Source organism: Pituophis catenifer, unplaced genomic scaffold, assembly GCF_029215685.1.
Source record: "Pituophis catenifer annectens isolate HBS135680 unplaced genomic scaffold, rPitCat1.0.hap2 SCAF_1, whole genome shotgun sequence".
In the NCBI taxonomy this organism is placed as follows: Eukaryota; Metazoa; Chordata; class Lepidosauria; order Squamata; family Colubridae; genus Pituophis; species Pituophis catenifer.
This window is the reverse complement of record NW_027256881.1, coordinates 231,002,980-231,237,648: the sequence shown is the minus strand read 5'-3', so window position 1 is coordinate 231,237,648 and position 234,669 is coordinate 231,002,980. Positions and strand designations below refer to the sequence as shown.

Here is a 234,669-nt window from a genome sequence, read left to right as displayed (position 1 = left end):
ATTTTAAGACTAAACTGAAGATTGATAATGTAGGTATAATTATCCTGAAAAAAATTCCTGTCAGAAGCTTGAAAAAAACCTATGGTATGTCTTTCTGACAGCTATTTTAAAAAGAAAGAAAAATTAAAAAAAGATTCTATTTTGCTAGGATAAATCGGAAGGGATGGTGTTCACGTATCAAGAAAGAAGATTTAGATTCTATAGAAGATTTTTATTTTTAAAAAGTGAAGAATTTTCTTCTCAAACACAAACTGACCGTAGAACACATACAAGAGGTCAGAAGTACAAAAAATAAACCAAAATCAAGTGATGAACTTTGAAAACAAGAAGAGGCTGAAAGAACAAAGGCACAGGATTCGGATGTGATTTTTTTAATGGATTATAAATATTTAGCATGGAGTATTAATCCACAAATATATATAGTCCATTTGATCTGATTTAACAGACTCTATAAAATAAATTCACAAAAATAGAATAATTTATCATGGACAAATGAACCTTCTGAAGGTTCTTTTAGAATTCCCAGAAGTAAAAAGAAAACCACTGCAGGTATTTTTAATTGCCTAGAACTCTGACCAGAATATCATATACCAGACTACCTACACAAGAGGCCTTTTGTTGGAATTACAATGAGATTTGTTTCCCTTATCACTGTTGCTGCAAATCTTTGGAAAAACTCCTGCTGATAGGAAATTGCCAGATGTACCAGCAAGGATGTTCCTTAGGCTAGTGGGGCAGACTATTTTGTCACAAAAAGAAAAAAGTTTATTGCCCAGCAACTGTCTCAATTAACCAGACAAGGGCAGGAGAACAACCAGTATTTATTTTGCAATTGCACAAAATAAACATATGTGCTGCTTTGCCAGTAAATGGACCAGGTGAAGGACCCCTAATACAAAGACAACTAACGTTTTATGCCAAAAAAAAATATGCAAATACAATTGCCTAATGGTTTCCATACTGAAGTCAGGCTAATTCCAGAAATAACATTTATTGATTAAATTTCTATAGCTACCTTCACAGCCAAGTCATAGTTCTAAAACTATAAAACAGTGAAAACAATTAAAAACAATAAATCACCATCAAGATAAATATATACAGCAGCCAAGATAGTTAATCAACTAATAGTAGAGGCAAGACTCAGGGCTCTTAATACATTCTGAGGTTCAGGTACACAGCCAAGCTTTTAAAGTCTCACAAAAGATAGTTTATACTTTTTACTGTATGATTTCCCTTAGGTTTCAAGACTCCCTCTAACTGCCATGAACTAATTTAAGATTAATAGCCATCTTAAATATGTCGACTTCCTCTTTGGATTTGATTTACACAAACACTCTTAAGCAGTAACCAGGAGTTATTCAATAAGCCACAATTGGCTGGGGCCATTCAAGACACTGAATACAGATCAAATCCTTTCAATTGGCAGGAGCTGGATTTGAAACCCAAGATTTGTCATGGATTTCAAGTTCCTGTTCCTGGTTAAATGGAGACTAACAGTTTGAGTTGGCACAGACCTAGAGTACTAGGCCACTGCTGAGGAGTTGTTGTTTTTTGGGGGTGGGGTGGGGGTGAGGAGTAATGTAGAAGATCAGGTAGTTCAGTTAATTCACTAAATGAACATTTTGTGAAGGTTGACTCAGCCTTCCATCCTTCCGAGGACCCAGATTGTTGGGGGCAATCTGCTGACTCTAAACCTCTTAGAGAGGGCTTTAAAGCACTGTAAAGCAGTACATAAGTCTAAGTGCTATTGCCATTGCTATTGTCAAGTGATAAGCACATTATGTGAAGCTGACTTCCCTGTAGCCAGTCTTTGAGAAAAGCTGGCTCAGAATCCTTCATTCAAATCTCACTCCAGGCTTAATAATTATTTGTCAGGGCTTACATTCAGTATGTTGCTTTTCATAACTCTATAAGAGCATTTTTGTCTAAATTAGAAATGCATGTATACAGTTTATAATATTGTGAAATGTCTGTGGTCCATTAACTCTCATGCAGCAATTATTTAATGAAGTTCTAAAATGGCCCAGAAATCTACCAGGGTTTGAAGTGAGAGAGGAAAGAGGAAGGAAGGAAGGAAGGAAGGAAGGAAGGAAGGAAGGAAGGAAGGAAAAGAAAGAGAAAGAGAAAGAGAAAGAAAGAAAGAAAGAAAGAAAGAAAGAAAGAAAGAAAGAAAGAAAGAAAGAAAGAAAGAAAAGAAAGGAAAAGCACTACATCTTTGGAAACTGACATTGGACTCTTATCCTGAAATTACCAAGGATAAAACCTTGGCAGACCAAAAGCTGAGAGCAGAAATCATTACCAATTTCCATATTATAGAGAAAAGGTTTAAAGTGTTATACAGTTAATTTAGCATTTAAAAAAAACCAAATAGTATACCATGTCTTTACTGATCCAACAATTGTTTAAATGTGAATTATATTTAGTACCCAAACTTAAAGGAATTAATAGACAAATGTACATAAAATTTTAGGCTTTATTATTGCATTTTACTAATGAAGATATTAGAATTTTAACATGCATCCATGCCACCTTTTGAAGATAAGGATACAATGTTTTTCCTTTGAGCCAAAGTTATTTCCCGATGTGCAAAAAACAGCTTTTTTAGAGTCCATCAATAAAACAATAGAGTTGTATTCTGAAGTCCTTGAGCATTGTAAGTAGTATTAAAATAACAAACCTGGAGGGACCCAAACTTAATGAATGGCATATAAACGTTTACAGTAATGGTATAATTTAAGCATTAAAGAAAAGTTAAGGAGTAGTAGTATATGCAAAGGAAATGCACATATCTATTAAATTCTGGGAATCAGAGCATGAGAGTCCAATCAAGTGTTTGAGTCAGAATACAGAAAACAAATACATCTATACTGCATATCACTGTTGGGCTGTGCTACAGAATGTCAAATCAGGCAGCAGTTCTGGATAATGCCCTTCTGAATGAATTGGGGGAATTTTTAGGGATCAGAGTTGTCATCATCATTGAAGAATTCAACCAGCAAGACATTTGTTGGAAAACAAATTCTGCAAGGGGTCAAAATTTCAGATTAGTCTTGCTGAGTGTTTCATTTTCCATAAGGCTTAAGAGGAGACCAGGAGACCAGCATTCCTAGATCTGATCCTAACCCATGTGGATAAGCTGGTTGAAGAGGTAAAAGTAGTGGGAACCCTAACAAGAACTTTGATAGAAATCATCATGTAATTTTGAAATTTAAGACATGAAACAAGAAATAGAAAAAATGGACAATAATCGTGCAGACGTCACACCAGATTTCAGGCATGTTTAACAGATTAACAGAGTTGGAAGGGACCTTATAGGTCATCTAGTCCAACCCCCCACTCAAGCAGGAGATCCTATACCATTTCTGACAAATAGCAGTCCAATCTTTTCTTGAAAGTCTCAAGTGATGAAGCTCCCACAACTTCCGAAGGCAAGCTGTTCTATTGGTTGATTGTCCTCACTGTCAGAAAGTTCCTCCTTATTTCTAGGTTGAATCCCTCCTTGGTCAGTTTCCATCCATTATTCCTTGTCTGGCCTTCAGGTGCTTTGGAAAATAGCTTGACCCACTCCTCTCTGTGGCAGCCCCTCAAGTATTGGAAGACAGCTATCATGTCTCCCCTGGTCCTTCTCTTCACTAGACTAGCCATGCCCAGTTCCTGCAACCATTCTTTGTATGTTTTAGCCTCCAGTCCCCTAATCATCCTGGTTGCTCTCCTCTGCACTTAAGAATATTTTTTTTTAATTATAAAATTTGGTTGCCACCCAGAGTTGGCTTTGTTGACAGGGGGCACGTATATGAGTAGACGTAAATAAATAAATTCCACAAACCTAGATTTGGACAAAAGGAGTATTGGGAATTTCTCTGAAATAATTTACCAGAAGTATATTTACACACCAGGGGTGAAATGCTCCCGGTTCGGACCGGATCGCCCAATCCGGTAGCGATGGTGGCGAGTGGTTTGGAGAACCCGTAGCAAAAATCCCTGCCCCCCCCCCATGTCCAGCTGAGCTGCGAGATCATCAGAGGCTGTTTTTTTTAACTTTTAAAAGCATTTTTTCTACAACCTCTTCAGCCGAAGAGGTTGCAGAAAAAGAAAATGCTTTTAGAAGGCTCTGACAATCAGGCAACTCAGCTGGGATCGTCAGAGGCTTCTAAAAGCATTTTTTTCTGCCACCTCTTCAGCCGAAGAGGTGGTAGAAACAAAAATGCTAGTACAACAGCTAGAGGAAGACAGGTGGAGCCTGACTTGGCAGTAGTTCCTGTAAGAAAGATCAGGCTGTCTTGATAAAGCAAGATCAACATAAACTAGCAGTGTGTGCAACTGTCTAAACAGCAAATGCAACCTTGGGCTGTATCAACAGAGTTATAGCGTTGAGATTACGGGAACTGATTGTTCAGTTTGATGCTGTGCTGGTCTGACTGCAGCTGGAATAGTATATGTAAGTCATGACAAGCAATCCGGTCTTCTTTTCTTGGAGAGTCACCTGTTGGGTTGACCATGTAAATGTGGTGGACCTAAAGTGGCCTGACTTCATCCAAGTTTCCAACCAAACCTTCCAAGAGAGCCTAGTAGAGAAGAACTTGGATAAGAAGTTAAATAATGATTATATATCAAATTTGCAGACAACACAAATATAGGGGGGAAAGCAAACACCTCAATGTTTCAGAAAGACTTTGAAAAAGACAATTAGAAGTGTTGTTCTCATGGGCAAGAAGAAGATTGCAGAGGATATAATATCTGTCTTCATCTTTCTGAAGGATTGTTGTATAGAAAATGGGAAAGAAGACAAGATAAGGAGTAATAGATTTAAATTACAAGGAAGCCAATTTTCATTGGGCACCAGGAAAAAAAATTATGTTCAACAGTGGAACAATGATATTGGAAGGCAATTAAATTTTTGCTGGAGAAAATTAAATAGAAGATGGAGGGCCACCTTCAGAGGAGCTGCAGTAATGAATTTGTGCATTGAGCATAACATTGGATTGGATGATTCCTAAGAACATTTCCACCATTTATAGTCTATGATTCCATGTGCAGATGCACATGGACACACACACATGAGCCAGTTTACTGTTGTGATTTAGGCATCAATTAGCAAATGGGCTAATTGGGTGACCTTGGATCAGTCATTCCCTCCTAGGCTAGCCCTAGGAAGCAGGCAGTGGCTAACTACTTCTGAAATCATGCCAAGAAAACCTCAAGGACTTGCTCAGCTAATTGCCTGGAGTCAACACTAACTATATGGCACATGTACACAAACACAAACAGACACACCCATCCCCACACACCCATCCCCACACATATAGTGATTTCTGAATGTTACTTTATTTACCAGTAGTACCAAATAGTTACATATATCTGGAAAGTCAAAAGTACCCCTTCCATTTCTTTACCTTTTTCTCTAATATATTCCAGCAAAAAAAACCAAAATAAAAAAACCCCAGATGTTCAAAGTGGTAGCAATTCAGAAGAAAAAAATAGGAATGAAGTTTCCACAACTGTCAGATGTTTTCATATTCTACTTTATAAAAGGTGGATTTCTGATTCAGAAACTATTAGCTCCTGTTATCCCGCATATATATAAAAAGGACAATAAATAATATATTCATTCATCCTAAAGTACACAAAAGCTGAATCTTATCTTTTGTATAGCTAAGGTGGAATGCAATCTTTGTTTTGCTAATTTATGTAAGGTTGATGTAGATTTTATTTATGCTCTCATTTTGTCTCTTTCCATTCTTTTATATTTCTTTCTTTCTTGACATGAAAATTCCATCCTTTCCTGTGCAACCACCCTCCTGATTTTTTAAAAAAAGATAACAGGAATGGAAATCATTAAAAAAAAATGTTCCTTTGGGATACTGTTGCAATGTTCAGCTGTATGAAGCACAACATCCCCCGCAGTGTAGTAGTTAAATTGCTTTATGGGGAGTAGACGATCAGAGAGCAAACAATCAAAGATGAAGCAGTACTTTAATATCCTACTTTGGCAAAGTCTTGCTCACTTAAAGTTGGGTTGTCTTCCCATGGATGAACTATTAGTTCTGGGGTGGATGAACTTTATTGGTTTTGAATGGATGAACTCAAACATTTCTTTATCTATTTGTACCCTCACATTAGCCCAAACAATGCAACAATTATTGAATCAAGTTACCTAAAATCCACAGTAGTTTCAGTAATAGTCATGACGGATCATAAAAAGCAGATTATGTTGAAATGCTTTCTGGTAATAAATGAGAATACCTAGACCAACCAACAGTAAGAAGAAATTCATGAGTTTTTATGTTTTCCTCTACTTAAGCAGTAAAGTTCACATTTTATATATCTTGGGGGTTTAGGGTTTCGTGGTAAAACAAAGTAAATATCATTAGTGTGCAGGGAAAGATGCCACACAACAAATCCAGGCTTTGTCTGAATTCCTCTCCCAATTCTCAGGGAGATCTTGAGCTCCATCTAGAAGTTTTGGTCCGTAGGGTCTAAATAAATATTTCCTGGGGATATTGTTGCGATGTTCGGGTGTATGAAGCACAACATCCACTGCAATGAAGTGGTTAAATTTCTTTATGGGAACCAGATGCTCACAGAGCAAAGAGTCAAGAATAAAGCAGTACCTTAATGTCCCAACTTGGCGAAGTTTTGTTCACTTAAAATAGGGCTCTCTTCCCATGGATGGATTTTATTAGTTCTTGGATAGATGAACTGTATTGGCTTTGGATGGATGAAATGTTTTAAACTTTGAACATTTGCTCTCCTTTTAAAATATATAAATAACAGCTTCCCCTTTAGTTCTAGTTCATGCAAACAGATTAAGATATCCTATATATTTTGTTTGGCAGGAATTAGAAATGACAACCCAAACTTTATTATTGCTTTCAATTTTCATGTCCTTGAATAGGCAGGGGCTTCAATCCTGGCACAAACTTGGTATAAGGGGCCAGTGCAATGGGAATGGTAAGGGCATAATTCCATTAACCTACTTTGGAAGCTGAATGTTCAGTGCCTTAGCATGCAATGTGAATCTGGTTTTTCTCAAAGGTGATTTCAGGAAAGGGGTGAGAAGAATTCCTTCTGCAAATTTCAGTTCAGGTTTATTGATCATTTGTCAGGATGTACAGTATATGCACGTGTGTATGTATTGTGTGTATCTCTTTGTTCCTGTCTTTGTCTTTCTATATATCAATCACTATAAAGCATTTTCCCATAATGGGAATTTCATGGATCTAAGGAAGTGGCTTGTAATCCATGACACCTTATTAACAAATAATTTTATTAATTTCTAAAATGCCACAGAAATCCTATCTTGTACAGATGTAAACAAAAAAATAGTACAACTTTAGAAAACAGTTGAGAACTATCAGTGATGTGGGTATCTTGTAAAAGGGTACTTGAATAATCTACCATAGAAGAATGGACAGAAGTGTACCGAAGATTATGAGTTTTAGCTGATCTTACTGGATGGGCAGAAACCATAACCTGATCCCATGCCATACAGAAGTTTATAGGTGATAACCAACTCCTAATTACACTCAGAAGCTCACTGGCAATCAGTGCAACTTTTAGGGGCATGCCCATCACCACATGTGCTGTTGCATTTTGGACCAGTTGTAACTTCTGAGGAGTCTTGAAAGGCAGCCCCATGTACAACACACTGCAGTTTTCAAAATGATGAAACTACAAGTAACTGTCCAGAGACTCTCCCAATCTAAGAACAAGCACATCTTGGTGCTCCATATGAAGCTATGCCAAGGCCCTCTTGGCCACAGCTTCTAGCTCCTCTTTAAGCAAAACTTGTGAGTCCTTGATGGCCTTGAATGGGGAAGTGTAGTCCCATCTAAGACTTACAGTAAAATGGACAATCTGAAGATGAGGGGCCAGAGAAGCAATATCCACAAATACTTGGTCTTGACAGGACTGAGCATGTCTGTTCTCCCCCATTCAGACCCACACAAGGTCCAAACACTGGGAAAGGACACTGAAGACATAATTTAGTTTGTCCTGTGTTAAGATATAAAGCTGAGTATCAGCTAAATATTATACCAGACACCAAATGATGGATGGTCTTCCCCTTTCAGTCAACACTGACTGAAACCAGCTGTTCTGAAAGAAGAGGAACCTCTGTGACATGATGTCCTCCAACTCTAAACCCCACAGATAGTCCAGAAGGAAATAATGATAAAGGCTATCAAAAGCCACTGGATCAAGGAGCACAAGAATGGGTACACTCCTCTTGAACTCTGCAAAAATGTCATCAGCAAATACAACCAATGGTATCCCTATATAGAATCCCAGCCTGAACTGAGTCTAGGAAGATCCCACTGGATCTTCCACAACTGCTGGTTGATCACCTTTTAAAAAATCTCCATTACAAAATTTGTGGATACAGGATAATAATTGCTCAAATCCATCAAATCAAAGGATTACTTCCTTCTAGGCCAGCGATGGCGAACCTTTTAGACACCGAGTGCCCAAACTGCGCGCGTGCATGCCCAAACTGAAAGGTGCATGTGCAAATACATGCATGCATGGACATGTACACATGCGGGGACGTGTGTGTGTGCAGCAGAGACCCTAAGATCACCTGGCCAGCGGGAGGCATCCCAACACTGGCAACGTGGCAAGAGGTAAGATCTTTTTATTTTCGTGAGCTTCTGTTTCATTGTTTGCAGGGAAACAGAAGCTCACGAAAGCAACGCCATGGAGATCTGACTTGGGGCAATGGCACGCGTGCCAGCAGAGAGGGCTCTGCGTGCCACCTCTGGCATGCATGCCACAGGTTCACCATCACTGTCCTAGGTCATCTTTCTTACAGAAGCCAACACCACTGTGTAATCCCAATTATAAATAAATAAATAAATAAATAAATAAATAAATAAATAAATAAATAAATAAATAAATAAATAAATAAATTTCTATACCGCCCTTCTCCAGCCTATTAAAAGCACAAAGACAGACATCAATTAAAAATAATTAAAATTATTAAATAATTTCGGCTCAGATTTAAAACCCCAAAAATTTAAAACACCCAATTTAAAATCATTACATCGATAGCCTGGCCTGACAGAACAATAGGGTCTTGAGGGCACAGCGAAATACATGGAGGTCGGAGATCTTATGCATTTCCGGGGGTAATTCATTCCACAGGGCAGGGGCTCCCACAGAGAAGGCCCTCCCCCTGGGTGTCGCCAGCTGACATAACTTGGCCGATGGCACCCTGAGGAGACCTTCTCTGTGGGAGCGGACTGGCCGGTGGGAAGCTATTGGGAGGCTATTGGTCTCCTTCTGGGCAGCCTTGAACACCCAGGAAGGATCTGGATTTAATAGGCAGGTCACTAAACCCACTTTTTGGAGGCCCCTATCCACTTCTTCAGGAGTCACAGCTTCAAATTCATCTCAGATAACCATAAAAGACCATGTTTCAGGCACCTAAACTGAATCTGCCTACTTATACAACTCCACATGGATTTGAATGACTTTGTCTACCAGATAGTTAGAATCTTCTTTACAGTGGCCCTGTGGAGGTTGTCACCTTAAATACAGCCATTAGATGATCATCAGCAGACACAATAAGGGCTGAGAAATATTGAGATTTTTCCACCCGTATTGAAGCAATGTAACCCAAATACTGTATGAGCTGTTACCCATGTTTGATCAGATTCATTCCACATTTTCCTCCAATGGCATTTCAGGCATTTCATCTCCTGGAGTTCCAAGGTAAATCAAAGTAAATACCAAGATTAGTGTAGCATAGCAAGGTGATAATTAGGCAATCAAAAAGTCATCTGTCCCTAGCAATAGCCACCGAGTCACATATATGAGATGGGCAGTCTATTAAGTAAATAAATAAATGTGTGCCAATCTCCTCCAATGGCAAATCATGTTGAAACTATCCAGAAGGTAACTACTAGTAAGCATTGGGCATTTGATGTCTTGGAACAGATCCAAAGTTATCATGGAAGCCATGAACTTCTGAATTACTCTGGACTAAGCATTGGGAGGTGACAAATGGAAATCCCCACAGAAGTACAGCTACTAAATCCAGCAGATCAGACAGGGGAGATGTCAAGCAGTGGGCAAGGCAGCCCACCAGCAATAATTTCTACTGTTGCCAAAAGCACAACTTTAACTAAAGGACCTCACAGCTAGGTATCTATGGGATCAATGCTTCTGAAAGCCCTAAATGATTCATTGAGGACAATGGCCACATCTTTGTCCCTACCTGGAAATTTCAGTTGCTACAAAACTGATGTTTTTTCCCAAAGCAACAGTAAAATCAGTTTGTTGGTGTACTTGTTTCTGGTGGTAATTGTTACTATACTTTTTTGGAGTGCAGAGAGGAGAACCTGATCTATTCCAAGCATAGCTCTCTGCCCCTTTCTTTCTCTAATACTCAAGAGTCTAATGGTATGTCAATACCACACTGGGCAATCAGACATTCTTCAGGCATTTTAACATCAGGGGTGATGGCCAACAATTTCCCACTAACTCAGCATCCCATATAACTGTCACCCAGTTCGAACTATGAGCCATTGGCACCCAGGCATCTGTATCACCCTAACCAGGGATATGGTTCATCATGCCAGTCCCTTGTTCCTTCTCAAGAGTGGATGTTTGCTTGAGAATGGTATTCTCTCAGATTCTGTTCATGATGCCAAATGTTAGGCCACCCAACAGCTAGTTGAGAGCCAGTAAGTTCTCTTGGAATTCAAAACAATCAATGCATCCATAGAGCAAAGAGCCCCAAAGTTTATTCAAGTGGTATAAGAGAAGCTACTGTATATCTAAAGGTCCTTACTGCAGAAGGGGACTCTGATAACGTGGAAATAAACAACATGTGTCTCAGACAACTAGCACATGTACGTTATGGTCTGTACAAGATAAGGGTATCAGAGAGTAATCAACGTTCAATACAGAATGCACAGGCAAGCAGTAATTCAATGTGGGGTGATACTGTCACCCCTTCAAGGCACTCCTAACCAAAAAAATAAAATAAAAATCAAGCCATGAGTACTAACACTGCTTTTATTGTAAGGTTACAGTGACTGAATCTTGCAAGTCTGAAAGGACTTCTCCCCACCTGGCTTTTACTCTCTAGGGAACTGGGGAGGATCTCTTCTGAGTCCCTTTCTCTGCACTTATTCTTTTTGTGAGCTGAATTAGCTTCAGTATGACCCTTGTCTAGACTGTGACTTCTCCTCCTCCTGTCTCCCAAGATTATTCTGCTATCCCATTAGAGAGACAGAGCAATACAGATAGTCCTCGAGTTACGACCACAATCGAGCCCAAATTTTATGTTGCTAAGTGAAGCATTTGTTAAGTGAGTTTGCCCCATTTTACGACTTTTCTTGCCAGAGTTGTTAAGTGAATCATGGCATTTGTTAAGTTAGTGACGCCGTTGTTAAGTGAATCTGAATTCCCCATTGTTTTTGCTTGTCAGAAGGTTGCAAAAGCTGATTTTGGGACATTGCAACTGTCATAAACATGAACCCCTTGCCAAGCATCTGAATCATTGATCATGTGACCATGGGGATACTGCAGTGTTCGTAAGTGTGAAAAATGATTCATAAGTCAGATTTTTCAGTGCCATTGTAACTTTGAACGGTCACTAAATGAACTGTTGTAAGTCGAGGACTACCTATATAGAGTTCTTAAGGTAACCCGGGGAAAGGGGGATCCCTACACTTTCTTGTCATTTCTTTCACAATGATTTGCAGAAGCTATGTACCGTTGTGGCAGCTTTTTCTGCAAAATCACCAAAACCAGGGAAAACTCCAACCACTCTGATTTGGTGTAGACACAGGTAGACATAAGAAAACCCCCATATTTTTATTTGTTTTTCGATCACAGGCCACATTCCACTTTGCTCTTGGATTGCAAATAAATCACGTAAAGCGCCCAGGAGTTGAAATCTATGAAAATCACTGAGGAGGTCTCTAGATGAAAATAAACACTTAACGATTGCATTTGTCAGAGTCACAACAAATGACACGAATAACTGGTTTTACTACTAATTTCATTATTTGACATATAAACTCTGTGCTACATTTCTTCATAATATTTGGTTTCTTGTGTCCTATGGGAGAGAAAAAAAAGTGGCTTTAGTTAGCAAAAAATCAATCTAATCATTCACTTCACCAATCTTTTGTCTTTGGTTGACGATGGGCAGTCCTAAATAGATTACCCTTTCCTCATTTGGTCAGGCAGTCATTACCTGCTTGGCCAGGCATGGAGCATATCCACATTATTCCAAATTCTTGCTTCTTTCATGTGAAAAATGTGTTGGATAGCAAGACTGAGACTGGGGCGGGGTGGTGAGTCTGAATGTGACCTACCTGCTCCCTTGAAAACAACCCTGATATCCAAAAGAATCAGCGGGCTGTCTGGTAATGCATTGGCAATCCCACTATTAAGCACTTTGCACGCCCAGTAAACAAAGTCATGTAGAGGAGCCTGAACGTGAAGAAATTAGTAACATTGCATAAACTATCAATAAAGAATTGTCCCTCGTTGTTCTTCTTGAACAATATTTAGTACAGTCCGGCAGTGAAATCCAGCCGGTTCTATCCGGCTTGCGTGAACCAGTAGCGCCGGCGATGGGAGGCTATGCCCACCCACCGGGAAGTCATTATGTCCCATTTTTGATCCTCTGCATATGTGCAGAAGGCTCTATTCATGCACAGAAGAGGCGTACATGCGTTCCCATTCCCGAACCGGTAGCGAAGGTAAGTGGATTTCACCGCTGGTGAAATCCTTGCAGTTGTTCCTGGGTCCAGATTAATCTAGTCCAGGGGTGTCAAACTCAAGGCCCACAGGCCAGATTCAGTCCACGAGGTGCTTAGATCTGGCCTGTGGGACCACCCTGGAAACAGCGAAGGATGCACGTGTCCCTCCTGAGCTCCGTTTTCACTGGCAGAGTGTTGCAGGAGGCCGTTGCAGCTGAAAACGGAGCTCAGGATCCTGTTTTCACTGGCAGAGCACTATGGTCACCAGAGACACCCCGACATGAGTGATGTCAAGCTGGCCACGCCCACCCTGGCCACATCTACCCCAGCCCACCCCAAGGTCAAACACAACCCTGATATGAGGCCCTCAATGAAATCAAGTTTGACACTCCTGATCTAGTCAGTTTTATTGTTTGGATACCTGAGACACTAATGCAAATTTTGGTGGGCTGTGGAAGCTACTTATTCCAGGATTCTTTCAATCCTGAAAGATGCCTCCTGAGTCAAAGAATCCCTGACATGTTATTGCTACAATGGCTGACTCCATAATGATTGGGTACAGTATTGCCTAATTTCAGAGAGAAACAGAAATTTTGTTAAAGACCAGGGTGTACTCATCTCTAGTGATTTATATTCTAAAATTTATTGTAACAGCATTGCTTAAAAAGCACTAAAAGTTGTGAATTTAATTCTACTAAAATAAAATTTCTGGAAATCCCGTATTGCTCACTAGAGTTTACAAAACATACATTAGATCAATCCTAGAATATTGTACAACTGTTGAACATTTGTAATCCTTACCATCTCTTGGACATTAACACAACTGAGCACTCTTCTGTCCAATAGAATACTTTATGCTACTAGGTTTGAAATTTTTGGTTTTGATAGTTTAGCACTGCAACGCTTACGGTCAGATTTAGGTATTGCATACAAAATTGTACAATTTACCTGCAAATGATTTTTTTAATTTTTTTTTAGTTTTAATCATAATATAACGTGTGGGAACAACTGCTTTAAACGCTTTAAACTTGATTGTAAAAAATTCAATTTTTTGTAATAGAGTTGTCAAAATCTGGAATATCTTACCCGATTCAGTTGGTTCAGCTACTAACTTTCACAGTTTTAATTCCAGTTTAATTTCTGTGGACCTCATCCCATATTTTAGAGGTTCCTAAGGGGGCGTGCATAAGTGCACTAACGTGCCCCTCGTCCCTGTCAGATTTTAGTTTTTTCATTTTGTTCCTTCGAATTTGTAATTTTTGTTTGACCAATAGATAAATAAAATAAAATAAATAAAACATCTATTCCTCATATATATCACTGAATAGGACCGCACCTTTTGCAAGATTTGTGCAGCTCCATTTGAATCTTCTCCCTTTTATCTTTGCATATGTGTCAAGAACCAGCACAATCTTCCACTGAAAACTCACTGAAGCATTTTTCCCCAATTAAGAAAAATGAACTAAATATAATCGTTTCTCATATTTCTCGAGCTATTCTACTTACTAGGGCTTTCCTGAGTTATGGTGATACATTTTTCCATAAAAGTAGGACAAAGGGTAGTCCTTAAACAATTTCTTCTGCGACAATTAAAGCAAATCAGAGCATCCACCACTGTAAGAGAGGAGACAAAATGGCAACTAAATCTGTAATTTTCATAGAACATACTCTCGTGAACATGTTTCATCAATGGGATTTTTAAGTAAAAATTCAGGAAGACATTTGCACCAAACGTTTTAGAATGTTTAGGCTCTGGGCTTCAAATTCAGTAAAGTTTGAGATTAAAACATGACGTTTTCTCGTAACAAATTTAAAAAACCTATTATGTTTTATTCTGTTATGAATCTGATTTTATATTGAGAACTAGTAAGCAAAATTGTTAAAGGCAAGAGATAAGGAAATTGTTTAAAAAATTGTCTATAGTTACCCATTGCTATTACAGGAAGTTCTCGACTTATGAACCGTCACTTCGTGATTGAAGTTACAACAGAGCCTGAAAAAGAGGCGACCTGTATTTGATATTTCAATGTCTGTCCCCCCTCGGTCACATGACTGCATTTATGGCCATTTGCAATGTTTCATAGTCACGTGACTGCAATTGATGATGTTTTTGATGGAAACTGACACTTACTTCTTTTGTTGTTGTTGTTTAGTCGCTTCACTCAACAACCTTGGCATTAACTTAACAAAAGCAGCATTCTCCTAACAACCACTGCAAAAAAAGCTCATAATGTCAGATCTGGTCACAGGGTGACCCACTTTACAACTGTTATGAGCAAAATTGCAGACTCAATTACAGCCGTAAGTCGAGGATTATCTATATCAATCCTAGTTTTGTCAATTGACACTTTTGCAGAACACTTTTGTAGTAAAAGGAAGGTTTTATAGCAACAAGCAATTCCAACAGCAATTCCTCAGATTGAATGGGTTTGCTTAACAATCACAATATTCACTTAATGACCATTCTGTTTGCTTAACAATCATTGTGTTTGCTTAACAATAGCCATGAACAGGCTGGAAAATTACTTCTAATCAAATAAATGGTTGCCTTGACTTTCGACTGCAATGACTTATGACCATAATTTATTTATTTGTTTGTTTGTTTGTTTGTTTGTTTGTTTGTTTGTTTATTTATTAGTTCGATTTATATGCCGCCCTTCTCTGGAGACTCAGGGTGGCTTACAATGCATTAAGCAATAGCCTTCATACTTTTTGTATATACCTGCTTAGTAGGGCTTTTTGAGGCCCCCTGAGCAGTGTTCTTTTTATACAAAGTCAGCTTATTGTCCTCACAAACCGGGTCCTCATTTTACCTACCTCGAAAGGATGGAAGGCTGAGTCAACCTTGAGCCTGGTGAGATTTGAACTTGCAGTAATTGCAGGCAGCTGGCAGCTAAGTGCTACTTTAACAGCAGTTTAGTCTGCTGCGCCACCAAGGCTCCTTTATGGTTTATGGCTCCTTCAGGCTCAATTATGGTTGTAAATCAAGGACTATCTGTAAACCGATACAGGTAGTCATCGGCTTACAACAGTTCGTTCAGTGACCATTTGAAGTCTCAACTGCACCGAAAAAAGTGACTTATGAACGGTTTTTATTACCATTGTAGCATCTTCGGGGTCATGTGATCAAAATTCGAATTCTTGGCAACTGACTCACATTTATGATAGTTGCAGTGTCCTGGGATCATGTGATCACCTTTTGTGAACCTCTGACCAAACGAAGTCAATGGGGAAGCCAGATGCACTCAACAGCCGGGTAACCAACTTAACAATTGCAGTGATTCACTTCACAACTATGGCAAGAAAGGTCGTAAAATGGGGGCAAAACTCACTTAACAACTGTCTCACTTAGCAACAAAAATTTTGGGGTCAATTGTGCTCATAAGTTGAGGACTACCTATATCAGAGTGCCAAACTGATGGCCCATGGGACGGATGCATCATGCGTAGGCCATGCCCATCCTAGCTCCGTGAAGGCAAAAAACGTCATGATACGTCACATGACATCAATGTGATGCAGCGAGTTTGACACCCGTGACCTATATATTCTTGCTTGCATCTCACCAACTTGGGTTTCCCCAGGGCCCTGACATGGGCCCTAACTTAGAAAATAGAATAAAGAAAGACTTCCGGTTTGCGAGCCTCGGCGACGGCGGTGTTTCTTTAAAGACCGCCAGCCCCGCCGCCTGTAGAGCCGCCCCGCGATCGAGGAGCGGCTCGAAAACTCCAAAATCTTGAAGATTGAAGGAGAAGAGATAGCAGGGTACAGGTTGAGCCCCTGTAACCCCCCAGGGAACTGTTTCTGGGGAGGAAACAGGCGTGGCTCCCTTCCAACCTGCTGAAACTCCGGGCGGCGTGGGACGTTTCTGCTAATTAGCAGAACAAGCCGGCAGCAGCAAACTCTTAAAGCGAAAGGAACTAATTTTAACAAACAACGGAAATATCAACTTGAATCCAGAAACTTGAAAACTGCAAGTATCAGTGTTTTGTTGACTTTCTAATTTAAAAGAGAAAGTGAGTGAGTGAAAGTGATTTGAAAAAAAATGGCGCCCAGCATTTGAGTTAACGAGCTAATGAAAGTGGATTTGTGAAGCCTTCCTGCTTTGTTACAAAGTTATAAAGCTGCTACAAAGTTGCTCTATCTAAAGAAAAAATTTCTTTTTCTAAAATTTGACTTTGTTTTACTTCAGCTTCACTTGATTAAATCTGGGGGACTTTTTTAGAAGCTTTTGTGGAAGAGGGAAAGGAAAAAGAACTTCCCTCTTTAGAAAAATTAGCTTACGTGGCACAATGGCTTCAAAGAAGCAGGAAGGGAAGGCATCAGGGGGGGGATCCCCCACACATAAACATCAAATGCAACTTCCCCCTGCTCAACAGTTACAAACTCAGAAAAAAGAACTTGATGTGGGAGATTTAAAAGACTTTATTTCTAAAACTTTGGATGAAAAATTTCAAGAATCTCAACAGGAAATAGATCATAAACTTCAAAAATCACATGAGGAATTTCTGCAGGAAATTAATGAGGTTAAAGATATGGTGAAGCAGAATCAAAATATGGTGACCAAAAAAATATCAGAAGTGGCGTCTGGCCTGGCAAATTTTATTGGGAAAGTTGATTTTAAAGTTGAAGAACTCAAATTAGAAGTTAATGTTAGGATGAAAGATAATGACTATAAAATTGAAGAAGCTGATAATAAAATGCAGAGAATTGAAGATGAGATTGTCATGATACAATTCCGGGCGATGGAATTTGCCATACGGCTTCGGGGAATTCGAGAGGAGGAGAGACAGGACTTGAGACAAGTTTGCTCTGAAGCCCTGGCTAAGATCTTACAAGTTAACCCTGATCTGGTATTTCACAAAATAGATAAAATTTACAGAGTGAACTCTTGGGTGGCCAGACAAAGACAAAGACAACTGCCTAGAGATGTGGTCATATATTTTACTGAGAGAGAAATTAGAAATGAAATCCTCCAAAAATCTTTTCACACCTCTGTACAAGTGGGGGGCTCACGACTTGTAATTTTTAAAGAATTACCTCCTAAAATGCTGAAAGCTAGAAAAGAATTTGGTTTTCTTGTTAAGGAATTGAAAGACTTACAGATACCCTTCCGGTGGGATGCGCCAGCTGGGATAATTTTTAGATATAAGGGAGAAGGATATCGATTGAATACTGTGGAGAAGGCACAACATTTTTATAGTACTATTCTTAAGGAAAGAACACCATCTCCACGTACATCTACAGTTTTGGAGATTAAGGAGAGTGAAGAGAGGCAATTGGAAGAACAGCCTAAGCAGGAATTAGAAAATGTGCAAGGTGCAGAAGGAGGTTTTCTGAGTGAGCCCTTGCTGGATTCTTCTCCAATTTTGGATTTGATTCAGTTGACTGAAGTTAAAGATCAACGTATAACTAGAGCTCAATCCAAATTACTTAAACAAAAGCAACAACAACAACAGGAAAGACAAGACAAGAAGGCAGCAAAGAGTACCCCACAAGAGAGTGGAGCTATGGGAGGAGTAAGATCGAAGCTCTTGGATGAACTTCAAATATTTTGCTCTGCGCTCCAGAAACAGGCCGATGACCCTTAAGTGTTTATCTTGGAATGTTAATGGGTTGAATTCAGCACAGAAAAGGAAGAAACTATTTACATATTTGAAACAATTTAATAATGATATAATATGTTTACAAGAAACGCATATTACAACTCAAGATCAGAAATATCTGATAAATTCAAAATTAGGAGTACATTATATATCTTCAACTTCGCAGAAAAAGAATGGTGTGGTTATTTATGTAAATAAAAAATTAACAGCAAAAGTTATAGAAGTAGATCAAGATGGTAGGTTTGTAGCAATTAAATTGCTTACAACAAATGGTCAAATTCTTTTGATTGGAATTTATGCTCCCAACCAACAACAGGATTGTTTTTACAAGATGTTACATACTAAAATAGTGCAATGGGACTATAGATCTATTTTATTTATGGGAGATTGGAATGGAGTAATTGATTCTAAATTAGACAAAAAGAGCTTGGCAAAGTCTAGAATTAGACTACCGCAGACTTTTTTTGATTTGAAAGAAGATATGGAACTAAAAGATGTTTGGAGAATACATAATCCAAATGAATTGGATTACACTTTCTTTTCCGATAGACATAGATCCTTTTCTAGGATTGATTTTATCCTGTTGTCAAATGATCTACTTATTAAGACAAAAAGAACAAAGATTTTTCCAAGAACTTTGACTGACCATAGCCCTGTATGGATAGAAATTGAGATGGATAAGGTTGAGAGACGTTCTTGGAGATTAAATGAGAATTTGTTTAGATATGAAAAAAATACAATAGAACTTAAAAAGCATTTGAAAGAATTTTTTGAGATAAATTTGAATAAAGGTACCCCAATTGAAATTGTTTGGGACGCTAGTAAAGCTTATATGAGAGGGGTACTTATCTACATGAATTCTAAACATAGACTGTTCCGACAAAAGAAAAGATCTGAGTTGGAAATGGAAATAAAGAATAAGGAACAATTACTTATTAAAAACCCAACAGATGAAAGAATACGAAGTGCTATAAAACTTTTGAAAGACCAATTTCAAATGCTTATGGCGGAACAAGTTGCAACAAGTTTACAATACGCGAAGCATAATACATTTTGCAATGCCAATAAACCGGGCAGATGGTTGGCTTACACACTGAGGAAAAAACAAAGTATACGGATTATTGATAGTATTAACATTGGAGGGAAAGAAATTTTTCAACAAAAATTAATTAAAGAAGCTTTTGTGGATTATTATACTAAATTATATGCCAAAGAAGAGGTGCAGAATGGACTTATAGAAAAATATTTAAAGGATAAGAGAGTTACAAAAATTACTGATCAACAAAAGGAAAGAATGAATTATCCTATAACAGAGGAGGAGATAATAGCAGCAATTAAGCAGCTAAAAACAGCCAAAGCTCCTGGCACGGATGGTTTGACTGCAGTGTATTACAAAACTTTACAAGCTGAAATGGTGGAACAACTTAGAGATTTATTTTGCAATATTCAACAAGGGGGTAAAATACCCCCATCTTGGACAACTGCTTATATATCTCTGATACCAAAGGAACAAGTTGGTCCTAAAAAACCAGAGAACTACAGACCAATATCTCTTTTGAACACAGACTATAAAATTTATGCGAAGGTATTAGCCAACAGGTTGATGCCAGTAATCCAAAAAGTAATTCATGAGGACCAAGCGGGATTTATTGAGGGCAGATATATGAAGGATAATGTAAGGCAAGTAATAGACTTATTGGAATATCTTGATAAGAATAAACAGATTTCTGCAGTGCTGGTTTTTTTGGATGCGGAGAAAGCCTTTGATAGAGTGGATTGGAACTTTCTACTAAAGACTTTAAAAAAGATGGGCTTTGGGGACCAATTTATACAGTCGATTTCAGCAATTTATCAAGAGCAAAAAGCACAGATTATTATTAATGGAAGTTTGACGACAGAGTTTAAAATTGAAAAAGGAACAAGACAGGGATGTCCGTTGTCCCCACTTTTATTTATATTAACATTGGAAGTCTTGCTAAATACAATACGGGACTCAAAAATTTTGAAAGGTATAGTGATAAGGCAAGAGGATTATAGAATAAAGGCATTTGCAGATGATCTGGTTGTTACCCTATCACAACCAATGGAATCAATAATCCTGATGAACGACATTATACAAGACTACGGTAGAGTTTCAGGTTTTAAACTGAACTCAAAAAAGACTAAAATGATAGTTAAGAATATGACACAAGATCGTAAACACGAGCTTGAAAGGAGGGCAGGTTTTGAAATTGTACCTAAGGTAAAATATCTTGGAATTCAGGTTGCAGAATCAAATATGAAATTGTTTCAAAATAATTATGAGGTGTTGTGGCGAGAGGTTCAGAAAGACATGGAGACTTGGAAAAAGCTGCAACTGTCTTTACTTGGAAGAATAGCAGCAGTTAAGATGAATATTTTGCCAAGATTTCTGTTTTTGTTCCAAATGATTCCGGTGCTTAAAAGTGATAAACAACTGAAAGTCTGGCAGTCTGGTGTGAATAAGTTTGTCTGGAACGAGAAAAAGCCGAGAGTGAAATTGAAAATTATGCAAGATGTTCCAGAAAGAGGAGGCCTTAAACTCCCAAACCTACAGTTATATTATGATGCAGCAGCTTTAACTTTAACAAGTGACTGGTTTGGAAATAAAAAGGCTGGAATATTGAATGCAGAAAGTTTTGATCTTGAATTTGGATGGCATGCTTACTTATTCTATGAAAATAAAGTGGATAAAGTATTTAAAAGTTATATACTTAGAGACTCCCTGATGAAAGTTTGGAAGAAGCACCGACTCAAATGGGATTATAAAATACCGCTATGGCTGGATCTTGGTCATACCTTGTGGAATACAAATATAATGTCACTCGGGGGGTTTTTATATAAAGAGGTTCTTTTTACAGATGCGGGCAGATGGCAGCTGAAGACATTGCAGACACTGTTGGACGAAGGGATTAATTTAACCTGGTTACAATATAATCAATTACAAATGAGATGGAAAGAGGACCAAAAAACTGGTATTATGTTGCATGAGGAAGAATTGGTTAGACATATAAGAGAGAAAGGTCCAATGCATATTAAAAGGCTTTATAATGTTTTGTTAGAAAGAGATTCAGAAACGGAATTAGTTAAAGATTGTATGATTAAGTGGGCACAGAATTTTGAAGAACCAGTGATGCTGGAAACTTGGGAAAAAATTTGGGTTCAGAATGTTAAATTTACACAGTCGCAAAACCTGAGAGAAAATTTTTATAAAATGTTTTATAGATGGCATTTAGATCCTAAAAAGTTGTCATGTATGTACCCTAATGTTCAGCCAAAATGTTGGAGATGCGAATGTTTGGATGCTACGTATTATCATGTATGGTGGACCTGTAGGAAAGTTAAGGCTTTTTGGATAAAAATTTGGTGGGTCATGCAGAATGTTTTGAAGAAAAAAATTCAATTTTCTCCACAATTGTTTTTATTGGGTATAGTTAAGGGTTTTACACGGGGTGAAATAAAACTAATATTGTATATGATAACAGCAGCAAGATTGTTGATAGGTAAATACTGGAAGAATGAAGCTTTGCCTACTATCGAGGAATGGACTTTGAAGATGGCCAGTTTTGCAGAGATGGCGAAGATTTCAGCGTATTTAAAAGATTGTTCACAAGAGACTTATGAATGGGAATGGAAAAGGTGGATAGAATATGTTCAGAACAAATACCAAACTAGAAAGTATCAAATAGCTTTTATTTGAAAATAATGTATTAGAAATATTTTAATGTAAAGAGACAAAGAGGAAAAATTATATAGGGGGAGGGATGGGTTCAGGTTTATTTATTAGTGTTATTAGTTATGAGTATGTAATAGGGAAGTCTGGGGGGGAGGGTTAGGGAGGGTTAGGGAGGATGGGAAGTTTGGGGAGGGTGGTGGGGGGGTGAAAAAAGGGGTGAAAATGTAATTGTAAAACTTTTGCAATAAAAAAAAAAAAAAAAGAAAATAGAATAAAGACATAGTAACATTGATACGTTGAAAATATATTTGAGTTGGTCTATGAATTTGTTCCCAGCCTTCTTCTTAGTTTAAAGAGGAAGGGACTGCATTTGTAAAAGAAGAAGGGTCAGTGTTGAGTGATCCTGAGTGGTAACTTACCTTGTGACCAAAGCATTACAGCAAGAACGCACAAAACAATTTTTCTCATTATTTTTCTGGAAATGGATTGCCTGCAGTCAAAGGTTGGAAATTAGGGTCATTAGCTGTTCGGAGTACTCTTTCTTTTGATTTTCAAAAAAGACTGTGCATATTAATACATACCATAATACAATTTAACTTGCAAGATTAGCCTATGTTACATATATTCTGAGGAGTTTTATTTCTTAAAATAATTTAAATTGTATATTCTTGGAAAAATGATTGACTTTGTTTTTCTCACTGGGAAAAGGATACTATTTTTAACTATTACATAAGGCAGTTTTACTTGAGATACTTTACATCCTACAATGATACCTTTAATGTTATTAAATAACATCTGCCTATCCCAGGTTATTGTGAAAGACTTGAAAGAGAGATAAAATGCCAAACCCAGTCTAAACATCTGGCTGAACCATAATAATTATTATAATTACAATAATGCTGCAATGACAATAAATAGTAAAACCATGTTTTCTCTGGAGAACCAAACCTGTATTTCATCATCTAATTTAGGACATAAGGTCCATTACTCAGTTTTAATTTTGTACTGTACATTTATTGCATAAATCGGCAACAAATTAATTAAACTTAATGTCAAAGAAGAGGTGAACCTTACCTTTTGTATAGCTGACGTGAAACAAGGTTTTGTTTTCCTACCGCTATGTACGTTTGCAAGTATATGTGGTTGTCCTCTTCTCATTGTACTAGGAATTGCTTGGGTAACTGACGATTAATTTGTTTTTGCATATGAAATGCAAAGGGTCTAATGGTGGTAAACATCTTGGAACTCTCCTTGATAGAATTTTCTGCCTAAATCAACAGCATCAAAATTCTCCATGCTTTAAAGATGATTGCAATTGTACGCAGCGTTCCATTACATTCTGTTCTGACTTCTAGGGCAAATTATGTATGTTAAAAAGGAAACTGAGCACCGAATTAATGGTCTGCATCTGGACAAATCTCTCATCTACAGAACTAATGGCAGTATCAAATCTAGGGAAATAAAAATTGATGTTCAAATTTTGCTGGGGGTCTGATATAGTTTCACCTGCCCCTTCGTATGAGATTGGCTTTTGTTCCTCCTTAATAGCATTACTTTTAAATTGAGTTTCCATTCCTGCTTCCAAAGAGAGGAATGCGCATTTTCCAATATTTTCTTAAATTTTTCATTATTTCTGGAGTCACCCAGATTTTTTTGGTGTGTGTGTTCCAAATAATCAACAGTTTCCTTACCATTAACAATTTCTGCTGAAGTTCCTGTAGCATATTCTTTCCCCAGTAGGGATTGGGTTATCTTATTATCGTAAACAAAGCTGCTGAATGATGATTGGCAGATGCAATAAGGCTGAAGAAAGGCTGACATTTCTTCAGCCCTATTGCCATGAGATAATCCTAGACATGTGGACGCGGTAGCTCAAAGGGACATGATGGCTCAGTGGCTAAGACGCTGAGCTTGTCGATCGAAAGGTCGGCAGTTCAGCAGTTCGAATCCCTAGCACCACATAATGGGGTGAGCTCCCGTTACTTGTCCCAGCTTCTGCCAACCTAGCAGTTTAAAAGCACGTAAAAAATGTAAGTAGAAAAATAGAGACCTCCTTTGGTTGGAAGGTAACAGTGTTCCGTGCGGCTTTGGCATTTAGTCATGCCTGCCACATGACCACGGAGACATCTTCAGACAGTGCTGGCTCTTTGGCTTTGAAACGGAGATGAGCACCACCCCCTAGAGTCAGGGAAAACTAGCACATACAGTATGTGCGAGGGGAACTTTTACCTTTACTTTAATCCTAGATATGAGCTTTTACCCTTGTCTGATCAGATGTTCTCTTCATTATTCTTCCAGGGGCACCCCAGTATTTTAATCTCCCAGAACTCCTTGATAAACCAAAGTACCAACTAAGAATCCAAGAATCCAAAGCTCCCAAGATTCTGGGCACTTGCAAGGATGCAGTTACACAGAGTGATATGAACTCTATATAAACTACAAACATTAAGGAAAATGATGAAGATATGCACATCTGCATCCATTGCCAAAGAGTCAAAGAGAGCGAAAGTGGTTGCATTATTCCAATCCCACTCTCGCCAGAGATCATCAACAAGCATGACCAATGCCATTTCGGTCCAATAACCTGTTGTGGCCCGTATGCGGCCTGTGCAACTAATAGCTGATTCAGACAGTGAGGAGGCTGGTGTGGTGCTGCGCAAGCAGCCTGTGCAGCTGGCACTTGAGTCGGACAATGAGGAGGCTGGAGAAGATTTGGTGCCAGAGGCGGGGATTCAGCCAGGGCCTTCAGAACCTCCAGAAGCTCCCTTTAGTGAAGAGGATGAAGAGGATGAGCCTCTTCTTGATGCACAGGTGTACAGAGCTGCCAAAAGGCAGGAGTGGCTCCTCAGGAGGAGGTCTCCTCGAGAGTAAGGCTTGGGGCTAATTGGCCACTCCCTTAGCCTATTTAAGGAGGAACGTGGACTGAAACAACTCCGTTCACATACCTTCGTGTCTTGTCTTGCTTATCTTATCAGCTTCCTGTAAATTGCTTCTGGGCATTCTGCCAACCTCAGTAAGCTTTCAGTATTATTCTTTGAATTCTTGGTGGCTGTTAATTTATTTATTTATTTTATTTATTTGTTTCCATTTCTATACCGCCCTTCTCCAAATAGGACTCAGGGCGGTGAGCAGCCAAAGTAAAAAACAGAACATACAAAATTTAAAAACAGTTTAAAATAATTAAATATTTTGGCCGTAAATTAAAACAACCCAATTTAAAATCAATTTAAAATTTAACTCAAGCCAGCCCAGCTAGTTGAAATAAATAGGTTTTCAGGACCCGACGAAAAATCCGGAGGTCTGTTATTGTACGTATCTCTGGGGGGAGGTTGTTCCAGAGGGTGGGCGCCGCCACAGAGAAGGCTCTCCCCCTGGGGGTCGCCAGCCGACATTGTCTGGCGGACGGCACCCTGAGAAGGCCCACTCTGTGCTAGCGTACTGGCCGGTGGGAGGCTATTGGTGGCAGAAGGCGGTCTCGTAAGTACCCCGGCCCTAAGCCATGGAGCGCTTTAAAGGTGGTCACCAACACCTTGAAGCGCACCCGGAAGACCACCGGGAGCCAGTGCAGCTCGCGCAGGAGAGGTATCACATGGGAGCGCCATGTGATTAATTAATGTTAATTAATTAATGTTAATGTGATTAATTAATGTTAATTAATGTTAATTAATGTTAATTAATGTTAATTAATGCAGTTAATTAACATTCGTTGTGGTAAAAAACTGGTTTATTTAGTAAACTAAGGTTTGAACGGACTTTGTGTGTGCTGCATTCTTTGGGGTCCATAGCTGGGGCAGAACATAACCAACCCTGAATCCTGATTGAAAGGAGTCCAGATAATCTATTTTATTCAAGACCCTCTAAAGCTGCCAGGCAACCACCTTTTTCACCACCTTCCCTAAAAAGGGATGATTGGAAACAGGATGAAAATTGTCCAAGCAGGTGGGTTCAAGTGATGGCTTTTTAAGGAAGGGGTGAGCCAGGGTCTCTTTAAAAGGTCTGGAAATGTCCCCTCCTGTAATGATGTGTTAATCACTGCCTGAATTCACCTGCCAGTCACTGTCTTGGAGGTTTTCACCATCCAAGGGGGACAAGGATCTTACGACAGGTGGTGGTGCTGACACTATTGAGGACCTTGTCCATTTTCTCAGGTTCAACAGTGTCAAACTGTTCCCAGATAACTGGCCAAGACTACTCCTCAGGCATGTTGCATGAACTTGCTCCACACATGGGAATGAATCTGAGTGACTTTGTCAGAGGTTGAACAAATTCTTCTGCACAGCCCTGAAGATGATCACCTGAGCACACCCTGCCCCCCCCCATCCCAGGAGGGGCCAGATGATCTGGAACAGGGCCACCGGGTGACACTCTGAGGACAAAATGAGCGAGGAATCAAAAGCTGTTTCCCACTCTTACCAGGTGGGCCTTAATAGCACCTCTATGTTGTGTCTGGTTGGAGTCATCCTTCGTTGATTCCTAGAAGGGCATAGTTCTGTTAGGGGAACATCCCCTTCTCGGCACACCCAGAGATTGGTTCTATATGCCAGGGTGGCTCCACAACCCCACTAAAATGGTGGGCAGGAGACAATTTATTGTAGACCAAGTTGACATTTAAAGGCAGCATCTGAAGACCAGGGCTTCCCCAAAAATCTGCTAACCAGCTATTGAAGTTGGTAAAGAGTAAGGAAAATGATGGAGATATTGCTGTGAAATAGTGTTAAGGCTCTTCTTTTCCTTTTTGTCTTGAGTTTTGATAATTGGCATAGTGTTGTGATGTTTAGGGATATTATGTACACTTGTGTTAGCTTTTATGCAACATTATCAATACGATACCTGAGGAAACTCCAAAAACATTGATTTAGTGTAGACACGAGATAGACCAAACAAGCACTTTTTCACAGTACACAATGAAAGATGTCATGTTTTATTTATTTTCCCATTCATATAGGACGGAATGAGAATATTACTGGGCAGCACATTCCAAATCGCTCTTCAATTTCAGACAATTCACATCCAGTACAATCAGTTGAGGCCAATGATATCATTGAGAAGGTCTCCAGTTTAAAGTGAACGCTAACGGTTGCATCTGTCATAGCCACAACAAGTGGCACTAACTCCCTGTACTGAATTCAGAAGTTGACACTCATACTGAGAGCCACACCTCTTGGCATATCTTGGTGGCTGGAATCCTACAGGGAAAAAAAAAAGAACTTGTGATTGCTTATGGAAAAAATAAATCTAATTTTCCACTTCACCAACATTGTCCCTTGTTAACAATGGAAGCTCCTAGATAGATTACCCTTTCTTCATTTCGACAGGAAGCTGGGTCAGGCATGTGGCACATCCACATTATTCCAAATTCTTGCTTCTTTCATGTGAAAAATGTGTTTCACATGAATAGCAAGACTGAGACTGAGGCAAGGTGGTGAGATCTGAAAGTGACCTATCTGCTCCCCTGAAAACAACCCTGATATCCCAAAAAATCAGCAGGCTGTCTGGTAATGCATTGGCAATCCCACTATTAAGCATTTTGCTTGCACTATCATCTAAGTCTTGTAGAGCAGCCTGAACTTGAAGTAATGAGTAACATTGCATAAACTGTTGATAAAGAATTGTCCCTCATTGTTCTTCTTGAGCAATACCTTTGTTCCAGGGTCCAGATTAATCTAGTCAGTTCTGTTTGTTTGGATACCTGAGACACTAATGTAAATTTTGATGGGCAGTGGAAGCTAGGTATCCTAGGATTTTTTCAGTCCTGAAAGGTGCATCTTGGGCCAAACGATTCCTGGACAATGGCTGGCTCAATAACAATGATAACAACCTATTGCCCAGGTTCACAGAGAAATAGAAATAAAATCCACCCCAGGACTCCTGGCTCTTGAGGTGAAGGGTGAGGTGACTCCTGGACCTCTTGAGCCCTTGCCTTGATAGAGCTAGTAAAGATCAGGACTTGGAAAACAATATACCCCGCAACCACTTCCAGGAGAAAATCCAGTCATCATATTGGTGGGGAAAAAACATTTTCTTTTGAATTTGGGAAATGGGTTAACATACTGAGTTCATTTCAGATTCTAGCCAAGGGTCATTATGTTCCATGTTTGAAGATCATTGATTTGACTCATTTATGTGTGGGACCTTCCAGAAGGTGACTATGTGCATTCCATCCATCTATTACTGAATAAGGCTGTATACAGCTTTTGAAAGAGGTGCTTTGCAACTGAAATGGAAAATAGTATCCTTCGTAGAACTGCATTTTTTGTAAGGTTTGTGCAATTTGGAAACTTGGAATTTTTTCCCAACTGATTCCAATCCATTAATGATTCTCCATAGCCTTTTTTCAAAGCTCATTGAAGTCCCCCTCCCAAATTAAAAAACTAAATATAATTATTTTTTTCACACTATTATACTTACCAATTCCTGTAAAGAATATGGTCATACATTGTTCTTGATTACCAGAGCACGTAGTTGTGCTAAAACACCTTCCTCCATTGGGACAATGATAACATTCCAGAGCATCCACAGCTGAAAGAGAGGAGGCAAAACAGCAACTCAATTTCTAATTTCCATCAGCTATTTTTAGCTAACATATTGCATGAATGGGATTTGCGAGTAAAAAAGCTGGAAATTATTTGCATCAAAGATTTTGGAAATTTCAATATCTCAGTTTCAAATTCAGTAAGATTTGAGAATTCAGACCTCTGTGGGGGAAAAAAATGGCAAACTGAAGACAGCTCTGCTAAAAGTGGAACTGCTGACCATGGCAGAATGAAAAAGCCAGAGAGTAGATGATTCTTTGTAAACCCCAGAAAAACAAAGGGCTTGAGATCGCCCACAACAACTCCAGACAGTTCCTGCTTACAAGAGAATCACAAAACAGTGTTCTCTGGCATGTTTATGGCTCCAGGAGAAGAGGGAATAGCCATCTTGCTCAAAGTATTAGAACGTTTGCATATTTTCTTTTCAAAACATATTTAAAAATTGTTAACTGCTTTGGAATTTTGGGATCAACAAGTCTAAAAACACCAGATGAGTCTTCTACCCCTCATGAAAGAACTGTTAAATACAAGTTTAAGATTTTTTTTAAAAAAATTAACAAACAGCAGAACTGCCACTGCGTGAGCTACACTGGCTCCTGGTGGTCTTCTGGGTGCACTTCAAGATGTTGGTGACCACCTTTAAAGCGCTCCATGGCTTAGGGCCGGGGTATCTATGAGACCGCCTTCTGCCGCCAATAGCCTTCCAGTGGCCAGTACGCTCGCACAGAGAGGGCCTCCTCAGGGTGCCGTCCGCCAGACAATGTCAGCTGGCGACCCCCAGGGGGAGAGCCTTCTCTGTGGCGGCACCCGCCCTCTGGAATGACCTACCCCCAGAGAAACACAGAATACCAGACCTCCGGATTTTTTGTCGGGCCCTGAAAACTCATTTATTTCATCTAGCCGGGCTGGCTTAATCCCATCCGTTAGGTTTTAATTTGAAATTGGTTTTAACTGGATTGTTTTAAATTGTGGGCCAAAATTATTTAATTACCTTTTAAACTGTTTTTTAAATTTTGTATGCTCTGTTTTATCTTGGCTGTTCACCACCCTGAGTCCTGCTGGAGAAGGGCGGTATAGAAATCAAATCAAATCAATAAATAAAATAAAATAAATAAGAAGAATGGTTACAATTTTGATTTGGAAACTTATAAATGAAATAAAGGTCCATACTGATTTGAAATAAGAGTTTGGAATTAATTGTAAGAATTCTTCCTGTGGGAAAATGCTTTTGCTTTGAATTCTTTTGATAGGATGAGACTTTGAAGCTTGGGCAGTAGGGGTAAGTAGAACAAACTAAAGGTTACAATTAAAGAGAAGAACACTTAAATTTGACTTGCTTTTTCAGAGCGGAGTAAAATATTTTAACATTGAACATGTTGAAGAATATTTTGGAACAATGGACCCAGATGTTAATTTTAAGAGTTAGTACTGATATAGATAGACTGTGTGAGGTGGGATATGGAAAGTTGGGATCGTTGTTGTACTTTAAGAAAAACTGGTTAGTTATTAAAATTGTTTATATTTGTTGAAAAGAGGGAAGTCATTTCTTTATATATTTCTTTTCTTTTGCCTTACTATTCCCTCTTATTTTTATTTTTTCCGTTTTCTTTTTTTCCTGCATTTTCATTTTCTAGCTATTCTTTTTTTTTTACTTTGTATGTTATTTTATCATTGATAGTATAAATTTTAATTAAAATTACTATAAGAAAATTCAAATATGAAGCTTCCTCTTCAAGAATTTAACAATTTTAAATATATATATTTTCTTCTGACATTGTATTATCATTGAAAATATAAATTTTTGATAATATTAGAAATTTCAGCTATGAAGCTTCTCTTTAGGAAGTTGATAATTTAAAAAAACAATGTATATTTTCTTTTGTTACACATTCTTCTCAATGTGTTACATGTCATACAATATTCACAAAGGGGGCCAGGAAGGCAGTTTATACATACACAAGTGTATGTGCCAAATATGCTGATGAGGAGAGGGGGGAAACACGGATTGGAATCAGAATTGTACATTTACAACTTTCCTTCCTAGCAGATTAAAAATTACATTCTTGTTATTTCTGATATCTTTTAAGAAATAGAGAAGGGATTTTAGACAGATGACCTATGGACCAATACTAGGTGGAGCCAATACATAGCCTAAAGCACAGTTTATAGTCAGAAGCAGGGGCCAAAAATATTAAAAGATAAGGAAACTGTCATATTTAAATAATATGCTTTGAGTTCTTTGACATTCTTTGATCATGAAAGTTTAAAAAGTCAAGTCCATATTGTTTTAGGCAATGCAGGAAAAAGATTCATCTTTGACTTAGCTCTATTTTACACAACACTTTAACCAGTGGTGAAATCCAAATATTTTTACTACCGGTTCTGTGGGCGTGGCTTGGTGGGCATGGTGTGGCTTGGTGGGCGTGACAGGAGAAGGATACTGCAAAATCTCCATTCCGATCCCACTCCTGGGGGAAGGATATTGCAAAATCTCCATTCCCACTTCACTCTGGGGCCAGCCAGAGGTGTTATTTGCCGGTTTTCCAAACTACTCAAAATTTCCGCTACCGGTTCTCCGAACTGCTCAAAATTTCCGCTACCAGTTCTCCAGAACCTGTCAGAACCTGCTGGATTTCACCCCTGCCTTTAACAACTGGTTCTTGGAATTGCAGTAAAGCACTTCAATTGTACTCTGAGGAAAAGGAGGAGAGAGTACACTAGCTTATTATTGGGAAGAATAGCCTAGGAGTGGGCAGAATTGGCCAGTGCTGGCCATTGTGCCCAAAGTACTACCAAATCTCCCTTTGATCTCAAGCATGCTTCTGCTAGCTTCTGCATGTAGGACCTCCAATCTAGGACCTCTCAGTTTTAAAAGGAAGGGACTGGGTCTGTGATCATGACTGATAACTTACCTTGTGACCAAAGCATTACAGCAAGAACGCACAAAATTATTTTTCTCATTGTTTTTCTGGAAATGGATTGCCTGCAATCAAGAGTTGGAAATCTGGGTCACTAGCTGTTCAGAGAATTTTTTAAAAAAATTTTCACAAAAGGTTCTGTGTTCAATGAACCTGGAAGACCCACCAAAATACATAACACTATTTAATATTCCAAGGTATTTGATATGTTAAGATCAATTAAAATGTATATCCTAGCAATACCATTATCTTAACTGTGCTTTACACTCTTTGTTACATTATGTTTTAAGAATTCTCTATATTTATAATGGGAAATGCTCCTCATAAAAAGATCCTGTTTTTTCCATATTAAAGATAGGAAAGTCTCCAGCCTAGCCAATGTTAATACTGTAGATGCTGGAATGTGTGGCCCACTATCATCTGGAAACAGTGCAACTGCCCTCCCTAATTCTTGCTATAGAATTTTTCTCTAATATATTCAGGCTAAGAAATATGAAATAATTCAAAATAATCATCATCATAATAGTTATAACACAGCAATAACATTGAAACCTTGTTTTCTTCTGCATAGTAAGCTTAAGCCTCTAATTTAGAATATAAGATATATAAGTAAGAATTCTTTCCTGTATATTTCTTGTATAAATAGCACATAATGAATAAAAAATATGTGTAAGAAAAGCTGACTCTTACCTTTGATACAGCTGAGGTAAAAGCGAGCTATGGTTTGGTGCCTGGTGGTACAACTGCAAGTATATATATATATAGAGAGAAAGAGGTGCTTTCTCCTCTCCTCCAATCCCTTATTCTGCAATAATCTGTGTTTTAACAGAAAGGGAAATTCATTTCTTACTCAATGGGTAAATAACTTTGTAAAGATCATAATGCAATGTTCTGGACTTGCAAAGCACCGCCAAGTGGTTTTGTTTATTTATGGAGTAAACTGACAAGTTATCAAGATTACTGCTGATGCTCTGTCTGTTCCCGATTGCATAAAATGAAAATATTTCCTCCACCGCCCCTCTAAAGTACTCTAAATATTTGTTCTCCTGTTAAAGATATACCGTGGGAAGAATTTATAAATTTGTATAACTTGTAGAAATATATAGGGAATCATAGGTTAACTAACCCAGGACTTCACAGAGTTACTGATCAACAGCTTCTGAAATCCTTTAAACACAAACGTAAGAATTAAACACTTATTTCAAGTTATAAATATACACAAGCAAACACACAAAACTCAATTAACACAATGTAAACACAGTTATAATGCTCACAGTTCAAATGAACAGAATCAACCCAAATCACTTGATCTAATCAACCCTTTCTCCAGCTCAACATATACACATGCCCATGCCCCTCAAGTGTCATCCTAGAATTAGTACGTACACATTTCCACACTTAGGACAAGCTCCCCTATAAAACAGCCCTTCTGTACCTCGTTTTCTAGGTATCTACCCCCATAGGCAAACCTCTTTGCTTTTGGGAATAAAATAATTCTCCTTGCCTCACAACTGTCTGGATTTCATTTTTTAATTTATTATTGCATAACTCTGGCTCCAGTTGCAACCCCAAATTATTCTTCTGACAATACTATATGGCCACTTCCTCTTTGAATTGAATTGGCACAAACACACAAATCTGTGTTTTACTTAACTGGGGCTTATTCAATAAGCCAAAGCTAGTGGGCCCATACAAGACATTTTGTCATGGTTTCATGGTTTCCCATCTTGGTTAAACAAAAACTAGCAGTGAAGTGATACAAGAACCACAGTCTGAGCCAGACACAGACCTGGATTATGGGGCCATTGCTGTTGAGAGTTGGGGATAAAATGAAACAGCGTGTAATTCAGTTAATCCACCAAAGAAACCTGACAGACCTTTTAACACCACCCATAGTTTAGCTTGCTATGTGAACCAGGCTTCTGTCTAATCTCAGGCTATTCTCAAGTTTATGTTGGCCGTTCCACTGTGTGAACGGACTTAATCACACTAATGTATCTATATATTTGCAAATTATCTATTATGTTGATGGGAAGAGAAGAGGAGAGGAGAGGAGAGGAGAGGAGAGAAGAGAAGAGAAGAGAAGAGAAGAGAAGAGAAGAGAAGAGAAGAGAAGAGAAGAGAAGAGAAGAGGAGGGGAGGGGAGGGGAGGGGAGGGGAGGGGAGGGGAGGGGAGGGGAGGAGAAGAGAAGAGAAGAGAAGAGAAGAGAAGAGAAGAGAAGAGAAGAGAAGAGAAGAGAAGAGAAGAGAAGAGAAGAGAAGAGAATAACTTTATTACAATCTACCCGCAATGTAATACCTTATGCCACCAGACTTGAAATTTTGGGCTTAGACAACTTAGAACTATGCCGCCTTTGGTCTGACCTAAGCATAGCACACAAAATTATCTGCTACAATGTCCTACTTGTCAATGACTTCTTCAGCTTCAACCACAACAATACATGAGCAAACAATAGATACAAACTTAAGATACACTGCTCCAAATTCGATTGCAGAAAATATGACTTCAGCAACAGAGTGGTCAGTGCCTGGAATGCACTACCTGACTCTGTGGTTTCTTCCCAGAACCCCCAAAACTTTAATCTTAGACTGTCTACTGTCGACCTCACCCCATTCCTAAGAGGTCTTTAAGGGCATGCATAAGCACACCAGGGTGCCTACCGTCCCTGTCCTAATGTTCCCTTTTATTCGTATCCATCTTATGTATTCATAATTACATTTATACTTATATCTGTTATCTAATACATGCTTGATGAAATAAATAAATAAAAATAAATCAATAAAAACATACAGCACTGTTTACAATATATTAAAAAATAGTACTGACATTAATAGTGGATAATAACATCCCTGTTAAGAAAATACGTGTTCTCAAACAGTTAGGGTCACTCCCTAGTTTACCTGAATGGAGACCCGATAAGTATGTGAGTAAATATAATTTTCCAAAAATTGTTAGAGATATCTCCAGAAAATTGGCACAAGTTGACAGCTATAATTCTGCAATCAATTTTTTTCTTGTGGACATTGCAGCAACACCGAATTTTGCCACTACACGCGTGGTTTGAGTCCTGGAGGAGAAAGCCTATGTAAAAATTGTCTGCCCTCCCTGGCAATCTCTCTAATAAGTGGAGAATATACACTGACCTATAAACTCTGTATAACTCACAGTACAATAAAACATGTGAGATATCTTCGACTTCTCCTTTACCACATAGACATAACCTTTCTGCTATTGGTATTCTCTTATACCTGCCTTGGAGGAGTGCTGAGGGGAGAATGTTAAATCTGGCTCTGAAGAAAGCTGTTCTTTGTTTTGGGAAGATCAGATCATTTAGATATCTTGCCTATTCCCACACACCCGGTTTGATTCTGTCCCTACTGTGGAGAAGAAACCTATTTAGTTCTTTTTGGAACTTCATGTCCTTCATTCTATTGATTACTACTTGTTTTGCTTGGTCAAAGCCTAGGGACATTAAGAATATCAGTGAGAGCTCAAAAGAGCCCAGTTTGTGGTCTATTGCCTGTTTCCAGGCGGAGGGGAAGTTATCAGTCAACAATAGCGGGGACAGTCCCTCTGGAAAGAAATGCATTTATAGCCAATGAATGATCATCATCTTCCAGGCTCTTACCTGAATTTGAGGCATGCCTCAATTCTTAACTGGGTATTTGAAATTCCTTTGGGTGCAGCTAAGATGGCTCGCAGGAATTTGGTTTGTATGGTTTCTAGGAAGTCTTTCTTTGCAAGGATTCCTGTTTGTGCCCCATATAGCATTTGCGCCAATGTTTTGGTCTCAAAAAGTTTTAAGGCAGCAGGTACTAATTGACCTCCACCTGTGTAAAAGAAATGTTTAATTGCATTTGAGGACCTATAGGCTGCTTGCAATGTATGATCCAAGTGTGCTTTCCATGTCCCTTGTGAGTGAAAAACCACCCCAAGATATCTAAATGTCCTATCCTGTTCTAAACTATGTCCTTCTATTTTCCAGGAGTATTGGCTAGGTCTTTTAGCAAAAACTAAAATTTTTGATTTATCAAAGTTAAGGACCAACTTATTCTGTCTACAATACCCAAGTGTTGCTGTAATTGCTCTCTTCAGTCCTATGGGAGTTTGTAAAATAATAGCAGCATCGTCAGCATAAAGGAGAATCAGAATTTTGCGTTGTGCTAGGTTAGGAGGATGTAGATCAGGGTTCTGTAAGAGATTGATCAGGGGATTAATATAGAAGTTAAAAAGGGAGGGAGACAGGATGCAATCCTGCCGTATCCCTTTTTGTACCCTTACTGGGCTGGTTAAAGTCCCTTGAGGATTACATCTCACTTTCAAGGTGGAATTAGCATACAATTTTTGTATGAGGAAAAAGAGGTGTTTATTGATAGTGCATTTTAATTTCTCCCAGAGGGTGTTCCTGGATATCAAATCAAAGGCCTGCTTAAAATCAAGGAAGGCTATGAAAACAGAGTATTTTTTTTTATACGTGTATTTTTGAACCAGATGGTAACGTACCAAGATATGATCCACCATTGATCTTCCTTCTCTAAAACCAGCTTGTTTGTCTTTGATTATCTCCCCTGAAATTAGCCAATCTTGAAGTTTATAGTTTAGTGTTTGGCATACAATTCACTAATAATACTTAGAAGACTAATGGGTCTATAATTGCCTGGGTCATTTCTATTACCATTTTTATAAATTGGCATAATAATTGCTAATCCCCAATCTCTTGGCATACGGCCCATTTTATCTATAAATGTAAACAGAGATGCTAAAAGTAGAGCCCACCAACTGGTGTTCTCTTTGATTATTTCTGGCAGGACATTATCAGCACCAGGTACCTTATTAGCCTTGAGGGCTCTGATTAACTGGGATATCTTTTCTGGTGTAACAGGGGGCCAGTAAGGAGTTTGATCCATACTAATTTGGCTCTCCTTAGTTACATAGTCGGGGTCTGTATATAGCTCTCTAAAATATTCTTCCCAGGCATGAATCATTACCTGATTAGTTGGGGGCAGGGCATGGGGGATTTCCCCAATCCTCAGGTGATGTACCAAAAAAGGGATGCATTTTTTGTCTTGACTGATACAATTCATTTATGCCAAGACTCCTTCAGAGCTACACTTTTCTTTTCTTTTAGAAGGGTCTTATATCGTGCCTTTAACTGCTTTAAGTAGTAAGTGTAATCCTCAGAAGGGATGTTTTTACTTTTTCTGTACTCCCTTGTTATATATCCTTTTCAGTTGCACGCAATTTCTTTCAAACCATTTTTTATTCTTTAAAACTTTTGGAGTGAGCTACTATTCTGTTAGTGAGAACCGATTTCAAATTTGAAATTAAAGTTTCAAACCACTCTGAGTATGATCCTTCAAACTTATTTCTTAGTAGAGATGTACGTAGTTCTATGGTTTCTGGAACTAACATCCATTTAGTTACTTCTCGGTCCATTTAATTTTTACTTGGTTATTTTGGCTCTCTAACCTGGGTAGGTAGATTGAGCCAGCCCTTAGAAATTTCTGGTGTAATGTAAGAGTAAGGATTACTGAATTGTGATTGCTTTCCAGTTGTGAGTCTACCTCCATTTCCTATAAGAACTTCAGGCGGTCGTATTATATTATCCAGTAATCAACTATGGATTTTCTTCCTGCTCCCCGATAAATATATTCTGCTGGGTAGTTGCCCCATGTGGAACCATTAAGGATACAAAAGTCCAAACGTACAGTCATCTGTCTTACACACAAACCTGCCCGATTTGCTTTAGGGTCTTTAAATTGTCTGGAATGCAGGGGTTCTCCTGGTACAATCTCATCATAATGGATCTTAAATTGATTAAATAATGCTTGATCGTTTGGGTCCATCCTAGCGTTTAAGACCCCCCCTATAATTATTGCTGAAGTGGGGTAAAACCAAGAGGTGCTACTGCAAACACACTCCAGCAACACCTGCCAAAGGGGCAGAGCCTCCTGTTGATGGGAAAAGGTATGGTAATGTATGGTAATTTTAATCTGAATTATAATTTTTGTTAAAATCTATGTTCTTGAATATAAAATTATTCAATCTTGTATGCGTGTCAGTGTGTCAGTATATGTTCAAGTACATCCCCATCATCACAAACGCATATAAATATAAACAATTTTGTTTCCTGTTATTTCTTCTGTGCTTTCCATATTATACTAAGATTGGTTCTAATATTTTGACACACTGAGTGAGCTTAAATAAATTTATGTTTGAAATTCATAGTAAAAGAAAATGGTGAACCAAAGCAATCAGATAAAGCTAACAAACTCTGCTTCTCAAGATTTCAGATATGTTTATGATTGCTCTTCCAGGATTATTATTAAATTAAACAATTATGCCTGACAGATTGTGATCATGGCTTATATGACAGCTTATACAGTTAATTGCATGACATGATTCACAGGACAAATAGGATTTGAGAAGAGCTAGCCTGGAAGAGATTTCAACTGAATAAAGAGTAGGAGATAAAAGACTACATCCCTTCCAATCCATAACCTTGCTTTAATTCAGATATCTCTGCACTGTTTTAATCTTCAGCAAAAAATGCTGACGGCCTATTTATAGAACTGATACATAATGACTAGTTTGATCTTACCTGAAGGAGTTTTGAAAAGTATTCTCATTTAGCTCAATAGCTCCCTCTGGCAATAGCTTTTTCCAATTGCAATCATAAGAAAACTATTAGCTCAATTTTTCTACAATATGAAAACAAGTTCTTGGGAGCTACATTACTTGGTGTGTGAAAATATGATAAGAGGCTGGCTTCAGCAGCATCTAGAACCTAATTTTGTAGAACAGGAATTAGACAACATGATCACAGCAGATTTCCTGCCCTATCTGACTTTTTTAAAGACTATTTTTGCATTTAAAAAATGAAATAGGAAGATCTCTTTCTTTAAATTAAAACATCAGACTTTAACACCATATCAATTCTCAACAAATGAACCAGCAAACATGTGGAAAACTCTTAAAAATATCACCGGCTACGGCAAACCTCCTTCCCAGGCTAAATGAAATCAACAATTGGCAAATGACCTGAACATGTTTTACTGCAGGTTTGAAAGGAAAGTACAGCCACCTATCTCCACAACCCCCATCTCAGACACACTAACAACAGCCAAGCCTCCTACAACTGACCCCATCCCATTGGGTTCACAACCCCTAGTGATCACAGAAAAGGAAGTGCAAGACCTATTTCACAGACAAAAGCCAGGAAAAGCTCCAGGCCCAGACAAGATAATTCCTTCTTGCTTAAAAGTCTGTGCTGTCCAATTGGCCCCCATCTTCACCTGAATCTTCAATAAGTCGCTAGAGATGTGCTATGTTCCTTCTTGCTTCAAACACTCTACTATCATCCCAGTGCTGAAGAAGCCCACCATCAAGGAACTGAATGACTACAGACCAGTTGCTCTAAAATCTGTAGTCATGAAAACCTTTAAAAGGCTAGTGCTGTCCCACTTGAAAACCATCATGGATCCGCTGTTAGACCCCTTGCAATTTGCATACTGAGCAAACAGATCAACAGATGATGCTGTTAATATGGCTCTGCATTGCATCCTACAACATCTTGAATCTCCAAAGACCTACACAAAGGTCCTCTTTGTAGACTCCAGTTCAGCATTCAATATCATCATTCCAGACACTCTTCTAACTAAGCTAAACCAGCTAAAGGTACCTGAACACACTTGTAAGTGGATCATAAGCTTCCTAGCAGACAGGAAGCAGCAGGTGAAACTAAGCAGAATCACATCAGATAACTATACACAGGGACCCCACAAGGCTGTGTGCTTTCTCGACTTCTCTTCTCTCTCTATACCAATGACTGCATTTCTAACGATCCATCTGTTAAACTACTGAAGTTTGTAGATGACACAACAGTGATCGGTCTCATTCGAGACAATGATGAATCTGCATACAGACGGGAGGTTGAACAACTGGCCTCGTGGTGCGACCGGAACAATCTGGAACTGAACATACTCAAACCATAGAAATGGTGGTAGACTTTAGGAGAAACCCTCCCATACTTCCACCTCTTACAATTTAATTTAATTTAATATTTAGTTTAATACTGCGATTTATATGCCACCCTATCTCCAATGGACTCAGGGCGGCTCACAACAGTAAAATACATAATGACATCAATATAAAATTAAAAGTTCGAATTAAAACAGTTTAAAATCAGTTTAAAAACTATTAAGAACCCCCCCCCCATCAGTCCAGGCTACGAAATAACCAAGTCTTCAAATCATGGCGAAACGAGCGAAGGTCAGGGGCCATCCGGAGCTCCAAAGGAAGTTGGTTCCAAAGGGTGGGTGCGCCCACAGAGAAAGCTCTCCCCCTGGGGGTTGCCAGCCGACATTGTCTGGCCAACGGCACCATAAGGAGGCCCTGTCTGTGGGAACGCACTGGGCGATTGGAGATTGTTGCTGGCTGCAGGGGGGCCAACAAATATCCCAGACCTAAGCCATGTCTACAATAGTATTGTCTACAATACTAGACACAGTATCAACAGTAGAGACCTTCATGTAAAGGTAAAGGTAAAGGTTCCCCTCACACATCTGTGCTAGTCGTTCCTGACTCTAGGGGGCGCTGCTCATCTCCGTTACAAAGCCGAAGAGCCAGCACTGTCCAAAGACGTCTCTGTGGTCATGTGGCCGGCATGACTAAACGCCAAAGGTGCACGGAACTCCGTTACCTTTCCACCAAAGGTGGTCCCTATTTTTCTACTTGCATTTTTTAACATGCTTTCAAACTGCTAGATTGGCAAGCCCTGGGACAAGTAACGGGAGCTCACCCCGTTATGCGGCACTAGGGCCTCGAACCGCTGAACTGCTGATCTTTCGATTGACAAGCTCAGCCTTGGCCACTGAGCCACCGTGTCCCTTGGAGTTCACTTACCCATCTATATATCCATTTCTTTTTACACTCCCACAAAAGTTATTTCTCTTGAGACTGGAACAAAGGACAGATACCAGAGGAGCTGTTCTCCCTCCCACCTTACTGTTTTTCATGGGAGCAGAGAAATGAAGCAGAACAGCTCCTTCACTACCAGCATCAAGATAGCATCAGAGACTGACATAGGAGACCTACTTCCTTTTGTTTTCTATGGTAAAAAAAAATCAGGATATTTTGGTGCTGGAAAATACTGGTACCAAAAGATTCACTTCTCATCCTGGTTTCCTTGTTTTGCCTGCCACCCATGAGTTGGCAAGAGAAGTAGGAGTGATGGCTTTCTGGCATTGTGGGAGAGTCCTGTTTCTCCTCCTGCCAAAATGCAAAGGGCCCTGAACTAGGAACCATGCGTCCGCACTCACCTCAGATAGTCAATGGGTGAAAGCCAGGCCCTCACCTCTTATGTCATTATGATTACATGTGAGACAGACCAGATAGTAGCAGCTTGTGCTGGGAAAACGCTCAAAACCCAGCTTCTGAAGTGCAGCAAGAAAAGACAAGCAGATACTGCCTTCGTGTTGGGCGAAGAGTAAGTTAAGGATGACACTGGGCATCAATGTCCTCATTAAGCAGTTAGTTTTGGGGTGTCTTTGTGGTGCCAAGCACAGCGTGAGCAAATGAGCCCCAAGACAAAGTGAAGGGTTGGAGCTCTGGAGTGGCACATGAGCTTTGCATGCAGATTTCCTATTTAGGCCCCAGCCTCTCCTGTTAGTGCTGGGAAAGAAACCCAGGAGAATTAGTTACAGTTTGATGCAGTCAGTTATGAACTATGTAAAGCACAGTGTGAGCCAATACAAACCAGTTTCACGTTTTTATTCAAAGCAGATAGGCATAAGAAAGACAGCTACATTGTAGCAATGCACTCTGCATGCACAAATTATAATTGCATCCTACACTGTTTCCCCCTCCCTCACCCGCAAACAAAATTCTCGTGTATGGGATATTTTTTTGGGGGAAAAATACAACTATGCACTGCCATAATCACTTATTCTGAAAGCTGATCATCAGGAATGCAACGCTAAGGTCCCCATTCGGTTCATTTATTCTTCTTCAATTCCGTTCAATTCTTCTTCATTTGTTTCCAGTGCAAGTTGCTGCCAAGATAGAACAGAATAAAATAACAAGAGTTGGACGGTACCTTGTAGGTCATCCAATCCAACCCCCTGCTCAAGCAGGGGACCCTATACCATTTCTGACGACCAAAACATTCCTCCTTTTCCTGAGGCTCTCTGGGTGGGTTACAACTCAACATCATCAGAAAGGTCGGCAGTTTGGCGGTTCGAATCCCTAATACAGGTCTCCTGAGTGAGCAGGGGGTTGGACTAGATGACCTCCAAGGTCCCTTCCAACTCTGTTACTATTAAAATCATCCCCAGCCAGAATACCTAGGGATAGGCATGTAGCCCACCACCTCCAAGAGCACCAGTTACAGTGTCTGAGCCATAGCAGTCAGATAGATAGATAGATAGATAGATAGATAGATAGATAGATAGATAGATAGATAGATAGATAGATAGATAGATAGATAGATAGATAGATAGATAGATAGCAGTAATGCTGCCCATTTTCAGGTCGTCGGAGCGGAAACTTCCGCTTCCAAAGGACTTTCCGGTTTCATTATCAGCGCCTCCGTCTCGTAACAAACTTTCCGTCTGCACTTTCCTGACCACACCTCTTGGGGGCGCCTCCGTGCGCGCTTCGTCCGCCGCGGGTTACTTTAGGCCAGCGAGGGACCCGCCTCTGCTTTTTCCTTGGCCCGCCCCGCCCTGCCTCCTTCTCCCAAGGCCGTCAGACCGTCGCGAACTTCGAGGCGACGCGAGGGGTGGGAGCAGCCGCGAAAGTTCTTTGGTGGGGCGAAACCGCGAGCCGGTTGCGGAGGTAAGTGTGGAAAAAAGTGGTTTAGAGTCGTCGGTGGGCTTTTATCGGGGGTCGTTTGGTCCGCTGGGACTGAGTCCTACGGGCTTCGGATTTATGTATTTGTTTTTCTTTCGTCCTGGCTTCAGCCGAGCCCTGCAGAAACTTCTCAGGGCGTTTCGCTTTAATCCGGATAACAAAACTAAAGGTGCGCAGTTCGCTTTCAGAAGGGGTTTTGTGCCGCTTGGTGTTTGCTTTCGTTCCGAAAGCCAGCGCGGCGGCGGGGCAAAAGCAAAACCGGCGTTCAGCGGGTGCCACAAAGCCTGGAGCTTTGACTTGGCTGATGGGAATGTAGACTCTTTCAACAGCTGGGGCGTAGGAACTTCTGCGCTCTTGTAAAACGTAGTACGTAGTTACGACCGTCATCCAGGCCAACATTTCTTCATTCAGCGAATGTTTCAGCGAATTCCCTGATCTGCTACGAGAGTTTATTCTGATGGGGTTTTATATTGGCTGCTTTTAGGGTTTTTATTGTTATATATTTTAATTATGTAGCCACCCCGAGTCCTACGGGAAGAGGGCGGCATATAAATTTAATAAAAATAAATACAATTTCTGTTGTTTAAACGAGACACGTGTTAAGGGAGTTTTGCCCCATTTTACGACCTTTCTTGCCACGGTCGTTCAGTGAATCGCTGCAGTTGATGAGTTAGGAACTCAGTTGTTAAGGGAACCAGGCTTCCCCATTGATTTTGCTTGTCAAGAGGTCGCAAAAGGGGATCACGTGACTCCTGGGATACTGGCGACCATCATCAATATGAGTCAGTTGCTAAGCGTCCAAATATCGATCACATGAGCTCGTAAGTGTAAAAAATGGTCATCGGTCACTTTTTCCCGGGGGCCTTGTGATTTTAAATGGTCACTAATTGAACGGTTGTAAGTCGAGGATTACCTGTACTTCTATACGAGGTCTATACGAGGAAGCAGGGTGTGAGCGATTATTTCTGCTGACAAGCCTTCTGCATATGCTCAGAGGTTCTCTGGTGTTAACTGTTTAGTCGACATAATTATGAGATTCTGTGACTTGTGACACAGACTTTGTCCAGAATAAGCCTAGCTCAGTGGTGGTCAACCTTTTCCTCACCACGGACCCCCTTTAAATACATTTTGTGGGCATTGACCACCAAGACTTAAGATTTAAATCATAACGATATCGTGCCTCCCCCTACCCAGGGGTCCGTAGACCACGGTTTGAGAACCATAGGCCTAAGTGATTTCAATGATCTCTTGTATAAGAAACTGTAACCGTTAATAGGAATGGGAGGTTCTCTGTTTGCTTGCTGCTATGGAAATGTTTCATGGTTTGTTTGAGATATTGGGCAGTTGCTTTTATTTTAATTTGGCTTTCTTTCTTTCTTTTAATTTGGCTTTCTCTGGCTTTCCTTATGATGGGTGTGGTGCAGTGGTGAAATGTAAAATTTCTTACTACCGGTTCTGTGGGCGTGGCTTGGTGGTGGGGGGTAATGTGACTGGGTGGGCGTGGCCAACTTTTTTTTTTTTACTTTTAAAAGCATTTTTTCTACAACCTCTTGGTTGTAAAAAAAAATGCTTTTAAAAGCCTCTGACGATCCCAGCTGAGCTGCGTGATCATCAGAGGCTTTTTTTTTTTTACTTTTAAAAACATTTTTTCGGCCGAAGAGGTTGTAGAAAAAATGCTTTTAAGAGTTAAAAAAAACAGCCTCTGATGATCACACAGCTCAGCTGGCCATGTGGGGGGGGGATGGCGCAGGGATTTTTGCTACCGGTTCTCCGAACCACCCGCCGCCATCGCTACCGGATCGGGCGATCTGGTCTGAACCGGGAGCATTTCACCCCTGGTGCGGTGGCTATATAAAGGCCTGCCTCCGTGTTCTCCCTATCGCCTTTAGTCGGCATTTATCACAAGGCTCCCTCACTATCCAGGGTATGGCTAGAGGGGAGAGGCAGCAATTCTAACTGCAATGCTTTCCCTAGGGAGACTCACCTGCTTCCTATTGTGATATGGCTTGGGCCCAGGGAAACATTTATACTTAGGGCTCCATTGTCTAATTGCCTGACTTTTATTCTGGCTTTGTAAATACAGTATAAATTCCAAAGGCAACTAACAGAATTGGATGGCACATGTATACCTATCTGACCACATTTAACTTGCATGTTTTACAGTAGTTTGTGAGCATATGTATTTATATGTGGAGGTTCTAATGTTGATTGCTGCCTAAATAATTTATTGAAGGGCGAGTATCCGTTCTTCAAGTCAGGGAACTTTCATCCTGAGTCAGGGTGGCTGATAGGCATGATGGAAGGCTTAGTTTCTAATAACATCCTTGGGTTTTCCAGTTGGGGGGAGGCTCCTTTATGCAGCAAAAGGTGTTGATTGGAAAACGGAGGGAGAAGGAATCTGCATTTCCTCTATGGAAAGCTCAAGGAGCAATAGCAATAAGACTTATATACCGCTTCACAGTGCTTTATAGCTCTCTCTAAGCGGTTTACAGAATATTACAGCATATTGCCCCCAACAATCTGGGTCCTCATTTTACCGACCTCGGAAAGATGGAAGGCTGAGTCAATCTTGAGCTGGTAAGAATTGAACTGTTGAACTACTGGCAGCCGGCAGTCAGCAGAAGTAGCCTGCAGTATTACATTCTAACCACTGCGGCACCATGGCTCTTGGAGCTTCCAAACTAGACTGAGCCTGAATATCTCAGAAATATCTAGTAATTAGTGATAGGAGAAGCCACCCCAAACTTGGTGACCATTAAGAATGATGTAATGGGTGGAACAGGTTCTTCTCTGACTTTTATTGGCCAGCATTGCCTAATCCTTAATCTTGCCAGACACCAGCAAGAGCAGTGAGGTTTCTGTCTTATCCAACCCAATCCTAAGATTGGTAATTTTGGGTTTCTTTTTTAGTCCGTTACACAACAGCGTAGCTGGAAGTTATGAAACCAGCCAAAATTGTCTGGGGAAACATGGAACTACAAGTAATTCTCAACTTAAGACCATTTGTTTAATGACATGTAAGTTATGATGGCAGTGGAAAAAAATTACTTATGATAGGCCCTTGCACTTAAAACTGTTGCTGTGTGCCTGCAGTCACATGATCAAAATCTGAGCACTTGGCAACCAGCATGTATTTATTCCAGTTGCAGCATCCCAGGGTCATGTGATCATCATTTTCAATTTTCTCAGAGGACTTCTCACAGTGATGTGCTTTAAGTCATGAGTTCACAAGGATCGTCTGGCTGCTGTTGTGGAAGAATTGACTGACTCTATGTCATTACTCAGGGGACGCCCAAGTGTACGATTCTTACATTCTTTGGGGAGGCTTCTTCCCTGTCCCCATATAAGCACATATCAGGAGAAAACCCTCAGACTTTCTCCATCATGTATTGACTGTAAATAGTCTACCTTTGAATTTGTAAATAAAGTAAATCGCTTCATATTTGCTCATTGGGAATGTCATTGTGATATCTTTTGTAACAATTATTAACATATGCTAAATAAATAAAACTTAGGGAACTTCCGACAAGCAAAGTCAATGGAGGAAGTATTTCTATTTGTTTATTAACCATGAACTGTGAACTTAAAGACCAGGGTAAAAAAAAGTCATTAGACTGGGTGCAATGCAAGGACCGCATTGCTTAGCGACGAACATTCCAGGCCCATTTGTGGGTTGTAAATCGAGGACTACCTGTAATGTTTTGAGGCTGAAATTGCTTCATCGTGGATTTTAAGAAACTAGCACAATGGGTCCTGGCAATGTTGAGAATATGGATGCCCAGGTCAGCTCTCCTACATAAAGCATTTGTCTTGTTCTTATACTGTTCATAGACATCGGCAGGTGTAATTGTATCTTACGTACAACGCGTAGTGAATTTAGGAAGTGAGCTACAATAGTGATTTCCCTTCTCTCCCAATGTAATCCCTTGATTGTGGCTAATGCAGTGCCATAAAAAAATAAACAGAAAAGTAGGGGCCAAGAAGGGGGAATATCCTTGAAAGAAAATGTAGCTGGATAAGTAGCATTTTAATTCCGCAGTGCTTCACATTGCAAATTGTACTTTCAGACCACACCTGTCTCGTTTGCTAATGTCTGCAAACAAAACTGCTTTTGAAAGTGCAGGCATAGCAAAAAAATAATACAGAAATGACCAAATCTCTTTGTGGGGAAAAAACTGAAAGTATGAAATAGGTCTCATCCCATCTCTGAAGGGTATGATTCTTTCTTTTTTATGTGCCCCTTCTTAGCTCCAACCATTTTTGTTTAACCATCAATTAAATTAAGTGGGCTTCAGCTCCTTCAGAATCACAGGGTTCAAAAAATATAACCTGTGTGCAACAGATCAAGAGTTACTCCAGTCTTCCTGACATAACACTGCCCAGATAAGTTCATCTACAAGTCCCAGAATCCCAAGCCATCCCAAGCAGGGGTGGGTTCTACTTACTACTGGTTCACAACGGGATCGCGGGTACGTGCTTGCTTTGCTCGCGTGTGCAACTTCTGCGCATGCGCAGATTGCTGATGATGACATCCAGGGCACTGGGCGGGGCCTCCCACCGGTTTTACTACCAGTTCTTGTGAACTGATCCGAATGGGGAGCAACCCATCACTGATCCCAAGTCTCCTTTAACTTGACATCATCTTCTCTGCTGACTGACAACAGTCCCCTTGAATGAAAAGGCTCTACCAGTAAGCTCGAGCCCTCCATATTTTCAGACTGTTTTCATTGACGGGATTGTAATGCCCTCTCCCTCCCCATGGACAGGATGAACATGCAGTGCTTGCCAAACACCCTTAGCTTGTGCTTACCTCAGCTTGTTTTCTGTCTCCTGAATTTTGATATCACCTACGTATGCAGATAACTTTTTAAAATTTGAATAAGGAATTGGCAATTCAGCACCAGCTTCAGACTATGCTTCCTGATCTAAAAGTTGAGATTTAGATAAACAATGTTTGCTTACAATGATGTTTGTAGCTTAAGTTGAGGAGCATCATTTGTGCACTTGCATCTCCTACTACAAGAATGTAATGACTCTTCTAGCTTTGCTGGTCTACAACTTCCATTCACCCCAACTAAGGAGGATGCTGTCCAAGGATGATGAACATTATAGTCCAAAAATATATAGAGGGTATCTGGTTGGGGAAGACTGATAAGTTGAAGAATGTATTTATTTATTTACTTATTTTATTATGTCAATTTATATGGCTACCTACTCCCCATGTGGCTCAAGGTGATTATCAAAATCAGCAACAAACAAGTAATAAACCAAAAATGTAAAACACATCACAGGGAAGACACAGTGAAACAATTTAAAGGTGATCTCAGAATTTTTGATTCAATGCCTGGGGGCAAAGCTAGGTCTTCAAAGCCTTTCAAAAGGCAGGTAGATTAGGGCCATCTGACCTTAAGGAGCAGGTGTGGTGAGAAAGAAGGCATGTCATCTGACCTTATAAAATGATAACTACTTGAGTGATGGGACCCAGGACATGTTAACCTTATCAAAACTTACAGGATAAGAATTTGGAGTTAAGCAGTTCTATAAGAAGACAGCTCAAGTGCCATGAAGGGTTTATAAGTGGTTATTAACATCTTGAATAGCACACCATGGTGCTAAACCAGTGCAGCATGCACAGTAAGATCATAACTACTTGTGTCACTGTGTCCTGGACCAGTAGTAGTTTCCAACAGATTTTCAAGGGCAGTCCTATGTAGACCATATTGCAGTAGCCCAAATAAGAGGTGACTAAGGCATGAATGACCACAAGAATGGACCCAATGCATGCAATTGGCATACATTGAATTTGTGCAAAGGCAGTCTAGCCATGGGTGCCACTTTTCAAGCAGACATTCTGAGTCTAAAGGAATTCAAAAATGTGAAATAGGTTTTTCTGGGATAATGTGAACCCATCCAAAAAAACCAAATATGGATGATCATCTGATTTAGGTAGCCTGAAAATCAACAATCATCTATTCTTTCTAGGATTTATCTTAAATCATTCTTCCATATCACGATTTCTACAACCTTCAGATGCATACAGAACCCAGCTGGCCTAGGATACATAACTGGGCCTTATCAGCATACTGATGTTACTTAAGTGCAGGATGATGGATGATTCTATTCAGCATCTTCAGACAGATGTTAAGTAGAAAAGCCTAGAGCACCCTACAAAGCAAGGACATAAGACATGAGCGAGGTGGCGCAGTGGTTAGAGTGCAGTACTGCAGGCTACTTCTGCTGACTGCCGACTGCCAGCAGTTTGACAGCTTGAGTCTCACCAGGCTCAAGGTTGATTCAGCCTTCCATCCCTCTGAGGTGGGTAAAATGAGGACCCAGATTGTTGGGGACAATATGCTGACTCTGTAAACTGCTTAGAGAGGGCTGTAAAGCACTGTGAAGTGGTATATAAGTCTAAGTGCTATTGCTATTGCTATTGCTATCCTGTGTTACCCCACAAAGCAAATGCATCTCCCTGCCCCCAATATGACTGGAACCACTCCTAGAACTGGGAATTAATCACTACACCACCATGCCTTCAGTTTCCATTACCTGAGCAGAAGAATACTGTGACTGATGTTTTTTAAAAGTTTCCAAGAAATTAAAGAGAGTCAGGATAGAATCCATCCTTGTAGATGACCTGTGGCTATCCTGCCATAAATTATCCCCAAGCATAATCACTGCTGGCTCAGGTCTGTGTCCAGACTTGAAACCCGACTGGGAGGGATCCAGACAATTAGCTTCCTTCGTCCCTTTAGAATGTATTATGACAACATCATTGAAAGAAGTCAAAACACAGTGGAAAACATGATTAATACATGATATGATTTTAATGCAAAGCCCAGCTGGCCACCTTCTCAATTTGAAGCCCGGGAGGGGATCAGATTGGACCAGCCTTTTCCAGATGAGAAGTTTCTGCAGCCCAGAATTTCTTCATGGAAGTGGTGCTTCTCTTCTCTCTGGCCACCTCCTGAATAAGAAGAAAAGGAGGCAAAATAAGAAAGGCGGAAATATGACCAGACTTTTCCATTCTGATTTACTCCACCTTGCCTGGCAATCAGAATACTGGTTTCCCTCCAAGGGCTTTGTAATTAAACTCAGCTATGGAGCAGGACTGAAGGATTGAACGCTTTCCTGATTCTAAGAACTTCAGAAGGGAACATAGAAAACAATTAACTCTCCCAGTTTCTGTAAGAATGCCATATCCATACCGCACTTAAAAGCAGAAGGTGTGCTATTATTTCTTGCTCCTGAAAGAGTCAATGTGGAGCCACACCTTATGCAGAAGTTTTCCTTTACGACTTCAAGTATTGACTTGCTTGATTTTTAAAAATCTTCATTAAAAAAAAAAGGCAGGGAAAGATCAAATTCTGGCCCTTTTAATGAGAACCTTGTCCCGGCTTGACACCCTAGTCCCTAGATGATTATTATTAAATAGGCCAGAATTTGGTCTTTTTTTTTAATTTAAGATTTTTAAGGGCAGATGAATTGCCCTTTCTGTCTCTTTCTCTGTGGTAGATGAGCGTTTAATCAATTTCACATGTCAACTAAACTCTTAGTATGCTAAACTGGTTTATTAAAGTAGAACTTTCTGGTTCACGCAACATGTTCAGTCAGAATTTAAAAAATATTTTATGCCTAAACATAGTAGTGATCAGACATGACTTTAAGCAGCAATTAGCAAGGAGAGAGGAAATCAGCATTTTATAAATTCACATGAATCTAATGAATGTAGATGGAAATACGCATACAAACACAAGTATATAATAATAGGCCATAAGCTGCATCTAAATAAGGTTTTGCATCCACTGGTTTGGGTGTACATGAGAGGAAGCTGTTCAGACAGAACTGAATATACCCACTACTTTACATCTCAGTCACACACTGTTTTTTAAATTAATTATTTAAAAAGAATATAGTTATACCACATGGTGCTCCATATTTGAAAGTGATAAGAAGCAGGTGGCTGAATGAATGAGGAGTGAAATTCAAAGGACCAAGGCTTAATGAGAGAGGAATGAATCAATAAAGAGTCCAGCTTTTAGCTGTTTCTGATACTTGTTACATGTTTTCCATGAGTTAAATTTTAAAGTGCATGCTACTTTTATAGCCAATCAAAAGCAATACAAATTTGCAAGCATACCTTGTTTTTAGATATCTCTCTTCTCCTGCTGTTCTCGGATAAGAAGGGAACAGTCTTGAAACAGGGACTCGTGAAGAAATGCAACCAGTGTCCCCTCCAAAGCTTTCTTTGAAGAATGCTTGATTGTTTCAGTCACAACACGTGTGGAGATTGGAGTGAATAACATTCACTAATGGAAGTGAAAGATGCCATGTCAGAGCAGAAAACCATGTTGAGATACAGCAGAAAGACTTTTCTTTCAGACAAATTCTTATGAGAGCATTTCTTAGGGCAGAAAACCACTTTTTAAAAAATGATGTCAGCATTTTGGAACCCTTTTTCTTTTTTTAGCTCATTGGATATGATGATTGTACCATAAGACGTTTAAGGGGAATACATTCAACCTTGTGAATTTTAATAGCCGTTAAATAACTACCAGCTACTAACTAGTTTGTGGCCGTTTCAAAACAGATGAATTGGATGCATTCACTAAGTCTGTAAACGTTTAGTTGTTTATATGACTCAAAGGAACTGCAGACTCCTTGTAGTTATATAAGAAGGTCTGGCATTCTTTGAGGGGAAAAACAGTTTGCATGGTGTGGCTTCCAAACAGAGCAGCAGAATACAGCTGAAGAGGATTATCCTTCAATTCTTTTTAGCTATGCACATTTTTTTTAGTGACTTACAAACTTAAAGAAAAGCAAGATGGATTAAAAAAATCATTCCATTATGAAAAGGCCCAATTTTGCATGGACTTCTTTTGGACAAATAATTGCAACATGGCTATCACATGTAGGTGCATTTCAACAATCCCTGCAATTGTTTAATCTGAGTCGCTGCCTACAAGTCAGAATGTAGAATAACAGAGTTGGAAGGGATCTCAGTATCATGTGCCACAGCTCTTGGGCCAAAATGTCTCCAAAATGCTGTGTAGTTTTCCTTCTTGAATTTCATCTCTTTAAAAAAGTCACAGAGGTTTGCCTGGGGAAAGAAGAATTGGGATTCCAGTTTATATTTTGTCTTTTAGGCCCCAACCCCCTGTCTGTGGACCGGCACTGGTCCTCAGCATGCCAGCAACGTTGCTTCTGCAGCAGGCCGCAGAAGCAACTGAAGCCCCATCTGTGCATGCAAAACCACGCACCCTCCGGTCTGTGGAAAACCTTTCTCCATGGAACTGGTTCCTGGTGCCCAAAAGATTGGAGGCCACTGTTCTAGACCATATAGAAGTGAAGCTTAGCTTGAGGCACTTTCCCCCCACTGAAAGGTCTCCAATATGATGGATTATAAATTCTGTCAATCTTAGCTAATTTGAGTGGGAATTGTAATCCAACTCTTCTTGCAATTTCCATGAGGGAAATAACTTGAGTCAAGCTAATTTAGCAGTTCCACATTCTTTGCCTAATTTCTCCTTAGCCATCTCCTTATTTCATAAATGTCACAGAATTGGCATGGATCTTTTCTTCCACAGTCTGTTGCTTTCCAAGTGCAGTATATTGGATAACAGCTCTCAGCATCTTAGACCAGTGGTCCCCAACCCCCGGTCCACGGACCGGTGCCGGGCCGTGGAGTACCTGGCACCGGGCCGCGCAGCGGCCGGGGGACATGAACGCTGCAGCGCAAAGGCTCCTGGGCCGTGCGCAAAAGCTCCTGGGCCGTGCGCAAAAGCTCCTGGGCCGTGCGCAAAAGCTCCTGGGCCGTGCGCAAAGGCTCCAGGGAAGAGAGCCCCGCGCAGGTACGCACGTGTGGCCCAAAGCCCCCACCCCTGCGCACGCTCAGCGGGCCACGGTAAAATTATCAAAGGCTGATTGGTCTGCGGCGATAAAAAGGTTGGGGACCACTGTCTTAGACTGTACTGGCTGAGGATGGTGGAGACTGCAGTCCAGCACTCCTGGACTTCTTTAAAAGTTCAATTTGTTACATAAGTAACTCCAAATGAGGTGCCTTCCATTCTTTTTTTTAAAATATTTTTTTATTTTTAAACATAACAAAACATAAAACAACCATCATCCATTACAATCACAGAAAGTGTGTCGATCGGTTAAAATTCTTTTGTGCTTAATCCCATATCCAAAATTTACAAGTTATTTAATTTCTCTTATTTGACAATTTTATATATCCCTTTATGTTATTATTCTCATTTAACAATTATTTAACAAAGGCTTGACTCCCATAAGAAATTACTTCATATATTTTATCATTACATTAATTTCATATTTCATACTTCATTTCCATGCCTTATTATCAAGCCGTTGATAAAATAAATTCCATATCAAATAATATTGTTTGTCTTTCTGTTCTCTAATTTCAAATGTCAATTTACTCATTTCAGCACATTCCATAATTTTCTTAATAACTTCATCTTCAGTAGGTATTTTCTCTTTTTTCCAATTTTTAGCAAATACAATTCTACCTGCTGTTAAAACATTCACAATTAAATATCTCAGTTCTGTATTATACACTTCTGGTAAAATACCTAATAAAAATATCTCAGGTTTGAAATCAATGTGTTTCTTTGTCATTTTTTCCAACCATGTGTGGATTTTAGTCCAATATCTTTTAGCTTCTACACATTTCCACCACATATGGTAATATGATCCTGGAGTCTGATGACATTTCCAACATTTCTCCGATTTGTTCTTGAACATGCTGGCTATTTTCCTGTGCGCTGCTCCCACTATCCATGCATGGGTTAATCCTTCAGTGCTTGGCAACAACTGAGTGAAACAAAAGGCTTTTGCTCCCCCCTTTCCGGCTCCCAAGCCACGCCTCTGGTCCCATGATCCCCCAGTCTTCACTCAGTTGCTGGCAAACACTGTAGTGATTTTTGGAGCTCCACAGATTGCTAAGGTATTGTGAGTCTGTGGGGGTTTTCTTCTCTGTTTTTTCTCTTTAATTCTCTAAGTATTGGCTTTCCCCTTTCCTTTGAGCGTTAGGTTTTTTGTGTTATTTTTGAGTAGCTCCCCTTCGCGATTTTTCTTTCTTTTAACTGCTGTGCAGGGCGATTTGAGCAGAGTAGGGGGAGTGGAGCAGAGCGCTCACACGCTCGCTCGCCAGCCTCTCCGCTCACACCAGCTGGCTCGCTGCAAGCGCTACCGGGCGATCCGCTCCCTCTTCAGCCAGCAAGGAGCCCATAGCTCATTGCCCCACGCCGGAGCCAGCAATTAGCAGCGGCGCGCTCCTCAGCTGGCCGGCGGAGCCACAAGCGCCGGCCGCCCACGCGGCGAAGTTCAAATAGCGGCGGCGCGCCCATCAGCTGGCCGGCGGAGCCGGAAGCGCCGGCCGCCCACGCGGCGAAGAGCCGAAGCTCGCTTGAAGGCTGAGCTTCGCAGGGCTGCTCCGGAGCGAGGGCGCAAGGCAGGACAAGCGCCAGAAGAAGGAGACAGCCCTCCCTGCACTACGGAATAACCCCTCGTTAAGGGGATTGCGCGGCGTCTGGTCGGACCCTCGGGCCGCCATTGTAAGTCTGCTGCCAGGTCTGCCCTCGTGGAGAAGAGCACCACGTGGCAGCGCCATATTGGCGGACCTTTGGGCCGCCATTTTGGGCGAGATTTTCAAGCTTGCGCCTCCCTTATCCATCAGGGAGCCAGCTGCAGACCTGCACCACCCCCCCCCACTGCCGGAGGGGGCATCAAACCACCCCCACCACCACCGTCTGAAGAGGTTTGGGGGAGGCCCCGGGGCGCTCACTCAACAGATCACCCGTGAGTCGCAGGGCAAGGTCCTAATTCAAGTTCCCAGCCGCCTCAGCCATGTCTCATTCCCCCCCATCATCAGACATGGAGCTGGAACTAAGCCCCCCACGCATAAGCGAAAAAAGGGGGAAAAAGAAATCAAAAAAGAGGCACGTGAGCTCGGCCAGCAGGGCTGCCTCAGAAGGTTCCCTACCCTTCCAGGATAGGGACGCCCTGAGAAGGCACAACGCCCTAGAGCGACAGTGGGAGAAGGCGCACAAGGCGGTCTCAGGAATCCTGCCCAGGGATCCTGCACCTGGGGAGCCTACCCCCATCTCCCCAAGAGAGGCGGAAAGGGGACTTACATCTGTGGCCGACATCACAGTCACCCCCAGTACCCCTGAGGGGATTGGGCCCACTCGCACAACACCTCGCATCGAGACAGCATCAAGGCCCGGACTGGAAGCTCCAACTTCTCCGCCACCAAACCAGCATCGCCGGGCTAGGGAGGCAAGTGCCACACCCTCAAGGGTAGACCCACAGGGTCAGGGCGGACTGGGCTTGCCCCCCCCCAGTGGACTTCCAGGCCATGTTCTCCGCGGCCCTGTCATCTTTCTTCACGGCAACAATGCAGCAGGCGTCCCAGGCTCCCGTACAAACCGCACCCGGCCAGGCGCGGCCGTTCCCACCCCAGCCCCACCCCCTCCCAGAGCGAGGTCGGGACTCTTCATCAGATGAATCGGACCAAGCGGAGGACGCCCCAGAGGAGATGGAGCTATCGGAGGATGAAGGTCTAGCACCAGACACCCCGGCCTTTACAGGCCTCTTCCGCCCGGCCCTATTCAAGTCGCTCCTCCACAAGGCACGACTCACAACCAACCTTGGAGTGCCAGGAGATGTCGCAACGCCCTCCACGTCAATGGCGGGCCCTCATGACGCCCTTTTCAAGTCGTCAAAGCCGCAGAAGGACTACATCCCTTGCCCGCAGCTATTTACAGACGTGATTCAGAACCCCTGGGTGCAGCCGGCCTCCATGGCAACACCCAGCAGCCTCGATAAGAAACTCTACTGCTCAGCCCCAGAGCTAGAGGACCTCCTGGTGCTCCCCTCAGTAGACCAGCCAGTGGCAACCTTATCTTCCAACTCCCTGATCTCTACTGACCCTCTAGACACGCTCAAGGCGGAAGAAAAGAGGATGGAATGGGCCTTCCGCAAAGCGCACCAGGCCGTGGGCTGGGCAATCAGATCCGCCACAGCTTCGTCCTTCTTCAACAGAGCCTCGCTCATTTGGCTCCGTCACCTGCAGAACAGGCTCCCGCCTGAGGACACTAGACTGCATCAAGATCTAAATAAGATAATAGCTGCCACCGAATACACTGTCGACAGCTCCCTGAACTCAGCCAAGTTCGCCTCAAGGGCGCTGGCTTCTACTCTTACTGCTAGGAGGCTATTCTGGCTTCGGCCTTGGAAAGCCGACTTCAAGGCCAAATGGAAGTTGGCGGCTTCCCCATATAAAGCACCAGATCTGTTCGGCGCTTCGCTGGAACCCCTACTGATTGAAGGGAAGGACAAGAGGAAGATCCTCCCATCAACCTACAGGCGCCAGGAACGCAGGTACACGCCTTACCCGCTCCAGCAGCCCTTTCGTGCAGGCGCCGGACCCAGGGGGTCCTCCTCGCACCGCTCCCATTACCAGGGAGGAGACAGATTTAACGACAGACAACAGTTCCGAGACCGAGGAAGACACCAGCAGCCTAAACGCAATTTCCGAGGAGCCGGCCCTAAGCCCGCCAGAAGGGGGAAATGACTCCGGGCCCATAGGGCCCATAGGGGGACGCCTCATCCTCTTCCATCAACAATGGGCCAGTTCGACTTCGGACTCCTGGGTAAGGCGTACGACCTCTTCCGGTCTGTCTATCGAATTCTCCGGCCAGCCGCCCCACCGGTTTGTCCGTTGTCCAACCCCTTGATCCTCGGAACTTCAGGACCTGATGTCGCAGGAGATTGCCCACCTCCTGGAGGTCGAGGCCATAGAGCCGGTCCCGCACAGCCAGCGGGGCTCAGGATTCTACTCGACCCTCTTCTTGGTCCCCAAGAATTCCGGGGGCTGGAGGGGCATACTGAATCTAAAGCGCCTGAACCTGTCGGTACAATACCGCAGGTTCAAGATGCACTCCCTCAAGTCCATCTTAGCGGGAGTGAGACAGGGCGACTTCCTTCAATCAGTCGACCTCCGGGAGGCTTATCTGCACGTGCCGATTCACCCGCATCACCGTCAGTACCTGAGGTTCGAATACGCGGGCCGTCACTACCAATATCGCGCGATGCCATTCGGACTTTCCTCGGCTCCCCGCACCTTTACCAAACTGGTAGCGGTGGTGGCGGCCAGGCTCCGGGCCGTCCCGATCCGGGTGCTATGTTATCTGGACGACATCCTGGTCCTGTCGTCCACGCCCGACCAAGCTTACAGAGACATGAAGATGGTGATCAAGGTCTTCCAGGAGCATGGCTTCACCATAAACTTCGCAAAGAGTCAGCTCCTGCCCACCACCAGGCTTCTTCACCTGGGGGCACTGATAGATTCGGCCAGCGGCCAGGTATTTCTGTCTCCGGACAGAGTCCAAAGCATCCGAACTTCAACTCTGCAGACCCTGACGAGGAGGAGAGTCGCCCTGATCCACCTCTCAACCCTCCTCGGGAAGATGGTATCCTGCTTCGGCATCGTACCGTGGGCACGCAGACATTCGAGACCTCTGCAGTGGTTCCTCCTCCCCTTCCAGCGAACGGGAAGGGCCAACTCCAAGAAGGAGGTACGCCTCACCTTGCAGGTCCGCAGGTCCCTCAGGTGGTGGACATCGCCGTCGCTCCTAAAGGGTTCCAGCTTTCTAGAGCCAGACCGCCTGATACTCACCACCGACGCCAGTCTTCGGGGGTGGGGAGCCCATCTCCACAACCTAGTCACGCAAGGACAGTGGTCGCAAGAAGAACAGCAATGCAGCATCAACCTCCTAGAGCTTCGGGCGATCAGACTGGCACTGCGCAACTTCCAGCCGACGGTGCAGGGGCATCATATCTTAATCCTGACCGACAACATCTCGGCCAAGGCGCACGTCAACAGGGAGGGGGGCACGAGGTCCCGTACACTGATGAACGAGGCTGCGGAGCTATTCAGCTGGGCAGAGAGACACCTGATCTCGATCAGAGCAGATCACATCTCCGGGGCAACCAATGTGAGGGCGGACTGGCTCAGCCGCGAAACGATAGATCAAGCGGAATGGCAGCTCCACCCACAGCTGTTTCAAGAACTCGCTTCACGCTTCGGAAACCCGGTCGTAGATCTCTTCGCAACCCCGACCAACGCTCAGCTTCCCCGCTTCGTGTCCCGCTACCCGACACCACAAGCGGAGGACCACGATGCGCTGCGTTGCAGGTGGCCCGAAGGTCTCCTGTACGCATTCCCACCAGTCCCGCTGCTCCCGCGACTCATTCGGAAGCTACTGGCAGAAAAAGCCGACCTACTCCTGGTAGCCCCGAACTGGCCCCGGAGACCATGGTTCGCCGACCTGGTAGCACTGTCTGTAGAACAGCCATGGGTGATCCCACCGCAGCAGCTCGTCCTGTGCCAAGGAGCAGTCACGCACCCAGAGCCCCAGTGGCTGCAATTAGCCGTCTGGCACTTGAACGGGTCATCCTGAAGAAGGATAGCCTACCAGACGAGGTGGTTGCCACTGTCCAGGCGGCCAGACGTCCGGCTACGACCCGCATCTACGAGTCATCATGGCAGGCGTTCTGTCGCTGGAGCGCCCACCAGCACATCGACCCCACGTCAGCCGCCATTCGGGACATTCTGCGGTTCCTACAAGCTGGCCTAGACAAGGGCCTGGCTCCCGCAACCCTAAGGAGACAGACAGCGGCGTTGTCAACAGTCATCGCGTGCTCGCCGTACCAATCCCTCGTGCATCACCCGCGCATCAAGGGGTTTCTGCATGGGGCCACCAACCTGCGACCCCCCACAGTTCACCGCTACCCCTCATGGGATCTACCACTGGTGTTGCGGGCACTGACCGGACCCCCTTTCGAGCCCCTAGACTCGACATCTCTCAAGTACCTATCGTTTAAGGTGACCTTCCTGCTGGCAATCACCTCAGCAAGGAGGGTCTCAGAGCTAGCGGCTCTGTCAGTCCGCAAAGACTTGTGTATCTTCCACGACTCCACGGTGACCCTACGCCTAGATCCTGCCTTTATCCCGAAGGTCAACTCGTGGTTCCACCGAGCTCAGGAGCTCATCCTGCCGGACTTCTGCCCTTCACCTCGCGACCCCAGAGAAAAGAGGTGGCACACCCTAGACGTGCGACGCGCCATCCGCACTTACATCCGACGGACTGCTCCTTTCCGCCGTACGGAGGGACTCCTGGTTTCCTTCAACCCGAAATCCATGGGTCAGAAGATATCAGCAGCCACAGTCAGCAGATGGATCAAGGCCTGCATCGCCCTGGCGTATGACCTGAATGCCACAGCGACCCCCGGCAAGATCCTACCGCACTCGACTCGCAGCGCGGCCACCACGGTGGCCTGGGCCACCCAAGCCTCAGTCGTGGACATCTGCAGAGCGGCGACGTGGTCATCCCTCACTCCGTTCATCCGCCACTACAAGATCGATGCATACAACTCGGCGGAGGCATCCTTTGGCCGCAGAATTCTGCAAAAAGTTCTGACGGAAGAGGACTCTGGAGGCAGTCAGCCCCCCACCCAGGGAGTTTAAGCTTGGGTATATCCCATGCATGGATAGTGGGAGCAGTGCACAGGAAAATGGACGTTGTCTTACCTGAACGTCCCTTTTCTGGGCGCTGCGTACACTATCCATATCCCGCCCGTTAGGGCTGCCTGCCACCGTTATGGCTGAATTTACGTTAGTTTCCTTACGTTGATTTGAGTTAATAAAGTTGAGTTTATAAGTTACCTATAGTGTGGATTCCTGTCTGCTGCGCCTTCGTTCAGACTGGGGGATCATGGGACCAGAGGCGTGGCTTGGGAGCCGGAAAGGGGGGAACAAAAGCCTTTTGTTTCACTCAGTTGTTGCCAAGCACTGAAGGATTAACCCATGCATGGATAGTGTACGCAGCGCCCAGAAAAGGGACGTTCAGGTAAGACAACGTCCATTCTCGTCGGGGATAGATGCCACCAGAGGTTCCTTCCATTCTTAAATATTAGAGGTAACCTTTGGATAATTATTGGGACCACTTTTAATGAAAATCAGCCTAGCATGGTTATACATATTTTAAAGAAATGCATTCATTTAAAAAATGGAATATTATAATGGATTCTCTATTGATCACTGAACCCAAATGGGTTGTATATAATATCCTCAAACTGAGAAAGCTAAAATAATAAAAATAGGTCTAGACTTTGGTAAACCTAAAAATCTTATGGGGAAAAAAATGAGATGTATAGCCTATAAAAGGCTTGCAAGCTAAGCCTTATTTTACAGATTGCTATCTGCTGTTTCAATTTTTTTTTCCAATTTCAATTTTCAATGGTTCTGTCACTTCTAGAACAATTCACAATCTGGCACTTGTAATGACTGAATAGTGGAACTGAGATGCAATAGTACTGGAGTCTCCTGCTAGGAATGTTCGGAGCCTGTTCCTAATCCTGTTTTTCCTGTTCTGTCATTGGTTTTCAAATGTTAAAAAATGTGATTGGAATCTAGCAATGGAACTGTCAGGTGTAAAGAATCAGGATCATACATTAGATTGCAGTCAAGAAGATGTATTGCTGAAGGAAGCCTATACACAAGTATCTAGTCAACTAACCATTCAATGGTAATTTGGGGATAGGTAGATAAAGGTCAACAGAATTCAGGAGCGATTGGATTTAGACCATTTGTGGGAAGAAAATGACTCTAAGCTGATGACTTACTTAACTCCGCCCCTCCCAGCTCTACCTGTTCTTTTCGTACAGGAATTCCTTGCATCAGTATGACCTCTACACCATTAAAGAAGAAAAAATATATAGAAAAAATATAGCACTGTTTGGAGGGGCTTGGATTTATTTTATAAGACAGTCATAACTGATGGAACTATGTAATTTTGGTTTGTGATAACATACACATAAATGAGTGATCCACTTTCGTGACATTTTTATTTCAACTACATTGTCCTCCAAATATTAAGAAAAGTGCATTTTTGAGAGATTTTTTTTTCTTTTCCATAACCCCTTTGGAAATTGCTTCCTGCTCTAGGAGCAAAGATAGGTTCATCTGAAGAAGTAGGAAGAGAAGATAATTAAAACCCTTTCTTTAGCACTTCTTTGTTCTGATTTAGAGTTATCATTTTCTATTGCCAAACTAAAGGAAAAGAAAAAAAAACCAGAAGGAAATATCATAGCTCTCTCTCACGATGTACAACTTGACTCGTAGTGGGGCAGTGGTTAGAATGCAGTACTGCAGGCTACTTCTGTTGACTGCTGGCTGCCTGCAGTTTGGTAGTTCAAATCTCACCAGGCTCAAAGGTTGACTCAGCCTTCCATCCTTCTGAGGTGGGTAAAATGAGGATCCAGATTGTTGGGGGAAATATGCTGACTCTGTAAACCGCTTAGAGAGGGCTGTAAAGCACTGTAAAGTGGTATATAAGTCTAAGTGCTATGTGCTATTATAGGGAGGAGTAGAAGAAATGTGGCTGCAGAATGGCCAACAATGATCTCATTCAGCAACATCTGGATTTGTTATCCAATGGTTGTGTGTGGACATATGACCGAGTCTATTATCCTAAGCTCAGCTACCTGTAAGTTGGATGACTTGGCTTCTGCACCTATGATATTCAGTAGAAAAAGGAATCTCAGCAGATTGAACAATGGCACCAATGAAATGGGGCAGGTACAAATGCCTATGGAATCCTATGGGTCACCTACTTTCAAGTAAGCTCCAATGGATTCAATACGGCCTACTTCTGAATATAGGATTGTGTAATAAGAGAAGGATGGTATTAAGAGAGGGGCTTGCAACAAAAGGTTGCAGTATGGAATGAAGTTGTTCGGCAGTCCATCAACAGCGTTCAATTTTGTGGCCACTTTATATGCTAAGTTGTCATTGGGCTATTTTGTGGGCTCCCTCTAGAATTCATAAGATTGTGGAACACCCACAATTCTGGGAGGCAAGCTGTTCCATTGATAATCATTTTCTCTGTCAGGAAATTCCTCCTTATTTTCAGATTGGAACGCCTTCTGACAAGTTTCCATCCACTACTTTATATCCTGCCCTCAGGTGCTATGGAGAAAACATTGATGCCCTCTTCTCTGTGGCAGCCCTTTAAGTATTGGAAGACAGCTCTCAGGTCTCCCCTAAGTCTTTTCTTCATTAGGCTAAACATGCTATCTAGTTCCCTCAGCCATTCTTCATGCAATTTAGCCTTCAGACCCCTTATCATTTTTGTTGTTCTTCTCTGCATTCTTTCTAGGGCCTCAGCATCTTTTTTTAAAAAATTTATTGTGGTGACCAGACTGGATGAATTCTCTTCTAAAATGTTGTCCATCTGCAGTCTATGGGATTCTTCTAAGGCAGACCTGGGCATTTTATATTCCATGGGCCATGTCCAGCTCTTCAGCTGTCCCTCTCTGGCCCACAGTGATGGGTGGGATGTCATCATGAGTATTGCAGGGGCATTGGTGGGGGCACTGTGTTGGCAGGGGCAGGGCAGTGTCGGTGGCCTTCCACAACACTCCCAGTTTCTCATGTGGTTTCTTTGGAAAATTAATTGCCCATCTTTGCTCTAATGAGTTGCTGTTTTTAATTGTATAAACAAGAGAATGACTAATACTTAAGCAAGCTGAGCACATGAAATCTTTGTAAAAGACACTAATGTTCTGTAGATATTCTTTTTTCTTCTTGGGTTTGGAATAGTATTTGTATTAATGGAATCCCATGACTTGGAAAGAATGACAACATTCAGTGAGTTCAGTGAATGTTGCCCCACCTTTATTTGAGAATGATTCAGTTTCTAGGCATCAACGTCAACTGTTAGCAATGGTTAACTTCTTTGTTATTGTGTCCAATTCATAACCTGAAACATAATCTATTTCCAGCTCTTGATTTAGCTTTGATAAGGAAACCAGCTGACATATGAAACCAGAAGACATTTATAATAAATATTTCCTAAATGGTTTCTTATCAACATTTTTCCTACTTTGCTTTTGTTTCTATAATTAGTCTCTGTTCATCTGTGCCTGTGGTGTCCCCCCCCCCCAAAGTATGTAGATGCATGTATCACACTTAACTATCAGGACTTTATTTACTGGAGAACAGATGAAACAGTTATGGTGGTAGAATGTGGCCGCACATGATGAATAATTTAAAACAACTGTATATTCAACAAATAGCACAATCAGATGTTTGACTGTACAGTATGCATTTTATCTAATTAAAATTCAGTTGACTTGAATCTATTGCCAATCGTTATTTGCATAGGATTAAGGTAGCGGTTAGTTTCCAGTTCCCTGCACCCCTGTACTGTACTCTATGGATGAATTAGTTTATTGGTTAACCAATGACTTTCAGCTGTGACTGATTGCCCATGGTCAGTGCAGACTCAGTCATTCTTGTTGCTACAAGTAGCCTTTGTAATGAGTGCTTCAACAAGCACAATAATCATCCTGCATTCTGAGTTGCTGTTTTGAACTGAGATGCAATATTCTCATAGACTATAATTAAGCCAAGTTATTTTGGTCAGTGAATACAGTGTTGGATTTGAGTTCAAAATTTCACTTTTACCATGAACGTAGTAAGTTGTTTGGGATAATCGATTTGCCAGGTTGTTAAAACTCACGGAGAATAAAAAGTCAGTGGTCCCTGACTTTTTTGGACTGGTGGGCACACTTGGAATTTTGAGAGCATGTTATTCTGAGTGTTCTCATAAAATAGTTGCCATTGTGGATATAGCCAATCACAAAATAACCAAATATCAGAAGACAAACAATGCCATGGAGCCCAGCCATCTTTCGTTTTTAAAAGAATACCTTGGGGTGTTGTTGCTACATACTGCAGAATTTTTGGGAGAGTGAAGAGGAATTATCTTCTTAAAAACATATAAATAGAGGACAGTAGATGTGGAGAACCTTTATCTTCTAAACACACTGCAAAATTACAGCTTCCATAAGATCCAGGAGGCATGACCAATGGGGAGTTTAACAATTTTTGGAAAAATGCAAGATAATTTTTTCAGAAGAGAGTAGCTAGCAGTATGTGCTGAAGAGCCAGTGAATATTGCCCATCAGATTAAAGTTGCTGTGAGTGAAACTTCTTAAAATTAGCACCCTTCAGATGTTTTGGACTAGAATACTTAATCAGCAAGATTATTGATTGGAGATGATTAAGCATTGCAATTCAACACAACCTTCTCCAGTATTATACTCTCGTGATGGGTTGGTTGTCATTTCCCATAACTCCATGGCATCATTGATTGATCTGGAAAGATTGAGCTGACACATTGTTAGATACGGAGAGGTTTCTCTAAAAGCACTTTGGTTTTCAGCTTTGTAACATTAGTGCTAAAGTGTTAACTGAACCGTTCTCTGAATCCAGGGTCTGTTGACATAATTCATGAAAAGTAAACAATTGTTGATTAGGAGCTTCAGAAATTATAGTGGTTGGAACACAGTCTGGAGTACAGAAGGAGAGAGATGCTACACATAGATGTAGAGGTGGCATTTTGCTTTGTTTCACCCTAACAAGTACTCTGTTATCTTCTTCTGCCAGAAGCATGACTGTGAGTTGAAACCATGCTTTGTTTCTGGAAACAATGGTTGCCTCAAGAGGAAGAGAAAGGGCAGCTTGTAATAGACTAACCTGGAATGGACAACAGAACTTTTGAAAAGGATGGTGTTGCAGGAAAAGAAGGTGGCAGGAATCACTGGGCTTCAGATATCAGCCCTGGTGAAACTTAGTGTTTTGGGGATTGTTATCCCACCCTTATTATTTTTGTAAATAACTCGATGGAAAAAATGCACAATACTCCTTCCTCTTCCTATTTTCTCCACAACAATCATGTCAGGTGGGTTAGGCTGAGTGAGGGTAACTGACTCAAAGTAAATCAGTTGGCTTTCATTTCTAAAGCAGGACTAGAACTCACAGTCTCCTAGTTTCACCGCTGTGCCAAACTGGGTCTCAGTTATGTTTGCTTAGGACTTCAACAATATAGTGTCATGAAATAGTAACATAAAATGCACCAAGTTACACAAAGGGATTTTATTCAGGGTAAGATGGAGCAGTGTGTTCTGACCCAGCTCCCCAAACATGACAAACCCTCTGAAGTTAACTCAAAGATTCCTTTATTAGGAGCGCCAGCAGTCCCGGCAAAAAGTTTCTCTCTCACTGCAGGCTAACAAGTCCATCCAGCAGAGAGATGAATAATTGTCTGCCACATCTATTTATCTCCGCCCCCTGCCTTTTATCCCCAGAGCTAGGGTGGGGCTTCGCTAGTGGTGGCTCTTCCTTCCCAAGGATTGGCCCACAGATTTCCAGTGCTCTCCTCTCCTCTGCCTTCTGCGCATCTGCACATCGGGCACTGGACCCAGCTGTTCCTTCTCTTCCTAATCAGCCATCTCCAGATCTGGGGGCTGTTGACTTTCCATCTGAGGGATGACGGATGGCCCAGGCTCCACCTCTGTTTCTCTCTCTGCCAGCTTCATTCCCTGTTCCCCCTCGGAGCTCCCAGGTTGCCTTGATGCTGACTCTGACTCCCATGCCTCCTCCTCCTCCTCTGATTCGGCTGCTGGAGGGACCAACAGTCCACAACACAGTGGTATAGACTTCAGTGCTCAGAATGCCCCAGCTACTGTAGTCATTGCTGAGAGCTGCAGTACAAAGAAAGGCATGACGATGGGAATGGCAGGTTTAGTTGCTGTACTCACTCACTTTTTGGAATGTGGTTGCACCCTGGCCTTCCTCTCCCTCCCCCTTCTGGGTTTCTGCCACAGAGTGATGTTAATTGTTCTGTCCTCTTTCAAAACTTCATGATGTGCCTGGGGAACTGTTGTGACATGATTAACACAGCTACTGTTAGAATGAGTATGCAGTTCTGAGATAAAATGTTGAGTACACCAAGATTATTTGCAATGAATGTGACAGTTGATGTGGGTCTACTGGTTTTACAGCTGACAACACTTCTTTAGTGCAACAATACAGTGTCTTTTCTTCTTCCTATAGCTACAGATAACCCAAGCAATTCTCTCTCTCTTTTTAAATGTTCTTTAAAGCAGAAGCATGGAACTTTTGGAGACTCTGGACAACAGTAGCCACTGTTATATGTCAGAGACAAAATCCCTGAGTTGAACTTCTAGATTTGCCTATTGAAATATATAGATTTTAACTGTACATGCAATTAAAATAAATTAATGCAATTATTCTGCATACATGTAATAATTTCCTTCTTCTCAGCTACAACTCAGCAGGAACTCCTTCCTAGTTTTCTCAAAGCAAAAATTGTATAACTTTCTTCTTAGAACCATAAGAATCTTCACACTTTTACCTGTTCATTATCTACTTTGTTAAAGTGTGTCATTTCTTTTTTAACCTGAGAAAATGCTAGAAAACACATACACAAAAACCCATGTTCTGGCACTGGGGGAGAAGAAGCTCCCTGGGGAAGATAAGAAGTAGGAAATTAAGTACCTTGCATACTTGCCCCAAATTACTGTTTTTCCTCTGTCAGAGCTTAAACCAAAGGAAGGATAAAAATAGATTTGAATTAAATATATTTTGACATGGATTCATTGCTAGGAAAAGGAAGTTAAGTCTGGACCAATATTCTGGTGTCAACTTGTGCTTGGTGGACTAATTACATAATATTTGTTTACATGCTGTCACATGGATCTGTGCCAGTCTTCTAACTTGGCACTTCTACATGTGTTGGAGTACTGTATGACTCTCAGGCTGTTCAATGCATTTAGATAATATATCAGATTGGGCAAGACTGGCTCAAACCTTAGAATCTGTGGAAAATGTAGTCTTTGGCATCAGGAAGGTGCCAAATTAGGAGGGAAATAGATATATAGCCTAACCTGATTATTTAGGTAAAACACTGAGCCAGTTTCTCAGATACTAGATTGCCCTGAAATTCCCTTAGATACGGCAGTTCTATTTTATCTTTCATGATCCTGTATGGCATCCTGAAGTTGCAGGATCTGTAGCCCTTTGCCTCTTCTCAGATTCTTCCCCTAATTAAACATTTTCTCTGAGAAAAATGTCACACAGCCGAGCATCTTCCTGAGCATTTTTTTTTTAAAAATCTTAGGCAGAAAACCAGGCAGTCTGGGTCCTGTGACCAAGACCAAGACCGTGATGGCGAACCTATGGCACGCTTGCCACAGGTGGCACGCGGAGCCATATTGGTGGACATGCGAGCGTTGCCCTAGCTCAGCTCCAGCATGCTGGCCAGCTGATTTTTCGGGCCTTCTGGGCCCACCGGAAGTCAGCAAATGGGCTGTTTCTGGCCTCTGGAGGGCCTCCGGGGGTGGTGGGGAAGGCTGTTTTCACCCTTCCCAGGCTCCTAGAAAGCCTCTGGAGCCTGGGGAGGACGAAAAATGGGCCTACTGAGCCCACCATGCCATCACATGCCAAAAGCGGGGGGACCATGGGGGGGTCATGCACGTATGCGCGGGGGGGCAGGGCGCATAGAATTATGGGTGTGGGCATGCACGCGCGCAACCACCCCGCACTCCCCCCGCTTTTGGCACACGATGGCAAAAAGGTTAGCCATCACTGACCTAACCTAACCACCTCTGTAAATGGGGAAAGCTCTCCTCTTTGGATTGTAGCTCTATTGCTCCAAAGCAGAGAGTGCGACACATTTTGAACAGTGCCCTCTGAGTGTGCATACCAGGGAAACCCCAGAGACTTTCTGTATACGCAACTCCATCCTGTGTTGACTCTATAGCCTACCTTTGGATTTGTAAATAGGGTAAATAGTTTCATGTTTGCTCATTGAGGAGATAATTGTGAGTGCTTTTTAAACATTTTTGCCATACACTAACTAACTAACTAAATAAATAAATAAATACCCTTTCACCAGAGAGGCCAGGAGAGTCTGTTTGCAACAGAAAAACACCGAATGTTAGCCAGAAGCAGTTTAAAATATTTGCTGCTGAGATTTTGTAAGAAGGCCTCCAAGCAGCATGCTCTCCATTGTGCTCTGCCTTGTAGTTGCTGCTGCTACTGCTCTCATCTCCTGAGCAATTTTTCCCCTGTGCTCTGTGTGTTGGGAGGCCACTCCCTTTTCTCAAGCAGCCAAATGCTTTAAGCGTGACTCAGAGGGGCGGGCCCCTGGGTAAGGAAGCCAAGAGTAGAACAAACTCTGTAGGAAGAGACGACAGTGGTGCATTTGGTACCAGTGTATATACCGTGTTTCCCCCAAAATAAGACCCTCTCTTACATTTTTTTGAACCTTGAAATAAGCGCTTGGCCTTATTTTCAGCGAGATCTTATTATTTTGGGGCAAGTGGAGCAAGACGGGGCTCCTCTTGCTGTCTTACCTGATTTTCAACTCTGTCTCCCTAACCATAAGCAGAGGAAATTGCGAGGACTGGCTGCACAGGCATTTAAATATTTTTAGGGAGTGTTTATTTTCAGGGAGGGCTTATTTTCGGGGGGGGGGCTTATTTTAGCACATGCGCTCAAAAGCCTGATTGGGCTTATTATCAGGGGACGTCTTATTTTCAGGGAAACGGTAGCAACGGCAACGTGCTTAATAGTTTTAGGGCCTCAACCTCCTCCCCCACAATCATTATGTGGAACTAATAATGCCATTGTGTACTGGGCTGTATCTGGTACAGAGTTAATCTTTCCAAAGTACACACTTAGAGGCTCAAATGCCAGAATGCTTTGTTCCTAAGTTATAACTGACTGCTACTATACATTAAATAAAAATGTTCGGTGAAGACATAAATATAACCCTCCTATCTAATTCCTGGACAAAAAATATATAATAAGGACAAATCTGCCCTTATTATAAATATTTTTAGAATAGTAAATTATCTTAAGAAACTTTTATACTGACAGATGGCAGGTAAATTATTTTTTAAAATTATCACCTCTCTCTTGTAGATTGGATTTCCAAGGCAGTGATCAACAAATTCTGTTAAGCAAAGAATATACAAATGATAAATAAAAACAGCTGGTATACATCAGCAGAAATATCTGTGATATTTCAAATTTCTCAGAATTAACAGGGAATTTTTATTTGGAATGAGGAAAACCTTTAGAGAAACTGAATAGCAATAGCAATAGCACTTAGATTTACATACTGCTTCATTAAGAGCCTTGGTGGTGCAGCGGACTAAAGTGCTGTTAAGTAGCACTTAGCTGTCAGTTGCCTGCAATTACTGCGAGTTCAAATCTCACCAGGCTCAAGGTTGACTCAGCCTTCCATCCTTCCGAGGTAGGTAAAATGAGGACCTGGATTGTGTGGGCAATAATCTGACTTTGTATAAAAAAGAACACCGCTTGGGGGGGCCGAAAGCCCTACTAAGCAGGTATATACAAAAATATGAAGGCTATTGCTTAACGCATTGTAAGCCACCCTGAGTCTCCGGAGAAGGGCGGCATATAAATCGAACCAATAAATAAATAAATAAATAAGTAAATACGTAAATACGTTAATACGTAAATACGTAAATACGTAAATACGTAAATAAATAAATAGTGCTTTACAGCCCTCTCTAAGCGGTTTACAGAGTCAGCATATTGCCCCCAACAATCAGGGCCCTCATTTTACCGACGTCAGAAGGATGGAAGGCTGAGTGAACCTTAAGCCTGGTGAGATTCGAACTGCTGAACTGCAGGCAGCCAGCAGTCAGCAGAAGTAGCCTACAGTACTGCATTCTAACCAGTGCGCCACCGAGGCTCTCCATTAACTCACCAAATGCTTACCATTAACTTGTTTATGGACATTTTTTCCCCTCCTCATAGACCATCCCTGAGGTGTCTCAAAGGCAGGATCCAAAGTAAACGCAAAAGAATTCTAGATTTATTTTTTTCTTAAGGACTTTTAGATCTATGGCAATGATTGTTTTACCTTATTTGGTCAGTTTTCAAGGGAGTGGATATAAAAATAAACAAGTGCATTTTTTCTAACCTTTGCTAAATATTTGATGATAGGTCAGTGTGTTAAAGAAGTCATTGTGGAATTATCCAGCTCTTGCTGTGTAAGAAAACACATCCTAGAAGTATGGTTTCTGTACAAATATTTTGGGATGAAGAACATCCACCCATCCTTGCGCCTCTTGGTTTTAGGAGACCAACGCTGAAATTCAGTTCTTGGATCTATGAGAAGGTCGTAAGTCAGTGTTTCCCACCATTGGCCCTTGAAGAAGTGTGGACTTCAACTTCAATTCTGATCCTTGAATCCATATCTGTTCAAGTGGATAAGGTTAGGAAATACTGTCTTAAGTGAAGGCATCACTTCATTGAAGTTTACTTATTACCTCATTGTTAAAATATTCTTAGTATTTATCTTGCCTTGATCCTCTTTATGTTACTTCTTAGTACCTCACAGAACAAACACAATACATGGAATAAGTGGTGCAGTGGTTAGAGTGCAGTACTGCAGGTTGACTCAGCCTTCCATCCTTCCGAGGTAGGTAAAATGAGGACCCGGATTGTGGGGGCAATAAGCTGACTTTGTATTAAAAAAAGAAAAGAAAAAAACACTGCTTCGGGGGACCGAAAGCCCTACTAAGCAGGTATATACAAAAGTATGAAGGCTATTGCTTAACGCATTGTAGGCCACCCTGAGTCTCTGGAGAAGGGCGGCATATAAATTGAACAAATAAATAAATAAATAAATACATACATACATACATACATACATACATACATACATACATACATACATCTGCTGACAGCCGGCTGCCTGCAATTCGGCAGTTCAAATTTCACTAGGCTCAAGGTTGACTCAGTCTTCCACCCTTCTGAGGTCGGTAAAATGAGGACAATATGCTTATTGGGGGCAATATGCTGATTCTGTAAACCGCTTAGAAAGGGCTGTAAAGCCCTGTGAAGCGGTATATAGGCCTAAGTGCTATTGCTATAAGGCCTGGCTAGACTCGGAATTCTGAGGGTTGTTCCTTTTGTGCATCTTGTGTTTTATTTTTATTTTTTTTATTGAAAAAGTTTTTCAAATACAGATTTTTCCCCATTTCCCCCCCCCTCCACCCTAACCCCCCTCCCCCTCCCCTCCCCCCATGGCTTCTCCAAAATAAAATCCAAATTAACATCAAATTATATAATACTTTACCATCCTTTTACACCACCCCCCACATGCTAACCATTTCTTTCTAACATTACTATTATATCCCCCCTATACTATACTATACATTTCAACGCATCCTTCAGCTATAAAACTATATAATAAATCCTAATTTGGCATTTATTCAACTCATAATCTACCCATTTCCTCCACCCCCAAACATATATCTCTTAATTCAAATCTTTTGCATATATTTATATCTAAACATAACATCCCTTTTCCTAAACTAAACAATCAATAACCTAACCTATCTCCACCCATTTTCCTACAGGTCTAACATACATAATATTTTTAATATCTTTGTTCTTCTGCCCACACCACACCACTAAAAGATATTTCCATATATAAATAAAATCCTCAAATGACTTTAAATTTGTAATCTTGTGTTTTAGATCTGCAATCTCCAACATATCACCATTGATCTCCAGTGTGCCCACAAAATCTTGAATCAGTCACTCCTTTACTCCACTGGGTTGGTCATGCTTTATAGGTAGCCCTTGACTTACGACCACAATTGGGACCGGAACATCTATCTCTGAGTGATGTGGTTATTAATTGAGACATCACATGACTGTGACCAATTTTATGACCTTTTGTGCCGCAGTTGTTAAGCGAATCCAGCTTCCCCTATTGACTTTGCTTGTCAGAAGCCAACTGGGAAGGTCGCAGATGGTGATCATGTGACCCTGGGGCACTGCCACTATCGTAAATACAAGCTAGCTGCAATCTCATGAGCACCGTGATAGCCATAACTGCAAGGATTGGTTATAAGTCACTTTATTCAATGTTGTTGTAACCTTGAATGATTGCTAAAGAAATGGTCATAACTCAAGAACTACCAGTAAAGGACTGTCAGTACAAGTGAATCTCCCAAAGGTGCTTTTCCAAAAGGCAACTGGACTTTTCTTGGTTCCTTTTCCTTGAAAACGTTTCACTTCTCATCCAAGAAGCTTCTTCAGTTCTGACTGAATGATGGAGAATAGAAGGATTTATATTCTTTGCAGTCATCTAGTCATTGAAACTCTGAAGGTCAGATCGTTAGCTCTCTGAGAGTCGTTGAGCTCACTTGGGGGTTTATCTGTATCCTCAGAGTACCTGAATCAGATAACCATGACCTGGATGATTGAGGATCTCCATAGAATCTCCATAGACATGTACAAGCGATTTCCCCATTCTTCCCACAGTTCATAGTTCTATCTTGGATGCAAATGGAGTTTGCCATTTCCCTTTCCTTTAACAAATATTTGTGCATGTCTTCTTCCATGTAGGAATTTTCCAGTTTTGTTTAACTGGCATCATCCTCCCCCTTCTGGTACTCTGACCTCTGACTGTACACTAGATTTATGAATCTAGGAGTTGATTTTTTTTTTTTTTTTTGCTATTCTATTAGATAAGAATTACCAAACTTTATTTTGTTGCTGGTATTTGGGAGAGGGAATAAATGTGCTTCAGAATACCCACTTTTTCATCTGTCACTGGATGGAGATTTCTTTTATCCCACTTTTGTTATTTTGTTATATAACTCAAGATGGTTAACTTACCTAATATTCCTTCCTCCTCCTATTTTCATGCTTTGTTCATGTTTTGTAATACTTCCTATGTTGACTAAGACTATAAACATTTAAAGACACAATATTGGGCATATACTGTATATCTTCCTGGCCTGGACTTTCATAATTTGTCTGATTTATGCTCGGAAGTTCTAACAGGCACTCCGTGTGCTCTAAAGGGCCACGTCTTTCTTCTCTGTAATGTTAGTTCAGGAAAATGTTACATTTTGAACAGCTCCCAGAAACCAACAGAAAGCAAATTTCACTCCAAGTTTTCTTTAGCAAGATAAAACTTTAGGAAAAGTTCCAGAAATCTCAAAAACTTAATTGCTTTCATTTTAGAATCTGGGACAATAAACATCTCTAACACAGAGATTTATTTGAGTTTTTAATGCATGGTTTCTATGTGAACTGGTAAGGAAGCTGTTTTTATAACTGATAAGTAAGGTGTGTCAGAATGTGAAACTCTCTCAGGCAGTGAACATGCGAGTTTTATGAATCACTGACATTACAGAATAGATGAAAATAGACGGCTTAAAATAGCACATGCTGCCATGTGAGTGATTGCACTGTCAGTATGAGCCCAAACACTCTTTTACACATATCCACATGCATACTTTCATGCACACAGAATTCTCCCCAGCATATACCATTCATTCATTTCTCCTCCACCTTTCCTTCCCACTAGTATTTTTGATGAGGATTTCTAAAAGAGAGGTGAAGTGAGGCTTGCTTGCCATTTATGGCTACTTCTTCCCAGAGGCCTTGCCACTCTGGAAAGCCTGTGGGTGCCTCTCACAACAGCTGGTTGCCTGCAATCAATAACAGCGAGGAGCCAATAGAGCTGAGCCTGCAATAAGGCTTCTTTCTTTATTCTACTCATCTGTTATAGATTGCTAGCTTCCTGCTCCAAGCAGTAGTAGTTAAGCATGAATATAGGTAGGCCTCGGTTTATGATGGCAATTAAGACCAAAATTCCCATTGTTACACAATGTGATCATAAAGTGCAATATCATGTAACCACATCACTTAGCAATGGCAATCCTGGCAGTTCCTGTTGCCATCATTAAGCGAAGACCTCACATGATCACCACAAAGAACGAGGCGCTGAAACCTCATCAAAGGGAAACAGGCTGGTGAGCAAGAGTTACAGGTGGGTTGGTGCCTCGAAGTACAGGTGGCTGCCATGGGTGGGCACTACAAAGAACAAGATCCCCATGCTGGTGGAAGCTCCTTGGGAGAAAAAAAATGGCAGCAGCAACTTGTGACTTCCTGCCAGCTTCCCCATTGACTTTGCATATGGGAAGCCGGCAGGGAAGGTTGCAAATGGCAATCACATGATAATGAGATGATGCAAACATCATTGTGAGCCAATTGCCAAGTGCCCAAATCTTCTTAGAGTCCCTTTGAATAGTGGGATGGGCAGCATATAAATTTAATAATAAATAATCATGTGACCATAGGATGCGACCGTGCTGCAGCAGCTGCAACCTTAAAGGATGATAGTTAAATCTCCCTCATTCAGCACAGTTGTAACTTTGAACAGTTAGTGGACCTAACCCAAGGCCTGCTTCCTGTACAGTCCTTGCCATTCTCCTATCAGCTGTCCGGCAGAACCCCGGATGTGATTCCCTGGCAGGCAGGAAGTAGTAGGTTGTCGCTTGTGGGAGGGGCTCCCCAGTCCTCCAATGACTGCACTTGTGAGCCATGAATTGGTCTGCCATGAAATAAGGACTGACTTAATTTTAAATATCTAAAATAAACTATGTCCCTAAAACATATATTTTACCCAATTTTGTAGATTTATACCATGTTTCCCTGAAAATAAGACCCTGTCTTATATTTTTTTGAACCCTGATATAAGCGCTTGGCCTTATTGCCATGCGCTCAAAAGCCCGATTGGGCTTATTATCAGGGAATGTCTTATTTTGGGGGAAACAGGGTAATGGCTGTTATATTTTAGCACTGAGATACTGTTTTGACTGTAGCCACAGAATTGATGTGGCCCAAGGGTCTTTGCTTTGTCTAGGACAGAACAGTACCATCCAGCACTGTTCTTGATAATGCAGATTTACAATATCAGGGGTTAAACTAATTAGCAGCCTGAGTGGATAACATTTTTATACAACAATAAGATAAGAGTTTATATTATGCTACCTAGTTTGGGTAATGAAACATCTGTAAGAAAACAACCAAACCCAGAGAGCACCAAGGACCCCTCATATTATATTAAACCTGAGTATCCCATTGCATAAACCCAAGGGTTATCATTTCAGTAGAAAAATAGCATGTATCATTATGGCAGGGAAAGTGTGTAACCATATTATTTATGGACCTGTTATTGAGGGGCCACTTTGAGGCCACCTTTCTTTGTTCTAATAGTCGATAGCCCTTTAAACAGAGGATGCTTCCTCTTGAGCAAAGCATATGTTTTCCCCTAGATCTTATTCATATCAGGAGTAGGATCTACCCTACTATGCAAGTGGTTTCATTGACCATTTGCAACCATGTTATTTAACAAATACTTCTAATCTTTAAAGGATCAAAGGTGTCTAATGTATGGTCCTTTGCATATTTATTTAACGTATGGCAAATCATATGGCAGTGTGGAAGCTTCTGGTGCTAATATGGCTTCCAAAGCTGACAGGCATCTCCCCCACGATGGAAAAACCATGCTCTGGAAATAAAATGAACAAAACACAAAAGAAGAGGGTTACCCATTGTTCATAAAACCACTTAACCTCCCTGGAACGCTGACATCATACATAGAATAGCAATATATACCGTGTTTCCCCCAAAATAAGACCCTGTCCTATATTTTGTTGAACCCCGAAATAAGCGCTTGGCCTTATTTTCGGGGAGGTCTTATTATTTTGGGGCATGTGGAGGAAAGCAGAGGAAATGGCAGTGATCGGCTACACATGCATTTAAATATTTTCGGGGAGGGGGCTTATTTTAGTGCATGTGCTCAAAAGACTGATTGGGCTTATTATCAGGGGATGTCCTATTTTAGGGGAAACAGGGTATTAACATTTGCACAAATGTTGTTTGCATAAATGACTCCATTATGCATCTGTTTAAGTTTTTATTGTGTAACCTTTGCAAACCTGGGGCTTATACCTTATTTCCTTCCCTCTTTAGCACTGTTACGTGTTCGATGAAATGAGATCCTTGTAGTCCTATCCGAATGATATATGCAATCTATCTTCCATTAGCTCCAAGAGCAGACAGATATAGAAGTTACATTATGTTGGGCTCCTGATCCTCGTGTTGAGGGGAGAGAACTTTTATATTATTACACAGTACAGGTAGACCTCAACTTACAACAGTTCATTTAGTGACCTTTCAAAGTTACAGCATCACTGAAAAAAGTGGCCGATGACCATTTTTTCACAGTTACAACCTTTATAGCATCTCCATGATCACATGTTCAGATGCTTGGCAACTGGTTCATATTTATGACCATTGCTGTGTCCCAAGTCATGTGATCACTTTTTGCAAGCAAAATCAATGGGGAAGCCAGATTCACTTTAACAGCTGGTGTGCTAACTTTATCAGCTGCAGTAATTCACTTAACAAATGTGGCAAGAAAGGTCGTAAAATGGGGTAAAACTCACTTAACAAATATCTCACTTAACAACAGAAATGTTGGGCTCAATTGCAGTCGTAAGTCGGGGACTACCTATATATACACAGTATGTAAGAACCTTTTGCCTCTTTTTAAATGTCAGCCCTTAGTCATGCTAAACAGTCCAGAAATGAGCTTGCCCTGTTTTTGGGTGCTTTATTTCCATGTAGTTACACAACAGATAAGATATGCTAAAAAGGCCATTTTTCGTTTGCTGTGATGATAGATAAGTGACCCTTTCCTGGTCTGACTTCCTTGTTCTTTTTTGTTTAATTTTCTGAATGATTATAATGCTCTTTTCTGGTGCCAAAGTCTCTTCCACAAATGAGGAAAATCAATGTATAAACCAATTCTGGGTGGAAGTTAAAGGCAGCGTCAATGCAGCCTCACCTTGGAATCATTCTGATAAACTTTCCACTGAAAACTTTTCTTTTATGATGTTAATTACTTTCCCATTATCATTCTCTTCCTTCCCCCTTTCTGTTTTACACACACACACACACACACATAAACACACACACACACGAATGCTTGTACCGCCTTTTCTGGATCCTTATTTTCATGTGAAGTAACTCTTCATTCTACATGTGACCAAAGATTCCTACTTCCCTTCCACTGTTCTCTTACAATTAAAATTTGTTGGGCGGAAAGAGCTGTGAAATACTTTGCATATATGCTACTTGTCTCCCCTTTGCAATAAGCCCATGTTCTTGAAACAGAACTGGGTATCTAGTTTAATGAAGAGGAGGACTAGGGGTAACATAATAGCCATCATTCCATATTTGAGGGGCTGTCACAGAGAAAAGTGGGTCAACATATTCTCCAAAGCAGGGGTCTCCAACCTTGGCAACTTTAAGACTTGTGGACTTCAACTCCCAGAATTCCACAGCCAGCAAAGCAAAGCTGGCTGAGGAATTCTCGGAGTTGAATTCTCGGAGTTGAAGTCCACAAGTTTTAAAGTTGTCAAGGTTGGAGACCCCTGCTCCAAAACACCTGTGAGCAGGACATGAAACAACGGATTGAAGCTTATGAAGGAGAGATCCAGTATAAAACTTCCTGACAGTCAGAACAATTAATCAGTGGAAGGGCTTGCCGCCAGAAGTTGTGGGTTGGAGGTTTTTTAAAAAGAGATTGGACAGCCGTTTGTCTGGATTGATACAGGGTCTCCTGTTTGAGCAGCGAGTTGGAGTAGAAGACCTCAAGATCTCCTTTCTGTTAGAAAAAAGAGGAAGGATGGCTAGACGTCAGTTCCTAACCACAAGGATGCCAAAATGCATTTCATCACAACGCAAGCATGTTTCTTTCATGCTAGTGTTGCAACCTCACATGCAAATATATCAGGGGTGGAGTTTATGTTGTGATGTTGTGCTCTGTGTTTCACCACCACCCTTTGTTTCCTTCTATGGATGCCTATGGAAGGATGGCGTAGCTTGGAAGATACCAAGACTCTTTCCTGTAGTTGCTTCCTCTGAAGAAATGTACATCCTCTTTACAAGGAGCTCTTGGTTGGGTTCAACATATGCCACTTTCTTCAGATATACTTCCGTTTAAAGCAGAGTTCCTTAATCTTTATGCCACCACACTTTCTTTTAGCATAATCTTAATGTTTACACTTCTTCTCAATTCCAGACATCAAAATGAACACACACATATGAACACTGAAAACAATATGATGAAACTTAATTTTTTAAATAAAGACATAAAAAATAAAAAAAAATATTTACACTTCCTCTGAACTCTGTCTGAACCTCCCCAAGTTTGGGATATCCTGGTTTAAGAAGAAGGAATCGCTGATGAAATGAGTTTTGTTTTTTCCCTAAAGGGAAGCAGGAACTGCTATATCCACTTAGATGAATTTTAAATAGTGTATAGTATTTGTTTCTTGAATTTCTGATACCTAAATATATTAGTCATGAAGTGTGTAACTCCATTGATTTTACTCATAAACTGTTTTCCTCTAAAAATGAAACATAAACATAAGACATAAATGTAAGTGTTTCCTTTCCAAAGAAAAATGTTTGTTGAAAAGAAATTTATAAAAGTAACAACTGGGCTTGCAAATGCTTTTGATATGTATGTTTAAGTTTGGAGATGTTCCACAGGATATCTACAAGCAAATATCTACCTGCCATTCTCCTATCTTTTCACTTTATTTTTTAATAATTTATTTTAGTTAAAAAAGGACACGGAAATGTGGCAAAGCCCCAATAACCAGCATCACTTCATGTACAAGAATACCTGTTAGGTATGCTTTAGAAATTGATGGATGAGGGTAGCTCAGTGGTCTGTTAAGAAGTTACCCTCTGCCAGAAAATAAATAAAGTAAAAAGGATCAAGTGAGAGCAAGAAGTAAGATAGCAGGAGAAGCTGCTTTGTGGGCTTGACCAGAATATTACAGTTAACTGAAATTCCCATGGCAGACATTTTAGGTGAGTGCCCATAAATATGCTCTAAATTCATGTAAATGTAAAACTTGCCTTAAAAAATTAGGAACCCTTGGTTTAGACACTGATAATTTACCAAAGCTCTGACCCAGAAGCAGCAGAGTGTGGGAGAAGAACTAGCTCTCCCCGCTCCCCAATTCAGCTTAAAAATTTATTCCATGTCCTACTTGAGGTGATTCAGTTTCCAGAAAACTTATTAAGAAAGTTCAAAACAATCTTAAGGATCCATCTCATCCTGGGCACCCTTTTTTTGTACTATTACCATCTGGCAGACGGTACAGGGTAATAAAAACAAGGACAAATAGGCTGAAAAACAGCTTCTATCCCAGAGCAGTAACTACATTGAATTCTACTGGATGGTGCAATATTAATACAATATCAGAGGTTTTCAATTCCATTGCATAGAATGTGTTTTTAATTTTTATAGTTTTCTTATGTACAATGTACACTGAAAATGGCATTTAATTTTGTTGTATGAGGTACAATGACAATAAAGTAAAGTAAGTAAAAATTTATTCCATGTCCCACTTGAGGTGATTCAGTTTCCAGAAAAATCATTGCACAAAATTTGGGAATGACAGCATTCTAGGTATCGTATTACAGCAGGGGTCTCCAACCCGTGGGCCACAGACCGGTACCCAGTCTGTGGCCTGTTAGCAACTGGGCTGCACAAGCAGTGGGCGAGCAAGCAAAGCTTCATCTGCACATGCACAGGATCTAGGTTGCATGCAAACCATCCTTCTCCCCCGTCCCAGTCCATGGAAAAATTGTCTTCCACAAAACCAGTTCCTGATGCCAGAAAGGTTGGGGACCATTGTATTACAGTACAGTCCCATTAGGGAGAAGACCCTGAGGCAGTTTATATTTCGGTCGAGTTAGACCACAATATGTGTCAGCCCTCAAATAAACCAGACAGGAAACACAACAAAATGAACTAATTCTATTTTATTGTAAGGCTACGTTAACAAAATCTTCCCAGTCTGAAGCACACATTTCCGGCCTCCACTTTGAACAGCTTGATCCCTTAGGGTGGGTCCTTCCTAAGTTTCTTCCTCTGACCGTTAAACGATTGTGGAGCTCCTGCCTCTCTGGTCCGATTGTTTCCTAGGCAGCGCCTCTTCCCCTCTTTCCCCAATGTCATTCATACATTCCATTACAATTTGTCACTGGGCTTTTCTTTGCTCTGGTCACACAGTGTTCCATGATAACTGAGGAGCACCTGATGGACTTTCCCTGGAAGATGGCGTCCCAGTTCGTTAAGTAAATAAATACATCTTTGTATATATTCCGGGCATTAATAGCCCCTTTGGAACATTTTATAGATTTGCTTAAAAGAACAAGGATGACATGAAATATATATTTAGAAAAGTTACTGCCAAAAGTCTAGATATGAGTGTTATGCTAACAACAAGAAGAAATTACCTGTTTTCTCAATTCACCCAGGAACTGTGACCTGTTTCTTCCCCTCTGCCCTAGATAGTAATTCCTAACTGCCACCATTTACAAATGTCACAGTTGTGTTACATTAGCAGTACAATTTCTCATATGCCTAGCAAATCTTCTATCCAGGGAAGACTGCTAAATATTTTCTGCATTGCACCCCAGATATGTTGAAGGAGGACTGTTTAACATTTTGGCCGATCACACAAGTGTGAGTAATAAAAAACTACTGCAATGCTCTCTACATGGGGCTCCCCTTGAGGAGCACCCGGAGGCTCCAGCTGGTCCAGAATGCGGCCGTGCGGGTGGTTATGGGAGCGACATGGCGCTCCCATGTGACCCCCCTCCTGCGCGAGCTGCACTGGCTCCCGGTGGTCTTCCGGGTGCGCTTCAAGGTTTTGATTACCACCTTTAGAGCGCTCCATGGCATCGGACCGGGGTATTTACGAGACCGCCTTCTGCTACCAATAGCCTCTCACCGACCAGTACGCTCCCATAGAGAGGGGCTTCTCAGGGTGCCGTCGGCCAAACAGTGTCAACTGGCGGCCCCCAGGGGGAGAGCCTTCTCTGTGGGGGCACCTGCCATCTGGAACGAGCTCCCCCCAGAGATACAGAGGATCCCGGACCTGCGCACGTTTCGTCATGCTCTCAAAACTTTTTTATTTCAGCAGGCTGGTCTGGCCTAACTCTCCTCTTTTAAATTTTTAATTAGTGTGATTTTATAAATTGGGTGTTTTAATCTGTGTTTCGACCAAAATATTTAATAATTTTAAGGGATTTTTTAAATATTTGTATTATCTGTATTTTATCTTGGCTGTTCACCGCCCTGAGTCCTTCGGGAGTAGGGCGGTATAGAAATCTGATAAATAAATAAATAAATAAATAAATAAATAAATAAATAAATGAATGAATGAATGAATGAATGAATGAATGAATGAATGAATGGAGGAACTGCAACATTAGGTCTGTTGTGACAGGAATGGGGAATTACAGTTTTTTCTGCAGTCCCTACAGAATGTCACTGTTCAGATGGACTGCCACTGGGCAGCCAGTTGGCTCAAACCAGGGTGGCAGTAAAATAACTTCTTGAAGTCTTTTTATTTCCAGAGGTGCCATATTTCAAATGTTTGAATAAATAAATAAATGCTTCTATAAGAACAATGAAAACAAGCTTCATTGAAATGAAGCTATTGTCTTCATTTGACTTCCCAAGATATTAGGATAAAGGGTCTAATTATGAAAAAGAAAAAGAAAATTTATCTAAGGGACTTTCCTGAACTTTTCTGAAAAGAAAAGAAAAACAGTCATTTTTTTTTAGAAATGTTGATAGTTTTCTGCATTTAGTAATACAATAAAAGCAAAATGCATAATTTTCTGTCAGGTTGTGTGTACGTGCATGTGTGCACATGCATAAATACATAATAAAACATTCACTTAAGGAAGAAAAAACTTCCACCCATTCCCAGCATTCAGAATGATGTCTGAACAGTAATAAAATGATAAAAATGTAGCCTAATCAGCACTTCAACTATGCAAGAAGAAAAGCAGCCATACCCACCTTCCGCACTTTTTAAAAAAATCTATCCTGTATCTTCCTCTAATCCACACACCTTCTTTTCCCCCCAAGGATTTATAATTTTTCTACCATATTATTTATTTTTGTTGGTTGCACAGTAAGCCAGATGTTTAGAGTGAAATGACTTTGGCATTTTTGTCAATCGAGTTCTTCTCCTGGACTTGGGATAGCAGATGTTGTGTGATGGTGCTAATGCAGGGTTGGGCAACTGTGGCCCTTGTACAACCTGTGGACTTCAACTCCCAGAATTCCTGAGACAGCCAAGCTGGCTCAGGAATTCTGGGAGTTGAAGTCCACAGGTTGTACAAGGGCCACAGTTGCCTGCCCCTGTGCTAATGGTATCATTGCAAGATGTAATGTGTTCCAAGTAAAGCTACCTTTTGCCGCTGACTGAAAATTGTCAATGCTGATGGTATTCAAGTGGTGCTCCAGATGTTTTTGAATTGCACCCAAGGGACTGATTAACATTGGTACCATTTTTACTTTAGTTTCTCACAGTTGTTCTATTTCTATTTGCGGGTCTATGTATTTTGTGATTTTCCCCCCAGTTCTTTCTCTTCTCTTCTGCTGTCTCCTGGCATCTGCAACATCCACTATCCGTTTTTCATATCAACAATTGATAAATCGGGGTTGTTATGTGGCAGGTGCCTATAGGATTGAATTCTAAATCCCAGAGTACTTGAGCTTCTTCATTTTCTATGACTTCGCCTATTTTGTGATCCTACCAGTTCTTGTTTGCAGACAAATGGCAGTTCCAATGCATCGTTGTTGCTACTTTGTCATGCTGTTGTTTGTAGTCTGTGCAATCTTCTTGCAGCAGCTAACTGCTGGTGCATTGCTTCTTCATCTTCTTTGCAGAGGTGGCACTTGTTGACTGTCTTCTAAATTTTGGGTTTGTATAATTTGTTCTTAAGACTTGGTCTTTTGCAGACAGAGTTACCCGCCCCCAGGTGCTAGAATGTGCGGAGATGGACAGGCTAACAATGGAAATAAAAGAAAGAAAGAGGAGAAACGGAATATTATTTGATTTGGGACACATGGTATATATTGGTTAGAGAATAGAAGTAAAGAATAAGAACATAAAAATAACTTAAGCGGTAATTTTAAAGTTAAAAGGTAATATATATAGTTATGAATAATGACACAATATATAGATATGTATATAAACTATTGTATATAAATGGAAAAGAAGAATAATGAAAATAATTGATACGTACTTATGAGTGATACTGGTATGGAGCGCTGTAAAGATTGAAAATGTGGTATAAAATGAAGAAAACTGTTCAATTAAAAAAATAATTAAAAAAAATATTTTGTATTCTTCACTTAATCTTTCTTGTAGGCCAGTTTGGTCTCTCCAGTAATCCATCAGCATTCGTGGTATACTAGCTTCCATACCTCTTCTTCAGTGTCCTTTAGATATTCTTCCAATGCTCTTTTTTCTTCTTCAACTGTCTGGTGTACTTGCAATATTCCACTCTCACCTATTTTTCTGAATAAGTAGAGTCTGTCAACATTGCTGCGTGGATGAAGGGCATGAGTCATTGTCATTGTTTTTCTGCTTTTCTTATATAGGGCTTTTAGTTCTGCTTGAGTCCTGCTCACTGTTCCATCTGATGACTGAAAATGCCCATGTGTTAATTGAACTTTTAACCTTCATCTTAAATTCAGTGTGCTTGATGCTGTCAGTTTGAAGGATGCCCAAGTATTTGTGGTGATTGTGGTCTAGTGGTTAAAGCATGACACTAGAAAGCAGAAGACTGTGAGTTCAAGTCCCACCTTAGCCATGAAAGCCAGTTGTGTGATGTCGGGCCAGTCACTTTGCCTCAACCCAACTTACCTCACAGAGTTGCCGTTGTAGGGAAAATAGGAGGAGGAAAAGATATTGGATATGTTCACCACCTTGAATTATTTGTAAAAATAATAAAGGCTGGATATAAATAAAATAATACATCTAAAAAGGTCTCTACTCAGAAGAAATTAAAAAATTGTATAGAGGGCCCAAATTATAGTTACCAGCAATTTAAAATAGACTCTGCATTGTCTGCATTGAGACATGAGAACAATGGAGATGATCCAGAATAGCTCGAATGCCACTACTCTGATCTAACAACAAGGACAGTAGGAGATTATTACAACAATCCAGGCACAAAACAAGCCAGGCACACACCAATAATGTTGCAGCATCCTCTGTCAAACAAACAAACAAACAAACAAACCCTGCACCTTACAAATATTCATCAAGTGAAAATTAGAAAACCCTAGTAAGATATTCCATCAACAGTTGACTGTACACTGTTATCAAGGCCACAAAGTACTAACAGCTGTGTCAATGTTATAATGAAATTGAAAGCTTTGATGATGAATCAAGGGAAGAACATTAAAAGTGCACTAAATATTGCAGAACCTTTGATGAGGGTGAATAAAACCCTCTTCGGATTGTGGGTTTATTTTTATCTTTTCCATCCCTGTCTGTGGTTTTTTTTGGGTCATCCTTCCCATTGTTTAAATTGCCATCTGATTAATTAATTGATTAATTGAAAAGAAAACAAAAACAAACAAAAACCTGAAAGGGCAGAATTGATGAAGCACTGGGTCTTTTTCTGCCTTTAGTTTTCTGTGTTTCTGGTTCTGTGTTTTTTTACTCTTCATTTTGTCTATTGTTGCATTTTTTGTAACCGTTTTATTCGCAACCACCCAGAGCTGTGGGACTTGAGCAAAATATAAATTTTAATCATCATCATAATCATCAGAGATTACATTATGCATATTACAATTAGAAAGAAAAAAAAATGCACCTCCAAATCCACCCCCAAACTTAACCCTCCTTGTGTATATGATGTCATCCTATCACTGAGCATTCCCCCATCTTGGAAATGTTAAGCATGGTCCTGGTTCCCCAAGGGTTGTCCTTCCCTAATCTAATAGGAAGAAGACAGAGAACTTAGATCTGGCCAGCTGGGACATTGTATTCCTAACAGAACTCTGCTTGGACAAAGCAAAAAGCCTAATTAAAGGGCTATTCTTCGTTCCTTGAACTGCCAACAAGTGCAGGCACATGTTGTGCTGTTCTCATTGCCTATCGTTATTCTGCCATAGGAACACTTGGAGGCCATCCTTGCTGATTTAAAGTGGGACAAGGATTTGTCCTGATTTACGGAAAACGATTGGTGGAGTTCTCTGATTCATTTGTTCTCCTATTAAGCATCACCTGCCAGTGGAAAAACAACTACTAAGCACTTTAATCTAGACTCGGGCAAGAAAAAAGCAGGTGTTTAGAATCACACATTTGTTTTATTTATTTATTTGAGGTGTTTTGCATACCTCCTCAAACCACAGGGACTCTAAAGTTGCCGGATTATCAGATGGCAGATACAGAGCTATCCTAGGCCTCTGAGTTGTCAGTAGGATTATTTCTGAACTTAGTTTAGTGCTCTTCTGAAGCTAAACTTGTGTTTAAAATTAATCTGGTTGATAGGTAAACAGTGTGCTGGTCATCATGACATTAACAGATTTTTAAAAAGAAATACAGGTCTAATACTCTTTCAAAAAAGCTCTAAAAGGATGTCTGCAATTGAGAGCTGTGGTGGCACAGTGGTTAGAGTGCAATACTGCAGGCTACTTCTGCTGACTGCCGGCTGCCTGCAATTTGGCAGTTCAGATCTCACCAGGCTCAAGGTTGACTCAGCCTTCCATTCTTCTGAGGTGGATAAAATGAGGACCCAGATTGTTGGGGGAAATATGCTGATTCTGTAAACCACTTAGAGAGTGCTGTAAAGCACTGTAAAGCGGTATATAAGCCTAAGTGCTATTGCTATAAGGAATTTGCATAAGATGTGCCAAAGCACCAGTCATTATGTAGGCAAGGCAGCATTTCCGTTGAGCCAAGCAGAAAAATCATGAGAGCAGTGACCAGAGGAGAAAACCCAAAAGTTACCAATGGCAGATTTCACCTTCTGACCACATTAGTAACCATATCTTTGGTAAAATGAAGCAGATCGAGTTTGTGTCAGTGTGCCTTTTGGTTTGTTTTTTTTTTATCCCTGGCATCAGTTTGAACTAGACCTTGCAGTTTTCTTGGTACAATTTTAGAAGTGGCTTGTCTGCTTCCTAAAAAGGCTGAGAGTGGAGAGATTTGTTCAAACTCATGAAGCTGAAGTGGGACTAGAACTCATAGTTTCTAGCTTGATCCTTTAACCACTACACCAAACCAGCTGTCCAGATGTGCCAGATCATATCCACAGTCAAAATAGAGTGTAGAGAAAACTTAAACGCTGCTTTAAAACTGGAATAGTTAAGATCAAGGTGAAGCTATTTCAGCTTTGGTCTGGGGATTAGATGAAAGCAACATCATAAGGACATGTCTGTGGAGATTCTCAGTCATCCAGGTCCTAAAGGTGTCCTAAAGGTGCTTTTTTCAAGAGGCAACTGGACTTTCTGGTTTTTCTTTGAAGACGTTTCACTTCTTATCCAAGAAGCTTCTTCAGCTCTGGAAGCACCTTTGGAATGATCATAAGGACATGCTACCTTCATGTCATGATTGGGGGGGGGGTTTCCTTTGAAAATCAGTCTTTGTGTTCTGTGCTGCTCTATGTTCAACACATAGCATTTGAAATGAAGAGGCTACACATGGCTTTTATATTAATGTTTGATGGTGGAAAGGAGAAGGTGTATCGTACACACCCTAGAGAAGAATGCCACCACTAGATTGTTCCATTCTTCCTTTTTTCCCCTAATCTGAAGGCAGACATGCCTTCAGTTTGCATGGAAATTGGAGCCTTCCTTAACCTCTAGGATGCTGATCTGGCTTATCCCAGGTGAATAAACAGGCGACTGTTTATTCATGTCCCTATTTAGTCATATTAACATTTTATTTTATATACTTTCTTCTCCCTCTCTCTCCCTCCCTCCATTCCCTTTCTCTCTGACATATACTGTACACCACAATTGTAGTTAATAAAATTTATTATGAAAGAAACTGAAGACTCTATGTTCTCACCAAAGCAAGCCTATAACAGACTTCATATCTTCATTTTGGCAAACAAGGACTTGATTGTAATTAGATTAATAGATATGTCCCAATCCAAAGCTGTGGGGGTCTTCAAGTATATTTGCATTCTTCATATTTTGTACTCTGTTTTAAAATAGAACAAACCATTTATTTCATGAATCAGCCCTGAATCCAAGTGTGATCCACAGGAAGCCTCAGAGAAAAGCCCCTTTTTTTTGACGTCTCTGTGGCCATCTGTGGAATGAACCAGGAAACAATAACAAACAGAAGTACTGTACTGTGTTAAACCTTACAAGACTTACTCCTCTTACTTTGATGGTTTGCTGTTGGCTCCCTCTGCTGGCCATTTTGTGGCATGTTCTTAGAACAACAGGCTGTATAAACAGGATACAAAGGGTGGGAAGGATGATTTGGATGGTATTCGTTTATGGAAGTTATGCTTGATAAAGAAATGCCTCTTTGTTTTTCAGTGTTGAGGCAACATGTCACACCCCTCTGCTCCTCCAAGCTATGAAGATCGAAATCCACTCTATCCTCCACCAGGGGGAGGATATCCTGGAGGTTATCCGCAGCCACCACCCTACAGCGGTGGGTATCCTGAACCTGGAGGCTACTCCCACCCAGGAGGGTACCCCCAGCCGTTTCCTCCTGTGCCTGCAGCACCTATGAATTTTGGTAATGCTTAGTTTTTTCCCTTCTTTCTCTCTTGATAGGATGTGCGGTGTAATGAGTGGGGCAGTGGCAGTGGGAGAGAAGAGATAAAAGTGGAAGCTTCCATAATTGCAAGTTTTAAGAGCAGACAAGGTTAAAATTTGACACTCTGGTTTTATCTTTAAAAACAGCTATTTAGACATGCAGTATAGATATTGAAAGGCATGAGACTGTCTGCATCCTATTCTAAAGTTTGCATTAAAAAAAAAGATTAAAAAAAGAAAGTGTTTGGGAGAGTAAAGAAGGAAAAAACAAGCACGGTATAAGGAGCATATATATAATATGTCTGAATATTTAATTTCATAATTTTAACCCAGATTATACAGAAAACATTATGTCATCTGCGGCTGTATCCGTTTCCTCTCCAATTACTTCTCTGCTTAAATTGCAGTGACTTGCCTTATGCAAACAAAGAATTCATCTCAGTTTACTGATTCTGCTTGCCTTGCAAAGCAGAGGCTGAAGTCCAGCATTGAGGAAATGGGTTTGGTAAGGTGGATTGGAATGACTTACATCAATCTAAATATGACTACACAGAGATTAATTCATTCTTATCAACCTTTAATCACCCAGGTACAGTTTCAGTCAGACTGGTTAAAACCTAGTGTTTACTACAGTATTCAATGTACTCTGACTTGTTTTAGCACTTTCTAAACATGAAACCATGAAGTAATAGTAATAAATTTCAGCATATTATTAGTATGGTGTTAATGTAAAATTAAATATGATGCAACGTGAGTTTATATTTAAAAGATTTTGTATAGAGGTTGTTCTTGATTTACCACTGGTTATCTTGATGACCATTTGAAGTTACAACAGACCCTTCCCAAACCAACTTACAACTTGGGTCCGAGGTTCTGATGGCTGCCCCCCCCCATCACATGACCATCTTTGGATCCTCATCAACCAGCCTACATTTTCAGGCATTTGTAGATGCCATGGTCACATGACTTCATTTTACAACATTTTTGCCAAAAACTGGCACCATAGCGAACAATTTCCGTTTGCTGGAAAAAAAAATGTTGAAAAATCAGGTCACTTTATGACTGTTACGGTTTACAACTGACATAGGCAAGCTCCATTATGGTTATACGTTGAGGACTACCTGTAAAGATTTTACCTTCTTTTGCGAAGAAAGAAAGAAAAGTTTAGGTTAAAATACCTAGAAGTCTTTCCTAAGAACCGAAGGAATGACCCTCTGAATATACTATCTCTCAGGACAAAGATCTTGAAATAGAAATGCCTTTGAAAAGGGACCTTATACAATAAATTTGCACAGTGTGAAGAGAAGTTGCAAGGAAAACGATTCTGCAGCTGAGAGCAATAACTTGGCACTAACTAATCTTGTGATCCATGCGAAAGGAGCATGAGACAAATTAATCTGTCCTGGACATCAAGGAGTTGCTGTAGACAGAGTGAAGCTGTGTCCTTTGAATTATTACGAGCCTTTTATAGAAATGGTTAAGTATACATATCTATCTCTCTGTGTATATGGTATGCCAGTTTTGAAAATGCCCTATCACTTTAGGAAAGAAGAGCTTGCCGGCCTATTCTTCTTTTTTGTTTGAAGAATGGCATCAATATGCAAGGCCGTGAAATCTTGTCTTTCTATGTCATTGATTCAGTAGGTGAGAGTGATTTCCATGTGGCCGATTGGGATGATAAGAAAGTCAGACACACTTTTATCCGCAAGGTAAGCTGAAGGCACCCGCCATGCACTGATCTTGTTGAAAATTGCTTTCTTGAATGCTGCTTTTGAAAAAAACTGGGTTCACATTATGGCAATATACAGACTTGTCCAGGGAAGATCGGTGTTCCAAATAGTCTTTGATACAAGTCCAAGATATCTCTACTTGCACTGGAAGATGAAAAACTGTGATCAGCAGGAGGGATCTGTACTTGAAAGCTTTGGGAATTCCTACTGGGAAGTGAAATAGGGTTATTAATGAGAAACACTATTGTACCGGTGTGCATTTGGGATTTTTTTTTTCTTTTGGTTTTGGATAACTCCTTTGCCCAAGTACTTGTTCCAAAACCCGAAATTTCAAGAAGCAGCAGCTGAAGTATCCCCTTGGGAGGATAATGGGAGACAAAAAAGCTGTTTGAAACTGCATCCCTAGCTTTTCATTTGGGTGAGCATGATAGGTGATAGCCATCTAGATTTGCATCCCTTTCAGACAGGGGTAGTCAATCTGCAATTCTCCACATGTTCAGTCCTACAACTCATACAATCCCATGCTGTTGTCATAGGACTGATAGGAGCTGAATTCCAAAGGACACCAGGTCATCTTTCTAGCATAAGAGAGAAGGATAAGAAAACTATCATTTGCAGCCCAAAGGATTTATAGCCAATAATGTCTGTTAGTTTATATAAAAAAGGAGGGGTAGCAGCAAGCCAAATTCTCTTTTTCCATGCTGTTAGTATAACATTGCACATAGTTCTAAGGAGGCCCTTGAATTATAGTGGTATAACTGAAAAGCTATTTGACTATTTGAAGCAATCCATTCTTACACAGATACACTTTATCTGTTGATTCCCAGGTTTATAGCATTATCTCCGTGCAGTTGCTTGTGACAGTAGGCATCATTGCAATCTTCACCTTTGTGTAAGTATTCTGAGATCAGTTCTTCTATTCTCTGGCTGTGAAAGTCTGTCAACTATGCTTCCACATCCTGCTACAAACCATGATTGAGTGGAGGCATGTTTAGCGAGATAGAAACACTGGATACATGTGCATTTATGTGTAGGGAGGAGATAATTGGATAGTGACAGGGCCACCTCTGATGTTTGTCCAAAACGTTTTTCACCCCCAGGGCATCAAGTCACATCAGGTGGCAGCTGTGATTTCCCAGTGCTGTGTTCTCCTTTTTATTCTATAGGACATATCCAGAGCAGTGGTGAAATCTAAAATTTGTCACTACTGGTTATGTGGGCATGGCTTAGTGGGGGGGTGTAATGTGACTGGGTGGGCGAGACCATTTAAAAAAAAAACTTTTAAAACCACTTTTTCTACAACGAAGAGGTTGTAAAAAAATGCTTTCAAAAGGCTCTGACGATCCCAGCTGAGTTGCCTGATCGTCAGAGGCTTTTTTTCTTTTAAAAGCCTCTGCCGATCAGGCAACTCAGCTTGGATCGTCAGAGGCTCTTAAAAGCATTTTTTCTACAACCTCTGAAGTGGTTGTAGAAAAAATGCTTTTAAAAGCCTTTGACGATCCCAGCTGAGCCGCGCGATCATCAGAGGCTTTTTTTTTTACTTTTAAAAGCATTTTTTCAACCGAAGAGGTTGTAGAAAAAAAATGCTTTTAAAAACTAAAAAAAAAAAGAGCCTCTGATGATTGTGCAGCTCAGCTGGGCAATTGGGGGGGGGGGGGAGCAGGGATTTTTGCTACCGGTTCTCTGAACCACCCGCCTCCATCGCTACCGGATCGGGCGATTTCACCCCTGATCCAGACCCACGTAATAGTAACTGGGTGGGCTCCTTTTGCTATCATTCTCATCGTTTGGCACCAACCCCTCCCATGTCATGGCACCTTTGTGCAGTGCATAACTTATATACCTGCTTGTGATGCACTTGGTCAAGTTGTGTCTGCTTTCAGCACTTACTAAAATGTATTCTGTGATTAAATGCGGCTTCTGGCTAAATTTTGACTAGTGTAAGTTTGTTTCTGAATTTTTTATCATACATGGGAAACTATTAGGTTTGGTTTTGGAATTTGTTTTTTTTAACCTGGGAGAAAGAGATTGGAAACTGAAGAAGCAACCAGATATTCTTAGAATAACTTGCTGTCTGAATGGAAAGGGGAACAAAATATTCTTTGTTAAAATCATATCTAATATAACCACTGGTAACTTATTTTTTTATGTGATTTTTCAATCTCCACAGTGAACCTGTGTCAGGTTTTGTGAGGCGTAATATTGCTGTGTACTATGCATCTTAGTAAGTACCACTTTTTTTCTCCTACATGCTTAGAGGATTTGTTTTATGCTTCTTAACTTTATAGCAGAATTGGGAAACCTGTGGCTCTCTAACAGTTTTGTAATCTCAACTCCCAGCATTTGTGCCCATTGGCTATTCTGGAAAAACTATGATAAACTTGCAGTTTAGCAACCTTTAGTGAGCTAGAGCTTTATACAATTTACCTGAATATTGGCTTATATTATGTGAGTTCATTCCCTTCGTACAGAGCGTGACTAAAGTGGTACATCCAACTGCCAAGGCTCTTGGTAGATATGAATGGATGTGTTCTACCATGTACACCTCATGGGAAGCTGGTTACCTCATGCTGGAAATCTTTGCCATACTCTATAATTTTCTTGTTATACTTTTAAGGCAATCTTAACTCCTGGTAACTACCTGAACAAGTCCATGAAATTGCCTTGACAACATTTTTCATAAGTAGCTTGCTATTGCATTCTTCCCCTGGCTGAGAGTGATGGCCCAAAGTCACCCCACTGGCTTTTTCCTAAAACAGGATTAGAACTGGCAGCATCCCAGCTTCTAGCCCAGTGTCTTTAACCACTACTCTCAGGCACTGAGATTTGGTAGGATAAAGTTAACACTGAATTTATCCCATGAAAAGGACAAGTTAGAGATGATTCTTTATGCAGATGTGTGAGACTTTTTCTATCAAAGACAAATACGTCGCACACAAAAAGGTTTCAGGAGCTTTATATAATCATAAACCATGTTGCAAATTTTTAATTGTATTTTACATAAGATAAAAAATTAAATTTGTGCTATCAGTATTAGTATCTTCTGAAGCTTTGGCTGTTTAGGTTAACTGATAGCAGTAGCTGCTTTGACCTTAGAGGCAAAGAAGAATTTATCCTGCTGCTTCTATCAATTGATGTGGCTGAAAGATTTTCTTGAGTTTTTCACAGTAATTGTAAAGGCACTTTTTCCCCTTAAAAACCCTTCTTGATATCTGGGAAGAGCTGGTGAAAATTGGATGAACCAGTGGTGAAATGTAAAATTTGTTACTACCGGTTCTGTGGGCGTGGCTTGGTGGTGGTGGGTAATGTGACTAAGTGGGCGTGACCAAGTTTTTTTTTTACTTTTAAAATCATTTTTTCTACAACCTTTTCGGCCAAAGAGGTTGTAAAAAAAATGCTTATAAAAGTCTCTGACGATCCCAGCTGAGTTGCCTGATCGTCAGAGGCTTTCTTTTCTTCTAAAACTTGGAAGTCTTCTAGTCCCAACACCTTCCCATGCAGGAGACCCTGACAAATGACTAGCCAATCTCTTCTTAAAAATCTCCAACCCACAACTTTTGGAGGCAAGCCCTTCCACTGATTGTTCTTGCTGTCAAATTTCTCCTTAGTTCAAGGTTGGATCTTCCTTTGATAAGTTTCCATCCATGATGGAATGACTTTTTGTCCTGCCATCAGGTGCTTTGGAGAATAGGTAGTCCTCTTCTTTATGACAGCCTCTTAAATATTGAAAGACAGTTATCATTGTTCTGTCCCCGTCCCACACACGCACACAAACAGACAGCCGGGGGTTAAATAAACTGGCAGACAACCAATTCTTCCGATAAGAAGCTTGGCAGCAACCCAGTAGCTGCTTGCCAAGAACTTTACTCACAAACAAAATACACACAGTCAAGAATTGTCCGGTTCATAAAATAAATCCAAGGCCGATAATGTTGTTTTTCAAAGATGCAATGTGACTCGATAGTAGTTAGTTTTGTCTGTCACAGAGTCTGAATGGCCACCTCACCCCCTTTTATACCCTGTGGGCTGTGGTCCAGTGACTCAGCTTAATCTCTGGCACGCCTTTTCTTCTGTTGCGCGCGCTTATCTCTGCGACGCTGCCGAGGATCCAGCCAAGACTCATTTCCCTCATCACTGTCCACCTGTGGCTGCGTGGACATGCTTGGCCCCGGCCCTATCTCTTGCCCTTCGGTGGACACCGAAGGCATTGCCAGAGAGGAGGGTCCTGGAGAGGGAGGCCTTGCCAACTCCTCTCCTTCACTCTCGGAGTCCTCTCCTGCCGATGACACAGGCTCAGGTAACGGAGCCACAACAATCATGTCACCCCTAGTCCTTCTTTTTGGCAGACTAGACATACCCAGTTCCTGCAGCAGTTCACTTGACTCTGTGTTGTAGCCAGTCACCCACAAGTGATGGGATAAAGCTAATATAAAAAAATATTTCCAGAGAATCCTAACTCTGCTGAGACATGCAGGATGCAAAGAAAAGCACAGAGCACTTCTTGATGATGAAGATGCAAGGCAAAGTGCTCTCAAGTCCCCTGATAATACCATGATATAGAAGACTTGAAGAATGATTATCCCTGGGCTGGGCTTTTTCATATTATAGCCTTTGTGTTTTTGCAATAGAGTGCCAAGCTCTTACCAAGGATGTATTGAAAATAATATAATGCTTGTTTCATTTTCCCAGTGCTGTATTCCTGGTCACTTACCTGGTGCTGGTGTGTTGTGAGGGACCACGGTGAGTTAATGTTAGATATATTGGCATTTTGATTTGAGTGGGAATCAATTAACTTCATTGATTTATGTTCATTGATCAATACTTTTTGATATAGATTGACATCTAACAGCAAAAATTGTAACATGTGTCTTGTGTCCTCTTGAAATAATCCTATTGCTGAACTGATTTCATTTTGTTGACTTCTTGCAGGAGACGTTTTCCATGGAATCTCATCCTTCTGTCTATCTTTGTAAGTGAATGCTTTTCTTGTGAATTTTGGCTGAAATTACATCTTTGGTAGGATGGTTGGGTTTTAAAAGTGTTTCATTATTAAGTCATTGTTTTGTCCTCTTTTTGAACTATTGCATTGTGCTTTTTTGTTTCCCATGTATCTTTTCAAAAGTGCAAATAAGGCCAAATTGAGAGGTTCAAAGTTGAAAACAAAGACTATAGTATTAGGGCACAGAGCCAGTCATGGCTTGAAAGTAGAATGAGATGGATAATGTAGGGTGATGAGTTTTTGGCATTGAAATGGGCAGCAGTAAAAGTAAGTACTATGGAATAAAAAGGTCATAGAAATGTTGGTTTGGGACAAAAAAGAATTAGAGGTTACTAATGGTAATAAAATTCAAGGATAACACAAAGTTACCATAAAAACAAACAAAAATCCATAATTTGAAATACACACTGAAAAATAGTAGCCATCAGTCAAGGGTTGCTTCAGGATAGTAGTCAGCATAGACATCCAGTGTCAGCTTGGATAAAGAGATGTTTTCCTGCACATACAGACAAAGGGAAACATTTACCCTGCCATTTAAAATCTGATGTTAATAAATCAAACAGACTAGATAGTGGAAGCCAAGATTACTGGTATATATGTGTGCATGGGGACCAGCTGGTCATCTTCTTTTTTTTCTTCTTCTCCCTTAGACACTAGCGATGGGATTCATGACAGGCACCATTTCTAGGTAAAGTACAACAGTAGTCTATGTTTATTCTGCTTCTGTCTGCTCAATTAAGCTTGGTTTCTGTCTAAATATTTTGAATGTGTACTTTGTTTGGAAGGCTATCCAATACTTCAGTGAAGAAAACAAACCTCAGTTTTGGGTCCCCATTTAACCAACATCTTCGTTATAATTGTATTCAACACTTCCCTAGCAATTCAGTTTTTAGAAAATAACTTTATTAAACAGATGCTTAAGGGAGAATTGTAGATAAAATGATGCCCCCTTTTGATATATAGGGAAGTCCCATTTCCACAACAGCTCTTCCCTCATTTGTATCTCTTGGTTGACTGGGAGATGATACACACACTGTTACTAGTGTGTTCACTTCCATTTTATCCAAAACATTTGAAGACCATATGGGTCTGTCTTCAGATCTGCCAGCCTTGAAAACAAGTGGAGAAAAATCACTTTCCTGATCTGAGATGCTTCAAAAGGAGCTTCTTTCTTCTCTTTAGAGAATAAGCAGGCAATCAGCCCGGTGTTTGCAGGTTCAAGGCTTCCATTGAAATTGACTAAATCTTGTTGATGCCACCTTGTTCCCTTTCCTGGGAGTGCTGAGAGGAGATGCCCCATCATCTTTAAAGGGTTAATGAGGATGGCTGAAGCAGGAGAGCCTGGGATGAAGGGAGTGAAGCAAGAGTTCCCTCCATCCCAGACAGCTGTTGCATTTTCAAATGCTGAAAACTGGCTGCAGAGCTGTTCTGCTTGCATAGCAGCTACACAGAAGATTCTGTGTAGATTGTGCTAGGCTGCTGAAGAGGTAATGTGTAAGATCACAGAAGTGTGGAGTTGATCCAGGAGTGAGGGAAGCACTTCATGGAGAAGTGCCCTGATCATTGTTGAAGCTCAGGGTATCATTCTGAACTCATCTTCAGAGAAACAGTTACCTACAGGTTCTATGGCACAAAAATAGGGATGTGTTTATATATTAAGCCATCCACTCACTGATGACTCAAGCTGGCTACTAATGTTAAAAGCAACAAAGAACCAAATAATCACAATCCAGGGAAGAAAAAGAAAACAGAAAAAAAGAACATGTGTACATCTGTAGTATTGAAGTCAAAATTCATTTCATAATTCATTATAACATTCTGGGCCAATCGGTGGAGGAAGAGCCAAGCCTTAGGGGGCTTTCTAATCACCAGCAGGGTTGGACCATTCAGATCTCAGAAATACTGTTCGGCAGGACAGAGACGGCATATTTTCTAGGTCCTGTCAGATGGTACTGTTTAACAAATAGGACCTAGAGCTATAATGGCGAACCTATGGCACGTGTGCCCGAAGTGGCCCGCAGAGCCATGTTGCCTGGCACGCGCGGTGTCGCCCGTTCCTCTTCCAGGTTTCTGGAGCGCATGTGCGCACGATGACCAGCTGGCCTTCGTGTGTGCGGCAATGCTGGAAACTGAGCGTGAGCATGTGCGCTGGCCAGCTGATCGTTGCATGCACATGTGTGCCAGTAACCGGAAGACTAGCTGGTTGGCGCACATGTGTGCACCGCAAACTGGAAGTTCATTTTCTGGCGCATTCATGCCCCCTTCGAAGCTCCTGTTCTGGGTTGCGGGCCAGACGAGTGCGCACATGCGCGTGCTCCCCTTTCGGCACTTGGTGCCGAAAAGGTTCACCATCACTGACCTAGAGCATGCCAATCCCGTCTAATATTGTTAGGCGGAGACAATCTGCAATAGAGCCGTATTCTTAAATTCTGGTTCTGTGTGAGATTTTGTAGATAACAATCAGCACTTTGATTTTCAACTTAAATTCTAACAGTAATCATTGCAGTTCACAGAGAATTGGTATTTTGGGAGCTTACCTTACTGCTGCATTCTGGATTTGTGTAGCTTTCAAGTGGTCTTCAAGGGCAGCCCCGCATAGTGTATTGCAGTAATCCAAGCAAGAGGGTACTAAGGAATTCTACAAAGAAGCTCTATTCACAAATTGAATTGCATATTTCATATTCCACCATGCATATTTAATCAGAATCAGGATGTAGGTGAAAGAATTTCAAGTACCCCAAACTGAACAAACCACTTTGGCTAAAGTGCCGTTTTATTACTATACAGTTCCTTCGATAACTAATTAAGAAAACAGAATCCCTGAAATTATCATGTGATGAGATTATTCTATTTAACTTTTTCTTTGCAGCATGTACTCTACCAAGGCTGTTCTAATTGCTATGATCATTACAGCGATTGTGGCCATAATTGTTACCATCTTCTGTTTCCAGACAAAGGTGAGCAAGTGTCTTTCTCTGAGGCAATGTCAGCATGGTTTGATGATACGTAAATTGGATTCTTCCATTGTGACACCAAAAGTTTCTTGCCTCTTTTTGACAAGTGAAGGTTGAAAATCTATGCTTTGGATGGGCTGTTTTGTTTCAGGCTCCAAAATGGTCATTTGGATCTTAAAATTTGGCTGATTCAAAGTCGGAACCTTTGTGCCGGAGGTGAAAGCTCAAAATGGCTCAGATTCAAGGATTTCTTACACTTCTATAAAATGACTATGCAAAAAAGGCAGTTGTCTTGTAATTCACAATATACATTAAATATAACTATCAATGAATATAGTCCTTTCACCATTAGGAAGGGTATATGTTTAGTCACAATAATATAGAAATAATGAGAATACTTTCCAATAGATTTTCTCAATGTTCATCACGTTCATAATCTTCTCAATTTGAAATAATATTTAGCAGGCATAGTGAAATGTGTATGAAGTATTTATTGTATTATGTATTTTTTTTTAAAAAATAATTCCCATTCCTTCCAAGGTTCTTACATAGTTTCAGTGTTTCTTTGAAAATTATTGGTTGCATAATACATACGAGAACAAAAACGTACAAATCTTCTTCCTGAACACTTTGCATTTTGTATACCATTTCAGTATGGTGTTAATGTGTCTATGCATATGCTTGGGCACTTTTTACATAATGGGGGTGGTGAAGCTAAGGAGTTTCCTACAAGGGGCACTAATATTCTGTGCACAAAATGTGACCTGCTATGTGCCAAACTTCTCCCAAACCATGTCTTGTTTTCATTGGCAGGTGGATTTCACATCCTGCACTGGTTTGTTCTGTGTGCTGGGCATTGTTGTCATGGTGACTGGAATTATCACAGCCATAGTCCTGTCCTTCAAATACGTAAGAAATTATTGATAGAAATTTAGTGGGTTTGGGGTCAATGGTCCTTTTAGATCAAGGGTCTAAATTTAATTGAGGGCCACATCAGGGTTGTGTTTGATCTTGGGAAGATGGGTGGGCGTGGCCAGTTCAATGTCACTCGTGTCGGGGGCACCTATGATGGCCCGAGCACTCTGCCAGCAAAAACGGAGCTTGGGACGAGCTCCATTTTTGCTGGCAGAAGGCTACAGGACGTTGTTGCAGCTGAAAATGAAGCTCGGGAGGGCTGCACGGGCCAGTCCTTTGCTGTTTCCAGGGCAGCCCTGGGATACAGATCTAAGCACCCTACGGGCCAGATCCGGCCTCTTGCTTCTGAACTGGGATTTAGTTTCCAAGTTCATCTTCTCCTGTTTTCAACAGCTCAGTCTAACCACTATGATCTCCCACAGTATGGAGATCAAAACAACACAGATTAATAATAAATAAAGATTATGATTAATAAGTAAATAAAGATTAATGAGTAAACAGAAGCATATACTATTCCCCACAGTAAGGAGAAGCAAGAGATGGTTAAATCGACTCTTTTATCCAAAGCAGAGAATATATTTAATTTTGTTTCTATTTGGAAATTGTTTCCGGATTTTATGCTTGCACTGACAAAAAAGATAAACTTTTATTTTGTTTTTGCTGATTAGATAGGTTTGTTGCTATAGAAATGGCTAGTATATATTGTTGCGTGAAAACCTAAACCTCAACCTAAAAAGTTGAGGTTGTAATGTTATCTTCTACTACGCTAAAGAGAGTTGGAAGTCGGTGCCTTTTTCTTACCTTTTTCTTCTTTACACCATATTTTCTCTTTTTTTCTTTTTCTCTCCCCCTCAGTTTTCTATTACTTTTTAAAATTTGGTAAACTAATAAAAATGTATTATTAAAAAAACAGCAGTCTTTGTATCTATTGCTCTGAGAGAGCAGTCTTAAGAGAGGACACAGAGACAGGATCTATTGTTGAGTAATTAATAGCCCTAAACTTTTGTCTCTTAAAATGAATGATGAGTTGATAATGGTTTCCTTCTTCTATTATTTGTGCTGTAGTTTGGAAAAATCTGTTGTTAGAGTTAATTAAACCCAAACCATTAAATACATGTAGATCACATTCGTTTTCTTTTTCTTTTTGCAGGTTCCTTGGCTCCATATGCTCTATGCATCTATTGGTGCAATCGCCTTCACCCTGGTTAGTAGGAAGTTGCCTTCTGTAGACTTAGTTACCCATCCTCTGTCACACAAGTCTAAAATTAAGCAAAATATGTGCAAAACTAGAATTATAATTAAAATCATAATGCTGTTCTCTCTTGAAGGTATATTTTTACTTGGGTCCATAGATGCCAAGTAAATCCAGTAGAGAAACTAGATTGTTTTTATAAAGTTTATAGATGATCTCTGTGAAGACTGTGTGCTTACCTATATTTAGAGAGGTGCTAAATAATATCTAGAAATGGAAACAGGGATTTTGAACTGTAGAATGAATCAATATGTTGAGATTACAAATAGACCTGGAATAATTTTCTTTTATTACTCTTTGCTGCATCTACTCTTTGCTGTGTAGATTAAATCCAAGTGCCGGAATAGTTAATTCTTGATTTATTTTTACAAGATTCTATTTTTGGCTTCAGAATTATACTATTCCCAAGTGTCTTTTGAAAATATTTTTTACCCAGTTGTAACTTTCCTGTTGTCTTTAAAGGGATTCATACTTCTTCTCTTCCAATTATTATATTTTTGCTTGTTTGTTTGTTTTTGAGCATTTTGTAAAAACTTGCATTTGAAATTTGGAGGAATGGGGAGGGCAGAGGGGAAATTTCTCTTCTTTAAAATCGAATGGAAGTAAATATGGAAAGAGAGAATAATTTTTGAAAACTCTTGGGTAGATTTAGGCATCTGCTCATGCCATCGTGCATCCTTTCTGTTTGTGAACTACAGATATTGGGATGTGTTTCCTTCTTTCGTGATGCAGCTCTTGGGAAGGAAAATGTTTTTTATTGTTGAATAATTTCTTGCCCCTTGTAACTGCTACCTTGTGGCTTTTTACAGTTTCTTGCCTATGATACCCAACTGGTCTTGGGCAACAGGAAGCATACTATCAGCCCTGAGGAGTACGTCTATGGAGCCCTCAAGATCTACACAGACATTGTTTATATCTTCACCTTCCTCTTGCAGATTATAGGCAGCAGAGATTAGATGGATGAAAATATTTAAGACTTTGACAATCTTCCCCAGAGATCAGGAAGTGATACCTTTCTGGCTCTAATGTACTGTTGTGTGCTTGCCTCCAGTCCATATATAAATGCCAAGAAAGGATTCACAGAGTGGACCCAGAAACATAATAAGGAACCATATATTGTATTCAGTGAGATATGGATCTTAATCTTTTTGTTTGCTTCTGTATTTCCACACATGGCACATCCTTCTTTAATTTGTGCCCGGGAATAATGAATGTAGTATGTATTACCACTCTGATATGATGTATTGCAGTCTTTCAACTTACCCATTTATTTGTATTTTTGTCAGCCTTTAAGGTGCAGACAATTCTTCTAATTAAAAAAATCTATTGTTACAAGGCTCTTATTACATAAGTGCAAATAAATATATATATATTTTTCAATTAAACTTTCATGTATTTATGTAAGGAAGAGGTTATGTTGCTTACCTGCTCAACCAGGAATGTGGTCCTCTAGCAATCATCTGAATTATCTGAAGGAGAGGTTTATTTGCCTTGCCTTGAAGAAGGAATTTACTGTGTTATTGGAAACCAGAGCTTATTGAAGTCCTTATTCACAGTTTAATTTGCATTCAAGACAAAATGAGTATAGCCGCTCCTTTGTCAGCTTATATGCAGGGGTGGGTTCTACCTACCTTTACTACCGGTTCGCTTGTTTCGCTCGCGTGCGCACGCACTCTTTTGTGCATGCGCAGAAGCGATCTGATGACGTCGAGGTCAGTGGGCAGAGCCTCCCGCTGATTTTACTACCGGTTCTATAGAACCGGGAGCAACCCACCACTGCTTATATGGCAACATTAAGAACTGAGGGAATTGGAACAAGCAGACATAGCCCAATGTCTTTTTGGCAGATTTAAATTTTTGCTCAGGCATATTCCTGTTTACCTATGATTTTAGCTTTGTTTAGTGCTGAGCATAATTCTTAAACAGTCCTTTTTTACTGGAAAAAGCTGTTTTGGCCAAATTCCCCCCTCTTCCTTGCTTTCTTTTTTTCTTCCTCATTGTTTGATATGGTACTTATCAACTTCCAAATGGGACGCGGTGGCTTAGTGGCTAAGACACTGAGTTTGTCGATCAGAAAGGTCGGCAGTTTGGCGGTTCGAATCCGTAGCACCGTGTAATGGAGTGAGCTCCCGTTACTTGCCCCAGCTTCTGCCAACCTACCAGTTCGAAACCATGTAAAAATGCAAGTAGAAAAATAGGGACCACCTTGGGAAGGTAACAGCATTCCGTGCGCCTTCGGCATTTAGTCATGCCGGCCACATGACCACGGAATCGTCATCAGACAGCGCTGGTTCTTCAGCTTAGAAACGGAGATGAGCACTGCTCCCTAGAGTCGGGAACTATTAGCACGTATGTGTGAAGGGAACCTTTACCTTTACCTTTACTTATCAACTTCCAGAGTCATCTGGCAGGGTTCTCAGTCTACTTGTCTCACCTTGATTAGCAAAGTGGATTGTAACCAAAAGAAATCAGGAAGTGAGCAAACAGTATCATCATGGCAAAGAAGTGGGATTCAGGGGATGGTTTCAACATTCCTCCAAAACCTGGAACTAACATTAGTAACTGGATTTTAAGAGATGCATGTGAAATGATTCTCACTGGGATGCATGTCATAATCATAAATGTGTGGTATGTCATTTTCTCAAACTATAGGACAACTTGCAAGTTTCCATTAAATGCTAAATGGCTACATCAACAGGTTTTCTGACCAGCAAATTACTGCATCAAGTTTTGACTTTTTGCCTTTAAATAAATCTTTGAAACCGTAGAGGGATAAATGTGGAATAAAAAGCAAGGGCAATGGAGAACAAAAACCAAAGTCTTTAATTTCATAATTGTTTCAGTTTGTACACTGATTAGAGGCTTTAAACACATGCAATCGAATTCTTTTAACTTGACAATTTACCATCAGGTATATTCCATTTATATTAAACCCATTTTGCTAAGCAACACATTTACTTTTTTATCCTTTCCACTTCATCCCTCCCTAACTTGGCTTTTAAGATGTTTAAAAAAAAATTTGGAAGATTGAGATTTGGACAACTTCATAACCATGAGCTCACTGAGGGGCCCAATCATTCTGCCTTGACCAAAAAGCTTCAGATCTGAAGAAAACCTTACCAATACAACCCTACGAAGAAGCTGGGGCCTAGCTAACTCCTTCCTATACAGTATAGATGTAGCAATGTGTTTAATCAAACTTTTATCACAAAATAATTGTTTCTGGGGACAGACTAACAGGCAACCCCATGTATACTTGTGGTAAAATTATAAATAGTAAGAAATTAGGGATATGTGATGATAGAGAATATGAATGAAGGGTCTTCAGAAAGTACAAAATTGCCAGAGGAAATAGCCAGCTTAACCACAGACGTAAATAATTAGCATAACAGGAAAGTAACTAAAACTCCCCAGAACACATAGCATAACTACCAGAAGGGGCTTCAGAGTGAGGAATAGAAACATTTGAACTGCAAAATAGGTGCCACATGAAATCGCTAGTTTAGGCACAGCATGTAAATTGTGGCAAACACCTGCTATTCTGAAAAATAGGTGGTTATTCTAAGAAGTAAGTTACAGTAGTAAGCAAAGTGACACGCCTTGCATATATAATCTGCTAATTATAATGCAAATGTGATGTAGCAGGTTTAGGTAGGGTCTCAGGAAACATGTAGGAGGCGGTTGGAAAAGAGTATTACCTCACAGTACCTCAGCCAATGGGCAAAGAGGGTGGGATGGGCAGCCAGAGTAGGGAATGTATAAAGATGTTGATTTGAGATTATGAATTTTGGAGAGAAACAAGCTATGACAGCTTCTCCCCCCTTATTGCAATAAATGAAACAAACGGTTTTCACTGTGTCTTGGCTGGTTATTGGCCTGGCAAATTTGCCATTGGTTGTAAAGGAAAGTAGCTAAGAACACATAACATCGGAATACTCCATCATTTAGGCTTAAGACATCAAACGGCTGTAATCAAAAGACGATATAATCATATAGGTAGTTCACAGCTGAAATATTGAGATTTCGGTGTTCAATGAGCTTGCTTTTTTTCCTTGCCAACTTTTAACGGCCAAACTAGGGAATATCATCAGTGCTTTGCAGGAACAGATCACAGATCACACATATAGGCAAGCTAATCACAAATAGGCATATAACAATTCTGATTAAGATACTAAGTCAAACAGATCTAGATCGCAATGAATGATCTGAAAGAGGAAAATTAAGCTGAGCAAACACCAACAGCCCAGTGCTGACAATTATTGCAAAAGTTCTGCACTGCTTACAACTGTCTTTTGATTTGAGCCATTTGGAATCTTAAGCCTAAATATCTCAAGAATCCTTAAGATCTCTTGGGCTCAAGTCTGCACAGAATCGGGGGGGGGGCAGGACTAAAAACCAGGAGCCATCTCTGCTGGTGCAGTCTCACAATTCTTCGTTTTTGGTTTCCTATTGAATAGGAGCTTGCAACCATTACTTTCGCCTCTTAGAGGCACTGGAGTTGCAACTCAGGGTTTCTCTTTCTCTTTTTTTTTTTCTCCTCCTCAAAAACAATAGGAAGTTGATCAAAAAGTCCCTTGAGCGGGGTTCCCCACACGGGCATATTTTTCCTCCCCGGTTGTTTGAATTCTACCAATCCACGATCAACCGCAATTTCAAAGGAGCCAACATTTGGCAAGAGCTTCCGAGCAGGCCTGGAGGAAGGGACGCGCGGGTAAGGATTTTGGGGCACAAGCGTGTGGAGTCTTGCTGCAATCGTCTGAACAAAGGCTACTATGCCGAGGAGGAAGAGGATGGATCCGATGGGAGCCTTTCGCCTACATAGGGCTTCGCTAGGCGAGGAGGGCTGGCTCTTTACTGGGAATTTACTTTTTATCTGGGATTCGAGAACGATCCGAGAGTTCGATCAGGTTCGATTCCACGGGGGTAGCAACTAGACTTCCGTTACCGGAGCTTCCCAAGTAAACAGACCGTACTCGGTGTCCGTGGGCCATCCCTCCAGTTAAGACAGGGAGGAACTCCGCTGGTACATAATTTATCCTGCGAGCGGATTACGAGGTGGCAGAGGTGGCCCTTGAATTGGGAGCCTACGGTGGATTCAGTTTTGGGCTCCGTCGCTCTTTTCTCGCGGGGCAGTCTGGTGCTTTTTCACCTGGCTGGCGAAATGTGGAATAAAGCAGGAAGGAAGGGCCAGACCCGGAGTTCTTTAAACTACGGATTAGACGGGGATGTAGGGGTTCACTCAAAAGGCATCTCGCCTTTCCCTCTGTAACAAATGTTGGATTTGGGGAAAAGAAGTGGGGGGGGGAAGAAAGAGAGTGAGAGAAGAAAGGAAAGAGAACCAACAGAAAGGAAATTCTGGGGAAAAAAATACCCTGAGTGAGGTAGAGCAATTGCATGATAACCACTGGCTAGCAGAGTTAGATGTGCTGAAGTAGCAAAATAAACAAAATTTTAAAAAAATAAGGTCAGGCGTAGGCCTGTTAGTTTTGCATTAGCTTGCCCCAGGGACTGCTTGGATAAGGCAACAGGAAATTGTTGATTCTCAACACAAGGATGGGTAGAACTCACAGGCTAAAGAGGTGGTTCCTATAGAACATTATAAAGTGCCAACAGATTTTGGACCCTAACTTTGAAATCTTTTATCAGAAGATGATTAAATCTGATACTTCAACAGCAACTTTTAATGACGTTTATAATCTTCACCCCAGATAAATATGAATTATACAAGTGATAGGCCTGTTTCCTTAGTGTATCTGATGGTTGTTATATACCTATATATTTTTATTAGAGATCTGAAGTTTAAAATGTAACATTAGTTCATGTGACGTAATCAATACACTATAGTTTCTTCTTTCCAGACAGAAGTTTTTCATACATTTTACAGTCATTTTATTCTGGAAGGTTCATGGGATATTCTAGATGTTTTTAGAAAGTATAAAACCATAACAGAGTTGGAAGGGACCTTGGAAATCTTCTAATTCAACCCCCTGCTCAAATATGAGACCCTATACCAGAGATCTTCAAACTTGGCAGCTTTAAGACTTGTGGACTTCAACTCCCAGAATTTTCCAGTCAGCTATGACTGGAGAATTCTGGGAGTTAAAGCCCACAAGTTTTAAAGCTGCCAAGTTTGGGGACCCCTGCCCTATATCATTTCAGACCAATGGTTGTCCAATCTCTTCTTAAAAACCTCCAGTGTTGGAGCACCCATAACTTCCCAAGGCAAGACCTTCCACTAATTAATGAATATATATATATATATATGAATTATCCATCCTTCTGAGGTCGGTAAAATGAGGGCCCAGATTGTTGGGGGCAATATGCTGACTCTGTCTGTAACCCACTTAGAGAGGGCTGTAAAATACTGTGAAGCGGCATATAAGTCTAAGTGCTATTACTATTGCTATATGAATAGTTTGGAAACTGATAAGAAATGAATGTTGCATATTCTTATCGTTGCCAAGAAATATTGATAATGTAAGTCTGGAAAGTCCCTCATTTGTGATCATATCACAGCTGTGGGTTTTAGAACAAATCCTTCCAATGACACTTTCTCTTTCTCACTTGTGTGATCTGATATTTATGTGCAGTCAGTTTCAGGAAGTAAAGTTTACGGGCTTCAATCCTTATATCTAAAGTAGTTGTTACCCAAGGGAAAGCATACCCAATTTGTGCATATGCTTCATATTTACTTTTGCTTCCTTAAAATGGTGTTAGAAACATTCTAACCCACAAGTATGGGTGGGGGAGGTGTCCTCAATTGCTGTGATTTCATCTTTTTATGGCAAGTAGAAAATAGGCCACAAAGAACTGAAAATAAGTGAATATACTGAATAGATACTCATATTTATTTAACTGGCCTGTTTTTCTTTCTTTTCATTTCTAATTGAACACTAAAGTACGTGTTTCTAGCTGGTTAATAGCTTCCAAATGTGCTCTCCATAGAGACATATCTATTTTTTTTCTCTTACCTTCACACATGTGCATGCTGTATTATATATCATATTTCCACAGTAATGTTTTAAATTGCTGTTTATTGCAAACCTCTTAGAATTCAGAAGAGAATTGGTGGGATAAACATATTAAATACATAATACCAGTTGGTGAGATACAGACATTTGCACCAGGGGTAAAATGCACTTACCTTCGCTACTAGATCGAAAATGTGAGCGCACACTTGCTCGCGCATCTCTCTTCTGCACACCCACAGAGCCTTCTGCACATGCACAGAAGATCAAAAATGGGACGTGATGACGTGCTGGAAGCTGGGCGGAGCCTCCCACCACTGGCCCTACTGCCTCACGCGAGCCGGATAGATCTGGCCAGGTTTCACCACTGATTTTCACTATGCAGCAGTGATTTCTGAAAACATATATTTGAATACTACCTAGAATCCTGTATGTCCCTTTTAGGGATAGGCAGAAAATAGTTGGTAACCTGTTGATCAATTTTAAAGTAATTGACAATGGTTTCTTTTTTTCCCCCTAAATTTTTTATTATTCTACAAACATATTGTTTTGTGAACAGTGTGGGACTGGAGTGTTCTACATTTTAGTATAAATAAAACAATATTCTTCATATATAATACAATTGACAATGTTATAAACTTTTAGTAATAATACATATATTTTGTTGAATTACAATCTTCCATTTCTTAATTATTCAATAATTCAATATATTATTTTATGCCAATCTCCATATTCTTAGTATTACTCCTTTTACTACAAATAAAATACCAATAATCATATTTGTTGTGTTTAACGAACTTCTATAGATCTAATAGTAATACAAAGATTTGTATTGAATTATAATGGAAGTGATGTCACGGTGATACCAGTTGCAAAGGAACGGAGCTCTCCAAGCCTGTGCTGTCTTCTTCTTGTTTATGGGCTCTGAAAAGAGCCAAAAACTGCCTTGGAGGGGCAATGAAGCTAAGGAGGAGCGTCCTGTGAGGTTCCAGGAGAGATCGCAACTCTCCTGTAGAGCCCCAGGGCTTTTTCCTCTATGCCACAATGAGAGAAGAGGCAGCCTAAAATGGCTGCCACAAAGCCGGAGACAGATTAACATCCAAGAAGAGTACTGGAGCGGATTTGGTGAACAGCGTCTGGAACTGGGTGAGAACAATCCTTTTTATTTTATTTAAAGTGCAACCCCAAAAGAAAATTCAGGAAAGAGAGACTGATAACTATTTTTAAAGTGGCAGCGACCCAACCACTTTGAGTAAAATTTTAGAACTTTGAAATGGAAGAGAAAAGAATTAAAGGAAGAAAATAGAAAATTTGTTAAAATACAGAAGATTGGATTTTCAAATTGGACAGGAGCTGATGTTGGATAGGCATTTTAAAATGCTGGAGCTTTTTATATAAAAAACTAATACCACATTTATATTTTGGAGTATTATAGTAAAATTGGATAAGAATGATTAAGATTGAAGTCTGATTTAAGACTGCCATCTGCTGTCAAAGGAAGGTACAACATATCCCCAAATCCTGGAAAGTCTTGGCTTGTGGTAATTCAAGTGTGAGATCAAGAAAATTTTAATACTAAAAAGACCCCTAAAAGCTTCAAAATAAGACTGAATTGGCAGAGAGATTTATGAAGGTTCCACTTTTGGACTACCTAGAGGAACAGATTGATTAATTTTGGGATACAGAGACTCTCGGACATCGGATATTGAATCATTTGAGAAGTGGCTTTAGGTTTGAAAATAAGATTGTTGGACTGTTGGAGAAAAAGAAACAAAACAAATAAAAAATGAGTGAAATTTGGGAAGAAATTGCATTGTTAATCCAGGGTATTAAAGACACCTTGACAAGAAGATGTGAGGAGATTATGAATAAAATGCAGAGCGTAGATGAAAAGCTGGAAATGATGACACAAAAGACAAGGTGAAACCAGGACGCTCAGAAAGAGGAGGAGCTAACTGAAAGAGCAGCTGGAAAAACAGAACAGACAAAACAACAAGCAAGAAGACACTACAAAAAGGAGATAAAAATAAAAATAAGAATGATTGATGGAATAAACCAAGGGGAGAGCATTCTAAGAGAAGTTAAGCAGGAACTGGAACTGCAGCAAGACTTTTTTGGGAGAGAAACAGGGGTAAGAGTAGATAATTTGAAACTGAGACAATGGAATAGGGTAGAGAAGGGAGAAATATTTAAGAGGATTGGCCAAGTAGTGGAAACAGCTAGAGAAGATCCAAGAGAGGAATATGGGAGACAAGCTAAGAAACAGAAAATTAAAGCTTTAAAGCAGATGAGAGATGATGGATAAAAAAGGGAACACTTTTTTATTTATTTTATTTTATTTTATTTTGAATTTGTATACCGCCCTTCTCCCTGAGGACTCAGGGCGGTGAACAGCCAAATAAAAACATCAAATACAAATATTAAAATACAGTTAAAAAATATATATAGATTCGGCCCCATTAATTAAACCAATAAACAAAACAATTAAAAAACCCTTAAAAAGAATTAGGCCAGCCCGGCTTGTTGGAAAAAGAAAGTTTTAAGGGCACAGCGGAAGGCACTGAGGTCATGGATTCTCCTTATCTCAGGGGGCAACTGATTCCAGAGGGTGGGTGCCCCCACAGAGAAGGCCCTCCCCCTGGGGGTCACCAGCCTACATTGCTTGGCTGATGGCACCCCGAGGAGGCCCTCTCTGTGGGAGCGCACGGGTCGGTGGAAGGTCGTCGGTGGCAGTAGGCGGTCTCGAAGATAGCTAGGCCCTATGCCATGGAGCGCTTTAAAGGTGATAACCAACACCTTGAAACGCACTCGGAAGACCACTGGGAGCCAGTGCACTTCACGCAGGAGCGGTGTTACATGGGAGCGCCACGCTGCTCCCGTCACTACCCGCGCTGCTGCGTTCTGGACCAGTTGGAGCCTCTGGGTGCTCTTCAAGGGGAGCCCCATGTAGAGAGCGTTGCAGTAATCAAGGCGAGAGGTTATGAGGGCATGAGTGACTGTGCACAGGGAATCCCGATCAAGAAAGGGCTGCAACTGGCGGATCAGGCAAACCTGATAAAAGGTCCTCCTGGTTACAGCCGTCAGATGTTCCTCCAAGGACAGCTGCGTATCCAGGAGGACTCCCAGATTGCGAGCCCTCTCTGTGGGGGCCAAAGACTCGCTCCCAATAGTCAGTGATGGAGTCAACTGACCATATCGGGATGCCGGGAACCACAGCCACTCAGTCTTGGAAGGGTTGAGCTTGAGCCTGTTCCTCCCCATCCAGATCCGTACAGCCTCCAGGCACTGGGACATCACTTCAAGGGCATCGTTGGGGTGACCTGGGGTGGAGATGTACAGCTGAGTGTCATCAGCGTACTGATGGTATCTCACCCCAAAGCCATGGATGATCTCGCCCAGCGGCTTCACATAAATGTTGAACAGGAGGGGCGAGAGGACCGACCCCTGAAGCACTCCACATATAAGAGGCCTCGAGGTCGACCTCTGCCCCCCTGCCAACACGAACTGCGACCGGTCGGAGAGAAAGGAGGAGAACCACCGTAACACGGTGCCCCCCATCCCCAACTCTTCCAACCGGTGCAGCATGATACCATGGTCGATGGTATCAAAAGCCGCTGAGAGGTCTAACAGGACCAGAACAGAGGAGCAACCCCTGTCCCGAGCCCTCCAGAGATCATCAACCAACGCGACCAATGCCGTTTCCGTGCTGTGCCCAGGCCTGAAACCAGACTGGAACGGATCCAGATAGGATGTTTCCTCCAAGAATTGCGGAAACTTCGCGCGACCACACTCTCAACAACCTTCGCCAGAAAGCGAAGGTTGGAGACAGGACGGTAGTTGGCCAATATTGCCGGATCCAGGGACGGCTTCTTGAGGAGAGGCCTCACCACCACCTCTTTCAAGGCCGCGGGGAAGTGACCCTCACTCAAGGAAGCGTTGATAACACCCTGGAGCCAGCCTCGTGTAACCTCCCGGGAGGCCAGTACCAACCAGGAGGGACACGGGTCCAGTAAACATGTGGCCGCACTAAGTCTCCCCAAAATCCTGTCCACATCATCTTAAAATAATAGTGAGATAAATTAAATTAGGGTTGGAAGTTAGAAAAAGGGGATTAATGTAATATATATATTTAAGTTGAATTAATAAATAAGGGAACCTAGACTCTTGATGATGATAATTTTGAATATGTTTGAATAATATGGTGATGGTTATAAAAATAACATATAGAAATATTGAATAATCAAAAGATTGAAGATTATAACTTAATATAAATATGTGTATTATTAGTATAACTATATAAGTTTGTTAAAATGTGACAAATATGATTACCAACATTCTATTTGTAGTAAAAGGAATGATATGTAGAATTAGATTGGCATGAAAACAACATATTGAATTATTGAACAAGATAATAATGAAAGATTATAATTCAACAAAACATGTATTATTATTATTAGAAATATATAACTTGTAATATATATAAAATATATAACAATAACTAAGATTGTTTTATTTGTATTAAAATGTGATTAGAAAAGGGATATATTTTAAATATACAGTGGCATAACTAAAAATTAAAAAGGGGATAAACAATGGAAGATTATAATTCAAGACAATGGTTTCCGAGTTATCTAGTAATGTGAACAACCCCCAACTTCCTGCTTTCAAACTTGAGAGAATTTTGGGAATGGCCTTTTATATAGAGAGACTTGTGACAGTTTTGCACTGATCAAAAATATTCAATAACAAAATATTCTCTTAGATTCTCAGTTCCATATTTCTTACAGTTACTTGTCTGCCTCAATTCATTGTTTTAGTTCAAACTTCTATTGAGCAACAATTTACAAACTAGATCTCATAAGCAGATTTTTTTTTATTTTTTAAAAGTTTTTTATTAATAATATAAAATTAAAAAAACATTGGACATAGATATGATATCACTGGTTCTAAACATCTTCTGTCACTTTACATTAATATTAGTACTCATATAAACATAGTTCTTAAGCTTTGTTCACTATTAATGAACATAATATGATATGATATTAATACTTTTCCCCTTATTTCTGTATATTTATTTATCTCTTAATCATACATTTATCTATAATAATATCTATATTTTTGTTCTAACATTATACATTTGTCTTGGCTACCCTCTTGTTATCTATCCAATCATAAAATTGTTCCTAGATTTTGTAGTACTTAGTTTCGCTTTTATCCTTGAGATCATAAGCAGAAATTTGATTTTGTCACATACCAGTTTTGCGGACAGGCATGTAATGAAATACTGTCAAAAACATTAATGATTGCAGACATTCTGTTATTATTCTAGGCAAGCAGTCTCCTCTGCTTATTTTTGCAAGCAAAGGTCAAACTCACATTTACCATCTCTTATCCTTAAGTCATTATTTTTATTTCTTGCAAACTATTTGGGGGAAATATGTAGAATAAATGGCCAAATACAAATAGGTTTTAGTTCACCTTGCTGCTTGGTGTTATTTTTTTTTCTATTGAAATTTTATTCTCAGATTTTATGTGCTTTAAAGAAGCTATTCAAAATATTAATCACATCAGTAAGACAGCTAGCTTCCTTGGACATATTTGCATCCTAGCACATTATTTCTAGGCTTGGACAACAAGTTACCTTAGACTAAAGGTAGTAGTGAAAATCCAGCCATTACCTGGACATAAACCATTGCTTTAAGGTGTAAAAATAATTATTATTTATTTGGACATAGCATTTTATAGGAATAAAACAATTGTGGGTTTTGAACATGAATGTTTCATATCCTCCCTCTGTATGTACATTTTTGTGTATGTGCATGTATTTGTTTTAAGCATCTTAAATTTCACTTATTTTGCCAGGCACTGTACACCAGCTATGGATAACATGGAAACACTTGGTCCTCCACCCCCCTATGATGACAAGAGGTCTGGAACTGAAGGTGGGAGAACACAATCAAAACAATCAATGAAAGGGATGTTAAATGAAAATATTGTAAAGGGTTAAGGGACAGGAGAAATTGTGTCTGTAATCAGGAAAACTGTAACTTAGTACTGTAAAGAGAGGGCCAAACTAGAAAAGAAGTGTTAAATGCATGTTTTTATTTAGAATTGAGATGAGGGCAGTTACTGAAGTTTCAGAATACTAATATGTGGATAATAAATTATTTTAAGTAGGAGTAGATTCAGCCATTGTTGTAATTTGCATCCAGATAAATACATAAAGCACTGCTACAATCATGCCTAGGAGATCTACTATGGATCCATCCTATCACAACTACAATTGCCGTTTTGTCGCATAGATAGGGTTGATCAATGTTGAAGAGAATCTCCTCTTCTCTTAACAGATGATAGAAGTTGCGAGATGGAAGAAGGGGACTTCCGAATTGCATATTGGGTGGAAAAAAATGTTAGGCAAGCCTTCATTCGCAAGGTAAGTCTGATACCAGCCCTTTGACGTAGGCCGGAGCAGGCAATCAATTACTGAGATTGGCTGAAATAACAGAATCTTACAAATCTGATTTTCCCACTTCTTATACTCCATTGAATGGAGGAGGTGTCTGCCTGAGGCACTTTCAAATGTTAGCGCATTATTCTGGACTTAAAAAATGTTTCAGCCCCTTTTGCTTAAGCAGTAGCTCCTGTTTATTTCCCTCAGGTCAACTTCCTTATGTTCTACCTATACTTATGCAAACTACAGAATAGATCTGAACAACATATGGCCCACCAAGCAGCCTTGTGTGGTCTGCTAGTATTTTTTAGTCAATAATTTTGCCCAAAAGACGTGCTGCTAAGTGCCTCCAGTGCCTTGCTGCTGTCACTCTGCTAATAGCTAAGCAACTGATTGACGCATCAGGTATTTCTTGGTTGAGAAAATATATGGCAATATTAAAATGTTCCATATAATTCAGCAAAAGGCTTTCATTCTTGCATCAATTCTTGCTAACAATTGTTGTGGGAGCATCTGAATATGGTCACCCATCACTTGGTCTTTGTTTGGCATTTTGAATGCATCTCTTTTGTCTTCACAAACAGGTTTACAGCATCATCACCCTTCAGTTACTACTGACTGTGGCAATTGTTGCCGTCTTCACTTTTGTGTAAGTGTTCATGGGTCCAAGATAGATAAAGTCGTGCAGGTGGACATGGGACTGATAATGTGTGATGGGCAATGACTGCTGATACTCCTCCAGATTCGTATCTGTCAGGCTCAAACACAGAGAAGGGCTGCATTTTTCCTCCTTTTTTGTGAGATTTTTGGTTTCCCCCTCCCCCTTTATCCTACTACTGCTTCTGATTGTATGAAAATAAATTATATTAACTCCAGGGGAGCAGAGGGAAACCTTAGCTCCTGATGCTCCAAAGCCTTCTAAAGCTTGCCATGTTATTGAAGAAGCAATGGTGATACCAATAGCAATAGCACTTCGACTTATATACCGCCTCACAGTGATTTTACAGCCCTCTCTAAGCGGTTTACAGAGTCAGCATATTTCCTCCAATAATTTGGGTCCTCATTTTACCCACCTTGGAAGGATGGAAGGCTGAGTCAACCTTGAGCCTGGTGAGATTTGATCTGCTAAATTGCAGGCAGTCAGCAGAAATAGCCTGCAGTACTGCATTCTAACCACTGTGCCACCGCGGCTCATCATTATATGATGTTTCCGGTGGCAGACTTCCCTCTCTATTTTTGGAGAATATATATATATTTTTAGATACCCCCAAAGCCTATTATTTCTGAGATGTTCTAAAGATAGGGATTAGAATTTATTTCTTTGCTTTTCTTTGGGTTTTTTTAATCCCACCTTTATTGTTTTTATAAATAATTCAAGGTAGCAAACATACCTAATGCCCCTTCTTCTTTCTATTTTCCTTATAACAACAAGCCAGTGAGATGGGTTGGTCTGAGAGAGAAGGACTGGCCCAAGGTCACCCATAAGGCTTACATGCCTAAAGCAGGACCCATTAGGCTTACATGCCTAAACCTCTCTGGATTAATAGAGTTATTGGTATGTACAGTGCATTCAAGCAGCAGTGAAGAAATGTATTTCCCTTTGGCTCCCTTTTGTTCATATACGAGAAGCCTATAGACATACAAAAATTTTGGCAAACTTGATAAGGAAATATCTATTTGGTTGAAGGCCTCTTCTTTGCATTAGGTATATGTTTCAGTAATTGCATACCAAAATACATAGTGAATACAAGCAGCAGCTAGATACAAGCCAAGCTCTGGGTGTTGATGGGTAAGTATTAATCTTTGGCTCGGTTGATGCTCCAAAAAACCGACCTTCTTGCGCTGCGAGACTCCCCCCTCTCACAGGCCTGGCCCTCCACGTTATCGAGGGCCTATCTTGATGACGGGCTTTGGGACCCCGAGAGATGGCATGCAGCAAAGAGGGGGCTGAGGGGTTTTTTAGCTAAATTTTTAAGGAAAATTTTAAGGGGACCCGGGAGGATGGGTGGGAGTTGTAAAAGTGGACCTGGGGGGGTCCAGATAGCGACTGTGCGGGATGAGGGGTTGATTAGCTGCAGCAGAGGGGTCGTGACAGGAAATTTAACTGGGGGGCAGGGGGACGATAGAAAGGGCTGTGTAATTGAAATCATGAGTGGGAGGGGCAGGTACGACGGGCGCAGGGGGTCATATCAAGTGTCGGGGGTGCGCACGCGCTGTCTCCGAGCGATTGCGCACTCCGGCCCCCAATGCGTGACTCGTGTCCTGGGTTGTGTAGAGCCTCAGGCCCAGGGTCCGCGGCTGATGTTATGTAATGCCAGGTCGGTGGTTAATAAGGCCCCCCTCATCTGTGATCTTATTTCGGAGGGGGGTGCAGACCTGGCAGGTATTACGGAGACCTGGTTGGGCCAAGAGGGGGGGGTCCCCCTCGTAGAGATGTGCCCGCCAGGTTTCCGTGCATTTCATCAGCCAAGGGCCCAGGGGAGGGGTGGGGGAGTGGCGGTGATCATTAGGGAGAGTCTTTGTCCGAGGGAGACCACTGTTCCTCAGATAGCCGGATGTGAGTCCCTTTGTGTGAAGTGGGGCCGTGCGGTGCAGATGGGTTTGCTGACTACGTACCTGGCTCCCTGCCACGTGGCAGCGACCCTGCCCGAGCTACTCGATGTCATTGCCGGGGTGGCGGTCGATACCCCCAGACTTATTGTCATGGGGGATTTCAACCTCCCATCCGCAGGTGAGGCGTCAGAGGTGGCTCGGGAGTTCATGGCTTCCATGACGGCCTTGGACCTGACCCAGTTAGTTCAAGGCCCCACTCACATAGGGGGACACACTCTGGACCTGATTTTTATCTCTGGTCAGTGGTTGAATGATCTTGGTAGAGGGGAACTAGATATTAAACCCTTGTCATGGACAGATCATTCACTCCTTCAACTAGACTTTCCTACCGCCTGCCCCCACCGCAGGGAGACGGAACCGACCAGATGGTTCCGTCCCAGGCGCCTGATGGATCCCGAAAGGTTCCTGACGGAGCTTGGGCCGTTTCCTGAGACTCTAACACACGACTCGACTGAAGAGCTGGTGGCCGCCTGGGAAAGGGCGGCCGCCGGAGCTTTGGATCGCGTCGTGCCTTTGCGGCCTCTGACCCGATGCCGATCTCAATTAGCTCCTTGGTTCTCTGAGGAGCTGAGAGAGATGAAGCGTCGGAAAAGACGCCTAGAGAGCATTTGGAGGACTAGTCAATCCGATTCCGACCGGACACAGGTGAGGTCCTATATCAAGACCTACCTAGTGGCGATAAAAGCGGCAAAATCCAACCATTTTTCCGCTCTTATCGCATCTGCAGAGAACCGCCCAGCCGCCCTGTTTAGGGTGACCCACTCCCTTCTTCGGGGGGGAGTGCGGGAAGATCCCTTGCAGGGTCGTGCTGAGGATTTTGTGCAATTCCTGCACGATAAAGTCGCTCGGATTCGGGATGGCTTGGACTCCGATTGGATGAGTCCACGGGAGGAGACCGGGGCAGGCCTTGAGAATGTTATCTGGGAGGAGTTTGATCCTGTGACTCCCGAGGATGTGGACAGGGTTCTGGGTAAGATTAGTGCCGCCACGTGTTTATTGGACCCGTGTCCCTCCTGGTTGGTACTGGCCTCCCGGGAGGTTACACGAGGCTGGCTCCAGGGGATTATAGGTGCTTCTTTGGGTGAGGGTGCCTTTCCTGCTGCCTTGAAAGAGGCGGTAGTGAGGCCCCTCCTCAAGAAGCCTTCCCTGGACCCGGCTGAATTAGCCAACTATCGTCCAGTCTCCAACCTTCGTTTTGTGGCGAAGGTTGTTGAGAGCGTGGTGGCACGACAACTTCCCCGGCACCTGGATGAAGCTATCTATCTAGACCCGTACCAGTCGGGCTTCAGGCAGGGGTACAGCACAGAAACGGCATTGGTCGCGTTGGTGGATGATCTCTGGAGGGCTCGGGACAGGGGTTGTTCCTCTGTCCTAGTCCTATTAGATCTCTCAGCGGCTTTTGATACCATCGACCATGGTATCATGCTGCAGCGGTTGAGGGGGTTAGGAATAGGGGGCACCGTTTTGCGGTGGTTCTCCTCCTTCCTCTCCGACCGCTCGCAGTTCGTGTTGGCAGGGGGGCAGAGGTCGACCTCGAGGCGTCTCGCATGGGGAGTGCCGCAAGGGTCGGTCCTCTCGCCCCTCCTGTTCAACATTTATGTGAAGCCGCTGGGTGAGATCATCCGTGGTTTTGGAGTGAAGTGTCATCTGTACGCTGACGATACCCAGCTGTACATCTCCACCCCAGACCACCCCAACGATGCCCTTGATGTGATGTCCCGCTGCCTGGAGGCCGTGCGGGCCTGGATGGGGAGGAACAGGCTCAGACTCAACCCCTCCAAGACCGAGTGGCTGTGGCTCCCGGCGCCCCGATATAGTCAGCAGGTGCCATCGCTGACTATTGGGGGTGAATCTTTGCCCCCCACGGAGAGGGCTCGCAATCTGGGTGTCCTCCTGGATGCACGGCTGTCTTTAGAAGAGCATATGACGGCCGTGGCCAGGGGGGCCTTTTATCAGGTTCGCCTGATTCGCCAGTTGCAGCCCTTTCTGGATCGGGACGCCCTGCGCACGGTCACTCATGCCCTTGTTACTTCCCGGTTGGACTATTGTAATGCTCTCTACATGGGGCTCCCCTTGAAGAGCACTCGGAAGCTCCAGCTGGTCCAGAATGCGGCCGCGCGGGTGGTTATGGGCGCAGCCCGTTATGCCCATGTGACACCCCTCCTGCGCGAGCTGCACTGGCTCCCGGTGGTCTTCCGGGTGCGATTCAAGGTGTTGGTTACCACCTTTAAAGCGCTCCATGGCATAGGACCCGGGTACCTCCGAGACCGTCTTCTGCCACCAATAGCCTCCCACCGACCAGTTCGTTCCCACAGAGAGGGTCTCCTCAGGGTGCCGTCAGCCAAGTTATGTCGGCTGGCGACGCCCAGGGGGAGGGCCTTCTCTGTGGGAGCCCCAGCCCTGTGGAATGAACTGCCCCCGGAAATTCGTAAGATATCTGACCTCCGGGTGTTTCGCTGCGCATTGAAGACCCTGTTGTTCCGCCAGGCCGGACTATCAATACAATAGTTTTAAATTGGGGTATTTAAATTTATTGGGGTTTTAAATTTGAGCCATTTATTTAATTATTTTAAATTTTATATCATTGTTTTGTTTGTGTTTTTAAATAGGCTGTACACCGCCCTGAGTCCTTCGGGAGAAGGGCGGTATAGAAATAAAATTATTATTATTATTATTTATTATTATTAATGTTCTTGACCACAAAAGGGAAAATGAAACTGTAAAATAATCTTAATGGAATTTTAGGCTAACTTAGGTCAAAAGTGGTTGATAGTCCAGTAATACTTTATCTCATGTCATTTTTCTCCACAGGACTCCTGTGAACACTTACGTGATCAATCACATTGCAATCTATTATGCATCTTAGTAAGTATTAGTCGAAATGCCACTGGTGATCTATTGCTTTGCTGTAATCTTCCCTAGTGCCTTTTAGATATATTGATAATACAGTCGAAGAACTCCAAGCCATAATGGAAAGCACAGGTTGTCCTCGAATTATGACTGTTCATTCAGCAACGGTTTGAAATTATAATGGTGGTGAACACAGGGACTTATAAATTTCCACGTGAATTTACAGCCATTGCAGCAGCCTTGCAGTCATATGATTGTGATCTGGATTCTTGACAACCTATTTGCACTTAAAATGGGTTGCCAAGTCCTCCATGATCATGTACTCGCCATTTGCAATTTTCCCTGCTGACTTCTTCAGAAATCAGCAGGGAAGGTGGCAAGCTTCCACCACAGGACTCCTTTTGGTTTCTGGGGGCTGACTGGAAAAGGTCCATCAGGATCCTTCAGGATCTTTTTTCAGTGAACCTCTTGGAGAGAGGAAGGGCTTTCTGCCAGATTGATTTCACCCCATGTGAGTGCAGAGTGTCTCTGCAAAGCAGCTGTTCCACTCTCAAAGAAAATGACTGGAATCGTTCATGGTGAAAGCATTAGCAATAGCACGTAGATTTATATACCACTTCATACTGCTTTACAGCCCCTTTCTAAGCAGTTTATAGAATCAGCATATTGCCCCTAGCAATCTGGGTCCTCATTTTACCAACCGCGGAAGGATGGAAGGCTTAGTCAATCTTGAGCCAGTCAGAATCGAACTGTTGGCAGAATTAGCCTGCAGTACTGCATTCTAACCACTGTGCCACCACGGCCAAGAAGAATTTTAGCCTGGGATGCTTGTAGGGAGGCTAGCTGCAAACACCTCATGCTTCAAGACTCCCATGTTAAAATCCCTCTTGACTTTCACCATGGACTTTTGCAGCCAGAATTTTTGAGAATGACGACTGCCTGTCGGATGGATTTTGTTTATCCAGTTCAATGCAAGAATTCCCTTCTCTGCATGAAGGGGACCCGCCTCCCTCTTTTGGCAGACAGCTTTTTCCCTCACTGTTTAACGAGCCACACAGTCGCTTAATGATTGGACCTGGGAGAGCCAGGATAGCAGTCATTGAGCTAAACGATCATGTGGGGCACCTTGCTTAATGACTCCCATGACTTATAGCTGCAACGGGCATGCTCTATTATAGTTGTAAGACAAGAACTTCCTATACCATAATGAATACTTGACAAGTTGTATCCTTTAAGATTCTCTGCTCTACTCTGACTTCCATCACCACCGACTACTAAGTACATTTGATATCACTTTTCAGAGGAGGTATGTCCTATCTTCTAAACTTGGCATAGTCTCATAAAACCTCTGATAAAACTTTAATATACATATTTAATTATATAGCTTAATGACTGTCATTGAAAAAAAAGTTTACTAAATGTAGGAGGGGGTAGCTTGCTGTTTAGACTTGTTGCCTTTCAGTTTGCAATAATTTGTCTTTTCTACTTTCCCAGTGTTTTATTTTTGATCTGTTACCTGGTGCTGGTGTTTTGTCAAAAGATCCAGTAAGTACTTCCCACAGATAACATATGTGATTTTATGGTGCATCACATTCAAAATTTGCTGGGAATTTTAGAATGAAGGATAGAGAAATGGTTAGAGGATTGGCATTCCAAGGCTGTGGAAATATAGCCTTGATAGATGATTGATGCCATTTTTTTTTGCCCTGCAATAGAAACAGGAGATGTAAAAATGAGGCCTGGATGAGGCACTCTCTTATTTGGAAATAATGGATGTGCACATACAGCAATCATGTTCAGAGGTTTAGGATTGTTGCAGCTAAAAGATAAATTTGCATGAATAGCAGAATACAGTAGTATTGCAGCAAAGGTACACTGTCACAAGCCAGGAATCTGAAAGACTTTAGGGGAAAAAAAGTGTTTTCAGAGGAACTGTAATGTAAAATAGCTTTCTATCATAAGAAAGCACCTATATAATCCTTTTGAAGCTTTCTTTAAATTCTATGTTTCCCTGAAAATACGACCTACCTAGAAAATAAGCCCTAGTCTGGTTTTTACATGTGCGTCTAATTTAAGCCGTACCTCAAAAACAAGCCCTAGTGAAGGAGGTAGGCGTGCTCAGCATAGGAGGTATCAAGTGCGTGCAGGCCAACAGTGTCTGGCAGCAACAGCAGCCTGTGCAGCACAGGTGAGGAGTACCTGTGCAAGTAGCATGCGGAAGCAGAGGTGGGGAAGAAGGCAGGTGATCCAGACGCACCGTGCGGGCTGCAGGCAAGCCGAGTAGTGATGGGCCAGAGTGTCAGGCAGCTGTGAGAGGCTCATCTTCACATCTCTTGGCTTGCCTGCAGCCTGTGTGGCGCGTTGGAATCGCCTGCTTTATACTCCATGGATTGGGATTGTCTGCCTTCCATTCTGTGCCTTCCGCTCTGCACAGCCCCAGAGTGCGCTGGCCAAGGGAGCAGCAAGCTGCAGCTGCTGCCAGATACTGTTGGTCCCGGCGTGCTTGCCGGCTCTTGTGTGTGCACCAGGGGGGTGGGGCACCCAGCTGGGCTGATCACTCTGAAATCGTGTTTCTCTGTAAATAAGCCCTAGTGCTTACTTTGGTGCCCCCCCCCAAAATAAAACTGGGTCTTATTTTCAGGGGAACATGGTACATCCCTTCATCAAAAGGTATTCATTATTGGCTTTCTTGGTGATGGGACCCAAGTTGCTAACTTTCTCTACATTATAAATTAGATTTATAGCTTCCTTAGTAGGGAAGCTATTAACCTTTTTTTCTAGATGGCTAATTTCCAAATAGATCAAGGCGGCAAACATATCCAGCACACTTTCCTTATGCTATTGTCCCACAACAATAACCCTGTTAAAGTCAGGATGCAGAAGGTTAAAGGTTTCAAGCTACAGTGGCTTTGCTTAGGAATGATGAAGCTAGAAATCAAAATGTAGCTTTTTAAAATCTTGGTTTGGAAGCTTCCTGTTCTTAAATAACTTATTAATTTTGCTCTTAAAAAGCTTCAAATAGAATTGTCCTAGAAATAAATAGAATATAAATAGAATATAGAATATAGAAATAAATATATTTCTATAAATATATTTCTATATATAAATATTTATAGAAATATTATAGAAATAGAATATAAATATAAATAGAATATACTTTTTCTTAAAGTGGGATCATTTGTATGGGCACTGACTAATTATCTGGTCTTTTTTAGGAGACGATTTCCATGGAACATAATCCTTACGACAATTTTTGTAAGTAGTAGATTGATGTTACAGGTTGGGCTAAATTTAGTAGATGTGATATCCCTAACATGGGGGAACCTGAAATGTTGGCAAAAGAGCCTAGGATAGACATAAAAGAGTGTAATATATTTGCATTATTACAAAATCTTCAAGTAAAAATTAATTGCAGATTATTAAAACACTTGGCAGGAAAATTATTTCATTGCCTCCAAACTACAAATGTTTCCTTACATTCAGATAGATTATCTAAACAGTATATTTTTCCCTTTTAAACAAATACATTTACAAAGTTTGAGGGAAAAATGGCATAATCTAATGCTAACAATTTGGAATTGGGCTAAAATGGAACACCTAGGCCATTAACCAGTGCAAATTTTAGAAATCATCTAATACCTCTACTGAAAGATCAGCCTTAATTGGCAGTTGCTAACTGCACAATTTAAGGTATTAACATTAATGGCTTATGACCTAATTAACAGTGACCACTTCTCTCATTATGAACTTCTCCAATTGTTAATGTCTCTATTTGGACCCATGAAAGAGTGTTTCACTTGAGCTTCTTCCAGATTATGAAACTTGGTGGCAGTATGTTCTGCTTCTTTGATCTTTGGATATATTTTTTTTATGGTTTTCTAAGGAAAGCGTAAGTTATGGCTTTCATTTTGGACTTGTTTGTGATCCAGAGTAAAATACATTGGAAAATCCGATTGCCAATGAAAATGAAATTAGGGTTAGGTCTAGGGTTAGGGTTAGGCATCATAGCCGAAAATGAAGCCTAGGGATAGATTAATCATGGTTTTCTCAGGAAAGCATTAGTTATGGTTTTCATTTTGGTCCAAGGTAAAATACATGGGGAAATGTCAGTGCCAATGAAAATGTGATTAGGGTTAGGGTTAGGGTTAGATCTACTTGTTGTCATGGCCGAAAACTAATGCTAAGAGTAGATTCTTAATGGTTTTCTAATGAAAGTGTCATTTATGGCTTTCATTTTGGACTTGTTTATGGTCTAGAGTAAAATAATGGGAAAATCCCGTTGCCAATGAAAGTGAAATTAGAGTTAGGGTTAGGACTGCTTGGTGTCATGGCCAAAAACTAATGCTAGGGATAGATTCTTAGTGGTTTCCTAAGGAAAGTGTCAGTGACAACTTTTATTTCAGATTTGTTTGTGGTCCAGAATAAAATACATGGTAAAACCCCATTGCCATTTCAAATGAAACTAGAAGTAGGGTAGGGTTAGGGTTAGATCTGCTTGGAGTCATGACAGAAAACTAATGCTAGGGATACATTCTTTGCGCTTTTCTAGGGAAACTGTTACAGCTTTTCTTTCAGACTTCAGACTTATTTGTGGTTCACAGAAAAATACGTGGGAAAATCTTATTGCCATTAAAAATGAAACTAGTTTTAATGTTAGGGTTGGAGTTAGGTTTAGAGTTAGGTCTACTTGGAGTTATCGCTGAAAAATAATGCTAGGGATAGATTTAAGAATGTTTCTTAGTAAAGATCTGAGCCTTGATGGTGCAGTGGTTAAAGTGCAGTACTGCAGGCTACTTCTGCTGACTGCAGGCTGACTGCAATTTGGCAATTCAAATCTCACCAGGCTCAAGGTTGACTCAGCCTTCCATCCTTCCGAGGTCGGTAAAATGAGGACCCAAATTGTTGGGGGCAATATGCTGACTCTGTAAACCACTCAGAGGGCTGTAAAGCACTATAAAGCGGCATATCTAAGTGCTATTACTATTGCTAGTAAATTGATATTTGCACATGTAAAACAGGCAGCCAGTCTTTTAGTGTTTTTCGTCCACACAGAATTAAACAGAATCTCTAAATTAATGATTCAGATGTCATAAGTGTTATATTCATTCCACTTTTTGGTTACCATTCCTTCAGTAAAGGTTAGTGAGTTCATCTTATAGTTTTCAAAACGGGAAACTAGGCTTAATAGCAGTGACTGTGAGAGGGATCTTGCAGTCTTAATGGACAATCAGCTAAATATGAACCAGCAGTGGCAGCTAAAAAAGCCAATGCAATCTTAAATAACAGAGGGATATAATCAAGATCAAATGAGGTACTAATACCACTCTCTAAAGCCCTAGTAAAACCACACCTAGAGTACTGCATCCAGTTTTGGTCCCCACACTATAAAAAAGATGTTGAGACTCTAGAAAAAGTGCAGAGGAGAGCAACCAGGATGATTAGGGGACTGGAGACTAAAACATATGAAGAACCGTTACATGAACTGGGTATGGCTAGTCTAGTGAAGAGAAGGAGGGGGTCAACCTATTTTCCAAAGCACCTGAAGGCCAGACAAGGAATAATGGATAGAAACTAACCAAGGAGAGATTCAACCTAGAAATGAGGAGGAACTTTCTGACAGTGAGAATAATCAACCAATGGAACAGCTTGCCTTCGGAAGTGGTGGAAGCTTCATCACTTGAGACTTTCAAGAAAAGATTGGACTGCCATTTGTCAGAAATGGTGTAGGGTCTCCTGCTTGAACAGGGGGTTGGACTAGATGACCTATAAGGTCCCTTCCAACTCTGTTAATCTGTTAAAAGTGTTTAATTTTGTATTATTCACTTCACCAGCACAGTATTTTGAATGATAGTTGTTTAATCTTTGGCTATATAGTAGTGATATTTTTAAAATTATGAAGTGAAATACATTGATGTGGAATTTGCTCTTATTATTTCTGTCTGTATGGCAGCTCAATTTTTAGGGAATGTATTTGATTAAGCAATCTGCATTTTTAAGAGGACTGTTTATTCTTGCCTCAGATGATACAATGGCAATTCACTAAAAATGCTTAAATCTAGGTTTGCTTGTTAATTTATGTATGTTCACTTCTGAATGGGGAGGGAAAAATTGGCAATGGAATAATAGATATAGTCAATATTGTACTATGTACATAAAGCTTTGTTAATTTTCTTTTCTGTTTTGCTTTTTTCCCCTAGACACTGTCTTTGGGATTTATGACAGGCACCATTGCTAGGTACTGTACGTGGGAGTAAATGAGAGTGATAAGTGTACAATGGGGATAAACAAGCTGGATTTTCTCAAAAGATAAGGGCAAAGTGTTGAATAATTATTACTAGAAAATGGATAATAGCCATAGTCTTGGCAAATAAAGCGTCTTAGTTCCTTAAAAGTACCAACAAGCTCTTTTTTTCATTTTTGGTTATAAATACATCCTTGCCATCAGTTATTGGGCATTGTGTTAAGAGATTTTATAATAGTTTTGTCATTGGCTGTTGGATGGCAAAGGCCTCTTTTAATATAAAAATAAACCAGATTTCCCTCCTGTGTAAGATTTCATACTAAAAACATTGTAGAATTTGTATCTGGAAACATTCTGAAGAAAGATTGAACGACTTTATTTAAGAACCTGTTGTGAACGTTTTAAAATAACTGTTGAAAAATAGCACAGTAACATTTCTGGAAAAGTTCTGTCTTAAGTTGAGTAACATGTTTCTTAGTAAGGTGAGATTCAAATGAGTCGTTTGATGCATGAGAATATCTTGGAAGATTCTTCAGAAAGTATAGTGTCTTAGATTGATGTGAAGAATATTCAGGTCATCTGTTTATCCCACAATAATGCCACTAATTGATACAAATTGGCAGTGTTTATTTTTAAGAATTATACTGGCCTGGATTGAGAATATCTGAGTTCTCTTATACCAGTTTTGCAGTCAGTCAGAGAGGCCTTTCTCGACATCCATTGAAGATTGCAAATAAATGTTTGGATATCCTCATTACGATCACTTTCTGCGTGGCTTATAAGAATTTTCATAAGCTTTGTGAATCTTATATACCGTAATAATAAAATTGATTAATGATATCATAAAGACATTTTTTAACATTCTTTTTTGCAGCATGCATGAGACCAAAGCTGTAATCCTTGCCATGATCATCACTACAGTTATAACCATCACTGTCACTGCTTTCTCTTTCCAAACAAAGGTGAGCTGTCTTTGTCATTTTGATATAGTGAAAAGGAGCAAATGGGATAGTCAAGAATGAATAAAGTAAGAGAGATAATCAAGAATGAATTGGTACAGGATACTGTACAAAAGTGAGTGGCTAGTATGAAAGAAGTGCCCTGAGAATATTTAATTATGTCACGAGGACTAATGAAGATCAAATTACAAAACAAGCATATGAAGAAAGAATGTGGGTTGAGAGGAAGAGGAAAGCCAAAGGGGTCATGCATGATTGGATGGAGTTGAAAAGATCCTGAAAGAGAGGCAAGAAGTTTAAGGAACAAGAGAAAGTGTGTGAAGCAGTATATGAACATGGTGGAAGCAAGGATGGTTGCAAGGATGGAAAATGTGAAGAAGTAGTGCATGATGCTAGTACAAGCTAGATCAACTTACTTTTGAATTTTTTCTTTTCTCATGACATGCCTTTAATTTCTGTGACTCATTTCTTATTCATTTTGCATTTATTGGCTATCATATGTATGTATTGTATGTATGTATGAATGTATGTATGTACCCATGTTTCCCCGAAAATAAGACCCTGTCTTATATTTTTTGAACCCTGGAATAAGCGCTTGGCCTTATTTTCGAGGCGGTCTTATTATTTTGGGGTTCGTGGAGCAAAATGGAGCTCCTCTTGCATCTTACCTGATTTCCAGCTCTGCGTTTAAATATTTTTAGGGAGGGATTATTTTCAGGGGGAGGCTTATTTTAGCGCATGCGCTCAAAAGCCCGATTGGGCTTATTATCAGGAGATGTCTTATTTTCAGGGAAACAGGGTATGTATGTATGTATGTATGTATGTATGTATGTATGTATGTATGTATGTGTAGGGCAATAAAATGGTGTCACTTATGCTATAATGTATCATTCTCATTGACAGGTGGATCTCACAACCTGGACTGGGTTTTTTTGTATACTGGCAATTGTCCTGTTTGTGACTTCTATCACTACTACTATTGTCCTGATACACAAATACGTAAGTGGCTGGAATGGATGACCGGCTTTCAAGTGTGTGCATTAATTAATATTTACATGTGTTTACATTTGGAACATATCTGCTTTAATTGGGAAGCTATGGCATATAATAAATGCCTCTATTTTTTCCCCTTCGCTTGATTGAGGCGTTTTGAAATTGAGCTGTGGCCTTAACAAATCCCTTCTATTCATGCGGTGTTGTCCCTTAATAATGTCAATGGAGTTCTCACTGACTGCTTAAACTTCCTCTTGCAGAGACCTGTAATTAACTGGATCTTACTTGTCTTCTTCAGATCTATTGGGTCCATATGCTTTATTCAGCCATTTGTGCCATCATCTTTACCCTGGTTAGTAAAAAAATACTTTATTGCCCCGAGATGCTTTTTATGAAAATAATAGGTGTACAGCACTTTGAACGCTCTTATGTGCTATGCAAAATAAGATTATATAGTAGTCCTCGACTTATGATCACAATTGAGTCCAAAATTTATATTGCTAAGCAAGACATTTGTTAAATGAATTTTGCCCCATTGACAGTTGTCAAATGAATCAGTGCAGTTGTTAAGTAACCCAGTTGTTAAGTGAAACAGGCTTCTCCATTGTCAGAAGGTTGTAAAAGGTGATCACATGACCTCCCGGGACACAGCAACTGTCACAAATATGAGTCAGTTGCCAAATGTTCAAATCTTGATCGCATGATCATGGGGATATTGCAATGGTTGTAAACGTGAAAAACTTACAAAAGTCACTTTTTCCAATGCCATTGTAACTTCGAATGGTCACTAAGCAAACTGTTGTAAGTCAAGGACTCCCTGCACCTGGGTAAAACAACTCAGTAGCTCATTTTGTAACTGGAAATGATTCATCAGAGGCAGCATTTCACTGACCTGTCGTAAATAATAATATGAAATGCATAAAGACACATGAAATTGAAAAAAATACCAGAAGTATTTGAACTTTAGCTGTTCAAACAAAATATCAAGATTTGTTTGTTAACCCCAAATTACATCTAATAATGTTGAGCTTTGGTATGTCCCAATAAAAGGAAATCAACAATATATATTATTACCAAGTGGGGAATTTGCTATAATTTGTAAATTATTTGATGTGATGGAGTCACTTCTTTGAGCACTTCCAGTTAAAATATGGACAGTGATTAAAAAATGGATCATTAAGAAGCATCTCCATCCTTGACGTGGATTATAGGATTGTTAGACACTTCTAATTTGTATGTATGTTTCCTGTGTGTGTACCACTTTGGTACATTAAAAATTTACTGCATTAAATTAAAAAAAGATCTGAAATTTTGAAATGAAGCTAAGGAATTCAACAAAGAGTATATTGATAGGATTACAAAAAACAGTATTGATCAACACGTTAAATGAAAATTAAGGAACTAATGAAGGATGCATGGCAAGAAATGACTGACGGGACACTTGCATCTTTAGAGGTAATTTTTTTTTAAACTATGAGACTAATTGCTTCTTTTTGATTTCCTACAGTTCCTTGCATATGATACCCAGTTGCTCTTGGGGAATAAGAGGTTTTCCATCAGTCCTGAAGATTACGTTTATGGAGCAATTCAAATCTACGTAGATGTCATCTACATCTTCCTTTCTTTTTTAAGACTTGGGAGCAGACGTTAGGGATTTTTTTATATGGCAACTTAAGGAACATGTTGTTTTCAGAATATTAGTATCTTTGCCTCCCCCCATATGAATCTGTTTTTGAATATTATCATATACACATACTTACAAATTTCCATATTCTTATTTTACTATACTGTGTGAAAGCTTTGTATATTTTAAGGAAACTCATTTATTAAGTACATGGGCTGAACCCAAAGTTCAATAAACTTAAGTCCCCTGAAATAATTAATACACTGTCAAAGTGAATATATGTCCTATGAGATTCATTTGGATTTAATAAGTTTTCCTGCATCAGCATCCATGCCAAAGCTCTTATCTGCAACTATTAAAATTAATTCTTCAGTTAACATAAAAGAATACAACTAGTACATGAATGTAGCATACAGCATATAGCCAGAACATTACTATTTTTCTTTCATAGTACATCTACATTGTACATCTAAATCTACATGTATTATATTCATAGGAGGCTTTGTCTAGCCGTTATCTTATTAGAATTCTTAAATTAGACCAGAGGTTCCTGTAGGGGTCACCAAACTTGGTAACTCTTAAAACTTGTGAACTGCAACTCCCAGAATTTCTCATTCCCATGCTGGCTAGGGAATTCTGGGACTTGAAGTCCACAAGTCTTAAAGTTGCCAAGTTTGGAAACTTCTGCTCCAGGCCAAGATTCTGTTTTACAGAGGATTCTTGGATGCTGTTACCTGTAAGAATCTCAAAGAGACCTGGCTGCTGTTGTTTTTCAGTGGTCTGACTCCCAATAAGGAAGGGATGAATCCTCTAGTAACATACCTTCTACCCTGCACTTCCAAGTTACTGTACACTATAGAAACATCCGAGAGAGATGTTGAAGATTCAGAAAGTTCTGGGTTGAGACCTCCAGTCTTCCAGCTTGCAGGCTGTCATTTCTTATATTAGTATTACAAATAAATTGTATAATATGTTTTTTATATCTAATGCTGGCATTTTTATTTGCAATTCCTTTATTAATGATTGCCACAATGAAATAGATGATGGCAGGAGTAACCTCCGAGACAGACAGTGTGAAGATCCAGAGGGTTCTTCTGGGTTGAGACCTCCAGTTTTCCAGCTTGGAGGCTGTCATTTGTTATATTAGTGTTACAAATAAATTGTATAATATGTTTTTTCTTATATAATATTGGCATTTTTATTTGCAATTCCTTTATTAATGTTTGCCACAATGAAACCTGACTTTTTCAAGCTGCTACTTAAAAAAAAAAGAGCAGGATAGCTATGGTAATTCAGGAAAAGGAAGGGATCAAATGGATAAATAACTATACAGTTGGCATTCTTCTATCATTGTACTTTCTCCCCCTTCCCCCACCTGACTAATTTTACAAGAAACCATTAAGTTGCAAACCACCTTAGATCTATTTGTGAAAGTGCAATTCAGTTGTTTGATTTTTAACATGTATTGGCCTGAGAAGTTACATATTAGTTGTGAAGTGGGAGGTGCTGATTGCTTTTATATTGCAAGTATCCAACTAAGAATAATACATTTTAAATGAAATTTAAGAGTATTGATGTTTTGGGGGGAGAGGGGGGAGGGAGATATGTCCTACTAATGAGAATAAAATCCATGTTCAAATAATGGGAAGATTTTGGATATTTGCATAAAGCTATGTTATTTATTTCCTATAATGATACTCCTGCAGGTCCAGAGAAAGCAGGGTCTGGACCATAATGTTCAGAACAGATCTATTTCTGGAGGATTACATCTGTTGATAGCCCTTTTAAAATCTGCACATTTATCCTTAGGCATTTCCACACAAACAGTGGTAAAGACAAAACAGGGCAAATGTCAGTTCCCAGATTAATTAAAATTCACCCGTGAACACTGATTTGTGTCATAAAAATTCTTTCCCATTATTATCATTTGGGGGAAAGTAGGCAAAGAAGATTTGCAACAGGAAGAACAAATAAGTGGAGAATTAAATCCTTCAAAAGTTTTGAAAAAGAAGCCTTAGTGGTCTCATTTGCAGTCAGTTGTTTTTCTTGTGTAATATCTAAGCATGGTTTATGGAACTGACTAAAGTGACACTGCTCCTTTTGTCTTGCGTCATAGGACGTGTTACCATTATACTACGAATTGAAAGCTATGAATTCAGTTGGGCCAATGTTGCATTATGATGAAATAAATGAACATAAAACTTCTGTAGAAAGCAGAGAGTTTAATGAGATGTAAAAACAGTAGTAACAATTTGTCAGCAATTACTGCAAACAGAATTTTCTTCTAACAATGTACTGTTCAATTTGATACATTAAAAAGGACCCTATAATTTTATCACTATTTTTAGGATCCTAAGACTAGGCTAAAACCTGCATGTAAAATCTGGGTGTTTAGCTTGCCTAACTATTGGAATAGAATCAATTAGCTTGCCAATCACTCAAAACTACAAGTTTGCTTGGATTCTTCCAAAGTATCTGTAATAAACTAACCTGCACTTTTAAAATTTTCAAATATTTTAATGAGTTCAATATTTCACATAAAGTTTGGTAAGGTAGAATGGTGTGATCTGGTTTCACTTGCTAGCCCCAATATGAATTGATGTAACTGAAAGAATACACAATTATTCAGAAAACGTTGCTCACAAAGTAGAAAAAATAAAGTACAGACGGCTTTGTTGAGTTCTCATGACCCACATTATCACAACTCCTGTGGTTTCATCTTCAGTTATCCAGATTTAGCATGAAGTCCCTTTGACGCAAGAAAACCATAATACACTTAAAGCAGGCCACTGCTTCTTGCTTGAGATACCTTTAATATTAAGGATTATTGTGGTAATCTCGATAATTTATTGATAACTTTGATCCATAGAAATGCAGACTGAGAAATCAGAAATGCTCTGCAGCACAGCACTATGCTCCAATCAAGTATTAGAATCTGAGAATCTGAAGGTAGTAACTTAATGATTGAAGTATACAGTTCAACTGGTCTTAGTGTCTAGATGCTTGTGTCAAACTATCTTCTTTATTGGCTGCCATCATCTGTCGGCGAGCTTTCATCTGTTTCACACGTTTCTTTTCCACTTGATTCTTAGCAAGGAAGAAAAGGGCAAACGCAGAGGGCAAACAAATGACCCTAAGGAGATTAAAACAAGCTAAAATCACCTGGGATTTAGGCTGGAAAAGACATGGGGCTCCAAAGAGACAACTAACTCCTCCCCTTGCACTAAGTAAAAAGATGGAATTGTATTTAGTTTTCCATTTATTCAATACAAGTTAAGGAATTTGTGGGAAATATAAGGAGTACAATTAGAGTGGGAAGATGGTGGTTTTTGGCCAGTCGCTATCTCAACAGAATTGATTCTGAAGATAAACATACTTACCATCCTTGGTTTCCAAAAGGAAAAGATATAAAGATAATTCTTTTTGCTAAGGACTAAGGATCTTTTTTTTTTTAAATGAAGAAAAGATTTCAGAGTAGAATGGGAAAAGAAAGCTGTTTCCATTCCTACTCTAGGAAGCTCCCAAAGGACAAATTTCCACTGTTAAAATTCTCCAAGATTTTAATAGTGTTTCTTCAGTGTCAAAATGGCCAAATTTTGATGAACAAAAGTTGGGCCATTGCAGGAGATTTAAAGGGTGAGAATTATAGGGATTTGCTTCCTTACCCCATTAAAAAAAAAAAGGTAAAAATAAGCCACTACAAATCAATCATTTTGTCATTTAATTCTGCCAACACAGCCTCAGAATGTGAGGCCTCAGCCCCCGATTCTTTGGATCACAGAATGATAAAAGCAATGCTCACCAAGCAATAGCAACGGGGTTTGGAGAGGTCTTGAACCTTCTTGGGGCCATATATTCTACATGTCTATATGTTTGTTCACCAGGCTGTGCTTTCTTCTGCATTTCTTCCAAACATCTTCGGCTACTGTGAAAAGATTGAGTGTCCATTCGAAAAGGCACCATTATGCATGGTGACAGTTTCAATGTGGCAGGAAGGAAGGCTGTAAAGGAAACAAAAATAAAAATAAAAATAAAAATGCTAAGATGTGGAAAACGACATTAAACCTGCTATGCACAGTGGTTAAAATGCAGTAATCTGGGCAAACTCTGCCCCCAGCCTGGAGTTCAATACTGACAGGCTCGAGGTTGATTCAGCCTTCCATCCTAAGGTTGGTAAAATGAGCCAGATTGTTGGAGGCAATAGACAAATGATGCTTGTACATTGTAAATCACCCAGAGTGCTGTAAGGTGCTGTGGGGGCAGTATATAAGCCTAAATGCTATCATTATTCTTTTCTTATATTAGTAGCCCAAAAGCCTTGTTTTGCTCACCTACTTATTTTGCCTGAAAGCCCACAAAGAAAAATGTCTCACCATAATCATTTCCAGATTTTGAAAAACAAGCCTCATATTTTACATGTGGAACAGTTATAGGATGTTCCAATAGAAATTTATGTTTTTAGCTCAGGGTTGAACTGTGGAGTTCTTGGTATGCTCTGAGATTGATTGTTTGAGCTTGGAAGACATTTCATAAATCAACTAGGTAATATCAGTGCAAATGAGAGGGGGGGGCTTGCCCTGCAGTTTTCATAAGATGTACTTCCCTCCTAGTTGGTTTCTTCGATTGGTGTCTTTCTTTCTTTCTTTTATTAGATTTATATACCGCCCTACTCCCGAAGGACTCAGGGCGGTGAACAGGCACAAAATAAAATACATAAATACAAAAGTTAAAAGATATAATTAAAACCAGATTAAATAATTTAGCCCAAGACAATTAAAAAATCCCAATAATTTAAAACAAATTAAAATTTCGATGTAAAAGAATTTTAAAACGGGAGAAAATTAGGCCAGGCCGGCTTGCTGGAATAGAAGAATCTTAACAGCAGATTAAGATTAAGTGTATACAATACAGATTAAGTATATTGCCTTCTTCTAACTGTCTGGTGCTGATCCCTGCTTATCTGAATGTGGCTACTGAAGGAGATGTGGTCTAGTCTTTTTGTTTATCCTTCCTCGGCTTTTTATTGTCTGTTTTGAATGGTATGTAAATATGGTTTCTGTAAATAAACCAAGCTTAGAACACCAAGAATTTCACAATTATAGCATGGTCATAATTGGACCACTGTAGTGGCACATTAAAAAGCATTAAACAATGGCTGCAGAATATCCATCATACCACTAAGTCAGCCATGTGCAACTTATGGCCTGGATAACTAGTAATGTAGATAGCTAGTAATGTGGTCCCACAAGGTAGTAAATATATAAAAAAAAGTTTATTTATATACATCAACTTGGTTATGTATTTTATATGTGGCCCAAGACAATTCCTTTTCACAGCCCATGCAAGTCAAAAGGTTGGACTCCCATGTTCTAAGTCATGGCTTGCTTAAACCCATGATAAAAGAACCGTGGTGGTGCAGTGGTTAGAATACAGTGGTGCAGGCTATTTCTGCTGCCTGCCGGCTGCCTGCAATTTGGCAGTTCAAATCTCACCAGGCTCAAGGTTGACTCAGCCTTCCATCCTTCAGAGGTCAGTAAAAGGAGGACCCAGATTGTTGGGGTCACTATGCTGACTCTGTAAAACCACTTAGAGAGGGCTGTAAAGCCCTGTGAAGCGGTATATAAGTCTAAATGCTATTGCTATTGCTATAAACTCAAATGGGCTGGATGCACGTGACAATCTAAGGCTGAGCCATAATCCCCATTTTCCAAACCTCAGTTTGGGCTCTCCTTTGCACACATAAAATACAGAAAGCCAAAGCTGCCACATTATTTGAACAAATCATTCTCTCTCTCAGCTATTCTACCTCCAGGGTAGAAAATATGAACAAAGGCTTCTTTCTTTCTGAAAAGCAATCAAAATTAGTAAGCAAGCGGGGAAGGTCTCTCTTTCACCTGCAGAGAGCCCTGGAAATGACCTTGGAGAAACTATTCTTGAGATTTTACAACACGTGCAAAAACATGCTTCGAACCTGAGAAACAGAGAAAGTTAAGAGGAAGAGACGCGACTGATTCTGCCCTGATTCTCTGGGAAATAAAAGAGGGAAGAAAGGACGGAAAAATAACAGCCAGACTTCTCAGGAATCTACCTGTTCCTCTATAGCGGGGGTCCCCAAACTTGGCAGCTTTAAGACTTGTGGACTTCAACTCCCAGAATTGCTGGGAGTTGCTATGCTGGCTGGAGAATTGCTATGCTGGCTGGAGAATTCTGGGAGTTGAAGTCCACAAGTCTTAAAAGCTGCCAAGTTTGAAGACCTCTGCTCTATAGCCCTATATTAATAAATATAGTTCCGGTCAAATTTGCAGAATCTGTTCCAGATCACACTCCCCTCTCAAGAAACAATGAAACCTTTCCCTTAAGCTCGCCCGAGCCAACCTCCCTTCTTTCCGCCACAGGGACGCCCAAAGGTCGCGCCTTTCCTACCGAGCTTCCGAAAGCAAAGCGATGCCATCTTGACAGGCAGCTCTCCCCCTACTGCCTGCTGGGTAGCCAACTAACGGGGAGGAGGAACCTGAAACTACAACTCCCATGACGCCCTTCGCCTCCTTGGTGAACGAAGGGCGGTGAAAGGCCGAGGGGGGGGGCGGGTCTTCCCAGACACGTCAGGTGAGGATTACACCGACGCTTCGTTTTTTAGAATGTGAAAGTAGCCAATGAGGGAGAGCGTGTTGCCGGCTCCGATTGGTTAGTGAGGTGTTTTTTTTTCCCCTCTCGTTCCTTCGTGAGATTGGCACCCGGGACTCTGGCTCCTCCCCCTCCCCCCTGCCACAGGGGGCGGGGAGCAAGGAAGAGAGTCGCAAACAGGAGACGCGTGTCCTCTTGACGGCTGGAGTCAGCATGGCGGAGCCCGGAGAAGGGGGAGAGGTAGAGCCGGCGTCTGAAGCGCTGTTGCTCATGTCCGGCGGCGATGGGGACGGGGATGCAGAGGAGCTCGTGGAAGTGCTGGATCTCGAGCCACCCGGACCGGGTAAGGGAAAAAAAGAGACCGATTGGGGAGGGACCCTGGAAACCAAGGGTTTGACACAAGGCACGAGACTGGTATATGGGCTTTCCCTGTAAGAAATTTGGGGGAGAAAAACTGTCCCGGACCTCAGGAAAACTAAGGACATGAAGTTTTTAAAAAAAATTTCTTAAGAGGGAAAGATGATGATTTACAGTGGTCACTATTTAAATTGTGTTCTTATAGAAAGCTTGCCTTCGGATTAGATTACAATTAGAAGAGATAACCAAACAGCATAATTGAGATGAAACCGGAAACATTTTTTATTAGGAATAAATACTCCCAGGGTTTTATGAAAATTTTTTTACAATATTTAATTATTCATATTATCACAGCAGCAAGAATAATATACGCACAGAATTGGAAAAACAATAACATAACGACCGGTGATAATTTGATTAGAAAAGTTTTGGAATGTGCAGAAATGGATAAACTTACAAAAGAGATGCAAGAAAAAGAGGAAACAGAATATTATATAGTGTGGGAGAAATGGTACGAATGGCTAGATGAAAGAGATAAAAGGCAAAGAAAGATCAAATAAGGGAGATATAGGAGTAGAAACGTAACAACAAATAAGAGGAAACAGAAAAAATGCAGTTTGTAGAAATGAAATTGTGTACACTGTTATTTATATGTATATATGTAAATAAATCAATATTAGACTTGTATATATAAAGGATACATTGAAATAAGGGAGAAAAAATGCATAAGTAAGAAATGTTTAACCTTTGCAAACTGTTGGAAAGAAACTATTGTTTAAAGAGTCTTTTTTGTTTTTTGAAAAAATGTTTAATAATTTTTTTTTTAAAAAAGAAACTTTGCCTTTGGAAGTGGTGGGAGCTTCATCACTTGAGACTTTCAAGAAAAGATTGGACTGCCATTTGTCAGAAGTGGTGTAGATGACCTATAAGGTCCATTCCAACTCTGTTAATCTGTTAAAATACTTCCTTTTAAAAGGCACACAGCAAAACAAGTAGTCTTTCAGAAGTGTCCAGATAGGTTGACTCAGGCTCCCATCCTTCCGAGGTCGGTAAAATGAGAACCCAGATTGTTTTGGGGCAATATTCTGACTCTGTAAACCGCTTAGAGAGGGCTGGAAAGCACCGTGAAGTGGTATATAGGTCTTAAGTGCTGTTGCTATTAGTTCGCAAGGAACTTACATTCTAACGTTCTTTGTACTGGAGAGACAAGCAAGGTCTCCTTGAGCGGATGGGATTTTGGAAGTAGAGCTTGGATATTTCCAAACTGCTTTTTCTCTGTGATCCAGCTGTTTGACTTGTGTGGTTTTTTTTTTTTAAAGTGAAGCAGGGAACCTCCTCTATTTTCCTCCTTTAGAAGGGTTCATGGAGAGATCAAACGAGTTAGTGAGAGAACAGAGAGATCTGTTACTACATCTGTTTCACATATGAATCTAAGGAAGAAGAGTTGGCTGATGGGTAATTTTAAAACTACCTTTTTTTCTCTCCCTGCAGATGATCTGGCTGATGAAATAGAAGATGTGGATTTAGAAGAAGACTCTGCTTGGGAGGAAGATGAGGGGGTGGAAGAAGGCATGGAGGCCCATGATGACAGTGAGGTTACGTTCTCTAAGCATACAGGTGAGCTATTAAAGGGATAAGGGAAAGGCTTTTTCCCAAATTAAATGTCTTGTCATCTAGCAACTCAGGAGGATTCTGCTCATTGGTTATGAACTGCCAAGGCAGGAGTTGAGCAAGAGGTTTGGGGTGAAAATCTCTCTCCATGAATCAAAAAGATGGATGCTTATATATGAATGTGTATATCAACATATTTTCTATTGCCAATATTTATGACAGCCAAATGCATGCATACAGACACATTCTGTGCTGTCTCTTCAGTCATTTATGCAGTAATCATGGCGTGTACAGCATATACACCAAGATTTGTTATGTATATATGCAGTATATTGGTCATTGAGCATTAGTCTCTAACACAATTATCCTGGTTGGTGTGAATCACCAATTTGTATCAGTACATATTAATTGACCAACTATTATTTATTGTAATTACTTCCATCCACAGTTTAAGAGAAACCTCTCAGACCAGCTTACAAGAAATATAAACAATTTAAATAGAAGTACAATAAATATCTTGCAAAACTCAAGGAAAAACAGTCTTCTAGTATTTTTGTCACAGAATAGTTGGTAGTTAACAGCAATTTGATATGCCAGAGAAGAGGGATCTGTGGTGGTTTTCTCTCTACTTTACACAGGACTGTTGGGAATAATCATCTATAGGTTATAAACCACAAGACTTAAACTAAAATCAAATCATCCGATGGCTTGCTTTAATGTGTAAATCAGGCTACTGGCTAGTTAGTTTGCTCTGGAGCTCCATTTTGGCCATTGAAATCAGGCGGTGGTAATGTGAATTGTGCTGAATTCTATTCTAAGCCCAAAATAAAATATGTCTTAAATGATTATCTATTCCTTGGCAACAAAACATGTGAAATTCCTTATAGAATAGATTAACACTTGAAGAACTATGTTACATTTCTTTGTTGCTCTCCTTAAATGCTCTTGTATCTTTGAAACAAAAAAAAAAAAGGGGGGGGGGAGCTGGCTCCTATAATATTTTGCTGGGTTTCTATTTGGAGGTTTTCTCAAAGACGAATCCAGTTCTAGCTTTAAACAGATAAGCTAAAGTCTTAAGATAGTATTTCCTGAGAGAGGACCAATGTCCTTTCCCAGTCTCTGGCTTTTATTGATTTGATTGTTCTGAATTCATTGACTACATCTGTTTATGAGGAGATTTCTTCTATTACCATTGTCCCGTTGATTCTCCACAGCTTCAGTTTTCTGTGTCAGCCTTGACCCAAAAACCAACACGCTTGCTGTGACAGGTGGTGAGGATGACAAGGCCTTTGTGTGGCGTGTCAGTGATGGCGAGCTCCTTTTTGAGTGTACAGGTGAGGCGTGCCAAAAGCAGTAATCCCTGCAGACTATTGGCTGGCAACATTGCTTCTAATAAGTCTCATATGATCAAACTTGCAAAAAAGACAGGTAGTGTAAACATATTTCTTGATACCTTTCTTGATCTATGCGCCTTTTGAGTATATGGCAAGACATCAAAAAAGCCTTCTCCCATATTTCTAAAATGGCTTCATTAGTCCCCACCCTCATTTTTGCTTTCAGCAATCATGTCACTGACCATAGTAGACCATGTGGAAATGGTGAATTGCCCTGATTTTCCCAGCTTTGTGTTCCCTAAATGTGTGGGGTTACTGCTTTCTCAGCTTTGTACAGGTAGTCCTCGACTTACGTTCATTTAGTGACCGTTCAAAGCTACAACAGCATTGAAAAAAGTGACTTATGACCGTTTTTCATACTTAGAACTATTGCAGCCTCCCCATGGTCACATGATTAAAATTCAGATGCTTGGCAAGTGGTTCATATTTATGATGGTTGCAGTGTCCTGGGGTCATGTGATCAGCTTTTCTGACCTTATGACAAGCACAGAGTCATTTAACAACCACGTTACTAACTTAACAAATGCAATGGTTCATTTAACAACTGTGGCAGGAAATGTCGTAAAATAGGGCAAACTCACTTAAATGAGGAACAAATTTAGCAACATAAATTTTGGGCTCAATTGTGGTCGTAACTTGAGGACTACCTGCATTCCTAGATGTGTGGGGTTACTGTTTCTATAATTTCCAGAAATCCTGGCAAGCAGGTGTCGAGCCTGAAGATATGATGACTCTGCATATCTGAAGTGTACACTCTGTGGAAACATAATTATGTGATAGACTAGCTCACAGTGGCCCTATCACATTTGTACATACACATATATACACAGACACTATATGTAGTTTATTAGGCTGAAATAGGGTGCTATCAAGAGTAACATGTCCATATTAATATTTATATAATACTTTAAGAAGTCTACTAGATTGATTCGTACATTTGAATGGCGTCATACAACTCATGAAGCCAAAACTAGCCATATTGTGGCTTAATGAAATTACTTATTTGTTGCACTTCTATGCTGCCCAACTCTCAATGATGCTGAGTGGTTCACAGCAATCAAAGAAATTACAATGGAACATAAAAAAGATGGCAAATGGGATGAAGTGAGGGTCTCACTGTCCCTTGCTGAAAAACTGGCAAAAGAGCCAAGTCTTCACAGCTCTTCTAAACATGAGCAGAGTGGGGGCCATCCAGATCTTGAGGGAACCTCATTCCAGGCACTGCTATAGAGAAGGCACAATCCTGGGGTTCTAAGAGATGTCGCTTAATTGAAGTAAAGCGGTATATGCTATTTATTATCTTATTTTACTATGGACTACAGTTTTTTCAGTGTTATTAGTCTGATATTACAAGTGTGTCTGATGAAGGAAGGCAATTGGTTTGAGGCTTCAGATAGATAACCTGTAGAGAAGAGGGACATGCCTAAAATTTCCAGAGACATTTTTGACACAGGTAAAATAAAATTTCAGTCAAATATTTTTTGGTCCTATTTTGGCTACAGTCTTATTTAGCACAGGAGGAAATGCCATTCATTAAAATAGGTTTCACTTATTGAAAACATGGAAAGAACATAAAGCTCATCTTCATTCAGCATTTGTTTCTCATGGCCAACCAGATGTCTGCAATGATCACAAGCAGGAAACATCTATTTCAGACATTGTTCCCTTATTTTCCCTCCAGAAGTAGTTAGGTTAGAGCTGACAACCTGTCAGGTTCCGAATCAGGATAAGACTGATGGCATGTGATAGACCTGTCCGCATTGAATAAAGGATGGGCTTTAAAGCCATCCAAGTTATTGCAATAGGTTTACATTTTTAGCCAACATAGAAAGTATGATAGTCATTGATGGAATAAGGAGACACCAGCTGGACATTCTCGAATTGTGGGACGAGAAATAGTAATGCTAACGCTTAAATTTTGTCCTGATTCACCTCACTTTTGCAGCCGTTTGCTGTACAAATCTGTCTTCCACCTTTTGGTATCTCTAAGACCTGTCTGCTCCAAAACATGATCATTTTCTTTTCACTGTCTCTAGGTCACAAAGATTCTGTCACTTGTGTTGGTTTTAGTTATGACTCCACTTTTGTGGCCACGGGTGACATGGGTGGATTCATTAAAGTCTGGAGAGTCGATGCCAAAGAAGAGATTTGGTCTTTTGAAGTGGGTGACTTGGAGGTGAGTCCGTGAGTGCCATGGCAAAAGCTTTGCCTGAAAAACTGATTTTCCCAATGAAAAGCGAAGCAAACATAATAAACTACAGTGGCATTACCCTTAGGAGAGAGTAATTCACAAGCCACTTGCGGCCTAATAGTACCTTTTTTGTAACCCACATAGTTTTGTTAGAGTTGCCAAAAAAGGAGAATATTTGTAGCTCAAGGTTGAGATGATGGTTCTTTGATGCTCTCTGAGCTTGGTTGTTTTCTTGTAGATGTTTCATGAAATGTCTGCAAGAAAACAACCAAGTTTAGAGTTCACCAAGGACCCCTCGTTTGTTAGAGTGGGTATATTTTATCCTCTTTTTTGCTGGTGGTGGGACTTTAAGGAGTAAAGCCATTGTAAGTCACCTAAAAACATCCAAAATACCCTTTAGAATCCCCCAATATCCCTTCCCCGTGGAGAGATACTTCGGGGACAGAATAAATGTCTAAACTTCTGCAGTTCTTAAGATCCCAATTCCACTCTTAAAACCTCTCCAAAGCTGAAAATAATGTTTTAAACGTCCCAAGTATTTGTCCCCTCTTACACTTGTGAGATGAGATCATCTCTGCTATGCTCTCTATAGCTCCCAGACAGAGTAGGAAGACAAACATGGTCCAGATTTTTTTAAAAAAGACTGTTTCCGCCTGCCCTGATTAGCTCCCCTTGCAACAAGGGAAAATGCTGGAGAACTTAAAAGGCCATGAAGTAGTGATGTGTTCAAAATCATATTCTTGGTTGAAATTGTGTATTCAAGAAGTTGCTGCTGTATGCAGTTTTCCCCTTATTGAAGAAGATCGCTTTCCTTTCATGATTTTTGGGAAATATAAAATGTGGCCTTTTCAGAATTGGATGAGATCAGTCGTTCCAAAAGAAAACTGTCACTACAAGTGAGGCAAGGAACAAGGGATGAGCATGTTACCTCTGCATCTACCACCTCCACCATCCTGTGGAGCTTTCCATGCAATTTAGAAACCTGATTTATTTCACGCCTCTTTCTACTTTACTTTACTTTACTTTATTTTGGATTTATATACCGCCCTACTCCCGAAGGACTCAGGGCGGTGAACAGCCAAAAGATAAAACACACATAATACAAAATTTAAAAACAATGTAAAAACACATTAAATAATTTGGCCCAAACAATTTAAAACACCCCTATTATTTTAAAACAAATTTAAAATTAACAATTAAAAAGGAGGTTAGGCCAGGCAGCCTGTTGAAATAAAAAGTTCTTAAGGGCACGGCGGAAAGTGCGTAACTCCAGGATCCTCCGTATCTCCGGGGGGAGCTCATTCCAGATGGCAGGTGCCCCCACAGAGAAGGGTCTCCTCCTGGGGGCTGCCAGTCAACACTGTTTGGCCGACGGCACCCTGAGGTGCCCCTCTCTATGGGAGCGTAGTGGCCGGTGAGAGGCTACTGGTGGCAGAAGGCGGTCTCGTAAGTACCCGGGTCCTAAGCTATGGAGCGCTCTAAAGGTGGTAACCAAGACCTTGAAGCGCACCCGGAAGACCACCGGGAGCCAGTGCAGCTCACACAGGAGAAATGTTACATGGGAACGCCACATTGCTCCCATAACCACCCGTGCGGCCGCATTCTGGACCAGTTGGAGCCTCTGGGTGCTCCTTAAGAGGAGCCCCATGTAGAGAGCATTACAATAGTCCAGGCGGGAAGTGACGAGGGCATGAGTGACCATGCATAAGAAGTCCCAATCCAGAAAGGGACGCAACTGGCAAATCAGGCGGACCTGATAGAAAGTCCTCCCGGCCACAGCCGTCAAATGCTCTTTTAAAGACAGCCGTGAATCCATGAGGACACCCAAGTTGCGATCCCTCTCCGTGGGGGCCAACGACTCGCCCCCAATAGTCTGTGATGGCAGATGGCACCAACTATATCGGGACGCCGGAAACCACAGCCACTCGGTCTTGGATGGGTTGAGCCTGAGTCTGTTGCTCCCCATCCAGATCCGTACAGCCTCCAGGCACCGGGACATCACTTCCAGGGCATCATTGGGGTGGTCCGGGGTGGAGATGTACATCTGAGTATCATCAGCGTACTGATGGCACTTCACCCCGAAACCATGGATGATCTCACCCCGTGGCTAAATGGCTCTTCATAATAAACTGTATCTTTCAGATGTTATTTAGTCTAAATGCATTAGAATAACCTTGTATGATTATGAGCTTCCTGGGTGATCTTTAGGAAGCCTGTAACTCTTTAAGATGCTATTTAAATCCCAGATATTAAACTTTTTACAGATACGCTTAGGTTTTAGCAGATAATTTCTCACAATGACAGAGTTCACACTTGGCACTAAGCCATAGTGTTGCTTTGACTTAGCACACATGAATCCAACATTACATTTTTTTCAGCATGAAGTGTGACTCTAGCCAATGTAAAGTATTTGAAGTTAAAATAAATCAGGTCATAAGTGAAACAGGTGAAGAATGTGTTGATTGACTGGACAAACAGCCATTTTCTTTCATTTCCCAATCTGGTGCTTGCTTTCTTCTTCCAGTGGACAGAATGGCACCCCCAGTCTCCTGTCCTACTGGCTGGCACAGCTGATGGCAACTGCTGGATGTGGAAGATCCCTAGTGGAGAATGCAAAACCTTTCAAGGGCCAAATTGTCCAGCTACATGTGGCCGTGTCCTTCCTGATGGTGAGGAGTATTGTTTTTGCTGTTAGAATTGCTTCAGGAATGGAACTGCCCCATTGTTTGGTGCTTCCAAACACATCCTCTATTTCCTTTCACAACGAGAAACAGCGTTGCATTGCTTGGAATTTTGGTATGGGATGGGAAGGTCCTTGGGCCTCTTTAAAATTAATTTTTTCTGGGTACCCTAGAAAATGATTAACACAAAAATGCTTCATGCAGGGAGAAGGGCCGTTGTCGGCTATGAAGATGGAACAGTGCGCATTTGGGACCTGAAGCAGGGCAACTCACTACATGTTCTAAAAGGTACAAAATATTACGTGGTAGGAAGCCTTCAGAAGTCATGTCATTGAACCTCCGGCTCACTGGAACACAATACCTGTAGCCTGGTCATCTCACCTCTACCTAAAAACTTGGGTGTTTTGCCAGTTTCGGTTGCTTTAGATTTCATGCAAAGTAGGGTCAGCCTCACACAAAAAAAACCATGTCCCCTTTGGAAATAGGATACAGGTTCTCTGTATCCTATCTCTGATAGGGCGAGTGACTAGTCAGTCACTATATATTTCATTTTGCAACCAGCTCAGGTTTCCATTTCTATATAGTTCAGCAGGTTGGAGGTACCAGGAGAGCAACAAAACTTGAATCTGATAGGGTCAAATTTTCAACTGTAGAAAATTAAATAAATCAGCATTTCTTGTAACTTTGCATCACTAACATGGCATTGTGGTGCTTCTGTTCACAGAAAACAGGAGTTTGGGAATCAAGATGTTAGCCAAGATAGCACATGAAAAAGGAAAAGGAACCCTTAACAGGGTCTTTCATTGGATGTGTCTTTTTTGTCTTTCCAGGTAATGAGGGGCACCAGGGCCCTTTAACATGTGTGGCCAGCCAGAAGGATGGCAGTCTAATCCTGACAGGTTCTGTTGACTGTCATGCCAAGCTGATAAATTCTGCAACTGGAAAAGTGAGTTCTTCCCTCGCCCTTCCTGTTACTTGTCCAGATGTGCAAAGTATCTGTTTGGTTCATTTAGATAAGGTTGTTAAGTAGTGCTGACGTTTATACTTTTGTCCCAAGTTTACTTCAAAATTCTAACTTTCTTCCCCATTATTTATCCAATTGTCCTATGAACTCATTTGAAGAGAAGGAAAATGCTCAGATATTTTTTTATTAGGGATTGTACCAGAAATATACAATAGAGAATTGAGATATTTGATGGTGAATGTATTAACAGCGGCTAGAATTGTGTTTGCTAAAAATTGGAAAAATGAGAAAATACCAATGCAAGATGAAGTTATTAAGAAAATTATGGAATGTGCTGAAATGAGCAAATTGACATTTGAAATTAGAGAACAAGAAGATAAACAATATAAGATATGGGGTTTATTTTATCAATGGCTAGATAATAAAACATGGAAATGAAACAGAGATGAGACTATCATAACATATGAACTATAGAAATATACAAAATATAATACAAAGTTAAATGACTATGAATCTTATAATACAAATATTTGAAAATAATTTTTATGGAAAGAGGGGAAAGCCAAAGTTGAATGATTTATAAAGATAATTAATAGATTGGTAATATGAAAAATTAGATGATTAGTAGTAATGAATATGGTGAGGAGACAAAAAAGATTTGTAACCAACTGACACACTGTTTGCAATTGTATGGATGATGGATTTATGTTTTATGTTTTGTCTTAAAAAATAAAAAAAATATTTCAAAAAAAAAAAAAGAAGTGAAGGAAAATGCTGCTTCAGAGATACCCGATAAACTTCTCTGGCGAGTGGGGATTTGAACTTGGGTTGCCTAGTTCTTGGGCCAGTTTGGTATAGTGGTACCATGCTAGAAACTGGGAGACCTAGAATTCTAGTTCTGCCCTAAACACGAAACCAACAAGGCACCTTTGTGCCAGTCGGTCTCTCTCAAACCACTCCTGAAATTAATGATTTGAAAGCACACACTTTCTCACTGCTGACAAAGTGACTTTGGCATCTGAGAGGAACGGTTCATTATCCCATTTCAAAGCTGGAGAAAAGTTTGCCGTGTAATCAGGCTCACCCATGATTGCCCCACATTTTGTCACTGCGAATAATGTCTGAACATAAGTTAGTTTTCAGTTCCTATATCTCCAGATCCAAATTTAGGATGTGGAATTGGAGATAGAAATGAAGTGAAAATTTTTGGCCATAGTCTCAAGCTGCATTTCAGAGTCATGGTGTGTGATAAGAGGCATCTGACTGTGAATGGAGTCCTGATTATAATAACCATTTTCTAAGCTAGAAAGTCCAGCCAGAAATTTGTGGATACCCAGTAAGAATTGGTGTGTAGTTTTCCAGACTTCTGTTTTGCATTCTTGGCTAAGATTATAGGATTGTTGATTTTATTACATGCAGCATATCTCCAGCCTGTACTTCCAGCAAAGTATCAGTCATAATGTTCTGCTTCTTGAATACACAGAAAAGCCATTATTGGCTGCCTCTTTCCTGCAGGTGGTGTCAGTGTTCAAAGCAGAGAGCAAGCCTGCAGCTGATGATGAGGCAGAATCCAACTCAGTGGAGTCTCTAGGTTTCTGCAATGTGTAAGTACTCAAGGGGAAAGGATATGAGTTTGGTACAGATGTTTGTTTGTTTTTTAGATAGACACAGTGAGTAGGAGTAAATTAATAGTCAATTTGGCCCAGAAAGGCACATTGCTTCTCTGACTTGGCTGATGTTCTATGTCTCCTTCCCAGAACTTCATGATAGTAGATCTGGATATGGACCACAGAGATGAAGGAGATATATATTTTCTGGCATCTTATTTCTTTCTTATTCCAGAAAAAAAATTACTCAATTCATCTTTGGCTTTTAGAAACTCCTAGGAGCTAATCACAATCAGGGAACGGAAGGAACAATTGCCTTAGACCAAGGGTGTCAAATTCGATTTCACTGAGGGCCGCATTAGGGTTGTGATTGACCTCGGGGGTCTGGGAACTGAGGCCAGACTGGGCGTGGCCAGCTCAATGTCACTCATCAAGGCTCTATTTTTGGCCAAGACAGCCTCCTGCAGCCCTCTGCCAGAAAAAATGGAGCACAGGAGGGCCTCACACGGCCTCCTCAAGTTCCATTTTTACTGGCAGATGGTTGCAGGAGGCCATCGCGGCCCAAAACAGAGCCCAGGAGGGCTGTGCGAGCTTCCTTTTCGCTGGCAGAGGCACCGTGGACTGTCCTTCACTGTTTCCAGGGCCTTGAGTTTGACAACTCTGCTTTAGACCATGCTATGAAATCCTCATTGTGTATTGACTTGTATTTGGCATTAACTACATGCTTCAAACCCATTTCCGCTCTTCAGGGCTAGTGTGTTGTTTTGAACCAGCCATCACCAACCTGGCCAAGTCATCTCTAACCATCATCAATCAGACAGCAATTAAAGGAGGATCTTGGGGAAATGATCTATATGGCCTGTAACCAGTTCTGCCCTGGTGCACATCTGCTGATGTTCCTCAAAATCAACATCATACGATACATATCTAAGCTTCCACGAAGGGGGGATGATGAGGTGAACCAACCCAGATAATATTCCTTTCTGATGATCAATGAGTGATTCCCACCACCACCACCAAAGAATGAAAGCCAGATGAATTCTTAGTGCCCACCTTGTGTGGATGAGCCCAGGAGTTCTTTAGCAAAGCAAGAGGGACTAATGCTCTGATGATTTATTTAATTATATTACAGGTAGTCTTTGACTTACAAATTTGGACCAGCGTTTATTTAATCTTACTACAGGTAGCCCTTGACTTACATCCATTTGTTCAACAACCATTCAAAGTTACAGTGGCACTGAAAGCAGTGACTTATGGGCAGTCCTCACAATTATGACCATCATTAGCATCCCCACAATCACCCAATGAAAATTTGGGCTGTTGGCAACCGGCATATATTTACGATGGTTGCAGCGTCCTTCAGTCACGTGATCACCATTTGCGACCTTTCCAGCTGTCTTCTGAGAAGCAAAATCAATGGGGGAAGCTGGATTCGCTTAACAAATGTGCGATTCACTTAACAACTGCAGTGATACAGTTAATCATGGCAAAAACAATCGTGTGTTACAAACAAACAAACATACAGTTAATCATGGCAAAAGCAAGGTCATTTAACAACCACCTTGCTTAGCAATGGAAGGTCTGGTCCCAGTTGCAGTCAGACGTAAGTCAAGGACTACCTATATCAGGGATGGGCAAATGCGGCCCTTTTACAACCTGTGGACTTCAACTCCCAGAATTCCTGAGACAGCTTGGCTGTCTCAGGAATTCTGGGAGTTGAAGTCCACAGGTTGTAAAAGGGCCACATTTGCCCACCCCGATCTATATCTTTCCTACAATACTGTACAAGTTCCAGTAAAAATCCTTCTCTACGGCTTTCTTGTTGCAGGATGCCACTGGCAGCTATTGGCTATTTGGACGGGACCTTGGCTATTTATGACCTTGCCACGCAGACTCTGAGACATAAGTGCCAGCATGAGGTAATGGAGCACATCGTGATCACCAGAGGGCACACTAGAAAGGAACATATTACCCTGAGGCCTTCTGGCACAGAAGCACACTACCGTTTACAGGCTGCTTCTCATAATTTTCTGGATGCTATTTGAGGTTAATGATCAGGAGGAAGGAACTAGATACGTCTTCCTTCCTTTTTCCAATAGAGAGGAAAGATAATACGCATCTGAAAAACGCTGAGGTTTAGGAGGAAAGCTTTGCGTAAGCTGCTATAGCTCAAGACATGTTAGCTTCATCAGTTGGCCTGTCTGCCTCTGTCATTTTCCCATTTGTATCATGATTGGGTGCTTTTTGCCTTTGCCAGAAGAGCAAATATTGCAAAGACGCATTTTGGAATGGCCAGACTTGTAGTTAAGCCCTTTGCCTGATTACATTGAGTAGAATGAACTCTGTGAAGACAAAGGAGCAGGCTGGCAGGGAAAGGATAGCAAGGTCCACCCCTCTACTCTGGGCCACATGAAGAGCAAACGGGCTGCTGGCCAATGCAAATCAGAGGGTGGCATCCATCCTAGGCAGAGTGTACACAGGCAAAAGAAATGCATTTCACTCTTGTTTGCCTCTCCCAGCCAGTTCAGTAGACATATTTGCAAGCTGTTAACTTTTATGGTCAGTTTGTCATATATCTTTGCTTCTATTTGATATGTCTCCCTGTTTTATATAATTAGCATTGCTTTCCCATGCCAGCCTTGTTTTTAGCATGCCCTGTGTTTATAGGCCAGACATTTTGCATATTAGGCAATTATACACATATACACATACTCTCACCACAGCTAGGGAAAGAAACTTCATTCATTTATTTATTCATTCAAGTCTACTTATAGCATAGCACTTAGACTTATATACCACTTTACAGAGCTTTAGAGCCCTCTCTAAGTGGTTTACAGAGTCAGCATATTGCCCCCAACAATCTGGGTCCTCATTTTACCCACCTCGGAAGGATGGGTACAACTTTGAGCCTGGTGAGATTCGAACTGCCAAATTGCAGGCAGCCAGCAGTCAGCAGAAGTAGCCTGCAATACTGCATTCTAATCACTGTGCCATTGTGGCTTATTTCCATAGTGACTGTTGGTGATTTGCAATTAAATTTCAAAGAAAGCAGTGTATATCAAAAGAAAGAAACACAGCTATCTGGAAAAGAAACCAAAATCAAACACCATCCTAGCCCAAAGCCTGGAAGAACAACCAGATCTTTAACTATTTGCATAAATTCAAACATTGGGAGCAGTATGAATCTCTGAGGGATTATTATTCCATAGAGCAGGAGCCATCAAGGGGGAGACACACTTCCTGGGTCCCCCAAGGTAACACTGTTTAATCAATGGTACCCAAAGCATGCCACTCTAGCCGACTTCATCAATGGGCAGAAACAAATGGAGACAGATGATCCCTTAACTTGTCAGTTCCTGTGTCATGAAGGTCTTAATAGGTAATAATCAACACCTTGAACTCATCCAGAAGGCAATTGATAGCTAGTGCAGGTTACATGAGCATAATAAGGCCTGCCTAATCGTTGTCCACATCTCTGATCTTGGATCAACTGTAGCTTCAAATTGATCTTCAAGAGCAGCCTTGTGCAGTGTGCATTACAGTAGTCCAGTCAAAAGCAAGAGTGATTGCCTGAGAGGCGTCCTAGTCAGGATGGGTGCAACTAATGTATCCCATAAGCCTGTGCAAAAGTCCTCTTGGGTACAGCTGTCACCTGCTCTTTGAGGTGCATTAGTTTCTCATTGGAAATTGCAACCCTTTTAAAGACTAGAGATGGGATGTTCTGGAATCAGACAAAGAAAGCCACTCAGTCCTATCAGAACTGAGCTTAAGTTTGTTCCTCGCCATCCAGGCCCACATGGCTTCTAGGCACTGCGTCAGGATTTCAATAGCATTGGCTGGTTGGTCAGACATGAGGTGTCAAATTGTCTTCAGACTGATTCCAGTCAGATAACCACATCCACCCAAAGCAAACCCTGTAAGATATTGTGGGCAACGTATTGGAAGCCACTGAGAGATCAAGGAGTACTAGGATGAATGCACACTGCCCCCATCCCACCTCCATTACAGGTCATTACCAGGCATGACTAGTGATGTCTCCATACTGTCCTAAAACTCAGTTGAAGCAAGGGTAGCCATCTGCTTTCTCCAGGGTCTTCTGGAGCTGAAGCCCAACCATTCTCTCCACCGCCTAGAAAGGGAAGTTTGGAGACTAGTTGGAAATTTTCTGTGATGGTCAGTTTAGGAGTGGGCAATCAAAAGAAAGTATGATGAATTTTCCTGGATTCATGCCAAGAAGATGGGAATGCTCCACTAATGTCTTTTCCATCTCCTTTTACAGTCAGGTATCGTGCAGCTCCTTTGGGAAGAAAGTTCGCCTGTGGTCTACACTTGCAGTCTGGATGGGGCTGTGAGGCTATGGGATGCACGCTCGGGAAAGCTCATTAGTGAATACAGAGGCCACTCGGCTGAAATTTTAGACTTTGCTTTGAACAAGTAAGTACTTCCAGCGCAATTTTAAATTGGAGGATGCTGGTGGAAGGTGCTTGGAAGTGTCATATGGGGATAAAATGGAAGAAGGGATGTAGAAAGCTAAGTTACCTCAAGGTTTAGGTTAAGTAATATTACTCCAGTATATGGGCACTGGAATCTCACACGACAGGTTATGGTTTCAGCAGGGAAATGGGCTCAGATTGAAATGTGTAGCAGGTTGAGATATTTAGGAATTGGGTTGAATGGGAAGAAGAGATATGCTGTTTTCTGAAGTGATTCTTTTCATAGGTAAAGTAGTTTTCTTCTTTCCAATTCCGTTGGTGGTTCTCATTGTTTATTTTCATGTTAGAATTATATCCCATATTTTCCTAAGATGGCCATGACAGTATATACAATACAGCGTTCCACCCTCCCATTTCCCCCCCACAATAACTATCCTATTACATGCTCAGCTGAGAGAGAATGATTGGCCCAAAGTCACACAATAAATATATGTGACTGAAGATGCACTAGACTCCAAGTCTCTCTAATGCCAGTCCAACATCTTAATGACTACACTATATAGGCTCTCAGTAACGGCAAGAACAAGAAAATAAAATGGATGATTTGTCAGAATCATTGGTTTAGCACAGGGCTTCCCGAGCTCTTTGACTTTTTGATTTTCAGCTTGTCATTTCTACTATGTGATTCTTTTTTTACCCACACTGGTGTTGTGAAGATTAATTGCATGTCTACTTGGGAATAAGCCCTGCTGAATTCCATTGGATGGATAAGCATAGACAGGATCGAGCTCATACATAACTGTGATTATTGGTCAATATTTTAAAGGACCTCTCTATTAATGTTTTTGATTAATCTTAGTTGAGGAATTTTTCCTGTTTTTTTCTGGGGCTGATGCTGCGTTCCTACATCTAAGTATTCATTTTTAAAACAAACTCATTCCAAGTCTTTTGCTGCATCTTTTAGCCGAAGAGTCTCCTGGCTTAGAAATATTTCCATTAAAATACTGCTTGCCTTGAGATTTACAGCCAAAAAGACAGGATGTGTAAGGAAAGGGAAATTGGATGAAAGAGGAGAAAAATAAGCTGATTATTAAAAAACAGCATTGTTTGTATTATCCACTGGGATGAAAATACTTTGCATAATTTGATAAAAGAGTTGCTGATAGTTGGTAATTGAGACATTCTCTAAACTAGCTGGAGTCTCAGCAGAAATGATAGTGGGAGCCTATTTCTCTTGCCTCCCTCTTAGCATATCTTAATGTTTTATTTGCAGTATCATGATATTTTTTGTCTCTTTCCTTTTGTTCTTTGTTTGATTTAAACATACATATTAAGACATACAGTATATATGTGAACGTATGCGTATTTTAATCATTTCTCTCTCTCTCTCTCTCTCTCTTTTTTTGGCAGAGATGCTTCACTTGTGGTTACTACTTCTGGTGATCACCAGGCCAAAGTGTTTTGTGTGCAGCAACCTGACCGCTAGCATTTAGGTGACTGGGCACTGCAAGAAAGCGTGGCATGTGACTGACGGCAGATATACCCATGGGACTGTGACAGGGTGGATGGGATTAGCCTAGTAACATCCTGCAGGGAGGCAACTAAACATTTTATGATCACCCTTATTTTGAAAAGAAAGCTTTGCCACCCTATCCCCAATTGATTGTTGGAGTTTTCTACAAGAGGCTTTTAAGTATTTACATCCCTGGTGCTTCGTACATAAAGCTATGAGAAAACACAAGTGGGCGGGGCCTGGATCAGGATCTGGGCAGTGGTAGGCATTGAAGTGATGTATCTCAGAAGAACCTCTGTACTTCTTCCAGGTTCAAAGAGGCCTCCTTGCACATAATTTTTGAAGATATGTTCATGGAGGTCAGAGGTATCGCCTTCTATGTTCCTCCCCTTAAGATGGGGGCAAATGGACTGTTACCCAACCTCTGAAATGACAATAAGGCTCATCCTTCCCTTTGTCATTTTGAGCTTGTGCTTCCCCTTCCAGCAAATCATGTAGATTTGTTCAAAGCCAATCAAATGATGTTCCTGAGGTGATGCGCAGGCTTTGGAACTCTGGTGGAGATTGAGCAGATCAGCCTGGACTTGAATACGTGGACCTCTCAGTGACAATAACAAGACAGCTCGTTTTTACGTCGCTAGACGTTATGACAAAATAAAAACAGAAGGCTGTCATCTTGGAGGGTTTGTTTGAATTTGTGGCTTGCCTAGACCATGGTTTCTAGATAGCTACGTCCATCTGGTAATCGCAGACCAGCCCATTGTTCTGGAATGGGCAAGAGGGAAGAACATAACAGTGTTGCATTGTCTCATACCAGAAATATGACAAGATATACGGTTGATATTTAAGCGCCTACTCGGCTAGAAAATCAAAAGCTAAGAGTGAAACTTCTTACCTTTGAATGATCAGGTTTGCTACCGAACTGTCCTTTAAGTTAGTTAGTCTGGGAAAGAGTGCTGTTCAATGTCTTTGCTTTCCAAATGACTTTTTTTTTTTTTTTTTTTTAGACAACCCAAATACGCTACCTGTTGGGTTTGCAGGAGTGGTCCAGTACAGCTCATTGCTCAGATTACTTTTACTCCAGTGTCACCAGGGAGCCCTTGCAGTATTAGCCTTTTGACTGGTAGGGCTTAGAAGGTAGTTTATTTATATAAATATAAGGAAAAATAGTTGCCCAGTTTGAGTTCACATTACCTAGCAATGAGCAGCTGTCTGAAAAGTGGAGAGCATTCTTGGTACTGCCGGGATGTCTTTGTTTTCATCAAGTGGAGCCCAATATTTCTGATTTTGGCTTGCCCTGCAATCTGTAGTAGGTTGTACTTAAGAGGATTTTTGATCTCATCATAAATATCCTTCGGTTTCTGTTTTCAGATTTCACCTACTATTTTCAAACTTTTATCATTGACTGAAAAACAGAAATATTTATATCCCAAGACAGTGTACCACTCAATATCACAATTGGGTTAGCCAGAATTTCTCAGTAGAGTTCATCTTTGAAGTACTTATCCTTTCTAAATTTGGCCACCTAAACGCTTGTGAAACCAACAAAATGCAGTTTTCCCCAACGCTGATCAGCAGATTAATTGCAATTCTTTACATAATCTGATAGTTTAAAACCCTTAATGAAACTGTCCTATGAGATTTCCTGATCTTTTGACATCCTTTTCCTTTTCATGAATAAGAGTCAGTTCATAGTATGAAGAATAGGTTCAATATTCTTAATTCTATGCTGGTTAATGACTACAATAAAACTATTTGAATTTGAATATTGTTAATTATGATAAGTAGCATTGTTCCATATATGCTTTGTATCTTCAGATCTATAGTAAGGGTAGACAACTTTGTCCCCTTTTAGTCATTTTCAGTGGCAGCTTCTATAATTTTTTGCCATTTCTAAGGCAGATATAGCTGATGAATTCATCAGTGTGAATACATAATTCCCCTAATAACTTCTGCTAAATTGGACTCAACAAATTAAACTGATAATTGGTGGGAAATAACACCTTGACAACTATATGGTCTGAAAGCATGAGAAGTTAGCCCTTTTCCCATTGGAAAATAGAATATGTCTCAGTAGGCACCCAAAGAGTTTTAAGTCTTTCCAAATTAATTATGCCTATGAACAGAGTTTGGATTAATATAACGACCTAAAGAAGAAGCAAGAGTTTCAGAGCACACAATTAAAAAACAGACATGGGAGCAAATACAAAAGTCTTCCTCTGCTTAAGCTTTGTCTCACACACCACTGCCTTTAAAATATATATATATATATGAGAAATGTTTAGTTTTTATTAGATGTGATTGGAGGCCCAATAGCCAGGCCTGAGTTTGCTAACCCCAAACTGCCCTAAGCAAAGATGAAGGAAAAAGGAAATTGGTTTGATGTTTTATCGCTAAAGATGGAAAGTCCACATTATCCTAATCTGGAAGATTGCAGGATAAGAGGTTGTAATGGCTCCCAACCTCCATTGTTTTAAAAAGGGAATTAGACCAATTAAGGTCACGAGAACTATTTTACCTCTTTAATGAGGACATTATGTTTCTCGGTCCTAAGTATTAATAAGCATAAATGGCAAACCAGTTTGCTTCTGACATCACAAAGCATCTGCTTCTTCTCAGAAAAAGATTAAATGGATGCATAAGTAAACCCGCAGGGTAAAAAAATACCAGCCCAATTTCACCTTAATGAAATTCGTCACCAAGTCATCAATCCTTAACTATTTCTTGCCTCTATTAGCAGCCTTTATCATCAAGGTTCACACCAAGCACAGCTATAACCCTTGTTTCTTAGAAACTTAACCTTCCATTCAGTAGTTAGCAGAAGCTTCATTGATTTAAGACAGTTTTTTAAAAAAATTTATTGCAAACAAAAACTGGTATTTACACAGAAGAGTTAATTATGGCAGGACACATCAAAGGAGCCTAGCATACAGTATTAGCTTTATAAGGTATAAATTCTTAAGCTTTTTATCTTAGTATTTTCAGTCAGTGAACATTTGTCCATTCTCTTCCCAGCCTTGAGTTGGGTTTCCTGCTCAGGATTGGTCCAAGAGTTCAGATTTGCTGAAACAGCATTAGCAACATTCACCTGTTTCGGTCCTTAGAGTCTCCAGTCCAGTATCAACTATAGACCTAAACAATTCAATCTCTTCTACAGTGGGGGCCATGTGTTATTGATGATGTTGAGAATACTAGGAAAATGGGAGTGTGCCTCAGTGTGGTTTTCCTCATCTTTAAACATGTGAATAATTGGCCCCTGTCTATTTCATGGGGTTGTTGTGAGGGACAGCCAAGACCAAGATAATGGGAAATGGAAGATTTACTTAACGTATTTTCCATGCCTTCATAATGAATGAATCTAGATTTTTTCCACAGAGATGATCTTACATTGTACGGATTTGATTTTAGAATGCGGTCAGTGTTTGGATTTGGTTTGGTCTGCTTATGATCCCATTTCACATATTCATATGAACCTATGGTTCATTGTAAACTCAGCCTACTTGCTATACAAATGTCCCAATGGCTTCCCAATATCCTTAGATTGCACTGCAAGGAATTTAAGGAACAAGAATTATAGCTAAGGCTGCTGAAATTCAGATGTTATCTTCTATTCTGACATTCTTATAATGGAGAACCAGGGACTTCCTTCCACGTCAGGAGAAAGGGGGGTTAACGTAAGCAGCAGGTCTAGAAGGCAGGGATTCAGGAAGAGGGGATTTCAATAGAGCTGTGTAGGAGAATCTATTCCCAACTGTTCATTGTTTTTCAACTTCTCCATTTTTTTTTTAATAACAAATCAAAGTCAACATATTTTCAAGGCAGTCCAACCTTCTTTGTGTTCTCAGGCCTGCCAGCAAGAAAGAGAAAAAGAAATGTCCTTTCTCTTTCTTCATCCATTTTACATTTAGCTGAACTTTTGAATGGCATTAGATCCCCAACAAACAGCAGAATTCTGACCTGGGTTATGAGAAACCATGACTGGAAGCAAACAGTCCAATTTCATTCCAAGCTGAAGGGAGAAGATTGAAGCATTTGTGCTGCTAAATGGGCGGGTGAGGAATTTGATGACTTCCCACTGGAAAGCATTAGTCTGGAATTGTAGGAGTTGCTGTGTTATTGCCATGGGGCTGATTATTTTGTTTTTGTTTGCCCCCCTGTCTTCGGCAGCAGGTTCTATAGGCTTTCGTGGCCATGTTGCTCCAAAATTCGGTGTATTGACGATTGCTAAGACTGAGGATGATGGGTATTACAGCAGCACTGGCAGTGCCTATGCAGATAACGATAGCAAGAGGGATACTACCCTTTATTTCTAAATGCAGTGATATATTCAAACAAACAATATATGGCACCCAGCAAACCAGGAAAATGAGAGATACACTGGCGATACTCTTTGCATGCCTCAGGTCCAGTTGTTGTTCCAATTCTGATGGGGTCTGACTTTGATTCACTGAATTAAGCACTTTTTTAATGTTTTTAAGCTGCTTTCGGGCTATGCAGAGCACTCGGATACCCATTACAGCTATTGCAAAGATGATTGGGATGATGAACACATAGGTTTCTACATAGAGGTAAGGCCGGTATAAGACCTGCTCAGCAGAACAGTTCTCATTAGGCTTCCATTGAGAGCTCCAAGCCAATGGCATGGAGGCAAAAGTCAAGGGAGACACCCATGCTAAGCATATGTAAAGACCAGCCCAGCGATAAACCCAGGACTGGTGGTAGTGCAGTGGCTGGTTGATGCATGTATATTTAGCATAGTGCATCACCAGCAGATTGGCTAAAAAAGAGAGGAAAAGGAAATTGGGCACAGCATAACGTGCTAAGCACTGATAGTAGTTCAGATTAGCCTCCTCAAATGACATCTTGGGGACATGGGAAAGAGCTCCCCCAGCCAAGAGGTCAGCAATGAGCAAACTCAGGAAGAACCAGTTGATGGTTCCATGGAGTTTGCGATTGAAGAGAATCCCAAATATAATGAAAACATTAGCCAGAATGATGAAAGCTGCCAGGGGCTTAGAGACTAAGGATACAAGATATTTCTGTGATTTGGAGTCCATCTGAGCGTCTGATAAAGAATCCACAATCTTCCGGGCTTCTGAAATAACTTCCTCAAGGAACTAAGGAAATAGTCTAAATAAATAAAACCAGGAGATACATGGCTTAGTATTTATCTTTCTCTTTAAAATAATGACCGTAGCTATAGAAAGAGTTCAGTTATGATACATTTCTTAGCTATTAGTTTAGTTTAGTTTAGTTTATTATATTTATATACCGCCCTTCTCCCGAAGGACTCAGGGCGGTGAACAGCCATGGTAAAAACAATATACAACAAAAATTTAAAAACTTAATTAAAATAATTCAATCAATGGCCGAATTTAAAACACCCAACTAAAATCATTTTAAAACCCCTATCAAAACCCAATTTAAAAACCTTTATCCCATCAGACCAGCTTGCTGGAATAATAGGGTCTTCAAAGCACGACAGAAGGTGCGGAGGTCGGGGATCCTTCGTATGTCCAGGGGCAGTTTGTTCCGTAGGGCCGGGGCCCCCACAGAGAAAGCTCTTCCCCGGAGGTCGCCAGCCTACATTGTTTGGCCGACGGCACCCTGAGGAGGCCCTCTCTGTGGGAGCGTATTGGTCGGTGGGAGGCAATCAGTGGCAGAATGTGGTCCTGTAGATAACCAGGTCCTAAGCCATGGAGTTCTTTAAACCTTGAAGTGCGCCCGGAAGACCAATATATTGTATGATACATTTCTTAGCTATTATATCTTAGCTATCATAACATGTTATGATAAATTACCCAGTGATATAAATTCTATAAAAATAAAATAAGCAGCTCTCAATGATGTGAATACTGTAATAATGTACTAATTAGTGTAAAACTTCCATGACTTTAGGTAAACCATGCAAAAGAAATCTTACAAAAAGTACTGCAGAAATGTTAAGGGTGTGATGAACCACAACAGAGAAGTGAATAATTGCAACTCCACATTTCAGAAATTTAAAGCGCAGCGCTATTATCCCACTAATAAATTGTCAACCACACATATATACAGTAATTACTGCCAGAGAAACTTGGAACAGATTTGTTCCAATGTGATTTTTTTTAAAAATGATGGATTTGGAAACATTCAACTATTCAATATTTTCCTCAACCAAGAGAACCAGAATAAAATTTGGAGATGGTGATTTTTTTTAAAAAAATGGTGTGTGTGTGTGTGTGTGTGAAAGTGCAAAGCAATCTGGAGACAAGAATACTTCTGTCATGTCTGACAGGTTCCTATCTTTTATTTTTCTAGGTGCTTTTCACTATAAACTGGACGGTATGTTATGAAACAAAACACTAGTCTCAAGTTAACAATTTTATTCCAACTAATGCTTTAGGGCAGGGCTTCCCAATCCCTGGGCTGTGGCTGACTACCAGGCTATGACCTATTTGGAACTGGGCTGTGTGAGTGGCGGGCTGGGCATGCATGCGCAGGCACACAATGTGACTTGCGCAAGTGGCGGGCCAGTGCGCATGCACATGTGTGCACACATGCACCAGTCCATCACTCATGTGGCCCGGTTCCCCCCACCCCACTCCAGGCTGCCAAACTGCAAAGGTTGAGGACTGCTGCTTTAGAGACCCACCCAAGTTCTGCACAGCTTCTTTTAGAAAATAAAAAATGAGGTCATCAACATCTTCAATCATTTCCGGTAAATGGATGGTCTGAGGGCCACCCACCCCCACCCCCAAGTGATTTTCTTATGAATGAGCAAGCCCTACCTCCGTGGTAATCATTGTGACATTTTTGGAATTTCAAATGGGCCTCCTGCCCAATCCCCGCTTTTACACATTTAAAGGAATTGTTATTTTTAACATTGAAGAAAAGCATAATGTTAACTTTAAAATTGCCAGCTTCATTCTGTATGGCCTTGAAATCTAAACGTTGCTAGAGAAGAGATCAGAACAACTTTTATCTTCAAGAGGCTTTTCTGGTTGAGGAAATGAGTAAGATAAAAAAAATAACTCCCTTTGCTCTTCCTGTGAACTCCACTGTTTCTTAAATCTCCTTTCACACGCCCAGCTATTGCCAAGTGATGCTTTCATTTTTTTTTTTTAAATTTAATTTATATGCCGCCCTTCTCCGGAGACTCAGGGCGGCTTACAATGCGCTAAGCAATTTGAGGTGCACATCTACTTAGGAAAGCCATGGAGGACATCCAGACAGATTGCTGAACCTTTAAAATGTTATTATTTGTATTAGATGTGCACTATGTTAAGGGTCAAAGGCCATACATGGTCTTTTGGAATGTGACATCACATCATCACAAGAAAAGTGCAGCCAGTGCAAAAACAAATTAGTGAGCAGTATGTAGATCTCTGCTCAGATTTTTGATATCATCCTATGTGCTTCTTTGCATAAATAGCCCTTTCCCACTAACTTTTGAAACCAGAAATTTTAATTTTAACTTACCGGTACTTGGAAATCGCCAGAAGCAACTGTTCTATTTATAGCTTGGCTTCTCCGAGAGTCATGTACTTAGAGAATGCTCCTGAGCGTAGCCATGTAGGAGAACGAATGAGGGTGGAGGGGAGGGCAGACACTGCACTTTCTATCTGTGGTAGTAAAACTTCCCTCTTCTTAGCAGTGCAGGAATAGGTCAGTTGCTAGGAAAGGTGTCAGGAAATTGGGGTGGGGAGGAGACGTCCATGGCATCACCTGTAGTTGCAGTCACTCTACAAGCAAAAACCACAAACATCAGGAATGTTATTTTAACAAGCTCATAAAGAAGGCACTTAGAAAGAAACTCTTACCATCTGGCTAGGTATAACAGGAGTCAATTAAGCTATTACAGTGACAGAATAGCCAGCAGGAGAAACCATCCTCAGTGTGATACCTTCTAGTCTTTCTCAAGAGGGAGAAAACAAATAGGGACTTTCTTGATGGAAATGCCCTGAACATTGGGAAAGAGACATGTGGAAAAATCCCACTTGTCCTTTGAGAAGCCAGGTAAAATGGTTGCTAAGGCGAGACTATCTTTGGCACTGTTGAAACTGCTTTCCAAATTTCTAAGGAGAGAGAGATGTTTCATTTTGTTTTTCCTGATCGGAAATGGGGACCCCGATTCACATTTACATCACTAAAATATTTATTTTTATAGGCTGCTGGTAGTTAAAGTCTGAGGCAAAAGTTGCTAATTGGGCAGAGGTATTATCTCACATGTTAAAAACTAATAGTGGAATATTGCACTTGAATGTTCCCATTGCTCATTATTTTCTCCCTTTTCAAATCCTATTGATCAGTAGAATATTCAAATAATTGTAGCTTAGGATATATTGTGGTAAAAGTACTTGTAGAATACAATTATGTACTTTTTTTACTTTGCAGTAAATTATGTTGTAATATACTCAGTAGGGTTAACTTCTGACGATTCTGCCTAGAATTAAATGTAAAATCCAGTACTGAAGCAAGTGAAATTATCTGAGAAATATTTTTTTTTTCTGCGTATAAACAGTATTATTATTTCTTGGAAGAATCCCAGCTCAACTCCACCCCCACCCACCCACCCCGTATTAAGCATAAAGTTAACTCTGTTTTAGAAGCGTTTCCCTAAACACTCTTTTTGAATTATATTATCCCAAAGCAGCATGTACGGTGGAATAATATGATTCGCACATGACAGGAACTGTCATCTGACAATGTTAAAAAAAGCTACTGGAGGCTTGTGTGTGCTCAATCCCAATCAAAATTAAAGATCCAATACTGTATTCAGAAAAGGCTATATTAACTAACCGTTTGCAAGTCTCCTCTAGACACAACGGGAATCCTGTGGACATCACCACTCATTGCATCCAAAATGTAAGAAGGGAGTCGGCATGCTCTGTTTGGGGAGACTTTCTTCTCTGTCAAAAGATGATCTTTCTTCAGCTTTAATACAGTAACACAACCTCCTTAGACCTTAGCCAACCAGAAAGCAGGCAGTCAAAAAGAAGTCCTTTCTGAGGAACAGGAAGAGTCTAGATTGCTATCAAAGGACAATGTGTCTGTTTCTCGTTCACTTCCTTTATTATCTGTCTAGCCCTGCTTGAACATTGCTTCCCTCAGATGCTCAGCTGCCTCCTGGTGGCTCTCAGTTATGGTAGAAAGTGCATTATTGCCAGCAAAGAGGTGGAAGAACATTCTTTTTAGCGTGGGATGCCATCAACATCTGCTTGCTGAATAGCAGACTAGTGATGTTATATTATTTGCTTTAGTCATCATTTCAGTCTAATGAACCAGTTAAAATCAATCTCTAGTTTTGCTGAGGTAAAGACTGGGATGTCCCTTTAGTTGTGCTCTCTGCCACACTGAGATTTTGGGTACTTTGCCCTTGACAAAAGACCAGCTAAGAGAGAATAACTACTTTTGGGTTTTCAGTCTGAAAGATGGGAGAGAAGCAGCCATTGATCTTTGTTCTACAAAGTAATTAATATATAAACAAAATATATAGTACATGTAACTTAAGTAGGGGAACACTACCAATGTATTGCAGCCTCCATGTTAAAAATTCATTTTGGACAGCAGATGTTTGAAATATCTGATTTTGGGATTTTTCTCCTCTCTTTTAAAAAAAAATCTGATAGAAGTTTCTGAAGAACTCAAAAGTCTGCCATTTGTGCCAGTGGTGGGTTGCTACCGGTTCGCCCCAGATCGGGCGAACTGGTAGTGGAGGTGGCGGGAGGCTCCGCCTACCCACCCAAACGTCTCTGCGCATGTGCATAAAACACATACATGTGTGAGTGTTTGCGCACCCCGAGCAAACCGGTAGCGACCGAAATTGAAACCCACTACTGATTTGTGCCATTTGAATTTTAAAATGGATATTATTTTGTAAAAAATTCCTCTAGAGTGCTTTTGGTTTCATAAAGGAAAACACTTAAACAGAACTTAAACTGAGTTTAGCACTCAACTGAGAAGCACCAATCAGATCTTTCTTCCTCTTCTGCTTTTACTAAGATTTTGGGTTGGTACTCATTATTTTGCAATTGTTTATCTACTTGTTTGATTTACAAGATAGGCTGTTTATTTCATTCTCAAATAAATAATCAGAGAAAGATGACACTCTTTTCTCCATGTTAGATGTGGTTCAGCCAAAGTAGTCCTACCTCTCTCTTTTTGCAGCTTCTACCTCTAACTCCGCCTTCCCACTGAATGCAGAGGGAGATTGGAGAATCTTTGATTATTCAGTATAATTTAACAATTGTATCTTTTCTTCTCATTTTGTCTTTGAGTCAGTGTTGCCTTCTGGCAACTTCCTGGACAAGTCCCTGCAGTTTCTTGGCCAAGGTATTTTAGAAGTGGTTTGCTATTGTCTTCTTCCTAGGGGAGGGAGGGAGGGAGGGAGGGAGACACTGGCCCATGGTCACCTAGCTGACCTGTGCCTAAGGTGAAACTAGAACTCACCATCTCCAGTTTCTAGCCAGAGCCTTAATCATTACCCAAGCTGGCTCCACCTCTGGAATGCCATAAATGCCACCCACACACACCATAAGAGTGATTTGGCAATGCAGATAAATATTGTGGTTATTCCAGATATGAGGGTTTTAGGATATAAACATCCTACATTTATTTATTTATTTATTTATTGGTTCGATTTATATGCCGCCCTTTTCAGGAGACTCAGAGTGGCTTACAATGCATTAAGCAATAGCCTTCATACTTTTTGTATATACCTGCTTAGTAGGGCTTTCGCCCCCCTCCCCAAGCAGTGTTCTTTTTATACAAAGTCAGCTTATTGCCCCCACAAACCGGGTCCTCATTTTATCTACCTCGAAAGGATGGAAGGCTGAGTCAACCTTGAGCCTGGTGAGATTTGAACTTGCAGTAATTGCAGGCAGCTGGTATTACTTAACAGCACTTAATAGTGCTTTAGTCTGCTGTGCCACCAAAGCTCTTCAGAGTCTTGGTGGCACATTTCATTTACAGAGTTTTAGGGAGTTTGTGGTTCAGAGAGAAATTACTTCATATTTGCAATATGTTTTGGTTTTCTGTTTCTTTTATATCTATGTGTGTGTTCATTCTTTTTATAAAAATAAACGTTCTTCCTTAACTGAAGGAGAAAAAGAAATGGAATCCAGTATCCATATGATGATACGGTTCCCACAAGACTATGAAAATGCATCTCTTCTACAACATATTGAGCTACAAGCTACCCAACTTCATTTTAGCTTAGTCTGCAAGTTGTGTGAAGCAAGCAATATCTTTTAATTGGTAATCCACCAAGATGCACTCAAGGTTTTTTAGTCCACCACTGGTTGAATGCAATAGAAAAAAAAAAAGTGACAGGATGTGGCTATAAGACTAAAGCGAGTGATTCCCACAGTGGTTTAAGGAGCAGTGCTTCCATTTATAGAAATGCAGTTTTTTATCATTTAACTCTACAGATAGTGCAATGCTCTAATTTCCCTGATCTCTCAGCCTGCATGGCTACTGGCCAGGGATCCTGACCCTTAATGGGAGTTGATCAGGGAGGCTGACCAGTGATTGCCAAGTACTTCTTAAAGCCTTTTATATGCCTTTTATATTCCTGTTACATTCTCAACTCTCAGTTGCTAAAGAAATTGGTTTTATATATATATATAAAACCATATTGGTAAGTCTGTCATTATTCTCACCTACATGATTCTTTTGAACCCTTCCTAAATATTAATATCTGCTTTTATCCACAGTTTGAAAATTAAACCATCTCTTCCAATGTTGTTCTTAAATTTCCTATGAGCTCAAAACTATGTAGGTTGAAATAACCCTATTATTCCTACAATGATTCGGTTTCCTTCTATCTCTTGGTAATTTCAGAAAAGCTCTTGAAAGACAACCTCAAAAACTATAGAGTCAGATTATTTATTTGTCAGCCAAAGTTTGATAATTTCTGGTTTTTAAAGGAAAGAGGCATTGTTTCTATTTTATCTTTATAGGATGACCATATGCCTTATTCTTGGAGGGGAGGGGAAGACAGCCACCTGACATTTTAGACCTGCCTCCTCTTCTTCTCCCAAATGATATAATGGAGATCTGCTTTGCCCTCACCTTCCATTTATAGAAGCCTTCATAAAAGTTGGTGTCAAAAACATGATTAGGGAAATGATGGGTGTACAACGAACTTGGGAAACCAAGGCTAATGGACAAAGTATTGGAAAAAAATGGCAGAAGTAGAGGCTGACCTCCTGACCCCTTGCTGGTCACATCCACTATTTGTCATTTGAATTTGCCTCGAAGACAGTGATGGCTAACCTTTTCCGGACTGAGTGCCCAAAGCGTGTGCGTGCGCAAACCCCCCAAATGCAATGTGTGCGTGGCCCTCTGCACACGCCCCTCCCCATACACATGCATGCACACATACCCATCACGCTCCTGCACATGTGACCCTGCATGCACCCCACTCCTGCACATGTGCATGTGACCCCTACACATGCCCCACACATGCACACGCAACCCCCGCATGCTCCCGCCCCCACGCATGCAGGTGCAACCCCGTACACACTCTGCCCCCCCCTGCATGCATGCACAGCAGCGACCCAAAGACCAGCTGGCCAACAGGAGGCGTGCACACATGTACAGCAGAGTCTGTTTTACAGGCTCTAGCCTAGCTGAGGAGGAAAGCAATTCAAAAACATGAAAGAACTAATTGATGAATATGAAAGGCACCAAATTCAGAGCTCCTGAAGCATCATTATTGCTTTGGAAAGGGAATGGTGTCTCAGAGAGTTAGGGCTGAAGGCCTGTGGCCAAGATGTCTGGCTTCTATCAGAGGGAGAAAGTCAGCCAAAGAAGCCTGGACTTCTAAATTCAAAACCTCTTCAGCAGGATCAAATCAGTTGATTGAAAAGCATGAAAACAATTCTCTGTTCTACCTCAAGTGTGTTTGCTTCCATTTGCAAAACAGGCAAGAGTTCCATAAAAGACAAATGTATTATTTAAACTACATTGCTTCTGAATGAAGAAAGATTGCTTCCATCATCTATTCCACAGTTGGGGTCTTATAATATGCTAATCTAGACTAAACTGGGGCTCTGTATTTCATCATACTGTGGAAATTCAGCATTGCTTTAGCATGTTGGATGAATATTAAACCACAATACAGTTTGTTTGGGCATATTGCGAAATGACAACATCAAAAAGCATTTTCTTAATCCAAGTTTATGATTAAATATGAGGCCACCCTTGTATGAACCTTCAGGTCTGCCTGAATGCTATTTATGCTGCATCATTTCCTGACAAATGTTTTCTACTCTCCATGTCACTGAACTGTGCTTTTGGTCTGCCACTGTAACCTTTTCACATATTTCCACATAAATCTGTCTCCACTTCTGAAGAGGAAAAAATTAATTTGCAAGCTTGCTTCTCTTGTGCTTTTTGCCATAATAATTTATTTAGGCAATTTCAGTTTGTGATAAAGGCTCAGAAGAACATAAACATTTTTGTTTATTGTTCAATTTTATATAGTCGCTTATCTCACAAAACAAGTGACTTTGGGCAGAGTACAACAAAGTTAAAAAAAACAAACCAATTCACAGAGCTTGAAAGAAAATTTGGAACTTTGTTTCATACATGTTGACAGTGGTGATAATCTTATATACACATAAATGGAAGGACCCATTAATTCCCACAATGGAAGAACGGATGGTGAAGGCAATAGCGTTGGCAAAGATGGCAAAATTGATTGTTCTAATTAAAGAGAAAATTCTATCTAGTTTTGTTTTGAAAACCCCTTCTGGATTTTGTATTCAAAACTGAAAAAAATAAACTCTGATTTTATTTTATTTTTTTTAATTTGATTTATATGCTGCCCTTCTCCGGAGACTCAGGGCGGCTTACAATGCGTTAAGCAATAGCCTTCATACTTTTGTATATTTTACAAAGTCAGCTTATTGCCTCCACAAACTGGGTCCTCAATTTACCTACCTTAGAAAGGATGGAAGGCTGAGTCAACCTTGAGCCTGGCAAGATTCGAACTTAGTAATTGCAGACAGCTGGAGTTAAATTACAATGCATTAGTCTGCTGAGCTATCCAGGCTCCTCTTTTTTTGATGACTATATTGACTTTGTTGTTATAGAAATGGTTGACATAATTTTTTCACTAGGAAAACATCTGCTTTGAATGCAGATAGTCCAAATTCAGGCTATAGCACGAAAACTCCTGAACTGTAACAAAAACACTGTGAAGTACATTAATGCTCTGACTGAGGATAAAGTTGCTGTTTCTAAAAAGTCAGTATAAAAATATGTCAGAGGAAGATATGTGAAAAATTTCAAAGTTTGTGCATTGTTTTAAAAAGGCAGCTCTCTAAAATGGGTTTATTTTATCTTCCATTTAATCCCCACTTGAATGTTTGTGAACATTTTAAATGCAGACTGATATTCTTTCTTCTCATTCTGTGGATAGTGTTCCTTGAGGGCTGACGTCATGCCATACTTCCATTGCAAAGGTCCAGTCCAGTTAGCCTTTTATGGACAAAGAATGACTTTAGCTTCTCAAACTGGCCTGAAGTATTGCCTAGGACCTAGTCTGTTTTTGAAGTGATCTAAGTGGACAGTTACAAGTAACATCCCAGATACCCAGGACTGGATAAAACAATTCAGCACCTTTCTATTATCCAAAGAAAAACTCTGTTCCTGGTCTAAAATAAACTTACCTACATCACTATAAGCAGGGTGAGAACACATTGTCCATGATGTCTTACAAACTTTCAACTTTCAGTACCCAGTAATAGTTGCTGTCACAAGAACAACAGGACCTGTCTCTTATTTGCTTTGCTCTGTCAATTTTAGGATTGACGTGGAAGACTTAAATACCCGAATAGATACCACACTCCTTAAAGTAGGGAGAGGAAAGTTATTTGAGTTCTAGCAGAACTACAAGTCTCAGCAGACCCAGATGGCATGAGGCATTCTGGGAGTTGTATTTTCAAAAGATAGGGAGGGATTCGGGGTCTCTTACCTTTTACTTTCCTGCCAGTTTTCATATTGCACTGTAAATTAGTAATCTCCTGTGTTCTTAGCCCTTTTGGACCCTCTTATAAATTGAAGGGATAGACACAGACAGGCTATAAGTATTTTAACAACCATTGTCTCTCCACAAAACTGGGGGATCTATTATTCCATAACAATATTTAGGAATGTGCAGTGTGATTCCGGCAACCTCCCTTATTTCTCTCTTTCTCTTGCTTTTTTCTGACACGATCATCTACACACACAAATATAATTCTCAGATTCTTAGAAGAAACTATTACTTTGTAACATTAACAGAAATGTATACCATAGAAATACCTTAACTTTTGATCTTTCACACAGACATGGCAGGAATTTAACTGATAATTCGTCAGAAAGAAATAAGAAATACTTACCTAGGATCCGCCAAGCAGGAAGCCCAGATCAGCCTTCTACAAAGATGGACCAAGTACGTCATAAAAGCCAAAAGCTTATTCAAGGAGGCAGTAAATAATTAGTTTATCTGGGCTGGTTTGTTTGGAATTCTATATTTATGTGATTATTAACTTCACTTGTTACCTTTTCATTTTTGGTATATTTTCCCATCCCCAATAAATTCATTTTTATGTTTGGAGATTTGGCATCATTGCTTTTATATACAACACTGCATGGTTACACAGCCACTGCTTGACCAGGGCTGCTTTAGTACTATATTTCTGACTTTTTGAGCTGAAAGATCCAAAACGTTTTTCTTCCAGCTAGTCTGACTAAGAGTTGGTAGGAAGGCCAGACTGATTGATGGCTGCTTATTATAATTATATTTTACCAGGAAACTCTTAAAAGTAGTTTTTAAATAACCCCCCTCCCAAATAGTAACAATTATATATTTATTTACTTACTATTTATTCTATCTGTCTGTCTGTCTGTCTATGTCTGTCTGTCTGTCTGTCTGTCTGTCTGTCTGTCTGTCTCTATCTATCTATCTATCTATCTATCTATCTATCTATCTATCTATCTCTGCCTGTCTGTCTGTCTGTCTGTCTGTCTGTCTGTCTGTATCTATCTATCTATCTATCTATCTATCTATCTATCTATCTATCTATCTATCTATCTATCTATCTCTATCTCTACACACTATATTAAACTTCTTAAAATTATTTTGATTTTAACTCATAGAACTTAACAAGAACCTTAGGAACCAAGTTTCTCTGATCATTGAAGTCTATATACGGGTTTAGCTTCTTAGTCATTACTAGACGAGGTCTCTCTCAAAATGGCTCCTGAAATACTTCTGCACTATAAATTCCATCACTGCTACCAATCTGGATCCAAAAACATCCAAGGTCAAGATTGGGAGAGACTATAATTAGGTATAGCAAAGAGACATAGGAACTGCTTTAGTACAGTAACAAATGTCTGAGCTGCAGCAGAAGGAATGCTATTCATCCACATATAGGTATGTATTTTCCCCTTCAGCTACTTCCTGGTATATTCTCCAGGCTTCATTTTGTTGCAGAAATGATGTCCTTATCTTGAAAATGTCACTCCTCTTAGAATCTGAGAATTTGTGCTCTTGGCACACTACTTTGTATATGTCTCACTTAGAAAGATCAAAATTTCCTTTCTTAACTCAAGCAGAGAATAAATATATGACACAAAGTATGAAAGGAAGTCAGGATCTGGGGTTGAGCAATGATGTGCATAGGGCTGCTGATAGAACTCATGCAAGAAACTGAAACCAACAACATATTTTCCAGGAGCTTTAATGTAAATTGGTAAATATAACATATTATCTGCATCGTTTTATTGGCAAGGTCAAACTGAGCCATTGTAGCTTGAAAAAGAAACACCACTGCCTGGGAGAAGATGTGGAGGTATATTAAGTAGGTTATCATTAGAGGCTATACAAACAATCCATTTTATGTATTTAAGATACATTGACTTTTTGCTGCTTCTATTCCAGTCACTTCTCTGAAAAATGACTGGCCTCTGAAATGACCCTCCCATCCTTGGTCTCAATGGTCTTGATCATCAAAGGCCTCTTCAATGAGCTGCTGTTGGAGACCAAAATCCCTGCAGCCCCAGTGTGAGAGGGAAGAGGCATCCCTTGAGCCAGGAGTCCAGCTGCAGAAGCAATGGATGGATTTCAGAATTTGATAGAGGGATCAGAGGAGGAGGAAGGGCTTAATGCAGAAGTGTTTGATTGGCTCACCAAAACAATTTGGCAGAAGAGGAAGCCAGAGAATTTATGCAAGTTAAGTCAGTAGGCCAATAGAATAAAAAAACCCACAAACAAACAAAACAAAACAAAAGGTCAACTGACCGCATGCAATAAACAAGAGCTTGGTTAAAGTTTCCTTCTCCATTCCTTCAAATGTGTTGGGTTTCAGATGTTATTATACTAAACTATGTTGATTGGGCTGGCATTGATGGAACTTGTTTTCCAATACACCTGCTGAATGATTTCTTGGAGAAAGGTGGTTTTGGCAGAGAAAGTCAAATGCAGGAGATAATTTCAGACTGGAGAAACACTTAATCAAACATTTATTCTTGATACTACATGACTCAGAAGAATCTAGAGTTCTAGTCCATTATCTCAAATGGGCAATGCAGAGAAGTTAGCATTATTCAACAATCAAAAATATTAGATGAATTAAGATTAAAAGGATTATCTTGCACTATAATAATATATTTTTGTAGTGTCTTAGCAATAGAGAAACATTCAGGCAATAACTTTGAGAATAGGTTTTACATATTTCTGCCAATTCTTGGAGAACACTTTGGTGGTAATTGCATGCAGTATGAAGCAGCAGCAAACTATACAACATGGAAGGCCTTGGCTTCATCCATTTCATTTAGTAACAGAAGGCTATGTGGCTGGCAGTTCTATTATCCCTAATCCCATGGACATGCACCGAGTCAGTTTCAGAGGTAGAACAAAAACCTATAATTCTACATTGGGCTAATGTTCCATTCAGTCTTTGGATGAAATCTGCAACTTCAATATTTGAATTCAGACTGCTAAAATTAAAAATCCATATGCTTTACATTTTTTTCTATTTCCTGTTTGTTTTGACTGGTTTCAAACATCGACTGGGAAATACTATTTCCCCTCGGTTCTCTAGTTCTAAATATTACATGTCCTCCATTAAATGGCATCAATATATAGTAGTGGTTTTTCAACTAAGATTTTGGAGACTGCAGAGCTGTCCTAAAAATTTAACAGCAGTTCTTCAGCGAATTAATAATTGATAAATGTCTCTCAAAATCATGTTGCCCAACATAGCAGATGTTTTTCTACAATGTATAAGTAAAGAACAGCTTCCTGATAGATGATAGTGATGTTTATGTAGGTAGAATATTCCCCAGATAATCCTCCAACGTGGGCAAGAAGCACATATGTTGAGATCTGTTTAAAAGCTTGATGTTAACTACTGCCACTCTTTATCACCAATCACTAGTGCTAAACCGCATTGCACACCAGTTTTTGAATTTGAAAATTAAATATCATTGCAGCATACAATAAGTGATACTTCTATCGGACACATAATTTAAAATTCAGGGATATGGAATGGCAAAGATGGCAAAAGAGGATTTTTAGATAAGCCTTTGCCCTCAATTTGTTTCAGCTTTTTTCAGGACATGAAATACCCAGATGAAACTCAGGACACTGCAAAAGGCTCACAGAGAATTGGAAGGTAGAATAAAGCTTCCACAATACCAAAAACCTCAGAAGGAGAAAGGTCAGCAAAAGAGAGATGGTTGATTACTTCAACCCATCAGAACAAGAAGACGGCTTACCTAACTTGTTAATGGCATTGACCTGCTGTGGTGGAACCTGAGCAACCATTCTGGGAGAAATAAAAAGAGCATGTTTGTGAATTTGGAAAACATGTGAAAGACAGCATGGGTTCTTTTGGAGAAAAAGCCTTTACCTTACTGGTATAACCTGTAAAAAGGATTCTATGTTCAGTTTTGGGAACCTCCAAGGATGGCTGGGAAGATATGCCCGAAACCTTGGAAACCTTTATTAGAATATGCTCTCCTAAAATGCTCTTGTTGTCCCATCCCAAATGACAGTAACTATCTTCACAGCTGTATTTCTGCTACCTGTTCTTGAAGGATTCAAGCCCTTTGTGTCCTGATTACATCCTCATTTGGGGTGGGATCTGTATGTTTATATATTTGCAAGCCAGCACATGACAGCATCGAAGGGCCTTTCCAAAGCAGCATACCATCTACAGAAGTTGTCCCTTCCCTTTTTTCTTAGATCAATCTGCTTCAAAATGATATCCTCCAGCACTATCTGGAAACTGACATCCAACCTTTTGGGAGGGCCCTAGGCTGAAGAAAGTTGCCCTAGATCAGGGCTGTCAAACTCTCGGCTCACGGGCCAGATGCGTTACATGCTGGCCACGGCCATGCCCAGTTTAGCGAAAAGGAAAAAAGTCTCAATACATCATGTGATGCCGCCATGACGATGTGAGTTTGACACCCCTGCCCTAGATGATCAAGTGCAGAGGAACCAATTCATACCCATGCAAGAAAAGTCCAAGCTGACGCTTGCTTACCGGTTTTCTTCTCCTTCCAGCAGCTTTCTGTAGGTGGCGATTTCTATATCAAGGGCCAGCTTGAGGTTCATCAGTTCTTGGTATTCTCTCATCTTGGTGGCCATGTCATGTTTGGCTTGCTTCAGAGCCTCCTCCAGATCTTGGATGGTACTTTTAGCACTTTGCACAGCCTGGTCTCCTTGTTCTTCTGCTGAAGCCACAGCATTTTCCAGATTGGCTCGCTGGGCAGGAGGAAAGAGGAACATTTCACTTTCTACCATCTGGGTGAAAAGCCTTATGGAGAGCTCAGCAATTAAGAGGCAGCAAGGGATCAGAAGCAAAGCCTCCCTCTTTAAGTATAGTGGGGGGAAAACTGGGCTCTTTCGAGCTGCAGCTGCTTGCCTTCCATTCTACATGGTTATTGTGAATAGCCAAGAAGACTGTGAAGATGTTTCAAGGGAAATAACCTCTCAATGAAGAAACAGCTAAAAGTCAGCCAAGAAAAGAAGGTATGGTATGGTGTGTGGTGTGGTGTGGTGTGGTGTGTGTGGTGTGGTGTGGTGTGGTGTGATGTGTGTGGTGTCGTGTGGTGTGTGTGGTGTGGTATGGTGGGTGGGGTGGAGTGGGGTGTGACGTGTGGTGTGGTATGTGTGGTGTGATGTGTGTGGTGTCGTGTGGTGTGTGTTGTGTGGTGTGGTATGGTGTGGTGTGGTGTGATGGGTGTGGTGTGGTGTGGTGTGTGTGGTGTGGTGTGGTGTGGTGTGGTGTGTGGTGTGTGGTGTGGTATGGTATGGTATCCAAGACTGTGCAACTTTTTTTCCGGCTGAGGGCTGTACTTGATCTTTGAATGCTATGGCCATGTTTGCCTTCCAAAAAGCGATAGGACCAATGGCTATTTCCAATCTATTTTTTAAAAAATTGCCTTTGTCACATTAGCAAATATTATTGGTAAGCGCTGTTAGAGGGAAATAGTAATTTGTTTGTTTTATATCTCAAAGGAGCTCAGCACAATTTACACAAGGATCACTCATCATTTTAACTTCCTAACAATCCTCTAGGACTTGGGCCAAAATCGCTCAGCAAGTTTCCATAGCTGAATAGACTGCACCCAAGACTTTGGAGGGACAGAGGTTGTTTATCCCTGTGCCTATTCCAAACTACACGAGCCACACCACAGCTTCACACAATCTATGAGCCCAGACAACACTTGGGGTTAGAAGACCTTTGGAATGAAATGCTGGCCTCCTGGATTCATCTAGTAATGTTAATGGAAGAGAGGAAAATTTACAGCTGGAGCTTCTGAGAAGCCTGTCCCACTCATAAGAAATTGTGCCCTCTTGTGTTTTATTTTAAAAAAAAGGAGAGGACACTTGCAGCTGGACAAATTAAGGACAGGTATGAAGATAGTTACAAAAGAGAACAAAACAAACTGTTGGCTGGATCCCAAGGCTGAATCCCAGAATGGGTTGTAGCTAGAGTCTCATTTCCCCACCAGCTTTGTGTGTTCTCTGTTGTCATGAATATTTCTGGTTAAGACTTATGATTCTGTCTAGAGACTGGCAGCTTACCTGATTCTTTAAGGCCTCAATATCTCCATTGACATGCTGGGCATAGCGAGTCAACTCGGCAATTTGGCCTTTGATGTTTTTCATCTCATCATTATGTTTCTGAGTTTGCCTTACAATGTCATCAATCTGGAAGGTAAGAGAGGGATAAACAGGAATCATTATGATAGTATATTCAGAGGAGTAAGACACAGGGTCCATAGCAAGAATAGCAGGTCTCAGGTAGACAAACAAACAGTATAGGCAGATTTCCCACCCTCAGATCTTCCAGATATGTGGGATATCATATCACATACTAGATTCCTTCTAGAACAAGCATGGGATAAAATCTAGGGCATGGAAGGCATAATTAGAAGTCAGAGAAGTTTCAGGCATTAGCCAAAGTCCTTTCTGGTCATGCAAAAGATTGGGTCCGAGTCATGATACTACAATCATGTTTAAATACACATATGCCTCATTATTACAACTAGATGAGGACTGACTGGCAGTAGAGGATCATGAAGCATTATTGGCACTGCAATATTACAATATTGGAATGATAGAATCATCCTGAAAATTCAGGCCCTGGTTGAAGGACTCAGGTTGGAATGAGGAAAGTTTTTTAAAGAATTGCCAAGGCAGAAAGCTGAAGCTGTGATGAGTGTAACAAGATTATGAATGGTGGGACACTATTGCCTAGCAACAAGAAAGTTACAAGTTAGAAGGACACTGTTAGAAGGATGCTAGCTAAGGCACATAGACATAAACTTTGGTAACCCCTAGCTTATTATAATAATAAACCACACACCTCTTTTGATAAGAAAGCTTATTGGCATAAACATGCAATGTACAAAGGAGGATAAAGTAGAAAAAGCAATCAAAAGAAACATGTGTCAAGGAATCAATGATTGATTCTTAGGGTGTTAACTTCCTTAATCATAACTGTATAAAATTTGTGTTTGTGTATTGTTTGGGGTCTTGGCTCCTTCAGCTGCTGAGACCCTTTTGCTCCAATAAAAGCAGCTGAAAATGCCATTCCTTGTGTCTGGTGGTCTTTATTGGCTTCAGCACCAGCTGGGACCCATTCTGGGAACACGTCAGGCCTTACCTAAAGGATTACAGTAGCTTAGTTGAAATAGCAATAGCACTTAGACTTATATACTGCTTCACAGTGCTTTACAGCCTCCTCTAAGGGGTTTACAGAGTCAGCATATTGCCCCCAACAATCTGGGTCCTCATTTTACCGACCTCAGAAGAATAGAAAGCTGAGTTAACCTTGAGCTGATGAGAACTGAACTGCCGAACTGTTGGCAATTGGCAGTCAGCAGAAGTAGCCTGCAGTACTGCATTTTAACCACTGCGCCACCATGGCTCAATAGACCTCTGCTGGTCCTGCAAATCCTAAAATACTTTCCTAGATTCCACTGAGCTGCAAAACAGTGCCAGATTCTTTTCTCCTTGTTTCTAGAATCTGATTATTCTGTTTATTTGAATCTGAAACTAGTTTGTTTTTAATCTTGCAACAGTTTGTATTGGGAAACTGGATTTCTCAGATTAATATGAAAGAGGTAGCAAAATAAGATTGCCCTTTACCAATGTTTGCATGTGTACAGATTATACTTTCATGATGTGGATACAGGGAGATAAGTGAACCAGTTACCTTGTTTTTGTACCACTGTTGAGTCTCATCACGGCTCTTGGCAATCATGGTTTTATATTGTTCTTTCACTTCATCAATTATGTTCTTCATCTCCAATTCACGGTTGTTGTCCATCTCCACAGTGACCATTGCATTTTGGATCTGAGATTGCAATTCCTTGATCTCCTGGATGGGGGCAGGAAAGGCATAAGTTGTGTATAACAGGGGTGGGCAATTGTGGCTCTTTTACAACCTGTGGACTTCAATTCCCAGAATTCCTGAGACAGCTTGGCTGTCTTGACAATTCTGGGAGTTGAAGTCCACAGGTTGTAAAAGAGCCACAATTGCCCACCCCTGGTGTATAACATTGCAATTGTAGCCCCTTTTGATGTAGGGAAAGCTTAATCATGAGGTAGAATTTGATCCCAGCCACTGCACTATCTGTTCTTTCCTCAGTGCTCTTGTAAAGAGCTACTAGCAAACAAATGAAAATGAGAGGAAAAACAATGTTCCTGATAATTTTCATCACATATAATGAATACATCACTCATTCATTCATTTTTGTCTCTGGTACTCACCTCTTCAAAGAGCTGTTTGAGATATTTGATTTCATTTGTGATGCTCTCCAGCTTGGATTCAACATCTACTTTCTGCAAGTAAATATCATCCAGGTCCTGCCAGAAGAGAAAAGCAGACAGCAGGATTTGCCTCTGAATACCTATCATATTCCTTGAATCTCTCTAAGTACTGTATGAGGTGGAAGTTTTCCAGTTTTTGAGTTAATACAAGGTCAAATGTATGATCCTAAACTTTTTGGTGAGCCTCTAACTTGCCTCTGAATCGTAATGTTTAATATGAGATTGAAGGGGGGAATTATTAAATGTACACTGTGAATAATCAAAATGATAGTATGTAATTTAATTATAACTACAGTCATATTTCATTCAGTCTAATTTAGTTCTTTTCCTGTTCTTATCCATTTTTTTCATGGTGGACCTTAGCAGTTCATGCAAAATTTGGCAAGCGCCCACATTTTTAACCTTGCAGAAGGTCATTACCACCCAGGTGTTGATGCCTGGAGTTGGTTGTGAGGCCTCCCAAGGAGATGATTGAGGCGCTGGGTTTTTATTTGGGTTTGGGTTTTTAATAGTGATTGTGAGTTTCCTAGAGTTGGCTTTTTTTTAGATCAGCAACCATATTAATCTTTTAAACAGACAAATACAAGTAGTCTTACAACAGTTCATTTAGTGACCGTTCAAAGCAGTGGTGAAATGTAAAATTTGTTACTACCGGTTCTGTGGGCGTGGCTTGGTGGGGGGGGAGTAATGCGACTGGGTGGGCGTGGCCAACATTTTTTTTTTACTTTTAAAAGCATTTTTTCTACAACGTTAAGAGGTTGCAGAAAAAAATGCTTTTAAAAGCCTCTGACGATCAGGCAACTCAGCTGGGATCGCCAGAGGCTTTTAAAGGCATTTTTTCCCCCTACAACCTCTTCGGCCGAAGAGGTTGCAGAAAAAAATGCTTTTAGAAGTCTGATGATCCCAGCTGAGCCACGCGATCATCAGAGGCTTTTTTTTTTAACTTTTAAAAGCATTTTTTTGGCTGAAGAGGTTGTAGAAAAGATTCTTTTAAAAGTAAAAAAAAACCCAGCCTCTGATGATCACGCGGCACAGCGGGGCATGGGGGGGGGCAGGGATTTTTGCTACCGGTTCTCCGAACCATCCGCCACCATCGCTACCGGATCAGGCGATCCGGTCCAAACCGGGAGCATTTCACCCCTGGTTCAAAGTTACAACAATCACTGAAAAAATTGACTTATGATGGTTTTTCATACTTATGACCGTTACAGTATCCCCATGGAAACATGATCAAAATTCAGATGCTTGGCAACTGAGTCACATGTAAGATGATTGCAGTGTCCCAAGGTCGTATGATCACCTTTTGCAACCTTCTGACAAGCAAAGTCAATGGGGAAGCCAGATTCACTTAACAACCGTGTTCCTAACTTAACAACTGCCATGATTCTCTGTTTGATAAGCTTGGCTGGAAGCCTGAGCCATTTTGCATATAGCAAAACAATGCTCTTTTCAAAAGTTCTGGAAACTTGAGCAAATCTATGCATTTTTTCTAGTGTGCAGGAAGAAGGAATACTTGAAGTGAACTTCACTTGGTTCTCTCTAGTTAAAGTTAAATGAGAATGGAAATCGAGTCAGGCTAACTTTGTCTATGTATCTACCCATCTATCCACCTTGTGTACACTTTTCCTATTTCACAGAAGGATATAGTGTGGAAGCAAAAACATTTAACAGTCCCCCTTCTGTCACACCAACAGCCCTCTGCCGTATTGCTCAGAAAGAAAAGAAAAAGTAAGGGGAATGGATGAATATGGAGAAGGAAAGCTGACACTGAAAACAGTTTGAACCAAGGGTGAAATCCAGCAGGTTCTGACAGGTTCTGGAGAACCGGTAGCAGAAATTTTGAGCAGTTTGGAGAACTGGTAACGGAAGTTTTGAGTAGTTCAGAGAACTGGCAAATACTACCTTTGGCTGGCCCCAGAGCGGGGTGGGAATGGAGATTTTGCAGTATCCTTCCCCTGGAGTGGGGTGGGAATGGAGAATTTGCAGTATTTTCCCCTGCCATGCCCACCAAGCCACACCACGCCCACCAAGCCACGCCCACAGAACCAGTAGTAAAAAAAATTGGATTTCACCACTGGGTTTTTTTTTTTTTTTTTGCTTTAATTTATATGCTGCCCTTCTCCGGAGACTCAGGGAGGCTTACAATGCATTAAGCAATAGCCTTCATACTTTTGTATATTTATACAAAGTCAGCTTATTGCCCCCACAATCTGGGTTTGAACTCCTCAGGAAAGAAAGTTGTATTAGCTTGAAGTTGTAGAAGAGAGAAAAACAATCCCAGTTTAGTCAAAGGTAAGAAGGTCTGGTCCCAGTAATTTTTAGTGCTCCAGTACTCATTTCACCTTTTTCGTCACCACAAATTCATTTTCCAGTTGGTTACGGTGATTTATTTCCTCTTCATACCTATAGATTAGAGGACAAAAGACAATAGTTGTAAAGTGCAATGGGGAACAAATTAATGTCATTGTTGAGTGGGCATGTACCAATTACCAACTTCTTTTTCTCTAGCCTCTATGAGACTTGTCTTCAAAGCATCCAACTTGTACCATTTTATATTAATGTTATAAAATAAATAGGAAACTATCTATTTATAGTTGTAGCACTGGGAATTCAATAGATGGCATATTAAAACTCAGCCAACGTAAAATAAGATGAGACATAAATTGCTTTTCCAAATTTTTCATCTAGGTGTGGGCAGGGAAATGAGTGGGTGATTTTTTTTCCAGGCAGAAGAATAAATGCTCAACAACTTCACAAGGGCACAACCATCACTTAGTGGAGACATTTGCACTGCTACTGAAAATGCCCCCTAGCAGAATTCCCCTCATTATATCTTCCCTTGGGATTTAATGGAATGTGGGAAGCCAAATGTCACTTTTCTCCCAGCATGCTAAACTGGAAACAGATAAGCTCTCATGTTTCAAAACCTCTGCAAAGTAAATGTTTTGTAGAAAAACTAAAGAACTCCAGTATCTGTTGTATATCAAATACGAGACCTATTTATAAATAAATTATTGTTCAAATTCTTGCATCTCTTTTTCTCATCAGTGTAATATAATGGCTAGAGGTTAGTCTCTTCTGGGAAGGAAGGACAGTTTTAGTAACAGACAGAGATCTGGTATCAGGCTGTGTGCATTTGAAAATCAGTTCTGACGCAAAAGTGGCTGCAGATAGATTGGTGCACTACCCCTTCATTATACTTTCACCCATCCTGAGCACTTTATAACTAATGACACATCCACAACATTCTACTCATAAGTTAATTGAAAAAAAAAAAAAGGCTGCTCCTTTGAAAAAAATTCTGAAGTCAATTCCTGACACACACATGTACTCATGCATACAAACAGAATATTAAATAACAAATCTCCCATTATCTCTCATGATGTGCTCACTGGCTTTTTAGTTCCTCCAGAAATGTCTGTGTCTGATCCAGCTCATTTTGCAATTTCATCTTATCTTGATTGAGCATGTCTATCTGCTGCTTAAGGGGCTGGCTGTGGGCTGTCATAATACGTCCCACATTGGATTTGTATTGGTCTTTGCCCTTCAGAAGTTTCAGCTGTGTCTCCAGCACTTTGTTCTGCTGCTCAAGCTTGCGTACCTTGGAGAGGGAAAACAGAGAGATAAATAAGAAACTAAAAAGAGAATCAGGAAAGGCATTTAAAATTCTTTGATCAAGATACAAGAGTTTTATTTGGCCATTTATGTATACTCCCATACATCCACTGTGTAAGAATCTGTGGAATTTGCTATCAGATAAAATTACTTTTAACCACTGGTTTTCAGTTATTTACACTTTTGCTTGCTTCTCACATATCCGTTAAACTTTAACAGAAGATATCCTTAGCGAATTCTTGCCATGGATTTTTTTTCTAAACATAAAGTCCCAACTGGTCCAGAATGTGGCACAATGAATATTTTTGGCTACCCCATTGTTCATCTGTGTTACACTGTTGCTGTGTGAGCTATACTTGATTATGAGTGCGGCCGCGCGGGTGGTTATGGGAGCAACGTGGAGCTCCCATGTAACACCTCTCCTGCGCGAGCTGCACTGGCTCCCGGTGGTCTTCCGAGTGTGCTTCAAGGTTCTGGTTACCACCTTTAAAACGCTCCATGGCTTAGGACCTGGTTATCTATGGGACCGCCTGCTACCACCAATAGCCTCCCACCGGCCAGTACGGTCCCATAGAGAGGGGCTCCTCCGGGTGCCGTCGGCCAAACAATGTCGAATGGCGGCCCCCAGGGGGAGAGCCATTCTCTGTGGGGGCACCTACGATGTGGAACGAGCTCCCCCCGGAGATACGGAGGATCCCGGATCTTCACACTTTCTGTCGCGCGCTTAAAACATTTTTATTTCATCAAGCTGGTCTGGCCTAAATCTTCTCCTTTTTTAAATTTAAATTTTAAACACAAATTTTAATCTGTTTAATTATGGGGTATTTTAAAATTCAGCCAAATTATTTAATCCATTTTAATCTATTTTAAATTTTGTATCTCTATGTTTTATCTTCTGGCTGTTCACCGCCCTGAGTCCTTCGGGAGAAGGGCGGTATAGAAATTTAATAAAATAAAATAAATAAATAAATAAATGATTATGAACCATTAAATTGTTTCAACTCCTAACAACCACATAGTTAGATTTTCTCCATGATTCCTAAATTAGGTTCAGCACTTCCAAGGATCCATCCCTTAAGTAACTCTGTTTTATCTACCTTGCTGGTGGTTATCCCCCTTTTCTCTTTCCTTCCACCTTTCCCACCATTACAATCTTTTACAGGAATATAACTCTTTGCATAATGTGTCCAAAGTAGGAAAAGTTGAACCCTATCATTTGTGCCTCAAACCAGAACTCTGCTTTGATTTGTTCAATGACCCATTTGTTTGTTTTCTTGGCTGCCTACGATATTCCTGGGAGTCTTCTCCAACACTGGAATTCAAAAGCATCAATACTCTTCTACTTCTTCAAAGTCCAACTTTTTCTTCCATAATCACAGGGAATACTATAGCTTGTATGATTCTGATCTTTACAGCTATAGAGACATCAAGATATTTGAATATCTTTTCCAAGACTTTCATGATCTATCAAGTGCCAGTCTGTGGCAGATATCTAGGCTGCTCATTCCTTTATTGTTGATGGTTGATCCCAGAAGGCAGAAAGCTATCCATCGCTTTGATCCCTTCTAAGCTGGTTGTTCTATGTTTCTATGTTTTGTCATTAGTTTGGTGATCAGTTGCATTGGCTTCCAGATTTTTCTGAGTGGAATTCAAGATATTGTTTTTCACCTTAAATCCTTGAAAGGTACAGAGCTAGGTTATTTGTGGGAACCACCTGTCCCTGAAGGTATCTGCCTGTTCCATTAGGTCTTATAGGGTGGGTGGTTCCAAGTCACTTCCCTGAAATCTTGTGAAGCCTGATCTCCTCTTGAGATCTCACCACTCTTAGTCTTCCAAAAAGACCTAAAGAAAATGATGGGACAATAGGAGATTGCTGCACAGAACCATGCCTTGTGGATATATGGGAAAGTGTTGAGGTTGGAAGCGCTGCAATTTTCTGTATTTTAATTTTTTATTTACTGTTTTTTACTTGCTTGCCATCTAAAATTAGAACAACAGCTGTACTGTGTAACAGACATACATACATACAATAGGGCAGGGATCTCCAACCTTGGCAACTTTAAGCCTGGCAGACTTCAACTCCCAGAATTTGCTGGCTGGGGGGTTCTGGGAGTTGAAGTCCTCCAGGCTTAAAGTTGCCAAAGTTGCAGACCCCAGCAATAGGGAATCTGCAGAGGGTTTGAAAGATGCGTGCAGAAAAAGGAACCCTACTCTGAGGGTTCTATCTCTTTAAAGTTTCTTTTCAAGCTAGCCTAGGAGTAACCATGTGATGCTAGAACCGTAGTGAAAGGAGACTTAAACCTGTTTCCTGCACCTCTTTGGTCACACTACCAATTCTCAGTTTGGAAAACTCTTCAGGTATACTGGCTTGCATCTTTTCTCTTGAGTTATTAATGGAGGGTGTCACAAGTAAATGCCTTATTCTCCATTATGTAAATAGTATATGAACGGGATATCAGGGGTTAATTTATTCTTCACTTTTTAATGTATTCATACTTCACCACTCCCATATCTAGCTCCACCCATTGTATATATAAGGAGCCGCACGCACCCATTCCTTGCTTCTATCTGTGAATATTCAGTGAATATAGAATACCTTATGTAAATAAAGAGAGACATATTTGAACTCTTAATTTTCAAATGATTTATTGAGTCTGATCCTGAAAATATTGCAACAGAGGGAAAACTGTTATTTTACCCTCCCATCTTGTGTCACTGTCTGTGTATATGTTTATTATACATTTTTCTTTTTGCACTATTTTCACTCTGCTCCATTGCTGCTGGAATCCTTATGCCAGGTGCTTACCAAATCTGGGTGAATTATTCAAAATTGGATAAAAGGGTGTGTTTTTTTCTGGGAGGGGGGGATAACAACACATAAAATCCACTCAATCACAAGGATATTTAAATAAGGACTTTCTTGTAAGCGGCTTTGTATAATAAAGGAAATGGTTTGGGAAGCATCCCATCTACTGATTTTGGTTGCATCCTTCAATTGTTATGGTCGCTTTCTATTATATTCGATTTCGCTTTAAAGATTTTTCTTTTTTGGGGGGAAAAATAAGCACCATTCTTTTGCAATAAAAGTAGCTTTAAAAAGACCACCGTTCTTAAACTTTTAATGCAATCCTTGATGACTTTATGGAGATATTCAAGTAGTTTTCTGCGTTACAAAATATAAGAGAATTGCCACTACCTTTTCCCCCTGGACTTTATTTTCTTTGCAGTCTGAAGTACAGCTTTAAACTACCGGCATTAATTAATTAATTAATGTCTCGGCTGATAGAAACACTAAACGAGACAAACAACTTCGAATCCGTGCAGATCTGTATTACAAACTTTTTAGACATACTTTTTCTCTCTTAAGTACCCTCTTTATTAACGGCCGCGCAAGCTCCAACTAGGCACGGACGCAGTTACTCTTCCCTCTCCCACAAGCGCTCGCCTCTTCACACGCGTCTGCAAAGCCGCACCTTGTCAATGAAGGAGGCGAACTGGTTGTTGAGCCCCTTGATCTGTTCCTTCTCTTCCGTGCGAATCTGGTGCAGCTTGGGATCGATCTCCAAACCGGGCAGCGAGGGGAGGAGGAAAGGCGTCGAGGTAGAGAAGGGAGAGTTGGACAAAGCACTGAAGGATCCTCGGAAGAGTCCCGGCTGAAAGCTGCCCGAACTGGCTCGGTACAAAGAGCTTCGATTCGGAAGAGATCCGAGGGATCGAGTGCTAAAGCTCGTACTCCTCGGGCTATGGTAATTGATGTTCATGGTGCAAAGCGCGCTTGACTTTCCAATTGGCCACTAAAGCGAGACAGAACTTCGGTGCCCCCTACGAAATAAATACCGTACCTGAGAAGCTTTTGACCCCACCCTCTCGGCCTATCGTGGCGTCTTATTGGCTGAGACGAACGCCCACCCAATCTTTACCTCGACCTGCCTATTTACCTTCGCCTATAACTGTATCCCCGCTCCCTCATTTGCATACCTCATTTGCATTCCCAACCAGTCACGCCCCCGGCGCGATACCTTAGCAGTCGGATTTATCCCAGAGACGAGCAACAGTCTTTTCCCATATATCTCACTCCATAGGTCTGAGTTTTGAGGTTCTCCCGACAGTCTCCCTAACTTGGTTTTCCAACGGGATCTTTTATGAGCTCCAAATAAGTTGCTTGAAAACTGTTGGTTATGGCTGACCTAAAGTATGTGAGAGGCGTGCATAAGCGCACCAACGTGCCTACTGTCCCTGTCCTATTGTCCTCATTTATTCGTATCCTTATCCTGTATTCATAATCGTGTTTATACTTATATCTGTTATCTTACGTGTTTGACAAAATAAATAATAATAATAATAATAATAATAATAATAATAATAATAATAATAATAATAATAATAATAATAATAATAATAATAATAATAATAATAATAATAATAATAATAATAATGTAGCTTTTTTTCCTACTCTTGTCACTAATGAAAGGTTTATGCAAATAGAACGCTCCTTTATTGGCTACTTTCTCTCTGTGCATGCAAATTGCGAGGATCCGCGGGTGTCGTTCCACCAATGAAAATCGCAGCGTTTTCCTCATTGGCTGACCGCTACCTGGCCATGCAAATTAGAAACCCCGGCGATATAACAAGGTGATAGGACAGCAAAGGCGCTCAGGTGGCAGCGCAATGGCTTTCTCTCTTTCTCATCCTTGGAACGGCTCCGGACGGCTCTTCCTCGGTTCCTCTAATGCCTCCGTGCGTGGCAACTCCAGCGGTTCCGACATTCTCTTAAGCCGGTTCCGTGCGGCGCTCCCGGCAGCCCGAGTGAGCGTAGCGGCGGCTTCTTCTTTGCTGGGTCCGGGCCGGCAGCAGGAGGCGCTGCAGGGGTTGAACGAGCGCCTGGCCGGCTATCTGCAGCGGGTGCGGGGGCTCGAGGCGGCCAATGGAGCCCTGGAGGAGGAGATCGCCGCCATCCGGTCCAGCAGGGCCGGGACGGTTGTCCATAAAGACTGGGAAGCCTGCGAGCAGCCCCTGGCCGCCCTGCGCAAGCAGGTGAGGGGAGTGTAGTAAATAGGACGGGGGGGAGGGGGGAAAGAGCTCCCCGAAGAGAAGAGTTAAAAACCTCAGAGCAAATAGGATCCAAAGATTGAAATGCGGCTCTGGTGAGAACTTTGGGTTAAGTTTGAGCAAAGGATCATCTTAAACCTGGTACCCTGAAAGTACCTTGATGTTTGGTTCTTTTGATTCCAGCTGCGCTTGAAATTATGGGGATCAAAATAGAAGCCGAGGGATCAAAACAGAATCATTGGCAATGACTGGATCTGGGTCGCAAAGTAATGGCCCAAACCCAATGGGAGAGAGAGGAAGGCAATCAATCAGGCTAACTGGTTATAGCTATTCATTTTACTGTGTTAGTCTTACTTTAGCTTTTCTTCTTAAGCAAATCTGAGTATTAGGTGGCATAAGCATCTCCGGTTTTACTCCTGTAGTATTTTATAATCTATCTCTCTATATAATCACAGCATACAATCCATTTTAAATAAATGATGGTAGGTACATGAGCTATGCTACTGCCTTGGGTTAAGAAAAATATAAAAAATAAAAATGCTACCGTGGTCTTATAAGTTCTTGGAGCTTTCCCTGTTGGATTTCACAGACTTCTTTATCACATTTGTATCCTATGGCAATCATAAAATAGACTCTTGGTGGCTTATAACACAACAAAACAATACCTAATAATAAAAATGAAAAGTACAGAAGTGTGTAAATGATCAGATAAATGATCATATTTTAAAGAAATAGTGAATCGGAGTCATCTGTCAACTCCAGATCAGTCAGATGAACAAACTGGGCATAAAGGATTGCAGGAAGGATATTCTTAATCTCAAATATTTCAGTGTTTAAAAATGTCATTGAATAGCTTGTTCTACCTGGTATTTCTAGATGTCCACCCCATCACTCAGACTATGCTGATTGGAGGACAAAGATTGGAGAAAACTGTTAGAGAGTCTTCAGAATCCTTTAGATACTGTGGTAATCTCAAAACAATTCTAAGAAATAGATGAAGCTGCTAAACTTCATTGTTAGACAGGCGATTAGTAGAGAAAAAGTTAGAATAAACATATTCCAAATTTTATGTAGGAAAGGGAAAGGGGGAACTGTGTTGGAAACAAATGTTTTGTAAATGATGGGCAGAAAGATATATTGGGAAATGGGCTGCAGAGCTACAATGGAAAGATTTAAATTGGATGCACTTTTTTTTAAAAAAAGGAATATGAAAAAGTAGGAACATCTTTAAAGAAGACCCAAGATTAAAAAAATACAAACAGTCACTATGTGGGGAATGAGAAAGATATATCTGCACACCGAGCTGCTTTAATAGATATTGTTTATCTCAATGATTTGTTTGCAGCAATGGGGATCTTTTGGTGAATTGGTTATGACTGTATCAAACTGTTGGATGATCTGCTTCTATACTTTGCAGGAACTACTCTTATCATCACAGCTCCAGAGACTGGCCTGCAAGTCTTTTGGAGGGATGAATGGCTTGCTGTTTTTCTTTTAATTCTCATTCATACCAACAGCGGGATGATTCTTTTTGCAGGTGCCTGAACAAATGCACAGAAAAGGAAGGTCTTAGGCAGGTGGGCAGGGAGTCAGATTAAGGAAAGTTTTATTATTTCAGGACCTACTGCAGCTTGGGGCAAGGTGGTGATATTTGTTCCTTGCTTGTCTTGTGATTGGCAGGTTGGATTGCTTTGAAAAACATGGGGAATAGGAGAGGTATAGTATAAAACTACCCTTAGTTGTGACTATGTCCTGTTGCAATCAATAGAAAAGTACTCATGCAAGATACCACACCCTGTTTTCAACCGGATTTTGCTATATACTAATATTTACTTGAATAAGCCCCAAACAAGGAAGGGAATTATATAAGAGGGCAGCCCAAGTACAGGATGATTTTCCATTTCTGCCAAGACAAACTGGTTTTTTAAAAACTGACTTTCTTTTCTTTCTTGTACAGTTTGCCAAAAATAAAAAAAAGGATCTTGGATTCAGAATCACATTATATCTGGTCTGTAATTACTTATTTGACATCAGGTTGTTCTCAGCTGGTAACCACAGATAGATTTTCTCCATGAGGCTCCATCCCTAAGCTCAGGTCTTCCAATCATGCACCCATTACCATTGTAATGGAGTCCATCCATCTTGCTGCTTATCATCCTCTTCTCTTACCTTCCACCTTTTCCAGAGTTAAGGGCTTTTCCAGAGAGCTGATGGTTTTATGTGGTTAAATAGTTGTGTAAAAATATTGCAATCCTATTCTCTAAAATACCCTTCTCTCCTGCCTTAAAATGCAATCATTTTAGTTTACTTTAAGGTTACCAAATCTGGGCTGCAAAAGAAAAGAGTAGAGTAGAGTAGAGTAGAGTAGAGTAGAGTAGAGTAGAGTAGAGTAGAGTAGAGTAGAGTAGAGTAGAGTAGAGTAGAGTAGAGTTAGAATAGAGAATTAGTATAGTATAGTATAGTATAGTATAGTATAGTATAGTATAGTATAGTATAGTATAGAATAGAATAGAATAGAATAGAATAGAATAGAATAGAATAGAATAGAATAGAATAGAATAGAATAGAATTCTTTATTGGCCAAGTGTGATTGGACACACAAGGAATTTGTTTTCGGTGCATAAGCTCTCAGTGTACATAAAAAGACAATATACACTCATCAAGAACCATAAAGTACAACACTTAGCAATAGTCATAGGATACTAAATAAGCAATCAACATAAATCATACTAAGAAACTAAATAAAACAATATAAATCATAAAGATACAAGCAACAAAATTATAGTCATAAGTAAAAAAGGAAAGGTCATAGGAAAGATGAGAAGAATAATAGTAATATAGCCTTACTACCATAAATAGTTTGACAGTGTTGTGGGAAATAGTTATTTAGCAGAGGATGGCATAGGGGAAAAAAATATCCTGGTATCTAGTTGTTCTGATGTGCAATGCCCTATAGGTCCTCAATGAAAGGCAGGTTGGTAGTAATTGTTTTTTCTGCAGTTCTAATTATCCTCTGAAGTCTGTGTCTGTCTTGTTTGGTTGCAGAGCCAAACCAGACAGTTTTAGAGGTGCAGATGACAGACTCAATAATTCTTCTGTAGAACTGTATCAGCAGCTCCTTGGGCAGTTTGAGCTTTCTGAGTTGGCGCAGAAAGAACATTCTTTGTTGTGTTTTTTTGATGACGTTTTTGATGTTAGGTGCCCATTTTAAGCCTTGAGATATTATAGAACCTAGAAACGTGAAGGGCTCTACTATTGATACTATTGAAATGAATAAAATAATCAAATAAGTAATAAGCCATTGGACAGCCCCAAGCTGCCAATAGAGGTTGCTGCTTGGCCAATACTGAAGCCCTGTCCTTTGCATGGGAGCCTGACTGAGGCTCAGGCCTAGTGATCTGCTGCCTGCCCATCTATTCCTATATTTTAATTTCAAGAGATATATTTAATTAGAATAAATTTTCAGTGGGTATTCAATTTATTATAGTTCATGATCTCACTTGATTTAACTACAGCTCCCAAAATTAATTTTTAGCTCAAAGCTTAGCCGTGATTCATAGTCTTTTACAGTGATATTTCAAATAATTCATAATCCATTAATGATATACTGTATTAGGAAACTAAGGTTCATATTTTTAGATCCCTTGTGTGCTAATATGTATTTTACTTATTCTTTTTACAGGTCATTTATTTCCCTTTGCTTATACTTTTTCTTGAAAATGTCTATATAAACCTGAAACTTTTCTCTCACGCCCACACTTCCATACAGATTGTTTATTTTTGCAACAAGGATGTTTAAAGCTTGGGCACCTGGAGCAGCAGGCCTGATTTAATATGCTGTGAGACATAATCCAGTTGAGATACTATCAGCCTGTAGGATAAAGTTAATTAATGTGAGAGAACAATTCGAATGCTTGAGTTATTGATAGTCTTACTAGCTAGGTTACTTATCAACCAGATGGCATTTTATAAGTGACTCACTCAGTTAATCCTCCCTAGATTTTAATAACCCAGGACATGCAGATCAAAACAAAGATATTAGTTTGCTTTGCAAATATTTCACATTATTTGGACAGCAACCCAGTGTTTGATTCCAAGATCTGGCTGGTTTCAGCAGGAGTTAAGAAAATGAGATTGACCTGAAGGATGGCGTAATATGTCAAGGCAAAATCACTATAGTCAGTTAAATCAACCTTACATCATGGACTATCTAGCTCCATATTGTTGACCATTGATTGGCAAGAATTTCCTAAGGTTTTTTCCATTCTTATCTGAGGATCCATGGAATGAACTTGAATGAATGTTACACGCTCCTTTGGAAATAAGAAAAAAAACAAGTTTGAGAAATTGAAGCTAAGTTTCAGTGCAGCTGTCGTCCAAATACAACAGGATTTGTTTGCTACATAACTTTTCCGAAGACTTTCTGAAATGAGGAAAGTCAAGCAATATATAAGCTTCCCATTGCTATTCTCACAAGAATCATTACATTCAGGAGTTTAAATTAAGTATTCTAATGAATACATCACTGACTTAAAAAGATATTTGTGTATCTTCTGATGGAAGAATGCTTGACTGTATATACTTTATAGATTAGATCCCGGCCCTTAAATATGACATGTCATTATTCAAGCTATACCTTGCTATTTTATTAGAGTTCCACACACCACAGTTTTAAGTAAGACAATGTTTCTATAGTCTCACAATTCATACAAATGAAAAATCAGGCTTAAGCCAATTTTTTTTTTTAAAGGAAGGAACAAATAAACCAGCTGTTTATTTGGACAGATCTAAAACACGAGAAGAGGGTAAATTTGTCAAGAGTGCTCTTTATCTGGAGCTAAAACTGAGTGAATGCAGTGGCCCTGTTTTTACATACGTTGTGCCATGATGTTATATTTTAAGAGTTCTGTGTCTCTATGACAGGTTGAAGAGCTGAATATGGAGAATGTCAAGCTGCTTCTGCAAATTGATAATGCCAGGCTGGCAACAGATGACTTTAAGCACAAGTAAGCAATAATGTTCTAGTATCTTTGTTTACACTGTAAGTGCTGCATCACACATGGCTGCCTATATATTCATCATAGCCTCCTTTTGTAATACCTTACTCTTAATTATATTTGATTTTCCCATGCCAAAATTCTGATTTGTGAAGTTCAGGAATAAACATGTATTTTGGCTTTGAATTAGAATCAATTCTGGATTAATGTTTAAATCAAGGTTAGGCTACCTCTTGGAGGCCAAGGGCTACATTTAATAATTTGGGGGAGGGGGAATCGTTTGTATTTTAAATTGCAGGAAACTCTGCATTGACTAAAAAGGACTTGGTTGCAGGATAAAGACCTTTGAAGAGCTGATTTAGTTCTTCAGAAGTCTGAATTATAGGGTGCTAGTCTTTTCCCCAAAATAAATAGTTTATTTAGCATCTTGAGAAGTTGCAGTTCCATTAGCTAAAATGTATATTAGCTGCCAACTTGGCAGAAAAAAATGAGATACTCTATACTTTGTAAATATACCATAGTTGTCTACAGCCTCTTTTTCAGAGGCTGTAGACAACTTATTATTTCGTTATAATATATAAATTATTATAATATATATAATATATAATATATAAATTATTCTGTAGTAATAATTTATGTCTAAAAAGACATGCGTCTACATTGCTGTGCTCTTCACCCTGAATGAACTAAGTCCTGTATCTCGTTTGGATTTCTGGCCTCCCATTCTAGGTTGGAAGTAGAACAGGCTGCATGTGACACCGTCCAGAAAGACACGCAAGGATTGCGCAAAATCATAGATGACACCAACTTCCTACGTTTGAAGCTAGAAGGGGACTTGGAATCCCTCGGAGAGGAACTAGCTTACTTGCGTAAAAGCCACGAGGAAGTAAGGCCCATCTTTGCACTTCCAGTTTAAAGAGACAGCTGTCTGTCTCTAGTCTATGTGTCCATCCAGCACCCATGACCTCTTAAAATTTTCAGCGATAGTTTTCCTCTTAAAAACGACAGATATAGTTTTCCTATCCAACCAGAATTCAAGAACAGAAGACAGGGAGGCAATTGTAAACATAAAAGAACCTGCATTTATTTCAATAAATTTATTGCATAATACACAGGCTGGTTCCAGTAGGTGATAGGAATTAGGGTGTGATGTTGGAAGCTGCTTATTCCACTTCTGTCCACTGCAGGAGGTGGAGGCTCTCACCGCTCTGGTGGCCAACTCTGATGTAACAGTTCAAGTAGACAACCCACAGAAGCATGACCTGAGTGAGACTATTGCTGAGATACGCAACCAGTATGAGCAAGTGGCTGAGCAGAATCGTGCCAATACCCAGGACTGGTACAGAACCAAGGTGAGGACTGGCAGAAAGTGGCTAAAAGAAACAAAGGCTGGATTTTTTAAAACATCCACCTACCCAATTTCTGCTGTCCCTGGCTCTTGCAGGTTGACTCCATGTCCCAAGAAGCCAGCATGAACTCTCAAGCCCTTGAGCAGGCCAGGAGTGAATTGTCAGATCTTCGCCGGCAGTTGCAAGGCCTGGAGATTGAACGCCAGACTCTCCAGAAAATGGTAAGAAATGCTGTCTTCCCTTTTGGTCTCTGTAATAGTTATCAATCCTGTTTGGCAAAGTGTTTTTCCTTCCAGAATGATAACTTAAATGAGCATTAGAACACTCTACAAGTTGTTGAGTCTTGTTTAACAAAATAACAGAGTTGGAATGGACCTTGAAGGTCTTCTGGTCCAATCCCCTGCTCAGGCAGGAAAATGAAATTAGGCCGCAATTGTGGACCCATATAACCGAGATAAATCTTGTGAAAATCAACAGCATTTATCTTATTTTCACTTTGTGCCAGGAGTATCATCTACTTGAGGCTGAGTCCACCCTGACTCCTTGTGCACTTAACTCATTGCACACCTGTGTCATTTTTGACCATCATCTGTCTTGTACCAAATTATTTTTGGCTCAGCTGCGGCAGCAATGTGCGGCAGCAGCAGCAATCTAAAAAGCTAATACAATCCTTGGTTGTATAAACAGAGGCATAGAATCAAAATCACATGAAGTATCAGTACCACTTTATAAATCCTTAGTAAGACCACATCTGGAATACTCCCTCCAGTTTTGGTCACCACATTATAAATGTTGAGACTTTGGAAAAAATGCAAAGAAGAGCAACTAAGATGATTAAAGGCCCGGAGACAAAAACATATAAAGAACAGTTGCAGGGACTGAATATGGCTAATCTAGAGAAAAGAAGGACTAAGGGTGACATGATAGCACTATTTCAGTATCTGAGGGACTGCCTGAAAAAGCAGGGGGGTGGGTCAACTTATTTTCCAAAGCACCAGAAGGCAAGACAAGAAACAATGGATGGAAACTACTCAAGGAGAGAAGCAATCTGGAATTAAGGAGAAACGTTCTAACGGTGTGGACAATTAACCAGTGAGAACAGCTTGCCTTCAGAAGTTGTAGGTGCTTCATCACTGGACAGCCACCTGTCTGAAATGGTATAGGAACTCCTGCTAGAGCAAGGGGTTGGACTAGAAGACCTCCAAGGTACCTTCCAGCTCTGATTGATATTTGAATTTTTTTAAAAAACAAAATCAGATAACAAAAATCTGTGGTTATTCCGTTTCCATATTTGCAGGGAATCATTCCTCAACATACCTGGGGGCCATGGCTCCAGTTGCCCTAATTGATCTTTCAAGAGAAATGTGGCTTTAGACCACTCCGGAGCAAAATTTCGGGGGGGGGGGTAATTGCATACAACCAGACGTATGCTCCCAAGTTTAGACATGGGTTTGTGCATATATTTTTTTTAGATTTCTAAGGCCTTGCATTTTTCAGCTCTAGATTAATACAAGGTACTCTATGATACAGGTGTATGCTCTGGAGAACACACTGAAAAACACAGAAGATCACTATCTCAGTGGCCTGGCCAATCTGAACAGAGTTATTGCTAATGTGCAAGAGGACCTGGCAGCCTGTCGGGCTGATTTGGAGACACAGTCCCGAGACTATGAAACACTTCTGGACCTCAAGACAAAGCTAGAGAATGAGATTGAACACTATCGTGTTTTGATTGAGGGTGTCATAGACAGGTGATAATGGGATGGGTCTTTCTTTTCCCTACTCATCTTTCTTGGGTCCAAACCCATTTTGGAGCAATTAAATGTCATGGTTATTCTACTAGGTCCACAGAAAGTTGTACAAAACTGCAGCCAAGGGTTGATCCAGGACTATTTTCTAATATTAGCCATTATTTTTATTTTTTATTTATTTCCAATTTATATACCGCCCTTCTCCCTGAGGACTCAGGGTGGTGTACAGCCAGAATTAAGAACATGAAATACAAATATTAAAAAACAATTAAAATATATATAAATTTGGCCCAAAAATTAAAAATCACAAACCAATTAAAACATTTAAAAATTTCTTCTTAAGCCAGCCCGGCTTGCTGGAAAAAGTGGGTTTTAAGGGCACGGCGGAAGGCACTGAGGTCTTGGATTCTCCTTATCTCTGGGGGCAACTGATTCCAGAGGGTAGGTGCCCCCACAGAGAATGCCCTCCCCCTGGGGGTCAACAGCCTACATTGTTTGGCTGATGGCACCCTGAGGAGGCCCTCTCTGTGGGAGTAACTTCATAACATAGCAACAATTACAGTAGCTATAAAGTGAGCCCTCGGAACATTTGTTTATTTAAAATAAAACTTTAATATAAATTTGGTCCTGCATCGTGATATAAGAAATTTGCTTACTCAAAGGGAAAACCAAAAAATATTTGGTTATCCCAATGCAGGCTATGTGTACTTCTCCATTTACAGATAACAATAGGGCAGAAAGTATGTCAGGGTAGGCATTTCAGAAATCACAAAATTCTGTGAAAGAGACATCATAAACCCTTTGTTGCTCTTAATGTAGCAAATTAAGGTGGTAATGGTACTTAACGTAAACATCTCTGCTTCCCCGTTCAGATATAAATCAATTTTTCTATGACTCAAACCATGGTTTTTTCCATTTCTATTTAAGGTTGCAGCCAAGTATATGGTTGAACCTCCCTAATTTAACTACTCTCTAATCAGATCAGACATGCAGGGGAGAAAACCATTCAACTTCTCAGTAGAATACACGTTCAGATGCAGAGAAAGATTATGTATATTTTAGAATGGCCCAGATAAAAAAATAATCTCAACAGTCTTTCTTTTCCAACCTTTAGAGTAAAGCCGCTCTCTAATGAATTTTATCCTATTGATTGTTTAAAAACTCTTGCAGGATTTAATTGTGGCTACCTTGTGAAGTCAGGAATGAATAGTTTTGTCAATTATTCTAAATTCCTTAAATAGCACCTAGAAAACATTCTGTCTTCACAAAGCTAGCAGGTGTTTGTAGAACCTGATCTCATGGGTATTGTGACACAGGGATAAACAAATATGTAGCAGGAAGCACACCGGGTAAGCAAATTGTCTGGTGACAAAGCACACAACATTTGCCATGTTTTGTATTTGCAGAGGGGATGTGTTGAGCTCAGGAAAAGCAGGTAAGTAGCAGTGGAGACATTAGCATACATAGCTATCTGCTTCTGGCATCTGCTATTTGTCATTCTCGTGGTCCATTCTCCTGAGCTTTGGGGCTGCTTTCCAGAGTCACCATTTTAAAAAGGCAGAGGCTAAAGATTGTTGGACTGAATCAGTTGAAGTCCACAGGGACTGTAAGCATTTACTCTTGCCAGAAAAATAGCAGTACTACTTTTAGGAAGTCAAAGATGGATATGCATATGCTCACAAAATCAATGAAGCCAATGCACTTGATAGTAGCTTCCTTCCAAGAAGTGGTGCGTGCAGCCTCCATACATAGAAAGATTAACAAAGCACTCTTGCTCATTTTTTAAATGTGAATTTCAAAGTCAACATTGATTCTTTTAGATACCCAAGACAGCACACACAGAATTTCCTATTGGTTATTCATTCAGTTAGCAAATCTAGCTTTAAAGGATCTACATCATCTGGTTTAGATAACGGGCCTATGCTTTTCAGATGTTCTGCCTAGTCTGTAATTCTGATCTGCTCCTTATGGCCTTTCCAATCGCCTTCCCATATGCCTCAAGAAATCCTAATTAACGGGAAAGGACACTGATGTACAGTATACAAGTTTTAGGGAAACCTAAGATTACAAATGAAAGAGGACGATCAGTGCAAGAGGAATTTGTTATCCCTTTCACTGCATGCTCTCCTTCCAGCATCCATGCAAAAAGTATTACTATTCCCAGGTCTGCTAAACCTTTGAGAGGTGACTCTTGCTGCTGTTGCTGCTACAACTGCTGACTTGTAAAAATACTATAGCTAATTTAGTCCTAGTTCAAACATGGTATACCTCTAATCAATATTTTTCTACTTTCTGCAGAGATCAGGAACCAAACAATTAAAAAGATGGTGGTCATTACACACAAAATTGTGAACGGGCAAGATGTGACTGAGAGATCCGAAGAAATAACTCAATAGGACTTCATAATACTTTATCATCAACAATTTTTTCTGTTGACTAAAATAACAATGAGCAATTCAACATCCTGTTGCGATATTTGCTAACTGAGTCATGTTGAGGTTTTTTTTAAAAAAAAATACTTATAATAGAGATTGAAGGTTACTTAAATGATAACCATATTGCTATTGATATTGTGCTGTTTATCTCTCTTCTGCTTTTTATAATCTTTTGAAAATGTGGGCATAATTCCTATATATTTGAAAGGAGTGGAACAGGCAAGTCCATATATATCCTCCAGAGACACAAAAAAATTCAAGGGCTTCAGTGTAATTTTTTTCAGAGTTAGTACATACTGATTTTCTATTGTACTGTAAATACACCATAAACCTGAATTACAAATAAAAGGCATCTTATTTACTATAATTGCATTTCACTTCTTTATGTGTATGAAGTCTTTGGTTCAAACTCACCAGATTTTTTCTTCTTTGCAACCTGAGATTTTTATCTAATGAGGGCATGCATTAAATTTTATATACACGGTTATATATTTTTCTCCCATAAACCTTTTCTGATTCTGTTGAACACAAAATAGTAACAATAAATACCCCATTAACCATGCTGGGTAAGATAGAAAGATCTCCTTTATTAATGTACTCAACAATATTTCTTCAGATACAGGAATTGTGAACTCAAAATACTTGGAAGAAAAACAAGTTAATATTGCATTATTACCATAAGAAATACTGCAACTCATAACCGGTAAACATATTGCAAAGCAAAACAGCTTGAAAAAAGGGGAGCGGGAAGGAGGAAAGAAAAGAAAGAAAAATGGATCAAAATGGAATTAATGGATGTTTTCATTTTTTTTTGTAATTAAGTCCTTGCAAGCACAGCTCGATGCCACAAATCACTTTCCAAACTTGTGTAGAAAACATCACCCGATTGGATTTACTTCCTTAAGAGCCCAGAGAGGTGCAATATTAAAAAGCTACGATTATCAGGTAGCAAGTGCTCCAGCCTTCTACCGCAGTTGTCCAATTTCACCTTGCCTCAGGTTTTAACGGGATGAAAAGGTCTTCCCCCTGGCAAGAAGACAGAGAGTGCAGGGTAAGGGTGGCTCCAGCAGTCCTTATGATTTTAAAGTTCTAAGACAGGGGTGTCAAACTCGATTTCATTGAGGGCCACATCAGGGTTGTGTTTGACCTTGGGGGGCTGAGGTGGGCGTGGTCAGCCTGATGTCACTTGTATTAGAGGCCCCTATGGTGGCCCGAGTGTTCTGCCAGAAAAAATGGTCTCCCGAGTTCCATTTTTGGCTACAACAGCTTCCTGCAACCCTCTGCCAGTGAAAATGGAGCTCCCGAACTCAGTTTTTGCTGGCAGAGGCACTGCGGGCCAGTCCTTCGCTGTTTCCAGTTACTTTGACCCTTTTCATCTTCATTTCACCCCAGTCTTGCATTACATCTGACCAATAGGTCTCTATAAATTAGAGATGAGTACTTATTAAGCTATTTTGAACGAAAAGTCCTTATGTGATACAGATAAGTCCCTGACTTATGACCATTTAAAGACAGTTCTAAGTTGCAACCTGTACTTATATTTATGATGGTTGAATCACCCCTGCAGGCATATGATTGCAGTTTTCCGCCAAAAAAATCACCACTGGGGAAGCTGGGTTCACTTAATGACCAATGTGATTGACTTAGCAATCATGCGATTCGCTTTATGACTATCCTAAACCTGGTTGGATTTGGTCACACAGTGACTTCACTTAGAACCACACTGACTTACAACTAAAATTCTGGTCCCAATTTTAGTAATTGTAAGTTGTGGAGTACCTGTATTGCAAAAAATTATGTGCATCACACTTCTATAAATGTTCTCATATTTCTAGTTTTCACATATAGACTGCACCTGAATTCATGCACTTTGGTGAACAAATGTGGTCAATTACAAATATGAGGGTGAAGGTTCATTCTCCGAGCTTGTGGGTTGGTTTCTGAATGTTTCATTACCAGGCTAGGTAACATCTTCAGAAGAGTTTAGGGGATGTCAGTGTTCTTCTGTTTATAAGGGCTTCAGGTGTGGGTCTGTTACATCATGTCAGGGTCATTGGGAGGTGAACTGCTGGTGGGGGGGGAGGGTTGCATGGGTTGGTTGAGGGTCGGTGCTGTCTCTGGTTGGCTATGCAGCTGATTTGGATTCTGAGGGGTTCGTAACCCACGCAACTCCCCTCCCCAGCAGTTCAACTCTCAATGACCTTGATCTGATGTAACCTCCTTATCACAAGTCCCATCACAAGACTCACTGATGACTTACACCTGACCCATCACAAGACCCTCACTTGACACACCCACACCTGAAGCCCTTATAAACAGAAGAACATTGACACCGACATCCCCTAAACTCTGCTGAAGATGTTACCTAGCCTGGTAACAAACATTCAGAAACCAACCCAACCCACAAGCTTGAAGAATGAACCTTCACCCTCATTCTACACCCGAGCTACAAATATTCGCCACTATTGCAAATTACAAATATCTTTTGTTGTTTTTCTTTTTAATTTTCAATAAAAATAGCAACTGAAGTAACTTCAGGTCCTTAAAGTTTTTTTTATTTTAAAGAAGAAATGAACAATTATCTGTACTCATGAACACCCACACATCTTTTGTACTCCGGTTTGGTTGTTAAGATTAATGTAGCTTTCCAACTGAAGGGAACAGCAAAAGAACCACAGTGGCAGTGTAAATAATATCTAGTTGGGCTGATAAAATATCTTACCAAAAAGAGTTCATATTTATAATTCAAAGATGAAGGGAACTCAGGGATATTATTCCCCCCAATAAGAGATTTTTATTTTTACTTAGTGAATAAGACTTACATTTCAGTCTCTCAGCAACAATATTAGGGATTTATGTGAAGTAAATGCCATGAACTTAAAAGCCTGGAAATATGATACAAAGGGGGTACTAGAAAAGCTGAGAACACACAAATTATGCATTGATACTTTAGCCTGCAAATATTTCAGAATGAAGGATACAGCTACTAACCCAGCAAGATAATGCAATGAAGGCTGAGTTCTCCTTCATAAAGAGCTTGCTAAAGTAGTTGCATTTTAGATAACCAATAATGATTTAACATGTAACATTCATTCTTCTCCTGGAAAATTAGTTGTGTGGTCTATTTTGGTAAAAGCTCACTTGTTTGTGAACTTGTTCAGTTTCAATTCAGTCCTATGTGACATTAGTGAATTATTTTATTTTGATCATCTATCCATATATCACTGCACTAGGATAGCAGGAAGTTTAATCAAATTGTTTCATTAGCTGAACCACAAATAAAGCAACTGTTTGCGGGATACATATATACATACATGCGCAGGTGTAGATAAAAAGTGAGCAATAATAAAATGTTAAGGTTGTGCAGCTCTCCAGAAATTAAATTAAAGTAAAATAAGTCCAGCAAATAAACAAAAACGAAGAAAATGACAATCCAAATGACAGAGAAATGCAACTCAGGTTTCTACCAGTAGACTGAGTGAAAAGACTGAATGGCAGGAGCCAGGGGGTGTGGTCAGAGCAATGGAGGGAAAAATCTTTGCACTTAGTCTCTAGCAAGTAGAAAAGAGAATACCCATGCGCGGATTGTCAGAGCAGCGATTCAGGAAAACATGACTATATGCATTGTGTTTTTCAGGACTGCATTGTATCAACTATTGAATAGATCATGTAATACTAAGAAAATTAGTAGTATGCAGAAACTATCCTGCAGATTTTGCTTTTTATTGTTTTTAGTTTTGAATATTTTTTGTTGGTTTTTTACTGTGCACCGTTTTGTTTTTCACTTTGTACGCCATTCAGACTAACATATTTCAGATGAGCAACTACGAAAGTTTACTTGATAAATAAATCAGAAGAAAGAAACTGCCCCTTTAAAACTCACGTGATTGTTTTCATTTCTTTCTTTTCTGCATCAGGCCGGGCACGATTCAGCACTTTAAGAAAATCTGATGTTTTTGCCCTCATGCGCGTGTGAATGTAAGCCTGCATTAAAGAAAAAGAAAAAAAAAATATCTAAGGGCTCTTCATAGTTCTTAAAATTCAAGCTAAATGTCAAGTGCAACAAACCAATATGGCATGATGATTGACTGACAGTAGCTTCTTTATTGTTGTTTGCCCAGACAGAATCTTGCCAGACTAAAGCACAATCTGCGTAACTATCAGATATACCCTGTGAACACATGACCATGTGGATGGTGCAACAGTGGTAACTTCAAGGGCGGGTTGTAAGTAACTTTTAAAAGTCTGTCATAACCAGTCATTTCATTTTCCCAAACTACGTTAGGCATTTGCATCCCTGAGACTCTAGATATCATTCCTATACCTTGGAGCATTTGATGTGATAGTGCAGGTAGTCCCGGAACGTGTGGATCAGATTTATGGTGTTATCTCTTGCGGCAGCATTGGTATGGCGTGGAAATAACACTGCAAAGAGAAGGCATCAAGAAATGTTTATTCTTTAGCAATCATTGCATAGCTACTTTAGACAATTGCCAAACTGACCTATCTTATTCTTTGGCTCAATATTCATTTGCATCATTTCCGTAATTAATAAAGATATTTGTACAGAAAGGATATAATCAAGTTTTCTCCAGAGCGAAAACCAAGTACCAATTGCATTTTGATCATTCTAATTGTGTCAGGTAGACAACTAAGAGAACACTTAGTTGCCAGGTAGATAACTAAGATAACACTGCGCCCAACGTTTTCTTTATGCAGATTTTCATTAAGTAGAGTCAGAATTCAGCTAGCACTGATAGAGAGAAAAAAAATTACAATAATCTATTTGTGACAACAGTATTAAATATTTATCTCATCTGTATGTATACACTGAAATAATTCTTGGCAGATTTTGCAATCTTTTTCCAAGATTCATGACAACGTTGTAATCTTTCATGATTTATTAAAACAAGTTAAGTACCTCGATATTATTTCATTTTCTCTTTGTCACAGTGGTTTGGGAAACTTTGCTATTTCAATGAAATACACATTTCAGTTTGACAGGGATGAAGGCCCCCTCTCAAAATATACAATTCTGAAAATTCAGGAGTTTAACATCGTCCAGAAAGCCTTAAAAAGATAATAAATGATTTCACAGTACAGATATAGAAACACAAGATAAGAAAGATATGGAAAGAAAGAAGCAAAGTTAGCATGCTCATTTTCCCTCTGCCCACTCCACAAATCATACAGTTGGAAGGGGCCACGTAGAATAAGTCCAACTCTTTGCTTGGTGCAGGTATTCCAAGTTAAAGTACCTATAAGCACTGTGCATTTAGGCCCTGCCTGAAGACATCCTATAGTGGGAAGCTCCCTACCTAACTATAGAATTGGTTTTACTATACAAGGGCTCTCAGCATAGCATTCCAGTAACTAATTTTTTCACATTCTGCCTGTCCGTCAATAGAGAAGGGTTGACTTTCTTTTGTGTGACATCCCTTCATTTACTTCATATTCCTCCCCAATTACTCACTGAATGCTTTTAACAAAATGCTGAAAATGACATCTCTGAGTCAGACAATATTTTGAAACTAAACATTTTGTGTAGTGATGACACACTAAAAAAAGATAAAGAACAAAAGGATTGTTATGCAAAAATCAAAGGCTTTCCAGTGGACGGAAACTGTCCTTCCCTGGTCCCTGAGAAATATTATAACTGACTACTATTATTACTGCATTCTCTTATGCTATACAGCATTTGGGCTGTCACAGATATGACGCAGCCTATACTGGAATTAAATGCTGCATGACTCCCAAGTTCCAACAAGTGACTTTCTCTGCTTTGCAAATCAGCTATAATTCATGATGGGCTGTGCCCAACATTGTATTATGGTTTTAGGGAAGCAAGCACAAAGGCTAATCTCTCAACATATTACCATATTTTTCGGATTATAAGACACACCTTTCCCCCCCCTAAAAGGGGGCGAAAATGTAGGTGCGTCTTATACACTGAATGTAGCCCCGCCCACCACTGGCCCCCCACCCTTTGGCCTCTGCCTCGCAGCAGTTATCTCCTTGCAAGCAAACAGCAAGAAAAAACAGCTCCTTTCAGCTTCAGCACAGCCTAATTAGCACAAGTTGCTAATCGGCCTCCAGTCTCTCAGCTGATTTGCTCTCAGCTGTTTTGCTCAGGGCTCTGCTGCTTGCTGCAAAGACGTAAATTGCTAGAGCAGATTTTTTTTTTTTCCTTGTGCTAATCAAGCTATGCTGAAAACGAAAATGAAAGTAAAGCAGGCTGTTGGCTGTAACAAGGCAAAATTGCTCAGAGGCAGAGGGAGATTTCTTTTTCTTTTCCTCACCAAAAAAGGTAGGTGCGTCTTATACTCCGGTGCATCTTATACTCCGAAAAATATGGTACTTTTTATGTGCAGAAATTCAGAATATACTAAATTTTCCTAATCTGAGTGAATTAATATGATGGATGCACATGACACAGCAAGCATATTTAACCTATGATCTTTCTATCAAAGTTACTGAACTAGGTCTATAAAACTATTCAGATGAGCTAAAAATCAGGATCAAACCATAAACCCTTCTATGAGCAACGTTAACCTGTAAGATCAATCATTACAACCAGATCAGAAATCAGACACTTGGATTCTGAAAACCCCCATCAAAAAACATTGCTTGGAGTTGATCAACAATTCTTTTATCTTAAAAAATGGAATACTTATGATTGAATGATAGGTCACGCAATCTTCAAGGTCCACAGACAAATTCCTTACAGATGGTTTCACAGGTACTTTCTTGAAGGCAGTCAGCCCTTCTTAGGAGAAGTACTAAGTCCTAGTGTCGGCTGATCCAGCTTAGTTTATAAATTTACCAAAGCCAAATCAAGTAATCTTTATTTAATCAATGATCAGCTCACAGAAAACAAAAACACAAGAAGCACAGAAAGTACAGAGCTACAACCCTGACCTAAAAACATCTTAAGCAGAATAAGTAGCATAATAGTATATTACAACACCAATAGAGTAAATGTCAAGAATATAAAATTGTTAGCATTAAAGTTATAATCCCAAAGAGTAGAAAACAATAAAACTAAAACCCATACAAAGTCCAAAAATATAAACAGGTAGTGTTTTCACAATATAATCCGTAAAACAACAGAAAAATGGGACCAAGGAGTGGGGTGGGGATCAATAAAATTACCTCTGTACCAGCTTTTGCTTTATTCCCATTGTGGCAATGTAAAACCTAACTACTGAGCAGGTAATGGAGGATTTCAACTGCTCAAAAAGGAACTTCAAAAGATATTTGTCCAATTTTCCAACATGATTACATAACAGGGTAAATTAAATCAATCTCATGTCTTGCAAAATATACAGTGTAGTACTGAACAGCTGAGTGTTTCTAGCTCATTAACACCACATAGGCAGGTATACACAATTAGTGGAGTTTCAGCATTAAAGCAATCTAGAAGGCAGGATGTTATGTCTAGCTTTAAAGAATCTTTTTCTTAGCTTGGGAAAGATGAGAGGATATAAATAATTTGCTGGCTTCCATACACCCTTATCAATCTAAATTCTATTATTCTGGGACAGCCTATTTATTTCAGTCTGATGCTCCATATCAGTCACTCTTAAGAGTAGAACTTGCGTAGCCCGATTGCATCCGAACAATATTAAAAATGAGCCAAAAGCCTACGTGATGCAACTTTCGGCTCCACCACCAATTTCTAATTTAAGAAGAAGTAATCAGCAAAAGTTAAAGGTGGCAACCCTATTGGAAAGAATCAAGTTTTCACCAATGATTAGACATCAGCCTCCAAGATCATACCTACATTTTGGGAATTCCTGCCTCCAATCTAACTTGGGCATTTGCTATACTGGTAGGGGCAACAAGTATAACTCTCAAGAACGAATAGTCTTTTTTTCTGAGAATCTTGTCGACAATAGAAGTGTGGCTTAGTGGTAGTCTATAGATGCAATTTTAAGTGCATTGCTTAAGTAGTGACCTGCAAGGTACAGCTATATACAAAGCATACTAAGAATTGTGTATCACAATGCTTTAAAAGAAATGTGTGCAGCTCTGTTGTTTGGAATATATAGAAAGGGTAATTTCTGAGAAACAAAGAATGTTTAGGGAAAAACAGCTCTTATATATTTACCATCCAATCCTAGCCTGGCTGGGAACAATTTCACTTACCAAATGTGATATATCCAATATTATCTCCAACTGCTGCATCTGTATCTTTCAGTTCCAAGGGGGGCTCCCTGTGACTGAAGAGGACTTGCGGGGCTGTGTGACTGGCACGACGGCCCTCCTTAAATTCCTAGGGTAGCAAAAGGCATGAGAGTGTTGAGATAGTTAAAAACAACACACTGAAAACATGAAATGCAAGTTTAATAAAGTTTAAAAATGATACTGTTAGTTATTTATTAGTTAACATAATCATTTGCTTGTCTAAATCATAGTGAGAAAAGAGGTCACTTTTCTTAACAAGGAAGTAACAAAATTCAAAAGCTCGGGTGTAGTTTATAAGAAAGCCCAACTCCTTCGCACCCTACCCAAATAGCTTTATTGAGGGACACATAAAATCATGTGCACTCCATGTGCCATGGCTTTACTGATAACTAAATTATGGGGTTTTATAAAATATGCTATATTTCATCAGTGATGTTAAAGGAAGTAATTTTACTGTTCTCCCCAATGTTCCTTTTTATTTAGATTTAAATGGTATTTTTGTCCTTTTTTTTTCATCATTTAAATTTATTCCTCACATTGAAGTTCTTACACTTGAAAAAAAAATCTTCAATGTTCTTCCTATACTGTTATTTCTTTCACTTTCCACTAATGCTGCTTCCTACTTCCCTTGCTCGAGCAATACAGAATTCACTTTTTTTGTAAATGCATAATTTCTAGAAAGATAAGCAGATGCTGAGAGTCAAATTAATTTGGAATTAAAAGGTGGGCATCTTTCTTCTTAATCCAAATTATGAAGGGATTCTAACATATTCTGCATTTGCATTTTTATATTACGTTCCAGGGCTGAACATGAACATGATGAAATAGTATTTGGCTGTTCTATTAAAATGAGAGTAGAGAGCCCCCTCCCCTGGAACAGTTTACCTGCTGAGCTGTGGGTGGAGCCCCAACCTTTATGGTTTTTGAGGTGGTGAAAACATTTATTTATTTTATTTTATTTTATTAGATTTCTATACCGTCCTTCTCCCAAAGGACTCAGGGCGGTGAACAGCCAAAAGATAAAACACAGAAATACAAAATTTAAAATAGATTAAAACAGATTAAACAATTTGGCTCAATTTTAAAATATCCCATAATTAAACAAATTAAAATTAGTGTTTAAAATTAGTGTTTAAAAATTTTAAAAAGGAGAAGATTTAGGCCAGGCCAGCTTAATGAAATAAAAACGTTTTAAGCGCGCGGCGGAAGGTGCGCAGATCCGGGATCCTCCGTATCTCCGGGGAGAGCTCGTTCCAGATCGTAGGTGCCCCCACAGAGAAGGCTCTCCCCCTAGGGGCCCCCAGTCGACATTGTTTGGCCGACGGCACCCGGAGGAGCCCCTCTCTATGGGAGCGTACTGGCCAGTGGGAGGCTATTGGTGGTAGCAGGCGGTCTCGTAGATAACCAGGTCCTAAGCCATGGAGCGCTTTAAAGGTGGTAACCAGAACCTTGAAGCGCACTCGGAAGACCACCGGGAGCCAGTGCAGCTCGCGCAGGAGGTGTTACATGGGAGCTCCACGTTGCTCCCATAACCACCCGCGCGGCCGCACTCTGCGCCAGTTGGAGCGTCCGAGTGCACCTCAAGGGGAGCCCCATGTAGAGAGCGTTACAATAGTCCATGGCTTTTCTAGAGGACCTTTGTTTATTAATCATACACACTGTTCACCTTTTCTGTAATTCTAGCTTCTCTAATTACTCTTCTAAGTAATTTTATCCTGATTTTTGCTTTTGTTATCTTGACTTTTGCTTTTATTACGTAAGTTCTATAAATGGCTTACATCCAAAAGGTTTCAGGTGATCAGATAAATGTTATAAATAAATTTCATAAATATGTAATTCAAACCACTGGAATGGAAACAATTCAGGAAATCCAATAAAACAGTCTCCAGTAACTGATACTGGGATAGCACAAAACATAATTGTGCCTCAACAGAGCAATTGAAATTCTCTTCTTCATCTTCCACGCTGCATCCTGCAGGAAATGTTGCCAGCCAGGCAGCTGTTCAGAGCAAACAGATAATGTCTCAAGTGAGCCTTTGCTTTTCTATTCAAGCTCCCTCTTTTCTTCAGCCTTCATGCAGATAGCAAGACAGATGGTAAGTATTCTTTGATTTGTATAAAAAATAAGTCAATTTCAAGAGGCACCAGCAATAGCAGTTAGTTTTAGTGGAGAAGAACTTCACTTTAAAGGCAATAGCAAACTTCTGAGAATAGGAACATCAATCACAATCCACTAAATCTCTATAAAACAGAAATGGTCCTACCTGCATAAACACCTTTCCAATCACAACGTCATCGTCATCCTTAAATACCGTGCTAAAAACCACTGTGACACGATCCTTCTTTGATTCCACGTACCTAGAGAGAGAGATTAAAAATCCCAATGGCTTAAGAAAGTCACTTCAATACTAAGAGCCCACAGATTTACAAACAGAAAGGTTTACTGATAGTTTTATAGTGCTAGTGACACATACCTCAACTCCAATGGGAGTATACACAACAGCCTGAGAACTAGTACAGTACCTCTTTGCAATCCTTAATCCTTTTGGAGTTTGGCATATGCATTTTTGGAATTTTGAGAAAGTGGTAGGAACACCACCACAAAACAAAAGGTTCTTTCACAATATGGTTGTCGTTGTGAGCATGGCCAGTCAAAAAAACAACTTCAGTGAAAAGCTAATTGCTAAACAGAGAAAGATCCTACTCCCAACTCTTTCCTTCTCTCATCCTCAATACATGACGAAATCAACTACTTATCATTCAAGATCCTTTCAAGAACTGCCCCTCCGCCCACTTCTTCTCTTTTCCTTTCCTTTCCTCCTAAAGTATCTCATTGTTCTCCATAGCTTTCCTCAATACACTCTTCCTCCCACTTCTTCCTTTTTCATGTTGGCTGCTGAGACTCTGATTTTGCTACTTCCCCCTCCAACTCCATGAGGTCACTTGCTACAATTCATTTGTACATTTTTCCTTCATATGAAAGCAAAAATTACAGGGTTAGGGCTTTCTTTTTATTCCAGACAGCCAGTAATATTTCAAAACTGAGCTCACTGGATTTTTTGAGTTCCTCGGCATCCTCACGTAGCAATTGCAGGTAATGCTGAGGAAAGAAAGTGGGCAGGACTATTTTATTTTTAACATGGTACTGTATGCCTATTTTAAGATCTACACTTCAGGGATTCTCTGATTCAATAACAAGAAAATTTCAGTTTTTAGCAATCAGGGCTGGAAGCGACTGAGAGCAATAAAATTGGATTCAGGGACCATAGGCTACCATTTCTACTCCAGTATAGGGGGACAGTGCTTCATGATTTTAAACCAATTGGCGTTAGTGTATAGTACCCTATACACTATATAGTACCTATAGTACCCTTATGATGTATTTGGAAAACCTGTGTATGTTGATTTGTACCGCATGTTTCAGACAGGCTTTATCTTTAATCGGCTGTCAACATTTATCTATCGAAAGATTTGCCATTTCCTATCTAAAAGACCTTTTGGATGCCAAATGATAATGGATAAATGAAGGTGGAATGTTTTGAACATCTTAAAATGTGAGGGTCTGGAAACTGACCAAGTCGCAAGGCAAGAAAAAGATAGTACTTCTTACATTGTCTCATCATCTCGGTAATGGATGACTGCTCTTTTCTCTCCATCTTTGCCTTCCTCTTGGAACTTGAAATATTTCTCAAACACCGAAGCAAAACAGTTGCGTTTCAGCATGCCTGCTTGGTGGACAATGGAGTCTTTGGCAGCTGGAAGGTTTTCCAAATCGTACAACAAAGAGACATTGTAACCTAGAACAGGTAAATAATAAGAATATTTGCAGATTTCCTTTTCAATCTTAATTCTTTCTGGAGAAAACAATACAATATTAGCCAGTCATTCACAGGTTCTCTCTTTCCAATTCCCCAATAGGAAGATATTCAAATAAATTATTGGCAAGATTAAACATGCTTTTCTCCTTCAATCAGGCAACTGTTTCTCCTCCTTTCATCAACTGTGAGAGAAAGCAATTCTTATCCCTGCATTTTGGGACAAATGAGTGGGAAGCAGTACTGTTGAAGGTAACCATGGTTTTCCAGAGCTTCTGAATGCCTGTCACTCTCTTTACACAGTACAAAGAATCCCTAACTAGATAAGAGGGGCCTTGCTTGGGGGTGGATCCAGAAGCTTATGCTGCAGAGAAATAGAGCTCTGATGTTCTCAGACCTCCATGTGGAATGCTGAAGGGAGGCGGGTATTTTTTTAAAATAGCACTGCAACAAGGAGAGCCCAACTGTGAGCTGGCTTGAAAACATGGAGAACAATTTCTCTGTTTGAAATGCAGAGAATAATTACAATTTAACAACGGATTGAATAAGAATCAAGGCACAAATGATGCTGAGGCTTACCAGACTCTGGAGTTACCAAGTAGTTTCCATACACTCTTTTTAATAACTAGGAGACAGAAAAAAATTATTATGAGCTTTAACATGTATTTTTATTTGGTCCCTTCAGAATTTCTCATCCTTAAAATCTCTAAATCTTTTTTAGTCAATTCTAGGACAAATCCATTTTTTAGATGCCCCAATTATTAGTTCTAATCATCTCAAATTAAAATTCAGTTATTAAAGAATGGAGATAGATTTAAAGCACAATGAAAAAAAAACCACCCTAATTTACCACTGTTACTCTATTCTCATCTTGGGAGATTCATTTAGATATTGTTCAACTTAAGATATGACATATGAACTTCCCAATTTATTGCTGCTAGTGGGGGCATAATGTCTGCTTTCATTTCCAAAAAATGAGAAGCCAGGAAGGTGAAAAAATAAATTGGTGAGCTGTATACAACCAAATCTATCAATAAATTGTGATACAATTTGCATAGTGCATAATGTCTCTGTCTTTTTTCCAAGGAGGTAATGAATGTAATATATCCTTCAAATATTAGTATTTCTCATACTCAAGTCTTGAGGATATGAAATTAGGCTTCTCCTTTCAAGTTAACAGAACTGCAATTTTAGGTTATCACCCCATAAATCACTTCCAAAGAATTCTAGTGTGTTTTAGTTAAATACACCCATGTTTGCTATCCTGAAGTTATTTGCCGGTCAATGAGTTTTTGAACAATGAATTTTATATGTATACCATAACTGCATTATTTACCATAAAGCTTTTATTTGAAAAAAGGGCAAAAGGGAGAGGCAGAGATTTTTCCAGTATTTGTGGATTAAGCACTAGAGCCAATCTTACCCTGAACTGGAAGAGAACTATTTCCCTCTCAGAAACAAATCAATCTCAAACTGACTTTCTCAGACAAAACAGGCACCAGGTTTTCCGAGTATGTACAGGGGTTGGCATGGGCCTTAGCTCCTGGGCTTTCATACCCTTTGGCTCTTCTTAGGTGACCCTCAAAACGATTCAAGCAATGTTATAAGCTTCTATGTAAACCGACACCAATTGCAGCACGAATGCTACAATTATGAAACATCTGAAAACCATTTCAGGAACTGAGTCACACTTTCTGCTGAGACATTTAACCACAAGGCACAGAAAGGAGTATTTTTTCTACCATAAATGGTTATCTTCAAGAAACCTGCAATATAACACAACTTTATCAATTCATTCTTCAGGAGCAAAATGAGCTAAATTTAAGCAGACCCATAGTATGAATCTCTCTACTCTAAATGGTTCACTAGAAGTTTCCAGGTTTAACACAGAATACACACTCTATCATTTAATGGTAGTGCCCCGGTCAACAGGAGGACTGAGGTCCTTCTCTCCATTTATTTTTTACTTTGCTGTCAGGACCAAAGTTATTAAACTGAAACACAAGTAATGTTGGAAATTCAGCTCAGCAGATAGCAATACCAAAACTGATCCCTGTGATTCAAATGCTAAGCATTTGATGCTGGCTGATGCTTAGATGGGGCGTGGGGAGAGACAGAATTCCAGGGCTGCAGGCTAGACAGGGAAGTTGAAAAATACATCATGGCAGAATGTCTATGGGGATTCTCAAACATTCAGGTCATGATTGTCCCAAAGGTGCTGTTTTCAAAAGGCAACTTGACTTTCTTGATTTTTTTCCTTTGAAAACATTTTGCTTCTCATCTAAGAAGCTTCTTCAGTTCAGGTCAGTTCAGTTCATTTGATGAAAAGCCAAACGTTTTCAAAGGGAAAAAACCAAGAAAGTCCAGTTACCTTTAAAAAAAAAAAGCACCTTTGGAAAGAAGGCAGAGCAAACCATTTCTAGAACACAGGCATGAACACTGCATGGATGCAATCATAAGAAGTTATGTTTGTCTTGAAGGTGTATTTGCCATTGTTTCATATTTGGAAACAAAATTTAATTTGTTTAAGAATATGTTTGTTCTATTATTTTTACAAATATGGACGTACACCCATGTACACCCAGTGTACTTTAGACTAATGCTAATGAGAAAATCACTAAAAGGCTGAAACAATATATACATAAACAGCTGTGTGCAATTAAACACTAAATATGCCTTCCTTTGAAGATAGTTCCTTGGTTGCAAATATTCAGATATAAGAGAAAACACCCCGACACACACACACACACACATATCTATTGTTCTACAGAAGGGGGAGATGAAACCACTGGACTTTCAGCAAGTCAGGAAAAGGAGAATGTGTAAGGCAATGCTTTGAGAAATACTGCACCTAAACAACTGAGTCAGACCTGACATCCTAAATGTTGTAATATCTTACCTATGTTAAAGCACTGCATATTTTATATTACTGATTGTATATGTGCACACCAGTTTATCCTCCGTTTATGCAAATCAAATTTTAGAACACTCCTTCTTAGCTGGATGCATCTGTTTAGTTATTTATGTAATTGTCTTAAAAATTCATATATGACCAAAACCCCCAAAAGTCTTAAGGAGGAAGAAGCAATGAAGTTAGTGCACTTTCTTAAATACTAATATCAAAATGCATTTAAATAGAGAGACAATATTGACGACATCATGGTTAACTTACAAAGAACTAATTGATGAATATGGGGAAGCTTTCATTTAAGACATATGCAATACGTCTAATCTCACCTCATCAGCGCCATGTTCTTGGAGCTCTTTGTAGAATTTCAGAGAAATACTGACCATAACCTTTGTTTTATCACCATTTGGATTGGAAATATGGTAAAGGACTCCATCAAAGTCTAGGAAGAAAGCATTTGAAAATTTGAAGTGCTTGCATATTTTCAATTTAGGCATATATTGGAAGACGAAGCTGTCTAAACAAAGACAAAACAACTGTTTACATTGTGAATCTGTTATCAATACAAAGTCTATAAAACGGAAATAAAAAACCGATTACGTATACCTATTACCTATAAAAATATGCAAAAACCCATTATCTGTAAATAATTAATCAAGTTAAAACTGAAATATAAGGGTGGACAAATCAATCAAATATATTTCTTCTAATTCAGGACTCCCTAAATCCTGGTCCGTGGATCGGCAGCGGTCCAGGGCATGCCAGAAACTGGGCCACGCAAACAAGTGAAGCCGTACCCGTAGGATGCAGGCAGCACACAAAACCACGCCCCCTCTGATATGCGGAAAAACCTCTCTCAATTGGAACCGGTCCCTGGTGCCCAAAAGATTGGGAGCTCCCCCCCCTCTCTGTATACACACACATACACACACAATTTTATTACTCAAATTCTTAGTTATACACACTGTAAGTAAAAATACAAAATGCCTTTTTCTTTGCAGTTTTCTTTAGATATATATTTTTCTATACTAATATGCATTTTGGATATAAAACTAAAAAAATAAAATTCAGAGTATGAATAATAAAGGGCAACTGCATTTCAATCTCTGTGTTAATTTAAAAAATGTGAATTAGGAAAGGCTGTATTAAAGATAACTGAGCATCTTTATCTTTCATACCTATTAGTGCAAAAACAATCAACTTCTTCACCAAACTGCACTGAACTTGCACTGCACTGATTCGTGTCATCCCAAGCCATGACTAGCATAGTGGACCATATATTCCAACATATCCAAAGCCTTCAGATTAAAGGCTGAACAAATCCAGATTGGAGAAGGCAGAACCGGGATGATCTGAAGGGATGGCATGCCTCCCCTGGAACATCTGGAGAGTCCAGGGTCTGAGGACAATGCTGTAGCAGGCCCCTCCAACATTGGGGGAAGTGTTTGACCAGATGGGGAGCTGGCTGCCTTCATGAATGCAGTGAGAGACAATAGATCCTCCCCCCACATCTGATCCGTAGGAGCAAAGTGTAGTGGAGGGAAGCTCAGAGATCTGCAAGGCTTGCAAGTTTGCCACACCCCTCCTCACAAGGAATACCTGCCTCAGGGTGATTTAACCAGAGGCTGGGGAAAATGTGTTTGTCAAGAACAACTGTTTGTCTCAATACTCATTTCCCTGACTTTTGGAAACATTGACTTCAACTCATGTTTCAGCCTCTGGATTTGCATACTTTGCTTTGTAGACTCTGACTCTGGGATTGTGGTTTATGGACCTTGTTTTGCAATCTCTGCACAGGGTTTGTGGACTTTGACTTTCTTTCTGTTTGGGGGTTTGGTTCTGGTGACTATTGGTCCCAGCTAGTGAGACTGGGTTACACTGAGTGTTGGTGGTGGTTTTGTAGCGAAAAGTGGAGTTTTACCGACATCCCTAGAGGACTGTGTGTTGTGTTTAGCAGTGCAATAAACGTCGTAATTGGTGCCTGCATCCACCTATGCAACCTGGGTCAGAACATTTCACTTCCTTTTACACCAATAAGTTTTTTAAAAATTAAAAAGTGGAGAACTTACCTGCAAATGTTACTTCTACTGCCTCTGGTTTATTTCTGGGGAAGGGAAGAGGGAAATAAAAGATGAATTACTTACAAAAGATTGAAAGGAGCGAGAAAGTTTGAGAAAGATTGAAGTTTAGATTTTTCCCTATACCCTTTCAAATATACTCATAACTATTATGCATTTGTCATTTCTAGCTTTTAATTAAGTCCTCTCTGCCTCTACAGTGAAATGGACAGAATTGTAACTTAATACTGCCAAATACATTTTCATAGACTGAAGTAAATAGAACTCAAATACCCTCTTCCTCTCATTTGTTTAGGTGGTCCTTGACTTACAGCAATGAGTTCACATTCACAACCGTCTCAGAACGGGTGCCTTACAACCTGCAAAATGTGTAAAGCATCCAGCTATAGCCTACCCACCCCCGTTACAAAACTGCATATTGGCAATTGGCAACTTGTTTGCATTTATGATTGGTTGCCAAATACCCTGGAATCATATGATTATCATTTACAATCTTCTCTGCCAGCTTCTCCAGAAAGTCAACAAGGAAGAGGGCAGGGAAGGTTGCAAGTAAAGGGAACACTGTATTTGAGATCCAGTCCCCCAGTACATTGAAGGATTTCCCTTCCTGTCTGTATAGGGAGGGGATATCCTCCTGTGTTAGAGGAATGGAAATCAAATCTTAACTAACACTAGTGAATGCCACTGTTCTAAGTCTTTAAGAATGCTGGCATTTGCTAGTGTTTCCCCTGCCAGAGTGGGGCAAATGTTGGCATGTGCTGTTTTTTTCCCTGAGGGGTGAAAATACTGGCGTTTGTCCCTCCAGAAGGGAAAAGGCTAGCACATATCATCATTATTGCAACTGTTCTCTCCAAAGAGGAGAGGGCCCAGATCTCCCAGTTGGGGGGGAGGGGAAGTTAGGTTTCTTCTCCACACCACTACAACAGGAGGCCTGGCCATCTCCCCAGTGCTCCATTTAACTTGTGCAGTTGCTTAACAACTGCAACTGGGATAACCAGGATTGCAATCATTAAATGAAATAGCCATGTGACATCTCACCTAACCATCACTTTGCTCAATGACCAAGATTCCCGGCCCAATAGTGACTGTTAAGTAGAGGAGTATTTGCATAGTATAGCTTATTGATAAATATTTCTGATATATTTTTGCCTGGATTAAACAAGCATACAGAATTGTAAAGCAGTTTTGGAAGACCAGAGTTCCATATATCATATAAACAAACTTGAGAACTATTTTATTGACTCTGATAAAATTTACTGTTTGATTACTTACAAACCCAACTACATTGATTACTAGCAAATTAGATCTAGGTGTGCACACAGCTGCCTGTTCCATTACAGTTTGTACCAAATGAAACTTCCAAATACTCTTCAAGGGCAGCCCATGTAGAGTGCATTACAGTAATCTATGTAGGTGACCAGGGAATGGACGTTGTCTTACCTGAACGTCCCTTTTCTGGACGCTGCGTACACTATCCAGGAATGGGTTAATGCTTCAGCCTTTGGCAAACAACTGAGTGTTAAAAAATACTAAAAATAAGGACTTCCCCTTTCCCCTCTGCCTAGCCACACCCCCACTCCCATGATTCCCCAGTCTGAGCGAAGGTGTGGCGAAAAGGACTACCAGTGACACGACCATGATGAATTAATAACCATAACTTTATTAACAACAATATTCAACATGTTCAAACTGAGAAAACGGGGAAAATTCCCACCGGGCAGGAAGCCCAAATGTACGGGCGGGACTGGATAGTGTACGCAGCGCCCAGAAAAGGGACGTTCAGGTAAGACAACGTCCATTTTCCTGTGCGCTGCTCCCACTATCCAGGAATGGGATATACCCAAGCTTAAATCTCCAGGGTGGGGGGCTGACTGCCCGCTGGGTCCATTCCAGTCGCGACCCGCTGGAGCACCCGGCGACCGAATGCCGCCTTGGCTGAATCGTAGGTGTCGATCTTGTAGTGCCGGATGAAAGGTGACATGGAGGACCAGGTTGCTGCTCTGCAGATGTCGGCAACAGAGGCCTGAGTGGCCCAGGCTGCCGAGGTGGCCGCGCTCCTAGTTGAGTGTGGAAGAATGTTGGCCGGTAGAGGCTTGGAGTTCAGGTCATAAGATAGCTCGATGCAAGCTCTGATCCATCTGCTAACCGTGGGAGCTGAAATCTTCTGGCCCATGGACGCTGGGTTGAAAGAGACCAGGAGGGCTTCTGTGCGACGGAAGGTTGCCGTTCTGCGTATGTACGTCTGGATCGCTCGCCGGACATCAAGGGTGTGCCAGCGCTTCTCCCTGTGGTCCTTTGGTGACGGGCAGAAGTCCGGCAGAATAAGTTCCTGGGCTCGGTGGAACCAGGAGTTCACTTTTGGGATGAAGGTCGGGTCCAGCCGGAGGACCACCGAAGAGGCTTTGAAAATGCAGAGGTCTTTACGCACGGACAGTGCTGCTAATTCTGATACTCGCCTTGCTGAGGTGATTGCTAGGAGGAAGGTCACCTTGAGAGTTAGGTGCTTGAGGGTGGCTAAGTCTAGTGGTTCGAAGGGAGGGCCTGTCAGGGCCTGTAGTACTAGAGACAGATCCCAAGATGGGTAACGGTGTACCGTTGGTGGGTGCAAGTTTGTTGCCCCGTGCAGGAACTCCCTGATACGCGGGTGATGTGATAAAGTCCGGTATGGAGCGCAGGAGACGACCGTCGATAGGGCTGCGGTCTGACGCCTTAGGGTCGCTGGGGCCAGCCCCTTGTCTAACCCTGACTGCAGGAACAATAGAATGTCTTGAATCGTGGCCCTGGTGGGATCCACATGGTGTACGGCACTCCAGCTGCAGAAGGCCCTCCAGGAGGCCTCGTAGATACGAGTTGTTGATGGGCGTCTGGCCGCCTGAATAGTGCTGACTACGCTGTCAGGTAGATTGTCCTTCTTTAGGATGACCCGCTCAAGTGCCAGACGGCTAATTGGAGCCACTGAGGCTCTGGGTGGTTGACCTCGCCTTGGCATAGTACAATCTGATGGGGTGGAATCACCCATGGTTGCTCCACCGACAGGGCCACCAGGTCTGCGAACCACGGCCTTTGAGGCCAGTTTGGAGCCACCAGGAGCAGATCGGCCTTCTCTGCCAGTAACTTTCGAATCAGGCGAGGGATCAACGGGACCGGAGGGAAGGCATACAGAAGTCCCGTCGGCCACTTGCAATGGAGGGCATCGTGGTCCTCTGCTTGTGGTGTCGGGTACCGAGACACGAAACGAGGGAGTTGGGCGTTGGTTGGAGACGCAAATAGGTCCACCCCTGGTTTCCCGAATTTGGAGGTTAGCTTGCTGAAGAGGCGAGGGTGGAGTTGCCACTCTGCCTGGTCTATTGTTGTTCGACTGAGCCAGTCTGCTCTTAGATTGGCCGACCCTGAGATGTGGTCTGCTTTGATCGATAGCAGGTGTTTCTCTGCCCACTCGAATAGGGCCTCTGATTCCAGCATCAGGGAGCGGGATCTCGTGCCTCCCTCTTTGTTTACGTGCGCCTTGGCCGAGATGTTGTCCGTCAGGACCAGCACGTGCCGGCCCTGCAGCGTGGCCTGGAAGTGGCGTAGTGCTAATCTGATCGCCCGGAGTTCCAGCAGGTTGATGCTGCTGTGCTGCTCGGCTCTGGACCACTGGCCCTGTGCCACCCCGTTGTGCAGGTGTGCTCCCCACCCCCGCAGGCTCGCATCTGTGGTGAGGACCAATCTGTCCGGGTCTAGGAACTCTGACCCCTTGAGGAGTGCGGTGGAAGTCCACCATCTGAGGGAGAGACGCACCCTGGTGGGGAGTTGAACCTTGTGTTTGGAGTTGGACCTCCCCGAACGTTGGAACGGGAGGAGAAACCACTGGAGGGCCCTCGAATGTTTGCGTGCCCACGACACGATGCCGAAGCAGGAGACCATCTTTCCCAGTAGGCATGATAGTTGCCGAAGAGAGGCCCTCCTTCCTGACAGAATCTGAAGGGTCAGTTGCTGGAGACTCTGGACCCTGTCCGGGGATAAGAAGACCTGGCCCCTGGCGGAGTCTATCACTGCGCCTAGGTGGAGAATCCGTGTGGACGGTTGAAGGTGACTCTTCTCGAGGTTGATTGTGAAACCGTGGTTTCGAAAAGCTTCGAGGACTAGGTGCGAGTCCCTGGCCGCTTGGTCGTGAGACGATGAGAGTATCAGGATGTCGTCCAAGTAACAGAGAATTCGGACCGGGATGGTTCGAAGCCTGGCTGCCACCACCGCCACTAGCTTGGTGAAGGTGCGGGGAGCCGACGATAGCCCGAAGGGCATGGCACGGTACTGAAAGTGTTGGCCTCCGTATTCGAACCTCAGGTACTGTCTGTGGTCCGGGTGGATAGGGACGTGGAGGTAGGCTTCTCGAAGGTCGACTGACTGGAGGAGGTCCCCCCGTCTCACCCCCATTAGAATAGATTGTAGCGAGTGCATTTTGAACCTGTGATAGTGCACCGACAGGTTCAACTTCTTTAGGTTCAGAATGGCCCTCCATCCTCCCGAGTTCTTGGGGACTAAGAACAGGCTTGAATAGAACCCGGAGCCCTGGTGGGCTGGTGGTACTGACTCTATGGCTCTGATCTCTCGCAGATGCTTTAATTCTTGGGACATTAGAGCTTGTAGCTCGGAGGACTGTGGGACCGGGCACCGCACGAAGCGCTGAGGCGGCAGCCCTGCAAATTCTATTGATAGTCCCAATGAGATGGTGCGCCTTACCCACGAGTCCGATGTTGACCGGGCCCATTGGTGGTGAAAGAGATGTAGCCTTCCCCCTATGGGCCCCTCGGTCTTGGAGTCACTTCCCCCTTCTGGCGGGTTTGAAGCCTGCCCCCCGGAAAGGTCTTCTGGAATGTTGGTTCCTGCCCCGGTCTCGGAACTGCTGTCTGTCATGTGATCTGTCGCCTCCCATATAATTGGAGCGGTGTGGGAAGGACCCCCTGGGTCCTGGGCCAGGCCGAAAGGGCTGTTGGACTGGATACGGGGAGTACCTCCGCTCTTGGCGGCGGTAGGCCGACGGCAGTACCTTCCTCTTGTCCTTGTCTTCCACGAGGACAGGATCTAGAGCTGCTCCAAAAAGATTTGGTGCCTTGTAGGGAGCTGAGGCCAGCTTCCATTTAGCTTTAAGGTCCGCTTTCCAGGGCCTGAGCCAGAACAGCCTCCTAGTCGTGACGGTGGAGGCTAGGGCCCTTGAGGCGAACTTTGCCGAGTTCAGGGAGGCATCAGAGGCGTACTCGGTGGCCGCAATGATCTTGTTGATATCTTGTTGCAGCCCGGTGTCTTCTGGAGGGAGCCTTTCTTGCATCTGGCGTAGCCAAATGAGGGCCGCTCTATTGAAGAAGGAGGTGGCTGTGGCTGTTTTGATCGCCCAGGCTACCGCCTGGTGTGTTTTACGAAAGGACCACTCCGTCCTCTTCTCCTCCGCTTTGAGCCCGTCCAGTGCCTCAGTGGAAACTGGCGATGGGGATGAGAGTGCTGCGACCGGTTGGTCCACTGTCGGGAGAAGTAGCAGATCCTCTAGCTCCGGGGCTGAGCAGTAGAGCTTCTTGTCCAGGCTGCTTGGTGTAGTTTGAGAAGCTGGTTGCCCCCAGGCGTTTTGGATAACTTCAGAGAACAGCTGTGGACAGGGAATGCTGTCCTTTTCCTGTTTGGATGACTTGAAGAGGGCATCGTGGGGCCCCACTGCAGGAGGTGGGGCTGGGTTCACGTCCCCTGGCACCCCCAGGTTAGTTGTGAGTCGAGCCTTGTGCAGGAGCGATCTAAACAGTGCTGGCCGGAAAAGCCCAGTGAAAGCGGGAGTGTCTGGGTTTAGGCCTTTGTCCTCCGAGAACTCGATGTCCTCTGGGGCGCCCTCTGCTTGATCTGAATCCTCAGACGAGGACTCCCATGTTAGGGGGCCAGGAGTCTTGTTCTGGACTCGATGAGGATGAGACCCCTGGGCCTGTGCTGGTGGCATCGCCTGTTGCCAGCTGGCGGCTAAGAAGGATGAGAGGGCTGTGGAGAACATGGCTTGAAAATCCATTTGTGGTGGCGGGGCCCCCTGTGTTTCAGCGCCCGGTGCCGGGCTGCGTGATGAGGCTGCAGGTGAGAAAGGTGTTGCCTCATTCCGGGCCGGGGCGGGAGTTCCGTCCCTCTGAGGCCCCTTCTCTGAAAGGACTGGGGTCGCCGGGGTCTGCATCAAGTCAGTCCAGGTGGCCATCGCTGAGTCTGACTCCCTAGGCGTGGGCGGAGCAGTGCTTTCTGGTCCTGGCCCCCTGTCGGGTGACATAGCCAGCGTCTTTTGGGCCTTGGCGCACTGCCTCTCGAGCGCCTGATGGCGTCTTTGAGCGTCCTTGTCTTGGAAGGTCAGCCCCGTCCCCGATTTGGACCTGTGGCTGGGCGCATCAGATCTCTTTCGGGCGCTCTTTTTGGACGATTTTGCCCCCTTGCGGGGTGGGCTCAATTCCAGGTCCGGGTCTGATGAGAAGGGGGAATCAGCCATGATGACTGTAGGATCAACGCCCCCCCTTCTCTCGTGTGACTCTGAGGAAACTTTGATCACTCTGCCCCGCAAGGTGAGATAAGTGCAGCTGAGAGCCCGAAGGTCTCACCAGCTAACTCTTATTACAACAGGCACCGCACTTGAGGAAGGCTGGGCTAAGCCTCTAAGGGGTGATGTAGAATTTAAGCCCCAAGATGGCGGCCCGCGTGGTCTTCAAGATGGCGGGCGCCACGTGGTGTGGGGCGGGTGCCTGTTGAAGGCGACGGACTTATGCTGGAGGCCCGAGGGTCCAGCCAGCTGCCGTGCCCTAATGCCGCTTGAATTTGATCCTTCGCAGCCCCGTGGGAGGTTTCTGTAGCGTAGCGGCGGCTGGCAGGGCTAGCCGGGCGAACCACGGCTGCACGCTGCTTTCCGGAGCGATCGGCTTGGATCCTAGCCGATCGCTCTCCTCCTCGCCCCACGCGGCCGCTGCCGGGGCTTCGAGCGCTTTTGAAAGTGGCGCCGGCTGCAGCGATCAAGGGAGAAGCGTTGCGTGGGCGGCTCGGCTTTCCGAGCCCGACGCCCAGCTGATCAGCGCTTTCCGGAGCGATCGGCTTGGATCCTAGCCGATCGCTCTCCTCCTCGCCCCACGCGGCAGCTGCTGGGGCTTCGAGCACTTTGAAAGTGGCGCCGGCTGCAGCGATCGAAGGAGAAGCGCTGCGTGGGCGGCTCGGCTTTCCGAGCCCGGCGCCCAGCTGATCAGCGCTGCTGCTGAAGCGGCGATAGAAAAAAAAAAAAAAAGAGCAAGGAAGGCAGAAAGCAAAATAACACCGGGGAAAGGAAATAATCAAAAATAAAGTAAAGTCCTATGCGCCCCTGAGGCAGGGGATGAGAGAGAGAAATAAAGAAAACCAGGAGACAAATACCTTTACAAAAAAAACAGGAGCTCCCAAGGAACACGTCAGCGTTTGCCAAGCAACTGAGCGAAGACTGGGGAATCATGGGAGTGGGGGTGTGGCTAGGCAGAGGGGAAAGGGGAAGTCCTTATTTTTAGTATTTTTTAACACTCAGTTGTTTGCCAAAGGCTGAAGCATTAACCCATTCCTGGATAGTGGGAGCAGCGCACAGGAAAATGAATGATAGCATACAGCACCTGATCCAGATATGGGCACAACCAGCACACAATCTGAAGCTGTGTAAAAGACCTTCCTAGCCATGATGGCCACCTCTTCACGTTATAGTCATGAATCCAGAAGGACATCCAAATTGTATGTAGGGTCTGTCTAGGGCAATGCACCCTCATCCAGGACCAAAGATGGTAAATTCCTAGATCCCAAAACCCAAAGCTACTTGGTCTTAAGAGGATTGAGTCAAAGCCTGTTGTGCCCCATCCAGCCTCCAGACACTTAGACAAGATGTTGGCAGCACTGTCTATTTCATGGGGGTGGAGATTTAAATGGATGGCCTTACTTAGTGGCTTCATGTAGATATTAAATGGGAGTGAAAACAGTACCAAACCCCAAGGCACTCAACAATTTGGGGGCCAAGAGCAGGACGTCTTGCCCCAAATTAAGACCAAGTGACACTGGCCATTGGGAAAGGAACAGAACCAACTTGCTACAATGCTGTCCACGCTCAATCCCCACAGATATTATCCAGAAGGATACTATGGTCGATGGCACTGAAGGGTGCTGAGAGGTCCTGTAGAGCAAGGATGGACACATTATCCACATCCTTTTCTCACTAGAGGTCATCAAAAAGCCCAACCAATACTGTCTCAATCCCATAATCAGGGCTGAAGCACGACTTAAAAGGGGGCTAGATAAACCATTTCATTCAGGACCTTCTTAAGTTCCAACTTCTCAACAATCCTCCCACATTTACACACATACATACTTTTATAGCATTTGTAGAATAAAAATAAGAGGTAAGGAGAAGACCAATGAAAAATAGAAATAACAGAAATAGAAATAAGGCATGAATTCTGGAAATTAGCAACAACTCTTCTTATACTAATTATAGAAGATTCATTTCAAACTTGTTTTAGCATATAACAATATACTGTCTATATAGTGGGTGCTTGTAATTCAGAATTATATGAAATGAAAAGGCAAAGAATTCTCTTGGTGAAATCCCCTTCTGCCTATATCAATAGATTCTCCAGGCAGTTTCTGCAAAGAAAACACTGAACCAAATATATAGACTAGGAAAGACTCTGAACAACCCTCTAGTTTTTCAGTTCCCATAACTGTGCAAAAAAAAGGTAGAAGTAGTTGGATGCCTTCTGCTATTAAGTGAGAAAATGGTTTCCTTACTCAGTTTCTCATACCATGCACAGAAAGTAATCGCTAGCAACCACTTCCTGTTACAATTTCACAAAAATCTTATTTACTCTTCCTGTTTGTTTATTCTAGGTGGAAAGTTCCCTGGAATTTGGAGAAGGACTGTATCATTCCTGATTTATCACCAATTAATGCAGCAATTTTCTTAAAAACACCTTGCTAGAGGACTATGTACTAGCACATGCAATAAAGACTAAGGAAAAGAATGAAAAATTTATTCCTTCTGGTCCTCTTTCAACAAACTCTCCGATATAAAGATCTCTAGATTCAAGAAGGCAGAGTAAACAGTATCAACCTATCTATAGTCCACATTGTTCCAATAATCACCAGATACAGACGTCTTATCTACAGATGTTCCACTATGAAAAACAGTAATTAATGTATAAAGTAATTAATGTATAAAGCCTTTGTCCCATTTACAGTGGATAAGATAAAGTGGTACATAAAATATTAAAATTAAGATGTGGGATCTTAATTTTTTTTGGGACAACATACCACATGTTCAGTACAATTATTATATTTTCCACATATTAGACTTTGATAGGGTCTTCTGCCAGACAATGAAAATGTGTTGGTCATACCTAGAGAGATTCTACCATGTAATTTATTGCATTCTCTGGAATATTCCTATCATATTCATTATATATTCACAACTCTATCAAGATAAATTATAATTTCGTATAGGCTTCTTTTCCATTAGCAATTCCATTTTCCCTAGAATCGCGACCAGTTATATATAGCACTTCTTGTCCCCAGAGGAAGGCAATATCTGGGATTTCATTTTCAATCTCATATTTGCAATCATCAGCTAAATCCAAAAACACTAGACTTTTATGTCTCAAAACCAACCTTATTCTTGCATAGCACAACTATAAAAGATACATAGTTTAGGTAAAATTATAAAAGACTACCACTTTTATAAAGCAAAATCTTGAATATTTAACTATATTTTAATGAGCTGTTAAAAGCTACATAAAGCCTAGATCATTTATTTTCACAATAGCAAAACACTATACAATTAGAATGTATTTTTATATAATTGGGACCTACTGGAAAGAAAATTGTGATGATGATGCATTTTTTTTTCATTTTGCATATATATATATCTTTTGGGATCCCAAAGAACAGCAAGAAAATACTAGTAAATAAAATGTGGCTTCAAATGTGATATTTGAACCTGATATTGGGCAATTGGAAAACACTTAACATTTCCAAGATTCATTATAAATGTATCCCTTAGGCAAAAAAGCTGTAATATGTGTCAAAAGTTCCTTATATGTATATCCTGCATAAAAGAGAATGACTGTGAATGAAAATGTGCAGCCCAAAGATATGTTTAGTAATATTAGCTATTTTATCATATTTAGAACAATATGCAGATAGTCTTCAACTTATAACTGGTTGCTTAATCACTGTTTGAAATTATGACAGGCCAGAACAGTGCTTTATGGCCTATAAAGCACTTCTGGCTGTTGTAAAACAGCCCTTCAGAAGAATAGGTTCACACTTAAAACCTTGCCATTCACTTAATGACCATGGATTCACTTAACGGTTTATTCTGTAAATCAGGGGTCAAACTCGCGGCCTGTGGGCCAGATGAGTCACGCACTGGCCACGCCCACCCCTGGTTTAGCGAAGGGGGGATATGTCACGTGACGACAACGTGCCATCGCGAGTTTGAAACCCCTGCTCTAAATGATTGTCTCCAAAAATGTCAAAAAATTGGGATCGATCATATGGGTACCTTATCTTGTCTTACAACCATAATGACTTACAACCAGAAATCTGGTCCCAACTGCAGTCATTCAGTTGAGGACTACCTATACCATCAGCATTCCATAGAACATACCATATTTTTTTCATGAGTTTCCTATAGCACAAGCTACCTGAAATATTAAAAGACATGGACTGTTTCTTTTTGCTGCTTTCTGCTTGAAGGAACAAACTAAAAAGGTATAAAAACCCCAAATACCACTCAGCAGACAGCTGCCTTCCTATTTCTCACTCTAAATGCAAGAAAGATGTGTTTTGACAAGCTCATCTGAACTCAGAGGACAAAATCAGCAGACTTTTTTTGGCCAAAGGTGATTTTCCACTTTCACATTAGCATAAACAAACACTGTATGCTCTTAAAGTATTCCTTGAATCCAAATGGAAGGACATCTACCCTACTGCTGGGATGATCTACTTTCTTCCTGCTATCCTCTTTCTCTCTTCAATCAACCATAATTGCATACTTTTATACGAAATTACTGTACTTTTTGAATTAGATTGCCCCCATACTCCCAAACCAACTGATCGAAGGTACTGGCAACTAGCATGGCTTTAAAAAAGCACATATTTTAAACCATCATCAAATACTCATTGTACAATATGCAAAGGAGACTACTGAATGGAATTTCCCTATTATTTATAAAATCAGAACAAAGTGGGGTCCAATACATATATGAGGCATACATGGACAATGCAGCATAGTTAAGGAGATTGCAGAATTCAGACATCCAATTAATGTCTGGTTCAAATAATAAATCAGAGGGAGGATTCCAGGATGCATAAAAGAAGGGTTGTACTGGGTTTTGGAATACATGGTACTGGCAAGCTCACGTTACAATCTTAAGCAAAATTACTTGGGGAAGAAACTTTTTGTTCCAAATGATAAACATACAAGGCAAAATCAATCATATTTTTTAAAAAGGAAGGAATCAACATGAGCATTATATTTTTGAGGAGGAAGATGAGTCAATGCATTCCTTTAATAAAACAAAAATATTGCTAATTCAGCTACCACTTTGCCATCTCTTCAGTTCAGTGTTTCTAGTATATTTATGTATTCTTTATACAGCAAGCTGACCTCTCCAAAGGATTGATTGAAGCCTTATATTAAAGTGTTCACATGCCAATAAGAGCCAATAGTTGCATTTTCAATTCACAATATATTTCAGCATCAATCACCTGAATTGAAGTGCCTAGCGAGGATTATAACATATGTTACATTCTTTTTCATTAATTTCTTTTTCATTAATTTCAACATTTTTCTTTGATAAAGTTGAAATTCAGAAAATAAATTCTAGAAGTCACATAAACAAGGAAAAGCAGAATGACATGCAAAAAAGGGGATTTTTTTTTTGCAATTTTTACGCTTTACAAATTACATTCTTTCCTTCCATTGTGCTCCAACTAATAATTGCAGTCAATATATTGATAAACACTAGGAATTGCTTCTGATTTTTATTTCAGACCTTCTATTTTTTCTCTTAGAAACATTTAAGAGATTTAAGTTTAAGATTTTAAATTTGACTTGTAATACAAGTGTTGCAATTGCAACTGCATATTGAAGTGTCTCGGGAAAGAAAATACATATTCGGAATGATAGCATAAGCATTCACTTTACTGACATTCTTATACACTATAAAATTCCTTATGAGAAAATGAAGACATCAGCTACTATGAAGAAGTTCTAATATTAAAAACTCCCATTTGGTCATTTTTAGGAGACTTTCTAAGACCGTTTGCAGACTAACCAATGACAACTGCCTATATTCAAACTCTCAATCGTTTGTGATTATAGCCATCAAGCGTCAATTCTTGCCAACCACATAGTGTTTCTCCATTATGATCTATCCCTAGCCTAATAGGCCTGGCAAATTTGATAAATCTTTTACTTGTTAATATTTTTAGATAACCAGATTTTGTTCTAAATTGATTACAGTAAATTATTGATAATTAGGCCTAAATTGAATCTGATACTATACAGCTTAAAGAATCATATGCAGTAAAAAAAATCTGAACAGGTATGCCAGGGACAGCTCTGCAGATAATCATGAAATCTTAAATGCTTCACAAAAATTCAAAATATTTCATTGTGTGTCACTTTCTCATGTTAATTCTAATGTGGGAGAGCAACATGTGCCCTTTATAATTAGGCTAAAATTAAAGTGAAAATTGCTAAATAAAGCAGCAGGGTATGACTTAGCACAGCATAAGAGGTGTGGGCATAATGTTCGCAAATCAATACATCCGCCTGGATGATTAGCATTCTGGGCTGCTCTAATGCTCTGTCTTTAATTTTTAAAAGTACCTTTTACTTAGTGTTCTTGGACACTGATGAAGTCATACATCAGTTCTGCAAAAATGCAAAGAAAACTTGCTATAAAAAAATGAAAGCCAGATATACTTTCTAGAACTTCTTTGCCCTTTGTTCTCTATTATACAAATTTAACAATCCAATTTAAATTTGTTGGTTTGATCCAACAGTGAGCATAACCCTTCTATAACACTTGGGAAATCTGGCTGATTTTTTTCGCCAATAAATATAGGAAACAAAGCTCGCTGTACACACCCATTAGGTGTATTTTAAGAGATGACTCAGCTTGAAGCAAATAGATTAGCATTCATTTCACTTCTTTGTCTTGGCTCTGAGCTTGTCAGGGCATGGTTTCTGTCTTTAAAAATGCAGAAGTAATAATTTCCTTTCTGCTTATATACTAGTAGTATTAATGCTTGTTCTCAAGAGTGCTTTTTGTATTAACAGACAGATGTATTATTCAACTGGATGCTACTAAAAGTTGCTTAATAAAAATTAACCTTACCAAACATAGAAATTAATAAAGATAATACTTTGAATTAACCAGAGCAAAGGCAGCGTAAGACAATAAGCATGCATAACTGCATGTAACAAAGAAGGATAATTATAAGCTCTATAGCAGGGGTGTCAAGCTCAAGGCCCGGAGGCCAGATCTGGCTTGCGGGGTGTTTAGATCTGGCCCGCAGGGCTGCCCTGATAACAGCAAAGGACAGCAAAGGACCAGCCGTGGTGCCTCTGCCAGCGAAAACAAAGCTCAGGAGGGCCGTGGGCAACCCTTGCAAGCTCTGTTTTTGCTGGCAGAGGGTTGCAGAAGGTCATTGCATCTGAAAACGGAGCTCGGGAGCCCGTTTCGCTGGCAGAGAGCTTGGGCCACCACAGGCAACCCCAACACAACTTATGTCGAGCTGGCCACACCGCCACCGAAGGTCAAACACAACCCTGATGCGGCCCTCAGTGAAATCAAGTTTGACACCTCTGCTATATAGGACCTCCATCATCCTTCTGGCAAACATGAATTTAGTGCATAAAAGACAGCACATTCATTTATTTTCTGCAATCTTCAGAAGTATCCACTGCAAGCAAGAGAGGAATTTGCACACATATTTACCTAAAGCAACATCAGTGTGAAAAATGCATGCCTACAAATATGAAACTGCCAATGACATGGTTCTCCAGAATCTCATGTTATTTGGGACTGGTGCTACAAACATATCAATATTCAGAACCAGCAGATAAGGCTACAGCTAATAAAACAGTTCAATTACATATAGGACTGCACATTCCCCTGCAGCCCAGCAAAAGTTTCAGGTCATCAAGAGGGCAACTCTTGTGATTCCCACAATAGATGCATTGGACATGAACAGTTATAATAACTACATTCTCCAAGGCTGAGAATACATTATGGAACAAATGATACTAAAGATGATGAAACTGACCAGAGATGTTAAAAGAATAGTTGGCAGAAGCATTTTTAAAATAAATCTAGATTTCACCACACAATATTATCATAGGATATACTGTAGTGTTATATTGCATGGAAAAGCCTACTTATGCATGACTATTAACTTAAAAGCACTGCAAACTCAGCTATATCTACTGCATTAGAGAAATGGCTCTTGTATCGATTGATTTAACAGCTTTAGTTAAGCAGGTAATATTTTATGCATAGTTGATAGGTATGATAATTTTATCAAAGTTAAATTTAATGTTATCAAACTTAAATTTATCAAAGTTAAGCATTAAATATACGCTTCTCTTAAACACTGGAATATAACATAATGCTGGCACAAATATTTAGAAGTGACCCAAACTGTCTAAATTCATTGTTTAAGTACTATTAGAGGGGTATGTAATAGACTGAATCCTAATTTCCAGCAAACCAATTAAAATTGGGGTGGGGTGGGGTTTGATGAACAGTGAAATATAGATTTTATTTTTATCCTGCAGGGCATTTCTTGACTATTCAGTATAACAAATCTCTTCCTAGATAGGCCATGTCTACAGCTACGTCACACAGAATGTTTTCAAACCACAACATACACAAATGTTGTGTATGTCACACACAAAACAGCCAAGAGACTAGAAGTTCACACATCAGGGAATAGAGAAAGACAAACCACACCCGAGGTACATTCGGTAGGCAAGAAATGGGGAATTTAATTTTTTTTTTTTCATTTTTCAAGTGTGAATGCCAACACCTCCACTAGATTTTCTTAGATGCCTCATACTCTCTCCTTTTAAGAAAATGCTGAAAATGCCCGACTTTCCTATTGGGTTAAGTGAGGTATATTCTCAAACGTATATGCCGTTCACATAAAGGTGGGAATGCACCCAGGTTTAAAAAAAAAAAAAAAAAAAAAAAAGATGACCGACTCAGTTCGCAAGGGAGAGGGCACTTTCTGAGGAATTGGGGAAAGAAAAAGAAGTCTGAAAGTCTGTAGAGATTCTCAGCCATCCGGGGTCCTGGTTGTCATTTGTTTCATGAGGTTGAAGGGGGGAAAAAAGCATTTTTGGGACAAGCAGCACGTGAGAAGAGAAAAAAATGAAATAAAAAAAGCCCAGAAAGCCGGGCAACAATGTGGAGTGAATGAGTCACCCTTAAGAAGCGCTTCTGATAATCAAGTACGGTTATTTCTCTTCCTCAAAAAAAAAAAAAAAAAAAAAGACTTCCAGCGACTGAATCCCTTTCGAGGCCCGGAAGGAGAACTACCCCAACGTGTTGACAGTGGGAGGGGAGAAATGCCAGAGAAACCGCGCCTCTCCGAGCTGGGCTTGATGGTTCAACACCGAGTCACTTCGAAATGGCGAGCGGAAGAGCAGCCGGGGCCTGGCTCCGAGCCACTCCTCCTCCATCGGGGCCAACGGTCGGTTCCTCCCTCACCCCCCACGTTGCCTACTCGATAGGGTCTCCTCCCCCCCCCCCACCACCAAGAGTCCCAGGGAGTGGGTTGTGGTAGGGGAGCTAGGCCTGATCACCTATCCCCGTCCGGTCGCTCGGGAGCCCTGACAAGCCTCGACTTCCCTTAGGTGATGGCGCCTGGGTCACCCCCACCAGCACCGGCCGTCCGATTTCCCTTTGCCCGTCCATCCGCCAACCCGCTGCCACTCCCACTCTCCCACAGCCTCTCTCACCCAGCGGCCGCGCCCTCGAACTTGAGCGCGAGCGTCTCCTCAATGATGCGGTTGTTGACCTCCAGCAGGATCATGGCGATGGCGCCAGTGAGGAGGGGTACGGAAGCCGGGCGGGGGAGGAGGAGGAGGAGGAGCGGGGGGGGAAAACAGGGAAGGGGAAGAAAAAAAAAAATCCACCTAAGCCGAGGAGCGCGCTGCACCGGGGACCCGCCCGACTCCAGTCGCTTCCGCCACTAAGGGCCCTACCCACCTTCTCCGAGCCGGCACTGTGCGTCACTTCCGGGTTGGGTGGGGGAGAGGAAAAAAAAGAGAGAGAGAGACTGCGTTGTGCGCACGCGCTCTTTCGCCTTCTCCACCTGAGACTCGCCTCGGGAAGTTGCGGAGAGTTGCTTCTCCGCGGGCGCCGCTCTCTTTGCTGAGCTGCGCGCGCGCAGATTACTTAGTCGCGGGCCTGGAGTCGCAAAGGGAAAGGCGTGCATGCGTGCGTGCTTGTTGGGTCGTTCTGTCCCCCCTTTGACGTCGCAGGTGGGGTGGGCTAATCCTCACTTTTCAAGGGAAGAAAAAAAATATAGAGATAAAAGTTGAACTAAAATAAAATTTTAAATAAAATAAATACATAAATAAAATAACTGTTAGAGCCCATGGTGCTCTCTCTCTCTCTCTCTCTGAGCTGTGTAAACTGAGTTGTGAAGTCTGAACGCTTTCCGCAAACACGCATGCTTGCTTTTCGTGACACTCCTCCGCATTCAGTCGCACAGGCGAGCTGGGATCGGGCACGCGTGATTTTTGTGAATTGGCAATTGGAGAGATTTCCTATCTGCAAATAAATTATTTCTGTATCGCGGACCATTCCAGATGTGCAGCTGAAGCGACTGCATACTGGATTTTCACCGATGATTATTTCACCGAAATAATAATGTTATTATTTCTTGTCCTTTTGTATGGCAAGAACCTTAGGTTAGTAATTGTACTTCATAGAGCACAGTTTCTGTTGAGGGAGCAATACAAATAAAAGTATGTATGTCTTTCTCACTAAATGACTGCAAGGTTAAATAAGAGGGACATGTATTATTTATTGTATTGTGCAATCAGGATGTACTTTCTAGAACCAAACAGCAAATATTGACAGGCACTGAAAAATTAAAAGATATGTGAGATGATGTGAGAAACAAAAAGCAGTGGAAACCTGGTGGGTATTCTCTCCCATTCATTAGGTGTTTGTTAATTTATAAAATGAAAAGAAATCAGTTTTACAATAATGAAAGGGTTTGTTTATCATTTTATCAAAGACAAATTTATTTAATGAATAAGAACAGAACATATACTAGGTCGACACACAAAGCATAGTTAATTCATATTTCTATATCTTTGAAAAAAAATTGTTCAGCAATCCATATATAGTATACATCTTTTGGATCTTCTATCTGTTATACCATGGTGTATTTAATGTACAATTATTGAATACAATAAAATATACTGGTAGTTGGTTGATTTACACATTGTAAATCACAGTGCCTCTTAAAGCATTGTAATACAGAGCCCTTTTTTGAGTTTATAGTCCAAAGGGAGAAGGGAATTGGGGGGGGGAGGGGTTGGAAGGTATGAGTAGAAGGTTGAGTTCAAGGGAGGCTCAGACTTGTATCCCACAGAAAAGTTTCTATCTGTCAGAGAGACAAGTTTATAGACAGAGAAGGCAGAGATTGGCAGCCTATGGATATATTGTAAAATCCAGATCTCACTATAAATGCTCTGTTGAACTTAAGCTGAATTGTAATAAGGGTATCTGATTGCAACCTACAGCATTTAAGTTGTTTAATAAAAGTTAATTAACTTGTTTAAAGATTAGAAAGTGAATATGTAGTTCAATGTCTTCGCCGCATTTCACCAAATCACTGGGGAAAAAAGAAATTCCAAATTAGAGATGGATTAATAGGATTATACTTTAATTTTTGAATTAAAATTAAAAAAAGGATCCCCCATGACAGTGGGGCTATTCAAGAAATGTATAACAGGAAAAATGTTAAAGAATAGTTGTTCAGAATTTTACATTTTTCAAAATGATTGAATTAATTCTATACTTTTAAGGCTACTCAACTCCTTTGTGACTCTAGCCATCTACAATATTAAAACAATTTTAAATAATCCAAAAGAACAACACACACTTGGAGAAAAAAATAAGCACAATAATTATGAAACTATTGAACAAAGGACCCATTGCATACTGTAGCCCAATACCTGGGGGAAGAGCCATGCTATAAGGACTTGTTAAAATAAGATCAGAGTAGGGCTGCGTGAATATTGGGGGGGATCTTGTTCCAGAGGGAAAGTATTATGATAGAAAAGTCCTGCTTCCTGGATGTCTATGGAGGTTCTCAGTCATCTAGGTCATAGTTGTCCCAAAGGTGCTTTTTCAAGAGGCAACTGGACTTTCTGGTTTTCTTTGAAGATGTTTTGTTTCTCATCCAAGAAGCTTCTAAAGCCTTTCGGACCTTTGGGACGTCCTGCTTCCTGGGTTTCTTCAGGTGACACAGTTTAATTGACAGGACTCAGAACATGCTGACTCTGCCTGATCATATTGGATATGCACAAAGCTATGGGAGTGTATATAGTCCCTCAGATAACCAGGCTCTATTCCATGAAGGACTTTATAGGATATGACCAACAATTTAAATTGCACCCAGAATCCTACTGAAAAATTTATACAGCTTACAACGCAGAGGTGTCATGTGGGCACACTGGAATATGGCCATAATTGGCTATGCCATTGCATTCTCAACCAACTCCAGCTTCCAAATAGTTTCAAGGTCAGTTTCATGTTGAGTGCTTTGCAATCAAATACAAGATGACCAAAGCATGAGTGAGTGTTCTAAGAGTTTCTCAATCGATGTATGGGTGCTGCTGGCTTACTGTATGAACCTTCATGGCCATAGTTGCCATCTGTTCCAGGAGCAAGAAGATTCTCAAAGTTGTGCCTCAGTCTCAAAGGGGGAAGTGCAGCCTCACTCAAGACTAAAGATGAAATCTCCAGATCTGGGTGGTCCACATATGAGTAGCCATTGTCAGAGTTGAGCTTAGTGTTTTTGTCCAGCCAGACTAGTTCATCTTCCAAAGACTGGGACAAAGTTTTTAACAGTATCACCTAGTTGGCCTAATGTTAAGATATTATAGTTAGGGATCATCCACATATTGGGGATATCCAATCCCAAACTAACAGGGTTTGTAATTAATCACTACATTCACTGTTGAAGAATATGCCAGCTTTGTTTGGTATAGATCAAAACATGCAAAACAGGTTGACAGGGCCCTAAATGAAACTACAAGACAGGTGTTCTGCCCCAGCTACGGACCCCAAAGAACGCAGCGCACACAAAGTCCATTGAAACCTTAGTTTACTGAATAAACCAGTCTTTTACAACAACGGCTGTTAATTAATTGCATTAACAGCCACCAAGAATTCAAAGAATAATAACTGAAAACTTACTATGGTTGGCAGAATGCCCGAAGCAATTTGCAGAAACCTGATAAGATAAGCAAGACAATACACGAAGGTATGTGAACTAAGTTGTTCCCTGCAAATTGCTTCAGTCGGTGTTCCTCCTTAAATAGGCTAAGGGCGTGGCCAGTTAGCACCAAGCCTTACTCTCGAGGAGACCTCCTCCTGAGGAGCCAATCCTGCCTTTTGGCAGCTCTGCGCACCTGTGCATCGAGAAGAGGCTCCTCCTCTTTGTCCTCTTCACTTAAGGGAGCTTCTGGAGGTTCTGAAGGCCCTGGCTGAATCCCCGCCTCTGGCACCACATCTTCTCCAGCCTCCTCATTGTCTAACTCGAGTGCCAGCTGCACAGGCTGCTGGCGCAGCACCATACCAGCCTCCTCGCTGTCTGAATCAGCTACTAGCTGCACAGGCCGTGTACGGGCCACAACACTAGGTCATGGGGTGTCTAAAACTGACTCCAATACAAAAGGCACATTATCTAGTTGGTATTCCCACTCCAAAGTTCCAATGGGAAAAGTGCTGTGCAGAAAGAGTGGGTTAAAGCAACAACTACGGAAACACACCTGTTAACACAGTCATCAACCTCCAAGGTCGAGACTGAGATTGAGGAATAGCTTCCTCAGAACTTCTGCCCCTCCTAACAATCAACCACTACACATGTTCCTGTAATTATGGAAGGCAAGTAAGGAGGTACTGGCCAACTGGGCACAACCACACCACTGTCTGTCACCTACTCGAGAACAATCTTGGCCTGTATGGGAATCACTAAACACACTGCAAGCCAGGTAGGAAGATCAAAGGACAATCTAAGACACGGGTGTCAAATTCATGGCGTCACATTGCCATCATGTGATGTATTGCAATGTATTACCCCTTTGCGGAGCTGGGGTGGGCGTGGCCTGTGCATGATGCGGGCCACCAGTTTGACACCCCTGATCTAAGAAAACGGGGCTTCCCTATAGAAGATACTCTGTGAATGTGGAGAAGAACAATCCATCTCACATACAGTACAGTGTATACGATATCTTTCAACATATACTGAGGAAGACCTCACGCTGGCAAAAGAAAGTGCTCTCATGTGGCCCAATATTGTGCGAATAGTTTTAATTGTATTTATTTTGCATACTTTTTACAAGTGCTATATTTCTATGACCTGTTTTATACTTATTTTACTTGTGTAAAATGTTACATGTCCATAATTTGGAGGTGCATTTGATACACATTAAAAAAACACACACATTCACTTTTTTTATATGTACACGCTATTTGATGCATACGTATTTTATTCCACGGTGAAATTTTGAGTTATTGAAAAAGCTACAGTTGGTTGAATCACACATTGTATTAAGTCATAAAGTGGGTTCATACAACAGGTTAAGCCCAAACCAGATTACATTATAACATGATACTGAATTGGACTATTATGAACCTTAACTTCTTCCTTTTATTGGATTAAATACATTCCATGTAAATATCAAAGAAATACCTGCTTTGATTTCTGTAAAATTATACTGCAATCTTATCATGCTTCTGCTATATTTGCTATCAAAATATTTATGGTACCACTCCCAAAACAGATAGAATTAACTGATACTGAAACGTTTGAAGTCCCAAAAATTTATTCCAATATAATATCAGATGTTATTTTTATATTTATAAAGCTTTTATTGTTTTCCCTGATTAGAAAGTAACATGTTTAATCTTTGGTTTTATCTGATTATCTGCCATGACTGCAGCAATGCCCTCAAAAACAACTTGGATGATGACAAAAATGGTCACCCCTCAATGGGAAGGCTCAGCTACTTCATGTTCTGTGGGTATATTCTGATTTGCTGATTTATGGATATCCATAATTAAGACAAGAAGACATGCTGCCTCCTTCTAAACTTGGATGGAAACTATCAAGGAAGCCAGAGAAAGCAAGCCTCATTGGCAGATTTCTTTCTGGTTGAAGGTCTGACAACAAGTCTACATAGGAAGCTACAGAAAGGCAGATGGGATGCCAAGTTCATAGAGAAGTTGATGATACATCAAATGTATTTTAGGATCCTACCACATACATACAAAGAGGATGTAACAGATCATTTGAATATGCACGACACTATTACCTTTATTGTTTGGGTGCCTCATATTTCAATGCGAATGCTGAAATAAATGTCATTTAATGCCCATGATGAATATTCAGTACTTGATTTTTCTTTTTCAAGAGTATAATGCTGTTGCTGCAAAATAAATTTCAACTGAATCCCAGTTAGAAATCTTAAACTTTGGGGGAAAAAAGATTAGATACAATTTTTCAATGACATTGAAACAGGGGTGGGTTCTACTTACCTTTACTACTGGTTTGCAATGGGAGCGCGTGCGTACGCTTCTGCGCATGCGCAGATCACCAATGATGATGTCGTGGTGGGTGGGCGGAGCCTCCCATCAGTTTTACTACCGGTTCTATAGAACCAGACCAAACCGGGGGCAACCCACCACTGCATTGAAATTGTTAACCAACATGGCCTCAATAAACAAAAATATGCAATCAATTTTTGTCCTATTTGCATTCACTGTTCGTTTTTTTTAAGTGTGGCATTACTCCCTTTTGAAATGCAGTACATGATGTGCGTAATTCAAATGTCTACATGGTGCTCAGTCTGACATTACGCATACCTAACTTAGAGTAAGTGTTATTGTGTAGTCAGGATTGTTGGAATTGGCTTACCATTAACCAGATGGCAGTTATAACAATGCCAGCTCTGCAGTGACCAACTAATTAGCTTACAGTGTTTAAGAGCTTTTGTCAATAATAATAATAATAATAATAATGCTATATTATTCCATACTTTGGAGACATCTTGAGAAATGGGAGCCAAACAAGAATCTGTCTGCCACAGAGTTGGATACTCTCCTCCTTTCTCCAACAGCTTTTTTCACTAAGAAAACAGGTGGGGACTAGTTTCCTTTGTGTATAAAAGGGTTTGCCTCATGGGAAGATTCTTCTCCTTTTTATTATTAACAAACCAAATAAATATTTATTTGGATACTTAACAGATAAAAAACCACTGCCATTTACTCTGAGGAGGGATGGGTGGGATAAAATTAGTAGATCTGATGTAAAATGAAACTACTAAGTCAATAGTTCCTGCAAATTTAGCAAAGACATTGTAATGCCTTAGGTAGTCTCACTCCTGGCTGTACTTCATGTTGCTGTATTCCTCTGAATTTAGAAGCACCTCTATGTGTTTTCAGACTTCATATGAACTTACTCAGAAGTGATCCTTCATTGAGTTCAGAGAATCTTACTCCCAGTAACAATGATGCAGGAAAGTCTTTCTCAATAGCAATAGCAATAGCAATAGCACTTAGACTTATATACTGCTTCGCAGTGCTTTAAAGCCCTCTCTAAGCAGTTTACAGAATCAGCATATATTGCCCCCAACAATGTGGGTCCTCATTTTAGCGACCTCGGAAGCATGGAAGGTTGAGTCAACCTTGAGCTGGTGAGACTCGAACTGCCAAACTGCTGGCAGCCAGCAGTCAGTAGAATTAGCTGCAGTACTGATTCTAACCACCATGACACTGCAGCTCTCAACCTGGCACCCTCAGTATAATCAAACTAATTCAATCACTCCCATTCCAGAAGCATAACGGTTGTGGAAATGGGTTTGTTCTCTAATATAGTGTAAGAGTCCTTCGGGAGTAGGGCGGTATACAAATATGATAAATAAATAAATAAATAAATAAATAAAGTTTGAGAAAAATTAATGTAAATGATTACTGCCTTTAAGTCGATAGATAGATAGATAGATAGATAGATAGATAGATAGATAGATAGAGATGATAGAGATAGAGATAGAGATAGAGATAGAGATAGAGATAGAGATAGAGATAGAGATAGACAGACATAGACATAGACATAGACAGGTAGGTAGGTAGACTGAGAGATAGAGAGAGAGAGAGAGAGAGAGAGAGAGAGAGAGAGAGAGAGAGAGAGATGATAGAGATAGAGATAGATAGATAGATAGATAGATAGATAGATAGATAGATAGATAGATAGATAGAAATCACACAACCCATATATAAACTTAAAGCAGATAATATACTTTGTTTATGTTATGTATGGGACAAGTCAACTCAAGAGTTCTCACTTGAAGCACAAATGTCCAGGCTCAATTAAAAAAAAAATTGGGGAAATATAACAACCATGATATAGATGATCCATACTTGATGACCCAGATATGACAACAATAATGAATACATCTACAAAATACAACAGTGACAATACTGTTGTCTCAGAAAAGAATTTATAGCCTAGTAATTAAATGATTGTCATTTAATATATTTATAATGTGCTAATATAGAACAAACTCAGTCGTATTATATACTATTAAATCTAACCAGGCTCAAATTATCCTACTTCAGACACCTTATGAGAAAACCTGCTGCAGGTTCTGAATAGGAAGGCAGCCCAGTGTAGATTTGTGAGAAAACTAAGGCATTGAGTAACAGTCTGTAGGTACTCTAATTGTTTTAAGTAAGCCATAAAGTTGCTGGCCTGGCGTCATGTGGGTTTGTATGACTGTTCATGGCTATGCCATTGATCAGAATTTACATGCTTCCAACAATGTGTCTGCAATCCCCTGGACCCTCGGTGTGATTGCATAACAATAATGAGGAAACCACTAAACTGCATTATAGAACGATGCAACAATGTTTTTCTATTTACCTAATTACGCATTATATGTAGTCCTTTCCAACTTGATACTTTCCAAATATGTTGGTCTACACCCCTCCCCCCACCCCATCATTTTTAGCCTGAGCAACCAGTGGCTAAAAAGACTTTGGAGCAACACCCTTAGAAAGCAACAAGCTGAAGAAAACGAACACTATAGGATTGTTACAGCAAAACCAGCATTTTGTCACATATTTCTATTTTAAGAAACTGCAAACTGCCTGACTATGGCACAGAAAGGGAGAGACAGAGT

At 40.7% G+C, this 234,669-nt stretch overlaps 7 protein-coding genes and 1 long non-coding RNA gene across 13 annotated transcripts; 4 read left to right on the top strand and 4 right to left on the bottom strand.

The window, feature by feature from the left end:
* The first annotated feature begins 42,205 nt into the window (after positions 1 to 42,205).
* LOC139323936 (protein lifeguard 3-like) lies at positions 42,206 to 99,983 on the top strand. 4 transcript variants are annotated; one of them, XM_070953797.1, is made up of 12 exons: positions 42,206 to 42,304; positions 86,524 to 86,641; positions 88,393 to 88,457; positions 89,306 to 89,370; positions 90,649 to 90,702; positions 93,168 to 93,218; positions 93,408 to 93,447; positions 94,128 to 94,165; positions 96,347 to 96,434; positions 97,245 to 97,340; positions 98,497 to 98,550; positions 99,408 to 99,983. In XM_070953797.1, exons 2-12 carry the CDS (start codon positions 86,536 to 86,538, stop codon positions 99,552 to 99,554), a joined length of 804 nt encoding a protein of 267 aa, XP_070809898.1. In that variant the 5' UTR covers positions 42,206 to 42,304; positions 86,524 to 86,535; the 3' UTR covers positions 99,555 to 99,983. The 4 variants fall into 4 exon arrangements, with proteins under 4 accessions (XP_070809898.1, XP_070809817.1, XP_070809736.1 ...); XM_070953716.1 differs by having other exon boundaries at positions 88,390 to 88,457; XM_070953635.1 differs by having other exon boundaries at positions 86,524 to 86,728.
* A 3,183-nt stretch (positions 99,984 to 103,166) lies between these two features.
* On the top strand, positions 103,167 to 128,484 carry LOC139327324 (protein lifeguard 3-like). The gene is made up of 12 exons (XM_070957124.1): positions 103,167 to 103,309; positions 111,429 to 111,508; positions 111,914 to 111,999; positions 112,602 to 112,666; positions 117,442 to 117,495; positions 118,975 to 119,025; positions 120,696 to 120,735; positions 123,678 to 123,715; positions 124,596 to 124,683; positions 125,584 to 125,679; positions 125,972 to 126,025; positions 127,181 to 128,484. Exons 2-12 carry the CDS (start codon positions 111,445 to 111,447, stop codon positions 127,322 to 127,324), a joined length of 780 nt encoding a protein of 259 aa, XP_070813225.1. The 5' UTR covers positions 103,167 to 103,309; positions 111,429 to 111,444; the 3' UTR covers positions 127,325 to 128,484.
* A 1,044-nt stretch (positions 128,485 to 129,528) lies between these two features.
* Positions 129,529 to 133,781, bottom strand: LOC139327325 (uncharacterized). Its single transcript, XR_011601662.1, has 3 exons — positions 133,721 to 133,781; positions 131,100 to 131,298; positions 129,529 to 130,430 (listed from the first exon to the last, which is right to left on the bottom strand). It is a non-coding gene; the product is annotated as an uncharacterized lncRNA (long non-coding RNA).
* Positions 133,782 to 134,054: 273 nt separating this feature from the next.
* On the top strand, positions 134,055 to 152,350 carry AAMP (angio associated migratory cell protein). Of its 3 annotated transcripts, none has more exons than XM_070953346.1 (12): positions 134,055 to 134,264; positions 135,770 to 135,895; positions 137,104 to 137,223; positions 139,320 to 139,459; positions 141,999 to 142,143; positions 142,360 to 142,443; positions 142,986 to 143,101; positions 144,635 to 144,723; positions 146,555 to 146,645; positions 149,006 to 149,160; positions 150,570 to 150,652; positions 151,680 to 152,350. In XM_070953346.1, the coding sequence occupies exons 1-11, from the start codon at positions 134,135 to 134,137 to the stop codon at positions 150,643 to 150,645; spliced, it is 1,272 nt and encodes a 423-aa protein (XP_070809447.1). In that variant the 5' UTR covers positions 134,055 to 134,134; the 3' UTR covers positions 150,646 to 150,652; positions 151,680 to 152,350. The 3 variants fall into 3 exon arrangements, with proteins under 3 accessions (XP_070809447.1, XP_070809531.1, XP_070809363.1); XM_070953430.1 differs by lacking the exon at positions 151,680 to 152,350 and adding an exon at positions 150,983 to 151,669; XM_070953262.1 differs by lacking the exon at positions 151,680 to 152,350 and having other exon boundaries at positions 150,570 to 151,669.
* A 2,332-nt stretch (positions 152,351 to 154,682) lies between these two features.
* Positions 154,683 to 155,771, bottom strand: GPBAR1 (G protein-coupled bile acid receptor 1). The gene has a single exon (XM_070957123.1). The coding sequence runs from the start codon at positions 155,727 to 155,729 to the stop codon at positions 154,758 to 154,760; it is 972 nt and encodes a 323-aa protein (XP_070813224.1). The 5' UTR covers positions 155,730 to 155,771; the 3' UTR covers positions 154,683 to 154,757.
* An 11,819-nt stretch (positions 155,772 to 167,590) lies between these two features.
* Positions 167,591 to 181,374, bottom strand: LOC139327322 (keratin, type II cytoskeletal 8-like). Its single transcript, XM_070957122.1, has 9 exons — positions 181,087 to 181,374; positions 177,391 to 177,599; positions 176,341 to 176,401; positions 173,939 to 174,034; positions 173,382 to 173,546; positions 171,746 to 171,871; positions 170,199 to 170,419; positions 169,429 to 169,478; positions 167,591 to 167,751 (listed from the first exon to the last, which is right to left on the bottom strand). The coding sequence occupies exons 1-9, from the start codon at positions 181,372 to 181,374 to the stop codon at positions 167,591 to 167,593; spliced, it is 1,377 nt and encodes a 458-aa protein (XP_070813223.1).
* Positions 181,375 to 182,281: 907 nt separating this feature from the next.
* Positions 182,282 to 193,155, top strand: LOC139323583 (keratin, type I cytoskeletal 18-like). The gene is made up of 8 exons (XM_070953033.1): positions 182,282 to 182,647; positions 187,586 to 187,668; positions 188,389 to 188,545; positions 188,847 to 189,011; positions 189,104 to 189,229; positions 190,539 to 190,759; positions 192,166 to 192,194; positions 193,058 to 193,155. Exons 1-8 carry the CDS (start codon positions 182,282 to 182,284, stop codon positions 193,153 to 193,155), a joined length of 1,245 nt encoding a protein of 414 aa, XP_070809134.1.
* A 606-nt stretch (positions 193,156 to 193,761) lies between these two features.
* On the bottom strand, positions 193,762 to 226,457 carry ARPC2 (actin related protein 2/3 complex subunit 2). Its single transcript, XM_070953151.1, has 10 exons — positions 226,204 to 226,457; positions 210,174 to 210,208; positions 208,434 to 208,546; positions 205,776 to 205,821; positions 204,992 to 205,178; positions 203,646 to 203,739; positions 201,343 to 201,469; positions 197,519 to 197,619; positions 197,078 to 197,178; positions 193,762 to 194,220 (listed from the first exon to the last, which is right to left on the bottom strand). Exons 1-10 carry the CDS (start codon positions 226,275 to 226,277, stop codon positions 194,196 to 194,198), a joined length of 903 nt encoding a protein of 300 aa, XP_070809252.1. The 5' UTR covers positions 226,278 to 226,457; the 3' UTR covers positions 193,762 to 194,195.
* Between the last annotated feature and the right edge of the window lie 8,212 nt (positions 226,458 to 234,669).

Bases quoted from the DNA above. Each gene is read 5' to 3' on its own strand.
- LOC139323936 (XM_070953557.1), top strand. From the start codon at position 86,536: ATGTCACACCCCTCTGCTCCTCCAAGCTATGAAGATCGAAATCCACTC. The intron at 94,166-96,346 runs GTAAAGTACAAC...TTTTCTTTGCAG, and splicing joins ATGACAGGCACCATTTCTAG to CATGTACTCTACCAAGGCTG. The intron at 98,551-99,407 runs GTTAGTAGGAAG...GGCTTTTTACAG, and splicing joins GTGCAATCGCCTTCACCCTG to TTTCTTGCCTATGATACCCA.
- LOC139327324 (XM_070957124.1), top strand. From the start codon at position 111,445: ATGGATAACATGGAAACACTTGGTCCTCCACCCCCCTATGATGACAAG. The intron at 120,736-123,677 runs GTAAGTAGTAGA...TTTTTCCCCTAG, and splicing joins TAATCCTTACGACAATTTTT to ACACTGTCTTTGGGATTTAT. The intron at 126,026-127,180 runs GTTAGTAAAAAA...GATTTCCTACAG, and splicing joins GTGCCATCATCTTTACCCTG to TTCCTTGCATATGATACCCA.
- AAMP (XM_070953346.1), top strand. From the start codon at position 134,135: ATGGCGGAGCCCGGAGAAGGGGGAGAGGTAGAGCCGGCGTCTGAAGCG. The intron at 134,265-135,769 runs GTAAGGGAAAAA...CTCTCCCTGCAG, and splicing joins TCTCGAGCCACCCGGACCGG to ATGATCTGGCTGATGAAATA. The intron at 139,460-141,998 runs GTGAGTCCGTGA...TTCTTCTTCCAG, and splicing joins TTGAAGTGGGTGACTTGGAG to TGGACAGAATGGCACCCCCA.
- GPBAR1 (XM_070957123.1), bottom strand. From the start codon at position 155,729: ATGGACTCCAAATCACAGAAATATCTTGTATCCTTAGTCTCTAAGCCC.
- LOC139327322 (XM_070957122.1), bottom strand. From the start codon at position 181,374: ATGAACATCAATTACCATAGCCCGAGGAGTACGAGCTTTAGCACTCGA. The intron at 174,035-176,340 runs GTGAAATGAGTA...CTCTTCTGGCAG, and splicing joins AATTTGTGGTGACGAAAAAG to GACCTGGATGATATTTACTT. The intron at 169,479-170,198 runs GTAAGCAAGCGT...TATTTCTCCCAG, and splicing joins CTGGAAGGAGAAGAAAACCG to AATGGTTGCTCAGGTTCCAC.
- LOC139323583 (XM_070953033.1), top strand. From the start codon at position 182,282: ATGGCTTTCTCTCTTTCTCATCCTTGGAACGGCTCCGGACGGCTCTTC. The intron at 187,669-188,388 runs GTAAGCAATAAT...CTCCCATTCTAG, and splicing joins ACAGATGACTTTAAGCACAA to GTTGGAAGTAGAACAGGCTG. The intron at 190,760-192,165 runs GTGATAATGGGA...TTGTATTTGCAG, and splicing joins ATTGAGGGTGTCATAGACAG to AGGGGATGTGTTGAGCTCAG.
- ARPC2 (XM_070953151.1), bottom strand. From the start codon at position 226,277: ATGATCCTGCTGGAGGTCAACAACCGCATCATTGAGGAGACGCTCGCG. The intron at 208,547-210,173 runs GTAAGTTCTCCA...CTTTCTTCCTAG, and splicing joins AGTAGAAGTAACATTTGCAG to ACTTTGATGGAGTCCTTTAC. The intron at 194,221-197,077 runs GTGAGTTTTAAA...TCTTCTTGCCAG, and splicing joins AAAGAAATGAAAACAATCAC to GGGGAAGACCTTTTCATCCC.